Source organism: Perna viridis, chromosome 10, assembly GCF_037379345.1.
Source record: "Perna viridis isolate PV_CMFRI_1.1 ecotype Kerala chromosome 10, ASM3737934v1, whole genome shotgun sequence".
NCBI lineage: Eukaryota > Metazoa > Mollusca > Bivalvia > Mytilida > Mytilidae > Perna > Perna viridis.
The window spans coordinates 10204038-10423612 of NC_142454.1; the positions used below are offsets into that span (position 1 = coordinate 10204038).

Genomic DNA, 219575 nt, shown 5'->3' on the forward strand with positions numbered 1-219575 from the left:
ACACTTATTACAAATATACAAGTCTTTTTGTTGATTTTTATTTTATGCAAAATATTCTAAAATATTAATTAACAATATTTTATGAAACAATATACATGTTTGTAAATAATGTCAACACTTACACAATTAGCCACTGCGTGAACCAAATAGACAGCAAGTTATAATGATTTAAAATCAAATTACCCATTAAATTGCCCTTCTACATATGATAATGGTTGATCAGGGGATACAGTTTACTTCGATTTTGCACAGAAGTTACAAAAGTGTTTGCCACTCCATGCTAAAGCAATGCATATGTCTTAATCGTTATATTTTACTGTTTCAGCTGCAACAGTTACTTCTTCGACTGAATGATTACCTTAACACGTCTTTGAAAAGCGTCAAATCAGTAATGGACTTGTTTGAATTTACATTATTCTATAACATTGTTTTAAAATTGTTCTCAAAGTTCGGGTTTATGTTCAGCTAAAACAGATTCAAAAATAAATAAAACAGGAAATTGTAAAAGCAACAAAACTAAAAAAAAATTGTAACTTTAATTTCCTTTAAGTAACACAGCTGGGATGTTCACCTACATCCCAACTTAGGTGATTATATCATAAGTACTTGCACTTGGCATGTTATCGTTAATAAAGCGTATCGGCATGCCCAACGGATCATACATTTGCCATACCAATTAAAAACCTCAAAATATTTTTAAACGGAAATACGCCATGTGAAATCGAATGAGAAAAAAACCAATACAATTGATAAACAATATGATGAGGAAACATCTACTGAAAATGCATTAAACAATTATAACATATCTGTGTTAATGTTGTCTTGTCGCAGAATAATTGATCAGTAGGTCTCCGAATCAATGGATGTATCTGTCGTCGGATCTTGATGTATGATGTAATTAGTTTGACTATCTCATGGAACAAATTATGTAAAATGTAAAACTCTGATATGACTGCCTTAATGAGGTTTGTTATCGTCCAAACTATTCGCTATGATATATAGATCTAGCGTTATATTTATTTTTCTCTTCATCATAAACATATATAATTTTGTAAGTTTAAATTCATAAAAATTTCGATAAAATTGGTAACGATATTAATTTTATATATTTTGTATAATTTTTTTTAGCCAAGTTGGCCAAGTGGTCTAGAGCGTTGGACTTAGTGCAGGCGGTGTTGCCATAGACGTCAGAGAAGAGAAGGGGTTCGAAGCCCGCTGATGAAGAGACCAAATTTGCAACCTAGCATCGATTCTAGAGTTGGGGTGTAGTTTAGACTTGATTATATATATGTCTGCATCCTTGTATTAACATACCCTGTTGATAGTAATGTACTAACAAGTAAGATGGTAGAGTTGCCTCACCCCATTAGACATCTTATAAAGTATACACTTGGTGTGGCTGCATTTGTATACTGTTACAGATCCTCTATTGTCTTACTCGATACCATCTGAGGTTGTCCTGTTCAATTTCATCATGTGCTAATGTTCGCGCTCTAGATTTACTTACGAAGAAGTATCACCCGGTTAACGAAAGCTATACTTTATAGCCAAGTTGGCCAAATGGTCTAGAGCGTTGGACTTAGTGCAGGCAGAGTATATGTCAGAGAAGAGAAGGGGTTCGAATCCCGCTGAGGGAGCGACCAAATTTGAATCGCAAATTTGCAACCTCGCATCCATTCTAGAGTTGGGGTGTAGTTTAGACTTGATTTTATATATATAAGGGTCGAAAAATAATTAATCAAATAATTAATTAATCCTACGAGGAGGAATGACCCGGCCAGCGAAAGCTGTATTTTTATATAGACTAGCATAGCTGGTCGAATGATCTAGGGCGCTAGACTTAGTCCAGGCGGTGTTGCCATAGATGTCACAGCGGTACGAGTTCGAGTCCCGTGGAGTGAACGCACAAAAATACCAACGCAAATTTGACAATTCTAACATCGTTGGGAATTTTTCAGACCCATCTATAAGTTTACATTATCTTTCCTGTATCAATTTGATCCGATGGAACAGTGTAGCGAATAGAGTCGTCACATTCTGAGACGTGTGTGTGTGTGTGTGTGTGTGTATATATATATATCTCCTAGCTGGTCGAGTGGTCTAGGGCGCTGGACTTAGTGCAGGCGGTGTTGATTATATATACATTTAATTAATTCAGTGCATCTTTCTTACGAACCAAAGTTTAAGCAATTATTTACATTACCAAAGACCTGCAGTTGTGAGGAAAATGAATGACATTTTACTCGGATCATGATCTTTTCAGCTTCTAAAGTTTCGAAATGAATGTGTGCATTTACTATTATGATAATTATAAGTTTCAAACACCGATTTGACGATTTAAAAAAAAAACTGCTGGGCAATGGGCCATCATTTTTATGTTCGTAGTCAGACGCAAAATACAGTAAAATGAAAATATTCCCATACATCACCAGGAGTTTAACGTCTTTATATAACCAAGGAGTTAAATATAGAACTGTGCGTTACTTGTGCAACCTCGCGTTCGCACCAAGACATACGGTGAGAGAAGTTTTGACAAATCAGCTGCAACGAAAAAAAAAAAAACAAAACAAAACAAAGAAAAAAAAAAAAAAAACTCTGGAATAACTTGCCTAGTCATTTGAGAAAAGAACAATCGATTTGCGCTTTTAAGAGAACTCTCAAAATACGTCTTTTTAGACTCGCATTTAAGATTCTTAACTGTAAATTCAATTCTTGCCAATTTTAGTAACAGTATATTTTGACAATTTTACAGCATGGTTAAATTCTTAGATTTTAACAGTTTTGAGTATTTTCAACAATCAATATCAACCTTTTAAGCTTCGTATAAATATTTTATTTAGACATTGTAAAATTCATTGTTATTCAAACTTATAATAATGTAATGATACTATAAAAATCCTTGATATAATTAATAGAAAAGTCTTTGCTATTACAAAGTCTATTCGTCTATTCATTATACTTTTAGATATACTAGACCTATCAAGGATCCCACGGCGTCACGGTATTTCTAGCATGTTGGGGTCAAAGTACAATTTTGAAAGAACACTTCAAAAATGTTTTACCTAAAACAAACGAAATAAGGAGAAGACTCACAATTTTCATACATGTGATTTTCGATCATTTTTTAGATGAGCCTATAGTCCGAATTGCCACTGACCCTGTGATTAATTTTTAAGGGCAAACATTAATACACGTTTGCCAAATAATACCAAATATGATTTGGTTCTTTTTAACACATAAGCACAATGGAAAAAAGACAATCACAACAAAAAACGAACTGCAACATAAAGAAAAAACACAAAATATAATGGATCTAACTCGTGACCTCAAGTCCCTGTGATTCAAAGTCGTATTCGGAACCAGAGTTCATTAATTTAACACCAAAACACTCATGTGATTTGTTCCACTGTCACATGATAAGGAAATGTCGGATAGGGTTTTTAATTTTTTCTTGTCCGCTTGCCTCATAGCATTTGCTGATGCTATTGTTCAGAAGTTCAAGTTTCCAAATGGACAACATCATGTACTCGAAAAGTCGCTTCACAAAGAAAAATATTTTTACAAAACGTTTTGGTTTAGACAGAAGGTAATTTTAAAGGTTTGATTAACTGACCGGACCCTGAGATACGCTGTTTTTTATTCAGATATTGATAATTAGCAGGTGCCCACTCGTCAATGGTCCCTTGATGTTGGTGTAGGTTACTAAAGTTTCTGCTGTAAATTGGCTACCAAAATTGAAGCTGTTCAACAGTTCGCTGCTAAGCTAAAACCTGCTAAAACCTGGATATGTCGGGTTAAATCAATATTCAAATTAAATTAAAAACAAGGGGGTTGCAGGGTCAGAAGAAAAGTTGATTTTAAAAGTCATTATATTTTAAATCGACAAATGGTAACATATAGAAGATTTATTTACATGATTGTATCAAAGTTCATTAAAATTTTTGACCTCGGCTTGTCAGATATTTATATGGCAAAGATCGGTACCAGTGAACAATTAACATACATGTAAGCTCTGTAGAGCTTTTTTAACTGTTGGTCAGATTTACAATAGTTTGGCTTATATGAATGGTATTTTCACCTGGCTTTTTAGGAGTAAAGCCCAATATTCCAGGCTGAAAATCGGTGAAACCCCTGGGGTAGGGTAGGTGCCTAGAAACCTAGACACATCTGGGGCTTGAACCAACAGGGTTGTCAACTTCATGTGGCCTTAACCAATCTCTTACACCTGTCCTCTTTGATGTATTACAATCTTCATGATAGAAGCTATTCTCTCCAATGTGCCAGGAACTTTCAAATATACTATTACTAACACCTGATACAAACAGGTAATATGAAGTTCCTGAATGTGCTCACTAGAACTTACTTAGGTAGTACAATACGGATAGGTTATTTCTGAAAATATGGTCTCATTTTGGTGAAATAAAGCTGTTTTGAGGCAATGTACACAGAAATTTTGAGTGTTTTGCCTTAAAAAAGTGCATATTTTTGAAATCGTTGACATTTACAGCCAAATACTATATGTTATAAAATATCTGGCAATTAGACACTACCACAGGATGAAAGCATGCATGGAATAGGTGGAAAAAGGGGAAAAATAATAAGACCCTTTTCAATTTATTCTCTCGCAATATTAGTTCCAAAAGTTGGTGCGAAATAAGGTATTTTGAAAATGAGCCATCTGATTCTGAGGAGAGAACCTAATACGGCAGGGGACTGAAACGTTCCAGATACCATTCTTCATTTAAATTACACCTGTTCACTATTACATATATTATATCTGTCTATGTATAAATGCTTAACTACATTTAAACAATGTATCCACCAAATTTCTATTTTTAGTTTTAAGTTTTACAAAATTTGGCAGGGGTAACTTGGTGTGTGAAACATTGTGCCGAAATGTAACTGTATAGTGCACCCTTAGTATAAATCTTTGTGTTATAGCTTATTTTAAAGTACATTGTATGCAATCTATTGGATAAGTGAGAAATTTGAGAAAGAATTTTTTGTATGTGTGGAAATGTATATGTAGAAATATCTCTTATGGACTTTATGCTGTTTTTATGGACCATAGATCATTAGTCTTGGAAAAAAGAACAAAACGACTGCAAGAGTTTTTATAATTTTAATTTTCTTTTTAAGATAATCAGCACATGGTTACATGTTATATGCAGACATAGTAACAGGAATGTACAATATTTCTATTGTGATATACAAACGAATATGTTCTAGCTGATTTGATATGCACTATTTCAAAATACTCAAAAAGAAAAGGTTTACAATATTGCAATATCTGACAACCACCACGGAAGAACTTGGTAACAATATACATACATGTGTGCACTTTAAATTGATTTTCAGTATAACCAAAAATGCTGACCTACATATATAATTGAAAGAAAAATAAGGTTTGAAAAAAAAAAATAATGGAACTGAAAAGTTAAAAAGTGGAGGGATATTGTCCTACATGTACATCAACATTACTGAGTTCTATCTAGCTATCTAGTTTCATTACATGATAAAATTTAAGTTCTACTAATACATATTATGGCAATTGACTTCTCTGTATTATACAAGTCCTTTATAATAGTTTTTACTACTTGCAATGAAAGTTGTTTCTTAAAACACCTAGCATTATATATGTATTGTTTAATCTTCAGTAGTACCAGATTATATACATTATTATTAACTCTGCATGTAATGTTTCCAAATAAAAATATATTTTTGTTAATAGGTATGCTTATATTATTTGATAGTAACCATGTATCTATGTCTTATAACAAATTTTGAACTACATTACAATTACATTATAAATGTTCTATTGTTTTTGTTTCTTCTTCACAGAAGGTACACTTTGGATTATCTACTACTCCAATTTTATTTAAGAATGTATTGGTAGCTGAGATATAATGGTTAATACGATATTGTAACCACTGTAGTTTAGTATTTTTTGTTATCAAAATGGCAATTTAAAATAATCTTACCATTCTTATTCATACGATTTAAAAATGGTCTCCCATTTCATTTTGACACTTGGAGTCAAATCATTTTAACAAGAACCGAATACATATCTTTAGTTCCCTTTGTACTCTTAAAAATTAGTGTACAAAAAGATGGAACAAAAGGATATGATACAACAATACCATCAGATTTAAATTTTCTTCTTGCCTTATTTAATGCAGACACAATGCTACTATATTCCATAATGTCAATGTGTATATTAAACTTGTCTTGCATTTCCATGACTGAAAGGAAATTTCTATTTTCACTCAAGATGTCATGTACAAAACATATTCCTTTTTCAAAGCATTTCTTATAAAAGACAGGTTTTTTCCTCACAGTGACATCATTATTCCATGATATTGGGCTAGTATAAAACATTCTAAATTGTTACTCTTTACTTTTTCTACAACATCATTCCATGCTTTGAAAACATCATTCCAAAATTTTTTTGTACAATTAATAGACATAGCATACCCATTTCCACATTTCATTAATAATTCTTTATCTAGTTTTGAAAAAAGTATGCTAGCCCACTTACTTTCAGATTTGAAAATTTTCCTTATCCATGTTGACTTTAATGCAGTCATAAAGCAAGTAATATTAGTCATTTTAAGACCGCCGAACTTATCTCTTCATAACAAACTCTAATCCAATTAATTACGAATTCTCCGAAATTAAAAAATATTAAAACATTAAAAAGTAAATTCCAGGATGTAGAGTCAAATGCTTTCTCAAAATCAGTCAATAAAAGTAATCCTGGTATATCTTGCTCTTCTGTGTGTTGTAGGATATCATAGATTAATCTAATATTATCTCCTATGTACCTCCCTCCCATAAAACCGGTCTGATCAAGATTGATCAAATCTTTAAGTAAATATTTTATTCTTTTAACAATAACACCAGAGCCTATTTTATAGATGGTGTTAAGTAAAGAAATAGGCCTCCAGTTCTTCAAAAAATGTTTTGGTTTGTTATCTTTTGGAAGGCAGGTAATAATTCCTTGCCTCTGTGTTACTGACAAATGGCCTGTTTCAAAAGCATAGTGTAAAGATTGAACAGCAAAGAAACTAAGATCAATTCAAAAGAACTTGAAAAATTCTGCTGAAAAACCATCTGATCCTGGTGATTTATTATTTTTCATATTTTTCAATACCTCTGTAGCTTCTGCTACAGTTATTTCTCCTTCTAAAGACATCTTTTGCAAATTAGTGAGTGTTTTAAAGTCATGATCTTTCAGATCTGATCTAATATCTTCTACCCCCACATTATCTAATACATAGTCTCTAGAATTATATAAGTTATGATAGCAATTTTTAGTTTCTTTCAATATATCAATTTGGTCTGTAACAATAGTTCCATCATCTTTTTCAATTTTTGGTATGATCTTACTTGAAAAATTTCTAGTCTCAAGACCACAGAAATATTTTGTGGGTTTCTCCCCTTTGTCTATCCATTTAGCTCTGGATCTGATCAATTTACCTCTCATCTTTTCTTTACACAGCTTTTCAAGATCTGCCGTTTTTTTTATTCAAAGTTAATCAAATATTCTTCAAATAACTTGAATAGGATATTATTTTACCTGCTATCTCCATCCGCAAAGTCTAAAAAAATAATGGTGGTTGATATGTAATTGTAGGCTCTCATTTTCTAATTTCTCAATATTATCATAGTCATAAACTTAAGCACAATACTGCTTTTTTACCTCCAAAATCTTATTTTTTATACTTTTGACATAATCAGCATCATACAACAATGAGTTATTAAATTTCCGCAATCCCTTACCTCTAATGAATGGATTAAAAACTAATTCTAATACAAACATAGAATGGTGGGATCGATAACTACAATCTATTTTACACCCTTTTACATGGAGAAGCATATTGTCAGGCACTAAGAAAAAGTCAAGCCTGGCCTGTTTCAGTGGTGTTCTCTCTCTCCATGTGTACCTCTTAGTATTTGGAGAGAATTCCCTGAAAGGATCAACTAGACTCCAGTTTTCCATAATCTCTAAAATTTTCTCCCTTGAATTAGGATTGTTTATATTTATATAGTTGACATAATCAATGCTTGGATTCAAGACTAGGTTAAAGTCTCCATAAATGACAAAGTTTTCATTACCAAAATCTTCCATGATGGACATGATATTAACAAAAAAAAAACAGGTTTGTCTTAGTTAGGTCCATACAAAGTTACCGGTGTAAGTCTTGTACTATTTACCACCATATCTAAGGCTAAGAAATTACCTCATGTATCATTTTTCTCCTTATACACTTTAAAATCAAAATTATTATTTATCAATACTGCTACTCCTCTGGCATTTGAAGCTACAGAAGAAAAGATACATTTATATTCCCAAATAGATCTGACTATTGTTTCGTTTTCTTTAACAAAGTGGGGGTCTTGTAAACAGTAAATGCTATAAGATTTTGACGTAAGCATTTTGAGAACATCTCTTCTTTTTTCCAAGATCACCAAGTCCTTGGCAATTCACCGTTAAGATTTTTATGAATCCAATTTCATAAATAGTCTACATGGGCATGTAAATATGTAGGACAACAGAACATATAAGAGTATACAGGATCAAAAACTTTACAGATCATATTAACTAACAAGTACAAAAAGTATTAATTAATAAATAAATATAAAGAGAAATTGAGAGGGAAAAAATGTAATTAGAGATGAGTTTCTAAAATAATAATATGTTTCCAAGAAAAACTTGATAATTTGGCTTAAAGACTAAAACTTTGACATTGCTCTTCAATCTTTGCCTAAACAAATCTTAGCAAAATCTATTTTGATAGATAAAAAAAATCAGAAATAATATACCATATTATATTATGATCAGAAAATAAATTAAAACGAAAATATTTCAGAACCATTATGTACAGGCTAAAAACCACTAATTCCACTTCCCATAGGCTTCTATGCTAATTTCACAATATTCAATGGCTTCTCTGGACTTTACCTTAACTTTAACCTGCAGAGGACTATATATCAGCATGATTCTACATATGTCAGCTCACAATCCTCAGAATGGCATGTGGGGTTAGCAGACTTGCAGTGCAGTACTGGTCACCGGAAGTGAAGGGTCTATAAATAGCATGGGAAATCCCAGTGTTTTCACAAGATAGGGGTATATTTAAAAATCATTATGGAGATTAGGCTTCACATCACAAGAAGCAAAATGCACCTATAAAATGTACAGAAATGTTTTTCCTTTCAGAAACTGTTTAAATTTTTTAAATAAGATGAGAACTTTTTTCACAGCACTATGAGGAACAGGGGTAATTTCTGCGTAGGACTATTTTTGCGTACGTTCCAAATGCTCATTGGTTGAATTGGTGGTCTGTAACCTACAGCATACATTACATTTCTGTATTTGTGAACAGAGTTATTAGAGTTACCTTCCTTTAACCAGCCAACTCAATCTAAGGTTGTGTCATCATAAAGTCCAAATATCAATTGCTGTCCATCAAATGTTGTAGTATAAACTTCACAGTTGAAATACCAAACAGAATCAAATTTATTGCTATCTTCTAGTCTGTTAATAAGTCCCATGTTTCTCGTGGAGACATCATCAACAAGCTTTACACCATGGTTCAACTCCTTTCTAACTCTCATTATACTTCTTTTCATGTCTGTATTAAATTGTTTAACTATCAATGGGCTTGGTTCGTGTTCAGATGGTAGTCTATGTATGGCTACAACATCTCTTTCCTTCAGCTCTACTTTCAGATCTTCTTTCACAAGTTTAATAAAAACTTCTCGCAAGTTTTGATGTGGCTTCCTAGGAATGTTGTAGACTTTTATGTTGTTTTTTCTTGAGTATTGTTCATTAAAGATACTGCTGATACTATTTTCAATTGCTATCGTCTTTGTCCCTGTCACTTCTCTTCTGATGGTTGATAACTGTTCTTGGAATGCATTTACTTTCTCATGTAAATCATTATTCTCAATTTTCAAAGCTTCTATTGTTTCTGATGTTTCGTATTGAAGTTTATTGTATTTATCATTAAACTTCTTTTCCATAGATGATTCAAACTTACTAAACAGTTTCTTGACAATACCAGTCACCATTTCTTCTATGTCTGATGATTTGACTAGATCTTTTGTTTTGTTATCAAGATCATCTTTAGTTGCTAAATCTCTTATTCCAAACTTAATCTCATCAAGGTCCTTTTGAAAAATAATCATCCCTGAAAAATCAAAACTAGTACTAGTATTTGAGTCTGATGACACTTCAGAGTGAGTTCTTTTAGAAGGATTACAAGGTGGTTTATCCTTCTTTGCTGCATTTGTTGAACAGTTTTTGTATTTCTTTGTTGACTTGAAGATTTTCCTGTATTAGTATTTCCTCGTCATTTTGGTTTAAATTATAATCCAACAGTTTCTTTGTAAAAACTCTGTAAATCTTTCTATAGAGTATTCTACAATTTTTACTAATTTGTTGTTTTTTTCCCCAAGTACAAGAAAATTTCCACAAAACACTCACAGATTTAGACTCATCATATAAAATCCTTAATTAATATATAATTTATAAGTCACCACATGAAATTAGAACTTCAGAAACTAGCAAAGATTGGAGAGGCAAAAATTCAGTGTGTGTAATGCTCGGCAGCCATCTTAAAAAAAAACAGGTGGTTCCTCAGCAAAAGAAACTGAAGGAAAATATGATGCTGAGAAAAGTTGCCAATAAGAACTACTCTGTGAACAATGAATGTAGTGTTTTTCACATTCAGGAGCTTTATATTACCAGGAACACCCAATACCAATATCTTGTGGTATCAGGTGCTTCTGATTTTCATTTTTATAATAAAATAGTAGTTGAAAATTGCTTGATCATTTCATACAAATTGAAGAAGAAACCAGTGTTTGGAGCAGGAGGTGCACATTTTATCACATTCAACAACTATCTCAATAAATCATACATAACTATATAAATCAGCACATAATGTGACACTGACCTACAAATATATCTTAACTCAGAAATAATGTATGAATGATTGTGAACATATGAAATCCAATACATGTACAACTCAATGTAATAAAGTTCGATGCGATCTTGATGCAAATCATAAACAATAGTAAAACTGCCTTCAATAAAGGTGAGTTGAATGTAACATACAGAAATAGTACTGCTGAACTATAGCTGAGGGAACTACAGTTATTGTCAATGGCAGATTGAGTTATCTCCCATTGACTGCAATTGAAGAACAAACCATAGTTTTTTGTAATCAGATGTCATCTCAATTAATCATGCATGACATAATAGAAATCAGCACATAATGTGACATTGACCTCCAAAAAATCTCCAAACCTCACAAATAAAACAAAACAAATTAATACTACAAATTTCATTAATATCAAAGTAGTCGCAAAATCAAAGACAGTTACAGGAGCATGGTAAATGGTCTACTGAAAATAAAAAGCATACAAGGTTTCATGAAATTAAGGTCTCTGAGTAATTACTGCTCTATCTAATAGGATGAGGATTATGAATACATCTGTTTGGAAACAGCAAATGATGTGATATGTACCTTCTTTATACATATATATATAAGGCTTATAATAGGAGGTTCTCAAGTCTCTATAAGCCATAAGCATCAACTCAGATGCACACAATTGAGCAACAAGTGTAGTGCCCTCATGATGAAGAGAATGAAAACTGTACTGGGAAGGTGACAAGCCAATTTCTTAAATAAATGCAGAATCATGGACTTGGATAGAAGAATTAACTCTCTTTCTCTGACTTTGGGATAGCCATGACTGGTGAATCAACATCATCTGAAATCACCTCAAGGAAATGAGTGTAAGCTCTAAATGGACACAATATCTGATCGCCATTTAATCTGCATCATGAAAATGAATTTGTTCAACCTGTCATAGTTTTCCTTTCCTCTTTCCTCTACCCCTGACTTGACTTTTTATGAGCAATTTGGCAGGTGTTTCTAGAAAAGCATAGGATGCTTACCCTACCTGTGCACCTGGTCCATGCTCCCAGTTTTTAGTGGAGTCTACTTCCATTTCCTCTTCCTTCTACTCCAGACATGACATTTTATAAGCGATTCGGAGGATTTTTCTGGACAAACAGAGGACACTATCCTTACCTGTGCACCTAGCCCTTGCTCCATGCTTTAATGGAGAGCGGGTTACTATTTTCTTTAAACGTGTTATTCTTGTTGTTGAGTTGCTCATTTCCTTTTGTTACTTAGTACGTATTATTTTAGTTACTTTATGTTCTTTGTCGTGTTTGTCTGTTTTCCATGTCTGGCCTTTGCCCCTGGATTACATTCTTTTGATGACTGCTAGAATCTTGGTTCCCTTGATTATTCTTACCAAAACAATATGTAAAAAATCATGACTCTGTATGGTTTTTGACCAACCAAAATGTTCTCTACCTTGTGTAGAAAAATAAACCATACTTCGGTTTAATTGTTCATGCTTCATGACAGATGGAGTCTGATGAACATAATAAATACTTAATTAATTTGAAAAGTAGTGTCAAATTTAGATACATTTTTAATTTCTTCTTAATGGGAAACAGTTAATATTTTCTGACTTTTTATGAGCAACTCGGCGGGTATAGGATGCTTAACCTACCGGTGCACCTAGTCCATGCTCCCAGTTTTCAGTGGAGTCCAAGTTGCTCATTTACTTTTGTTACTTTGTATGTATGATTTTAGTTACTTTATGCTCTTTGTTGTGTATGTCTGTATTCCATGTCTGGTCTTTGTCCCTGGATAACATTTTTTTGATTACCGCCATAACCTTGGTTCTCTTGATTACTCTTTCTAATATTTTACAAAACACCTATTAATAAATATAATAAAATTTTTGCAAAAACAGTTTATGATAATCAAATTTTACCATTTTGTTACACTTTTACAATACATATTTTTGTCTTAAGTGATTTTTATATTTTGTGCTATTTTAATTAATTTACCTGTTTGGAATATAGTTCAGCATGATTTGTTTTGCAAGGTACAAATGTATCTGGATTATTGTATGTATTATTTGATTGACTAATTTTAAAACTCATTATTTTGAAAACAAACTATTAAATTATTTTCATGTTTTTTTTCAACAGAATACTTGTATTTCATGTATTTTGTTTTTCTAGGTAGACCATTTTGGTTTCATCAACAATGATGTGTTTATGCAGAGGTACTTGGTGTATGGAGGGTACAGGACCTCAGAAGGGGGTGGGCCTGTGTTTTTCTACACAGGAAATGAAGGGGACATTACATGGTTCTGCAACAATACAGTAAGTTGAGAAAGACAAGGTGTTTTAAATGATTGACATGATCATATTACAGACTTGCTATCAAATAAAATATTAGATTTGGTAATCCAAAAATTTGGATGTGATTGATTGATTGATATACATGAACTTAACCAACTCAGATTTTAAAATTTTGTTTCTCCCGTATCTATCTGATCAAACAACTTCACAGGACATAATAATCTACAACATACCAGTAATTACTTCCCTGATTTAACACATGTACAGTTTGTTACAATCTCTCCTACAATCAACAATGTAGTTATCTGATATTCATTTTACTTAATACAAGTTCTTATGCACAAAATGTAAATGTAAATGATCACCATTCAAAGTACAATGTACTATGTTTTTGTATCCATGAAATTCATATATCTGTCATTGTCTTATTTTATTACTTAGGGTTTTATGTGGGAATTAGCTGAAGAACTGGAAGCCATGGTGATATTTGGTGAACATAGATATTATGGCCAGTCATTACCTTATGGAAATGAATCATACAAGGTTTAGTACTAATACATCTACATGTAAATGATTTAAAAAAAAAAAAAGATGTTTCAAGTGCCACTCAAATTTAACAAAATTGAAATTCAGAAAAATTAAAAAAAAAAACAATGAAAAAAATTTGAATAAATTTTATAAATTTTCTATATGAAATTGCTTATGTTAGTTTTTAAGTGATGCTGAAACTATTTATTGAGTTTCAAAGCTATAAATAAGATCTAGATTCAAACAAATATGAGAATATAATCTTAAACATGTAATCAAAATTCACCTAAAATGGTTTTTTTTTTTTTATCAAACTTTAGCATGTCCAAAACTTGAAAATCAAAGTCATGCATGTTGCATATTCTTGCAGATACAATAATCAGAATTTTTATCTGTTTATCAACTTTTTATACTTGTACTTGTTTTATGCTCACCTGGCGAAAGGGCCATGTGAGCTATTGCCATCACTATGTGTCTGTCCCATTGTCGTCGTTTGTTGTTGTCTATTAACTTTTTCAAACATCTTCTCTGAAACTACTAGACAGATCTTGCAAGAAATTAAATTGTTCATCATGATGAATTGGACCTATGCCGTAATTTTTAGAAAGATCTGTTGACGGATGTTTGAGTAAATATGGGTCCTGAAATAGATTCTTTTTCAAAATTTTACATTTCCAACTTTGAAAATCCCATCTTGTCTGACTACTTGTAGGATGGTTGTAAACAAATATGGCATGGATGTTTGTTAGGATTTCCTTAACAATCTGTCTGTTCAGATTTTTTATCTGTCAAAAAACATGGCCACCATTACTAAATATAGAGGATTTGTGGAAATATCTCTAAACCAATGGGTTTAGCTAAACACTGGCAAATAATTGATCAGCATTGCGAGGCAGACTGATGCAGAAATTTTCAGAAAGGTCTGTTGGTTGAAGTTATTGCAAAAAATGATTATGAGAGATTTATTTCATATACATATATGAAAATCAGGTGGATATGTAAGATGCTTTCTATTAATTATATGATTCTTGTGGCAACAGTAAGGTCAAGAATTCAGGTTTTGAAAGCTGAAAAAACTATTTTTGACTAGGTGAGTGAGTCAGGCTCTCTAGAGTCTCTGGTTTTCATTTATTTTGAAATAATGCTTAAATTGTTATGTGTGTATAGGATCCTGTTAAGTTACAGTACCTGACATCAGAACAAGCCCTAGCTGATTTTGCACGATTTATTGATTACTTGCGAACTGACTGGTTTCCTGGGAAGAAGGTACCAGTTATTTCCTTTGGTGGTTCTTATGGTGGTATGCTGTCTGCTTGGTTCAGGATGAAATATCCAAATGCTGTGCAGGGGTATTATACATAATTTGAATATAGTCGCAAGTCAGGCAATACCATTTGTTTAAAAGAATAACCTGTAATCAGTTGAAAAAAGTATTTCAAGTAAGTTTTTAATAGAAAATACTGGTATTCTTTTCAAGATAAATTTTGTATTCAAAAGCTCCCACAATATATATCAGGAAATCTGACCTTAATTATATAAATTGTTGTCTAACTTTTTTTTGTTGGTGCAGTAGCAGTATCAGCTTCTATCTGGCACTTTACAATCTAACTTTTGTTAAGTGGGCGTCTAACAATTTTCTTTCTTTTTGGTGTTCTTACAGTGTCAGCTCCTATTTGGCAGTTTTACATACCTAGCTACCTTCATGCGGGTGTCTATTTTCTCTTTTCAGTGCTCTTGCAGCGTCAGCCCCAATCTGGCAGTTCACAGATCTGGTTGATTGTGGTGCCTTCCTGAAGACTGTGACCAATACCTTTAAATACCATAGTAAAAAATGTGCTGATAACATCAGACAGTCATGGTCAGTTATAACCAACACAGGAACATCAGGTATGGTGGAGAAAGTTTAAAAATATCTAACAAAATAATTTCCAAAATATTTCTCTCATTTGAAATAAAAAAAAAAAAGGTTTTTTTAATTCATCATATCATAACTATTGCACATTACAAACCATTATACATATTTATACAGTAACTATTCAATAGGAACAGTCCTATCAAAGACTTTAAATACTGGTAATTCATTTGTAACAGTTTTGTGCAGACAAAAACATTGCATTTCTTAATATTTGTGAAAAAGGGCATGACCTAAATACATGCTAAACATTCTTAGAAAGAAACATAGCATTATAATTCATAATTCATCTGTCAGCACTTAAAGAAGGGAGATAACTCAATCATCTTACCAGTAATTAATATCTAATGCGTACAATGGAAGAATATGTAATCTGACAATTTTAATGTTTAGAGTCAAAGCAATAACCCTTTTGTAAAGTTCCTCTCTGTATTTTTATTTATAGTAATAAGGTATTTTGTAGAAATTTACATACATTTAATTGTTTCCTATACTCTGTACTCAGTGATATTGATATATTGTTATTCTAATATGAATTCCTATAAACATCAAATGATATATATCTACCCCTGGTTTATTCAGATGCAAAAGTGGTCAGTTTTTTTGTCATATTATAATAGAAATAATTCATATTAAGTATGGTGCTGTTTATTTACACGTAGGGAGGCCTTAACAATAGTGTGTTATACCTTCTAAACGCTCAGTATAAAAAAATGGAGTGTGAAAACACAACCCACATCTAAGTAAGTACTACACTGTAACATCATGAATTATTTCTTAATCATTGTATGTACCTCTCTTCTTTGCTTCATCAACCTTGCATTTCCTTGTTAATCTATAGCGGAAGGAAGAAAGACATTGGGTGAGACCTTCAAACTTTGCAAGCCTCTGAAGACCTTGGACGATGTGACTGTATTTAAGGATTGGTTACAGGAGACATGGGTAGATCTAGCCATGGTTGACTATCCTTATCCTTCCAACTTCCTGGAACCATTACCAGGCTGGCCAATTAAGGTCAGACATAATTATTGATTTCTGTCCCCTGCCTCAATGTGACTTAGACATAGTCATGGTCTTTGGCTGCCAGTTTGTTTGACACATTAAATTTGTGGACATGTTTTTTTTTTCAAAAGCTTGTTTGATTCCTTCTGAATTGGTAGGATTTATTGTTATGGTGTGAAGATGTTTACACACGGTAGTACCAGTTTGATTCCATTGTAGGACTTAGACTATTTTAACTGTTTGCTAATCCAACAACCTGTCACTTATTTACCAAATTTGATCAAACTGCTTTGAGTGATGAGTGTTGATGGCCATTAAACTGTCTTTTGTACTGTTATTTTACTGTTATTTTCCTTTGTTAACAAGTCAGAGTATACACTTGAGAATTGTTTTTGTTTAATGTTTATAGTTCTTTTCCACAGGAAATATGTTCCTACCTATCAAAGCCCCTGACATCAGATCAGTCGATGCTACAAGGACTTTATCTGGCTGTAAATATGTATTATAACTACACAGGACAAGCAAAATGTCTGAATTTAAACCAGGAAGCTACAAGTAACCTTGGAACACTGGGCTGGGATTATCAGGTTGGTTGGTAAACCATGGAACACTGGGTTGGGGTTATCAGGTTGGTTGGTATACCATGGAACACTGGGCTGGGATTATTAAGTAGGTTGGGAAACCTTAGAACTTTGGCTTGGATTATAGGTTGGTTGATAAACCATGGAACACTGGGCTGGGATTACATTGTATCAGGTTGGTTGAGAAACCTTGACTGGAATTATCAGGTAGGTAAGGAAACCTTAGAACACTGGGCTGGGATTACCAGGTAGGTTGGTAAACATTAGAACACTGGGCTCAGATTATCAGGTAGGTTGGTAAACATTAGAACACTGGGCTCAGATTATCAGGTAGGTTGGTAAACATTAGAACACTGGGTTGGAATTATCAGGTAGGTAAGGAAATATTAGAACACTAGGCTAAGATTATCAGGTAGGTTGGTACACATTAGAACACCAGGCTGGAATTATCAGGTAGGTTGGGAAACATTAGAACACCAGGCTGGAATTATCAGGTAGGTTGAGAAACCTTGGAACACTGGGCTGGAATTATCAGGTAGATAAGGATACATTAGAACACCAGACTCAGATTATTAGGTAGGTTGGTAAACATTAGAACACTGGGCTCAGATTATCAGGTAGGTCGAGAAACCTTGGAACACTGGGCTGGAATTATCAGGTAGGTAAGGAAACATTAGAATACTGGGCTCAGATTATCAGGTAGGTAAGGAAACATTAGAACACTGAGTTGGGATTATCAGGTTGGTTGGTAAACCTTGGTCCTTTAAAATTCTAGAAAATTCTTCAGATTTATTCCTTACAGTATGTCATGAAAAGCTGATTAGGATTATGTTTTCAGTACTTCCATTTATACTTATTCTCTGAATTTGCTATGATGAATTTTAATGGGACTTTCACAGATAGAACTGCAATTACAAGAAAGATGTCAAGTTCACTATTGCTGGAAAATATCTTTTAATATGAAAATCAGTTTCTGACATATGAATTCTATAGTCTAGGTTAGAAACTGAATCTTGTACTCAACAGAATTCTCCTTGGATGTATGTATTAAAAAGCTGAAGTCATTGAATTTAATATCATATCTCTATCAACTAAAATCATTTAATCAATCAATGAAAAAAGTACTGATGTAATACTTCACATTTTGTTGGACGTGCTAGCCTTTGCCTTGGTGTTCTTTGATATGAACTGACATTTTAATTAACATTTATTTTTAGAATTAACAAATCTATTGGATTTATGCTGTACAGTATTTAATATTCTGAATAATGGTCAATAAGGAAAGAATAACAAATCAGACATTATAGCAGTCTTTATAAAAATCAGGCAGGGGTGGTGATTCATGCATATCTGCACTTAGAAATCCCTTATTTATAATTCAGAAATACTTATAGACAATAGTTCAGTTGTTACACTTTTGAGATAAAAATTGCATTTGTGTGGAATTAGCACTTTGCATAAGTTATTTGCTTGAGTTGTAGTTCCTGATTTGTTGTTTGAAGTGGGAGCTAAATTGTGTTGCTGGTCTATATGATGAAATGTATTATCATTCATTCCAATCTGTCTGTTCATGGAGATGATCCACAATGAAAACCAAATAGTTTCTATTATATTATTGTGTAATTTTCTGTGTTATCTTCCTTAATTTTGAATTCTACAGTACATTTTATGTAATTTTTATCTGTGATAACATTTTAAACAAAACATCAAAAATAAAAGTATGTAGGCTTTCCAACCATGAATCACATTTTGCATAATTCTTATCTGGAGTGCTACTTAAGTATTGTTCACAATTGGACACTTAAAGCTTAGTTTTGTACTTAGGCTTGTACAGAGATGGTGATGCCAATGTGTTCTAATGGTAAAGATGACATGTTTGAACCAGCTAAGTGGGATATTGATGGATATACAAAGAATTGCCAGAAACATTGGAAAGTTTTGCCCAGACCAAGGTCGCCTATAGTTCAATATGGTGGCAAAAATATCTCAACAGCTTCTAATATCATATTTAGGTATGAGTAGGATTACTCAGGAAGTGTTGGTGTTCATAATTTAATTTGCATGGGAATGGTTAAGGTAATATTGATGTATGTCTAAGATATAATGCAAAACAAGATGAATGTGAAAGGAATTTATGTTTACCAGTTAAAGTAAAATATAAATTAAATCATACATGATGTTTTGACATGTCTTTAAGAAGAGCAAAAGAAATGATTAAAAGCAGTCATGACTATTTAGGTACCATTTTATTAGCAAGGGTGTGGTGGGGGTTTGGATGTTTTTTTTTTAAGAAAAAATTTGTTTCCCTTACTATGGAGAGAAAAAAAATCTTACCCATCCATTGAAAAAAAATAATGAATCTACTTTTTCCGCTTTACTTAAATTCGAAGAATTTTAAATAAAAATATTGATGAAATGAAAATAACAAAAATTCCTATCCAACATCAAATCCCAAGCCCACCTCAGGATAAAAATGGTTGGTGCCTTATGTGATATGAAAACAATTAGAGGACTAGTATTTAACCAAATGATATTTATAGCCTGAAAGATTCTTACACACACCTATGCAGGGAATCTGTGATATAATTTAATATTCTCTGTTTCAGTAATGGATTATTGGATCCTTGGTCGTCAGGAGGAGTAACTGTATCCCTGTCATCATCACTAGTACCAGTAATTATACCAGATGGTGCTCATCACTTAGATTTAAGAAGTAGCAATAAAAATGATCCTAAAGATGTGATAGCAGCAAGACAGAAAGAGAAGGAAATTATCAAACAGTGGATACAGCAGTATAATAACAGATGAGTCAAAAAACATAAATTATTTTCTGTTATGGTAAACATTTAAAACTTTTATATAACACCAGGTTGTTTATTTGTTGCTAATGTATCTGAATTGAAAGTAATGTTTTTGATAAATCACGAAACATGATAGATGAAGGAGAAGGGTATTTATCTGAGTTAAGAGCTAATTATTTTGGAACTTAGAAAATAACTGAAAAAGTAAACTGTAAAAACCCTTATTGAAGAGGTTAGATATGTCAGTATGGTTAGATAACAAAAGACAAAACTTTCCATCTCTTTTAGTCATGACGTCATGGCTAACTAGAGAGAGGGTAACTTGTAATAATTATTTTTGTACTGATTTTCTTGTAAGTTAAAATTAGAAAAATTTCAAATTCAAATATTACTCTCTTAATAGTATGTATTTCCTTTGACTGTAACACTCTTTTTTTTTCATTTGCATATTGATAAACATACATATCAATTTCCAAATGAAAAAGAGGGTTGCAGGGAGAACCATGGAAAGAAGATATTTAGACTACCTTGTTAAGTGGTATAGCCCCACCATATGTTAAAGGCTTGACCAAGTTCAGAATCATGAATAATTTGTTTTATAATGTCTAATACTTGTATTTTCATAGGGACCAAACAAGTTTATAAAGTATTAATCTACCCATCTGATAATTTAATGTAAAACTAGTTGTATAAAGATATCTTCATTTTATAAACTTGATTTGTTCTTATTGCTTATTTTGAATGAATCATGGTTTAATTCAGTGTCAATTACTAGTAGTTTTAACTTAAGTGTTTTTTTCATTAACAAATTATTGCTTTTTTTGGGGTTTTACTTCTCTTTCTATGTGAATTTTTATCATCCAATGAACTTGTCATAAAATCTGGTAGAGGTTGTCCTGTTTGATAAACAGTGCCATAGATGTCTGTGTTTCTAATTTTCTTTTTTGAAGTAATTCTATAAACAGTGATGGTAAATAACAAAATCATCAAACTGATAATGATATATTTTAAGAGAAAAAGTTATAAATGCATTTACTTACAGAAATGTGAATAAGTGTTAATTCTGAGAAATTGTTCCCTCTACTCCAACTCAAGGAAATATAATTAGAGCTCTGTATACCAGAGAGTAATTAAAAAATATATTTTGTCAATTATTTTGTTAAATTTTGCATTTACATAAATAATAAGATCTGTATTTTTCCCCATTTACACTATTCTAGTCTTATGAATGAATTTATATTGATATTCATGTTACTATATGTTTGTACCTAAGGAAAATTGTTAAGTAAATATGACTATTTTTTCATACAAATTCCAATTAGGTAATGCATGTTTTCTTAATCTATTGCTATATTAGTTCTGTAGCATTGAATTTTTTATCAATATTACCAACTTGGTAATTATATTTATGTTACCTTCGAAGGTAAGAAAATGAAGTACTGTAATATTTTAAGAGGTTATTCAAGGGACCAACTTCATTGTCTCATCAGGTGCTGTTACTTGTACATGTACTAAACAAAATTTATCTAAATAAAATCTGAAAACTTTCTTATCTTTTATTCCTTATGATATACTGCTGTCCATCTGTTCTACCTGGACAGAGAGTACAATTACTATTTTGAAGCTTTATACCTCTACTACACTCAGTATCATACCACACCCTCTATGTATATTAGTACAATACATTGAAAACAGCTTTGCAGATTTGTAATGAGTAGTGCTCATGCCCTGTAAATTGTTCACTTCCTTTATGGCAGAGCCTTTAAGTGGAGTGATATATAGTAAAGCAGGAAGCGGATATAGGTCTGCAGAGAAGATTGAAATTCTTTAAAGGGTTTTAAGGAGGTAGACCTGGGGTAAGGGACATAATTCTTGTAATCAGTGGTATGTTTGTATCATATTCAACTTCACCAAAGCCTGTCAAGCCTTCATTTTAAAAAAAATGAAAGCTATCCAAGTAACTTCGGTGCTTAGATGATATTGATGTAAAATGCTTTTAACAAACATTCCAATGATTTGTAAGAGATGTCCCTCACCCTAGGTCTACCTCCTTAATCTAGATTACATGCAGCTTTCATCAGTTTTTTTTATGCTTACAATTAATTTTTTATTTTTTCGTTGCATATCATTTAAAAACACAGAAAGAAAGGATGAGTGCATATCATACTGTAGTGTAGTTGTATAATGTAGAATATGTACAGTGAAGGAATTTATTAAACTAAAAAAAAATTATTGACATGGAACTTTGGTTTTGGTAAGAATAATATGCTTTGCACACTTGATAAAACAGCAGATGGAGTTTGATACAAAATTATAAGTGTAAAATTTGTTTCAAGTTGTGATATTACTATAGAAAATAGCATTGTGATGTCATAATTTAAGATTAATTTTAAACTTACAATTCTTTGTAAAAACAACTTCCCAGTTTGGACATAACACCCCTTAATTTGGGTTGTGTTGAATGCTTGCCACAAATCTAACAAGAATGAAAGTTGGCATAAGAACTTTGAAAGAAATTGAAGAAAATGCTCATTTCTGACCTTTTTTTTGTCCTTCATTTCCTAAAGGTAAGAGCCATTGCTTTCTATATCCATCCAAACATTCCTTTTGTTTTGAACCCAATAGCACATTTTCATCGACATGTCTACATTGCTACTCAAATTACTACCCCAAGACTAAAAAATGCATCTTGTTTCCTTACTCCTTCAACAACAGGTTAACCACCCCAAAAATCAATCGGTCTTACTTTAGTGCAATACAATTTCCAGGCTATATTTTAATTTATAAATCAAAGTGCTTGCTTCTGGTCCCCTTTTTACTCCTATTCCTAAGATGTAAGAGTTTTAACTAATAAAATTAATTAAAACATGCATTTTGTAGTATGAAACCTTATGGTACAATTTCATAACAATGCATACTTTTACACAAGTAATTGTCTATACATCAGCAAATGCTTCTTCCTCGACCTCTCAAACTGGTTCAAGTAACAACCTGTACAACAATTCTCAGCTGTTGTGTGATTGTCACATTGTCGTACAATTACAAAAAGATTCATATTCTTATCCTCAATTCAAAATGTAGTTGTATTTTACTTACTTGTTTCTAGCCCCGAATTCAAAAATGAATATCAGAAAAACTGCAATCGAGGACCGAAGTTTTTCTAAACAGATATTACTAAAATACTGACTTCTTGTAGTCTTCTGAAGGACACAGGAATGTAACACCTCATCGATATATACTCATGATTGACACTGTCAAAAGAACTACAACTCTTGGTAAACACATACATACAACTGTAATATAAACCAATTCTCAAAAGCAACTCATACACAACTCTGAAATGGATCACAGAAACAAATATAATTCTACTTTGTTTTGAAGTTAAGAAAATTCCAGGGCAAAATTGTTCACCGTTAATAACCACATTTGTAACTAATAATATAACAAAGCTTTTCTCTATTATGATATAAATTACCAACTATACACCAATGTATCTTTGTTAAACCAACACCTTATGATATTTCGACACTCAAATGGAGTTTTATCATAAACAACAACACATTTTTCTATATGTTATAGAGGCGCAAAAAAATATCTAAAAATATCTCATAATTTTATTAATTTAGTACATTTTCTCAGTAACACATGTCATAATAAATTACAATAATCATCAGCAAAATTAGTAATATAAAATGGAAAAAAGAAATTTTGATTTATCTGTTAGAATACACTGACACTCTTATTACTAACTGTTATACTGAGACCTAGTTAGAATCTATGATCTTGATTTTAGAATTTACCCAATTATACCCCTAAATAGTGTTTATTTGAAATTAATAAATTACTAAAACTTGGTAAGAGTAGAGTAACATTCATTTTTGTATTCAAGTTTTTAAAAAAAACAGATTCAATAATGATTTCACTGAATAAGCATCTTTTGAAATTGTAGACAGAAAGACACGCATCTTATTTTGCTAACATTTTAAAATATAAGTTTTATATTGTATTTTGTCTTCACAGTGCACCTCAAGAATATATTACATTACACTTATTAATGTAAAACATTACACACTGTCAAAAAAAAACCTTCAGGTCAATAATCATAATCATCCACCAAATGAAAAATGAAAATATAGAAAGTTTTTTTTCAAAAGAGAAAATACAGCACTTTTTATGAGGGGCATGTACTGTCAGTACTCATGATTGAACAGAAGATGGTGACATGATAAAAGCAAGCACAGTTTTATGAATATATAAATAATAAAAAAATAGAAGTGATTTCAATTGATAAAACAGAGGAGGGGAAGCAATTCAGATAATCTGAAAATAACAACAAATGCTTCTGATAGTTCTTACCTGTTGATATTGTATAATTATTCATACATCAAATATTATAAACAAAAAACAAAAGATGTACACTTGTTAAGAAATAAGAATAAGTTACAGAACATAATAGACTATGAAACATAAACAACACATTTTGTTATTTCATAAAAAAGTAGGTTCCTAGTCTCAAAATGCCTTTGAACTTTAAAAATGTAAACATTACATATATGAAAAATTTTTCTATCAGTCATGAAGTTTCTACACAGTCTGAAGATATTGTTGATCAATTTCTGTATGTTCATGTGGAAACAACTCCTTTGCCATGATTCACCTCCTACAGAAATACACATCCAATCTTCTCGTGTACTATCCATTGAGTCATTTCAGGAGGAAGCTGATAAATTTGAATAAATAACCTAATAACAATAATTTTCAGTTCCTATGGCAACAGCCCACTCTGTCTCTTGGTATAAGTCTTAATTCTGATCCATGCTTTAGAAACACATTTCCTGAAGTAAAGAAAGAAGCAGTCATTTGAATCAAGCTCATCATTTATACTACATGTACAATTTACTTCAATAATACAGTAATACATGTAAATAGTGTCTCAGTGTGTCCTTTATTACTTGTAAGTCCCATAACATGCATGGTACATCTACAAAAAATATCCATGATCATTGCTTTAATATTTTTCTCATAGTCTTAATAGAGGCTATACTCAGAAAAAACAAACATTTCAAATGGTTCTTCTTGTTACATTTTTGACCAACTGTTTGTTCATTTCCTAGTATACAACCTACATAATATAATGTAACTGTTCTCTATGAGAAGCAAAAATGCATTAAATGCATATTAACAAGTGATATAGCAACTGTCACATACTAAAAATAACTTAATGTTTTGACCTCACAAATGTGACATAATCACATTGCTTTGAACTTGGCTGGATGTTGTGGCTTTGAAATGAATCTAAGTTTTTTTTTCTGGCTTAAAAAATATTGATTGGTTGCAGTATAAAGCCAATAAAAATGCACGGACTTGACAATTCTTATGATTTGAAAACTGATCTACGAGTACAATGTAACTTCCAATGCACTTTAAAATATGTTGCTGCACATTTCAGCTAAGAATTCCAAAGATAAATAATACAAGAGAACATGTTTCCTCAACCATATAACAATCCTATTTGAATTTCAGGTTTATTTTGAAGAAGTGTCATCGTTCTGTTACCACAGATCTCATTACTTTGTTGTCATGGCCTTTCAGAGCTTACTTAAAGGTGTATTAACACTTATTGAAGATCTTTTGGTGATCTCTGTATTTACTACAAAGGGTATATGATGGTACATTTGTTGTGTTTCACCATATCTGTTCCCTTTTTTACTACTTACCTGCACTCTGAGCTGGGTTAATCCCTATACCATCGTTGGTTATAATGGCACTTGTGGCTGGTGGTACTTTAAACTGGAAGGATATAAGTACACGTAAAGCATAATTAAATGCCATTGCATTGATGATTACTTTTTTTCAAACAAATATCTAAATACAAGGAGAATGGAAATGGTGAATATGTCAAAGAGATGATAACACCTGTGGCATGAAAAATGTCAGCTTAAGGCCACCCATGGGTTTCCAATGAATGGAATGGAAACCCTCACACCACAGGGCAGGCTGCAGCTGGACCCAAAACAATATAATACACCTGTACAGCAAAAACATCTTTACAAATACAGAGGATTCCACTTTATTGCATACCTATTAATTGCATAGAATCTCAAAGAACAAAAACATTTCCCATCTCATCTATGTAAAAAATTCCTCTTTTTAGCACAACATAAGACCAAAATTTTAGAAAATTCCTCTTTATTGCATAAATATTTTTCAAAATTTACTAAAAAATGTACCTAAAGGGATAAAACATCGTTAATGAAATACACTGCATCTCAGTTTTCAAAAGAAATTTGTTTTAACAATATTTCCTCTTTCTTTTGACTATACAGTCAGGACTATGGAAGGAATATAATTAGACATGACAAAAGAATATGTCACACTTTAACATTGAAAATATTAGGTATTTTCCCTTCAAATGATAATTTCTATTAACTGCATATTTTTTTTTCTCACAAATAGGCTATGCAATTAATAGGAATCCCCTGCACATTCAACTCTTAACATTTACATAATGTATGTTTATTGACAATTTAGGCTACATACCAGTATTCTGATAAAAACATGCATAAATGTACAGTGTGTGCCCTTAGTAGCCCTTTGCCTTGCTCTAGTAAAATGTACATGTATAAGACAGTGTTAGTAAATAACCAAAGGAAATGTTTTTGGAACAGATGGTTTAACTGCACAATGTTCCCACACTCCTTCATATACAAATGAGCATGCAAAATATCTACAACTCATGGATATAAACATGTACAAATTAAAATGTAGAATTTTTTATTCCCTCAATTCTTACCTCTTCTGCTGCAAACTTCAATACCGCAGTAAATGGAGTCTGTTCTGGAACACTCAATCTAATTATAAAAACAATACACAATATTTGCATGTTGTTAATATTTGATGTTAATTACGAAGTCCAAAAATGACTTATATTTTTTTTTCTATGAATGATGATGGCCCTCATTCACAGACATTAAAATTACAGGTATTTCAAAGACACAACAAAATAATTATAGTCATTTGTTATAATTTACTGATAATTTAAGTAGATACATTGAAGTTAAAAGAGTAAATTAAAAAAAAAAAGAACTAGTTGATGACTTCCCTTGTCTAATTTTTCTCTATAATCTTATCAAATATTTGGCCAACTGACATTTAGCATCTGTCATGGTGGAAATCTGTCTATGACAATATCAGCTGCTATGGAAGATCAATGTATAAGAATTGTCATTTATGACCAATCAGGTTTACATACATGTATATCTTTGTAATAGACAGTGCAACATAATCACACAGAAACCAATTACTTATTGCAATGCTTAATTTTTCACATCACTTTCTTTTTTGCATATATCTAGCCATCCATGATGTAAATAAATGACTAAAGCATAGACAATTACATTTTCAACTTTAATCTGACCAGTAAGCATGATGTCTATACTTTTGCTACTATAAGTATATACCAATCATAGATATATAAGTATTGGTATGATGTTATTAAATAAAAATCTGAAATAGTGCTACTAGGCAAGATACAAAAAAAAAAAATGTACCCTGAGAATAAATCACACAATTTATTTCAAATATTTGTAGTCAAATGCAGACATTTTAAAACTGCTCCAGAAATTATGTTCATTATTATAATTAAGAAAAAAACCTGATGTTTTTTTATCATTTTATGACAGTGTGTATCATCCTGTCAATTAAACTGTTTAATGGGATAGCATCATAGTATATTAACTACAAAGTATTTAGCATTTCCATGAAAAATGTATGGCAGATAATTTGACCATCTGGGTAACATATTAACAATATCCTTGCACAATTCTACAGGTTACACTTGTCTCATGTTAGCAATGAGAATAATTACTCTTTTCCAGATGATGCTTTGGACAAACTGCATACTCTATTAATGGCAGGTTAGAATAAAGAATTAATATGTTTCATACTTGATATAACAAGAATGGATACATTGTATATTCACCATATCATATAGTGAATATAAAATGTATATGTTAGACACAAACCCACCAGAATAAAATAATGTCAGCTCAACGCCATCCTCTATATCAACTGGCCATTTAAAGTACATGTAGGGGTAACGATCCACCAATGCATCCTAATCTTTTAAGTTATGATCCAAAAATTTATACTGGAGTTCTTTTCGCTGATTCAGATTGAAATTCTCAAACAAGTAATGACAGTTAAAAATTGTCTTTACCACAAACTGCTTTATCTGCTGTGTTCAGCTTATTCTTACTTTAAGGGATACAGGCTAGAAACAACTTACGGAGCTGACTATGTGTCATTTTTTTTGTACTTTATTTAAATGAAAATGAAAATTTTAACACAACCATGACATGCCTGTTAAAATTGCAATACCAATCCAATCATCAGCCAGGGATTGTGAAATGTTTAGTTCTTGGCAAAGTTGAATTGTTACATATCTAATTCATAGTCTACATTTTATTTGAACAAGTTCAACAAGTGCCAGTGACTCCATATGGTAAATTTGAAGGTCGAGAATGACTATAATTCAAGCAAAATAGCTTGTTGTATTAAAACCACTAACACATCAAAGTATATTAAAGAAATGCATCTTTTAAATTGTTAAAAAAGCATCTACATAATAAGTTTATTTCATTTAAGCGTTCCACAAGCGCATAAGCCAGGTAATAATGTAAAGTTTGAAAAAACTTAAAAGTATTATTATGCTAACTTACACTTTGTATGGTAACTTTGGGTCTGAGGTAAGGATGATCTTGAAAGTAACCTTCGACCTGAAACAAAAAATTGCGGTATAAGTTCGCGGATTTAAATAAAAATCAAAAATAAATATCAAGATAAAAGTAAACACATGCTTACATTTTGACAGCTGACACGCAATGCCGGAAGTTGGAATTCTTTTAAATATGACGTCACTTCCACAAGTGTTTTCTGCTCCTTTCTTCTTAACTTTGATGTAAAAGAGTGATTAATGAGCATCACACTCACCATTTAATATTTTAAATCTGTTTTAGAGCACATCGTCTCTTCAATCGCCGAAATAAGATATTTTCTATTTAAAGACACCAGGGCTATCCCGACGATAAAACCGACATCTAGCGGACAATATTTTGTTTTAGTTGGTTGGTCATGTGACTTAGATAAAGAAATGATCTCTTGAACGTTCAGGTGTAAAGATGGGTTTATTTAATTTTGTTTTGATTTGCTCAATATGTATTTTATCGAATAGTAATGGAGTTAAAAGTTTTGAAGACGAATCGATTTTAGAAAAGGTTATTCGTGCGGATGAGGGCGAGGGAACTGGTAACAAAATTCAAGGTAAAAACTTTTTAACACTGATTTTTATAATACATAAGAGGCGTATCATCTCTGAAAGCCAACTATCTAATTTATTATCAGTTTATCGAATATTTTAATCAACGATTCATAGCTAAAGTCACATCATCGAACATTCAGCCAATTTACAAAGATTTTCTTTTGCGGATTCAATATGCATATATAGTGTACTTGGGGCAGCATGTTCATTTTTAAGTAATTAGTAAAATAATTTAGGATATATTGAACTTCCTTTCCTTTACAGGATACAATTACAAATTGAATTTTATTTTTGTAAACTTTAAAGCATTCATCAGGGTATAGTTTAAAAGTCACTGTTTAAAGTGACCACGCTGTTATATGTGGCAAGTATTATTTGGCACGCTATATATGCAGTGATGCAAGTTCTTCAGATCCTCTATATGGCACTTGATTCAATCTATGCAGTCATAATAATTCTATTAATTCAGTTTAAATAAGCTGACTTAAGTTTCGTCTGGTTTAATGCTATATGTAAGATATTAAATAGTTTCACCCCTGGGTTGTCAATCGCGGAAATGGCGGATTATACGTTCCGGAAATTTCAAATTGTACTCTTCTGCATTAAGATACTATAAGTTCGCAACTACATATAATACACAAAATATCTTGCAGTTTGCAATTTGATGCTTTTACAATTATTTGGGCATTTAGTTTCAACCATATTTTATTAAACACTAAGTGGTAAGGATTAGGCAGCAGGCAAAGCCTATGTAAGCTCTCTCCTGGTAGCAAAAGTATACATTACATTATATGCATATATAAAGTATAATAAATTACTTGTACAACAGAAGGAAAATAAAATGGGATATATTAAACAAATCTGAGTACAAGAATTGGAATACAACACGATCTGATTAAATACAGCAGTAATAGAAGAAAAAATAAAATTTCCTCTTCGAAAAATATGTGTTATCCAAAGAAATTTCGATGAAGTTAAGTGTGCGTATAACAATCATAATCGGAAAGAGAAAAGAGAGAAATCTCTTAAATTTTAAGGTATTTATTTTGCACTCCATTGATTTTTTAGTTTCCAATTAATTGTGGACTTGATTTCATAATCAACAAGTGAATAGGACCAACACGTTCCTAGTGATTGGGATATATAAACAAAGTTTTATGAAAGTCACTGTGCCATCTGTTGGTTTTACATGTAGTTTATCTCTCCTACTGATACCAGTACTAACCAGAGACAGTACGGTAAACCAGTACTGTTCGTACTTAGTTTACTCTAGATTTATGATACACTACAAATATATAGGACCCATATTTAATAAGAGATCTTTTACAAGTAATCCCGTTCGATCATAAAATTAGAAATCGTACCAAATATCACTAAATGACAGTAAATAAACTGCATGTAACGCAAACCAGTTAAACAAGTTTTTTAATTGAAGATAGAATATAAGCAAGGAAACTAAGATTCGAGCGGAAATCAAATACATATTCCAGGGATAAAGACTAGACAGGGAAAATAGGGACATACAAAAAATATCCAGGACAGATCGATATGTGATTTTAGTTAGTTATGAATTCCTCCAATTGAATGAGATCTCCTTTTTATAGTTTTTTTTATCACATACTAGGCTAAATTAGCGACCTGTACTGAACGAATCTGAAACTTACAAACACACACAAGCAAATGTTTAACTTAGATTGCTGCTTAATTTAATATTCCTTTAGAAATGTTTTTTTGCAATCTAAATTTAATTGTTCAGCAAAATAAAAGTAAATGATCGATTCACGTAAAATTTGAAAAAAAAAGATATGGCGTATTTTTTAGTAGAAATTAAAGTGCGGGTGAAATTCCATCGCCAGAAAAGTAAAAAAAATGCAAATACAATACTGACACTGCAACAGCAGAAAATAGGACATGTTTAACTGTTAAGTTTATATGAACATGTACAATATTGTACCGGTATTTATATGCATATATCTTGTATATCGCATTCGATCACCGTTTAAAAAAATATATCTATAAAGACAATTTGTGTATATACGTGTACAAACGATGAGGACACAGTTTTTTGTAGGTTTATATTAGTCTGGACCTGAAATGTCAGTTAACTTCTAGTAGGTCTTAGTTTGTACATTTGTGTAATTTATATTCAGTTTCTTTATGTCCGTTGTAACAAGGGACTCAGATCTTTTTGAACTGAATTTTATGCGTGTTTAATTGTGTAATATTTTTTTCACAGCGACCAGATTTTATAGGGGAAGGTTGTGATCATGCTAAAGTACTTTAAACCCGCCACATTTTTGGCGCCTGGCCCAAGTCTGGAATTTCTGGCATCTGTATGTCTTGTTTCGTTTTCATTAGGTTTATTTTTATGTAACTTGAGTATATAGGGGCAACTCTTTAGCTGTATCTGTGCATGATGATGTTTTGGACCTGCTGCAGTCTGTCCTGTGGTGCGATGGTTTCTTGGTCGTCCATTGAAGGTCAAACGGGTATAGCCTTGGGCTGACATTTTTATCCAGGTGGAGTTGTTGTCTCTGATATATAGTCACCATACGTATTCTCTTTATATGAAGTAAACATTGAGGGGGCTTACCACATTTTGATATTCACTAGTTCGCCTTTTAAGAAATTTGAAAAGATTTTTTAATTTCATCTGAAGTTGAAGTTTGGTTATTTTTACCTTTAATTACACATGTTTACACATTACTATAGAAATCCAATATTATCGTAATAAATCTACGATTTTTTTTATTTTTGAGATAAGTTACTTGAGTACGCAACATCGAGACTTTTATACTGTAATTTATATGAGGACGTACACGTGCATGTTGATCAGTGCACGCTGACTCCAGATATTAGTTTAAGTATAATCCAACCGGAAGTTAAATGTCTGTGATGAATATTTTAATACTTCGTTTGTTTAACACGTACATATTTATATTTCTTCGTATGTTAAATATACATAATTAAAAGCATATCTTGCGCATGGTAACTATTTTTTATTTCTTTTTTTTTTTTGGTGTTTACCAAATGCAAGTTTAGATTGTTAAGAGCCGAAATTTTTCAATTCCGTTATTTTCTAATATGACGTGCTTCAACGCTCTTTAGACCACAGCCATGGTGAAAAAAGTGATAAACACTTGACCATTTCGTGCAACACATAGGCTGCGTCTATTCAAAAATATGAAGAAACTAGTCCAATTAGAATCGGAATAAATCACAGAAACTCCCTTTATCATTGTAATGCGACATAGATGGCCAGTCCGTGGTAAAACAGTGATAAAATGGAGTTTCCGTGATTTTTTTTTCTTAAATATACTACCATATGGACCATACACATTGATGTAATCACTCTGGGCTTGCCCTCAAATCAAATATGAGCCCGACTAGTATATAAAAACAAAAAGGGTGATCCAAGATTTGATGGTGCCTCGCCTCATTCCATTTTTTTTTCAAATAAAATCGAATATATTACTATTTATTGCTCAGCAATTACTTGACAAATAATATATCATGTTTGATAAGTAGGAGAAAGTCCCTGTTATGTAATTAAAGTAAAATTCTAGTCGCTGTCATTTTCTAGATATTCCTTTTGAAAATTATATTACTTTTAAAATAACCTCTGACACGAAAGCAGTTTATTCATTTTCTTTAGACATTTTTTTTTCAAAATTAATATGTTTGTATTAGATATGACAAATGCCCTCTTGTCGCCGGAATAAGAAATTTGCCTCTAATGAAACACTCTGACAAAGGACCCCAAGGTCCTACTGGTTTGTCGGATGTTTGTTAATTACAAGATCTAACCAAACACAATTGCTATATGGGTGATTTTATCTGCATCAATAAGTGGATAAGGCCGCACAAGGTACAGGTATACCAGGTGTGGTATCACAACAAAATATGCTTTTAATATATGGCATGTGGGTTTCACATGGAAAGATGAGCCCATTGTACTCACTATACCTCTGTCCTCTGTGAACTACAATCAGTGGATAGGTGTTGGTGGTACCCTTAGTTTGTAAATATTTTATGGGTAAACCTAGAATCGATCTGTAAACTTACAAACTTATAAAAGATAAATATTACCTTTCAACTATTCTCACCTTTAACTATTATTATTGTAATTATATTATCGAATGGAATGTGCGAATCGGAACTTTAGTTTGTGATTCTAATTGCACTATCAACGCGAATGACTTGATTTTATTATATAGATAGCAGTGATTTACCGAATGTTCCTAGTGTAAAAAAATCGATAATTCACACTGTGGAATAAATTCGGTAATTTCACTCTCGCACTTTCTTCCGTCAAAACACGAATATCAATCCGCCGTTCACAAAATATAAAATTCATATTAACATAGCAACGCATAATGGAGGAAATCTATATTGATAGGATAATCAATTGGTTATTGAATAACCAAAATATGATCACTCGTGCCAAGAACGCAAAAAGATCTATCAGGTGTTCTTCGGCACTCGATCGTGATCATATTTTGGTTATTCACTCTTTCCAATTAATTATCATATTATTATTAGTTTAATTGAGCGAATTTTATTTCTCGTGTGTGTGTGTGTATATATATATATATGTATATACACAACGTCTCAGAATGTGACGACTCTATTCACTAGGCCCCTCCATCGGATCAAATTGATACATGGAAGATAACGTAAACTTATAGAAGGGTCTGAAAAATTCCCAACGATGTTAGAACTGTCAAATTTGCGAAGCAAATTTTTGTCGTTCCCTCCGGGGGACTCGAACTCGTACCGCTGTGACATCACCGCTTGCACTAAGTCCAGCGCCCTAGACCACTCGGCCAGCTAGGCTATATAAAAGTATAGCTTTCGCTGGGCGGATGATTCCTCCTCGTAGGATTAATTTAGGGCTGTAACTTAGTACACGATGTATGGTAGTACTGGACAGTTCATCTAGGTGTTATTATGTAGGTTAGAGGATCAAATTAATGATGCATGTCACAACAAATCAATATTATACATTATACAATGTATTATAATAGGGCGCTAGACTTAGTGCAGGCGGTGTTGCCATAGATGTCACAGCGGAACGAGTTCGAGTCCCGCGGAGGGAATGACAAAACATTTGCATCGCAAATTTGACAGTTCTAACATCGTTGGGAATTTTTCAGACCTTTATATATATATAGATTGATTGCCAAATAAATATTAAAACAAAAACTTAACCTTTTAGCGAACTTTGCAAATGTAATGAAAAACCAGATTTGCATATTGCCAACACTGAATATGATTTTGCGAAAAAGATAATGATGTATCGAATAACAGTTTATGGGTTTTAAAGGTGATCAAAATTTACTTGGGTATACCTTAGGGCCTGTCACCAATATAGATTGTATTTATCTATTTACTAGGCTAGACCGAGTTCTCAGCAGTCTCTGTTGATACAGTATGCTTCTGTGTCAGATACCCTCTCGCGCCTTCTAATTGGCCATGTTTTAAAACGTGTTTCAAAACGGAAAAGGTACAGAATTCACTTAACTTTCTATTTACTTGTGATATCGGTTGTTTTGTTTACTCACTAGTGAATTGTTTGTATTCCCCTTTAATCTTGCTTTGCAGTTGTATGTCACGACCAAGATATGGGAAGTGCCACAATTTGCAGTATAATAAAGAACCTTTCTCCTATTTTACTCTTGTAAATAAGTAATTGAATTATAAGAACGCATACATGCTAGCTCTATAGTTAGTCCGTATCAAACTTGCACGAAATAAATAAAACGGCAAGACATCTTTTCTTTTGAAACATGGCACAGCCTTGCCTTAATTAAAATTGATATGCAAAAACTTAGCTTCAGCAAATTAGTTTTCTCACAGTCCCACTCCAAATATTTACACAGTACATAATACCATAAGAATTATGAATGAAAAATATCTAAATCAAATGCATGTGACGTTAGAGTTTTCATTGTGATTTTGAAAAAAGATATTAATGAATTTCTCTTCAGGTTTTTTCTACTGTCTTGATTACAAAACATTCCAAGGTGAAGACGTACACAATTACAACACCTGTACAACACCATGGCCACGAAGTTATTATACCCTGTTTCTCAATTATACATTTTCTGATTGTCCTCATTTTTATACGGTCGAAAAAAGGCGGTCGTATTATGTTATGATGTCGGCGTCGTCGTCGTCGCTGTTAATTTATTCGTTTTTGTGCGATAACTTTAGCTGTAGTGAACCAAATATTTTGAAATTTCAATGTTTTGTTACTTGCTGCTAGAGGAAGCTTGCTGAATTAGGTTGCAGATTTTAAATTACAATTAGCATTTTTAGTCTATAGGGGCCAAATGGGACAGCACCATAAAAATTATTTTCTTTTAAACATTTCTGGTCCGATTTAAACAATTTTGTTTTCATTGGATATCGTCCTTTTTTTGTGATAGACTATATGAAAAATAATCATTTCATTTTAATGATTTTTTTTGTAAATTGTTCCACTTAACAAGAACTTTAGCAATTCAAGAAGTATCATAGCAAATTAACCCATTCACCAACCGCTCTTAAGATAATAGGGTAGAGTGATCCAAAAAATTGTGCAATATTGTATTCAAACCAATTGTGTCCATGAAGAACTGTAAGTCCCGATGTTCAAGTGTGCCAAAAAATATATATATATATAGAAAGGTCTGAAAAATTCCCAACGATGTCGAGTGGTCTAGGGCGCTGGACTTTGTGCAGGCGGTGTTGCCATAGATGTCACAGCGGTACGAGTTCGAGTCCCGCGGAGGGAACGACCAAAAATTTGCATCGCAAATTTGACAGTTCTAACATCGTTGGGAATTTTTCAGACCTTTCTATACGTTTACATATCTTCCCTGTATCAATTTGATCCGATGGAACAGTGTAGCGAATAGAGTCGTCACATTCTCAGACGTTGTATTTATATATTACAGTTGAATATAGTTCAACTGGCTGCGGTCGTATCATGCTACACATGGCAAAAAAAATATTTTACTTTGCCATCATGATGATAACCTCTTGTACACAACCGTGTCTGAGGCTTATGAAATATTTGTTTGACGTCAATGCCGGTAAGTTTGGGTACCAAAATGTCTTTGATGACATGTACTTTTTGAAGTAAATTGTTTTTATAGTCGTAACCGTGGTAATCAGGAGTGCTATCTGATAACAGTTGCTTGAAACGATTAAAAATTAGATTATTGTTTTGTCACCAATACATAAAGTTCTCTCTGTGAATATGATTAAACAGGTTCCAAAGATTACATAACCCACTCAATCAATTTTCTATTAAGCAAAGGATAAGGCGATTAAAAGAAATCATGATATTAAAAATCTTGTAACTGCATATATGTCTTGATGGTGTCGAGAAGTCTAATGCGGTATGAAAACGTACGACTTTATATTGCACCTTGCTTAATAGCTTACAAATTATCATTTCAACTGAAGTGGCCATCCCATTTTAGTGTTTTTAAGAGCCCCTCCTTTTTCTACATATACTCTCTGTACAACTTTTTAACCTTTCTCACAATGCATTACATTTCTCTTCATTGACCAAGATTTATTGATATAAATATAGATATATTTTATTTATTTTACACTTGTGCACTTTTCAAAATTAATTTTATACTTAAAACACTTTTTTTCAATGAACCCAGGCGCACACAAAGTTCGCTTAGGAGCAAACATATATTGTTTATGGTTAAGTTGGTGGCATAAATGACAGACATACGTGCGTGCCTTTATTTATTGAAGATGGTATAAGTTCTTTAAAGTTAAATTGCTTTTTGACAGTCTTGAAACTTGAATTAAAAGTACTTGAAAAGAAGAGACTTGATATGAATATATAACCGTTAAAGGTTCATAATCTTTGAACCCAGCCAATTTCAGGTCCAAAAACCGTTTTTATAATAATTTTATGTGTACGTATGTATGTCGATTAATTGATATCTGGAACGCCTTTGTGGTATGTTTATCTTAACGCAATCCATAACAACATTCCTTTATGCTTTCCATATTACATTATGAAAAATGATTTTAATCGAGTAACGAATCAGCTGGTACCTCGATGTACTACTATACATGTCTTGAACACACTCCTGGTACTTTGGGACTGTAGTCTACTGATATGGTTGATAACAACCACAGCCTTGGTCTACTGATATGCATATCACATCGTTCATTGATATTAACTACCCAAACAATTTATTGACACAACACAACGATAAAACAAAATATATTCACTTATTGTACGCGATGATAAAATCAGGCGAGAGGTCACAATGGGGTTCACACGCGCGTAACCCGAGCATTTTCCTTGTCTAAAGTAATTAAAATTTATTTTGAGTATGTATTCATCTGAGTTACGATCGAAGTTTCTAACTGCATAAGAAACAATTAAGAAAGGAAACCGGTATTTTTGACTTCAAAATATTTTAATCCATAATCTATATCATGACACAGACCGATTCTGAAAGTTGTTTGAAATAAAGACGTATCTGAATATTGACTTGCGTTTATCGTCCAGCACTGCTTGGTTACAAAAATGCTGATTGACAGATCATTATTAAAGGATATATTGATTACGCATGTGAATGGCATGCTGATGTAAACCATTCGGCCCTAAATGCTGAGATAGAGATTCTGAACATTGTATTAAATTTCTAGGTAAATAAAAATTCTTCCAACTAAAGGTGAAAGGATTTAACTGAATGAATGTCATTTGTAATAAATTATAAGTTTAAATGAAATAGTATACTTTTGAATCGCTCTCAAATGACATTATTAGCAGCTGTATAAAGGTCTAATTGACGAAAGTGTCGTTTGATTGAATCAATCAATAATCAGAAAGTGTTTGATGTGTATCAGGAACTTGGGAATAACACTCGAATACCCATTACAAGTATCAAATACTTCCCTTATTATATACCAGTCCATATAAAAGTCAGACCATGCCTGTTGTACAAGGGATTCTTGGTGTAAAAAACCCAACCAAACAATGTTTTTTTTTCAGTCTTCAGATGTTATATTTTTAAGTAACATTAATCCTTTTAGATCTGCACTTTCGAGAAAATCATAAAAATCAGATAAATCAAGGCAAACCAAGAACGATAACTTGTAAAGTGTTAATTTGATGTACAGTCTATATAAATTTTATCTCAAAAGCGCAACACCCAAATGAAAAACCAAGATTGATTATGTGGTCTGTAACTGATTCTGAATAGGAAATAATTGTAAAGTTGGATGGTTTTTAACATGCATGAATCACCTTCTGTCAGATTTTTATAAAGACTGCTACTTAAATAAAAAAATATGCCAATGGTTGAATTAATCCTTTTTAAGTATTTTTTTAGTACTAGTGAAATTTATATCGGACACCCGTTTAAGATGTGTGTTTTTTTTTACGATCATAGTTACTTTACTTCAACCCGCCAGCTTCACATTGTTAGAAGTGGAATAATAAGTGGCTCCTACGATTGGGGAAGGGTCCGTATCTCTATATGTTCGAAAAATAGAAAAAAACACCTGACCGATCCCTCTTAAACCAGACAGCTGCCATCCCTTTTCGGAATTTTTTTTATCCACCATTGCATTTGGCAAATGTATATCAGATACTTTACATTTCAGAATCATTTACATATTTAGATTTAAACAGTTCTTGACGGTACAATGTTTTAAAACGACCAAGTGATCGAAGATGTTTATGTATATTAGTAAACATTTTATTGTCAGGTTAAAAGAGATTGTCGTTCCGATAAAGTACCAAGCAAATATTATATTTTGCTAATACAAAAAGAATGTCTTCGGTCAACATCAAGGTTATCATCCCTTCTAGGCCAGTGATATTTCAATTCGCATTTGACTGTCTGGGAGATGTAAAATAGAAGTATTATTAGTATATCCCATTCAACGTATTTATCAAAGGAGTTCCAAAGAACGAATAAAAAAAAATCGTTTACACATGAAATAAATAAAATAAAACACTCGCTTTACTCGTCCGAAATAATCAGTCAAATTAAGATACACTGGTTGATATAAATTGTCATAATAGGCTCGATATCCATACTCAGTTTTAATTAACTTTATTTTTGTGCAAACACGCTGCAAAATTTTATAATTGTATGCTTTGTATTCCTTACCATTAAAGTTGGTCTGTTTAGGACTGCTTTGTGGAAGAGTATGCCCTACGCGACCCTTCTCATCAATATAGGTGTACCTCCTACGACGATATCTCATTATTGGTTAGGATCTTGTATAAAATGACAAAAAATTACATTTTACGACCTACACTTAAAGTCTAAAAGCCCATTTTAAATACCCTTAATTTTAATTTTCTTAAACAGCCATGTAAATCATAACAATGTGGGCGTGGCTAGGGCTGACCATTATAGAATGGCGTTTGAAAGTTCCCCAGACTTAAGGCGCTCTACATATTTACAAAACGTCTGAAAGAACTAGAAAAGGGAATTTTATTGACTCTTAACTCAATGGGCTGAATCGTGCAAGATTTTCATACTGTTAGAACCACGCAGTGCAATGGGAATGTTTGCTTTATACATGTATTAATTCAAATTAGTTTAAAAAAACAAAACAAAACAAAACAAAACAAAAGAAATACAGAACAAAACAAAACAATAAAAAAAAACAGAACAAAACAAAACAAAACAAAAAAAAAACAAGCACAATAAAAGAAGAAAACATATATTTTTTTTTACTTCTAAGCCAAGCAGAAGCTAAAATAAACCAGTTCAAAACAAGAAACGTCTTCAAAATCATAACTTTCCTTAATTTTAAAGTCAGCTGGCTCATATGAACAAGAGAACAAATTTAACAAATCGTATTGCGAAGCATATGCCGTTCGTACCAAAAACATGATTCATATTAATTGTTGTTTTTTTTTTTTTAATTGTTATCAATGACGTTTTTTTGTACTGATATTTCATATGATATCTCATGTTTTATTTTCTCGTAGATCATAGTTTAGTCAAACACGTGCAAGGAACGTAAAGTCCCCGTTCTCACTATCTTTTTGAACATAATTAAAAACAAAGATTAAAGTCAGTAAGAAACAGTCGGAGACAAGTAATACAAAGCCTATTTAATCACTTTGATCTATTTTTTTTTTCTGCCAATTATTTCTAGCGGAATAGAAATGCTCGATTAAGTGATGTCATGCAATAACTTCATTTCTCATAAACAGCCTTTGCCTCGGATTGTATGAGAACACAATTATCTGTATACATTCTTTCAATTTGAGATGGCAATGCAATTAATAAGTTAGAATAGATACATACATTGATTGATAACTTAACTTGCCCAATTCATGGACTAGTTAACCGTTAATATGAACGAGTTTCTTTGTTTATATTGCAGTGTAATTTGGGGAGATCAATGGATTGAAAACGAAAAACGGATAAATGTACATGTTTAAATGATACTTATACACTACGTCATGTAAGTGACCTCGGTGTTAAATACTGGTATACAAAATTTGTCTCTTATTAAATAGTCATTTCCTCGTTGGCCTAGGGGTCGTATCATTCAGTGTTTGGCTCTAAAGTAGTTTTATTTATAAATGTCAGACTTAATTTTTACAAGTGATGTTACTTGGGTGGCTTAAATGTTTTTTCTTTGTCCAATTTTGACGGGTAAGACAAGCTCCTAAACTTAATGTTTTTAAATAGTATAAAATGAAAAAAAAAAGCATACAAGGTATTGACTGCGTACGGTTTGTTACTACGAAATCTAACCTTACACAACCACCGTTTTAAGGATGGGAAAAGTATGAATTTGTTTGTATGCAGGATATAGTTTGGAATATGTTGTATGTATTACATGTATGATTCCGAACTCCGACATTTGTTTTGTAGTATTATGTCTTGATATCCCAATCACTAAACTCCACGGAGCAATTTTCTTATATAATATTAAGAAATTACGATTGTCCTCAAAGTAGAATTATGATAAATGATAATTTCAATTTTACCAAAGCCTTTCAAGCTTTCATTTGACACAGAATGGAATTAGTCCAGTTACATTGATGGTGTAAAATGCTGAATACCAGCGTTCTAATCACTTGAAAGAGTTATGTCCCTTACCCTAGGTCTACCTCCTTAAGTCAAAGTAATTCATCTGACTTTATACTAGCAAAGTTACATGCATTTTAAACCAAATAGCACCCTAAATCCTTTCCTTAATATGCATGTATGCACTTTTACAAAAATATAATAAAAATCAAAATTACCAACTAACATTGACACTGACATTGTTTTAAATAGCTCTGAATCAAAATTTATTTATGCCATAATAGTACTCCTTTATTACATTTTGCAGAAATGGAGTCTTAATAGCGTTCGAGTTTTTATGTTTTAGTAAAATTTCGTTTCTATTGCAAATCCACTTCCTAAAAATGTGTTTGTTTCAAATAATAACGGAAGAATTATGGCCAAATTCAGTTTTTTTCCAAAATTATTTTTTGTTGATAATCAAAGGCTTGATAGGCTTGATGTGGCAAAGACTGAAGTGGAAAAATCTACTATTATGAAAAGGCAGTCAGTGCATTTACATAAATTGCAAATGGAATATCGTTAATACAATGTGAAGAATGTTATCATATTTTATATTAGTTATTTATTTCAATATGTAATTCCCAACAATAAACGGACCCATCTCAGATTTCTTGATGGTCTCGATAACACCAGTGACTATACCATTAACGGTGAGGTGTGATGTCTCTCATGGTTTACGGACCGCTTTTTCACTTGACCCTTGGTAATGATACCGTCTGTGGAAAATTAATTGATTTATGCAATGCAATATTTTGAGAAAGTGTTTTAAAGTGAGTATGTATACGTTTCTAAAGGTCCGATTAAAGGATACTCATATTTTGGATAATTTACAATGCAAACGTCCACTGATGAGAAGAAGCACATCTTTCTATTTAGATATACAATCGGGTTTACACATGTAGGTTATTTCAACGATTTTAACCAGTAAAGCGCCCCGCTTTATTAGAAATAATGAAAAGGGGGGGGGAAAGAAAAAAAAACATGTCAAACCAAGAGGTCGAGATTTGTAAAAGAAAATGTCATACGGACTTTAACATTCTTGTGGCGAATGTGAAACAAACAAAACACATTTTCGACAATTTGGAAATTTGTCGAGAAGTTTTTTTCTGTGCACAAAAAAAAAGAAAAAAAAGTTCAATGTTCAGAATGAATTGCAACGTTCTCATTATACGAAGAAAATTATAATATCAGAAGAAATAACAGAAAGAAGTAACATCACCAACAAAACAAATACTAAACAAAGTGGGAAGATCCTGTGTGTTCCCTTAGTGACATCACCAACAAAACAAACACTAATCAAAGTGGAAAGATCCTGTGTGTTCCCTGCGTGACATCACCAACAAAACTAACACTAAACAAAGCGGGAAGATCCTGTGTGTTCCCTGAGTGACATCAGCAACAAAACAAACACTGAACAAAGTCGAAAGATCCTGTGTATTTCTTGAGGGACATCAGCAACAAAACAAACACTAAACAAAGTCGGAAGATCCTGTGTGTTCCCTGAGTGACATCAGCAACAAAGCGAACACTAAACAAAGTGGGAAGATCCTGTGTATTCCATGAGTGACATCAGCAGCAAAACAAACACTTAACAAAGTCGGAAGTTCCTGTGTGTTCCCTGAGTGATTTCAAACTCATTTTTCTGTTCGTCAATCAATTCGTTATAGTTTAAGGGGCCTTAACAGTTACTACGGTTTTTTAAATTCCGATTTTGTTCAATGGGAACAAATTGTGCTCCTTTACTTGCTGACCTATTCCTTCACTCTTATGAGGCTGACTTTATAGCTGATCTGATCAGAAAGAAAGAATATAGTTTTGCTAGATCCTTCAATCTCAGTTTCCGCTATATAGATGACGTGTTATCTTTAAACAATCCTAATTTCGGTGATTTGATACATCGCATCTACCCAAAAGAACTTGAGATAAAGGATACTACAGACACTGTGAAGTCAGCCTCATATCTTGACCTACACACTTAGAAATCGATGGTAAAGGAAAACTATTGACCAAACTTTACGACAAACGTGATGACTTTTCATTCAGAATAGTCAACTTTCCTTTCGTCTCTGGTGACATCCCTTCAGCATCTGCATATGGAGTGTTCATATCACAACTTATACGTTACGCCAGAGCTTGCCGAAACTACGCAGACTTTTCGTATCGCGCTAGAACTCTAACAAATAGGCTTCTGGAACAGGGTTATGTTGCTACAAGATTGAAGTCATCACTGCAGAAGTTTTATGGTCGTCACCATGAACTCGTGGATCGTTATGGTGTATCCATCAGCACCATGAAAACGGATTTATTCAACGGGTCATAGTTTTCCTTTCCTCGTTTGTCTACCCCGGACTTGACTTTTTATGAACAATTCGGCGGGTGTTTCTAGAAAAGCAGAGGACGCTTACCCTACCGGTGCAACTTGGTCCATGCTCCCAGTTTTAAGTGGAGTCCGAGTTGCTCATTTACTTTTGTTACTTTGTATGTATGATTTTAGTTACTTTATGTTCTTTGTTGTATATGTCTATTTTCCATGTCTGGTCTTTGGCCCTGGATTACATTCTTTTGATTACTGCTATAACCTTGGTTCCCTTGATTACTCTTTTACTTTTATTTCTATCATGTGTTCCGTTTGGGCTTCAATACGAATCTGAGGTTTTTGTCGTTTTTCAGGGATGTCATTGCTATTATTATTAGAATGCTATTTAAAATGTTAACGTTTTGACAGGATTAACCAATTTATCGTGGTAAGCATTGTAAAGATTTAAATTTCAGACTTCTCTGTTGTCCAATGTGAACCACCAGTACCTCCAGAGAATGGCTATTATGTTGGCCCAATATCATTGGACACCGGCTCGATCGTCCATGTCAAATGTAACCAATCATACCACTTACTTGGTGATGACTATATACAATGTCAGGCTGTACCCAGTCCCTTCAGACACTTTGCTCTATGGTTTCACAGTGTTGGGACCATCAGTTACAGCAATGTACCAAAATGCATAAGTAATTTTGTACAATATTTGCATGTTGGTGATGGAATTTAAAAATTAGCTAGTGAATAAATGTCTTTATACAAAACATATTAAATTAGTAGTAACATTTCGGAAAAATACAAAATATTGTTCATAACGTCCATTCACTGTTTTATCCATGTAAATAACCTTCCTCTTTGAAATGGCATGTATGAAATTTCAACGTCTTACACGTAAATCCTACATACGTACACAAGTTTTTTGGCACACGAATACGATCTATTCGAACATGGTTTGAGGTGGCCACCAGTGACCCTCACTTATTAATTCCTATTTAATTTTCAGGTTTGCCTTCACCTCCCATTTACGAAAGAAATAATAAACATATTTATATTTATTTTTAACTTTTTATTACTAATTTTTTTTTGTTTTTTTCCCCGATTCTTTGCATAATTGTATTATTATGCAGCCAAATAGTGACATAAAGGCAAAACCCTTAGACCATTTATGCTTCAGTAAAATGATTGAATTGGAATGTATTGTTTGGGAGTAACATAATTGATACTTTTTGTGAAATTTCTTTTTTTTTCGTTTTTTTGCAATGTTTTATAAATCATGAAAATTGCAACTTGGAAGGCATAAAATGAACACCAAATTATATTTTTTTTAAACTTTACTTTCTTGTTTTTTTTTTAAGCAAAAACAACAAATAAGTAATTTTTATGGCAGCATAACTACTCTAGAGGTTTTTACATGGGAAAATATGGAAAGTATGTCAATTTAGACTATTCTATAGTAGGTAGGGGTATATAGCAACCTGAAATCAATATGGAGTTGATGTGTAGAGGGTGGGGCATTGCCCCCCCTCAAAAAAATAATAATCAGAACATCTTTTGAAAGTAAACAATTCTTAAATCTTACATAATTTGTTTTTTTAAGTAAGAATTTTTTGGGTTTTTTTTGACACAATAGTAAAGCATCAGATAAATGTGACAGTCACTTGGCTTGTATTCAGTGGCCGCTTATGGGATCGAATTAAATGATAAATTGTGCTATATTTTAGATGTGCAGTGATATTTGGTATTTTCCCGTGGCATTTTTTTCTATGCTTTCCTTATTTTTCAACAAAAGATCAAAATGAATTAAACCTGTTAGGCCTTTAGCTGACATTTTCACCCAGTTGGAGTTGTTGTCTCTTTGACATTCAATGTATTCACCATACCTTTTCTCGTTATATTTATCAACAACAACAACAAAAAAATAATTAAAACAAAGTGGAATAAAATGTTCACAAAGATAGCTCATATCATTTAAAAATCGACGCACCTTTTGTATGACCTCGATGGAAACTTATGGCTGAACTAAAGGTCTCTGACTTATTGAAATGTTTCAAGTGTTAAAATGTTGTCTTTTTAAACATTTTAATGGTTGATAAGATATTTTTTGAAATTTTATTTCAGAGGAAATTGCAACACGCATTATACGAAAGGGTTTAGAGAATGGCCTTAATATTGACCGAAGTAGCAATGCAAATCGAGTGATTCCTCCTGGACCTCTTTTATCAACGGGTAGAGCACAACAACCCAAAGGTAAGATAGTTTTGGCATCTTCGTTATTCGGTCTTGAGTAATATAATGCATCAGTATGCTACAAGACCCTGATCTAGCACCAAAAACTGTCATAAAAGCACCCAAAACACAATTTTCGTATCAAAGCAATAAAAACAGAAATATTAGGTATTCTACATGTACATGTATGCATGGCAGTCGATTCACTTTAAGAGAAGTTACTTTTTTCCCCCGGATCGGACAAGTCGAACACATCTGAGAATTTATAAAATGAAGCTTTGTTTTTCAATCTGTCCCCGGAAGTTGATACTAGTGTAGACAATTCGTTTTAATTATACCGTTATGCTATTCCTTTTCCGTATCCAGTGAATTCGACATTGCGAGTGAAAAAAATGCGTATGATACTATAGTAATGAGAAATTACCAAGAATATGGTATCTTTGCTAACATTTTTTGTATGGCAGTTGTACATCACTTTTCATGCTATCATTCGTTTATAGACAGGAGCATGTACCACATAACCGAAGAAGAGCATAACCGATTTATTGACAACTCGAAACCAGTAGTAAATTCTGAGCATAGAAAGAAGCCGGAACCGAATTGTAACGACGTTCCTGTCACTGGACTCTGTAGAGCTAGTATCCCTAGATATTACTATGATGTTAAGTCGAAAACATGTGAACAATTCACTTACGGTGGTTGCGGTGGGAATGGAAACAATTATCTTACCAAGGAGGACTGTGAAAAAATGTGTAATGAATCAGACAATTCAGAAAGTTGAATTTAAGGTTGTTTTTTTTCGGTAAAATGGGTATCATTGCGCGTTTAGAACTAACAATTACGGACAGTTTTGAAGCTAAATAACTGACAAGCAGTTTGGTCTACAGACATTTAATTGTTTAATTCTGAAAAATTCAACCTTTTTGGTTGTATGTTGTTTGTTCTAGGCTTGCACACGGTTTGACTGTATTGTTGTTAACATCTGTTGTGAGTGGAATTTCTCATCGTCGGTTGACTTGATTCCAATTCAGTCACGTGCGCAAGTTCATGAAATAATCCACAATTTGAATTGGATGAATTTTAATATGGTGCTCTTAAACCTTGCCATGTGATTCTCTATAAATAGGCTAACCCTTGAATTGTAATTTAGCACAATAGCCGGTCTTATTTAGGGGAGTGAAACGGCCAGTAATACTCATTGTAGTTGTCATATAAATTTAAAATGAGATCCAACTTATTTTTAAGTGGTGTTTTAGGATATAAGTAGTTGCATCGACTATTCTCATTTCGTGTTTAAATCATGCTATGTGGATACATGTATTGTTGGGGTGAATAATTGTTATTTGTGTATGAACTCGGTAATATTCAAACATGGTTACTTACAAATTCCTTAACATACGAAAAGGCTTTTAGATTTTTTAAAACCATGATTTTAAGAAATGAATTGAATGGAATTTACTATTTTATAACTTAAGATCATGTTTGAATATTTTGATGTTCGATGACTTGTGTACTTATTTTATGTAAATAGGTATTTTGCCGGCTAATTCTGTGATGATTGCTACAGGTTGATTTTGTTGTTTCTATTGTTATTAAATAATGTTACAATTTTGTTACACATTTTTTGGAATGACATGGGTGGTTTAAAAAGGGGTATTCCAGAAAAAAAAAGAGGATTCCTAGCTATATTTTACGGGCATTTATCAAGTTTTCGAACTAAAGAGTGTGTTACCAACCCCCGGATAGTTTTATTGCTGAAATGCAGGATATTGGAAAAAGCTAAATGATTTGAAAATTTGTTGAATTTAATATGACAGTTCTATTTTATTCCTTTTTGTACTTTACCAATAATTTTTTTGTCTTCCTCACCCAATCCGAGTATTGTTTTTCGTGTGTATGATCAAAAGCACCAAATTTCATTCGGTTAGACTCAACTTCCACAATTTCTTATTGAACTTATGGGGAAAAAATCAAACCGTGCCATTAGGTCAAACAGTTCAAAAAGCCATTTTGCCAAGACTTTTGTGAGTTGAATGAATAACAGCAATAAAGTTACAATGTGGATGTAATATTTTCCATGTGTATAACTTGCATGATTTTAACATGGACCTGAACTTAAAAGAAAAAAAATCTGATTTTTTACATCAGGTTGAAGGAAAAATCAATGTAAATCATATAAAATTTCCATTTAACAAAAGTCAAGAACCATAGACAAAAGAGAAAGGAAATAACAACACGATAACACTTATAAACTCTATTGTACAAACACATATACGAACTAAAATCAAATAGGCAACTCAGAGTTTTCCAAAAAAATGAGCATGGCATTATTTCCATGTAACAGAAACTGTTTTATTTCTCCGAATACAGACTTTTGTACCGTCAGACCTGGTTATTGTGTCACATGCAAGTGTTTTAGGTCGTTTAATACAAAAGCACATTGGTGGTGGAAATTTTCAGTGAATAACACCAAACGCTTTAGAGTTGTAATATTGATAGATTGATTATTCTCACATTTATACTCCAAACCAACAATATAACTAATCATATACATGTAGTAAAAACCACAATATGGGATAATCGAGTGAAACTTGACAGAAAACTTTAAAAACTCTGGACTACCATCTTCTTCTGGAAATCAATATTTTCTGCAATCTGAAAAGATATCAAATGATTCATTCTAAGTGGAACTACATGTATCATATACGAGTTATATACAAAGTATGTATTTTTTAAAATACGTCTTATAAGCTCCATTTTCTGTGTACATAGTCATAGTGACATTTAAAACTAAAAGTTGACCTGGTGATCACAGAAACCTTAACATTCAAAATTTACTAGATAAAATTGGGGCATAACTCCACTGGCCACTGGAAAAAGGGGCCACTTAAAAATGTGAATATCATGGAAAGTTTAATTCAACTTGAACTTTTTTAAAATTTCAAAGCATAGTGTTAAACTGTGAAATAATTTGATTGAGCAATTCTTTGAACATGAACATAAACCGAAAGTATGTATTAACGAACAGACAGAAATTCAAACAAAAGAGTTAAAAAAAATATGGTTGTGCTTGTAAAACCAGCACAACCGACGACGTTTTAAGACCGAAAAACCAAACTACCCACCAGACAAAATTCTTCAAATGACAATTTCCCATCTTGGTCCAAATCATGCATAACGATGGTTTTATCGACAATCTGCTGAAGTTGTGTGTCTTTTAGGTTGTCACCTACCATCAGCTTAAGTACCTGATATAACTCCCCATTAGAGATGAAACCATCCCTGTCAATGTCATAAATGGAGAAGGCAACTACAAAAGAAAAATGCACCATTTGGACTTCCATTTAATTAAAGCAGAATGGCCAATAGATTTTATTGGTACGACATGCAGTACCTAAATTTTCTGTACAAACAGTACAAAACATAAGATTGAACTCATTTTACAGTACCAATCAATTTTGGGCTGGTACGCCTCTGCACAGACATGTACACGTAGAAAATGTTACTTGTAATTCCTCGAATCAGTAGTATAATATAAACTCCATCTTTTTTCTTTGTTAATCTATTGATTTACAATGGTTTAAGTATTAGTGATATCACATTGCTGACCATAGCAACAAACAGTTTCCGTTGCCGAAGTTAACCTTACTTAGAATAACAGAATGTACACTGTACATAAACATGTACATGTAGCTAGTTGGCATTCATGAATTTGTCTCCAGTATTTCACAAATAAGTTGTCATATTTAATGATATTCTGCAGTTCAATGGGCCATTCTTTAAAAAAAAAAACCTTATGATATTTATGGGACATGGAATGTAATACCAATTAAATTGTATATGTCACTCTAATCCCAATCAATACATGTAGATCTCGGATGATTTGATCCAGTCTCAGACTGTACTTAATTTTCTATCACTTAAAACATATAATTCGTTTACCATTTTTTCTTTGTTAAAAGATAAAAAAAGTTATGTAAGTCCTGTGTTTGATACAAATACTTACATTTCAGTTTTTCTTTGGAATTGCCTTTGACACTAAACTGGGAAAGTCCTTGTAAAAATTCTATAGAAAAAATTGATAAAAAGACTTAGAAGTTCAGCCTTAGCAGGAATATTTTTAAAATATAAAATAAAACATTTCATGGATTTTTGAAAAAATATATATATTGACTTGAACCAAAGAAAATATAAAAGAAATAAACAAACGAAATATCACAATGACAGATATGTTAGACAGTTGACTTTCAATTACACATTAATCTAATCACCTTTAAAATCGACCTCTCCGTTTCCATCGATATCTATGGTGTCAACAACTCTCTGTACCAGGGGGTTATCTTTCAGTTCAGGTATAGATTTGAATTCTTGTATGCTCAGAGATCCAGACTTATCTTTGTCAAGCTTGCAGAACCTCATTCCGAGACGTCTGATTTCAGCTTCGTCAACTTTAAAGAATTTAATATACTTGATCAAAGCTGAAGGCACCCAGGTTTAAGATCAAAATATTTTACGAACTATTCATGAGCGCATGCTACACCCGTCGCCTGATATCAGAACATAACCCCCATTTTTTTTCTGTTAATAAGAGCTAAAAATGAAAACGTGAATTTTGGGGAAATAAAAAGGGAGCCTTTGACCATGAATGAAAAAAATATTCTAATGTTTCGTGGCTTGGGCTAAAAGCGTTTTTCATTAAGGGCGCGAAAACGGAAAAAAACCACCTCGCTTTTTTATCAAAAAGTGCAAAACATCGAGAAAATGAAAGGGAGCCACTGACCATGACTACAAAGAATATCTCAAAGTTTCGTGGCAATTGCTAAAAGTGTTATTCCGTTAGAACGCGAAAATGAAAAAAAAAAACAAAAACAAAAAACAAAAAAAAAAAAAAACCCAAAAAAACAAAAAACAAAAAAACAAAAAAACAAAACAAAACATCCCACTTTTTATGAAAAAGTGCTAAAAAAGGGAAAACTTGAAATCGGAACTTTATAGAAAACAGAAGAGGGTCTATGACCATGGATACAAAGAATAACCATAAATTTCGTGGCATTTGCTGAAACTTTTTTCTGTAAGACTGCAAAAAAGAGAAAAAAAATCCCCTTTTTAAATGCAAAAATTCATATAACTCAAAAAATTAAATATTCAAAATTAATCTAAAATTAAAGGGAGCTCTCTTCCATTAATATGAACAATTGAACAAAGTTTTATTTAAAACTTGACTTAACCCGTTTTGGAGTTATTGTACGAAATGTTGACGGACGGACAGACAGACAGCGGTATACCATAATATGTCCAGTCAAAAGAATTTGAGTTCAAAACCATTTCAGCACGTAAATAAGTACCGCTATGGAATGCTAAAGAAATAGTTTAAGGAAGAACAGGCATCTGTGGTGCCGCTGGCGGAGAAAAAAAAACATGCTTACCCTCCCGGAGTACTTGATGTCACTTCCGGCCCCGATGCCTAGAAACATGCCTCAATTTAAGAACTAATGCGTGGCGATTGTTGCCTTAAATAACTCTGCATTCGACTTATAAACGTATTTAAATATGGATAGGAAAACCTCAACATACATACTCCAGCAATTTTGCAGTGAATAGAAGGGTAAATTCAGACTTTGACACGAAGCTCAGTTGTTGGACATGATTCTTAACCCTCAATAATTTAAAACACATTTCTATCTTGCTCTTTTGTTCAAATGTTGAACTTGCTCCATTTTTTTTTACGTTTTCGTTAACCGTTTTTTAGCATACATTGTGTAGCAGACCAATTGATTTCTTGTTTTCATGGTTTTTGAATAGAATTTAAATATTTCAGCTTATAAATTTGAAATTTGTATGAACTAAAAAGCCAATTACATATCTATTTATAACATAAATTTATGGACAAGTGCATACATTCCTATTGTAGACAATTATACTACGACTATTATGTAACCATAGTTACAGCTATTTATTGTAAACCATTGGGGTTGGATAAAATGTTTATCATGAAATATGTACACAGTAATGTAGGACCAGGCACTTTATTTTTCAAACAGCTTACAGAACATTTGTCACTTTCTGTATTTTCTAACAACACAAAGTTGCCACCATCTTTAAAAAGACCCTCCTCCATTAAAAACAAATGTTCACTTGCTGCATTTGTGAACTTATAGGTTTGAAGAATTGTGTAAACCAACGAAAATCCAAGACACACACAATCTGAAATGCTTACTAATACCTCCAATTATTCAACATAATACAGTTGTTAGTATAGATGATTTTTTTTCAATAATTGAATTGCACTTAAGTTATACTACAATCTTAGAAAGCAACAGATCGAAACAGGAAGAAACTAAGACACATTTCAGAATATATGCATGATACAAATAGTAATAGATGGCTAGAGACAATATAAAATGAAGAGCTTCATCATAGACTGAACAAGAACATAAGTAATAAGTGATGTAACAGCCCAAAGGAAATAGAGATGATGACTTGGATACGTACTGAGAATGAACCACACCAACAATGACGTGGATTTCTGATGGAATGAACATGGGGTGGACCAGTAAGATCTGGAAAGATCATAACTGGGCTGGAGCTGCGATGGTAGTCAAGGATAGACACAAATGGAGACAGTGTATCAGGACCTTATTTGACAGCTGGCACAAAGAGGAAAGGTGAGGTGAGGTGAGGTAAGTTATGCATTTCTTGTGATATGTAATTGCACATTGCACATTGCTTGATTTACAAAAATGCAACAATATTAGGTATTTGAAAAATACAATTTTAAGAACTAGCTGATACATATTAGTTTACAGAAACTTTACAATACATGTACACGTACTTTAAAAAGCATATAATACTCACAATTTGACGCGAGTCCTCCTTCAAATGAAGTTTGATTCCCCTACAAGTAGAAACTCTGTGGTACATGTACATATACTAGGAAACTTTTTAACCCATGAGATTCAACTGTACACGAGAGGAATCAGCAGTTGTCTAAGCTCGACACGAAGCCTTAACTTATCAAGATACTCGGCACACTGAACTGAAATTTCAGTCAAAATACATTCAGTTTGAATAGGGTACGGTAGCTTTCATAACAGCTCTTTTTTTCCATGAAGTAAAAAATTCTGCGGTCATTCGCCATTGAGTGTCAGTTGACAAACGACTTATACCAATCCTTAATAATGTTCTATATTCTTTAACTTGAAACTCGAAGATATTTTGCAAACAGCAAAAACTGACACCAGCTGCCAGTTCTTCTATGGTTTTTAATTTGTGCTGCTCGGACGTTTCTGTATGTAGGATTTGGGTTTTCAGTTCCTTCAGTTGGTACGTATACAAACTCCCAGGCAGAGGGGATTGGTTACTCCCTATATATTTGTACTATATACGCGTTCATTGTTAAAATATACACGTATATATACACGTATTGGTATTTTTTATATATATGCGTATTTCAACATTATACGCATATATTATTAATATATATACGCGTACATGTGTATTATATACGCGTATGTTTGTATTTTATACGCGTATATTGTTAAAATTTTAACGTACATATACGCATAAATAAAAAAAATAACCAATACGTGTATACATATACCCGCAATTTTAACAATATATGCGTACATAACACAAATATATGCACACATCTAGATCTTTAAACTATACGCGTAATGACATGAACAGCTACTCATAAAATCATAGCATTCCCCTTCAAATAAATCCATGTGCAAGTCTGGCCTCATAGTTTTGGCCAATGGTTTGCGTTGAAGCATAAAATCCAGGCTTGGGTTAATACGTAGATTTGGGCACAGATCAATTTTGAAAAATGCTCACTCCGTCATCGCATTGGCTAAAACGACGGGTACATTAAATTTTCCATTCTTCATTTCCATAATTTTTACTGTCATTTTAGTGTTTGACGTTTATTACAGTTCCCTTTTTACCATTAAAAATATATTGTTCGTTTTTAATATGTATGTTTCTCATTTATACAAAAATGAAAAAAATAACGTTGAAATATGTTCCAATTTTACCATCCAAGTCCTCTGTGCTGACTTAGATTGCATGGGATAGGGGAAATTTTTTATATTTTATTCGGTTTTTTTTAAAGGGAAGTACATATTTCAAGCAAATATTCAAACATTTCTTTCGAAATGCGCTCGGTATCCACGTGTGTAACTCGATATAAAAAGGTAGATCTAAAATAAAAACAAAACAAAATTGTCGGCAAATATAAAAAGATCGACCTTCAGAGCTACGAATGACACAGTCCAGATAATCATGTCGTTCGCCGGGGGATTCGTTTATAAATCTGATGTTTATGGAGGTGACCAAGCAAAATAAAAATTAGCCTTCCAAGCCTTCTGAAGCACTGGTCAATCTACAGCCGTATATTTACTTTCCTTATCTGTAAATTGAGTAATGGCTTTGTAAAACGGCAAACTTATTGTGTGTTACTAAAACATAAACAAACCATTGCAGTTGATTTTAACTGTGAACTGCAAAGCGTAGCAAATATATGAACGGTGAACCAGTTTTTGCAGACGATTTTTATCCCACAATGCAATTTAAAAGGTATAAAATAATGTAATGTACTCCATACCTGTACCCAAAAGACACCAGTTTGATTTCAATAAGTGATTATATTTTTCTTATAGCCAATAGTGCATCTTACAATGTAGTAAACATGCATATGAATATTACAGAGAAAATCATCGAACGTTAAATATTCATCGAACGATCGATCTATTTTACGGAGCAACGATAAAGACAACACGTTGTTATTAAAGAAAAACAAATATTTCATATACATTATATATGTAATATATAAGAACATTTGTATACACGCAATATATCATATTACAATATGTAATGTATTGATATAAAAAAAAGACATATGTTTTTACATATGAATTATAAGTGATTATTTGAACAATACTTGAATATCGTTTTATTATGTTCATAGAAAAAGGAGTTGCATCAAACATGAAACATCTTTAATATTTGGCAACGCTGTTTGGCACTTAACCCTACCAATACCGTCAAATATTTTGGTGTGATTTTATACACTTTTGGTTTAAAAAAATACCTCTAATTTATTCAGGGAGTTAACTTCTAAAAATTCGTATGGCTTAGGTCATCGTCGATTTTGAATCAATTTATTTTCAATTAAACGACGTTAGTGACTACAAGGGGCGATTTTATTAAATATATTAGGTATAATAATCAAATAAACCAAAAACAGAAAAAAATAAATTTTTGTGTCATGTCTCCTTTAATTATATCAGGCGTCGATTCATAGTGGTGCCGATTCGGTGTACTCCCATCATAAAATTTGTAAAACAAATTTTGCATGAAATCTGTTTTTCTATAATTCCTGGGTACATTGTACATCCATATAAACTACTATATAAAAATTAGCTGCGAAACGTAGCTCTAACTATTTTTTTTTGTATTTTTGAAACGTTAGATCTCAAAATAAAAAAAAATCAAGAGCGACGATTTCATTACATAGAACCCCTTGACAAGGGAGTCTGAAAAATATACATGTGAAATAAGCAATTTCCCAAAATAAATACTTAAATCATGATCAAGAACAGTATTACGCAGACAAGATTGCTTTAATTAGCCAAATGATATACATACAATCAAGTATAAAGCCTATGTACATTTCATTAAAACATAAGTGATTTAAGACATTCAAATGGAAAAACAGACTAGAAGGTGCACAATGGTGTCACGTATTTGTATTGGTATTTCTGTATGCAATAAAGAATCCGTGAAAAATTCATCAAATTTCATTCAACGGTTGGTAAGAAAATAATCCTATTTTGATCGACACATGACAAAGTTCATATTTTGCATCAGGAAAACCCGAAAGTTATTCAGATGGAAAACAAAATAAGAAGTGCACAATGGGATCATGTAATAAAGAATCTTTAAAAATAATCATTTAATTCCAATCAGCGGTTTCAGGGTAGTTGCGGATTAGAAGATACCCCCACCCCAGGTTGACAAATGAGAAAGTCCGTGTATTGCAACAGGAAGCCCCATGAATCATACAGACGGAAAACAAAATAGGAGGTGCGCAATAGGTTTATGCAATAATGAGTGTGTGAAAGTTTCATCAAAGTTCATTCAGCAGTTTCGGCGGAATTGCGTATTAGAACTGCGGCCGAACGAATGGACTGACGTACGGACGGACACCATGAACAATATATAATACTTCCATCCCGCTTTTAGAGTGGGACATGAATAACTGATTCTGAATAGGCGCAGATGCTTATGATCCAGAAGATATTTTTGCATGTCCCATCGGGAGTAGGTACACATGTAGATATCTAGTTAAATTCATTTTCGCGACAAACAAATCCATTGTGTCTTTACGTAATCGAAAATATTAGGAAACACGTCAATTAATGACAAATTTATTGAACGCGTGTTTTTGGTTATGATCCGCTGCTAAAACCAACATAACCACCCATACTTCAAGGATCTCTTTTTGGTTATACCTTTTTAGTTTGGTTTGTTTTGTTTGAAAACGACGTTTGTGCAAATGCCGCCGCGTTCCTGTGGTCAGCTTCATCTCTACCGTGCAAAAAAAAATCAGATCTATTCCTGTTAAAAGTGATCAATGTAGTTGACAATATATGAATGCCTTATATATATCGAATTTGACCCGAAAATAACTTTATATCGAATTTGACCCGAAAATAACTTAAGTCAAATCCGTCCGGATACTGCATAGTATTTAGTAAAACTTGTGCTTACTTAATTTGCCACAAAACTTTTTTGAAGTTCATTTGTGAACACATAACACAGAAACTTAGTGCAAAATGAAGCCATTATATGTAATTTCTGTCAAAATGAGGAAAATACATGCTTTCATTACATTTTTCATTGTAGACGATTTTGGTCACACATGCTTCTACAACTTAAACATATTAAAGTCATAAACACATAATGTAATAGGACAAGTTATGACAAAATATTTAGTTTGCTGAAGCAAATGACCCATTTGTAAGGACATATATATGACTTCGATTGATTTTTTTTCACTTATGACACATATATATCCTCAGTATCTTAGGTAATTTCATAAGAGTCGTGTAATTCACAGATAACTTTATGTAATATTTCATAGCTTCATATTATTTCATGTCACTTAGTTCATAAAATCTTCTAAAAATATTAAGATATGAATAAATGAGGGGTGTTGATACATTTTTAATGTGACGGTCAGTAATTAATGATGCGTTGTAATTGTGATACTTAATGTATTTTAATAATCAAAATTAGTCCATGGGCTGGGGTCCATCGTGCACTTCATGATAATTTTCAGGTACATGTATACCACCCATTTACGGATTACTTTGTCGCCAAAGAATATTCTCAGATTCCCCTTCAGTGTAATCCTATATTTGTAGCCTACTGGGTGAAAAAAGCCAAGAATTTTGTGACTCAATTGTTTGAGCGTCTAAATCATCCGTGGCTACCACATATGATGAAACTAAATATTGAAAAGTATCATCATGTAGCCAAATGTCTCAGTATTTTAGTGATCCCACTTAAGTTGTGGTAATGCTTATGGTTTTTAGTTAAATCAAATTATTTGCGCCTACCCCACCGAATAATCGCTTTAATTGACACATTTCTAAAGGTCAAAACCACTAAAGTATTTGTGCTTCTGAAAAAAAAACAAAAAAAAAAAAAAGTCTTAAATTCTGGATCATTCGATAAATTCAAATTTTTGCGTAGTGTTTCTAAAAAACAAAATACCGAAGAAAGGAATAGGATGATTCAAGTACATCACCCCGCCCCCCCCCCTGGAATAAAAAAAAAAAAAAAAAAGAAAAATTAATAATAAAAAAATAAGATAAAATAAAGAAAAAATAAATAGATAAAAATAAATAAATAAATAAAAAAAATAAAAAATATGGCCATCAGGTGCTACGGAAGGGTAGCATGTCACTCGTCACATTGCAAGTGAGCATAATCCGGTACTAACCTAGAGACAACAGTGCAGCTCCGCGACACTTGTCAGACACAATTCACACTAGAGCGAATTTATTCATGGTGACTACTACCAAGACTGCCGTATACATGACGCTACATTATTTGGATCTAGTATAAAGAGGAGTTTGTTTAATAATCACTGTTTTGTTGTGCAATTTTTGTCAACAATACATATAGTATTTTTATATAGTATATATTTTATGTTCTTTGTTGTGTGTGTCTGTTTTCCCTGTCTGGTCTCATAAAAAGTCAAGTCCGAGGAAACTATGAAGAGGGATGTTCAACACAATGAGCACAAATCGAAAGCTAGTCTTCACATTTCATGCGGGGGCGGATCCAAATATTTACAAAAGAGGGGCTGTAATTACGATACAGAAAAGGGTTCCAGGCTATCATCTGCTCATTGTTTTGACAATTTCTACATAAACAGAAGGATGACAAAACCCTAAGCCAGCATGAAGTTTTGATCGTCATTTCCTGCATTACAGAACAGCAACATTTAGACCGTTATGCCGAAAGAGAGAGTTCTATTTTTTATGGTCATATTTCACTCTGGACCGAACAAAAAAACAAAAACAAAAACAAAAACAAAAACAAAACAAAAAACAAAACAAAACAAAACAAAACAAAAACAAACAAACAAAACAAAATCAAAACAAAAAACAATCAAACAACAAAGAGCCAACAAAAAAATAATAATAACAAAAAATAATAATAAAAAAAAATAAAAATAAAAATAATAAAAAAAAAAAAAAAAACAAAAAAAAAACGCCGAATCAAACGAAATATAAACAGACAGTTAGATTGAGATTAAAATGTGTACTAAACTTAAATGTAACTGATGTTAAATAGTTATTGTCTCGTGATATCGACCAATAAAGTCACAGAACTTTGCTTATACGGTGGCATAGTAATTTTATTAAGGCCATTTTCCAAGGAATGGTGTTATTGCTTCTTTTAGTCATCACTCTATTTGGTTTTTTATTGGTTTATTTTCTTTTAAGACTTATAGACGTATCTAGGACTGTATTTGTCAATAAAGCTGTAGGTGTTCAAGTGACTTAAAATTATGCTAGTCTTTCCTTAAATTCTCCAGACTTTTTTGTAAGACTGGCGTTTATATTAATGTGCGTGTCTCTGAAAGAGTAATCAAGGGAACCAAGGTTATAGCGGTAATCAAACGAATGTAATCCAGGGACAAAGACCAGACATGGACAATAGACATACACAACAAAGAACATAAAGTATCTAAAATCATACATACAAAGTAACAAAAGTAAATGAGCAACTCGGATTCCACTAAAAACTGGGAGCATGGACCAGGTGCACCGGTAGGGTGAGCGTCCTCTGCTTTTCTAGAAACACCCGCCGAGTTGCTCATAAAAAGTCAAGTCCGGGGTAGACAAACGAGGAAAGGAAAACTATGACCCGTTGAATAAATCAGTTTTCATGGTGCTGATGGATACACCATAACGATCCACGAGTTCATGATGACGACCATAAAACTTCTGTAGTGATGACTTCAATCTTGTAGCAACATAACCCTGTTCCAGAAGCCTATTTGTTAGAGTTCTAGCGCGATACAAAAAGTCTCTGTAGTTTCTGCAAGCTCTGGCATAACGTATGAGTTGTGATATGAACATTCCATACGCAGGAGCCGAAGGGATGTTGCCACAGATGATAGGAAAGTTGACAATTCTGAATGAAAAGTAAAGTAAAGTTTGGTCAATAGTTTTCCTTTATCATCGATTTCTAAGTGTAGGTCAAGATATGAGGCTGACTTAACAGTGTCTGTAGTATCCTTTATCTCAAGTTCTTTTGGGTAGATGCGATGTATCAAATCTCCGAAATTAGGATTGTTTAAAGATAATACGTCATCTATATAGCGGCAACTGAGATTGAAGGATCTAGCCAAACGATATTCTTTCTTTCTGATCAGATCAGCTATAAAGTCAGCCTCATAAGAGTGAAGGAATAGGTCAGCAAGTAAAGGAGCACAATTTGTTCCCATTGGAATGCCGACTGTTGGTTGAAAAACACGTCCACCACAATGGACAAATATGTTGTCGATTAAAAAAACCAGCATTTTGTGAACATCTTCCTCTGTATATTTGGAAGATGATTTGGAATTATTTCTTACAAAGTATGAGGAATCTCTAACAAGAATTATATATTTGTATCTAGGTGTACCATCCTTTTTGGATAAAACAACGATGTATAATGTTTTTAAGTCGGGATTTTAACTGAGTATGGGGAATAGAAGTATACAGTGTTGAAAAATCAAAGGTTTTAATGCTATTATATTCAGATAATAGTCTTGAACTGATTGTCTCCAAAAGATCTTTCGAATTTTTCAGGATCCACATTGAATTAATACCATTACGGGAGTAACAAGTGTTGTGGTAGGACTGCAGACCCTCTTTGACAGTTGTGAGTATAGAAGTTAAAAGTTTTGAAAGAGGTTAGCACAGATTTATGGAGAGAGTGGTAGCAGTATAGGTCTTATCACTGCTATTATTTTCTACGTCTACCTCTGATAATAAACATTGGATATAAAACGTTTTGCAGACAAAACAATGTTGTTTTGGGCTTTGTCTGCTGGTACGACAACATATTTGTCATGTATAGTAGACAATGTTTTTGCTACATATACAATGGCTTTTACAAGACACATAGGTGTCTGGTCAACAATTTGTTGTACTTGAGCTTATTAAATTAACTTATCAACTGAGAACTATTCGTGCCTAAATAATAGGTACATGTATATATATAGACACAAGATCGATTGCTCAAGTTTGATTGAAATGGCAGATAAATTCAACCTGGAGTTTGCTGAAATGAATTTCGACTTTAACTTTAGAAATTGGAAAAACCGACTAGAAGTTTGTAGTTCAATTATGTAGGAGATCGGTGAGATCTGGATGTTCCATGCAAACCGATAACGAACCTGAATATTACGCAAACTGGCGCACTGCTACGATGCCAGGAGAATTTTTGTGGGATATATTAAAGATAAATTGAATGTCATTCGTAATCAGAATGATGAATTAAAAACGAGTGTTCAATGTTAACAGTTTGTAACAAGTTTGTATTTTAATACGTTTGAAATTGATCCAGGATCTTTCCTTTTATGATATCCAATGTTTTTGCAATTTGACAATTTTATGATTAAAAATTCCCACAATCTTTGTATATTGATTCAGTACATAAGTACTTTGCTTTGTTAACATTTTTTTCACATTTATACAATACCGCTATTTCAGGAAGCAAACAATATCTAAGGATTTAGTCTGATCACTCCTCTTACCTCATTTGACTAGCAGACTGTCTATGTCATCGTTAACCTGATTTATCTCATCAACTTCGATATTATTCCCGCTGACAAGACAACTACTATCAGGAAATTATGATTTTTTTATTGGTGAGTTCTTTTCCAGTACAATGTCTTTGTCATCTACACATTTATTGTAATCGGTATCAGCTACTACAGTAAAGTATCCTGATCTCTCGTGAAAGTCATAATTAATATTTATGCCATCTATTGAGATAAAGTTTTCTGAATCAGAGCTGTCAACGAGTACAGACGGAACACTCATCGGCTCATTGTGATCGCCCGCTTTACACTGATCTCCGTTCATTTCAGTACACTTATGTTCATCTGAATTTTATTTATGAGTAGATTGGAGTAGATGAAGACATCGAAGCTTTTCGTCCTTCCTGGGCTCGTTTTCGGCAACCTTTGGTTTTGCATATTCATGTTTATCAGCGGGATGTTTCAGGACGGGCTGGTAGGAGTGAAGATATCCCGACACTCGTTGGTTACCAGGCCTTACAATTTGGTCCCCTGTTGAATGAATATGTTCATTTGGACTCATTTCAGGCACAGACGGTACAGGACGAAGATACCCATCATTTTGATTTTGTATCGGATCTTACTTCTTAGTTTCTTCAATATTTGCTTCACGTGTGTTAACACCAGAAGATCCGGTATGTGGAATAACTTCGAAGTTTAACAAACTTTCTTCGATTTCTTCATACGAATGTGAATACTCAACAAAATTTCGAAATGAAGGTTGAGGAAGTGATCTCCCATTTCCCGAGGGTCTGGATTGACCGCATCGAACTCTGTTGCAGCACACTATGAGAACACTGACGATGAGAACAATAGCCCCACTGGTACTGCCGACATAAACTTATAGATAGTGGACCGAGTATGTTGGTACTACAAATTAAAAATGGACTTAATGTGAACTTTTTACCAATGTAATATGTAAAATATAACAAATTTGTCAGGATCGCAAATGTAAATTTCTCAAATTGTTTATAAGTCATGTTACTGTCGTTGTTGTTGGAAATAATTATAGTCATTGTAATTGTTACAATTCTAAAAGATAGCCCCGAACACAAATAAGGGTTTTAACCATTCCACTGAGAAATAGGTTTTGTACACCGAACTTATTTGACTAAAAGGGTGTTATTTGCTTTAGTCACACGGTCATTGCAAATATTGGTGGTATCCACTGATATACCAATGACAAAATACGAAAACAAATAAGGAAATTGGATAGGATGTAAAGTTTTTAAACTTCACCTTTGTCTTGATCCACTGTTTCCTCCGTTGTTGGTTGGGTAGTTGTAAATTCTGATTTTGATTCTTTCAGTGATTCTGTTGTCAATGTAGTGTCTGATACATTGTCACACCTTAAAGTATTACAATGTAGATAATATACATTTTGTAAAAAATCTAAACAACAAAACGGCTTGATCTTATTTAAAACAGAAAGCAAGTTGGCAAAGACTATTAGGTTCTTAAACGAGTGTGTAGTGAAGATATGGGATATCTTCCACGAGTGTGAGGAATTCCGTCTTTTCCCGAGTGGAGCATAGCGGAACGAAGACGTAGAATTTCTCACACTAGAAAATGTGTGTCATGCCAGTTAAAAGTAAATACCTTAAAATAAAATCTTCAGTAAAATCAATTACAATATAATTGCTAAGAATAATAAAATAGAGACGCAATGGTGTGGTCCAACAGAAGAAAGTTTTGAAAGATCCTTTTTTCTGACATATGGTACTACAATGCACTATTTGTTGGACCTTGCTTTTGATTGGTTGGCTTTGCCAGTGAAGACAGGGTCACGTGCCACTGTCTTCACCAGTAATCGGCCAAAAACGAAAGAAAATAGTAATATTCTAACGAATCTTGTTTATGTATTGTTCATTTCTCGCTTCTAAACGTATTCAAGAACTTGACATCCTCACGTACGTTTTTACTTTGCTTAAATTCTATCGAGTTTTGGTCATTAATTAATCATGATATCAAAACCGAACGTTAATTCACTTACATTTTATGTAATGTCGCGTGAAAATGTAATGAAAATTTGACTCGCGTCATGAAATGTTCTGACTCTTCCGGAATCGTACCTTCCACCTTCTATACAGTAACACTTCAGTGAACATTCATCACCATAGTAACCCACAGGACATGGGACACATTCTGTCTCTTCAAGTTTATAACCAGCCTCACATTCTAAAAGAATTTAATTTCCTAACGTGTTTTGTTATGAGGTAATATTTTGTGCGCAGTTTTCCCCCTCTAACAATATAAGTACACAGCCCGGCTGTTTACATCCCATATTAGTTGCATCATGTTCACAACATTAACACAACAAATAACTCTTTCAACATAAATTTGCTTTATTATTTAATTTCAGAAGAAACACCCTTTCTGATTGGATAAAAAAAATTTTCCACCAACTCATAGACCAAATTTTTTATACGACTGTGACGTCATCAACCTTTTTCAATGATGTGCTCGTTGAATTTTGATCCTAAATTAAATTAAAAGAAATGACTGTTATATATTTTTGGTCTATTTGAAATAACCCCAATTCTCGTGGTCACACTTGACAATAACATGCTACACAGGTTATTTAGTGTGCACCACGTGACTGAGGTTATTTTTTCATAGACGGAAAAAATATATAGAATTGAAACAACTCCTTGTCATAAAACATACTCATTGTAACATGTCTTGTGGTACCTAAAGAATTCCTTAAAAAGTTCTTCTTAAGTGTTTAAGTTTAAATCAAAAGAATTTATATTGTCATCATTGATCAAAATATAACTTTTTGATCTTGATCAGATTTTGGAACTCACCCGACAACATTGTCACATCTATAAAATGAAACCAGCTTTTTAAACAGAGTTGTCTGTAGTGTTAGATTTCCCTCCTACAGAATGATCTATAACTCTGGGTAAAGTATACGTCGCATGATTTACAACAAGTTTTATTGGCACTAAATCAATACACCAGAAAACAAGTACTATCTTTAAAAAAGATATCCGACGCAGCAAAATTTGTTCTTTTTACTTATAATTTTCATCAGGAAATAACGCATGGCAAGCAATTCCAATTTCCTTTTTCGAACCCCACTAAATTATCAGTATTTGGCCAATCTGGAATCAGAATTTTGATCAGGTGACTTGCGTTTCCATGGAAAAGCGTCTTTAAGGTCAAAGGGTAAATAGCGAAATTATACCGACTGCGACGGAAAAACCCAACTTATATCTCTATTGTTTTGATTCAAGAAATTAAACCGAGAACAAAAGCTTAATATGAACATTTATTACTATAGTCCATTTTTCCTAACTTGCCACGATTTAATAAGTTCAATTTTATTACCTTTCCTTAGGTCCACAATCGCAAATTATGAAAAAAATTAAGAGGCATGCAAAGTTCTTATCCTGCATAACTTATATTTCTAATTTTAAAAAATAACATTCAAGTACATTTAAAAAATATTTGTTACGTGTTTGATCATAACAAATGCAGTTGATAGGTGAACAGAAAAAAATGTATAAATAAGGAGTTTGAGAGCATTAGAAATGATTCTAGATGTACTTACTTTCACATCCACGAGGCTTCATGACGTAGTTAGAGCAACAGCGATATTTGACAGCAAATATACGCTCTCCGTTAACTAATGTGCTGTAATTAAATTAAGTTTTATTTGTGATCCTTTCAATGCTAGAAAGTTTTACCACTTCCTGCTTGTAAGGTCTGATACTTTTAATGCTAGAAAGTTTAACCACTTCCTGCTTGTAAGGTCCTATACTGTGCATCAAGTTTTTCCGTGCAAATGGAGGTAATGCTTTAAACGTGCTTGCAATTAAATAATCATATATATGTATTATTTCTTAATATTTTTGATGTCTTGTTAATAAACAATGAGCATATCACACTTGCTATTTTCTGTGGATTAAAGAATCTCAAGAAACGAACCATTACTTATTCATACCTCTCATTTCGTTTGCATGATTTTGTTTCACAGAATGTAACCATGGTTAAAAATACTGGAACAAAGCATAGTACAACAGGACAAACCTCCATCTTGCATCAGGTAATCAGTGTGTGAAGAAAAAGACCGCAAAAATAAACAAACCGGAAGTGTTTGATCATGAAAAAAAAATGATTTGAAAAAAAAAAATCAAACGTGATTGATGTGAAAAAAAGCCTAAATCTAGAATGCTGCCTTGTTGTTACAATAATTAATGTTTGAACGGAAGTCTGTTTCATTTTAGATCAGGAGGAAAGTGGATTTTTCACGCTACAAAATGAGCCATTATAATGATAATGGAAAAAAAAAACAATACCATCGTTTTGATTGTGCAAATAATTCCCAGAAAAACAAACTTAACCGGGATTCTAACCTGACAACAGAAACCATATAAATTTGTATATATTCAGGTACTTTACTTAATGTATCACAATGTCTGCGATATATTATTAGTTTGATGTATTTTATTTCAAGTAAAAGAGTAATCAAGGGAGCCAAGATTCTTACGGAAACCAAAGAACGCAATCCAAACAAATACCAACAAGCGTTTTGCATCAAGAGATATGGAGAATTCGTGCATCGAAGACGTTTATACATTTGAAATGATAACTCAGAATTTAGATCATGCAGTAAATGTAGCTTTGCAACTTAGTCGTATGCATCTTAACATTCTCATGTTTTCAAAAAAAGTTTGTACCTTCTAAATATCAAAAACAACAATAGTGTAAATATGTTTTAAAATATTTTAAATATACAGCTTACCAAAATCAGATTATAAGTCCGAAATTCATATATTCATGCCTCTAAATGCATAATGCAGGGGAAATGATACTGATTGGATCGGGATGTGTATACTTAGTAGTTATTTCTTATAACTTCCATGCGTAAAGATAGATCAACACATCGCCCAGCAAAATGCCAACACTAATTTTGATAATGTATCAAATGTTTTACTTATATCTAGTTTTAGTTTTCAAATCAGTGATTGCTTGCCCTGTACTGGATACTAGTATTTAGGTGCATATACAAACGGAAAAAACTGTCCTAATAAAACTGTAGAATTACATTAAAATTCCATGTTTACACTTTACTTTTTTGAAATAATATATTTGTTACACACGTTTTACTAAGCAATGAAACATGCTTATTTTTAGAACACTATATCACAGAAAATTATCAAAGTTTTAAGGATTTATGATACAATGTTTGCATTTAAGAAACCATGAAGTTATTTGCAAAGTAATGTCCTAGTTTGTGACATAAGCTGATTCCGCATGACCAGTATACAATGGGAGAGTAGATTTAAAGTTTAAGAACGGTGTGTATTATTTTGCTAGCAAAACGAATTATCTCGAGATGCTGATCATATCTAAGACAGAACAAGCCAAACTCGTTTAGATTTTGCTATGTTAAACAAGTCTGGATATCGCTAATAAGTTTTAGAATCTCTCAAGATAACAACAATAAAAAACTTATGTAAAAATTGGTGACCATTCATTAATTTCAAACCTATAAGCTTATTAATTGGGGACTGGTTCAAATAATTCAGGTTTTAATCGAAACGTTAAAGACATATCTACAAAGATGTGCAAGTCAAGATCTGAAAAAAAAAACAAAGTAATTGCCATATCTGTATACAACCATGACACCACTAGAAAGATACTTGAGTGGAACCCTCAGTGTAACAGAAAACAAGAACAGCAACTTCATAGTTCATTACTGGATCGGAAGAAAAAGAAACGAATGATAAAGTGCGGGAAGAGACAAAAGTAATAAACAAAAGCAGAGTGAGGTTGAAAAAAACTTCAATGTAATGGTTCTAAGAATATCCTAAAAGAATCAGGCCTCTTCAGATTTGATTCTTGTCACAAAACAGCTGTTGGTATGTCGTTCTTCTTTTGTTCTCAAGAACATTACTAATTAAATCAGAAATAAGTAAAACAGTGTCCACTTGTTTATAATATTTCATGATAAAACCATATCCGCATACGTGTCATAGTATTTCTTATTTGACTTCAGTTTAAAATACTTCTCTAAAAATTGTATTTTAAGTACTATAGATGAGATACTAAAATGCATTTTTCAAGATTTATTCGCGAATTTGAACTTATACAGCTGTATACGTTCAGGTAGTCTTTAACTTGGACGTTCAAAATATCTCACTGATGAGTTAAGAATACCAAGCATCACAAACAATAGTATATTTTTCTCCCACAATACTGTATGCATGTTATTCTTGCAACATGACTCTAGTCATGCTATATTATTTTACGATGAAGAACTTACAAAATATTCTTTATTTTATAATTTTCTGATGTACCATTTCTGTCACTTTCTAGAAAGTTTATCAGTATTATATGTACAATGTGTATGTAGTGTGAAGTATGGAAAGTATATAAACAAATTGTCTGATATAATTTATGTACTGTCGCTGTGTTATCACAAAGAAATTTGACTTCTGTAATGCGAGTTTTTTTGTTCTGGTTGATTAAACAATTCAACGCATTAAAAAACGAAACAAAATTGATTCAGATGCAACATATCATAACAGTCATGTATCTAAATTTCAAAAGTTTTGACGTGTGTATAATTATGGTATTCCGTCTTGGATAATAACCGTATTTTGCCTTATAAAGAATTCTTATCGTTTTTACAGTTATTGCATTCCATCCTTTACTTCCTCCGTGCCTTTGTTTATATCGTCTATATTGTCACTGACCAGTTTTTTCTCGTCCTCTTTGATATTCCCATCGATGATAGGATAAATATCATCAGTTAATGAAGGGTTTTCTATAGACATGTTGTTTTCTAGATCGTCGAGAACAGTGCCCTCATCATCTAAACGTTTATTTCCATTTACGTCAGCTACTACAGCAAAATATACTGGCTTCACGTGAAAGTCAAAGTAATTTCTTTCGCCATCTGTAATGTTACTTTCTAAACCAGAGGTGTGTTCGGGCTCACAAAGATCACAAACCGGCTCACATCTGTCGTCCGTTTTTTGTATTTGACCATTCATGTCTATATATCTATATTTCTCGGCATTTCCTTCAATAGCAGTTTGGATCGGATGAACATTCACTGACTTGATCTTTTTGTCGACTTCGTTTGGTTTTGCATATTCATGTTTGTCGGTAGGTTTTTGCATGACAGGTTGGTAGGAATGAACATATCCCGACACACTGTTTTTGCCTAGGTTTACAATTTGTTCTTCCGTTACAATAGGTTGCATATGAATGTCTTGTCTTATATTAGAAACGGACGGTAAAGGATCAATATATCCATCATTTGCGATTTGTGACGGACGCGAGTCTTTTGTCTCTTCATCTTGAGCTTTAGATGCGTTATTTTTCAGAGATCTTGTATTTGGAATTACTTCGTTTTTTAATAGGCTTTCATCAATTTCCGCATACGCATGTGCATATCCTACGAAATTTTGGTCTGAAGGGTTGGGTAGTGGTGTCCTTTTTCTGGGAGTATTATATTTACCATTTCTACATCGTTTGTGGCATGTTATGGCGCCAATGGCTATAATAACCCCAATGGTACTACCGACATAAATGCAAAGGGTTTGGGCCGAATTATTTGGTACTGAAAATAAAGGAAATCGATCATATGTAAACTGCGTTTAATTTGAATATCAATTGAATATATGCAAATAAGTACGGAAACTATTTCCATAAAATAGCTCAAGTTCAAAACTATTTTCTGTCAGGTAAAATCAAGAATGAACGTTGCCATCCACTTTATGCAAAAGCTTAAGTATCAGTCCATATAAAAATCAGACACTGCCTATGGTAAGGTGATTCATGGTGTAGAAAAACCCATGAATCAGATGATGTTTTTTTGGTCTACATATGCTATATTTTTATGTGACAATAGTCCTTTCAGTAGATCTGTACTTATGAGAAAACTACACTTTAATCTCCCACTTAAATCAACCAAATCAAACCAAATCAAGAACGATAACTCTAGCAAAGTGCCATCTGTATAAATTTTATCTCAAAAGCGCAACACCCAAATGAAAAACTAAGACTGGTTATGTGATCTATAACGGTTTTTTAACAACAAATAAAACTGAATTCGGTGGGGTTTTGACATGCACGAATCACGTCCTGTCTGATTTTTTTAGAGACTGCTACTTAAGTAAATTGGTTTTTATTCTGGCAAAATGCTATATCTTTATTTTTTTTATATTTTTATATTTTAAGTTCAGATAGCATTAGAATGAAATCAATAACCTTTCTCTGTCTTTACAGATTCTTCTGTTGTTGATTTTGTGATTGTTGATTCTACGACCTGTGTTGTAGTTTGTTTATTGACACACCCTGCCACTGTATCACACCTTCAAATCCAGCAATATTCAATATTCAATTTATAATAACATGAAAACGATAAACCGATGAAAAAATCGAATATAACATGATGAAAATAGTTCCACATTTCCACATAAAAAGTATAAACAACATGTTTAAAGTGCTGTGATTTGATTTTTTATATAAAGAAGCTTGATATTTCTTTTTTCTGTATATATTGATTTAGCATTTCAATAATCATTTCTAATTTGTTTACTGTGAATTACTTAAGACAACGGAAAGAAAATATTATGTTCAGCATATTACATATATGTGTTGTGTATACTTTTTTAACATTGACAAAATGGAGAAACCTATTTGCAATTCTTAAGTCTACGTTATACGATAAAAATGTATACAAAAATGTACTTCAGAACCATAGTTCTTATCACTTTAGTTAGGAGTCTAGGAATCTGCCATGCTTACATTGTAACATTATACAAATAGACTTTTGAGACTAAGCTTATTGATTTCACTTGATTTCACTTGAAAAGGTAAAATATCAATTATTGTAAATTAGATTAGCGTCATGATATGCTTGTGAGTAACAATTAGTCATTCATAACTAACATCAATTGCATAAAATGTATATGCGTAAAAATAATAAAAAAAAATGTTTGAAATATCCGAACTTGCACAGCCTAATGAAAAGTTATTTTAGATCACAAACTCTATGTGGCTAGAGAGATATTAAGTGTCAGTCCCTTTAAGAATCAGACGGTATGTGAAAAATGGTATGAAAAAAAACATCATTTTGATAGTGTAATTTGACTATTTGCACCATCAGAATCAAGAAAAACAGACCAGATTTTCCATATCATGCTGGACCATTGAGTTACAATTTCATTGAAATGCACTGAAAATGAACATTTCAAGGGCAGAAAACTCTATCAAAAACCTCATTTTTCTGAGATTCTATTCAAAAATTTCTAAGCAAAGCCAATGATACAGAGATCAAATAATGGTCTTTACAAATAGAGAAAACACCCTTGAGTGATATTTTATTGTCAGATCCGTGGGGTTTCTAATTCTTCCCATTTTCCTGATTCTTACACACACTTATACTTAAGTATCTACGATTACAACAGCATCCTTTGCAACCTAAAATTTACCTTTCGTCATCTTTACAGTCACATTTGAGGGAACTGTTAAACCCATAGAAATCAGTGTGACATGGGACACATTCCATCTCTTCGAGTTCATAACCAACATCACACTCTGAAATCAAATAAACACAAATTTTATTTAAAATTTTGGGTATTTTTCTTTTTATCCGCTCTAACAAGAAAATCTAGTTGCGATGAGTGTTACATAATATGACTTATACATGTACATGTAATACCCTTTTCGACAAAAGAGACCAGTATAGAACTATTCATGTTATAATCTAATATGTTGAAATAATCACAAAATTATTTATTTTATTTTTTGCGGGTGGATAGGACACATTTAATTGTACTTTGGTTAAATATTTTTTTCTACAATTTTCTCTTTGAAGGTAGCTAATTTATAGTCTACCCCATTTAGAATTGATGGCTTTTTTGTTTTGCGCAAAGAACACATTATATGTATCGAATAATTAGTCATTAATGGTCAGTTATCTTTCTTCTACAGTCTTAAAACAATTGAATTAGTTCTTGCCATATGCACCGAAAAGTGCAATTTTTCATTTAACGGTAGAAATGTAGACAGAAGGAAGACAAATTAAAAATGAAGAAGTAAAACAGTAGACTGTTTTAAGTTCTAAAATTATGAATAAAGGACTGATGGTCGAGGTAGAGGGAAAACCGGAAGAGACTGTTCATTTAGAAATCGTGTAGATTCTTTATTAAAAATGTCCATAATAATTACTTCAATAAACAAATACTGAACGGAAACCCGTATCATTATAGATACGGAAGGACAATTTTTCATTTAACGGTAGAAGTGTAGTCAAGAAAGATTTCTACATTCTAAAAATTGTCAAAAATGTCCTTACTTAGATAAACTATAATACTTGTGCGTTTATCACTATAAGGTATGATATACAAATATATATACTCATATATGTGGCATGCTTCAAATGTCAGACCTTTTTTCTGTTGTATATTAACTAATTTATTTGAGGGATGCAAGTATTACAGCATTTACTACAAATCACCAAGACCGTTAAGACGGCCCAAATTAAACTTACCAATTTCGTCATTATCCGTCTTTGTCACACACCCTACTATATTGTCACACCTAACAAAAGTCAAATTTAAAAAAATCACCACAAATTTAAAGACTATAAATTAGTCATGAACCCTTAAAATCTATTTTTACAGTAGTTTTCATGACATCAAAGGAAACATCCGAAACCGAATGAAAGGTTTACATTGGAACAAAATTTTCCTCTCACTTTAACTTTCTATAATGAATTTTTTCAATCTCGGAGGTAAGAACGAAAAATAATTGTAAGGGAATCGTAGTACAGAACGACATGAATAAAATGGCAAGTTTTGGAAAGGAACCGTCAAGTAATTACAAAAATAAACGCAAAAAACCGCAAACAATCTGAGGTGACTTGGAGTATAATTCAATTATCGCGTTATTAATAGACTTTTTCCGTGGGTTCTATTTATGTGCTCGGTTTTGTACTTAATCAGTGTGTTGACCATACCAATACATTTACCTTTCTGTAGGTCCACAGAAGCAATCAAGTGCACATTCTACTCCCCAGTTTCCCTTCGGACAAGGATTACAACCATTCTGTGCCGCGTTTGATACAAATCCTGCTGTACATTCTATAACAAATAAAGATTAAAAAGAATAATACTTAAATAAAAAAAAATTGAATATAGAAGTTACAAAAAAACGTGATCATTATGATCCCTGAACCGAGTTGTAAAATTGTTTAATGTTTTGTTTTATCAAATTATTTCCGTACCTAAGCAGTTATCCGCCTTAAAACCCTTCACGACGGCTATACCAGATAAAACCACTCAACAATGAGCATCGTACATATATAAAAATCAAGATAGCCATGCTTTTCAGAGCACAAAACAATGCAAAATAAGAACAAAAAATGATTTAAAGAAATATGCAAGGGCATAATGTACAAAGTGATAAAACTTACTTTTACACCCGTCTGGCATAGTGACATAATCAGAACAACAGTGGTATTTGATTGCATATACTTCACCACCTTGTACTGTTATACTGAAATAGAGCAAGATTCATTCATGTAGCTACATTTTGTCAATCAATATTTTTGATCATTGAGAGTATAACTATAATATATTCTTTCGATGTGCTTATCAATGGTAAAAGACGGCGATAAATAAAGACAACCATACAAAAAATGATCCCTACCTCTCTATCCGTCTACAGACTTTGGTTTCACAAATTGACAGAAAGAAGACAAATAAAGAATGAAGAAATAAAACAGTAGACTTGATCTCCATCTTGAGTTATGCATAAAGGACTGATGGTCGAGGTACAGGGAAAACCGGAAGAGACAATTCATTTAGAAATCATTTAGATTCATTATTAAAAGTGTCCATAATAATTATTTCAATAAACAAATACTGAACGGAAACCAGTATCATTATAGATACGGAAGAAGTCATATTGTTCATGGCATAACAATAATGTGAAAAAACATATTGTATTTGCATTTGTCCAAGAATATCAATAAAATACAAGGGTGCTTATGAATATGAATCATCTTAATGAGTCGGTCTAAATATCATTTGCATAGTAAAAAAGCGTTGAAGGGAAGAAAACTATATTAGTGAATAAAGTACAATTGTTCAACTGATCATGCGATGTGCAAAGACAAGACGAAAAATAATTAAAAAAATGCCCCTGGTATATATCTGTTTTAGTAAAAAAGATGAATCACCGAATCAGTCGTAAATTAACATTTTTAAGAAATTAATTATATTATCGAAGTCTTACATATCATTGTAAGTTTATTTAAATATATAAATCTGTGGTTAGCAAATTCCAATTGTTTTTCAACAAAATTTGAATTGAAATTGCCCTGTTACCGTGAAGTTAATTACTTTTGTTGTTTGCGCCTTTTGGAGAAAACTTGTTTTTACTTCTTGAAGAACTTTTAATGATCGCTGAAGGTATTTACATGTACTATTTTTAATTAAGGTTTTTCTATGGTAAATGTGTAGCGTCTTACCATATCTGGTTTTTTATACATGATTTATTATAAGAATGAAAAACAACGATGTGTTGATTCTAACCATAATATTTTATTATTCTTTTATCCGTATTAATTTGAGTTTAACATAATCTCTTTCTTCTACTGCAAATAAACAAAATTCATCAAGACAAAAAACGGCCTTGTAGTGTATATTTGCTGTATTTAGTACCCACTCGATTGTGCTCCAAGTCTGAAAAAAAATCATGCACATACAGCTTTGATGCATATGAAAAATAATTCGCCTATATAATCCCTAATTCATATAACTTAAACGCACAGATGTACTAGAATGAACAACATATATAAACTAGTGATCAAAATGAATATCTTCATCCTGTTTTCAATGACCTTCATAAACATCGTGTCATAGTTTTCCTTTCCTCTTTCGTCTACCCCGGACTTGACGGCGGGTGTTTCTTTTGAATACCGCTGTAACCTTGGTTCCCTTGATTACTCTTTTACAGAAAGTGTATTTTTCCACTATCGGAACTAACACTTATACAAAGAGTTTGCAAATTTTTTGCAGGTTAGAATGATGAAATGAAATAAAAATGACTCATTAAAAAAAAATTCAAATTTTCTATCATCTGTTCAAGATCTGTTGGAATTTTATCCATGTATAAGGTTTTTTTTAATATAACAAGAATAGGTATGGTGTCAGCCCAATACCACCAATTGGTGGCAATGTTTGTTTATATCACCAATGTTTGATCTACTATGCACTCTTTTTTTCCACTCAATATTCTATTATTTCATCCTTACATTCAACACCGTTTGCCGCTATACTTGTTTTTTTAAGGTCATTGCAGGTCGGTAGTCTTGCCTGTAACTATATACCACAAGATCTGTTACTATTCCTCTTCATTATATTCGATATTGCTGCAGTAGTAGTTTGTTAAAGTTCATTGGATCCCACCCAACAGAAGATGCTCTAGCTACTGCTTTAGGTCAACAATTATTTTGTCATTTTGTTATTCTATATTATTATTGGCTATTTATGATAAACTGCAATGGTGAAGATTTAAAAAAAATTACTACAGCCAGGGTGTATTTAATGATTCAAAAATACATCTAGCTAAAGACGGTATTACTGCAGCCAGGACGTATTTAATCGGGTTTATCTAAGTAAAAGGTAAACCAATTTAATAAAAGAGAAATTAATCTGTTCTTTCACAACGTTAAACCGGAATCCGTTCCGGATGTATCCCGATTTTATATTTACGTCTAACGCTGCCATATTTTTTGAAACACCACATCAAAACCGATAATCAATAAAAGCCATCCTCCTTAAAACGCAGCATGAAACCTGCCAAAAGAAAACGAGCAGCCCCTAGAAGGAATCAACAAGACGGAGATGCTACAAAAAACCAGAAAAAGAAGAAGACTTTGCAGACTGCTCAGACGTCATCGTCGCCACGCCAATCCAGAAAAATACCCTCGACAGCTTCCACGTCGTCCAGCGAAATTGATGCCACTGATGCCCCTACTCAAGGTCCCTCGACCAGAAAGTCAACTTTATCTGTGAGCCATGGTCCGGTCGTCAATATCATAGCCGATGAAGCATTGCCTCCCATTCCTGATGAGTCTCGTATGCCTGTTCCTGTTACCGCACAAGAGGTCCCACCCCAGCAAAGCTCGAGTGGAATCAGTAGGTTTATCAATACTTCACAAACCTTAGCACGTCCATTTTACTCTGGGTCTCCTGTTCCCCCCCTTTCCGATCCTGATACACAAAGGTGTGGCGATATGTCGTACATCAATCAATCGCCCGATTCTGTGTCTAGTGTCTTTACTCCTATATCATCTCACGTCCCAAGTAAAATAAAAGAGAAAGTATGGGCAGGTGAATTTGTAGATCTAAACTTGCTTCTCAAATCAGCTCGAGATTTAGCAGATAACTGTGAGTTAGATGGAGAGCTCACTATAAAAGGGGGTACCCTTGCCGTTGTAAAACAACAAAAAACACAGTTTAAAAACATTGAAACTTGGACTAATGCATTCATGATATATGCAAGCATTATTTTAGAGAAATGGCCCCAAAAAGGGTTAGAACTTTTAAAATATATGCAAACAATTCGACTTGCAGCCTCCAGGGGCTATTTTCGAGGTTGGGTTCACTATGATGAACAATACAGGTTGCGTAAAGCGGCGTCCCCAACTTCTTCTTGGGGAATAGTTGATATGGAACTTTGGATGATGTGTGTTTCAATCCCTTATACACCCCCTTCTCAGTCAGTAGGTCATGGGTCGGTTCAAGACCCTTCAAATCATAGACCTGGACATTCCTCACCAACTTCGTCTGTTTCTGTGGTCAGTTGGGGGCAAAACAAGACTAGCGCTGGTCAAACAACAGGCCCATGTAGAATGTTAATAAGGGTTATTGCAAGTTCGGGTCAAAATGTATTTTTACCCATCAATGTAAAAAATGTAGAAAATATCACCCAATAACAAAATGTCCACAGAATCAATAAATCGATTTGATTTCAAGTCTGACATTAATGACAATGTCATATTATGTAATATTGTAAATATGTTGTGATTACAAATTTATAAATCGAACTTTTTCATTTCAGGATTGACCCGTTTGTATACACTAGGTAATTCTCCTATCAGAGTGAGCGAAGTTAAAAAAGCTCTGAAAAAGTACCCATGTCAAGAAAAAGCATATGCTTTAATTAATGGATTACAATATGGCTTTGATATGAAATACTCAGGTCCCCGGAGACCCTTTGAAGCTAATGGCAAAGAAATTTTTGGCGAACGTTTACTCGCAGCCAGACAAAAAATTCAGAAAGAAATTTCAATGGGTAGAATAGCCGGTCCATTTATTAACCCCCCTTTCCCTACATTTCGAACTTCACCAATCTCTGTAATTCCAAAAAAATCAAGTTCAGAATTTCGTTTAATACATAATTTGTCATTCCCTTCCCAGAACTCAGTAAACGATTTTATTGAGAGAGAATTCTGTTCCGTATCCTACTCTTCGATCGACGATGCGGTGGACATGATTCAGAAGCTTGGCCCAAATTCCTTTCTTGCCAAATGTGATATAAAATCGGCTTTCCGACTGCTCAGAATTTCGCCACAGGATTTTGATTTGTTTGGTTTTAGGTTCGAAAACTTGTATTACTTTGATAAGTGTTTACCTATGGGGGCCTCTATAAGTTGTGCCCTATTCGAATCTTTCTCCACTGCCCTTCATTGGTATGTAAAAAAAAGAATCAAACTCTGAGAATATTCTTCACTATTTAGATGATTTTCTATTTGGGGGAGTGTCAGTTCCAGAATGTAAAGAGGTTTTAATTTGCTTCCAGGACTGCTGTAAGTTGTGGGGCGTTCCTTTAGCGGATGAAAAGGCAGTTGAACCTACAGAAATATTAATGTTCTTAGGAGTAGAGTTTGACACTATCAATATGATTATGAGACTCCCTTTGGAGAAAATAACTGAACTTCGGGAAAAAATTCTGTACTGTCTTGGTTGTTCGATTTAGAGGTTTGGTTACAATTCTTGTCGGAATACAATGGGACTACAGTAATTCTAGATAAATTTTGGTCTTCCAATTCTGATTTGAATCTTTTTTCGGACAGTGCAGGAGGTAAAGAAAAGGGATTTGGTATTTTCTTTGATAACAGATGGGCTCAGGCCTGTTGGCCTAGTTCTTGGGTTAACTCTGACATTTTAACCGACATTACCTTTCTGGAATTATTCCCTGTTGTAGTAGCTCTGAACATCTGGGGAGAATTGTTAAGGAATAAACGAATTTTATTTCACGTCGACAACCAAGCAGTTGTTGCAATTGTCAACAAAAAATCATCCCGTTCTCCACGAGTGATGTCATTAGTCAGGAAACTTGTTTTGGACTGTTTAAAATATAACATACTAATAAAATGTGAACACATCCCCGGAGTTATGAATAAAGTATGTGATGCTCTTTCTCGTTGTGATTTTCAGAAGTTCCAGACTCTTTGTCCGACTGCCGAACCACGTCCATGCGCCATTCCATCCCATCTTTGGAAAATTTAAAAGTCGATACGAATTCTTTATTCGATAGTTCCATGGCTTCGAGTTCCTGGAAGACTTATAGAACAGCAGTCGCTTCTTTTCAAAATTTCTGCTCGCTTTATAATTTTGATGTTATTTGGCCAATCCCCGTAGAGTTATTGTCCCATTACATTGCATTTCTTTCTTGTGAGGGTAAATCTTTTTCAACTGTCTCTACTGATCTTTCAGCTCTGAGTTACGCTCACAAATTAAATAATGTTATTGACAACACTAAATCTTTTCTCGTTACAAAGTTGTTACAAGGTTTTCGCAGGAAAAATCCAACAAAACCCGACATAAGAATTCCGATTACTTTTGATCTACTAAAAAAGCTTATTTCCTCGTTACAATGGATCTGTCACTCCGATTACGAATCATACATGTTTGCCTCCACCTTTTCTCTAGCCTACTTTGCCTTATTAAGGGTAGGAGAATTTGCCGTAACAACAACTGACAATGAAAGTGGACACGCTCTCGATCTTCGAGATATCTCTTTTTTAGATAAAAATACAGTTTTGCATACCAATATTGGCAGTTCTAAAACAGATCAAAAGCGATCCTCAATTAAGCTTATATTAACAAAGCAGGAAAATGTATCAGTTTGTCCAATTTTTCTGTTACATCGTTATTTGTCTATCCGTTTCTCGGGTCAAAATGGTTCTGAAAAACTTTTTGTTCATTTTAACGGCAAGCCTTTGACAAAATATCAGTTTTGTGCTATGCTGGAGAAATCTCTAAAGTTTTGCGAGATACCATTACACATTCGCTCACATTCTTTCAGAATAGGCCGTGCGTCCGATCTAGCTAAAGAGGGCATAGACGACGAGGCAATTAAAAAATTGGGTCGCTGGAAATCTAGTTGTTTTGAGAGATATATTCGTCTTTAAATTCGATCTGTTTTGCGAGTTTACATGTACTTCTGACTGATTCATTTTTATTACAATTTCCTAATTTTTAGGTTCAAAATATGTTTGGATTTTTGGCTCATCGATTGTTTATTGGGCCCGTAGACGAGCTGACTCTCGCACTGGGGGGATCCACCTTGGACTGCAAAGGCTAGGATATGTTGTTAGATGGTTCGGGGAAAGAGGAATGAAATGGAGTGAGTTGTCGGCCACAGTCTCGCGTGCTAGAGAGAAATATCCACTTCCCGCTATGATCGTAATACACCTTGGGTCTAATGATATTGGTTTATGGCCTTGTTCTGATATAATAGATGATATCAAAACAGACACCCTTAGATTTAAATTATTATTTCCTAATACCAGAGTCATTTGGAGTGAACTTCTGATGAGACGGTACTGGCATAGCGCAACAAAAAGTGGCACTCGCTTATAGAAGGTCCGAAAACGCATAAACACTGCAATAAAAAATTTCTATTTAACTGAGGGCCTTGCCGAGATAAGACACCCGAATATTAGAGCATCTGAGATCGACCTCTACCGGTTTGATGGGGTTCACTTGACCGATCTCGGAAATGACGTACTTCTAAACAACTTTGAAGGTGCTTTGGAAACCTTTTTATCCTCACCCGATGTTCGTTCATTCCCTTAGGATTGTCACATTCGTTAATATATGTTATCAAATGTTGAAAGGAATATAAATGATTTATTATTTGAAGCGGTAGGGCCGCGGGGGGGGGGGGGTAGATATTTGAACGTGTATAGACACGCCCATTTGGCGGAATCTGGCAAGATAAGGGGACACTATCCTTTCCTTAATTGTACGTCGGGTCATATCAATAAAACTTTCCTACGCTTTACCGTTGGAAGTTGGTCTAGACCATCTCATGCCTCCATGAGTGGTCGGTTCTTTTCTGATCACCAGATTGAATTTGATTGGGGTATTCTAAATACAAATAAATAATCAAAATAAATAATAAACTCACTCCCATGTTTTTATAAATATTAAATGAAAAAAGTGGTTGCTACCATGGGGTGACAAATGGTATGGGCTGGCGTACTGGAAAATCGTGTCCCTCGTTCTCTCAAGGTACCTTGAGGAATGTGAGCATCCATTGTTTACCAATGGTGCACAGAGTTGTCCGTATACCCCTGCGTTTGGCATTCTGTTTCCCTATCTTGTCAATTCCTCTCTTGCAGTGATCTGTGGCCGTTATTAGCCATTTATATTGTTTCTTGAATTTTTATAAGCCAAACAATTGATTCTTTGATTAATCGGGTTTATCTAAGTAAAAGGTAAACCAATTTAATAAAAGAGAAATTAATCTGTTCTTTCACAACGTTAAACCGGAATCCGTTCCGGATGTATCCCGATTTTATATTTACGTCTAACGCTGCCATATTTTTTGAAACACCACATCAAAACCCCTCCATCCTCCCCTTCCACATTTACCACCTGTTGCTGCTGCTGTTTTATAATTTTTTCAGGGTCAAAACATTCGATCGACTTAAACTTCCAGGGATCTGAGAGTTTCGAGCAGAGTAAACTGTTAAATGAGGAAATCCACACGAACTTTTGTGAATACAGACTCTGGACACTCAAACTGGTTGTGAATCCGACAGATCAGCTCGGAGAATATGAACTCATGGACAACAACATTGGTTTGGAGACTGTTTCTTTAATTGGATTTGTTTAATGATTTTGATTTATTTTATGATGCACCAAAGACTGACTTAAAACGTTAAATTTTAGCTAATTTGATTTCATTTTTATTTTATTATTATATATATATATTTTCAGAATAACTTGTGTCATAAATATAATTAATAATAAACATTTCTTGTCACAGTCTGTCGGGGCGGAATCTGGCAAGATAAGGGAACACTATCCTTTCCTTAATTGTACGTCGGGTCATATCAATAAAACTTTCCTACGCTTTACCGTTGGAAGTTGGTCTAGACCATCTCATGCCTCCATGAGTGGTCGGTTCTTTTCTGATCACCAGATTGAATTTGGCCAGGGTATTCTAAATACAAATAAATAATCAAAATAAATAATAAACTCACTCCCATGTTTTTATAAATATTAAATGAAAAAAGTGGTTGCTACCATGGGGTGACAAATGGTATGGGCTGGCGTACTGGAAAATCGTGTCCCTCGTTCTCTCAAGGTACCTTGAGGAATGTGAGCATCCATTGTTTACCAATGGTGCACAGAGTTGTCCGTATACCCCTGCGTTTGGCATTCTGTTTCCCTATCTTGTCAATTCCTCTCTTGCAGTGAGCTGTGGCCGTTATTAGCCATTTATATTGTTTCTTGAATTTTTATAAGCCAAACAATTGATTCTTTGATTAATGATTAAAAAATACATCTAGCTAAAGACGTATTACTGCAGCCAGGGCGTATTTAATGATTCAAACATACCTCAAGCTAAAGACGGTATTACTGCAGCCAGGGCGTATTTAATGATTCAAACATACCTCAAGCTAAAGACGGTATTACTGCAGCCAGGGCGTATTTAATGATTCAAACATACCTCAAGCTAAAGACGGTATTGATGGGATATTAAAGTTGCTGTAAGGACAAATGAAAAAAAAACTTCCAACAGACTTTTAAAAAATACCTTGTAGGAAAATGGTTTTTGCTAATGTCTGTCATCTTCTTCTTTCGTAAATGGTATTCATAGTACAAATTACAATAAGTTTTGTTAAATTTATACATCTTACTGGCTCCATATCTCTCAGTCACCTTCTGGTTAGTATTGTTAATTTTGCCGGTTTTTGTTCTTTTTTAGTTTCGTTTGATGATGCATGGAAAGGAATAATTGTTTAATTTTGTCATGTCAGAGTGATTTCACACTTTTCTTGGTTCAACATCAAATAAATTTCAAAATTGAAAAACCCAAGATGAAGAAATGAGTACTATATATTCGTTAGATAAGAAAAGACACTAAATATCAACTATATAAAATCAGCGTACTTAGAGTAAACAAAACTTGGATGAAAACTTGATCAGCTAGTCCATTTAGAATTGTGTTATCATTAGGTTTTTGTATCATTAGGTTTTAAGACTTGTAATGCGCAGCCCTTATCTGTTTGAGCTTTCGTACTAAGTAATGTAAAAGAATAATAATTGGCTTACTATTCCTGATGAACTTGGAACTAAGTCAGACGAAAACATAGTATTAAACAAACAATTCATTCCTACCGATACTTGGATATGAAGAATATCAGTTACATTAATTACCCAGAGTGATGTGTATAAGAAAAAATTGATAACTTTGAGGACGCTTACCCTACCGTAGCACCTGGTCCATGCTCCCAGTTTTTAGTGGAGTCCGAATTGCTCATTTACTTTTGTTACTTTGTATGTATGATTTTAGGTACTTTATGTTCTTTATTGTGTATGTCTGTTTTCCAAGTCTGGTCTTTGTCCCTGGATTACATTCTTTTGATTACCGCTAAAACCTTGGTTCCCTTGATTACTCTTTGAAATGTTTCACAAAAGGAAGGATCAAATAAGATATATACTCAAAAGAATTATTACAGAAACGAACAGAGTGTAAGTTTCAAGGATAATTTTGGTGTAGGGGGAGATTTCGGTACACCTTAATGTGAATTGAAAACGCAATACGCAGGTAATAAAGGAATGTTGCCAAGATGAAAGGACAGTTGACTATACGGAATTAAATGTTATCGCGTTTGTCATATTGTTTGGTGAATAGTGTTTCTTTTTAATCGATCCCTAAGTGTAGGTAAATATAAAAGGCGGACTTCACATAGTCTGTTAACCAATAAAATGAATGAAACTCTAGGGGATCAATTATTAAGCTTCTGAGGTCATTTGTGTGGTTTGTTTCTATTTCGGAACTACAACAATAAAGTAAACATAAAACTTAATGCTTATATAAAAAATAAAATGTTTGAATATGTTAATTTTAAATGATGAACAAATCAATTGACATAATACGACGTAGTGGCGTTGTTGCTTTTAGAGTGAGACGATTTGGATTCAATGCCCAGCTGAGTCACACGAAATACTTAGTATTTGCGTCCACGTCAAACATGTTGTAAACATGAAAAAGACTGATGACTTGTTGGCTTGGAACCAGGATGAATATCGAAGTGGGTTGAATATATCTTTCTGTGGGCTTTTGATTTGTGAGCTGGCACATTGTAAGTCAAGACAAGCTTATCGCATTGTAACGAATGATATTCTATTAATTTTGACTAACGTTCTCTATCCGCAATGCATGGAATGAAATATCTACTAACCATTGTAAAGATACAATCAATCATTAAAGTAACAAGTCAATTTGTCCTTAAAACAAAAGAAAATTTACGTGATGAAAGATGAAATGTTTAAACATATTTTTAAATACATAAGTTTTATCATAATTGTTTGCCATGTTGGCATTGTGTTACTAAAAGTTATATGGCTTGCGATAATATCCATTTTATAGTGGCTTCCATTTGCATATCACTCATGCTAGTGTATTAGTGAACATCAGTCATCTATTTCTTTTACCAATCTTTCACATGGAAAATTTCCTAACTTGTCCGTAAAATCACATGATGATGTTATAATTGACTCATCAAACATGCCAATATACTTGTGGTTGTCAGATCTTTCCTTTGCCAATGCTTCGTAAGGAAGATTGCATTCGTTCCCTAACTTGTCCGTCAAAGTACATGATGTTTTAATTGACTCATTATTTATCTTACTGTATTTGTGGTAATCGGATTTATAAGACTGTACGCATTCATTTTCTAATTTATCCTGAATATCACTTTCAATCTGTACTGTAGATGTGGAAGAATATTTATGATCATCGCATAAGCCCTTTAAAACTGGTTGGTATGGATGAAGATATCCTGCATGTTTTTCATCAAATGCATCGTTTTCCCAATTCTTGATCTCCGCTTTCTCAACTTCAGGGATACACCCAGTGACGGTTTCAACAGGTTCTAGGTAGCTGTCATCTTCATTCCGTAGTGTGACTTTACGGTTCGAATTTGCCTCTTCATTTGATTTGACATTGTCTCCTGTTTCCGGAGGTAGGGGTTCCAAATAGCCATCTTCTGCTTTCTGTAATGTAATAATATTAAATCTTGAATTATTTTCTTGCTGGAGTTTAACGCTCGATACGTCCAATGATAGCGGTTCCAAATAACCATTATCTGCATCCCGTTGTATTAATTTAATATTTGGATTCGAATTTATTTCATTATTCACTATTGTGTCCGACATTCTTTCTATCGTGTCCGTAGAAACGGGTTCTAGATAGTCACAATCTGCATTTTTTAATTTTTTCTCTAAATCCTGATGATTTGAATTGCTTTCTTGGTCCAATCTTACGCTTAAAACATCTGGTTCCGATGGTAAAGCCTCAAGATAGTCACGGTCTGGACTCTTAGGTGTGATTAGGGGCTGATTAATGGAACTGTCATCCGTAGTTTGAATGGCATTCTTGGCATATATATCCAATTCATTTATCTCGTCATAAGGGTTTGCGTAATCGTCATAGGGAATGTCTGGTCTTTCGGGAAGCTCTCTCCGCTTTTTCTGTGTTTCTGGTTTACCTTTTCTGCACGATGTCATACAATAACCTAATGTTATTGAAATGATGATGACAAAAAGGACAGCTCCACCAGATCCACTTATGTAAAAAATAAGTCCTTGGCCTAACGTTGATTCTACAATAAAAATGGTCAATGCACTTTTGAATTTGATTAATGAAAGACAACATACAATACAATCGAAACAGCTCATTAGTGCACATGTTTTATAATTTCACTCGTCAAGTTTGGTATGGATACAAAATATAATTTGTTTTTAATTTGTATTAAAGTTTATATTCCAATGTTATAACATGACTGGACTGCACTCTATTGCAAATATAAAAAAACGACACAATCTTCTTCTTCATTAATTTAATAACAAGTAAATATTTGAATATTCATATGTTTTGCAAACCAGTAAGACATGGCAGACTGAACACACGATATTTCTTTTATTAAATCACAGCATTTCAAATGTGCAAAAATTAACCAGTAAAATATAAATCATGCAACAAAAGATTTGTTGTCACAAGATTTACATGCCTGTAAATTGCTTCTTGCCTTTATATTCTCCTCTTCGGACACAACCGTATACATTATCACATCACATCTAACAAACAAAAAAAAAAAAAAATGAATTATAATATAAAAAAAAAACATTAATCCCTCTCAGTGAGTATTCAATGTACCCGTTAACTACCTATGACTTGCAGAGTGTAATAATCGCAATTGAACATCTCAGTGATTTGTGTATGATGAAGGGAGTACATATTTGTACAAAAAAATATATATTGTGACAAATATTGGTCCCTAATTTATGCTTTAATTTTCGTTTTAAACAAATGTCGAAACAAAGTCAATTATTACATCTTAATAGGGTTGATGAAGAAGTCGAGCATGTCTTTAACAGAAAAGAAATAATACAGGAATCAGGAACTTTATTTTACCACATATTTGGTATTTCACCACACCAATGACCTCAATTAGTACATGTCGATAGTATGCAAAGCTCACGAGAAATGAATGTTGTGTAATTTAAATTATTATATTAATAATAAAACATTTTATTTGATTCCATCTCTGTGATCATCTATGATCGGTAATACACAAATTAGTAATTTGTAACATTGAGACTCTGCTACAATATAATTTAAAATCTACCTTTGTTCATTAGTACAGTTACACAACATTACACACTGATCACCATAGTAATCGTCAGGACATGGAATACAATCTGTCCCATTCAGTGTAAAGCCTGAATCACATCCTGAAATATCGATGGTGTTAATTTACCACATGTCTTCTTGACAGTAAAAGTCTATTCTTGTTGAGCATATAAATATTAAAAAATATTTTGGTTTTAAATTGGGATAATTCGATCGTCTCTACACCTCTTTTGTAAAAGAAAAAAATTAAACCTGTGAACTAATATGTACGCTAATAAAAGTTTTCTTTTTTCAATGATAGTACCCTTTAAGTGGTTACATTCCCAGGTGATTTACTTTTTGATACATTTGTGGTCAAATTTTGAACGCGAACATCAAATCACTCAAAATATTTATGAAGATAAGATAGAGTTATTCATATTTGTTATATTCATTACACAGTTTGTCAGCCGCAAAAATCACACTGCGGAAAAAACTTAGTTTATGAAGAAAAACGTGAAATTTCCACACGCACAAAAAGCCATTTATACGATGTTTTGAAAACGAGCAATCCAATTAGATAACAAGGTCATAAAACAAAGGTTCAAAACATATCCTTAAAATGACTTAATACTGTTGTCAGTTACACGTACTAGTGCTATATATTCGTTAAACTGATTTTACTGGATAAATGATAGCCTCTCACACTGATAAACAGAGTACATCAAATATGATATATACTATAATTTGTAGGACGCTTACAGCAGTTTAAAATTATAAACTATTTTTTTGGAGCGTAACTATGGTAAAAAGAAGTAAGAACTCTGTTAACCGGCATGAAAATGTATTTGATAATCAAATTGATAAGTTGTCCTACTTACACTCATACTAATTGTACCCCTAGTAACATACATTCTTAAAAGTTTGAAAAATATTATGCCTACATTGCTGTATAAGTGAGGAAAATTATGCACGATGTCATGGAACAAAGTTGGTATTTAATGTGATTTCCGCGTTCTTCCGGTGAATCTGAAATAATAACTTACATTTGCAGAACTCTAATTTGATTGGTCGATTTGTAAATAGTGACTTGAACTAAAGACAACATACAGTGAACTAAATATATCGGCCACAAACGGTTTTCTCGGAATAAATCTATGTAATGACAAATGTTTGATACTGACGAATATCATAATTGTATTTACTATGATTTCTAGATGTACAGTCATGTGAAATAAGTCTTGCTTTTGTTTTCTTCTTTTCGGACAAAACCTTCAACATGATCACATCTAAAATAGAACGATGTATTATAATGAAAGCGTAGTTCCTAAATAAAAAAGTACGTGCTATGCATATACTAGTGTTCTTTACCGCTATTTTTTCCCGCTTTTTTCAAGCGTTTGTTATCAGTATGGCGCGCATGGAAGAAAAAAAGTCGCTGTTCTTGTATAGCCTAGCAATTCAATAGAAAACAGAAAAATACACTGAGTAAATGGTAAACAGACAACATGAAGTAAAATGGTTCCCAAATGTCTTCTAATTATATTTACTCAAGTTTGATGTCATATATTTGTGTTAGAAATAAACTAACCGTGTAAAAAAGTTTCCTAATTTTTAACAATTAATGTTTAACTTTTGACTGACTCCATAAAAGAACTCCTAAGAAAACTATATAATACAATGGGTATCGTAATACCGACCGTCGCATGTGAGGTTAACGATAGACGTTTAGTCAAACCGGAATAAGTATCAAACAGGCCCGCAGAAATGGATGAGAGAAGTAAATTCAAAGTTAAAATAGCATTTAAAACGATTTAAAATTAAAACATGCAATTAGAATTATTTACAGTATATGGACCCGGTATGCTGACTTTAAAACAACTGTTTACCTATCCTATCCCCATTTCAGCCATCGTTCCTTTTTAAGTGCCTAAACACAAGTAAGAAAAGTGCATAAGTGCGATGCTCTGTTCTAGGCTGTGCCATCGGGGCAGGGCCTAACTCGTACCATTAACAGAGAAGAGACGTTAACAAGTACCTTTGTGAAGACGTACATTTGCAATCAGCAATGCATCTAATTCCATAATTTCCTTTTGGACAAATGTCACATCCATTCGATTTAGGATTTTTAAAATATCCTTTTGGACAGTCTGTAATAAAGTAAATAAAAAGATAGATTTTATTGTTTCCCAATTTTGTAATGAGTTTATACTGCAATTTATAATATGCAAATTGATTCTGTAACAAAGCGCTATGTCAGAGAATTAGGATTGAATGCAACTTATTTTGACTACAATTATGCATAGTTTATATCATGATTTACCGAATAAATATTGTATTTTCATTATGACACATATTAATGTATACTATATGCATGAAATTGAAATTGATCAGTTCAGTTTTATATTCTATGATTATTTTGGAACAATTTGCAGAACTGAAAGTTAGTGTATGTTATTTTGTTGACTATTTAAGTAAAAGTCCACATAAAGTTCAGACACCACCAATGGAAAAGTGATTCATGGTTAAGAAAAACCCAACAAGCAAACGAAGCTCTTTCAATCTACATATGCTATACATTAAGATACTGATAATCATTTCCGCATTCAGACATGCAGGTTTTGAAAATCATTCACTGAAATTAACCAAATGAAACCAAATAAAGAACGATAACTCTTGCAAAATGCCAATTTGATGTACAAATCGATATAATATTTATCCCAAAAGCGCAACAACCAACTTGAAAACTGGTTATATGATCAGTAACAGTTTCTCAACAAGAAATAAAACTGAATTCGGTGGGTTTTTCAAATGTATGAATCGCATTCTGTCTATTTTTTATAAAGACCGCTACTAAAGTACAACACTCCCTAAAAACCAGACAGAGGCTGATAATGGGTGATTCATGCAGTTCTAATCCCAAATACATTTTTTAAATCCTTCTGGAGACCCGTTTATTTTTGTTCCTAACTGTATAAGGAAATATAAGTGCGAATAAAAATTGTCCACTGGAGATATTAAAACTTAAAATTTTGTTATGTTCTACTACAAGTCAGGAAATTTTCCGTCAGATTTTTACATTATAACCAGCCAAAAAATATGTCACGAAAAGTAGCAGATCCAAGGGCATGAACACAGAAAAAAGTATTTTTAGGACCCAACAAATGTATTTATACAGTTTTGATTATCTTAAGATATGATGAATCACCCCCTGCCTTTTACTAAATACTGTAGATACTACATCAATGATTGTAGTGTACATGTTTGTGTAGTTGATATTAGTATGCTACTTACTTGAGCAAGTTCCATTGATTTCTACAAAATCAGAACAGCAATAATACACTACCGATTTTACAGTGATTCCATTGGCAACATGACTAGAAAATATATATATTGTAAATTTTGAATCACAAAAGCGTTCTTAAGCAATCGACAAGTTAAAATATTTGGAAGAAGTAAAACGATTTATATAGAATAAAGGTATCTAATTACAAATTATGTTTTCAATGTTAATGGTTAATGAACAGTTATGAGAAAAAAAGATCTGCTGGATCTTCACGAGAGGTTATTGGGCATTCGCACACACCCTTTGGTAAATAAAAAGATCGTTTTTAAAATGTTTTAAGATTTAGTTGTTATAAGATATTCTTTATCTGAATACATTAACTTATGATTTCTTACAGTATCCTACCTCTTTTCTCTACTGCATGCTTTAGCTTCACATAACGTTAAACATAGAAATAAAACAAAATTCTGAACCGCCATCTTGTTTTGTGTCAATATCAAAAGCATGATGGAAACCTTCGCGAAATAAAACATATTACTACTATTGTTCATAAATAAAACGGATACACATATATAAGTTAACAATGTGTGAATCATAATAATATCAATTTTCGCTAGGCCTTTGTTCAGTATTCCATCAATTCTGCACAAGTCCAAGCGGAAATTGATATTATATTCAATAGCAAATTAATGTTTTGAATTAAACTGATGAAAATACACTGATGGTATGAATCGACTAATATTGGAATTGAAATCAGAAAAGACCTTTGTTTTCTAAATTGGTTGCAAACTTTCAGCTCTGACCTAAATCTTTCAACAAACAAAATATTGATATTGAAAAATATGAACCATTGATTCTTTAAAAGCCTTTTTGAAAGATAAAATATGAAAAAGCAAAGTGCAATTCGAATTTTGTTTCTGATGTTGAGGCATGTAACATGAACGCCCCAGTTTTAGATATTTTTGTTTTTAGCCTCAAATGTGCTTATTATAAAAAAAAAAAAAAAATGAGAGTTATATTTTTAGCACTTATCTATATCCACGTCAACATTAAGCCTTGACTTTCTAAAATGGCCAATATCGAAGTATCACAACGGAACTAAAATGAATCTTGATGTTTTCATCAATAATATGATATTACGTAAATAAAATACGCACACTACATAAACATGTAGGCTAAACTTCTTCCAAGTGGCAATCAGTTTTAATGAATGAACAAGTAATTCAATTAATCGATATTATCAAGTATGCAGATTTCTAAATGAACAAAAACGAAGTGGACTATAGGGTATTCAAATTAAAGTAATGATAAATCCATATTGAACGTATAAAACGTAGACGTTATAATATAAATAATAAACAGGAAGTACTAACTATGCTGCTTTAATTCTAATGAATATGCGATATTCACATAAACCAGTTTCATGTTTAAAATGTGAAAAATTAAATTCTTGGATAATTATTGAATTCTGATAAAAAAATCCTTAAAAAGATATGTCAGCTATGATATAATATGTGGTAATAGATTTCAACGCGTAAGTTTATATGGTAAGGGTGCTATGCTTCAGTAATCAATTACGTTTATTCAATTGATAAAAAAATACAGTAATGCTTCTGGTTAGTATTGTTAATTTTGCCTGTTTTTGTTCTTTTTTATTTTCTATTTACAATGCACGGAAAGGGATAATTGTTTAATTTTGTCATGTCAGAGTGATTAAACACTTTTCTTGGTTCAACAGCAAATAAATTTCAAAATTGAAAAACGTAAGATGAGGAAATGAGTACTATGTACTCGTTAAATAAGAAAAGGCACTAAAATATCCGTTTTCTACCAAATTACGAGGAGTTTAACCTTCAAATATCTAGTTTTTATCAAATTTCATCTAGTTTTATTGTTTTATCTATCGCTATCTATTCGACGAAACTTTTACCTCTTTAACAAAAAAAAAAAAAAGGAAAGTCATCGCGTTTGTAGCATAGTTATGTCTCTATGAGTTGGTAAACATATGAGGCTGGTATCGTTGTGTATGAAGTATCTTTGGGGTTAGATACAATGTTAGATACACGGACTCTAGGATTGCAAACAAAGTGTTTTCTCTAAAGCAGAAATCGAATTTTAAATTCATAAAATTTCGCTAGACGATATCCCTTCATCCTATCAGCCTACTTAGAGTATACAAAACTGCGATGAAAACTTGATCAGCTAGTCCATTTAGAATTGTGTTATCATTAGGTTTTTATAAGACTTGTAATGCGCAGCCCTTATCTGTTTGAGCTTTCGTACTAAAAAATGTAAAAGAATAATAATTGGCTTACTATTCCTGATGAACTTGGAACTAAGTCAGACGAAAATATAGCATTAAACAAACACTTCATTTCTACCGATACTTGGATATGAAGAATATCAGTTACATTAATTACCCAGAGTGATGTGTATAAGAAAAAATTGATAACTTTGAGGACGCTTACCCTACCGGAGCACCTGGTCCATGCTTCCAGTTTTTAGTGGAGTCCGAGTTGCTCATTTACTTTTGTTACTTTGTATGTATGATTTTAGTTACTTTATGTTCTTTGTTGTGTATGTCTGTTTTCCAAGTCTGGTCTTTGTCCCTGGATTACATTCTTTTGATTACCGCTAAAACCTTGGTTCCCTTGATTACTCTTTGAAATGTTTCACAAAAGGAAGGATCAAATAAGATATATACTTAAAAGAATTATTACAGAAACGAACAGAGTGGAAGTTTCAAGGATAATTTTGGTGTCCCGGGGGAGATTTCGGTACACCTTAATGTGATATGAAAACGCAATACGCAGGTACTAAAGGAATGTTGCCAAGATGAAAGGACAGTTGACAATACGGAATTAAATGTTATCGCGTTTGTCATATTGTTTGGTGAATAGTGTTTCTTTTTAATCGATCCCTAAGTGTAGGTAAAAATAAAAGGCGGACTTCACATAGTCTGTTAAACAATGAAATGAATGAAACTCTAGGGGGTCAATTATTAAGCTTCTGAGGCCATTTGTGTGGTTTGTTTCTATTTTGGAAGGCCCAACTTCAACAATGTATGCTAGTGATTATTATCACAGGGATTGGATATGCGCCTAGTGCAGGGGGAGTCGAAGACTCTACTACTGCCGCTGACTAGCTTACTTGTAGGTGAAAAAGAAAGCCGAGTGCGTAAGTTTTTCTTGTCAGTACAAAGCCTCTACCAGTCTAAGACCTCTACAGTGCCTCCTTTCGACAGCACACGGTAACTAGGGTATGGTATCCTAGGCTAAACTGTAGAGGATCTCGGAGTATCAAGGACCCTAGAGATGCAGTGTGTAGGCCCATCGGCGTGTGGATACGCCCTAGCACTCATCAACCTTGATCCAGCTATGGGTTAAATAGCATCACACTACTGCCTTGTAGAAGGCTTTGGACAGTCAAAGGCTATGGGAGAAAACCCAGACAGAAAATCCGTAAAGATGGTACTCGTTAGCATTGTGATGCATCCATCTAAGGGAAGGATCCCCCTACAGAAAATCTACTGGTCCTCCAAGTTATGGGGGTTAAGCTTAGGGCTAACAACCCTAACTTGTAAAAAAAGATATGTTACGGAAACAGCAACGAAGAAAAAATCTACAACTGTGGAGGAGAGCCCCCACCGCGCCAACAGTGGAGCTTTAATGACTGTAGGTAGAAAAAGCCGAGAGGAGACTACCAACATGACTAGGGAGGCCCTCAACATGGTAAAAACCAATACAAACATCGGGTGTTGGAACGTGAGAACGATGTATGCAACAGGCAAGCTCGCACAGATAACAGCTGAGATGCAACGGTACAAACTACAAATTTTAGGTGTCAGTGAAAGTAGATGGACAGGATCTGGAAAGATAAAAACAACAACAGGCGAAACAGTACTATACTCAGGAAGAGAAGATGGGAAACATCAGGAGGGAGTAGCCATCATTCTAAAAAAAGGAGTAGACAGAACCCTGATGGAATGGAAACCAGCTAGCAACAGATTGATCATGGCTAGACTGTGGGGTAAACAAGTTAAAATGACGCTACTTCAGTGCTATGCTCCAATAAATGATGCCAGCGATGAAGACAAAGATGCATTCTATGAGCAACTTCAACAAGAGTTAGATCAAACCCCACATCATGACATCAAAATAATTATGGGTGACCTGAATGCAAAAGTAGGCAATAACAACTTGAACTTTGAAAGAAATATGGGTACACATGGATGTGGTAGTATGAATGAAAATGGTGAAAGATTAACTGACCCCTGCAACATCAACAACTATGTCATTGGAGGCACACTGTTCCCTCATAAGGATATCCACAAGTTGACGTGGTATTCACCAAACTTAAAAGACAAAAATCAAATTGACCACATCATGATAAATGGAATGTGGAGACGATCTTTGCTAGATGTAAGAGTCAAAAGAGGAGCTGATGTAGAAAGTGACCATCAACTTGTTACAGCAAATATCAGACTCAAGCTCAGAGCAGCTGGAAAGAAAGTTACAACCACTCGTTATGATACAGAAAAACTTAACATCTTGAAGGTAAAAAATGACTTTTCAATAACACTCAAGAATCGCTATGAAACGTTAAATATCTTGGAAGATGTTGTGGATGATATTGATGAAAAATGGAACAAAATAACCGACATATATACAAAAACAAGTGAAGAGTGTTTAGGTTTGCGACAAAAGCAAAAACATAAGGACTGGATAACACCTGAAACTTGGAAAACAATAAATAATAGAAGAGAGATTAAAGCCAAAAGAGATAAGACCAAATCACAAGAATACAGCTCAATACAAAAAGAAGTAAAGAAACTAGTTCGAACAGATAAAAGGACGTTTATGGAAGAGCTATCAAATAATGCAGAAGAAGCAGCACAGAAATGAGAACAGAGTAAATTATACAAAATTACAAGAACTATATGTGGGAAGAATAGATCATCTCCAAATTTACCTGTCAAAGACAAACAGGGTAACATATTAACCTCAGAAAGCGCTCAAGAAAAAAGGTGGACAGAACATTTTGAAGAGTTACTTAACAGGCCACCACCTTCTCAAGAACCGGAAATTAAAGATGCTGAAGTAGAGCTTGACATAGATATAGAACCACCAGAAATATCTGAAATCATAACAGCAATCAAAAGTCTGAAATGTGGCAAAGCACCAGGTAGTGATAATCTCAATACAGAACTCTTTAAAAACGATCCATACCTATCCGCAAAAATTCTCCATCCCATCTTCCAAGATATCTGGAATAAGGCCAAAGCACCAGATGAGTGGAACAAAGGAACCATCATAAAATTACCAAAGAAAGGGTCATTAAATGATTGTAATAACAGGCGAGGTGTTACTTTGATTTCTATCCCAAGTAAGATACTAGTTGTCATCAAAAGAATTGCAAGATCTGTAGATGAACTATTGAGAAAAGAACAAGCTGGATTTAGGCCAGGTAGAGGCTGCATCGACCAAATTTTCACGCTACGCAATATTATTGAGCAGAGCACTGAATGGCAGAGACAACATTATATTAACTTTATAGATTTTGAAAAAGCTTTTGATAGCATACATAGAGAAAGATTATGGAAAATAATTAGATCATACGGAATACCACAACAACTTACAGACGTCATCAAAAGTTTCTACACGAACTTCAGATGCAGAGTCGGAAACAACAGCGACATGTATTTCAATGAAAAACTTTAGTCCGTCAAGGCTGTGTTATGTCATCGACACTTTTCATCATAGCCATTGATTGGGTGATGCGACAAACAACGAAAGATACTCCAAGAGGCATCAGATGGAATACCTTCTCCATCTTGGAAGATCTAGACTTTGCCGATGACATAGCTTTGCTTTCTCACACCCATCAACACATACAAGAAAAGACCAAGAAACTCCAGAATTTTGCAGGAAAAATTGGGCTAAACATCAACAAAAAGAAAACCGAGGTTATGATGTTGAATGTAAACACACCAACATCTATCAAACTGCACGAACAATGTCTACCTTTTACCAACAAATTCACATACCTCGGTAGTATAGTTACAACTGATGGAAGTGCGGAGAGCGACATCCACCTTAGACTCTCAAAAGCAAGAGGAGCATTTAATAGCTTGCAACCTGTCTGGAGATCAGGATAGTACACTATCCGCACCAAACTAAAATTGTATAACAGTTGCGTCTTGCCTATCCTGCTTTATGGGTCAGAGTGCTGGAGGATAACAGAGTTAGACCAACACAAACTCTCAACCTTTCACACCAGGAGTCTGAGGAGGATCCTAAGAATATTTTGGCCTCTTAAGATCAGTAATTAGGACCTCCTTAATAGATGCCAACAAGAAGACATGGCCACCATCATTATGAAACGAAGATGGAAGTGGTTAGGACATGTCCTGCGAAAAGACCCAAAAGACAACACAAAAACAGCCCTATTCTGGACACCCGAGGGAAAACGCAGGAGAGGACGCCCAAAGATCACCTGGAGAGGCACCATTGAAGCAGAAGTCAAAGAACATAAGAAGACTTGGGGCACATTACAGAAACTTGCCAATGATAGACAAGAGTGGAGAAACTTCGTTGCTGCCCTACATGCCAGTGGCGTAAAGGGCAGTAAGTAAGTAAGTAACTACAACAATAAAGTAAACATAAAACTTTATGCTTATATAAAAAATAAAATGTTCGAATATATGTTAATTTTAATTGATGAACAAATCAATTGACATAATATGACGTAGTGGCGTTGTTGCTTTTAGAGTGAGACGATTTGGATTCAATGCCCAGCTAAGTCACACAAAATGCTTAGCATTTGCGTCCAGGCCAAACATGTTGTAAACATGAAAAAGACTGACGACTTGTTGGCTTGGAACCAGAATGAATATCGAAGTGGGTTAAATATATCTTTCTGTGGGCTTTTGATTTGTGAGCTGGCACCTTGTAAGTCAAGACAAGCATATCGCATTGCAACGAATGATATTCTATTAATTTTGACTAACGTTCTCTATCCGCAATGCATGGAATGAAATATCAATAAGATACAATCAATCATTAAAGTAACAAGTCAATCTGTCCTTAAAACAAAAGAAAATTTACGTGATGAAAGATGAAATGTTTAAAAATATTTTAAATATACAAGTTTTATCATGATTGTTTGCCATGTTGGCATTTTGTTACTAAAAGTTATATGGCTTGCGATAATATCCATTTTATAGTGGCTCCCAGTTGCATATCACTCATGCTAGTGTATTAGTGAACATCAGTCATCTATTTCTTTTACCAATGTTTCACATGGATAATTCCCTAACTTGTCCGTAAAATCACATGATGATGTTATAATTGACTCATCAAACATGCCAATATACTTGTGGTCGTCAGATCTTTCCTTTGCCAATGCTTTGTAAGGAAGAGTGGATGGATATGGATAATTCCCTAACTTGTCCGTTAAATCACATGATGTTTTAATTGACTCATTATTTATCTTAATGTATTTGTGGTAATCGGATTTGTCCACTGACAAAGCTTCATAAGGACGAATGCATTCGTTTTTTAATTTGTCGAAGATATCACATTGTGATTCTTTTATTTCCACACCATTCATAGTGATGTTATCATCAAGCCTTTCTTTTGCAAATTTTTCGTAAGAATAAATGCATCTATTGTCTTGATTATCAGAAATACTAATTGGGGATGTTTGAATATCCTTGCAACTCATAGTGTACTTGTGACCATCAGACTTGTCTGCTGCCACCGATTCGCAAGACTGTACGCATTCATTTTCTAATTTATCCTGAAAATTACTTTCAATCTGTACTGTAGATGTGGAAGAATATTTATGATCATCGCATAAACCCTTTAAAACTGGTTGGTATGGATGAAGATATCCTGAATGTTTTTCATCAAATGCATCGTTTTCCCAATTCTTGATCTCCCCTTTCTTAACTTCAGAGGTACACCCAGTGACGGTTTGAACAGGTTCTAGGTAGCTGTCATCTTCATTCCGTAGTGTGACTTTACGGTTCGAATTTGCTACTTCATTTGAATTGACCTTGTCTCCTGTTTCCGGAGGTAGGGGTTCCAAATAGCCATCTTCTGCTTCCTGTAATGTAATAATATTAGATGTTGAATTATTTTCTTGCTGGAGTTTAACGCTCGATACGTCCAATGATAGCGGTTCCAAATAACCATTATCTGCATCCCGTTGTATTAATTTAATATTTGGATTCGAATTAATTTCATTATTCACTATTGTGTCCGACATTCTTTCTATCGTGTCCGAAGACATGGGTTCTAGAAAGCCGCAATCTGCATTATTTATTTTTTTCTCTAAATCCTGATGATTTGAATTGCTTTCTTGTTCCAATCTTACGCTTAAAACATCTGGTTCCGATGGTAAAACCTCAAGATAGTCACGGTCTGGACTTTTAGTTGTGATTAGAGGCTGATTAATGGAACTGTCATCCGTAGTTGGAATGGCATCCTTGGCATATATATCCAATTCATTTATCTCGTCATAAGGGTTTGCGTAATCGTCATACGGAATGTCTGGTCTTTGGGGCAGTTCTCTCCGCTTTTTCTGTGTTTCTGGTTTACCTTTTCTGCACGATGTCATACAACAACCTAATGTTATTGAAATGATGATGACAAAAACGACAGCTCCACCAGATCCACTTATGTAAAAAATAAGTCCTTGGTCTAACGTTGATTCTACAATAAAAATGATCAATGCACTTTTTGAATTTGATTAATGTAATACAATCGAAACAGCTCATTAGTGCACATGTTTTATAATTTCACTCATCAAGTTTGGTATTGATACAAAATATAATTTGTTTTTAATTTGTATTAAAGTTTATATTCCAATGTTATTATATGACTGGACTGCATTCTATTGCAAATATAAAAAAACGACACATTCTTATTCTTCATTTATTTAATAAAAAGTAAATCTTAAAGAAAACATCTCATTTGAGAACTCATTAAACAAGAGCAACGTGAGTAAGTGCCAGAGTTTCCATATATATATATTCCCCCACCTGAAACTGCTGCTTTTTGGTCTGTTGTCCACTGTGGAATCTGAGTATATGGCATCACAGGATCTGTGACACACCCCGTCTCGGGGTCACATCTAATAAAAAACGACAAAGGCTTTTTTTCATTGAATATCAACAAATCTCAGTAATAATATAGATGCGATTTTTAAGGTAGTCAGAAAATATGATATTTATCTGTACACGTGTATGTGTATTTGTAGATTGATTCAGGTGAAATAACAGTAACTGACGAAGTACACAATAACGCAACAGTCGTTTACTGCATGTATACAACAGTACAATATAAACACCGACTTGTGGACATCGATTGTTTCACATGAAGATAAATACTATGTTACAAGTATGAGAGACAAGATAAAAAGCCATACAGACTTTAAAAATGTTCGATTTTAGATACAGGAAGGAGTTTGGTCCTTTCAATTTAACATTGATCGAGTATCCCGTATATATGTTAGCCACATGACATAAGATAAGTATGGGAAAAATATGGTAGAAGTACCTTTCGTCATCAGCACAGTTACACAGCTGTGTACATTGAACTCCATAGTAAAAATCTGGGCATGAAACGCAGTCTGTTTCATTAAGTTTATAGCCTGCCCCACATTCTGAAATGTCGATGATTCTGATAGAAGTGTTTTATTCATTGTTATATCTTAATTCTATCGATAAACATAAGAGCATACAAAAAATACAATATTGCAAACAAGTCGTTTTTTTAAACATGTTTTTTTTTATCAAAAAATCTCAAGCTTCAAATTCGCTTCGTGTGAAGAAATCTGACATACTTCTTGAAACCACATTAAAAAATTCGAATTGTATAAATATATCTGGAAGTAATTAAGATTATAAAAAAAGAAGTATGCATAAACAAAAAATCAGGAAAATATTTGAATATTCACATGTTTTGCAAACCAGTAAGACATGGCAGACTGAACACACGATATTTCTTTTATTAAATCACAGCATTTCAAATGTGCAAAAATTAACCAGTATAATATAAATCATGCAACAAATGATTTGTTGTCACAAGATTTACATGAATGTAAATTGCTTCTTGCCTTTATATTCTCTTCGGACACAACCGTATACATTATCACATCTGAAACAAAAAAAAATGAATTATGACATGGAAAAAAAACATTAATCCCTCTCAGTGAGTATTCAAAGTACCCGTTAACTACCTATGACGTGCAGAGTGTAATCATTGCAACTGAACATCTCAATGATTTGTGTATGATGAAAGGAGTACATATTTGTACAAAAATATATATATTGTGGCAAATATTGGTCCCTAATTTATGCTTTAATTTTCGTTGTAAACAAATGTCGAAACCAAGTCAATTATTACATCGTAATAGGGTTGATATATAAGTCGAGCATGTCTTTAAGCAGAAAAGACATAATACAGGAATCAGGAACTTTGTTTTACCACATATTTGGTATTTCACAACACGAATGACCTCACTTAGCACATGTCGGTAGTATGCAAAGCTCACGAGAAATGAATGTTATTTAATTTAAACTATTATATTAATAATGAAACATTTTATTTTATTCCATCCCTGTGGTCATCTATGATCGGTAATACACAAATTAGTAATTTGTAACATTGAGACTCTGCTACAATAGAATTGAAAATCTACCTTTGTTCATTAGTACAGTTACACAACATTACACACTGATCACCATAGTAATCGTCAGGGCATGGAATACAATCTGTCCCATTCAGTGTAAAGCCTGAATCACATCCTGAAATATCGATGGTGTTAATTTACCACATGTTTTCTTGACAGTAAAAGTCTATTCTTGTTGAGCATATAAATATTAAAAATATTTTGGTTTTAAATTGGGATAATTCGATCGTCTCTACACCTCTTTTGTGAAAGAAAAAAGAAAATTTTAAACCTGTGAACTAATATGTACGCTAATAAAAGTTTTCTTTTTTCAATGATAGAACCCTTTAAGTGGTTATATTCCCAGGTGATTTACTTGTCGATACATTTGTGGTCAAATTTTGAACGCGAAAATCAAATCACTCAACATATTTATGAAGATAATATAGAGTTATTTATATTTGTTATATTCATTACACAGTTTGTCAGCCGCAAAAATCACACTGCGGAAAAAACTTAGTTTATGAAGAAAAACGTGAAATTTTCCACACGCACAAAAAGCCACTTATACGATATTTTGAAAACGAGCAATCCAATTAGATAACAAGGTCATAAAACAAAGGTTCAAAACATTACCTTAAAATGACTTAATACTGTTGTCAGTTACACGTACTAGTGCTATATATTCGTTAAACTGATTTAACTGGATAAATGATAGCCTCTCACACTGATAAACAGAGTACATCAAATGTAATATATACTATAATTTGTAGGACGCTTACAGCAGTTTAAAAGTATAAACTATTTTTTTGGAGCGTAACTATGGTAAAAAGAAGTTAAAACTCTGTTAACCGGCATGAAAATGTATTTGATAATCAAATTGATAAGTTGTCCTACTTACACTTATACTAATTGTACCCCTAGTAACATACATTCTTAAAAGTTTGAAAAATATTATGCCTACATTGCTATATAAGTGAGGAAAATTATGCACGATGTGATGGAACAAAGTAGGTATTTAATGTGATTTCCGCGTTCTTCCTATTCCGGTGAATCTGGAATAATAACGTACATCTACATAACTCTAATTTGATTGGCCGATTTGTAAATATTGAATCGAATCTAGGTGTCTGGTTTGCTAAACACATAATTATCGTTAGCGGTGAAGTTCACAAAAATAACGTCTGCACTTTGTAATTCAAATTACCACCACATACTTTATGTTTTTTTATATAATAAACAGAAAGATACACAGATCCGTTTGCAAATTTTGTAAGACTCAAATTTGCGCTTGCAAAATGAAGGCGACATTTATTTTTAGCGATCATAAACTAAAGACAACGTAGAGTGAACTAAGTATATCGACCAAAAACTATTTTTTTCTCGCATATAACCTAGTTAATGACAAATGTTTAATACTGACGAGTATCATAATTTTTATTGACTATGATTTCTAGATATATAGTCATGTTTAATGAGTCTTGCCTTTAATTTCCTCGTTTGGGACACAACCTTCAACATGATCACATCTAAAAGAGAACGATGCATTATAGCGAAATAGTAGTTGCTGAAATAAACAAAAGTACATACTATGCATATATTATTGTTCTTTACCGTTATTATTCTCTTTTTTAGTTATAGGCGTTTGTTATCAGTACGGCGCGCATGGAAGAAAATAAAAAGTAATTACTATTGTATAGCCTAGCTATTCCCGAGTATCAACCCTCTTATAAAGAAAAAATATACTGATTAAATGGTAAGAAGACACCAATAAGGAAAGTGGTTCCCAAATGTCTTATGTTTACTCAAGTTTGGTGTCATATATATGTGTTAAAAATAAACTAACCGTGTAAAAATGTTCCTAATTTTTAACAATTTTATTTAACTTTTGACAAAAAAAAAAGAAGAATTTTCTGACTTCACAATAGTATTCTTCATAAACTATATCTAATGTAATGGGTATAGTAATACTTGCCATTGCGTGCGAGGCCAACGATAGACGTTCAGTGAAACCGGAATAAGTATCAAACATGCCCGCAGTAATTGATGAAAACGATTTAAAATTAAAACATGGAATTAAAAAACCATTATAGATAAAAAAGAAAAGATTTATTTACAGTATCTGAACTCGGTTTGCTGAATTATTAAAAAAAACAAAAACAAAATGAGTAACCCTTATCTATCCCATCTTGCCCCTCTCAGCCATCGTTCCTTTTTCAGTGCCTAAACAAACATAAGAAAAGTGCGATTCTCGGTTTTGGGCTGTGCCACAGGGGCAGTGCCTAACTCATATTACTTACAGAGAAGAGTCGTTAACAAGTACCTTTGTGAAGAAGTACATTTGCAATCTTCAGCGCATCTTATTCCATAATTTCCTTTTGGACAAATGTTACATCCATTCGAATTTGGATCCTTAAAATACCCTTTGGTACAGTCTGTAATAAAGAAAAGAAAAAGACACACATATCAATGTTTCCCAAATTTGTAATAAGTTATACTGCAATTTATAATATGCAAATTGATTTTAAGGATTTTACAAGATTGCGCTAGGTGAAAGAATAAGGAACGAATGCAGCTTATTTTTGAATACAAACTGCACAATTATGCCTAGTGTGAATATCCATAATTTACCGGTAAAATATTGTGTTTTCATTATAACACCTAAGATGAGGAAGGTGAAACCTTTTTACGTTCCCGAAGAAACATTATTTCAAAGAACCTTTCTGGCTTTTCAATATTAGTTTGTTGACATTTTCAGAGCTCATATTCCTGGATGTTTTCTTGTTTGGATCAGTGATGTTATGAGAAGTGTGCAAAGAGGAAGGAGGAGTCTCTATAGTATGATCTTGGTGAAAAGTATAAGGAGATATTATGGGTTCTGAAGTATATTGACCATGGTCAAATTTGGACAATGTACTTTCATTTATAACCTGGGAGTTTGACACTTGGAATTCTGTATCACAATGAATGTAATCATGGTCGACTAGAAATTTAGTGGCAGTATCTAAATTTCGGACATTTTCTTTAGGCTTACTCGAAAAATAAGTATGATCAGCCATAGTACTATTCCTTACTTTATCACCATGAGATTTTGGCTTTAAGGAGAATTCCATGGTTTTAGAGGGTGAAATAAAGCTCGACGGAACTTTTGATGACATTTTTTCCACACACAAGCTAGTTTCAAACTTAACAAATTGCTCTTAACGGATATACGTTATTGTGCAAGTCACGGTTATTGGTTCGATTGTCGTGGTACGAAATGTCTCTGGATCGTTTTGGCAATAGTATGGCATTATGGGTAATGGTATTTTCGTAAACATTGGAGCGCCTTCTGTTGACTGTTTTGACAATCCATATCTTGGAAAAAATATGATTTGTTTTGAACTTAATCAAAAACGCTACTGAGACTGGTTCTGTTCTCAATCACATTCTTCGAAGTGTACGAAAATGAAGCTGCCTTATACTTTTTTAAGTTCCTGAATTTACATGCACAAACCGGATATTGATGCCTTTTCTGCCCATAAGTATACATGACCCAGTGGATAATACAACCATTTACGCTCCCTTCGGGAACGTATCAATTGTATACTATATGCATGAAATTGAAATTTTTGAATTAAAGTTTATATTCTAACGTTCGTGTACGTCATTTTGTTGACTATTTAAGTACCAGTCCGCATAAAATTCAGTCACCATGAATGACGATCAATAGTTTAAAAAAACAACCAAACAAACGCTGCTGTGTCAGTCTACAGATGCTATACATTCAGATACTGATAATCATTTCCGCGTTGTACTGTTTTTGTTTTTAGAAAATTATACATTTATCTTTCACATCCTATTAACCAACTGAAACCAAATAAAGAAGGATAACCCCTGCAAAATGCCAATTTCAGGTACAACCTATATATTATTTAGGCTAAAAACCACTAATTCCACTTTCCATAGGCTTCTATGCTAATTTCACAATATTCAATGGCTTCTCTGGACTTTACCTTAACTTTAACCTGCAGAGGACTATATATCAGCATGATTCTACATATGTCAGCTCACAATCCTCAGAATGGCATGTGGGGTTAGCAGACTTGCAGTGCAGTACTGGTCACCGGAAGTGAAGGGTCTATAAATAGCATGGGAAATCCCAGTGTTTTCACAAGATAGGGGTATATTTAAAAATCATTATGGAGATTAGGCTTCACATCACAAGAAGCAAAATGCACCTATAAAATGTACAGAAATGTTTTTCCTTTCAGAAACCGTTTAAATTTTTTAAATAAGATGAGAACATTTTTCACAGCACTATGAGGAACAGGGGTAATTTCTGCGTAGGACTATTTTTGCGTACGTTCCAAATGCTCATTGGTTGAATTGGTGGTCTGTAACCTAAAGAGTCACTTTTTGTCTTAGAAAAAATAAATAACTATACAGGTATCTTCCTACACACATACTGAATGCATTTGCAAAGTTTCAGTGAAATGTGACAAGCACTTTTTTAAATATTTGATTTTTAAATATAGGGTAACCAAGTTGTGCGAGCAAAAAAGTGACAATATTCTACCATACTTAAATGCATTAAATATTTGCAAAGAACTTTTTCTGACTTTTCAAATAAAAAGTATCAATCACAACTTGTTTTTCAACAATATTAATGAAGAAATAGTTTTAAAAGTAATCATTTTCTGAGAAATTGGTCTATTTTTAAAAATTTATTTCTGACATGCCTCCCCCTTTTTCTTGATCACCTGTCAAAAATCCTAAATCTTTAAATTTTCACAAAAGGTGATATATTTGGCTTTAAATTTGTAAATACAGTGTTTTCACATTAAAACATGACCAGTAAAGGGCACCTAAAGCAAAAAAAGTACTCAATAATGGATTTTCCATGTTGCCATAGGGGAATGCTGATATGGCCTTAACCGCAGTAATGAAAGTGAGTTTTTCCTCATTTCTAACCTAATTTTTGCTCAAATCTACACAAAACTTGATTTCAAGTGCTTATTACCACCATATTTAAGTAAATATAGCCCTCAAAGTTTAATATTTGATATTTTTACTGAATTTTCTACACTTTTTACAAGATAGGACATAAAAATCAGCCAAAAAGACCAATTTTCCATAATTTGGACCTATAACTTAAAAAAATGCATATTTTGAAGGATTTTTGTAGTGTATTCCTCTCATGGCAAAGTTAACAAGATCTTCAAGTAGTTTAAAGCTATTTCAAGAAACTTTTCATTTTGCCATGGCTTCAGCTTAAGGCTAAAAACCACTAATTCCACTTTCCATAGGCTTCTATGCTAATTTCACAATATTCAATGGCTTCTCTGGACTTTACCTTAACTTTAACCTGCAGAGGACTATATATCAGCATGATTCTACATATGTCAGCTCACAATCCTCAGAATGGCATGTGGGGTTAGCAGACTTGCAGTGCAGTACTGGTCACCGGAAGTGAAGGGTCTATAAATAGCATGGGAAATCCCAGTGTTTTCACAAGATAGGGGTATACTTAAAAATCATTATGGAGATTAGGCTTCACATCACAAGAAGCAAAATGCACCTATAAAATGTACAGAAATGTTTTTCCTTTCAGAAACCGTTTAAATTTTTTAAATAAGATGAGAACTTTTTTCACAGAACTATGAGGAACAGGGGTAATTTCTGCGTAGGACTATTTTTGCGTACGTTCCAAATGCTCATTGGTTGAATTGGTGGTCTGTAACCTAAAATCCCAAAAGAGCTACAACAAATAGAAAACTATGACGGATTATGTGATCAGTAACTGTTAAACAAGAAATAAAACTGGATTCAGTAGGTTGTGACATGCATGAATCACATTCTGTCTGATTTTTAAAGACTGCTACTAAAGTACAGCACTGCCTAAAAACCAGACAGAGGTTATTATGGGTGATTCATGCATTTCTTTATCCCAAATATTTTTTTAAAATCTTGTGTATGCCTCATTATTAATTTTATTCCTACCTGTAGCAGAAAATATAAGATTAAATAAAAGGAATCCACCGGAGATATTAAATCTTAAAATTGTGTTATGTTTTACTACAGAAAAACGTCCAGGAAAATTTTTCGCCGAAATTTTTTCGTTATAATCAACCAAAAAATATTTCACGAGTAGTAGCAGATCTAAGCTCATTGACATAGAAAAAGTCTTTAGGATCTAACAAATGTATTTATACAATTTTTATTATCGTAAGATGTGATGAATCGCCCCCTGCCTGGTTTTTAGATAGAACCACACTTAACTATCATTTTGGTAATAATCGGGTAATAGGTGACGCATCTTAATTCTCAATTTAGTATTTTTTTGCCTCTTATATATACAATACATTTGGGAAGCAACCGAAAAGCTATTTAAATTTATCCTGAAGCATCTATCACATATTATTTTTGACTGAGTATTTGGGGAAAGGGTGCAAGGGAATTTTCCCGCCATTTTTTCATGGTGCATTTTAACAAAGTTGACGAATCAATATCTTAAGAATGCAACTTTAATTTTTTTCTCTAGATTATGAGGTAAAAAACGCGAACAGTACAATAAAATAATCTGTATTTCTTTTCTTTTATTGCCACAACTTTTACACATTTTGCCTGATTCTTTGACAGAGAAGTATTACTCGGGCAACCATGTTACTAAATACTGCAGATACTACATCAATAATTGTGGTGTATATATTTGTTGAGTTCATATTACTATAATACCTACTTGAGCAAGTTCCATTGATTTCTACAAAATCGGAACAGCAATAGTAAATTTGCGATAGTACATATCTCCCGTTGGCAATTTGTCTAGAAAATATGTAAATTGTAAATTTTGGATTACAAATGCGTTCTTCAGCAATCGACAAGTTGAAATATTTTAAAGAAGTAAACGATTTCATAGAATAAAAGTGACGAATTACAAATTATGTTTTTAATGTAACCCAACCCATGCAGCCGTGCTTCCGAGTTACTCATTTGCTTTTGTTACTTTGTATGTATTGTTTTAGTTACTTTATGTTCTTTGTTGTGTATGTCTGTTTTTCCATGTCTGTTCTTTGTCCCTGGATTACATTCCTTTGATTACCGCTAGAACATTGGTTCCCTTGATTACTCTTTGTATTAAATGGATATTCATATCAAATTAGATTTATTGATCGGAAGACATCCGCCAATGGCACGACTAGACTCTGCACCAAGTTAAAAGACTCAATATCCTCACGTGATCTTTATGTGCTACAATTGACAGTTTTCTGGTTTTAATCTGGTAAATTAAGAGTAATGAGAAAAAAGTGTATCTGACTGATCTTCACCAGAAATCATTTAACATATGCGTGCACCCTTTGGTAAATAAATGATTTTTTCTTAAATGTTTTAGGATTTGGTTGTTAAAAGACTTTCCTTAAAACATTAGCTTAAGAATTCTTACAGTATCCTACCTCTTTGATTTACTGCATACTTTAGCTTCGCATAACGTGAAACATAAAAACAAAACAATAATTTCATCAACAAAATTCTGAACCGCCATCTTGCTTTGTGTCAATATCAAAACCATGATGAGAACTTTCAGGAAATAAAACTTATTACTACTATTGTTCATAAATAAAACGGATACACATATATCAGTTAACAATGTGTGGATCCTATAGATAAAATATCGAACAAAGACCGAACGGAAATGAATATTATTGTCAATAGCGAATTCATGTCTTGAATTAATTTGACCTGATGAAAATGCACTGATGGTATGAATCGACTAATGTTGGAATTGAAAACAGAAAAGACCTTGGTTATTAAAACTTGGTTCGCAAACTTCAGCTCTGACCTATATCTTTCAACAAACAAAATATTGGTATTAAAAATATGCACCTTGGTTCTATACAACGCTTTTTGGAAGATGAAATATGAAAAAGCAAATATTAATTCGAACTTTGTTTCTGATGTTAAGGCATGTTTTCATATAGGTTTTAAATATTTTTGTTTTCTAGACTCAAATGTGCTTATCATTAACAAAATGAGTGTTGTACTTTTAGCACTGGTCTATATACACGTCCCGAATATACCTTGACATTCTTAACTGGCCAATAGTGAAAAATCACAACGAAACTAATATGAATCTTGATGTATTCATCAAGAAGTATGATATCACGTAAATGAAATACGCACATATATAAACACAAAGGCTAAATTTCTCACAAGAGGCAAAGCGTTAATTCAAAGTGCATCATTTCATTCAGTCTAAATGGATAAAAAAGTACTTTAACTAATCAATATTATTTAATATGCAGACCACATACGAAAGGGTATTCGAATAAAAGTAAATGACAAATCCCAAAACTTAAACGTATAATAAGTAGACGTTATATCATATGAATAATATACAGGACTTAGTAACTTTGCTGCTTTTATTCTATTGAATATGCGATATTTATATATATATACCGGTTTCATGTCAAATATTTGAAAAAAGGTGTTTTCTAACGATAGTTATTGAATTCTAAAAAAAATCCTTAAAAAATATGTCAATTTAAAAAGAAATCACGTCAAAAGTTTATATGGAAAGGGTGCTGTGATTCAAGACTAACAGAAATCATGTACATTTATTCAACTGATAAAAAACTCAAATAATTGTTAAAACGACGGTTTGAGTACAAAGTTCTTCCAAGCATAAAAACGTGATTTCTGCTTCTGCTTACACACTGTTTTTATTTAAGAAAGTTCGTCTTGACTTCTCCCTGTCAGTACCTTGCATAATTGAATTATAAGTAAAAACACTTGATATAGTAAAGTTTCGTTTTTTTTTTAAATTTGTGGAACCCTTCTGTTAGTTAAAATTTAAGTGTAAAAAAAAAATTGCTGTTTTATTACGCATATTGTTTTTGGTAGATGTAGAAAATAATAGCAGTGATAAGACCTATAGTGCTACCACACTCTCCAAAGAAGAGAGCACAGAAAACCATAAATTTGTACTAAATATTTTGGTCTCTACCAACTACGATGAAACAAGATTCCAAATCATCTTAAAAAATATACCAAAGAAGATGTTTTCAGATTGCTGGATTTTTTTTATCGACAACATATTGTCCAGTGCGATGGACGCATTTTTCAGTATACAGTTAGCATTCTAATGGGAGCTATAAGTGCTCTGCTACTCGCCTACCTATTCCTTTACCGTTATGCTATGTTAGTCTGACTTCATAGCTGAAATAATCCAAAAAAAGTAAAACGTTTTTCCAGATCCTTCAATATGAGTTTCCGCTGTGTATATGACATATTATCGTTAACCAATTCAAGTTCGGTGATTTTATACATTGCATTTACCCCAAACAACTTGTGATAAAGTACTACAACCACTTTGAGGTCAGCCTAATATCTTGACCAAGTGATCAATCGGAAAGGAAAACTGTTGAACAAATTATACGATTAATGCGATGAATTTTTATTCCGGTTTGTTAAATTTCCTTTCATCTGTGACGGCATCCTTTCAGCATCGACGTATGGAGTTTTCATATGACATACGTTATGTCAGAACTTACCTTAACCACGCAGACTTTTTGTACCGCGCTAGACCTCGTACAGTTAGGTTTCCGGAACATGGTAATATGACTACAAGATTGAATTTATAATTGCAGAGGTTTTAATGTCGTCACCATGAAATACCATCGTGGACCGTTACCTTTGTATTGAGAAATCGGTAATGGACAACAGTATACTGTGCTAACTACTTCATGAAATAAAAACAAGCCCTGTTACGCTCATTGTGTTCCGTTCTTTTTGTTAAATTTCCAGCACTTATCCATATCCATTATATTTCTCTGTTAAATCGTATGATAGATAATTAAACACTAAGGTTTTTGTCTAGAGTGTTGCTTTTAATTGAAATGGTTAGCAGGAACAACTTGATAAATTGACAAAGCTTAATGTTTTATTATACGCCCGTATACAATAAACTGTACCTGCTTTATAGGGCTTGTAGGTCTTGTTTTCTTTCCATTAGATTTTATTTCTTATTATTCACTTTTGAAAGTTCTTAAGCTTGACCATACATATTACATGGAGCATTATTTTCTTGCAACACCATACAGACATATATATTTTCTATTAACTAATTGCTTTTGCAATGATGTAAACCAATTTATTAAAATCATTTTTCACATTGGTATCAAAATCGTTACAGTAAAAACATATTTAAAAAAGACTCTTTCAAGGGGAGATAATTGGCGAGAAAATGTTCTAATGAAATTTATAGGGAATTTTAGTTTGATTAATATTGCAAGTAACAAAGTCCAGTAATCCCTGATTTTCATATTGAATCATAGCGATTATAAAAATTAATGTCTTCCAGTTATTAAAAGTATTGACAATTCTTTAGAGAATTCATATAAAATGTAGTTAAATATTGGCTCTAATATGGCTCTATTATCTAAAAGTTATGTTCGGTGACCTATGTTTTTCACATTAAAATTCTGAAGTATGTTAATTCAGGATCAACCTTAAGAAAAAAAAAAAACAGAAACATTTATCCACCAGAAATATCAATCTGAACTATTCAAATACCGGAGACCGGTATTGGTTTGCTACTTCCGGTATATCAATTTGATGTATAATTAACAGTATTGTAGAGTAGAAGTAGTAGTTAAGCGTCGTATTGCATCTTTTTGTATTTAGGCGTATGCGGGGTTCCGATGATAGGATTCTAGTTTTAACTCTATGAAAACATTTTCTATGTTTTAGAATTGGAAATAGGGACCAGTTCTCGTGGATTCATAAGGTCACGGGAAGAGACATACAATGCGTATATTTATTTCTAAATCGCTAAGCATGTAGCCGTATTCCTTCAAAAATTTGCTTTGCGTAAAAAAAGAGAACATTCCATATGAAATTTGTTACAACTTCAACGTCATCTCATGCGACGATTATATAATTTGTGTGTTTTTTCGGCTTTGAGTAAAGGAAAACATTTCCATCTTTTTTTAGAGATAAAAATAGTTCGATTTAGTTTTCAATCATTTTCATCATTAACATCATCTGCGTTATCATCATTTTCACCATCTTTTTCGTCGTCGGCCATGTCATCATCACCATCATCATCATCATCATCATCATTGTCGTCGTCGTCGTTAACTTCACTCTCATCGCTTTTCTGGTTATCATATTTTTTCCGTCCTTTTTACACTTAGAACATGTATACATAGATTTATTATCATTATATTTAATAGTTATGTGTTTGTATTTTTCAGTTAAACCCTCGGATGGTTGCAGGTATCCTGATTGCATGTCGGAAATATCATGAATAGATTCAAGAGAACTGTCTTTTACATTATTCAGCACTATATTGCTATATAATTTAAAATTGTCAAAATTTGGAGATATTGAAACAGTTGGTTCTAATTTATTTTCATCGATTTCCTCGTAAAGATTATCTGCATATAGATTTGGAGGTTCTTGAGGGAAGTCTCGAAGGTTTTTCTTTGAATTCGATTTTAGTCTTTTATATACGACAGAAAATATAATGATAATGACTACAGCACCTCCGATTTTTCCAAAATATACATAAAATGCTTTGTCCGATGAATCTAAAAAAATATACAATCTGATACAATGCACAGTGGATTATGGTCGAAACAAGAAACGAAATAGTTATATTCATGACAAGGTTATTAGATTTTAAACTCTGTTCTCTTTTCAACTTTTAGTCTATATTTCTTCTACCACGATTATTTTACAATCTAAATGAGAAAAAAATGTTTTTTTGAAAATACTGTCACCGATAATCACAAACTGTAAGTAAAGCTCACTTTTATTTCGTTTTTATTATGACTCAACAAGACCCAAGTTGAATAACTTCTCTTTGGAGTCCTCTGATAAGGACAATAATTATACATTTTTATGCAAATCTACATACGACCATGCACGTTTTTCATTCGTTTTGGACTATTTGACTCTTCAGTGTTTTCATCTTACAGTGCATTGTCAAAACAACGTAAAAGAAATACTTAAGTAGCAGTACAGCAAAGAATAATGCAAAATGTGAATCATGGGAGGAAAGCCTGCATATTTTTTGTTGTTGATATTTTGTTAAAAACGCCATGGTAAATAGAATTTATAATGTGGCATTTCACATAACCCTTGCTTCTCGAAGAAACAGATGATATAGAATGTACTGAAGAATTCAAAATAATTAATGAGTTAAGAATACAATAGAAACTATTTGAATTTCAATTTGGATTATTTCGTTAGGCATTGGCTTGAATAATTATACATTTTGTCATAGGGACTCAAAACGCAACCTAATAGCAAAAATAAAAATGTGTAGCTTTTTGGGGTGTATTACATCTTACAGAATTTGCACGATTATTACAAAGACTGCAACTTAAAAAGTATTTCTCATAATTGATCAGTACTTATCATGAAGATGTCAAAGACTCCAATTTATTAGATACGTACTGTCGTTTGGGTTAACAACCGTTTGTTCTGTTGCTGCTTGATGCAACCTGATATTTTGTCACATCTTATATAATTTAAGAAAAAATAATATATGTCAATAAATATTACTTTTTTAAAGGAAATAGTAAGCATAAAAAACCATGTTACAATTTGATATGGCATTGAACTTATAGGTATATAAGTATAACTTTGCAACTTGGCGGGTGTTTCCAGGAAAACAGGAGACGCTTTACTACCGGCCCACCACGTTTATGCCTCCAGTGTTCTAGCAAATCCAATTAGTCTATTTACTTTAATACATATATGTGAGTTGTTTTTGCTTATAAATTTTTGGGTGTGTGTCTTTTTTTTGTCTAGCGCTTTCGCTTTTTAATTGTGTTTTATTTTCAATCCATTCTAATCCTGGTCCCCGCGAAGTCCCTTTTAATGTAATTTTTGTCCGATTTTGCACTGGATACTACATTTTTACGAAAAAAAAATTATTTTACGGTGCATGTTGTCCGTGAATATATTTCAAGGCTGAATAAACGATGATTATTTAAATCAATAAGAATTTATTTACTACTGTCATTTATTATATTCCGTTAACTTACTGCTTTCTTATTTGACCAATCGTTACCTGGAATCGTTAAATGTCAATTTCAAAGTACCATTCATCTGTCCTACAGATACACTGCAAGGCACATTTAACATCATAGTAACCAGGGGAACATGGAACACATTCCGTTCCTTTAAGTTTATAACCTGTCTCACACTCTGAAAATTCAGTGCATAGTGCCTTGTTAGTTTCATAAAACAGAAAATACTTCTATGGACTCACACAACTAATGCAATAAGGAATCTGTTTTAATGTTTTGTAGTGTTTGCTGTACTATACTTCACATGTGTACCATTTTCAATTCTTAAAACACAGCACTTTGTACAGCTTCTTTCTGTTTCATATTTAATATCATTACTGAATTACTGAAATGTTAAAGATGGGCACAAAAGTAGTGTGCCTTATCTCATATTCTTTGGGGTATATATGATGCATATAATCCACGACAAAATAGTTGTTTAAAGTTTAAAAATTCCAGTAATAGTTATTTTTTGAATATGATGAATCTTGTCCATTTGCTACCTGTTTGTATCATGTTGTACCTTCTTCTTCTTGGTAGAGATTCCTCATACTTTGTAAGAAATAATTCCAAATCATCTTCCAAATATACAGAGGAAGATGTTTACAAAATGCTGAAATTTTTAATCGACAACATATTTGTCCGCTATATAGATGACGTATTATCTTTAAACAATCGTAATTTCGGGGATTTGATACATCGCATCTACCCAAAAGAACTTGAGATAAAGGATACTACAGACACTGTGAAGTCAGCCTCATATCTTGACATACACACTTAGAAATCGATTGTAAAGGAAAACTATTAACCAAACTTTACGACAAACGTGATGACTTTTCATTCAGAATTGTTAATTTTCCTTTCATCTGTGGCAACATCCCTTCAGCATCTGCGTATGGAGTGTTCATATCACAACTCATACGTTACGCCAGAGCTTGCAGAAACTATGCAGACTTTTTGTATCGCACTAGAACTCTAACAAATAGGCTTCTGGAAAGGGTTATGTTGCTACAAGATTGAAGTCATCACTACAGAAGTTTTATGGTCGTCATCATGAATTCGTGGATCGTTATGGTGTATCCATCTGCACCATGAAAACTGATTTATTCAACGGGTCATAGTTTTCCTTTCCTCATTTGTCTACCCCGGACTTGACTTTTTATGAGCAACTCGGCAGGTGTTTCTAGAAAAGCAGAGGACGCTTACCCTACCGGTGCACCTGGTCCATGCTCCCAGTTTTTAGTGGAGTCCGAGTTGCTCATTTGCTTTTGTTACTTTGTATGTATGATTTTAGTTACTTTATGTTCTTGGTTGTGTATGTCTGTTTTCCATGTCGGGTCTTTGTCCCTGGATTACATTCTTTTGAATACCGATATATCCTTGGTTCTCTTGATTACTCTTTAATAATAACAATGTATTATGTTTGGAGTCAGGATTTCTACCGAGTATGGGGAAAAGTAGTATAAAAGAATTGAAAAATCATTTTTTGCATAGTTCTCCACAGCATCCAGAAAAAAGTTATAATTCCAATTTATGGATCGTGGTGCACGGTATTTAGACTTTGAGAGATTGGTTTTCTATGATATTTTTATCTCCCTTAATGGCCATACTTGAAGGATAATATTTGAATGGAGAGTTTTGTTTTTTACAAAAAACAGTCAGGTGGTTTATCTTTAAAGTCCTCAATCCTGATGTCCTGCAATACCCGTTTGTAATTGGAACTTTTGATGCAATTTTCGAAGTTGAGGAATTGATTATTGATTTGTCTTTGAAATACAGCGGAACTTTGTTCGGGACTTTTTTTTATAATTGAGGATGTTAGCGAAATTATTTACATCCATATTATTGTTGACATGTGGTAATTGAAGAAATATATGTCTTATTCATCTTGATATCTTACATAAACTGGTTTAAAATGTCTGTGATCGCCAATATCCAAAACAATGGCCTCACTTCTGTATAATGATGATGAGGAAGGTTTGAACTTCAATATTAGGATTTATTTTGAAACGAGAGTGATGTTAAGTGCGAGGTATAGGGTAGAGTCAAGTCAGAATGCAATGAATGAAGTCCAACAAAATATGCCACAAGATACATGTTCAAATGTTTGAGTTCAAGAGCACCTAGATATCTTATTTTATCTCAAAGAATCCCAATGGTGCTAATTGAATAGAGAGGTGAATAAAAATCTGGAAATTGTTTTATTTCACGTTTACCGGGAAATAGGAAAGAAAAAGAAAACTTCAAAAAAATGATTAAATAAAACATACACAAAATTGGTTCAGAACTAAAAAAAAAGAATATCTGAGGAAAATTACAGGGACTTAGTTAAGATGCAAAGAATAGGTTTAAGACACACTTCTTGTTTGTTCTGACCTTCTCGATCTTCTTTCGAGACACACCCATTTACATTATTACATCTTAAATTAGATTCAACATGATCAGAGTAGTGCACGGGTATCATTGAAAATATTACAAAGCAAACAAGTTTGATATACGATGGCATTTTACATTGCATATATTTGCATACAAAAACACTATTGATAATTTATTGATCAATATCATAAAGCGAGAGAAGAATCGTCTACCCTAATGACAAATACTTTAAAAGACATTTTAGTCCAGATCTTATATACAGGATATAGAAATTACATCAAACCTTTCCAGTGGGTTGCAACGGCAACCAGAAGCACATAGTTCTCCATAAGTTCCTTTAGGACAGGGAATGCACTTGTTATCGTCAGAATTTTCAACAAATCCCCTAGGACATCCTGGAATAATTGTTTAAAAGAGATGTTTGTGACAATTTTTTTCATTTATTTATTATTTGACTTTGATTAATCATCATCCAAATTAGTATTTTTCCTTTTATTTCTACGTCTTTTTGTCGTGTTCATTGTAATTAAAGACCTACTATGAGTTTTGTCTTCTTTATATTTTTGTTTCGTTAATTCGAAAGATAAATTCAATAAATCAACTGATCCGCATTCATTACAAATAATAATCAGATAGTTTTTTTTTTTTTAAATGTGTAGATATGTAAATGCTTTCAATTACTTTAATTCTGCTATAATTTGTACATTTTTTTGTTATGATAGAAAACTACCTTAAGTTTATTTTTATGTTTCTTGAGTATATAGGGCATTTCTTTCGCTATACATGTACCTGTGTATAATGATGTTATGCATCCTTTTCTGTTGTGTGAGGGTTTTTCGTCACATATTAAAAGGGTGGCCTTGGGCTTAAGTTTTCATACCGTTGTGGCTGTTTTCTCTTTGACATATTCCTTACACCTATTCTTGTTAAACCTGACAAAACTGTATCTTAAACTTACTATGACATGGTCAGATCATCTCCAGATAGCTTGAACAGCGGTAGTATACTGTTGAGTTTGTATGTGTGACTTACTATGACATGGTCAAATCATCTCCATATAGTTTGTACAACATATGTATACTGTTACGTTTTACATCTGTGATTTACTGTGACATGATCCACTCATCTCCATTTAGCTTGTACAACAGAAGTATACTGTTACGTTTTACATGTGTGATTTACTATGACCTGATCCACTCATCTTCACATAGCGTGTATAACAGAAGTATACTGTAACGTTTTGTAACCTACCGTAACATTCATCCATTTATCTCCACATAGCATGAACAATTGAAGTATACCGTTACGTTTTACATGTGTGATTTACTATGACCTGATCCACTCATCTTCACATAGTGTGTACAACAGAAGTATACTGTAGCGTTTTGTAACCTACCGTAACATTCATCCATTTATATCCACATAGCCTGAACAATGGAAGTATACTGTTATGTTTTACATGTATGATTTACTATGACCTGATCCACTCATCTTCACATAACGTGTACAAAAGAAGTATACTGTTACGTTTTACATGTGTGATTTACTATGACCTGATCCACTCATCTTCACATAGCTTGTACAACAGAAGTATACTGTAACGTTTTGTAACCTACCGTAACATTCATCCATTTATCTCAACATAGCCTGAACAATTGAAGTATACAGTAACGTTTTGTTACCTACCGTAACATTCATCCATTTATCTCCACATAGCCTGAACAATTGAAGTATACTGTTATGTTTTACATGTGTGATTTACTATGACCTGATCCACTCATCTTCACATAGCGTGTACAACAGAAGTATACTGTAACGTTTTGTAACCTACCGTAACATTCATCCATTTATCTCCACATAGCCTGAACAATTGAAGTATACTGTTATGTTTTATATGTGTGATTTACTATGACATGATCCATTCATCTCCACATAGCCTGAACAGCAGTAATATACTATCGCGTTTTGCATTTCTTCTTTCATAGCGTGGCTATAAAATAAAACATAAAATGATGTCATCCTTTTGCCTGAAACACAACGATGTCAGTAACTAAATTAGTTGGTTATGATTTTTTATATAGTTACACTTTCTAAGGTTTACCTTTTTAATCTAATGCATATTTTAGCATTACAAAATTGTAATGATATGAAGAATGTAAAGACTGTATTGCCCATTAATTCCATTATGTTTCGTGATCCATTCGTTCTGGAAATTAATTTTGGAATTATCATAAGTTAGAAATCGGAAATACGTATTTCTATTTTAAGTTGTTTTAGTTATTTATGTAACACCGATCAATGACTGAACGGAACTTGTTGTAACTGTACATTTTAATGAGGAAGTTTATAAAGTTTAATATCTGATATAAGGAGCCAAACCCTAGCTACAAACCCTTAAGATGGAACATTTATATTCGGATATGAAACAATGCTTAAGCATTGTCTATGAAATGCAAAGCACAAAATCATTTCTTTACAAATAATTATAATACCTGAAGAGTATATAATGGTTTCAAAGGTTAATATTTACTACTTTGAACCTACTTGAAATTTCCAATTATTCATCAATGAATTGGGTTATTTTAAGTCCAGATTACACACCTTCCCGTTATAAACCTCTAATATAAAAGTCATTGACATCTTTAAAAATGAAAATGCCCCCACTTTCTATTTGTTACAGAAGCATTGGTTGAAAATTATCGTTTGTTTACATGACCTACAAATTTACATGTACTTATTGTGGATTAAAAAAGATAATCCAAGCCCATAAATACGTTTTAAGTCAATATATGGTAATTCTATCGTAAATCGTTTTACTACAAAATGTAGAAAATGGAAACATAATTTGAATTAAAAATGGTGTTGCGCAACAGTATAACATACTAACATTTAACGTTCACTTAACTTGATATTGATCTTTTGATGTTTTGTTACAATGTTAAAACCTAATCAAACAAATATGACATTGAAAGAAGAAGAAAAGATATTTACGGGGAAAAAATTAAGGAAACTTTTTTTTCTATTTTAAGAAATCATAAAAGTAAAATACCAGCGTTTTAAAGAGTAAATGTATATATTTGAAGGGTTACAAGTCAGGAATCTCTCAGGCCAAAGCCGCCAAATAGAAAAAAAGGTACATAATGTCATGTATATGTGTATACTGAGAATAACTTCAGTTCGTTCAGTTGGTCGATTGCAGACAATTATTATTTTTTTTATAGGTTTTGTTTTTCATTTTATTTTTTGGTTCAGATTAGTTTGTATCATTGCATTATTACATTTTATTTTTCGTACTAAGTTCTTCTTTAGTACACAGACTTTTCAAACCGCCCTAAACTTCTTAAAATTAGGGTTCTGGAGCAGGGTCATGCTACTACAAGATTGAAGTCATCACTACAGAAGTTTTATGGTCGTCATTATGTATTATTATGGATCATTAAGGTGGATCAATCTTCACCATTAAAAACGATTCGTTCAAAGCGTCATAGTTTTCGTTTCTTCTTTCGTCTACCCCGAACTTGACTTTGTTGAGGAACTCGGCGGGTGTTTCTAGAAAGCGGAGGACGCTTAACCTATTGGTGCACTTATTCCATGCTACAAGTTTTCAGCGGAGTCCGAGTTGCTTATTTACTTTTGTTGCTTTGTCCGTTTACTTGGTTATTCTATGTTCCTTGTTGCGTGTGTGTGTTTTTTCGTACCTGGTCTTTGTCCCTATATTACATTCTTTTGTTTTCCGCTAGAATCGTGGTTCCCCTCATAACTCTTTCATATGCAACAATGTTCAGCAAAGGTATAATTGAATAATTTTATTAAAACAATTTAAAACATTCATATGCACACTATTACATTAAAACACAAGGAAGCACGCGTTCTACGACATCAGAACAAAAATGCATACAATGACATCTTGTATAATACAAAAGTACAATTACTTCCTGCAATGATTGAATATTTTACTGTTAAACACCTTCAAAAGTACATTGCAGCATCTATTTTAATCTATATCTTTTATCGCTATTTCAACCACACTATCATCGTCATCATCATCATCCCCGACTGTCTTGTTTTCTAAATCTCTTTTATCGGTTTCACCTTTAGAATTAGTCGATAGAGGCTTAATGTCTTTATTATTAATGGTAGTGTATTTGTGTTTATTAGAATCCTCCTTTTGAACAGGTTGGTAAGGATGATTGCATTCTTTTCCTGAATTCTTCGGCATATCGTTTACATCTACGTCTACGTCAGGAGTAGAATATTTATGAACTTCACAGGGTTGTTTTAAAACAGGTTGGTAAGGATGTAAATCTTCAGATTTTCTTTTGTCATTTTCTTTCTCCTGTTCATTTCCCAAGTTGCGATTGGATTTCACCGGTTCAAGATAACAGGATTCTGGAATAGGCTGCTGGATATTTCTTTGGAGTTTTTGGTTGTCCTCTTTTGAGGGTAACGGTTCATGAATAACTGGTTCCAATTCATTGTCATCAATTTCCTCGTAAGGATGAGCATGATCTGCATATGGATTTTCCGGTGCCCTTGGTAATTTTCTTTGCTTTTCCTTTGGTTTTAAAATTACTTTTTTATACAAAGTAATGGCTATAATGATGAAGACAAAGACGACAGCGGCACATATTCCAATAGCATACGAATAGTCCGCGGAATCTACAAAATATACAAATTTAATACTTTTAATTTATCATTTTTTGTTAACGTGAACCTGGTACTTACAGCTATTTTTCTATTTTTCCGTGGTTTTGAAAATTATGGAATTATTGAATATATAAACTAAAGTTTATCTGGGTCATTTTCCTTTTTATTTTGGTATATTTATTTTTTTAAGTTTACCTTATCAGTCTCCAAACGTTTCATATTTATTATTGGCTTTTGTTTTTGGGAACCCTGTGTTCAGATCTGTCTTTTTTGCACTTAATTGATATCTCAGTAAGGAACTGATAAACAAAGATCTATTATGACATTTCATGAGGAATGATAAATACATATTATAGAACAAAATAACTTTTCATGGAACATGGTATGAAAAAAAGACACCATTTTGAAAAACTAATTTTACTATACTATTTGCACCTTTGGAATTAATGAAAAGGGACATGATGTACCATATCACTTCGGTAAATTGAGTTATAATTTGATTGAAATCTACTTAAATGATCATTTCAAGGGCAGATAAATCTGTCAAAAGCCTCATTTTTCTAAAATTCTTTTTTGAAAAATGTCTGAGCAAACCCAGTGATGCAGAGATCAAATAATTGTTTTTTGTAAATAAAGAAAGCATCATTGAGTGAAATTATTTTATCGGATCGGTGGGTTTTTGACATAAATGTTTCTGATTTTTCCTATTTTGCCTGATTTGTTTAGAAAGAACGTATACTTAACTTGTAATATATGATACTTACCTTCATTCTGTTCTTCATTTCGTTCTGTTGTTCGCCTGTCAACTATTGAAGGCAATTTCACGTTGTTCCCCACACAACCTAATTTTGCATCACATCTTAAATAAAAAAAAAATACTCTAGACTATTTTGAACATTAGAATGGAAGAAACAAAAATGGAAAATTTTAAAATCGTATTTAAAACAATGGTTTAATTAAAACAAAGTGGTTTATTCAACTTTAACTGAATATAAGAGAGTGTGTTTTAGAAAGATTTTGGTAATAGAAATACAGAGTAAATTGATAAGTTATTGCGGCCTAAAAAACTTCTGTGGAAATTATTTTTTTAAGTTAAGGCTCCTTTAATTTCTTCTAATTTGTGGTGAAGAGTCTTTCCTGAAAATCTAGTTTAAACTTTTTTAAAGTCTAATTATTTTTATAACAATATCGGATAATTAAAACAAATTCTATACCTTTCATCCTTTTTACAATGACACTGTAGGACACATTTAACACCGTAGTAATTAGAAGGACATTTTTCACATTTAGTTCCTTCAAGTTTATAGCCTAAATCACAGTCTAAAATGTTTAATGTCAATATTAATTGAAGTATTTAAATTCAAAGAATAAGTAACTATCAATATTAAATTATAGTTTTTGTGAAACGGATTTAGTTTTCAGACAGAAACACTTCCTCTATTGACAATATTTAGGATTTGTATGCAGTTACAGAAGAAGAAAAATCTAAATAAACCACACACACACACACACACACACACACACACACACACACACACACACAGAGTAAAACACCAAACTAATAGACACACATACACACGTAGAAACAAAACTTAATGATATAAAATTTCATATTGAATATGTGATGAACAATTCTCCGAAATAACTAGGATATTATCCTTGTTGACTGAAGAAGTATTGTTTTTACTATGTATTATTCCCCAGCTAGGTCGGTTGAAATCATTATAAAGTGCTTTCTTACCTTTGTTTTCTTTTTTCGATACACAACCGAGAACATTATCACATCTAAATGAAAGTAAAACATTTATTTCAACTTTTCCAGTCATTTTTAATATTCCTATCGACCTACGAGTTTTAGCGAGAGAATTTATGAAGTTCAGAAATGTAAACATATATAAACCCTCATTTTGATTGTTAACAAAAAAATTGAAACATTTACAGGGAGGTCATTATGTAATTGCTAAAGTTTTAAATGTCTAAACCAAAAACTGTTAACAACAATCAATTTATTACGTTCATTTTAAACATACCTCTCTGAATTGCTACACGAACAATCAAATGCACATCGTTCTCCAAAGTTCCCGTCAGGACAAGCTATACAATTGCTCTTATCAGGATCTCTAAAAAATCCGTTTGGACATTCTACAATGAAATGCGATCAAAATCATCAAAAGTACATATTCGTATCTTTCGGTTGTCCCCTGTATTTTGATTTTCTTTTTAGTTTTTATTTTATTGTTAGTTTTATAACTAATTTTACTTTGCTGTTGGCGTTCGTATGTTCACATTTATAATAAATTTCATCCTCAGGTTAAGGGTTTCAAAGCACGAGGCAAAGTGAAAAAAAATATTTAGGAATTTTCATTTACATTGACAGTGAAACTTAATTCTTTCCACCTGTATTATTGTGACTTTTGTTTGTTGTCGGTACATTGAAACAGGTATAATCATTTTTGTATTTATTTAAAACCTGACGTGAACTTTGCACTACGATCAATCCTTATCGGACTCAATGTTGAATATTATTCGGTGCTTCTTACACGATACCCAAAATGTTGCCTTCATGTTGATTGTAATCTCATTTCAGTTATTACTCTTTATTAGATTATATCTGCTTTGGATGATGTCACCACCTGTACTTTATTTAGTGACAAGACTGTAAGTGGAACAGCTGATTCGTATAATATATAGGTTTAGCATGAAATATCATCTTTTCGTCACTTTATATTGTTTATAAAAAATAACGTTGAAGTAAATTGTACATACTTATACAAGATCCGTCCATCTCCACGAAGTCGGAACAGCAGTAGTACACAGTTGCTTCCTGTCTGACGCCATTGTTCAGGTGACTAAAATAAGTTTAACATAAAACATATCAACTTTAATCCGGTTATGTCGTTATATCTAACCCAATTTAGGTAAACCGTTGTAATGAAATTACATATACTTCATAAATTTTGATAATTGATATAAATTTTTTACCTCTCCTGTCGGCTGCAAATTTCACCATCACTAAATGTTACAGATGAAAGAAATAATATAACGACGTCAAAAGCAAAACTCTTTGTCTTCATCTTTATACCCCATACCATAAACAATTTCCCACGAAAACGTCCGATGGTACACCATGGCACTATTGATCAATTAAAGTCGGATATGAATAGATGAACAAAGAGCAAGCGGATATCAATGAGGAAGGATTTGAAAGTATGAAATTTACTGATAACGTTCAAAGCCGAATAATATGGTCGAACACAATCTAGGAGTTATCGACAGAAACAAGACATTAATGTTTCAAAACCTGATTTATTTAAAGTTTCAGGACATTTCCTCACAAAACGATGAACATTAGCAATGTTTGTTCTTTAACAATATCATGTCGATACGATGTAGTCATAGATGTAGTTTAATTTATGCATATAGAAATACAAAACAAAATGTAAAAAAAACGATATTTGTATCCCATTTATAGAAATGCTATGAATCAGATTTTTAATTCAGGTATACAATGATGCAACATTTAAAGCTCCAAACATGATATTTTTCATCTTCATTTATTTTTATAGTAATGGAATAACAGATCTTCATGCAACAGACAATATTTTTATACCACATCATTTAATGCTTACTCATCCGTCCAATTATTTACTATAGGCTAATGGTGTATATAATGCTTTGTTATCAATTAGTCAAATATTCTTTATTATATCTCTTCTATTTGTTTCATATTTGAAAAAAAATATATATATATCTCACACTAATAATATAGTTCATGAATAAAAACAATCGAAGTTCGACAAAATCTGTCAAAATTTATTCTTGTCTTTTAGGTTTTGAAATGTTTGAATGATGATGTACAAAGTGCAAATACTCAGACTTCGGCAAAATTGACATTTCGTCAGTTAACACTAATAGAAGGGTAATCAAGGGAACCAAGGCTATAGCTGTAATCAAAAGAATGTAATCCATGGGCAAAGACCAGACATGGAAAACTGACATACACAACAAAGAACACAAAGTAACTCAAATCATACATACAAAGTAACAAAAGCAAATGAGCAACTCGGACTCCACTAAAAACTGGGAGGATGGACCAGGTGCACCGGTAGGGTAAGTAACAAAAGCAAATGAGCAAAATGAATTAAGACACTGTAGTTGATCTCGCACTAATATAGAAATCGTGTTGTTCGTCAAGACTTATTATGTTTAAAAACGTTCAAATTGTTATTACTATTAATAATTCTATTGTATATTATATATATTACTCGATAGTGAGTCCATCTTTGTTTTTTATGGCTATTAAGCATATAAGGAAAGAATCCAAAAAGCAAGAAAGATTTTGCTAGCGAAACACAGATATGTGTGATGATTAACGATGCAGTAAATATATAGAATACACAATTTCTATTGCAAAAATATACATTTTCTCAATGATTCAACTTAAAATTCTATTACGTAATTCCGCAATAATACCAATGTATATTTTGAATTCAGTCAAAATATACTGATAATAGAATTTAACATTTGTCCTTTTTGGCCATTTTGCTACAGATCACCTAGATCTGAGCTTTTTCTCCTTTATTTTTGACGATGCCGACACCAATAGGTCTCGGAACTTTTATCTATGAAAAAAATATAGCTTTCATTAAACGTCGATACTTCCTTCCTCGAATATAAATTTAAATCGTAAACATTTATACAAATATTGAATTTAAAATTTATAGTGGTTTTAATATTTCCTAGTGTCCTTAATAAAAAAATTCAAACAATGCAGTGATTTTGTTACATGTGAAGTATGTAAATATTATTATTGCCCTTTAAATAGCATACAATATTACTTAACTATTTTTTTAACAATTTCTGAACCAAAGTTTGGTGTGTAAAACCTAGTCAGCGACATTTTCCCTTCTGTTTAATGTAGATCTGTTGAGTATTTTTTACTTGTAATTGATATCAAGTTTATCTTCAGTGCCCGACGTGAATGGGAGAAAAAATGTTAGGTATTCATGATTTGGTACAGTCACGTATTTATTCCTGTAAATAATCTTTACTTTAATCTACGCATTAAAATAATATAAGCAACATACAATTTCTGTCGCCCGTTCCGTTAAACTAGTGTTTTTCTACAAGAATTGAAATATTCATTAACACGTTTATATAAAATTGGTGATCTTCGAGATTATTCCTCTGAAATCGGAGTTAACAGAGAAGAGACAAAAATAATAAAAACATGTGTTGCCAATTGTCTCCTCAACTACCTGGTAGCACTGCATCAGAGACTATATCCTTCTTATAAACAGTTCAAAGTCACTGATGTTTAACTACAGACAAACGGGTAGACAGATTCCTGCTGCACCGTGTTTAATATTTTCTTAATCCATATAAAAGGTAAAACACAATATATATGTATAATTCATTGTTGATAGACTAATCATTACTTTTAGCCAAACGTAATGCTCATAAATTTCCGAAATGTTAAAGTATATAAGTGAAAAAAAACATTTTCAATTTAAACATATGATTTCGAATTGTACTGAATTGATGTATTAAAATTTGAAATAAATGCATCTGTGTATATGTTAACTGTCCCGTCATCAGCGGGAGACTCGGTATTTCATCGTGCTTTCCGTGATATCCCACTGTCTTGTCTGTCCGGGAGCTTAAATCCTGCCGCTTTCGGAATTTCGGTATTCATCAGTAACAATAATGCAGAGAAAAGGTTTTGAAGCTATGAAATGTCACACTTCATTTTTGGATCAAAATTACATTATTTTTTTAATACCATTTAGTGTTTTAATGTTTGAAATTAACCTATCACCAATTCTAGCATAGTTTTTACCAATAAATGTGAAAAAATTGACGCTACATCACACCTAGGGGGTGTCTACTTATATTGCATTTCCAAATATGATTGCCTATGAAAATAGTATTTCCGCTAAAATGCAAAAAAAAGCTTGTCATATCTTAAAATCACGTTCAAAACTTTTTTTCGTTTAAAAATGTCACGTGGATGTTCTTACCAAAAAACATCATATGATTCGCGGCCAGGCCACGCTTATATAACCTGACAATATAAAATGTATTGTCGCGCGTTTCCAAATCCACGACCAAGGACGTGCCTGCCTTTGTTTTTCGAGAGGCAGATAACAAAATTTTGAAAGATACTAATTTAATACAACCGTAAGACAGGATGATGCTGATTGAAATAAAAAACAACTTTGTATAGCACAAAATTTAGACACTAAAGTTTGCATGAACATATTCGAAAATACTACCAAAAGCGGACCTACTGACAACAAATAGCAAGATAGGAGCGCTTGGACCCAATGTCAGATCAGACATGCCTTCACCGATACAAAAAATTACAGGTAGATATTTGAACATGACCAAAGAAAATTTACATCCATGCCAAAGTAATTCATCAGGTTACAGCACCAGCAGGGATATAAATACAAGTCGCCATTGGCGTGTTTTTTGTAAAGCATAAAATGGATATAAAGAAATGTTGGTTTCTTTTGAAAATTACATTATAAACAGGAAATTGAAGTAACAGGATTTTATACAGACAAAAATATGTAAAAATTAAATAAATATCATATAAACTTTGCAATGGCGAATACATGCAGGGACATGTTTGAGATATGTGTACATTGTACATATACATGTATTGGAGATATTTGTCCGAAGAGATATAACAGTCTTGTCATATTAAGCGTTTTTAGATTCACTTTTCTTAATTATTTTATAAGATAAATAAACGCAGCTTGTTTGTTTGCAAAAATAACTATCAAAAGAGAGTTAAATCTTAATTTGTGTTTGATATTAGAACATTGTTTTTAATTTTGCCGGATCATATCAGGGAACGGACTGCATTAAATTATCTATAGAGAGTGCACTACTGGATTCGATACACTAATGCTAATTCATGTACCACCTAATTAAAAGCTTTTCAGTCAACGCAAAAGTTAATCATCATGTAAAACAGGGAGAGTTTTATACCGATAGTATTGAAACAAACGCTGTAATTAGGTAACACGGATGGCCAGGTGTTTAATAATGTGACAGTAAGCTAGGTCACATGATACATGTGCCTTATGGGCCCTCAAAACTTTGGTTTTGGGTTGAATCACACCATTGAACACTTGTATCAGAATATAACTGTAAAGGTATATTCCTTAAAGGAATTTTCCCTTCTTCCTGGTCACATCATAGAAAAGCAAAAACACGCCGCGCTTTATCGCTTTATCAAAAATTTTATTTTTCAAATACTTAAAACCATTACCATTAATACATAACAGAATGTACCTTATTCGTGTTTTAATTGATGGCATTCAATGAAGATTACATATATTTTATATGATTAAAACACTAGCATGTACATAAATGGTTAAGTTTAAATTCCAATGCACGTACATTTGTATGTGTTAATATTCTTAATTTTTTTATGCTTGATTTCGGACTTCATATTAATTCTTTCGATACTTACTTCATTTTAATTAATTTTAATTATTTCTGCGTGTTCGTGAAGATGAGCCTTTTGATATTATGTGTTAAAATTCTTCTTTTCTTTCCGTTAATAAATAGTGGAGAACAAACGGTGTGTTCCAAAAAAAGGTATTCCTAAAAGGCAACATATGAACTGAAGTATCAATCATTGATTACGTTTGATAACAATAATGTTCTCATATTACTGATTTAAACGAGAGTATAACATTGTATACACTTAAACTTACAAATGACCAAAAATATTGTTTGTTTAGCAATTTGTAGCGCTTTCAATAGAATGATTGGTATTCTAAATATTCTGAGCATATTTTTTTTAAAACCATGAACCTTTGCACCCAGAGGTTAATTAACAGCAAAGGCATTTGTCACCATAAATATTTAATATTTGCACTACGTTAATTATTAGCCTATACCTCAGTTGTCTCGTGTCGTTGAATCATTCATACATACCACAGTTTTTATACCTTTAGGTACCAAAAAGTGTGTTTTTAAGCGGCCTAATTTGATGAGCTTTTCAACTGAAAAGCTAAAAGCTAACAACTTTAATCAGATTATTTCAAGTACCCCCGTTTTGGTGCCTGAAGGTGAAAACAACTTGTACATGAAAATGAACAGACAACAAGAAAATTATGAATTAGACATTCCTTCGTGCGTTTAGTTTTCTGTAAAATTATTGATAGACATATTTCGTTACTGTGAAAGTTAATTTGGCGACATCCAATATTTCGAGGTCTAGAATATGTGTATGCTATTCCCTTGACATCGATTGATTGATTGAGCAAAATGTGCAAATAATAGCCTTGAACCCAACACATGCACATTGCTATTGATACGACTAGCGTAGTGACATGTCAAAATGAATATAAATGAGAGCAAAACCAGAGGAGTCGGTGAAAGTTCGTTGATTTCAAGCAAAATATAGACAACGTGAGCATAGAAATGTAGCCCCACTTCTTTTTTTCAAATTTTTTGATCCGCCCATGTGTAGGTGTTGTTTCATGGGGGACAGACCAGGCATAAATGAAATTGGAATTTTTCACAAATGACCAATCAATGATAATCAAAGACTACTAGAAAAAGAAGAATAGGCTAAATCGGATACACTATGGTTAATCATAGTATAACCTATATATACACCTTAAAACCGACTAAATTACTCTAAGGGATATAGATATTGAACAACTGCACCATGAATACCATAATACAGATTACATGGCAGATCAGAAGCAACCATTTATCGTTAATGTCGGCCATTTACAGAAAAGCACGGGGAATGTGGTAAGATTGGATATTCAATAATCACAATTTACAAATCCTGTACATAGACAAAGATCGTCAGACAAAACTATTATTAAACCCGGGAACATTTATCTTTGTAGTGAATTGTTAAGTACTAAAACAATAGTAGCATTTGCAAACGGCTCGAATGTATTGTGATAGGTCTGATATGAAGGTCTTAATGGCATGTGCTTATATTCTGACGTCTAATTAATGATTATAGGAGGAACCGTAAAAAAAAAGAGTCGAGACTTATTTCAGTTATCCATTCAGACCAATATATTTACACATATGGTCAGTTAATTTCCAAAAAGTTATTAATATACTACTATCACGTTTATGATCAGCCGTTCAATGTTTGTCTTATTAGTTAAGACGACTTTTGATCTACATTGAATTTTCTGTTTTGAATGATTTGTTTCACTTTTTTAATCAAGAAATAAGAAAAATGAAATGAAGGTGTGAATCGTATTGCTCCAGTTTATAAACCTCTTCGTGAATGATTCTTGAATAATACAAAAATACTAATCATACATATGCACATACTGCAAATTATGACATGATGTACATTTTTTCAAGGAGTAATTGTGAGACACTGGGCTACATGATGATACATATATCTATTTAGGTTTTTCACAGATGCTATCCCAGAAGACTTAGACGCTCAAACAAGTGAGTCACGAAAATCTTGGCTCTTTGACCCAGTAGACTTAAACTGAAACAGAATATTTTAGGCGACAAAATTGATTTGGTATTACGAGGTATAAATGTATTTGAAAATTAACATGAAGGTGATGAGTGGGGGTACATGGGGGACCTTTCAGCCCATGTACAAGTTCCCAGATGACCGTCTGTTGTTATTTATACAGCCAGTGTATTATGTTGGAGGGTGAGGCGTTCGCCGAATCTGTCAAATGGATATTCTGACTCTCTCAATAATCATAGACTGTTTCGGGAGCTTATAACATTTTCTGTACGATTTTGCCTATCTACATTTATATTATGAGGAAATGAATTAATCTTTTAATCGAACTATATATCTTCGAAGTATTTTGAAAATCATTTGGTGGTACCTTGCAACATCTATTCGATAATCCTGCTAGATATAAAAATGGCCATAAAAGGACAAACCACTCCCCAATGAGAACTAAAATTTATCTTTTTGTCATATAGCTTTTACATGTTAATTGTCAACTCTTGTATTAATATATTTCCCACACTTGCAATATCAAGTTCCAATACACATAATAGAAAACAAGGATTCTTAGGAAATAAAAAATGGAGGTTACGCTTTGCATTCCGGTACACTCTGTCTACATGTAGGGTGTATTTTCTTGTAAACAGCTCATATTTCATTGATTGTTTCCATTAATTAAATATACAAAATGAAATTAGCTAACCGATTCAAATACTACCGTCAACTGTATACATGGAAATTATAATAACAGTAAAACAAGATTACCTTCTTTTGGAGCAAACATTGGATTGTCCGTCTGTTCTGGAACAACAAATAGCGAAAAGAAATATATACAATCGCATTAAACGAATAACCATTTTGAAAGTTCAATTTGATCAGGAAATTGTTCCCCTTGTGTGCGGAAATAATACATAAAATGCTTATCTTTTTTTTTTTGTTTTAATCAATAAAGGCATTTGATTAAGTTGTCGGTTTGAATGTTTACCATACATGAAATGGTTGATTCCCCGCCTCTTGAAAAAGTTATTTTTGATTTTATTCAAATTCCAAATGATTTGTTGAAACCAAATGCATAAAAGAAATTAATTTCGATCATTGGATTATCCAAATGCATACACACTTATATATAGAATCATCAACCGGTTCCTTCTTCACAGAAAGATAACCACAAGAGTTTCCTGAAATTTAACCCTAAACAGTTGCATGCTTAATTAATGAATTAATGCACAGTAGACTCAGCAACAAATACTCGATCCTTTATTTTCTAAATAATACCCGAAAGAATGACTGTTCAAAACCAATAATAACGAATTATTAAATATGTTATGCACTGGTCAAAGTATAACAGTAACTACAAGAACATAACATCGGGATAAATATACTTAAACTAAAGTATTCTGAAATAACTCAGTCCGATATCGATTCTGTGTAATACACATACAGCTCAGATTTCGAATCGTTTAATAATATGTCAAAAATTTACTTTTCCTGTATGCTCTTTCAAAGGATTACAAGAGGTCAACAGGTCAAAACTTACCCTAAATACTCTTCCGCCGAGGCGATAGAGAATAAAATTATTGAGAGACAATTATGTAGAAAATGTACAAAATTACACAAAGTACACGTCGTTCTCTGTCGGCACTATCAATCACACAAAGATACTGTTGCGTTGACCGTTCTATATTATGGAAGGCAGAATGGATCTTAAGCGATACGTAGTTATCTTTCCATGTTTCGATTTTTGAGCTGTACATTTGGCAATAGCAAATTCACCAGATCCAGACTCATTTATCAATGATCCCCCTCGTTTCCTTTCTATAACAGGACAACTTAGAAATTTTAACGGCCCTCAGTCTCAAGTGCTTACACAGAATCATCTACTAACAATGAAAACAAATATAATTTTGCCCCACCGGGAAAGTTAGTAAGACCAGATCTGTATGTCGGTAAGCGTTGGCGTCGAATTCAGTATCTTGGCAATGAGTTTTGGTATATATGGCGTCATTGATATCCTAGCAATTAACAGTCGAGAGAGAAAAATGGGTACAAAATACGATATTTAGAAGTTGGAGATGTTTTTAAGATTCAGGATGATAATCAACCGAGAAATACCTGGCGTTTGGGCAGGATTATCGAAGCTCGTAAGGATGATGATTGTATCGTAAATGTAAATGTAAACATTTTTATATTTTGAATTTTCCGGAACTAGATCGGAATGAAGCCCTTGATTTAGTATCATCTTTTTACCTTGTCTGCTGGCATAAATTTATGTGCTAGGAAATTATTTGTTTATGCACCGCTTGTGAATCCAAAGAAGCATTTCATCTATATTTTTGTAATAACTTTCATTTTTTGGATTAATTTTGTTATGATATTTTGTGAAATTGTGTGATTGATAGTGCCGAACAGAGACCGACGTGTACTTTGTGTAATTTTGTACATTTTCTACATAATTGTCTCTCAATAATTTTATTCTCTATCGCCTCGGCGGAAGAGTATTTAGGGTAAGTTTTGACCTGTTGACCTCTTGTAATCCTTTGAAAGAGCATACAGGAAAAGTAAATTTTTATACATATTATTAAACGATTCGAAATCTGAGCTGTATGTGTATTACACAGAATCAATATCGGACTGGGTTATTTCAGAATACTTTAGTTTAAGTATATTTATCCCGATGTTATGTTCTTGTAGTTACTGTTATACTTTGACCAGTGCATAACATATTTAATAATTCGTTATTATTGGTTTTGAACAGTCATTCTTTCGGGTATTATTTAGAAAATAAAGGATCGAGTATTTGTTGCTGAGTCTACTGTGCATTAATTCATTAATTAAGCATGCAACTGTTTAGGGTTAAATTTCAGGAAACTCCTGTGGTTATCTTTCTGTGAAGAAGGAAACGGTTGATGATTCTATATATAAGTGTGTATGCATTTGAATAATCCAATGATCGAAATTAATTTCTTTTATGCATTTGGTTTCAACAAATCATTTGGAATTTGAATAAAATCAAAAATAACTTTTTCAAGAGGCGGGGAATCAACCATTTCATGTATGGTAAACATTCAAACCGACAACTTAATCAAATGCCTTTATTGATTAAAACAAAAAAAAAGATAAGCATTTTATGTATTATTTCCGCACACAAGGGGAACAATTTCCTGATCAAATTGAACTTTCAAAATGGTTATTCGTTTAATGCGATTGTATATATTTCTTTTCGCTATTTGTTGTTCCAGAACAGACGGACAATCCAATGTTTGCTCCAAAAGAAGGTAATCTTGTTTTACTGTTATTATAATTTCCATGTATACAGTTGACGGTAGTATTTGAATCGGTTAGCTTATTTCATTTTGTATATTTAATTAATGGAAACAATCAATGAAATATGAGCTGTTTACAAGAAAATACACCCTACATGTAGACAGAGTGTACCGGAATGCAAAGCGTAACCTCCATTTTTTATTTCCTAAGAATCCTTGTTTTCTATTATGTGTATTGGAACTTGATATTGCAAGTGTGGGAAATATATTAATACAAGAGTTGACAATTAACATATAAAAGCTATATGACAAAAAGATAAATTTTAGTTCTCATTGGGGAGTGGTTTGTCCTTTTATGGCCATTTTTATATCTGGCAGGATTATCGAATAGATGTTGCAAGGTACCACCAAATGATTTTCAAAATACTTCGAAGATATATAGTTCGATTAAAAGATTAATTCATTTCCTCATAATATAAATGTAGATAGGCAAAATCGTACAGAAAATGTTATAAGCTCCCGAAACAGTCTATGATTATTGAGAGAGTCAGAATATCCATTTGACAGATTCGGCGAACGCCTCACCCTCCAACATAATACACTGGCTGTATAAATAACAACAGACGGTCATCTGGGAACTTGTACATGGGCTGAAAGGTCCCCCATGTACCCCCACTCATCACCTTCATGTTAATTTTCAAATACATTTATACCTCGTAATACCAAATCAATTTTGTCGCCTAAAATATTCTGTTTCAGTTTAAGTCTACTGGGTCAAAGAGCCAAGATTTTCGTGACTCACTTGTTTGAGCGTCTAAGTCTTCTGGGATAGCATCTGTGAAAAACCTAAATAAATATATGTATCATCATGTAGCCCAGTCTCTCAGAATTACGAGTTGCTCATTTGCTTTTGTTACTTTGTATGTATGTTACTTTATGTTCTTTGTTGTGCATGTCTGTTTTCCATGTAGAAGCCTATTTATTAGAATTATAGGGCGATGTAAAAAGTCTGTGTAGTCTCGGCAAGCTCCGGCATAACATATGAGTTGTGATATGAACACTCCATACGGAGACGCTGACCGGATGTTGCCACAGATGATTGGAAAGTTGACCATTCTAAATGAAAAGTCATCACGTTGGTCAATAGTTTAAATTCTTGTAAAATTGCTCTCTCCAGATTATGATTGTGTGGTTACCATGGAAATACTGTAGTTCCTATGGAATCTATTGTGTTCTCAGGCATAAAAATATTTCTTATGAACGATTAATTATTTGTTGTTATCTATAATCTTGTTTATATTTATTCACACTTTACTGAACAAATGATAGATACATGCTAAATGTATCATAAATATGGTGTCTATAGAAATATTTTTTGTCATAGCTACTAGTAACTTTAAATCCATACTAGTTTTCCCCTGGAATTGATTTCTGTGAAAAAACGAGTTTATCCAAGATTCCAAAGTCAACAACATTTTTTTAGGTATTGATGTGAAACAATATACAAGGAAGACAAAATACTGAACCGTTTGTTTGAGGACAATGATAATGCTTGTTCTAAGGTTATGATACGGAGTATCGAAGTTGATAGTAAATCGAAGATTAGCTTTTATCGATAAACCATGCTTAGTACAAAAACTTTGAAATTTACAAGAACACTGATACCACTGACATAACTGTCTCAACCTGCCAATGATGCCCACGAATGTTTTCCTACAAGAATAACAACTGATTGATTGATTAAAAACCAACATCAGGCCAGACCTCTTAGTACTCTTGATCGCCAGTAATGATAAGTGGTGCATCCTTAGGGCCAATTATTCACGGATCCTGTGTCAACACGGTGTAACGTTGGAAATTGTAAAATTATTTTACATGATGTCTCTTTTACAGGAAAAATGGTGAAAAAGAAATAAAGATATATTACTGTTGTCGTCCTTTCGTAGAGACACAGGGAGTTTGTGGTAAGTTAGCGTTTTGTAACCTATTTGTACATTGGTTCCTGTAATTGTATTAGTTTTGTCTTCTGTTTAGTAAGGGTTGTCTTTGTCGTAATATGTTTTTGTTTTAATTCATGAATTCGTTCACACAACTAAATTAATTAACATATGACTATTTCTTTAAGGGTGTCCGTATGGTCAAACATATAAACAAGAAATGAAATTCTGCCAAAATTGCTCTAATGGATATTATGGTAAAGATTGTAAGTTATCCTGCAACTGTCAGCGTAATGAAAGGTAAATATCTATTTGTTTCGTGATCTTAGATTCGTTCACTTTGAAATATGTTCCGATCTGCATAGATGTCATTTATAAATTTTGTCTTCGGGAAATACCTTTACTTGGTTTATTTACTTTATTTACTATTATCTCTTGCTAGTACTATTTCGTTTCCATTAATTAATAAATAAAACATGAGATTATATATTATTTCCATTCTGCAAAATGAATAAATAAATTAAATTTTGTATCTTTTTACACGCATTTTTCAAACATACCAGCAAATGGAATGCTTGAACTCGGTTAATTGCTTTGATTTACGTCTTATCGTCTAGGCACATCCACAAAAAAAACAAAAAAAAAAACAAAAAAAAAAAAAAAACAAAAAAAAACCAAATGTTGCATTTGAGGCTTAAAAACGGTTGACAAGTTTACAATTTTAATTTCATACAAAGTACTTCATACAATAAAGAAATCTTATTGTTACTTGATTGTGGACAGTATAATATTCAAAATATGGTTAGAAAATAACAAAATGGTAATGAACGTATTTCTCCTAGGGAGACTACAATTACATTATTAGGCAAAAAAATTAATTGTCAATTAAATGTATACAATATAAAGAAAGTTCCACTGCGATTTATTGTAACAAAAAAGTTGTCCATGAAAAATACCTAACAAACTAACGAAAAAAGGGAACTCTAAATTATTCACGCTAAAGTCTTTTCATCTTCATCATTTACATAACTAATATAAACAACTGGCTAACGAATGCAATTAAAAATAACCAATTTTTTGTCCGATATCTGGTGCTGCATAATTTATTTTGATATTTGTTTCCAACATTTATGCAAGATTATTACAACAATCTAATTATTGCAAAGATAGACTTAATAAAGGCACTTAACTTAAAACCTTACAGCGACCAAAGCAAAGTGGCACATATTCTCGTAAAATGAACAATCATTCGGCAAAAGGGTAGAATAACTGCTGAACAATACTTGTGAGTTTCATCAATCAAAATCCTCTTTAAACCTTTGATATCTGCTATACTTTTCTTCTTTCGTTATTGATTACGATTAATCAAAAACTATTTCAATTATATTCAAATCACAGTAAAAATGAATACTATTTAAATAACATATAGCCAAGAGGGTGATAGAGCAGTTTGCTACCCCGAGACAATCCATGTCATACAAAGGCGTATTTATTTTATTATACTGAATGTTCCATCTTCATCCTTTTTTAAACTAAGTCTTACCAGTAGGTTGTGTATGTTTGTCTTTGTTTGTATTTTTAAAATTGTAATTCTTATTTTCCAGTTATTTCAAGAAACTGTAAACGTCAATTGTGGATCACAATCCTTCTGTGATCTTTATTCAATGTATCGTTTCCATGCTGACAAACAGAGTTTCAATAAGATGTCTTTTGTATTGAGTCCGTTTTTTTTCTTTTTTTTAATTTGTTATGCCTTTTTTCTGTTTCAAGTTTTTTTTTATTTAGTAATTTTATCCAATTTACGAGGCAGAATAAACAATAATAAAAACAAAAACAAAAATGATCTAGAATTAATGAAGTATATGGAAATTGAACTACAATGACAAATTCTTATTTGAACACAATCTTTTTTCAGTTCCAACCTTAGTTACTTTTTAATTTGACAAGGCAATTATAAATGTTTGGGTACAAATTTAGTAGACTTGGTATCATACAAAAATATATATAAATATATGTAAGTCTGCTGAATTTCATTTATTAACCGGTATTGGTACGCAAGCTGCTCATATCGATTCCTTCAAACGCAAAAGTTATTAAGATTGAACTGGAATCTGTTTTTATCGGAGCCAGTTTACCTTTTCACGAGAGGGTAATAGACAAAAACTTATCACCCTCTGAAACATGTGATAGAGCAGAATGTCACCGTCGTATTGAACAAGTAAAAATTCAAAAAATGACATGAAGTGTAATAAACAAAAAGTTAGCCACAGGCATTACAGGAAGTTAATTGTATATAATTTTATCTTTCCGTTCCGGGACGGACAAACATCTCTAAATTTTCCCGAGAAAGCTTATTAGTGGTTGTTCAGTTTTTGTTTTTTAATGTATTTGTGTATAAACAGAATGTATACTTTTTATTGAATCCAAGGTTTTTCAGATGTGATTTAAAGGATGGCTGCGTGGACATGTATACAACCACAAGGGTTTCAGGTACATGTGTTTTTCTTTTGTTTCCTAGAAAAGATAGAATTTTACAAATTTAGTTTAATTTTTTTATAAATCACTATAACTTTATTTGTATTACTGATTAATAAGTATATAATTTATATACTTATTTGAATTGATTGTATTATACTTACAATAAAACTAATCTCTGGTGACATTTTTCTTTTACATATGAGTTAAGATATATTATCTCTAAAAAATACGGAATCGAAAGACAATAAAACGTTTTCTGGTTTCAACGAATTGTACACGTTATAAAATATCTAGTTGTATTCAGCATATTAAATTATCATACCCCTCGAATGGTTCACAAAATATGTGTCTAGATAAATTGGTGTTAATTTTCACCTCTTCTTAGAGAAAATATTTTTTGACAAAAAGTCAATCATGAAGCAAAAATCAGTAGCTTTCCAAGGTATAAAAACAGACAATTGTATTAAAATTGGTGTCAAAGTGTAATTGAAAAAATGTACAAAAAAATGTGTACAGAAAAAAGTTTGAAAAAAGGTTTTAGCGCATCCATATCTGTTCAGTGTTGTCATCTACTTTAGCCGTACAAGCGGAAGAACACCATCATTAATTTCAACCAGAAATAATTTGAATTACAGGGTTAATAGAGGCCATCCTCCACTATTATTATTTTTGTAATAATTTACATTTCCAAGTAATAATCTGCTGGAATATAGATAAATAAACGCATGACAAAGGAAATTAAAGGAACTAAAAGGTAAATAGAACGTCCATTCTAAACCCTTATCGTCTAATGCATGGTAAAGTGGTAATAGAATCCGTAAACAGACTGTTTCGGCGACGGAGTAAAGAATAAAACCATACACCTAACGATTAAGCCTCTGGTAGGGTAAAATCATGAAGATATTTCATGACTGAGGCCGTCAACCTGGACTGGCTCCCGAATACCGACCTCAAGATGTGGGATCTTGTAACAACATAATTCCTCTTTCAGAAGCCGAATCGTAAGAAGTCTAGTGTAGTACAAACATCTGCGTATGAGTTGTGTTATGAAAGCTCCATATGCAGGTGTAGAACGGATGTTGCCACAAATGATAGGAATGTAGACTGTGTGGAATGAAAAGTTTGTCGTATAGTTCGGTCAATAGATTTTCTTTACAATCGATATCTTCTATATGTAGGTCAGGATATGTGGCTGAATTCACAGTTTCTGAAATAGTTTTTATCTGAAGTTCTTTGGGTTAATGCAATGTATTAAATTCCCGAAACCAGGATTGTTTCACGATAATACGTCATCTATATAGCAGGTAATAAGAACAAAGGATATAGCTAAACGATATTCCATTATTTGTTTCAGATCAGCTTTAATGTTAGCCTTATTAGAGTAAATTAATTTATAGCAAGTAGAAGGCCACAATTTGTTTCCGTTGTAACGCCAACAGTTTGTTGAAACACATGTCCACCATACTGGTAAAAAATCTCATAATTTTGAAAATATCTTCTTCGGTATATTTGGAAAATGGTTCTGAATCGTTTATTACAAATTATGAGGAATCTCTTCCAAGTAGTCTTTGTAGGAGTAACAACGGTGCATACTACTTTTTTTAATTTTAACTAAATATTGGGAATAGAATGTAGACATCCGTTAGCAAAAACGGGGAAAGAATGGAGACAACAATTTGCATTGGTTTAAATGTAATTTAACACTTTTACGCTAGACTGGACCTGGGAAATATATTTCTTTATAAAGGAAATAAGAAAATAACATTCAGCATAAAGGAATGTACGAGATTGACTACACAAATTGACCGGTGGGGATGAAATTAATATGCAAATCATTAGGTATGAAAATAAAAGTGGGGTGCTTACGACTGTAACATGTTTTATAGTAGTCATACACTCATATATGACGTATTGGCGCTAGGGTATCATGACTTTCTGTGAGATATTCTCTATCACGAGGTAAAAAAATAGGATTATTTGTTGGTAAATACAAAATCCGCAACACAAAGACAACCAAAAACCTTCCACTTGATCGTCGCCACCCGTTTAGGGATTGGTCGAACATTAAATACATATAAAAAACATGGATTTATTATCTTATATAGAACTGGTGTTGGAAAATGTCTCTTTGCTTGCAAAGAAAAAAGAGATTATAATTCATACAAAACAGCAAGATTAAAAGGGCATACGCAGGTTGCCTAAAGATTAAACAATAGAAACAGTGCGAGGAATAGTAATGAATGGTAGAGAGACAGCAGGTTGAAATGTGAGAAGATAACCGTAGAAAGACTTAAAAGAAGAGACGTTTACCACCTGAATATAGGTTCAATAAGTGATGCATATATGGATAAACAGACGTTGCATGGTTTGTTGCGACCGTGCCAGATAATTCTGTAAAGGCACTGCACTTTTTAAAAAAATATATTAGGAGGATAAAACCAGGGACGAAAAAAAAACAACAACATGAGAATATATTACTCGGAGAACTAGGTAATCACCAAAGACATGAAGTTAGGTAAGGATCACAGAGAGGAAAAATGGCTTAATTTTGAAGTATTTCAAGTAATTTCAACTCGACATAGACAAACACTCCCAAATGTGTTACGGTTATTAAACATGTATTGCGATATGAACTTGTTTGTGTGAATTACAACGAGGCAAGTAATTTTCAGTAAGAAATCATATACAGTGATCATTTTCATCGGACCATACCTTCAGGACCGCACCATGAGGAAGTAGACCAGAAAAGTGTAAAAGGGTAAGATACCACCAAGTCAAAAACAAATCTCGAACCTTTTAGAATGCGTAATAAACAAAGCATAGTCACGTTCAATCCAAGCCTCCCTGATTAACAATAAACATGGGGTCCAACAAATAAAGTAAAAAATGTATGCATTGCGGATGACGCGGATAAGCAAGAGATAGACTTTCTCCTGCAGACGAAGGCCAAAAAAAAAATCCTGCAGTAACATAAACTTGTGACATCTAGCATTGTATTGTGCAAAGAAAGCTCAGCCAACCTTAAGACAGAAAAAAACTAGGTTGCCGGAAGAAGAACAATACCTTTAATTACAATTTCAAACAACGAGAAACTCCTTTGAGATCAATGCTTAATGCAAATGGTTCACAGAGAAGTTCAAGTCTAAATTGGGTGCTACCTTTAAGATTGGTTATCTATTCTGTTAGACGAGATGATGAAAAATTATCCAAAATTGAAATTTGGCACCCGACAGCAGGATATTTTACCCAGTAAATTATGCAACTGGGTTGACCAGTCCGACAAGCAATACACATAAGATAATCGAAGTTAAAGCATCCACCATCTGGATCATTTTGTCAATAGCAAGAAATTGACGAAGACGCTGATACTATATATTAAGCAAGAAGTATAAAATATAACCCAGATCTTCAGAAAGATACCAAAGCAATTAACGTCTAAATCGACATCACAAACGGATGAAAAAAGAAAAGACAAGAAGCTTATTTAATAGATCTGTAATGTTAACTGTTCTATAGTGAGTGATAATTGTAACTTAACCGGCAAATATAGGGGCCACGACATACAAAACGGAAGGAACCTTAAAAACAAGACGTGCAATCTCATACTCATGTTTTCTGAAGGGTATTCCTGAACGATAGTCTTCTACAGGTAAAACACTAAATTCATCGGGGGAGAATAGATTACCTGCATCCTAAGTAACGAAGAGAAGCTTAATTTGCTCAGCATGAAGATTCAGGTGAGTAAATTCACGTACAATGACAAAAAGGTCAACCAAACCTCTTTGAAAATTTTTAACTTCTATACTCTCAGCTGTCAAAAAGGGTCTGCAGTCCTACCACAACACTTGCTACTCCCGTAGTGGAATTAATGCTATGTGGATCATAAAAAAATTCGAAAGATCTTTTGGAGACAATCAGTTCAAGACTATTATCAGAATATAATAGCACTAAAAGTTGTGCTTTGTTAACACTGTATACTTCTATTCCCATACTCAGTTACAATCCCGGCTTAAAAACATACATCGTTGCTTTTTCCAAAAAGATGGTACCCATAGATACAAATATATAGTGCTTGAAAAGAGATTCCTCACATTTTGTAAGAAATAATTCTAAATCATCTTCCGAATATATTATAAAATGCTGAATTTTTAATCGACAACATAATTGTCCAGTGTGGTGGACGCATTTTTCAACAAACGGTCGGCATTCCAATGGGAACAAATTGAATTGTTCTCCTCTACTTGCTGACCTATTTCTTCACTCTAACGAAAGAATATCGTTTAGCTAGATCCTTTAATCTCAGTTTTTGTTATATAGATGACGTATTATCTTTAAACAATCCTAATTCTGGGGATTTGATACATCGCATCTACCCCAAGAACTTAGATAAAGGAAATACCGGCACTTTGAAGTCAGCCTAATATCTAGAGCTACACTAAGAGATCGATGGTAAAGGAAGACTATTGACCAAACTTTACGACAAACGTGATGACTAAATTCAGAATTGTCAACTTTCCTTTCATCTCTGGCAACATCCCTTCATCACCAGAGTATGAAGTGTTCATATCACAACTTATACGTTATGCCAGAGCTTGCCGAAACTACGCAGACTTTTTGTATCGCGCTAGAATCCTAACAACGAGGCTTTTGGAAAAGGGTTATGTTGCTACTACAAGATTGAAGTCATCACTAGAAAGGTTTGGTCGTCAGCATGAACTGGTGGATAGGTTTGGCATGTCTTTTTGCACCATGAAAACTAATTCGTTCAGTGTGTCAAAGTTTTCCATTCCGTTTTCGATTACCCTGAACTTGACTTTTTATGAGCAATTCGGCAGATGTTACTAGAAAAGCAGAAGACGCTCACTCTACCTGTGCCCCTGTCCATGCTCTCAGGTTTTAGTTACGTCCGAGTTGTTCATTTACTTTGTATCTTTGAATGTGTTGTTTTGGTTATTTTTATGTCCTTTGTTGTGTTTTTCATGTCTGGTCTTTCTCCCTGAATTTCATTCGTTTGATGTCAGCTAGAATATTGGTTCACTTAATCATTCTCTCATGTTGGGATAATTATAATAAAATACAATACATTAAGTTAAAGTCCATCTTAAGAAGTTGAAAAGCATACAATAGTAATGTGCAAAATGGTCGAAAAAAATGTTGTAGCACTCGTCCATATTCTGTCACACATTTAACGAATTAGAATAAACTTTATGAAATATTCATAAATTCGATATTTTTTTTAACAAATAGGCTCTGTTTTGAATGACAACTGAAATTCATGCAGCCAGCAGACGGACTTTTGCTTTCTTTTAATAAGCACTTTAATAGTCATAAAGATTCTGTTTAGCGTTCTTCATTTAGATATTACATAGACTATTAAATTAAAAACTCGACGATATACATATGCAAGTCACCATAGGATTGAACAGCTATTTTCGGTCGTTCATGCATGTATGAACGGATCTCGGAGCTCCCAAACTCAATGAACGGCCGAAGGCCTTTCATGTAGTATTTGTGAGTGGAGAGATCCATTCATACATGCATGAACGACCGAAAATAGCTGTTCAATCCTTATAATTCTATCCGACAGACAAAGTTACCCTTTTAGAGCCTCAGTCAGTCATATTGATACACTGTGTTTATGTTAAAGCTTCAATACACAGACATTCCTTTGCACACATAAGGGAGCGCGGACGAATATTTACACATAAAAAGTGGTAAAGAAGTGGTAGTTGGCATTACAAATACGAGATGAAACGGGAATAAGATTATTAAGGAATTACAACAAGGAAGAAGGAAAATAACAATAAGGTGTTTTCAAGGGTTCAGTCAGACTCAGTTAAAAGATTCTTTCCCTGAGCTGAAAATTACTCTCTATAAACAAACTTGACCAGTAAAATCAATGTGCATGTATATTATGCCGTTCAGTTCGTTGCCACACTCTTTCAATCTACGCAGCCGCCATATTGGTTTCAAGTTGACTGGCGTTCATGCATGTATGAACGATCTGGCGAAGTTCATGCATGTATGAACTTTCTGGCTACGACGTTCTCGACCAATAAAAAACGGTTATAAGTATGAAGAAGTTCATGATTAGAATTATACACAAATGAACAAATAGAACGTACACGAATAAACGTAAAAATACCGTAGTTTGTGATTTAGTATTTGGTCATTATTACGCTTGTAACCTCTTTAGATTCTTCAATGCAATAAACAGGATAATTGCATATAAAGAAGGTATTATGGATAAAGTAGCCGCCTTGGAAAGTGATATTGCCGTGGGCAGTAAATTAATGTTTTGTGATATTAGCCACTGTTGTTATGGCTATATAAGCAACTATTGTATAACATCTGTCCACAGAAAATCTGTGCATCATATTAACGGGAAATGAGAAAATACGTCACCAAATTAATGTTTTTATTGTAGGATGTTTCTGGATCACAAACACTTTCATTTATGCTAGTGGTGCTTTAGGAACTTTTCTTCTGATTACAATTTTGATTCATTTTGCAATATATCGACGAACACAATCATTTCAGAGGTGACAGATCTAAAGAGCGTATTCAACCAACAAACAAGAACCAAGAAAACCATGATCAAGAAGATGAGATTGACAATCAAAGGCTACAACTAGGTATTCAACAACAGGTACAAACACAAGACGGAAATAATGAACGGCTAAACCTAATGTCAGTAGGAACAGATAATGGAGAATATCTCATTCCATTCGTACGTAGCGTATACGTAAACCAAGAACTTCATATCAAGACTTCTTAAATCTGACCGTCCTCTGGTCATTTATGTACATATGAGCTTTTTTTGAAGAGGGGCTCGGATGATTATGCGTATTCAGTCACTAATAATGTAAAGAGTAATGTTTTTAATTCACATGAAACCACAAGTATAACAAGTATTACGACACCTACATAGTGAACAAGTTAAAGAACTAAACTTTCTTTTACTTCACACTTTGACAAATTAGCTTGTGTAATTACCTTATTTCATTACTGAAAAAAACATTTTAAATAATCTCTTAATTTTTGTTTTTGTATATTGTATTGTACCCTGGTCGTATACTGTGAATTGAAGGGTAAGGGTGCTAATGAATTGAAATAAGTGTGTTAAGTATGTCGTTACAGCAAACGTTGTACTCCAGAAGATTTATTTTTATCCCTCTTATAATTCAAAGGTACTTATATGTTATAAGATATATATATGTGTATGAGAGAGTAATCAAGGGAACCAAGGTTATAGCGGTAATCTAAACATAAACGTTTCTAGAAAAGCAGAGGACGCTTACCCTACCGGTGCACCTGGTACATGCACCCAGTTTTTAGCGGAGTCCGAATTGCTCATTTGCTTTTGTTACTTTGCATGTTTTCCATGTCTGGTCTTTGTCCCTGGATTACATTCTTTTGATTACCGCTATAACCTTGGTTTCCTTGATTACTCTTTCATTGTAAGCAAAAGTACTGACCTAAATATATATATAATTGAATGAAGAAATAAGGTTTGAAAAGAAAGGGAAAACATATTAAATTAACTAGTGAAAAAGTGGAGGGGGTGATTTTCATACATGTATATCTACATTACTGAGTTCTATCCTGTTTCATTACATGATATTTTTTGTTTTATTCTTATACATATATCACAGTGAACAAAATTGGCATTTCTTATAAAATAGATCTTAGTTGTTGTATCTAATGACAGTTGACCTTTTCATATTTTACAATTTGTTTTATGACGGTGTTTTACTACTTGCCATAAAATTGTTTCTTAAAGAACCTAGCATTGTATATGTGTTGTTTAATCATCAGTTATACCAGATTACAAACACTATTATTATCTCCACATGCAATGTTTCCAAATAAAAATATATTTTTATTGAAAGGTATGCTTTAATAACTTAATAGTAACCATGCGTCTGTGTCTTGAAACAATATTTGAACTACATTACAGTTTCATAACAAATGTGCTATTGTTTCTGCTTCTTCTCAGAAAGAACAATTTGGATTGTCTACTTATCTAATGTTATGTAAGTCATTGGTGGTGAAGATGTAAAGGTTAATAAAATATTATAACCATTGCAGTAAAGTATTTTTTGTTATCAAAACTTGCAACTTATAGTAATGTTTCACTAAATTCTGTTGGATGTGTTTTATTGATTATTTGTTTTGATGTGTGCTTCTCAGTTGCTTCAGCTTTTCTATCCAAGTAGGTACATGTTGTTCTTTTTTGCCCCATTTGTTTAAATATTTGTATTCAGTAATGATCTCATGAGTTCAATCTAAATTCAACAAATAATATGGTGCGCTTTATGATTGTATTTTCCCAACACTGTCCCTGGTTAGTGGAGTTGAGCGCCATCCATCATGTTAAACCCGCCAAATACTTTATTTGCCTGTCCTAAGCCAGGAACCTGAAGTCCATTGCTTGTCGTTGTTATTGTTTATTTTTTGTTTGTTTGTTCATTATTATTCGTTTTACGTTTGAATTTTATGGATAAAGTCGATTTACGTCGATTTCTGAAAAGTTTTAATTCGTTTATTTTGGATTCTTTTACAACTAGCTTCATGGTATGGATTTTGTCCATCATTGATGACAGTTTTTAATCTACAACTGACCACAAACTGTACTCGATAAGTGGTATAAATCATATGTGGAGTCTCAAAACTATAAAATCTTTTACATTATCTTAAATTTCGAACCTTCGTGAAATTCATGTTATTGAAACATTGACTTTATCATTAGATGCTACCTTTCCCACGATAATTTGAAAATATTAAAAGCAATCACCTATATACTATTCATCTGAAAGAATGGTAGTCAAATGAAAATTGTCAGAATTTATAATTTGTAGTTATGATCTATATATTTTACACAACAGAACAAAAATCCAAAATTTGCCATGGGGAGAAAAAGATGATCAGTATGCTAGAGTTTCTTTTTGACAACATATTCGTCACTTATGAAATGACCACTTTTCAGCAAATTGTCGGGACCCCGTTGTACATAATGTGTCCCTCCGAACACCTCTTTTTTATTCATATGAAGACAAAGTTCTTCAAAATCATTTGTTCAAAGAATTTATATTTTTTTCTTTTTACATATCGATACGCTGACGACATTCTCCTTTTTCATTATCCTAAATTTGTAAAATTGTCATCATTCATTTATACACCTGCCCTAGAAGCCCTAGAAATTGAAAAAAAAGCTCATGCGCGTGAGTTATAGACTTTGAATTCAACGACAGTAGTCATCTCCGCAGAATAATATAATATAAACGAGAAGATTTCATTGTAATATTTTCCGTCCATATATTGTAATATAGCAGTCTAATCACTATATAACGACCATATTGTCTTAAATATATTCTTGATAAAAAATATTCTGAGTTATTGATACGCCATCGTTGTCTAACACACAGAATCTCAGAAAACGGTTATAAAAAAGTACCATACGCGGATTCAAAGATTGTATTGCTTGTATCAAATCCTTGGTAGGAAATGCTTTATCCCGTACACAAATATTATGAAGACGATGTATTATAATATCGTCTGCACTGTTTTGACTACTGTCGGTTGGATCAGCAATATACTGAACATGATAAGTATACGTAAAGTATTATATGGGCACTCTTTATCATGTGTTTTTTTTATTATTGTCTAGAGTCTCTGAGCTCGATTATTGTTTTGTTAACCATTTTAATTGATCTTTATTAATAAGCCATTAAAGCCTTCATTTAATCAAAGTTATAAAGGATAAGCTCATTTTTTCCTCGAAAACAGTAATAGAAAAAATACAACTGGAGTTGAAGAAATTATATTCGCAATCGATTTTACCATACTTTTCATTTGATACTCGGTTCCACCACAATGTTCTTTGTAGCCTTTTTCGTTAGTGTCCCACATGCACCAGTGATCAGTGGTCTTATTGCATTCAACTCCTGCACGGAAATTCAAGAGTGCCAAGCTCGAACATACAAACCACGAAATACTAACAACATAATGTTACATTATGGGAGATAAACCCTATTAACAAGCATTTGTGTTGTTAAATGTAAAAATATTTAAAAAAAAAATTCCGAATAACCACTCGTTCAAAATTACACGCCAAAACGTACTGAAACGATGAAATAATTTATATGAAAGTTACATGATACACATTTTTAAAGTGATCTGTTTTGCAAAACTAAAATTAAATTAACCATCATAGTTATAAATTTCAAGCCAATATCCCATTTCCGTCATACACAGACATGTATTACATATTTCACACTTATATAAAGAAGTATTGCGCAACTACTCACCAAATAAGGAAGATGAATTAGATAGAGTAAACTGATCAATGCAATTTGAATCTGAAAAATACGATCGAATATTCAGCATGTGCTTATTGTTAAACAATGTAAACCAATGATAATGAATGACTTCAACAACGGATAAGTTATTTCTGCAGAACTATCAGGTATCTTATTGTAACTCACCCCTCCAGTATTTGATCTGATTTTACATAATAAAAAATATTGTTACTCAAGTATAACACATAATTGTTACCTTTTTATACAAAATGAAATGTGAACACACGTAATTTGAGAAATACAGTGTAAGTGTCATCATAACGAATTGATTTCGAAATGGTGCCAAAAACATAACTTGAGTTATAATTTAATTCATGATACGAAACTTGACATGTTAAAATGAATAAGTTTGGGCTATATTTCTTAACTAAGACATTAATGTTGAGCATTGAATCATGTCATGTTTGTCAATATCGTGGATTACTAGCTAATAAAGTCATTTTGAGCAGATATGTAGAACTCAACACATGTCTGGAAAGAAATGATAGAGTAATCAATTGAACCAAGGTTCCAGGGGTAATCAAAAGAGTGTAATCCAGGGACAAAGACCAGACATGGAAAATAGACATACACAACAAAGATTATAAAATAACTAAAATAATACATACAAAGTTACAAAAGCAAATTAGCATCCCGGACTCCTTCAATTACACTGAAAATGTGACTAACGTATATTTGAAAGTTGCAAAAAAAAATATAAATGTTTTAAAATGTAAATCAATAACAATAACCACAATTTTAATCAGCATACTTAAAAATATGGAGGCTGTTATTTTCATATGAAGAAAGCAAATATGTCCAAATAAAGAGTATTACATTCTGATAATAAAGAACATTCTCTTTTAAATGTCGCAAAGTTTTTTTCTGATAACTATTTTTGGCGTATTAAGTAGCACTCCAGCTAAGAATCGTGCAAAATGTGATTCATGGGTAAAAAGCCTACAATTTTTATTTTTGATATATTTTTTTTTAAATTACCTTAGTAAACAGATAGGTAGGTAGGGTAAGCGTTCTCTGCTTTTCTAAAAACACCCGCTGAGTTGCTCATAAAAAGTCAAGCCCGGGGTAGACAAACGAGGGAAGGAAAACTATGACCCGTTGAATAAATCAGTTCTCATGGTGTTGAGGCAGTAAAAGTCTTTTCACTGCTATAATGTTCTATGTCTACCTCTGATAATAAACATTGGACATAATACGCTTTGCAGACAAAAACTATGTTGCAATAGTGGAAAAAATTATCGTTTTTCTTCATCTTGACGCAAATTAGTTTGAAGTGTCTGTGAAAACAAATATCCAAAATGATGACCACAAGTCTGTACAATGACTAAGTAGGTTCAAAAACAGAAGACTTGCTTTTAATGGGAGTGTATTAGAGTGAGAGGTATAGAATGTAGTTCAAATGTGATTAAGTTCAAGAAACTTTTGTATAAAAGTACATGTGACTAGACTCTTATCGCACTCAAAGCGAGCACCTCATCATTAGACGACTATAGCTACCCGGCAGTTAACGTTGTTTTCCAAGTAACTCCGTGAGACAAGCGTAGATGTATGACTATTTCTGTCTTAAAGCCGCCGTAAAAATTTTTGTTACCATTTTTTACCACAAAATGTCAAATGGAAAGGGAATCTGACCTACTAAAATTAAAAGGCAACAAGTAAAACAAGTTTCTCTTGAATTTCCATCACAAAAGTATCTTTACTCACTATATTTCAGTGAAAATTAGTACCATCAATGCAATTGCCAACATTTTATCCAAGTCAGAAAAAGAAAAATGAAGGTTGTATCTAGGCAACACTTGACAGAAATAATACTAGAATAATAAAAATGTATTCTTACCTCTGATATTGTATAGAATTTCATCAGTAGGCTTTTTAACGTAGATATATCTTGATTTACTAAAATTTATAAAAGAATGAAAACTTAAATTGCCCGACATTAAAAATAACAATTTTCTTGATACCGATTATAAGAAGTTTTGTAAAGACTAACACAAATGAACTTGTTTTCTTTTAACTTATCTCAAATTGATTTGCGAATTAAAACTACCTTTAAGTCAATCATAAAATTATTGAATTGGAGGCCCGGTGGTCTCCTACAATGTATGCCTAATAACAAACTCAACCGTTTTGCTGTTGTACAAGATCATTACATTGAATATCGCCTTAGTGGTTTGATGAGTTTTCCTCACATGAAAGACAGAGGATAGACAAGCACGTAAGTTAATTTCTACTTACCCTCAAATTACTTCGTTCGGGGGAGAAATGATAAAACTCAAAAGAGAATGGCGTGAAACCACAAACTGGTTTCAAATTGCAGATTTTTTAAAGTATAACAAAAATACTCGTTTGAATAGTTAGATGGAAAAGAGGCGATAACCTGGTATTTCCATATTAATAAATAAAAAAATTCCACACCTATGTAACTATTTACCTCCATCCCACCTTGACAAGTGGTAGGTATAATGACAAGAATATTTTCAGTACACCAAGAATTATAATTTATTATTGGTTATTTAATTCAGAAATTTGGATTTTTCATGTTCGTACAATTTGGCACCAGAAATTGATAACTTTATGCCGTGCAGTTTTGGCTATTTATAAATGGGTATAAAAGTGATGTCGTTTGTGTAAATTATACTGTTTGTTGTTTGTTTGTTGTGGTTTAACGAGCAGCAATATTTCAGCTATATTCAGACGATGAACATGAAATTGATGATAGAATGAACATGAAATGATGACAAATGAAAAAAGGATGGGACACAAGGACAATGGGGTGGACAAATTTTGATTGCCACTGGAAATAGAGAGAGGTAGGTTGGGTCGGGCAATTTAGCCTCCTGTGGCGGAGCCCTATGGTTCCTACTCCGGAAGAATACCACAGTAGGGTTTTTTAATGTGCGAGGAACGTGGCATCTTTCCCAACACGGTGCACCACTATGGTTTGCAGTCAGATTTTCCGTATTATAGCCTGACAACCCCAGCATGTAACACGCCAGGTGTACCCCATTCCACCGCCTGGGGCACACAACCCAGTAGCTCTGTGGGCAGAGCGCCCTAGCCCCCGGCTAAGGTTCTGAGCACTATTTAGTCGCCTTTTACGACAAGCTTAGCGCTGCTGCAGGCCTATTCTTTTAACACCCGGACCTGCACGGGGTGTAAATTATACTAATAATAATACTACATATTTTATATATAGAGTTGAAGGCAGTGGCAAAAAAGTCGACTTCAGACTATATTTATGTATAAAATTGTTACAAAAATACAGACATAATGAGTATAATGAGTCAATCGAGAAATCCTGACAAACTTTGCTTCAAGTTCAAATGATGCCTGAATCTAAAAACTGACCTGTCAGGCAATAAACAAACTTATTTTTATTACTTGACAGATTTTGTGATTTATATTCCATTATTTTCAAAAATGACTGCTTCAGACATCTTTAAGATAAGTTTCCAATTGGAAAATAAAAATAGATAGTTCGAAAGATTACAAAAAAGGTACTAAAAGACAACAGAAAAAAAACATTAAAAAAAAAATCTTTTCCTCTGACACTGCTTGACCAATTGGAACAAAACTGGGTATGAATGCCCATTGGGGCATCAAACATAGAACTAATATGGTGATTTTTCGTCCGTCGTTACTAAAAATAGGACATAGTGGTCAGACAATAGTTTCTCGCTAAACCGTTATGGTTAGTGAAATTTGGACGAAGTAAAAGTGTTCAACATGATGAGATCTATCTGTGGTCAAATTTTCATTTAAATGTACAGCCATGTTAGAGTTATGGCCTTTTTTCGACGTTTTTTTATTTGCTGTTTTTAATGTTTTTTCTTTCAAAAATCTTCTGCTCTGACACTACTGGACCAATCAAAACCAAAACTTGGTATGAATATTGCTTGGGATATCTTGCATAGAAAGCTGTGGGGATTTTTGTTTCGTCGAAAAACGTGGCCGTTCCGTTGTTACAAAAAAAAAAAAAAAATAGAACAAAGGGGTCGTTTTAATCCATTAAGCCATATTGAAGTGATTGCCCTTTTTGACTTTTTTTTGCTTTTATTAATGTTATTTCTTTCAAAAATCTTCTCCTATGACACTATTTGACCAATTGAAACCAAACTTGGCATGAATATTCCTTAAGGTATCCTGCATATAACTGACTTGATGATTTTTGATCCGTTGAAAAACATGGCTGCTATTACTGAAAAAGTCATACGGGTCAGAGAGTAGTTTTTCGCATATATGTCCAAAACCATTAGGTTTAGGCTAAATTATTCAATGGCTGATATGATCCATATTATTAGGACTACAAAAGTCTTCAGGGATAAAAGTTGTCAGATGACTCCTTGTAAGAGTTATTACCCTTGAAAGGGGAACAATGACTTTTTTTTTTACAGTTTTAAGCCACTTTCTGAAAACTATGATAGATAGAAAGAAATTTTCAATTTTTGAAATGATCCTTATGATAAGTCCTACCACAGTCTTCTGGAGTCAAAATTGTTGGATAATTTCCTGTTAAATCTATTGCGTTGGAAAGGCTCCTGGGAGCTAATGGTTTGTAAAAATATCTGCTATTTTGGCAGCTTTCATTGAAGATGCAACATAAAAAAAAAATGCCTTTATTAGGCGCGAACATATGTGTCAATGAAAATGTGTCTTTCAGCTTCTATCTAATTAGAGCATCTATTGAAAGAGTAATCAAGGGAACCAAGGTTATAGCGGTAATCAAAAGAATGTAATCCAGGGACAAAGACCCGACATGGAAAACAGACATACACTACAAAGAACATAAAGTAACTAAAATCATACATACAAAGTAACAAAAGCAAATGAGCAACTCGGACTCCACTAAAAACTAAAATATCTATGATTTAAACTATAAAGTCATTTACATGAAGTATGATATATTGTTTGTGTTGCCTTAAGCTTGACTTGGGCAAGTGACAAGAAGTAAAAAACACAAATTAACACAACTTAATCATATTTTTTTTTGTAAATCGCTCACTGTCCCGAACTTGAGTCAAACAGCAATAAACGGGTTTGAAATACATTTTCTTATTTTCAAATCCATGTTTAATGGTTAGAAAAAATACCAATGAAACAAAGAAACTTCGTGACGAACTTTCCACACGAGTAAAGTCTGCGTGTAAGCATCGACAAGTAACTGTAGTAATCAAAGGAAAAAAGCCTTTTTAAACATATACCTTTTTATAAGGTTAAAACAGACCTAAACATGTGCTTTACATATTATTTGAACATAGTTATCAGAAATTTAAAAAAAATAACCTTTGTGGCTGATACAATTCTGTGTATCAGACATTACACTTACCTAAAAGTAATACGCATAAAAATAAAACAATAAAAGCGGTTTTGGTAAAAATGGAAGAGTAATCAGGTAAACCAAGGTTATAGCGGTAATCAAAAGAATGTAACCCAGGGACAAAGACCAGACATGGAAAACAGACATACACAACAAAGAACATAAAGTAACTAAAATATTCTGGACCCTAAAAAACAAGTCGAAAATTTTATTATGAAACTAAGTATTACATCAAAGGTAAGTTATTTTATTATTTTTTCCGGCTAGCCTTTGTTTTTTGTAAGTTTATTTACCTCCTTTTTAGGTAGATGGTTCTGAGTACTTTTAATTGTGAAAATGCATGTATATTTATCACATGAATTTTAACCGTAGATATTTTAAGATTTCTATGTCTGTACGATATTTACCTAATTGGAGATATAATACGAGCATATGGTGGTTTTCATTCATTTTGTTCTAAATTAATAATATCAATCATACTATAACATGGCGTGCACCCCCTTCAATCTCATAAACCAAAATACCTTCCATTTACAAGTCATGTTGTCCCCAAAAATAAACAGAAAGATATTTGCATTTTTTGCCACTTTTTATACCTCGTTGCACAAAAATCCATTTCATATGTTTTTTTTTTATTCTCTAAACTTCCACTTTCTTAAAAATGAAGTCAATTGATATATATAGACATTAACAGGTCGCTATTCATCTTAGTGTTTAAATGGTTAAAAAAAATCTAGGTTTTTGGAGAAAACTGAAGAAAAGTTACCCCTGCACAACCGAAAAATCGTTTAATTTGACATACTTTTTCATGTCAAAACTCCTAGAGTAGTTTTGATTTAGTGAATTAGACTTATTTGGTATCTTTTAATTAGTACTAATACACTAAATACTTCGTGTACTTTTTTGATGATTTATGGTGATTTTCGTAGTCAGAATCAATCGAAAATTGCAAAAAAAAATCCCATTAATTTCATCTCTTTAAGTTATTGCTTAATCAAAACGTCTCAAATTTGTCATCATCCGATAGATAATTTCAATTACTTTGTGATAAAACCACTAATCACTATGCTAATTCTTTCTTCTAAATACAGTAATTCGAATAAGCTTACGTATGATACAGTACGTTTATACTACCTTAGCTTTCAAATCAGACCAAGTAATAACTATTGGATTTTTTGAAGCATTAAAGTGAAAAATGGTCCCCTCTTCCCAAAATGAAATGAAATATCTCAACTTGAACACAGATGTTAATCTATATCATATAGTACTCGGATAGTGTAAACTTAACACTTGCGCGATGTCTGATACGCGTTATACGATTGACGATTCACCATGTACGATGTGCGATACGCGGTATACGATTGCAACACACGGTTTACGATGTGAAACACACTGTATACTATGTGCCATACGCGATGACAATAATTGTGTTATTTACAATAATTCAAATGAAACTGGAAAATGTAAAGGAAACATCGTTTTGTTGAAAACGACTTTATTTCAATTAAATATGCATCTCTTTGTAAGTTCTTCTTTTTGTATTAAAAATATTTTCCTTTGATATTACTATGTCACTCTATCAGCAACATAGTATTTAAATCAGAATTTAATCATAAAGATACTCAGTTTAAACAGGATGTCATTATGTTTTGATACAGGCTTTTGCAGTAGGATAAGGGTAGCAAATGAGCGATTGAAACAAATACCAAGTCTTTTTTTAATGGAGAACCGTAGATGGATACGAGAACTTATTATTATCTAAAATATTGAAAAGTGCATGTTGAGAGAAATTATAGAAATTAATTAGTTTTGTCAAAAAAAAACTCTTATGGAGCATACGAGAACAATATCAATGTATATATACAGAAACAATGAAAAAAATACAGCTGAAACAAAAGGGTTAACAGTGATGATAAAAAAATACCTAGATAGGGAGACAACAAAAAATGTAAAAAAAATGACAGAAAATAAAGCATGCTAATGTATTATCAATTGCATTGCTATCACGTCTAGTAAGGTAGATCATACTTAATATTTGTAGTAAATAAATTTTCTTAGCTTTTCTCATTGAAGACTTTGAATGAACATTCGTTTTAAGTTACTGTGAACAAAGAGGTTACCGAACTTGATTTTACGATAATTGAGTCTTATTAAAGCCAATATTTTATTACATTTAATATATATTATGTAGAAAATTTTCGAAATGCTTAAAAAAACTAAAACATGGTAAATAAGATTTTGTATAACCTTATATAGACAACGCCCTTATCTGACATTCTATCATATTTCAAAACGAAAAACTGGGGGTCACCGAACTCTTTTTATTTCAATATTTAAAGGACAATCCCTTTATGTATCAAAAGTCACAGTAAATTTGAGACAGATTTTAACCATTAAACGAAGCACATTTTTTCTGGCAATTATCTCCCCTTAAAGGTTTTGTTTTTTTAAATAATGTTTCTAATTTTCTAATGTCCCCAGAAAAGCCATATTTTAGAATTCTGAAAATAAGTCCCTTGTGCCAAACACGATCGGAAGCTTTACTGATTTCACAGAAAATAACCCTCTAATCCTTTCCGCAGTCAAGTGCCCTTCCAATTACATTTGAGATATTTACCAATTGGGAAACCGCCGAGTCGCCACGAGTGAAGCCAGACTGGTACGGTGTAATGACAACATTGTCTAACAAAAGGTTTTGCATTTATTTATAAACACAACGTCCAATGCAATTTGACATGAAACATAATAAAAAAAATAGGTCTATAGTTCTTTACATCACTTGGTGCTCCCTTCTTATAGACCGGAGACACGTTTGATCTTTTCCAAGAAGAAAAAGTTCCTTATGGAAAAGATAGGTTAAACAGTTGACATGAAGGTTAGGTAAGTTCGCGAGTAGCTTCCTTTAAAAGACCCGGATTTATCAAGTCTGGTCCGGAAGCTTTTGATGTGTTTAATATAGATAATACATCATTAACGTCGCACTTGGTTATTATGATGTTGTCAAGTTTTTGTGGTCCGTTAAGAGGTAATTCTGGTAAAGTGGCTTTAGTATCGTATCGTCTAATGCAGACTGTGAAGCAATATATTCCTTGAAAATATTCGCTTTTTCGAGTTCTTCGAAAATAAGTTTATCATCTCTCACTAAAGGAGGAATACCAGAGTGGTAAGATTTCATGCCCGTTATAAGATTGCATGTCTTCCACTAAGAACGAGAAGAAGATTTGACCTAAAATAAGTCATTAATCAATTTATTTTAATAATCTCTCCGAGATTTACGAATAAGATCATGGTTAATTGTACGAAACTTTTCCCAATCGCCAGGATTGTTTGTGCGTCTCGCTTTTTAATGGATCCTTTTTGTTATGTCTGCCTCTTCGTTAATCAGCACTCAATAGATTTACAACATTATTATGTGATGAAATATTCTTATTATACATGTAGCAGCTATCGATATAGAATTATATTATAGCTGCATATTTTCAGAAGTCATTAAAATGTGTTTCTCATCATCGATTTCACCAGATGAGCAATTCTTGAATATTCTGCCATCAACAGGTGTTTTTGGTATTGTTAATCTTTCCAATTCAATGTGCAGCCTATGGTTACTGGTTCTGTATCTTCTCATCTAGAATTTATTATTTAAATTATAACAAGAAGTGAGATAGTTTTCAAATTTGAAAATATCTTGTATGTTTTATATGTTCTCAATTTCCAATTGGTTTGAAGTTGCTGAATTCAATAAGTTTAAGAAAAACTTTTCATAGCTTTTTCTACCCTTTGAAAGAGTAATCAAGGAAACCAAGGTTATAGCGGTAATCAAAAGAATGTAATTCAGGGACACAGACAAGATATGGAAAACAGACATACACAACAAAGAACGTTTAGTAACTAAAATCATACATACAAAGTAACAAAAGTAAATGAGCAACTCGGACTCCACTGGGAGCATTGACCAGGTGCACCGGTAGGGTAAGCGTCTTCTGCTTTTCTAGAAACACCCGCCGAGTTGCTCATAAAACGTCAAGTCCGGGGTAGACAAACGAGGAAAGGAAAACTATGACCCGTTGAATAAATCAGTTTTCATGGTGCTGATGGATACACCATAACGATCCACGAGTTCGTGATGACGACCATAAAACTTCTGTAGTGATGACTTCAATCTTGTAGCAACATGACCCTGTTCCAGAAGCCTTTTTAGCGCGATATAAAAAGTCTGCGTAGTTGAAGGTCATGTCTTTCAAACATTTACTTTGGCCTCTAGTGTGAGGCTCTTAAATGCATCATTTAAACTATCATTTACACTATATATATACCACCACGATAATTGTTATGATTTACTGTCTCTATTTCTGATCTACCTAAGTAAAAGTTGGCTTTAGGAATTCTACTTCCTTTATTAAATATCAAAACTTTAGACTTTTGATAGTTGATGTCAAGTCCCCAATCATTACAGTATTCAAAAACATTATTCTTACTTCTTTAGTTCCAACCATCAACATAAGTCGACATACAGCACACATTTAGTAAATGTGGAAACAATAGAAATTGGTGAAATTCAAATATCCGGGTAAAATCATTATTAAAACATTAAACGAGTTAGGACTAAGGTTGTATCCCTGAGAAAAAAGCCTACCTTTGTTAGAAGGAAAGGCTTCATGCTTCAGTCATACTTTCATAAATAATCTTTACCCTTAAACCAATATTATTGTACATTGATTGATGAATAGATAAATATTTCCACCTTTACCAGTTTTCACAAACTTTAATAAAAGGGCAGGTTGGTTCACAGAGTCTTATTCTTTGTTTTCAGGAGCGGGTAAAGAGCTTTTTTGAAATAAATAATATACAATTTATGGTAAATGAGTAATAATTACTTTGTATAATATTTTGTCGTCATTTATGTTAGCCATTATAACGGATACATAAAGCTCTTCATAATAAATGTCAGAAAGACATTGTGTACATTTTGTGAATGTAATAAACGATAATTTGCTTTCATATTTAGACAGAGGTTAGTGGAGTAGAGGATACCATTTTTTTTGGCCTAAATGACCTCGAATACGTTTAATCATGTGTTGCTTTGGCTCTTTGGAAAGCTAAATCAATCAAAATGGTTGAAACATGACGATATTGTGTAACATAAAATGCCATAAGTACAATCATAAACATGTCATTAAATTTTAGTACAGTCCTATGCAAAAAATCCAATATATATATATAAACGTCACAGAATGTGGCGACTCTATTCACTACACTGCTCCATCGGATCAAACATAAGGGAAGATATGTAAACGTATAGAAAGGTCTGAAAAATTCCCAACGATGTTAGAACTGTCAAATTTGCGATGAAAATTTTTGGTCGTTCCCTCCGTGGGACTCGAACTCGTACCGATGTGACATATATGGCAACAACCGCCTGCACAAAGTCCAGCGCCCTAGACCACTCGGCCAGCTAGGCTACATTTTTATACCGAACGACCAAAAATTTTGCATCGCAAATTTGACAATTTTTCAGACCTCTCTCTCTCTCTCTCTCTCTCTCTCTCTCCCTCTCTCTCTCTCTCTCTCTCTCTCTCTCTCTCTCTCTATATATATCTGAAAAGTGTCAGTGTAACTGGAAAAAAAATATTGCAAACAGTTTTTTTTTCTGAAATAAACGTTAACAAACCAACAAAAATATCATGTTTATTTGGTAAAACCATTTCACATCGGGAAAAATGAAGTATTTTAGGTGGATGTAATAACTACTAATGTTTTGTTGTTGAAAAATCTAAAATATAGCTGAGACATTGGGCTACATGGTACTAGCTACATATATTTATTTGTCTTTACACTTACGTCCTCAAACGACTTAGACTTTCGAACAATTGAGTCACAAAAAGATTGGCTTTCAGATCCATTGGGGTACAAATAAAGGCTTGTACTAAAAAAGAATCAGTTAATATTCTTCTTGTAGATTTTAACTGGTCTGGAGCTGGTAAGTTAGTTAACTGCTAGTAGTCCTTTGTTTGTACATTTGTAAATTCCTATTTCTTTTGTAACAAGGGACTCAGACCTTTTTTAACTGATTTTTAGGTGTGTGTAATAGTGTAATATTTTTCCACAGTGTACAGAGAAAGGTAGAGGTTGTAATTCAACCCACCATATAGTTGCACCTATCTCAAGTTTTCCGGTCTCTGTATGTCTTGTTTCTTTTTTAGAGGTTTATTATTATATTACTGGAGTATATAGAGGCACCTCTTTCGCTGAACCGGTGCATATCAATGATCGATGTTTTTTTTGGTGCCAGCTGCAACCTGCTCTGGGGTGTAAAAGTCAGGGACGTTTATTGAAAGCCAATGGATGGCGTAAGTCTAATAGTTTTTATCAAGGTGGGTTTGTTGTCTCATTTTTCATTTCGTTTTACTTACTGCAAACTGATTCTGTAATAGGAGGTATAAAGGTACCTGAGAATCATCTTGAAGTTGGTGAGTGGAGTAAGGGAGTGCACGGTGGACCCTCCAAGCCCATTGACTCTACCATAACGATATTTTTTGCATGTATGATAGACGCTATACAAAAAATATTCAAACAGTTCTTTTAAAAAAATGCAGAGCATTATTTAACAAAAACGAAAATACTTTTTGATGTATACGTCTCTAACAAAAGGACTGGCCTGGTTCTGTTTCATAAGGCCTGAAGAGATCTTTAAAAGTCATCAAGATGGTTCCGAAATTTATAACGCTTTCAAAAAAATCCTCCCTTATTAGACCAGATTAGATATCACTGTCCTTTTATTAGAATATTAAATTCTTCAAAACCTACCCATAGTTCATTCAAGCATAAGATATGGTTGTATGACAGTGGTGATTACAACAAATAGCGACATGTATTATCAGATACAGATTGGCCATGAGTATTCATGTCTGACGACAAAATTGTTTCCGAATTTTCAAATGTCATTTTGGATACGGCTGGCGAATCGATATCAAACACATTGGTGGCGATTTCTAAGGCTCTAGGGCAGAACTGAGATGGTTGAAGAATAATTTGAGAAACTTATTCGTAAAATGAAAGGTATGCACTCTAAAGGATACGTGAGAAACCGTGATAGCGATTGAACCAAATTCAGACGTATTTGGAACATTATAACTTTAAAATAGCGAGAAGCTCTACAGAGTTTCCAAGGTCAACTTAAAGGTAAATTAAAAGAAAGCCACCCATCGACGAAATCATTGTGGCACATATGCAATCAAATATTTGTTATGAAACAACGTCAAGTAGGGATACAACCGTTGTTAAAAATGGTAACTTTATCACCGACGAAATTGTCAAAGCATACAAATTCAATGACTTCTCCGTTCAACCGAATTAGATGATTCCATTTTCATCTTCCTACGGAACGATTAGGAAGATGAAAACGGAGTCATTTAATTCCGATCGATTAATTTGCAATTACAAAACCCAAAGTAGAACATATACTCAAGAACCTTAACGCTGGATAAGCATCCGAGCCACGTATTCTCAACTGAGAAGTCCGCTGTGCAAGTTTTCAATTGACCATTTTCGAAGTCGTTCTTTCCTACTATGCTCAAGAGAGCTAATGTGACGCAAGTGTTTTTTTTTTAATTGCGCAAGAAGTCAAGAACTATAGTTCTATTTCACTACTCAGTATAATTTCAAAATGCATAGATGGTTGTGTTTACATTCACACATTAACTGTTACTTGATAGACAATAAAATTATCACGCAGAAACAGTCTGGGTTCACGAACGGAAATTCAGCTATAAAGCAACTACTAATATTCAATATTTCAAATTCGTTCCGCCAGGCTTTTGACAATGATCAGTAAATTCACATCGACTTTAGTGACAATTTCAAAGGCCATCAATCTGGTCTGGCATAAGAGTTTATCGTTTAAGTTGTGCCAATATAATATAACCGGGTGCCTTTTGTGCTGGTAAAGTAGCTATATAACTAAAATATTCCAACGTATCGTCTTAAACGGTTTGGTTTCAAGTTAGAAACCAGTGAAAGCCCGTGTTCCACATACTCGGTCCAGTATTATCTCTTGTTTTTATAAATGTCATTATCGGCGTGAATGCATGTACAATTAGGTGCGATAACTTCTAACCTCTTTTCAATTCTGTCAGAATTCGCTGTCATAGAAGAGTTTTAAACTGTCACAAACTGTTCTGACCCGCGACACACATTGTCAGGGTCTGTCAGGGCTTAAGTTTTGTCATAATTTGTCATGGGTCCTGACACCGTCATGTCAGGAACTGTTGTAGGTAGAACAGATACGCGGATTAAAAGAGTTTCTGACAGATTCTGACAGTCATTAGCTCTAGAATACTATTCTGACTTAATTACATACAATACATGTACGCGAATCCCGAATCGTACGACAAGAAGGAAGCCTTGCTATGTTTAATCTTGATTTATTTTTCAATTTTTTACTGCACTTTTATGTATGGCATACAGTTCCAACAAATATTATTGCCTGCCGTACCTGCTACGCCCCCGACTTTAAAGAATTTGGACTTGCAGATTTAGTTGCAGATCTAGACAGCGGTATGATACAGAGTACCTATATGTATTGACAATTTTTAACAGTTTATACAGAACGTTTAGACCTATATGAAACTGTAAAGTGTTCACACTTACACACTTGAATATGACATTTTTGAATAATTTTGACCGATGTATACTTACGTTTTTGAAGAGTTTTGACTGAAATATATAAGTCGCAGTCACCCACATGGTTGTTATATTAAAAACAAAATAGCATTTAAGTCAATAATTCGTGACTCTCATGGAAATCAATAGTGCTCGCACTCATACATTTTGCAGGAGTTAGATATTTTTAAAGAATTTTGACTCAAATAAATGTATCACTGCCATCCACATGATAGTTATATTGAAGAATTTGGTATTTTAGTCATTAATTTTATACCCTCAAGCAAATTAAAAGGGTATGCACTAAAAATTTTTGCAAGAATACAACATTTTTGAAGAATTTCGACTCAAATTAATGTGTCACAGAAAGTATATAATAGTTATATTGAAAAATTTAGCATTTTACTTATTAAATTTAGACCATCATCGAAATTAAAAGTGCAAGCACTCGTACATTTTTCAAGAATTTTGACTCAAACTAATGTGTCACAGCCACTATATGATAGTTATATTGAAATTGCTCGCACTCATACATTTTGATAGAATAAGAAATTTCTAAAGATTTTTGACTCAAATAAATTTATTACAATTACCCATTTGATAGTTATAATAAACAATTTAGCATTTCAGTCATCAATTTTATACCCCCAACGAAATTAAAAGTGCTCGCACGTAAACATTTTGCAGGAATATGACATTTTCAAAGAATTTTGATTCAAATAAATGTATTACAGCAACCCATTTGATAGTTATATTGAACAATTCAGCATTTCAGTCATTAATTTTAGACCCCCATGGAAATTAATACTGTGTGCAACCATACATTTTGCAAGAACACGATATGTTTAAAGAATTTTAACCCAAATTAATATGTCGCAGCCCCTATATGATAGTTATATTGAAATATATAGCATTTCAGTCATTAATTTTTGACACCCGCAGAAATCAAAAGTGTGAGCATTCATACATATGCTGGAATATGACATTTTTTCAAGAATTTTGACAGAAATATATGTGTCAAAGTCACCCACATGATAGTTATATTGAAATAAAATTAGCATTTCAGTCAATAGTTTTAGACCATTATGAAAAATAAAACTGCTCACACATACATTGTGCAGAATTTGTAGAATTTTTACTTAAATAAAAGTGTCACAGTCACTAATAACACTTTCAATTTTTGCATTTTTACATATAAGACCACAGATGTATATTGGAAGTGTTCATACTCGTTGCTAAAAGTGGCATTTTGAAGAATTTTGACCGAAATGTTTAGGTATCAGTCACCAATTTAATGCTAAAAATGTCAATTTTAACAATTTTTAGAATGATTTGTGACTCTTATGTTATTTAGTTTCACTCAAAAAGTATCCATCATGAGCTATGCGATAGCTTGAGATTTAAAAAAAAAAAGCCACTCTGGTATCACTAGGATCACTCTTCGTCGGGATGTCCGATTTATTCTGAATCGGTTTTTACCTGAGAAAATGTTTATTTCGTTTATTAGACCAATTGTATAATATGGATGGAAAGAGTCCAGATAGAAGCGATGCGTATTGTAAGTGTATGAACGAAGTAAGCATCACTAGGAAATTATTTAACGTATATTTACATAGTCATGTTGGAGATTGGTAAAAATATAAAAAAGATGATTAGTAATAACCTAAAATTTGCTTTTCGAAAGGGAATAAAATGGACGACACAAAGTATCTACATATGAGAACATTTTATACAGTTTAAATGTTTTTCCTGATACTGATATATATAAGATACAAGATATTGGTATGTGTTGTTTATAGGTCACCAGGGGTAACATTGCCTTTTTGGGATAACTTCTATGCGTCACTGGAAAAAGTTTCGAATCATCATCGAGAATACTAATCACTGGTGATTTAAATGTTAATTTATTGGTTGAAAGAAACCATGTTCTGAATGAAATAAAGAATATTTTTAATTGCTAAGGAGTTCATTCCCTGCAAAAAAAGGTTGCAATTACACCTTACGACAAACCGTGGTTTAATTCTCCAATCCATAAAGAAATGAGAATTCGTGATCGATTTCACAAGCAATTAAAGCTCCACAATTCAATGCAAAATACAAGCGCCAAAGAAACAGTCAATAACATGATGTCATATGCTAGGGAACAATACCTATTAAATGCTAATGAACTTCTCGACAAAGAAAAATCAATAAATCCAAAATCCCACTGGAGTTTAGTTAAAAAAACTCAATGATGAATACAAAGTCCAAAACAGTTGTCCCCTAATGAACAATACAGGTGAATTCATAGTAAATGAAAAAAAAGAAAAGGCAAATCTGCTAAACGAATTCTTTTGTTCGATATCCAACATAGACAATTCATACCATGATCTACCACATTTTGTAAATAATCTAAATATTGATTACATTAACCCCAATGAAGTTCAAGATGTTCTTGAGACGCCACAGTTCAGCAAAGCTACTGGCAATGATTGTATCAGCCATCATATGTTAAAATATACTGCTTCAACTGTATGTTACCCCCTGTGTATTATATTCAACAAATCACTAAGGAATGGTAAATATCTGTCTACCTGAAAATCTGCTAATGTACTAGCTCTTTTTCAAAAAAGGGTCAAAATCAGATCCAACCAATTGTAGACCAATGTCATTGTTAAGTTGTGTTGGTAAAGTCTTTGAACGTGTTATTTAAAATATATATGTACAACTTTCTGGTAGATTATTTACCGGTTCCAAACTGGATTTATGCATGGACACTCTACAGTTCATCAATATTGAAATGTATCATAATATTAGTCTAGCTGTTGAAAAGAAACAAATTATGTGCACTGTTTTTTTTGTGATATATCGAAAGCGTTTGACCGCGTTTGGCACAAAGGCTTAATTCAAAAGATAAAGGCATATGGTAAATCTGGAAATTTATTAAAATGGATTAAAAATTATATGGCAAACAGAAACCAAAAGGTATTAATAGGAAATTGTCTAGGTATAGGTACTATTAAAGGAGGTGTTCCTCAAGGGTCAGTGCTAGCACCTGTTTTTCTTGTTGTATATAAATGACATTGTTCATAATACCACAAGTCCATTCAGGTTATATGCTGATGATACATCACTGTCTTATGCCTCCGAAAATATAAATCAAATTGAAGAAAACATTAACTCAGATTTAGAAAAGATAAATAACTGGTAAAAAAACTATTAAATTTCAATGCCCCCAAAAACAGAATATTTGTTATTTTCTACAAAGTATTAGATTCAATGATCAGTTGATTGACTGTGTTAAAAATCATAAACACTTCGGTGTTACATTTCATTCAAATTGTAAATGGACTTGTCCTATTCAAAATATAGTAAACAGCGCTTCCAATCAACTTTCCATGCTGCGTAAATTTAAATTTATTCTTGTTAGACAGAACCTGGACAAAATTTACTTTGCCAATATTGTACCCTTGTTGGAATATGCCTGTGAACTTTGGGATGGTTGTACACAAGATATGAACAAAATTGAACGAGTGCAACATGAGGCTGCAAAATTTGTCACTGGTCTTCCAAAATATGCAAATATAGACTCCTTATATTTTGAAACTGGTAGGGAAAGCCTTCAATCTAGAAGGAAAAGAAGGAAACTTGTTTGTTTTATAAAATTCACCATCAAGATTCTCCATCTTATCTTAATGACTGTTTATCACCGTATCAACGAGATGTAAGGCAAAAAAACTTGCGAACTGATTCTGACTATTGGCAACCATTTACAAGATTACAATTATTTTCCAACTCTTTTTTCCCGTCCGCAATTAGACTTTGCAACTATGACCCGTTGAATAAATCAGTTTTCATGGTGCTGATGGACACATCATAACGATCCACGAGTTCATGATGACGACCATAAAACTTCTGTAGTGATGACTTCAATCTTGTAGCAACATAACCCTGTTCCAGAAGCCTATTTGTTAGAGTTCTAGCGCGATACAAAAAGTATGCGTAGTTTCGGCAAGCTCTGGCATAATGTATGAGTTGTGATATGAACACTCCATACGCAGGAGCCGAAGGGATGTTGCCACAGATGAAAGGAAAGTTGACAATTCTAAACTAAAAGTCATCACGTTTGTCGTAAAGTTTGGTCAATAGTTTTCCTTTACCATCGATTCCTAATTGTAGGTCAAGATATGATGCTGACTTCACAGTGTCTGTAGTATCCTTTATCTCAAGTTCTTTTGGGTAGATGCGATGTATCAAATCCCCAAAATTAGGATTGTTTAAAGATAATACGTCATCTATATAGCGGAAACTGAGATTGAAGGATCTAGCCAAACGACATTCTTTCTTTCTGATCAAATCAGCTATAAAGTCAGCCTCATAAGAGTGAAGGAATAGGTCAGCAAGTAAAGGAGCACAATTTGTTTCCATTGGAATGCCGACCGTTTGTTGAAAAACACGTCCACCACACTGGACAAATATGTTGTCGATTAAAAATTTCAGCATTTTGTAAACATCTTCCTCTGTATATTTTGAAGATGATTTGGAATTATTTCTTACAAAGTATGAGGAATCTCTACCAAGAACTATATATTTGTATCTAGGTGTACCATCTTTTTTGGAAAAACAACGATGTATAATGTTTTAAGTCGGGATTTTAACTGAGTATGGGGAATAGAAGTATACAGTGTTGAAAAATCATAGTTTTAATGCTATTATATTCAGATAATAGTCTTGAACTGATTGTCTCCAAAAGATCTTTCGAATTTTTCAGGATCCACATTGAATTAATACCACCACGAGAGTAACAGGTGTCGTGGTAGGGACTGCAGACCCTCTATGGCAGTTGTGAGTATAGAAGGTAAAAGTTGTGAAAAAGGTTTGTTGGTACATTTTGCAGATTCAGCTATGAAACGTTGTTTGTATGGATTACTATGGAGTTTAGGAATCCAGTACATAGACGGTAAATCACAATCATCGTCTTTGATAGAGAGACCAAAAGGGGAAAGCAGAGATTAATTGATTTCCATTATCTCTTCTTTGGAGAATACCCAGTTTTATCCGACGTCACAGTAGAAATGGTATCCAAAATGGTTGACATTTCATGTAATACATATGAAGTCTTTTAATTTTGAACGCTAAGACGAAGAAACTAGTCCTTGTAGAACATTTGTAAACGAAATAATTCGTTGCGACTCCGCACTATGGTTTGGAGAGTAAAATTAGGTGAAACAAATTGTCAGCAATGGTAAAACAAGAGGTTGCATGCGACGACGTGCTAAGAATATCCCCAATCAACCTAGGAAAGGGGGGCAAGGTAAATCATGCAAAGGCAATATGCCAAATATCTAAACATTCCCTCTAATAGTAGCTGTGAACTCTGTTTCGAAAAAAGTGTAACACATGGATGGACAAGGTAATTGCAACTCTAATGAGCTGGGATACAACAATGATAAAATGGAGTCTCCATGAAATATTTCTTTATCAGAAGTCGCTCTCATTCGCTCCCTGTCAAGTTTGTCTTGTCAAAACATTTGATTGCACTTCATAAGCCGTCCGTTCATTTATTTTGTTTTTAAATCAGACATGTTGTCAAAGTTTCAAACGCCTAAACACAGAAAAAGTCTAAGGAGATTGAAATTCGCATTTTGCATTCGCTACTATTTTCTGTGGTCTTTTATGAAAAGAACTAATTCCGTAGTTCACTTTTCCATATTCTTTGTTTATAGTAGGTAAGTTATAATTTAAAAAAAATCATGATGATGTTTTTTTTGTGATTCGTCATAAGTAGTTTTTGCTTTTTGTTAAACGGCATTCAATCTCTCCGAAATACAAAACGGTCCATAAGGAAGGTCTCCCGATTTCCCTATTGTTTGTATGCTAAATTATCATGAAAAAAGCCTTGAAGTTTGAAATTTTATTTCTTAAGTCCCCATCATCGGAATGTGAATAGAAGCAATAGAACAATGTTAACATAACTATACAATAAATAATTAATTCAATTACTTAATAAATACAAAATAAATGAATAAAAATCTGTAAAGCAATGACAATATTATTACAAAATATAATAATCTAAGAAGACAGTCAAAATACAATGGACGAAAAACTTTTACAACACTTTGTAATTTCAGTAGTGCATCATCATTTTCAAAGTTGACAAAATTTCATCGTATTTCTAGTATTATTACATCCTCCAGTATCAGATTTAACCTTTCCAGATGAAAACAAAACGTTGAAGAACACCTAGATTAAACGAGTGTGTTAAACCAGTTCTGTCCAAGAGTTGAAACAAACAAAAATCAAAGATATGGTTCTTTAATGAAATAAATAAGTTTACTTTTTGATAAACTGATCAATATCGAAATATTTAGACTGCCCACCGGACATTAGTATTGACTGAGACAGAGCTAATTACCTAGGAGCAGGCTAGGTCATTATCACTGTGGCAGTCAATATCATTGACCTACGGGCAGTCTGAATATCACGATATTGACCAGTTTATCAACAACTACTATGTTTATTTCATAAAAAAACATATCCTTGATATTTATTTGTTTCAGAAAGCGGTGCAAATCATGTTTCTGCGTCAGGAGCAGACGTGAGGCTCGCAATATTTACACTGATAACTGCGTTTGAATAAGGGGATGTAACTCTAAACTCGTAATCGGGCATTATCACATCACTGTATTAACTGGTAAAACCTTTTACTGCAGATTAATTAATACCACGTGAAAAGGTTTCATCCAATTGATTTTTACTGATATGAAATTGTAAAACAGATAATTATAGTCTAATTCATCCTACAAACCGTATAAAACGATTTTTCATAGCAGTTTAAAACCATGTAAGTTACGTTTTTACATAAGTACTGCAAACTTCATGGGCTAACGATGATTTCTATTTAAATTTATTTGGTATTTTTTTATCATATGCAGACGACACTGCAATATTGGCTACATTGTAAATTGATGCAAATTGTAATTAATATTCAAATTTACAATATAGCCAAGTTTAAAAAAGTGACTAATACGAGCTTTATCAAAAGTAAAACTATATATATTTGCGGGCTGCATCACTAGTAATCTGAATACTGCAAATATGTTTTAACATTTTTTTATTAAATTGCTAACAAGCAAAATATGTGTACACATTTTTACAAAAAATGTCAACATGTAATGTGCTGATAAGAATCATTTTTCTTCTAAATTTCAAGTTGTGCCCCTTACTGAAGACCGTAGCATAAATACATTAATACATTAAAAACCAGTTCCAAACACAATATCCACTATTTCTTTATCACTAGTTTTTACGATAGTAGTTTCGAGAGTTGTTCCTTGACTATTACTGATACCAGTTTCAGCCCCTTTATTCACTAAATATTGTGAAACAGATTTATGTCCATTAATGGCGCATTTCCACAGAGGTGTTTCTCCTAACTTATTCTTCTTATTTATAATTGCATTATGTGTCACTAATAATTCAGTAAGTAAATCATCTCCACAAGCCGCAGTTTGATGGAGCGGTGTATCACCATCTTCATTGGACAGATTCACATCAGCGTTTTTCTCAATCAATATTTTAGCCATTTCGAAATTTTGTTTTTTGCATGCAACAAATAACGGTGTCTGTAATTTCAGGTCTGTACTGTTTACATCAGTACGTGTATTATGTTGTAATAACAACGGTTCTACGTCGACAAATTCTTCCCCGCATGTACTGGGAGTTAAAGTTGAACCATCTTTATCATGGCACTTGATGTCCGCCTCTTGGTCTAATAGCAATTTCACTATATTGATGTGTCCATTCTCACATGCAATATGTAGTGGTGTTCTACTATCTTTGTCTTTCATATTTAATGCACTTTCTTGTCGAGTTGTTTTCTGAGTCTCTATTTTTTTTGGTTTTTTTAACAGAAGATTAACTATGTCAATATGACCTGCTTTACATGCAATATGAAGTGGTGTTTGGTTTTCCTTGTTTTTACAGTTGATGTTTGTATTGTATTCTATCAAATATTCTACAACATCGGAGTGTCCATGACTGGATGCTGCATGAATAGGTAAATTCTTTCCGTTATTCCAAAGGTTAATATCAGCTTTAGCTATGAGCAATAGATCAACTATTTTTACATGTCCGTTCATAGAAGAAAGATATAATGGGGTATTGCCATCTTTATCTTTTTCATCAACTTTCACCTTCAGATTTAACAGCTTGCTTGTGATCTCAAAATGTCCTTTTTCACATACAATGTGAATGGGTTTTTTCTTTTCTGTTGTTTCAATATCAAGGCTGGCATTGTGTTTTAGAAGAAGTTCGACAATATCCAGTTTGTTCATTTTACAAGCATGGTATATTGGAGATCTTGATTTGTTATCTTTATAATTGACATTTGACTCATGAGACACAAGTAAGGTACATAATTCAATATTTCCCTTTCTACATGCCAAATGTAATGGTGTAAAACCTTTCTGATCTGTAACATTTACTTTCAAATTTTGTAGTAATAACATCGATGCCAATTGTATGTGTTCGTTTTCACAAACCATTCGCAATGCTGTTTGTAAAGTTACAGGGTTTTGTTTAATTGCAGCTTTCTTTGACAAAAAAATTTCTACAGTGTCAACATGACCTTCTTTACATGCGATAAGAAACGGCGAATTTCCATCTTCATTCAATTTATCAATAAACGCCCCTTTGTTTATCAATACTTCAACTACAGACTTGTGTCCTTTTTTTGCTGCCAAATGAAGAGGTGTGTTTTTATGGGCGTCCTCAAAGTTAACCCTTGACTTACCGAAACCAGCAAAAAAAATGACATAATCTTCATATCCTTGATCAGCAACGGCATGTAATACAGTGGACTTCTTTGTGTCCTCTTTAAAATCTTTACAAGTAAAATTGGTACGTAGATGGTTTAAAAAGATGTGTCTGAAGTCTGAAAGATTGTTGTTAGCGTCCAAAAATACATCCCAAAATAATCCCGATTTAACGTCCAATAACAGACGGTCAAGGTAGAGATGTTCATAACATTGTGGAATTGACACATATTGTTGTGTTCCTCTATATTTACTATACTGCTCAAGTGTAAATCTGTCCCTCAAAACTGACCATTTTCCATACTTAAGCAATGATTTCATAATATATTTACTAATACACCAGGTCATAACATTGAACAATTTTTCACTTTTAAATTTATACATATTCTTTTCTTCAAGTAAAAAAGAACCTCTAAGCGAAAAAAAGTACCTTAAAAGTAACTGCTTTTCGGAGACTGATTTAAACCCGACTTCACGAAACAATTCATTTAGCTTATCATTTTCCTTATGACGTTCGTTAGTGAGCACATCTATCTTAAACAAATTACCTGACATGACCAACAGTGAAAAAAGTATGAAATATATATCTAGATGATTAAACAAAATTTCTATTTCGGACTTAACATACATGCGAGGATTTTCCAGCTCATGTAACACATTGTCAGGGTTTACCGAACAATAACTACATAACTCTGGAAAAAAGTCAAATTCCATTAGTATCTTATCATCAAGTCGGACATCATTACCAATATACAAATGTCCGACAGTCCGCCTTTCATCGATTGTGAGACATATGTCTTCAGACAGAAAACTAATTTGATCAAAATGCAATAAGCATTTAGAATATGTAACATTGAAAACATACGATCTACATGTCGCCAACAATTTTAAATTATTGTTTTGTGACATTAATGTTTGAACACCTTTAAATTGGTTTTCCCACCAATCTACGTTTTTTTTGTTGACTACATGCTTACCAAATATGTCATCAATAAATATAATTTGTTTCCCATCTGCCTTAGAATATCTCAGTATGTCGTTTGGGTCACACACAATCAACAAATCGTACTCTTCTGATTTTATCAAATCTAATACCACACGGTATGCAGTAACAGTTTTACCACAACCAGGAGATCCTGTTATAACAACACACTGGTTCTTTATCATAGACTCCATCACAGCTGCTGAAGCTCTGGTTGGTACAAACTTTTCCAACTTTTGTTTCCAATTATCAACTTTTGTTTTTTGTAAATCTTTGAATAGAAAGTAAATATCATTTAAAAACTTTTTTTTTACTTTTGAATTCAAGTAGCAATAACCATTTACAATCTTATATAAATCATATTTATAATTTTCTTTTCTGTTTTTTTGGACCATTCATATACGATACATTTGCACACTTGATTGATTGGGAAAAGATGCGCATTGATTTATACAATTCTCTTACCCTGTATTTCCAGATCTGTAACACTGTCATCAAAGAAAATAGAAATATTCGTAGAAGAAAACTCTTAACAAGTTGATCTCTGTTTTAACACAAGACAAAATCAGCTTTGTGTTCACTGAACGTTTAAGCTTATAAACTTAATTAAAATATTAGAATATTGTTGCAGTAATCCAAAACATAGATTCACTATGCAGATTGAACGGACGACAGAAGTCAACTCCTAGACAATTTCAAAAAGTTATTACTGCTCTTAATTTAGACTGCTATGAAAATTTTGTGAGAGCATTAGATTTTCTAAACAGTAAGAAAGTGGTCAAGGAACTTGTAATTTTGTTATTACAAGTCATTAAAAATATACCCAACAATTTTTACAAAGTTGTTTATTATTTCTGGCCATCGTGTTGGTTTCGTATGTCATTAGGGTAATGAGGACTCTATCAAAAACTTCCTTATCATGGTATTCAAAGTTATAGTATAATACCATGAATATCGATAGTTTTACGCAAGTGATTTCCAAGAAAATTTTTGTTTTTTCCCTGAAATCCTTCATGGGTTAAACAATTAAGATTAACGGAATGCTTGTTTAGCCCCCTTTTCAGCACCTAACTTCTTAAGGATGTGAGCAATGTTATCAAAAATCAACAAAATATTAATTTTTCTGATATTACACCTTGTAATATTTTTTTTCAATTCTTCAACTACTATTCCATTACTGCACAAAACCCAAGTGTCTACGGACAACTATGGTGACACTACACCTGTAAACGAGTCCTTAAGAAATAAGCATGCATGCCATAATGTTCCCAAACCAATACAACAATTGTTATTCAAAAGCAATTTCAATCTTAAAAAAAATGTCAAGAGGTTTTAAGTAGTTGAGCCAAACCTGAAAAAGTATTGACAAAGGACGCAAAGTGATAAGTTCACCGGGACCTTTAGTCCAGCAGAGCTCCAGCTCAAAATAGGAAGCCTAAATCAAGCAATTCATTTGAAGAGAACCAAATATTATAAATGATTTACAATTAAAAAGGAGCTTACATTAATATCAAAAGACCATTTCCCAACGTTTCATGAAAATAGATGCATCTACTAATGAGCTATAATCTGAATACTGAGAAACCCGCCTTTTTAATAAACAAATTCCCACAACTCAAAATCGTAAACCCGATATTTTAAAAAATCGAAAGGGAATTCAAATCTATGAAAATAAACATTTCACAAGTTTCATAAACAATGCTCGCAAACTTGATACCCCGACTCTATCAACTGACAAAATGTACCTTCTGGCCTCCATATTAGTTTGGATCAAAACCTAAGAGAAGCACAAAAACAATATGTAATTAAGATTCTCTGGAAGTTTAAGTAAATTTCATTCAGTGGTGTTGGAGGATAATAATTAAGAGATAAACTCTCCATATATTCATTGATGACAAAATCCATGTTTTTCTATGTGAATCCTCCACCTCAATGGACTTTGATCAAAATATAAAAAAGGTGCAAAATGGGAACCTATGAAAAGCTTCATCGAGCACAGCATGATAAGACCGGTGTGGTCGAATCCTGAACAGTTGGGTCAAGTAAGGACACAACTTTAGTTATTGACACACTTACAATTTTTAATGGACACATCAAATGGCTTGGACACTATATTGCACAATTGTTTTACTTTAATAAAAAATCAGACCAAATGTCCATTTTTAGGTGTGACTCCTGTAACCCCTTATAACTAGAAAACCATAAGAGATATCTGAAATCTGATTGAAAGAGGCAGACAGGATTTTTAAGGGGAATCTCATAGGAATTTTTGTTTAAAAATCAGGCCAAAAAAAAGTCGATTTTTGTTCGATTGTGGCCTTATAAAAACCATAAAACTCGAAAAACTTGAGAAAAGCAAGCAGAGATCTTTATGAAGAATCCACTGAATACAAAATTGAAATCGGAACAAAAATGATGAGTATATTGTTGGTGGTTTGGCCCTTTGATCGCTTATAATTCGAAAACCATAAAAGATATTTGAAATCTGATTGAAAAATGCAGCAGGAATTTCTATGAGGAATCCAATAACATAATTAATTTTCGAAATCAGAGCAAAAATATAACAGCTAATTTTTTTGGTCATTGCCTAACTTTGACTCTCCCCTAAAACTGGAAAACAGTCCAAAGCACACAAAATCTGCTTACCAGATTTAATAATTAAATAAGAAACAAAATACAAAGAAATCAAAATAGGAAAAAAAAAACAAACATTCTACACGGGTTTTAGATTTTTACCCTTTTTGGCCCCTTTTTCTTAAACGGTAGGGGCCATGAAGTCCATATTTAATAATAAAAAAAACCTTCCTTTAGTTGTAAGTACAATCAATACACAACTTTGTGACCTCAACGACGACGACATTGACTGCGCCATTACACACGTCCTCATATGGTCGTAAAAGGTGCCCTCCCCATTCAAGTAATGGAGGGAAAATAAGACGTAATGACGTGGGAATAAACATTACATAAAATACTACCTAATAATGAGAAACCTTACCTCTAATATTACATGGTATATCGTGTTTACTTGAGCCTAAAAAAGAAAAAAAAAATAAAAACCTTACACAAAACCCTTACATGTCTGGACCTGCGTCACCCTTATATATCTGTCAGCAAATAACCATCCTTCCAACCTTAATATGTTCATAGTTAAATTATTACCGTGTGGATTACATTTTTTTTAATGTAATGTACTTAAGAGACTGTCTTTGAGAAAACCATGCTAAAACTCATTGTTTTTGTCCAAAAGTCATTTTTGTATTGTCTGAACATTTATGTTGGGTTTGGAAGGTAGTAAGTTAAGATTAAAAAAATAAATGCTAATAATTCTTCTCAAAAATTGTTCTATTTATAGTAACAGTCATATTTAATTTTTACATAGTTTTTTTTTCATTTTACGCCATTTTTCATCATTAAATTTGGACTACTTTCATTCTTAATAAAGGAAACATTATAACGCTTAATACAAAATAGTTTTAAAAAGGTGTAAGAAAAACAATCTTTCAAGTTAAATACAGTCAGTTTTCTTAGTTTCTTTTGAAAATTGGCACACTGTCAAGTTAATGAATATTGTAGGGTTTTTTCTTCTGTTTTGATATGGGTACTCGACAGCTTGTCGTACCCGAAGTAACGATTAAAATTATCTACAGTTACTTTTAAATTATCAGTGTTGATTTAAATGGTAAATTTGTACAATCGGCGAGATGGGAATTTTACATTTTCATACATTTTTATGCACTTGAAAAAGAAGTATTTTTCTTAAAAATTCAAAATTTGTTAAGCTTTTTTCATATGTATGTTATATATACCATATGCCAATCTTCATACAGTTTATGCATTAAAGGGAATCAACTAAAAGATTGAAATCAGGAAACACAGAATAGCACTTAAATACAAATTGGAAAACAATATTGTATATCAAAGCAATATCTGGGGCGAGATTACTGTGGTCCGACTTGGTCAGTTAGAAATTCAGATGCTCCCATTTCCTTCATACTGTTCCTTCGTTTATCTTTTCATCGATGGGGTCTGTAACTAACTTTGTCATGAACATATATCGACGTAATTATGGGTGGCAATACTGGAGTAGTGGAGATCGTGGATTGATATGAAACACTGCTTAACCGTTAAAAAAATGGCTACGAGCCCAACGCAAACTGGCATTTAGCCTGAATTATAGCGATGCTTTAAAAGCCTCGAGAGAACACAGCACAACATTTGTTTTGATGATACCCAATGCACTATAAATTATTATAATTGCTGTTATCACTTTAAGACAATTCTGCATGGTTTTCAAGAAAGCATATACTGATGGAAAAAATGCAAAAAATGAAGGAAACCTTAATTACATTTGTCCACAATGGTATGTACACATGTTCAATCAAGTTTTACTTACATCTGTTAAATTTTGAGTTACAGATTACACAAATTAGGTACCCTTGAGCAAAATGGACAGACAGACAGAGTCCAGCAGATAGTTAACCTGCCTTCTTTGTTTGTGAGGCAGGTAACTTGCAAAAAAAAAATATAACACAAAAATCTGATGCATTCATCACACATTACCTTTCAGATGTCAACAAATAAACCAGACTAGTGCATATGATACATAATAGTAAGCAGAGCCAGTAGCCCCTCTAGTCGATTGTACAAAATTCATTTGTTTTTTAAGTTAAAATAACACCCTGTAAATTTCATTTATAAAAGCAAACCTTGAAATATACCACATTATAATGGGTACAATTAAACTATGCCTTCATTGATAAGATCACTCACTGTCGTAGCATCTTGATTGCGTGGAGGTTTAAAATTGTATGTATAATAGGTAAAGGTCTCTAATAAACTACCCACATAATGAATATGAAAGTATCTGGGAGAGAAGTAAATTAGAGGCTCTAGAGAGCCTGAATCGCTGACCTGGTCAAAAATAGTCTTTAAAGCTTTCTAAAGCTGGACTCTTGACCTTACCGTACTATTGTCACAAGAATCATTTAAACCATACAGAGCATCATTGTTATCCATCCAGTTTTCATATTATAAAATAAATCTCTAAATGTCATTTTTTTTTGTCTTCAAGGGCAATAACTCCAACACTGAGCAACAGATCTTAATGAAAATATCAGCATAGGTCGGTCTCACCATGCTGACCATTCTCTCCCCCTAGAAAATTAGGCTAAACCCTTTGGTTTTCAAGCTAGGTCAACAAGTCGACAATTTTGATTTATGGTGCCATCTTTTCGTCAGATGAAAAATTGCTAAGGATATCATTTCAGCCAGGTGACCTAAAAAAATGTTTTCTCGTTGACTTGCAGGATACCATGTACATGTTTTGGAAGGGGCAACAAGAGTAAAAATTGTATGCCGGTCATATAAGGGTAGAGGCATGAAAAAAAAACTGAACGTTCCTTACGCTTTTGTTGGAAAACATGAAATAAAACTAGGAGAGTTAAAAAAAACATATTTGTCTTCAGGTGCTACCTTGTGTAAAGCAAGTTATGGCTAACAGACTTCATAGACATTGGCATAGGTATGTTGAAATCCACCAAATAATTATACACAATTAAAATTATCATCAGTTATTTTATTATGAATAAATATCAGAATCTACAATATCAGCTTGTGCTATGCCTTCTTATGAATGTATATATGTTTTATATGACTTGATATAATCTTTATACATTCATATAATAGGGAAAATGCTTCATATCAATTGTCATGTTTAAGGGCTAAGTAGCAGTAGTTTCAGTTGCTTAATTAAGGATAAACAATGGCGATGTTTCTACTTTCATCACCAATAAAACTAGAAAAAAATAACTTTGAGTAAAATTCACTTGGTGCCTCTCACTTCCCTCCAAAGACACCATATAGGATACCCCATAAGTGAGTAAAGCATTCAGATGGAACCACAAAATAGAAGATGCATAAAATCGTAGGTAATAAACAATCTGTTTAAGTTTCATCAAATTCCATTTAATGGTTTCAGCGGCGTTGGAGATTAGAAAATGGTCCTCCCTGGTTGACAAATGACAGTCTATATTTTGCAAAAATCCCTAAACGTCATTCAGATGGAAAACATAAGAGCAGGTGCAGAAAGACATAATGTAATAGTCCGTAAGAAGGCATACCACAAGCTTGATCAGCTGTTGTAAATCACCATATTAAATAAATGAATATTTTGTTCATAATGAAGTAATTGATAACCATTTTAAGTGTGGATAATAATACGCTTAAATTCAAATATACCTATGACAATGTCCGTGAACATTTTATCAAAAATCATTCAGATGTCTCAGAGAAGTTGGGAATTAGAACAGGATCTTGACAAATTGATGGACATAGAGACTGACTCCTTGATCACTATATACCTCCTGCTTTTCATGTCGGAGTATAATAATAAAGGTGAAGAATCTATGCCTAAGTCATTCTGATGACACAGCGCATTATAGATTGGCCACCTCCTAATTGGTTTGTCTTACATCAGTAATCATAAAAACAAAAAAAAAACTCACGGAAAAAAATTACACAGTATTTCAAAGAAAATAAAGACCAATAATTTCATATTCCTATACTTGACCAACTGCATCCAAAATTTTCAATTGTACAAGGTTATTGCAGAACCTCGAGATTGACTACTTCAAGGCTAAACCTCCAGACTGTTCTGGCAAAAACTCTCCATTCAAATATGGGCCTTCCGGTCACGTCATTATGGGTGATTAAAACATCATCAAATACGAATCTCCGTAAAGTCCTTTCAAAAGTGCCATAGTACCGTGAACCACACGCCATAAAGGTAAAGGATGTGATGTCTTAATTTTGAAACGTATGGAAGTATTAAGTAGGTCAAAGAGTGTCAATGCTACATCAGTTTTCAAAGAACCTGATGTAGCAAAAACATTGTCCACTATAGATGTCGAAAATGTTGTCGTACCAGCAGACAAAGCCCAAAACAACTTTGTTTTTGTCTGTAAAACATATTGCATCCAATGTGTATTATCAGAAGTAGACTAAAAAAATAATAGCAGTAATAAGACCTATACTGCCACTATACTCTCAAAAGAAGAGACAGTGGATAGCCATAAATCTGTGCTATTCTCTTTTGGTCTCTCTATCGACGACGGTGATTGTGATATACCGTCTACATACTGGATTTCTAAACTCTACAAGAATCCATACAAACAACGCTAAATAGCTGGATCTGTAAAATGCGTCATCAAACTTCTTTCAAAACTTCTAACTTCTATACTCAAAGCTGTCAAAGAAGGTCTCCAGTCCTACCATGACACTTGCTACTCCCGTACCTACCCCAAACCTGCCATGAAGGATGCTACAGACAAAGTGAAGTCAGCCTCATATTTTGACCTACACTAAGAGATCTATGGTAAAGGAAAGCAGTTGACCAAACTACACGACAAACGCGATGACTTTTCATTCCATATTTTCAACTTTTCTTCCATATGTGGCAACATCTCTTCAACACATACGTATGAAGTTTTCATATCAAAACTCATACGTTATGCCAGAGCTTGCCGTAACTATGCTCACTTGGATTAATTAGCCACATTTTGTTTGTAAAAGCAGCCATTTTTTTGTGGATAATAACAATTCCTAGCGTTCATGCCTACGGAACAACAGTATTAACTTATTTGAATTTTGTCCAGTAGTTTCTGGGGAGAAATTTTTCATAAGTTATAACATTACCAATAAAAAATGCGTGAAAGGGCAATAACTTCAACATGACATAACACAGATTTGCATGAAAATGAGACCTCATATCATCATGCTAAACACTTTTCCCACTGTCAGCATTTGGCTAATCCTTACAGTTTTGGAGAAAATGCGCAAAACCTCTGTTTCACCCCTATGCTTAATTATAAATAACAGTAGCCAGGTGTAATGGTCGATAAAAAATCCCAATATTAGTTCTATACCCAAAGGGACATTTATAACCAGTTTGGTTCTTGTTACTGCTCTAGTAGTGTCAGGGATGAAGACTTGAAAGTTAAATAATGTCAAAAAAAGGGAAATTACTCTAATATGGCGTAACAGATTTACATGAAAATTTGACAACAGATAGATCTCATCATGATGAAAACTATTATCCCATATTAGAATTTTGCTAAACCTAACATTATTGGAAATAAATATGCGAAAACTTCCTGTTTGATCACTCAGGCCACGTGAGCTAAAACATTGAGTTCTGATATATATTTACTTAATGTCATACATGCGATACTTTTATTAAAATTATATCTAATACTTATAATAAAATAAAACTTAATTGTATATGCATTGTAAGTATTTGTGTAGACCCTATATCACATATTTAGATTAAGATAAAACTTTTTTGTACATTCATTACTGGTGATTGTTTAAACCTTATTTCGTCTACCCTATATCGTGTACCCTACATCACACCTCTAGATCTATATCACATACCTTATATCGCACCCCTTCACAGACCATACTTGCAGTAAAGTCAAAATAAATGATATAATGAAAAAGACATGTTAAAATCTGTATCACATGCAGTATCAACCCTGGACCTATATCAATCCCGGGCCACTGACCCTTGGGATGATATTGGAGTCTTGGGTTGCTACAGATTAATCAAGGAAACCAAGGTTATAGCGGTAATCAAAAAAATGTAATCCAGGGAAAAAGACCAGACATGGAAAACAGATATACACAACAAAGAATATAAAGTAACTAAAATCATACATACAAAGTAACAAAAGTAAATGAACAACTCGGACTCCGCTAAAAACTGGGAGCATGGACCAGGTGCACCAGTAGGGTAAGCATCCTCTGCTTTTCTAGAAACACCCGCCGAGTTGCTCATAAAAAGTCAAGTCCAGGGTAGACAAACGAGGAAAGGAAAACAGTGACCCGTTGGATAAATCAGTTTTCATGGTGCTGATGCATGTGCATGTGATACTAGCATGTGATACAGATTTTGACATGTAATATTACGTATATATAGTCTATCCTATATCGTATACCCTATATCACACCTCTAGACCTATATCGCATACCCTATATGGCACCCCTTCACAGACCATACCTGAAGTATGGTTAAAACAAATGATACAATGAACATGACATGTCAATATTTGTAGCACATGCGATATCAAGCCTCGACCTGTATCGTCCTGTGAGCTTGTGGCCCTTGGGGTGACATAGGAGTCTCGGGTTGATACTGCATGTGATACCGATTTTGACATATAATATTCAGTATATAATAATATATAATGATACCTTTTGTGTTGCCTCTGGGTGTCATATGTACTGAAAATGTTGTTCCTGAAATATAAAATGAAGATAAATAATAAAATTCAACTCACAATTAAACACTAATACATCTACAAAAACAAGAGGCTCCCAGGGCCTGAATTGCTCACCTGGTTTAATTTTATCTTTCAATGGCAGTAAATTTTTTAAAGAAGTTGTCTAACAATTTTGACTCATGAAGACTTTGGTAGGACTTATCATAAGGATCATTTCAGTAATTGCAAGTTTCTATCTATTATAGTTTTCAAAATATTGGCTGAAAACTGTAAAAAAGTCATTTTTCATCTTTCAAGGGCAATAACTCTTACAAGCAGTCGTCTGACAACTTTGATCCCTGAAGACTTTTGTAGGTCTTATAATAAGGATCATTTTAGCAATGGAAAAAATTTGGCTAACTTAACGGTTTTGGAGATATACTTCGCAAAAACTACTGTTAAGCCCTTATGTTCTATTTTGAGAAACGACAGCCAGGCTGACTTTATAGCTGATCTGATCAGAAAGAAAGAATATCGTTTGATTAGATCCTTCAATCTCAGTTTCCGCTATATAGATGATGTATTATCTTTAAACAATCCTAATTTCGGGGATTTGATACATCGCATCTACCCAAAAGAACTTGAGATAACGGATACTACAGACAATGTGGAGTCAGCCTCATATCTTGATCTACACTTAGAAGTCAATGGTAAAGGAAAACTATTGATCAAACTTTACGACAAACGTGATGACTTTTCGTTCTGAATTGTCAACATTCCTTTCATCTGCGGCAACATCCCTTCGGCTCCTGCGTATGGAGTGTTCATATCACAACTCATACGTTATGCCAGAGTTTGCTGAAACTACGCAGACTTTTTGTATCGCACTAGAACACAAACAAATAGGCTTCTGGAACAGGGTTATGTTGCTACAAGATTGAAGTCATCACTACAGAAGTTTTATGGTCGTCATCGTGGATCGTTATGGTGTATCCATCAGCACTATGAAAACTGATTTATTCAACAGGTCCTATTTTTCCTGTCGTCGTTGTCTACCCCGGACTTGACTTTTTATGAGCAACTCGGAGGGTGTTTCTAGAAAAGGAGAGGACGCTTACTCTACCGGTGCACCTGGTCCATGCTCCCAGTTTTTAGTGGAGACCGAGTTGCTCATTTACTTTTGTTACTTTGTATGTATGATTTTAGTTACTTTATGTTCTTTGTTGTGTATGTCTGTTTTCCATGTCTGGTATTTGTCCCTGGATTACATTCTTTTGATTACCGCTGGTTCCTTGGTTCCCTTGATTACTCTTTGACAGATCCAAAATTACCATATCAGTTCTATGCAAACACCCAAATGAACATTCATACCAAGTTTGGTTCCAATTGGTCCAGTAATGTCAGAAGAGAAGATTTTTGAAAGAAATAACATTAAATATAGCAAAAAACATCGAAAACGGGCAGTAACTCCAACCGGGCTGATTAGATAAAAACGAAACTTTGACAACAGATAGATCTCAACATGCTGAACACTTAAACTCATATCAGAATTTGGCTATTTCTCAATGTTTTGGAGATATATGCGAAAAACTACTGTCTGAGCAGTTTTTTTAGTAATGGTCGCCATGTTTTTCAATGGACCAAAATCCCCATATCAGTTCAAAATACCCCAAGAAACATTCATACCAAGTTTGGATCCAATAGGTCAAGTAGTGTCAGAGGTGAAGATTTTGAAAAATTGTTAACGACTACTGGAGCCAAGTGATGGTAACAGTTCACCTGGCCTCACAAAATGCATAGGTTGAAACACTTGTGATTAACATATTGGTTCAATCATAAAACTGGTTGAATAGAAATACTAGCTGGAGAGCTAGTTCACTTACAAATTTCTGACAGTACAATATTTAATAGTTTTTTCCACAGTGGCCATATTTAAAAGGGGAAGGTTGTGATCGCAGCGAAGTACTTTAACCCTGCTGCATTTTTTGGGCCTGCCCCAAGAAATTTCTGGCCTCAGTATGTCTTGTTTTGTTTTCTTTTTCTGTTTGCCTTTATGCTGCCAGAGTATATAGGGGCAAGTATTTCGCTGTAAATGATATAAAACTAGTAAAAATCAATATAAAGTAATAAAAATTAAGGTCAAACCTTAAATTTGTATTGATTATCGTTCTGTGTTGTCTCCTATAAAAAGATCTACATTTTAATAAACCCAATTTGTCAAAAATAACTGAATTATCAATTGATAAAACTACATGCTCAACAGTTATATGATAGAAAAAAATTTTGTGTATATATCACTTAATTTGAAACCAACATTTCTTGCAAGAAATAAATGATTACAAAAGTTTTGTGGTACTGCTTGCGAACAGAATCTGTGAGATACTGAAAATGACTGTTACACATTTTGGAAGAATCTGTACAATGTAAAAAAATCTATTATGATAATGAACTGTGAAAAAAAACCCAAAAAAACTGAGAAGTCACTAAAAAGTTGCTACCTAAGCTAAAACTAATAAACCTTATGCATTCAGAAAACCCTTAGAAATCTAAGTCCTGGACTTTTATTTCTGAGAGTAATCAAGGGAACCAAAATTACAGCAGTAACCAAAAGAATGTAATCCAGGATAAAGACCAGACATGCAAAACAGACAAACACAACAAAGAACACAAAACAACCAAAACCATACATACAAAGCATACAAAAGCACGAGAAACTCGAACTCCACTAAAAACTGGGAGCATGGACCAGGTGCACCAGTAGGGTAAGCATTCTCTGCTTTTCTAGAAACCCTCCCGAATTGCTAATAAAAAGGCAAGTCCATGGTAGACAAAAGAGGAAAGGAAAACTATGACATGTTGAATAAATCAGTTTACATGGTGCAGATGGATACATCATAACGATCCACTAGTTCATGATGATGACCATAAAACTTGTGTAGTGATGACTTCAATCTTGTAGCAACATAACTCTGTTCCAGAAGCCTATTTGTTAGAAATCTAGCATGATACAAAAAGTCTGCGTAGTTTTGGCAAGCGCTGGCATAACGTATGAGTTGTGATATGAAAACTCCATACGCAGGTGCTGAAGGGATGTTGCCACAGATGAAAGGAAAGTTGAAAATTCTAAATGAAAAGTCATCACGTTTGTAGTAAAGTTTGGTAAATAGTTTTCCTTAACCTTGGATTTCTAAGTGTAGGTCAAGATATGAGGCCTCATTTTGAATCTAAACTTACATATTGTGCAAATTTTCCCATCTTGCAAGTGTGATGTACCTAAAACGTCAAATATACTTACCTATAAAAAGTATCAGGACCATGGAAACAGCAACAACAATAAAACCAATTCTTTTGGAAGATTTTCTTACAGGTTCTATAATAATATAGAGTATTGATTATGCAATAGAAGCTAATATAAAGTACATTATCATAAGAAATTGACTGACCATGGGACAGTGATGATGCATGAAACGTTGAAATATTGTGGGGCCTACAGTGAAGACATTATCAATGTAGGAGGCAATATCACTTCCCAAGGGCAGTCAATCAACTGAAAAATTACTTCTCCATTAGCTGTTTATTTCAATCAAGAATCTGAAGTGGCATTGAATTGTGTGATATTATGCCCAGAGCTTTATTAGTAAATGATAAAATTCATTTCATATCAGAGAAGAATAAACTAGTTTCAATGGTTAAAATGTGGTATTTATTATTGTTAGTTAAAATGTGAAGAGGCCATTAACAAGTTTACAATGCCTATGATTTTAACATGTTTATGCTGACTTCAGATTCCTCATTGCAATACCACCTTTCTTATGTAGAAGATATTATCGATAAAGTGACTGCCCTTTGGTAGTAATATTGCCTCGCCTAAGGCTAGAAGCATTATAAACATTTTTGGCAATCTCTCTCATAGGTAGTCAAGAATCTTGATACAATGTAATGCTTTCTACATAACAACTATTGTATAATATACTACTGTTTCCCTTGACAAGTCAAGCATTTCAATCCATAATACAATCGGTCTTGTATGACAATAGAAAACTTTATTTCATTAGTCTATAAGTCATTTATCTTTTTGAATGATATACTCCTTGGTGATTCTAAATATGAAAAACCAAAACACTAACTTCTTCTTTTGCAAAAAATGAATAAAAGTTGCACACATTGTTGGGCTTGGTATATCCCCACTCATACAAAAAGTCACAATGTAGACTCGATATATATAAAGCCAAATACCAAATATGAAATTAATCCATCCATTGGGAGCAAAGGTTTGGACATCCATTGGGAGCAAAGGTTTGGACAGACAGACAAAAAAGTGATTACAATATTCCACCTACTTGGTTAAGTGAGAGTATAATAAAGTTTCATTGAAATATATTGAAGGAATTAAAGAACTCTGAGTAAAATTGTAACATAAACAAAAAGATGGATTGGCTGACAGACAAATAGACAAATATGTTGACTTCTATGTATCCCCTTCATACAATAGATATAAATATTTGATTAAGGCTTTGTTTTTAGTTGTGTCTTGTAATATATTACACAGAAAAAAATATCATCTCCAAGCATATATAACCACATGAATAACAGGTAATGAAATACTTTGTTAAACCTTTCACTTGAAAAGTGAGAGGAATGTGCATGTAGTAATCACAGGGTCTGTACATTTGTCTGCCCCCTATTCTTATCTGAAACTTCTCTTAAACTGCTGAATGGATTTTGATTAAACTTGCACTGCTTTTGCATTGCATGATGCCATTATGCAGCTCCTACTTTGTTTTCCCATCTGACTGACTTTCAGGGTTTCATGAAGCAAAACATGTCTAAGTTATTGGTCAACCAAGAGACCCCCCTTTTTTGTTTACTAATCTAAATGCCTAAATCACTTATGGAGTTTCCTATATGGTTTCTCACAGTTTTTCTAGTTTATCTCTTTTACAATTATTTCTTTTTATTTTATACTTTATTAAATAGACAGTGCATCTATAGTTCCCTAATCAAAGAAAAAATATGTAATTTGTGTGATGTAGAAATAAATCAAAAGCTTTGCCTAGATGGTTGTATGATGGCAACATGTCAAATTTTGTTCACTTGGAGCAAATGTGGACACAATACTGGTTTTTGACACACTTAAAGATTGGGACTTAGTTAGTTTGTGATGGACTCAACAATTGGATTTAGACATCATATTGCACAAAATTTAAAATTCAATTAAAGTAAGAAGATTTGTTGCTTAAAAGTCACTCATTTAATTCCTTAGCCTTGATGAATCATCAAAATTAGATAAACAAACAACTATTTTCATCAACTTAAATAATACACATGTAATAACATCTGTTTAACACCTTTATTAAAGTTAGCTTTTTGGTCCTTTTGTTCTCTATTACACAAAATTTGCAAGAGATATGTGAAATCTTATTAAAAAAATGCAAACAAGGATTTTCATATCAGAAGAATTTGATAAAAAAAAATTCAAACACAGACCAATAACTAAAAATTTGATTTTTATGGCATCACCCATTTTCAGACTCATGTAACTTAAGTCTTTTCTGTTAAACACGTTTTAAACACAATTTCAAACTCCACTTTCCATGACTTTCATTGCAGGTGAAAATTAAATGCAGATAGGGATTTTCATTTCAAAATCAGACATAAAATAAAAGGAGAGGCTTATAAGTGCCTGATTTGCTCCCCTGGCTCATCTTTCAACTTTCAAGGGTAATAAGCATAACAAAGAGTCGTCCAACAACTTTGACCCAAAACTTATCATGAAGGATCATTTCAACCATTACATGTATTTTTCTGTATATTATATTTTTCAAGATATTGACGAACAAACTGCATAAATCTCATTTTTGCCTTTCAAGGTCCATATAACTCTAACAAGGAGTCGTCTAACAACTTTGACCCAAATTTAAACTTTTGAAGGACTTACTATAGGGATCATTTCATCAATGGATGGTTTCTATTCTATCTACTATAGAAAGTTGGTGGAAGCATTTTTGAGTTATTGTCTGAAATGTGTGGACGATGGACGACAGAGCGACAGACAGCGTTATACCGTAATACATTTCGTCTTAGACAGGCATATAAAAAGTAGGCTTTGAGGGTGTGGTCAAATTTCTCACCTATGTAACTTGACAGTGGTGGCCATGTTCCTAAACAAAATGTTCATGAGTTTTTAATTAAAAATCTGAAAATTTTTACTCAAAATATTGTAAATAAAAGTTAATGCAAAATAATGCAAAACAAAGACAGCATGACGATGCCATTACATTTCCTCAAATTTGTGGTTGTATAGAACAGTCATCTTACAAAAAAAAAAAAAAAAAAAAAAAAAAAAAACAGAAACAAAATTAAAGCATAATGTCATTGAATTGATTAAAATCTGAATACCTTGAGAAGTATCCATTGACAAAACAATGGCAGGCTCTGTTATTGAATGGCTGAAAGATAAAAAAAACATCATTATTAAACAAAACAATACCAATCCATTGAATGAACAATTGCTTATATCAATGTTCTCAGTTTATAATATTGTCTAACAATAAATTTAAGTTCTCAATGCAATGAAAATTTCTGTTGAAACTTCAAAGCTTACTCAGCCAACAAATAAAAAAATTGGTTAGCTAAAGCTGAAAACGATTCAAAAAAAAATAAAAAAAAAAATGACAGTGTAAGTAATTATGAAACAAACTTATTTTAAAGATTAAAAAGATGCTACATCTTCTGTGAAATTGTCCCAAGCCCAAAAAACCACTCATTACCAATATACCGGTCTGTTAACTTTTACAAAAGATTACCAAAAATATATACAGGTACTAGCAAAGCATAATCACTCTAATTTTGACAAAGTCAAATAACTTGGCAGATGAACTTAACATTACAGGTATGAATTCTGTTATGCATATCTACACATGATGCCAAACATTCTTTGAATTTTCATTAAAAAAACTGTATGCGGTTTTAGAGGACTTGGGTTTACAAGAAATGATGACAACCAAACAGAAATACATAGAGATTCCAGTAATAATATAATTATGCCAACTTTTTATTCAGAGTAATACTCCCTTGAATTCAATATTTCTTTGATTAATATGATACAATGTATGTGCAAGCAGTCTAATTTTAAACTTCACCTTGGAGTTAACTCCAGGCAACCAAATGTCATTTTCCATTCTTTAGTTGACAAACATTCATAATCTGAAAAATTATAAGGAAGTGAAATGAAAAAAACTCATCCTAAGTTGATAAACTGGCTATTTTTAGCTCATCAAGACCGAAGGTGCACATGAGTTACAACCTTTCTTAAAAAATCTTTCACTTCTAAATTACTGTATTAGGTCATCAGTATCCCTTATAAATTTTACTTATATATACATGATATACTGACCACCAGAGTCATGTCACCTGTGTTTACATATATCTCCAGAACAACATATACAAGAGAACCGGAGAAATAAATCTGACATTCCTTATTTGGTTCAATTAAAAAGCTCTACACACATCTCATTTTGTTGTTGTATGATTACTCTTTGTGGGGCTTATTGTCCTTGAAAGGTCAAAACCGGTAATGTTTATGGGTTTTAGCTTATAACTTCGTAACAATAATAGGAAGAAAAAAATTGTTGCTTAAAAAATCATTATGAAAATGCCTACAAAATGTTTACGATAGGGCCCATATTGCATGACTGCACCTTCTGAAATGTCCTGTCCTTGAAAACCCCAAAAAGACAAATATTGTAGTACCTTAAAAAACAATAGGAAATAGAAATAAACTTTCAATAGTTCAAATGATCTGTATCACAATTTTTACTTCTTTTTGAATTACTGCCATTAAAAGGCAAGCATCACATTCTTTTATGACGCAGTGAAAAGTGATGGTATTGGGTCTTGTAATGTATAAATAAGGCCACTGCTAAAAATAGAACCATCCAAGAATATATAAATTTATTCTGAAAGTACATTTACGGTACTGTATTTACCATACTGAAATGCAAATCAACTTGAGCAAAATTAATAAACCCTCAAACATAATAGATGATAGGAGGCATTTGTAACCAGGGATATTCAATAACATGCAATGCGCATAGCATGCATAACCTATATTAAGTATTTCCCACAAAGTACACAAACTTGGTAATAATGAATTATGCAAATGTTAAAATCACAGTTATTAAAATCATTTTCCAAAGTTAAGAGTTTTCTATTCAGAATGTAGATGTTCTAGTCTCAATATACTAAAATTTAATCTATAATCTATCTCTCTGAATCATAAACATACAAACCAAAATGAATTTAACAAATAAGATGGCGATGTTACTCTTCCGCCCTACATGTGACTAACTACTGGTCAACAAATATTGTCTGATTCGATTAAAATACCAATACCAATGGAGTGTGGGTGCACATGCAGTTACATGTATTTTAGCGCACAAATGCATAAACAATTAAATATAGTCCGTACATAAATTAAAGTCCATTTCTTCATACAGTCCCGTCCAATGTGTCAATATGATAGAAGTAATGAATGAATGAATGGAAGAATGGAAGGATGAATGAATGATTGAAAAATGAATGGGTTTGTCCCTAAACTCTTAAACAATTACATACAATGTACATTGAAAATGGACTAAAATATTCAGTCCATAGCATAATACAAAAATAGTTTACATGATAGGAAATGTGTTCATCCTTACATTGCATGCAGGAAACACCATTATACATAGAACAATGAACAAACCTCAGAGTCAATATTGATCATATCTCGAATATAAATGTAAAAACAACAGCAATATATACAGCCATTAACGGTTGGCTTCATTTTGTTAAATGACATAAGACATACAGTCTATCCAATTACTAGTCAAATCAGGACCAGGATGTACCCCATCAATCAACTTTGAGAATCAATACCTAATTGCACCCTAGGTGTAAGTACACAATTACTGGTGTTCATAAATGTCATCAAATTATTGACCTCATGTAAACAAAAATTCAACTTTTCTTACATATCACAATATATGTTGGTATACTTCAAGTAAGTAGTTTTATTCTGACAGTATCTCAGATTATTCCATATTTCAAAGCTAATAGTAGTAATAGGGGCAAAAATTACCTTACACCTTGGTATTCAATGCAATGTATCAAAAACCTTGTTTATAAGATCTTTTAACATTTTTTCACATGATCAATGGGCTTCCCATCATCATCAACCATCTAAAAATACGACTCTTCATATTGAAAATTCCTACCAAGCGTACAAATATTTGGTATTCCCGTGACAAAACATTCATGTTTGTCCCCGTCAACTGATCGGAGCTTTTGAACAGATATACCACCAAATCTATTCAACTTTCCACCAGGCACAACTTTCAAATACCCTCCTCAATTTACCCTTAAAGCATTGACCTCGACTCGAACACCACTATATGAACAGTCTATATAGCAGCTTGCATAGAACTTTCAAGCTTCATTCCATATTCAGCATCAGACTGATTTGGTTGTTGTTTACTCATAAAACTGTGGAAGCAAACCCCACTAGTTAATACATTTCTGTAAATACCTTTGAGTTTACGTATGATCTGAGAAAAATCTGCATTTTCAAGAAGTGAAAGTGATTACTTTAAGTTTCTATTTTTTACTTTCCATGAACCTCTAATACATTGAAATAAAATTGACTAAAATAATTCTATTCTCATAAGGTGCATACAACCTCAAACTTCCATACCTTAAAAGCAACTTCATTTTACACCTTCCAAAAAGAAAATTTAGGGATCCTGGGTTTAGTGTAACAATGTACACTAGCATACTCTATATGAGTATTAACAGTCACATGATTGACCCGTTTAGGTTTTACAGGGGTTGGGTTGACTAATTTCAGACCTGTATCTGGTTTACTAGAACCTTTATCCAGCCAAGGAATACTAGTTTTAAGATGGGTCTGATGTGCATGTAATTTAACATACTTTTCATACTCTACACAACTTTATACTTTAAACAATCCTAATTTCGGGGATTTGATACATCGCATCTGTCCAAAAGAACTTGAGATAAAGGATACTACGGACACTGTGAAGTCAGCCTCATATCTTGACTTACACTTAGAAATCGATGGTAAAGTAAAACTATTGACCAAACTTTACGACAAACGTGATGACTTTTCATTCAGAATTGTCAACTTTCCTTTCATCGGTGGCAACATCCCTTTGGCTCCTGCATATGAAGTGTTCATTTCACAACTCATACGTTATGCCAGGGCTTGCCGAAACTTCGCAGACTTTTTGTATCGCGTTAGAACTCTAACAAATAGGCTTCTGGAACAGGGTTATGTTGCTACAAGATTGAAGTCATCACTACAGAAGTTTTATGGTCGTCATCATGAACTTGTGGATCGTTATGGTGTATCCATCAGCACCATGAAAACTGATTTATTCAACGGGTCATAGTTTTCGTTTCCTCGTTTGTCTACCCCAGACTTGACCTTTTATGAGCAACTTGGTGGGTGTTTCTAGAAAAGGAGAGGACGCTTACCCTACTGGTGTACCTAGTCCATGCTCCCAGTTTTTAGTGGAGTCCGAGCTGCTCATTGACTTTTGTTATTTTGTATGTATGATTTTAGTTACTTTATGTTCTTTGTTGTGTATGTCTGTTTTCCATGTCTGGTCTTTGTCCCTACATTAGATTCTTTTGATTACCGCTATAACCTTGGTTCCCTTGATTACTCTTTGAATGAGCATTGATGAGCTCAATCATCAACTCAATTTTCTCTGGGGTCAATAAATCAACAGCCTTCCGTTTAGGAGTACTGTTTCCACTGGGAACCCCTCCAGAAGCCATGATAGTCAGATATTTAAATGAAGCATGCAATGAATAAAAATGAAATGGAATGAAAATGAATTATGAATAATGAATACTCAAATAAGATGTCAGTCGAAGTCAATTATTGTCTCAGTTGGTATTTACATGCAGTGTATGACGAGCAACCAGAAAAGCAATGAAAAGTTTTGTAAATTATTATTTGAAATATTTTTTTTCTATGAAAAATAATCAATATAAACGATAAAACAGTAGTAAGCAATTGAAAATTTAGAAGTACATTTAATATCACAATATGGCATTTATATGAATAAAAAGGTAGGTACATAAATTGACTGGATCTTTGAATTCCTTGTGTTCAGTGAGACGGAATGCATGCTCTGGCAAGATGGTAAAACGACATATACATGCAAAGTCTATTTGCATTCGATACACAAATCAGCAGCATTCTCAGGAATTTCTGTGATATGATTATGAAATGGTCACATAATAAGTATAAATTTCTGTATAAATCAGAAAATCACCTTTCCACAATTTAACGAACATTTCACATCTACAAACTGAATATTTGTTGGAAAATATGATCAGGTTGGGCCAGCACATGAATAATTCAAATTCAAGTACCGGTATACCTTCGTCACACTTACATATTAATAACCTTTCCAAGTCTGGTACAATATACACATTAACTTTAAATAACAGTTTCGGAGAAGAACATTACCATGTGTCAAATTATGTAACTTGTCCGGCCGTTTGGAACTAAACGTTGTACCAAGGACAGGAACGTTTATTTGTAGAACATCCTAGACTGTGGGGTTTGATGGGTTGTTCTATAAGGAAATATTGGTTGGATGAGATATTCAGTGGAACCTCCAAATGTCATATTGGATAATGATAGGTTTGGGTCTCAAAATGAAAATGTAATGACAACTCCTATAAGTCTCAAGTAAACCAAGTAACATTTCCTTACATGGATACAACAATTTGCACAATAATCATAACTTCATAAGCTATACATAAACAACCTGTTAACAATTTGTTGTAGTATTTCAAATTCAGTACTTTATGTTTTAGAAGTACAAGAGCTTACCAGGTGTAAGTAATTGTCCTTGTGGGCACGACATTTTATAGCAGCTGCAATCCTCTTCAGAAGGAGAACAGGTACAGGCATTCTTTGGTTTGATGACAAAGTTATACCCTTGTAAATAATCACAGCGACACTGCTGGTCACCAACATTATTTCCAGGGTCATGAACCACCTGACCTTCACCATTACACAATGATTTTTTATAAACACAATCAGAGCTGCCATTTGTCCAAAAAGTAAAAGGCTGGTATGTGTCAAAAGCACATTCAATGCCATCCACATTTTCTGCAAAGACTTTTCTAAATCCTGAAAAATTCAATAAAGCCACTTCAACGTGTTTTTAAAAAACATTAACCATGTTTTTTCACATTATGAGTAGAAACTAAAGTTGTGTACTGTAAGCCTACTCATTTTCATGGTGTACTAACTTTCACTCTTTTTGTGATGGACAGAAAACCGTGAAAAATAGAACACAGAAGTTTAATTTCTACACTATTTAATGCTTATCATACTTTTGGAACTGCGAAAATTGATACCAGCGAAAATGTTCACTTGGCAGAATCCACGAAAATTAACAACCGCAAAATTAACATGTTTACACTATCTTTCTTTATTTCCATTATAATTTCTGTAACTAATTTATCAACTTGCAATTAATATCTTGATCATAATAATCAGAGATGGGCAATGATTATACAAATGCTGGGTTTGCCAAAAACCTCCTTTTGGAAATTCAAGACTTCAACATGTTTACTGTCGAATGTCCACAAGACTTATGTTTAAAATAAATCATTCAAATTGGTAATCATCTGCCTATATAGTATTTTAACTATTGTTTGTTGACATCTCTATCTAGATTTATTTAAAGCTTACACTTTTCTGCAGATTTAAAAGTGTTAATATCATAAAAAAAGGGGGGGATCTAATTGGACATTAAATGATACTCCGCCACAATGTTTTCATATATGAATGTAGGATTTAAAAAGAGTATTACTCAAATGGTATTTTTTTAATTTAGCTGAAAATTAGAAAGAGTAATCAAGGAAACCAAGGTTATAGCAGTAATCAAAGAATGTAATCCAGGGACAAAGACCAGACATGTAAAACAGACTTACATAACAAAGAACATAAAGTAAAAAAAATAATACATACAAAGTAACAAAAGCAAATGAGCTTAACCTATATTTCATAGTACATGTACTTAACAAAGTTTCAAAGCAATTCTTTCATATGTTTTCAAGTTACTATCTGGAAACATATTGTATCAGTAAAAAAGGGGGATGGTAAAGAGTGAAAAATGGCATAAATTGAAAAATAAATGAATGTACATGAAAATTTTAAAGTATATCATAAGGAACAAGGTGTTATTTGAAATTGGAATTATTTTGGATTTAAGAAAATAAGTAAAATAATTATTTATAAAACATACCCTACTAAAGGGGTTAGTCGTGCCATCATGACTAAAAGGGGGGGGGACTTAGTTTTCTTTGCTTTTTGTTATCCAACTAACCATACTCCTTAGCCATGCCAGAATGACTAACCCCCTTAGTAAGGATTAGTTTTACAAATTTTTTTTTGGTCATTTTCTAAATTCCAAAATAATTCCAAATTCAAATAAAACCTTGTTTTAAAGGTAGTTAATGGTTGCCAAACTGTAGTCTCTACTGTGGTTGAATAAAAGAACAAAAAAAAATTATCATGTTAAAAGAATATTCCAATGCAACCATTTCTTTAACATTTGATTATACACTGAACAGGAAGTAGAGATTTTAAGCAAGGAGCCAGGAAAGGAAAGACAATGTGCAGGTCATAAAGCAAAAGCAACACACCTAAATGTAACAAATATCTAGCATTCCCTCCAATAGAAGCCGAGAAATCTGTTTCAGAAATTTCCATTGTGCATCATATGAAATTTCACTAAATCATAATAAATCAGTCCCTCAGAACTGATGATAGATTAATTCTTGCAAATTTCAACATTTTTATTAATATTGGAACCAGTCTTTTATAATGCAACTATAAATTTAATATAAATCTAAAATATTAAATTCATTTTTAGTAATTAATTTTAAAAAGCAAATGTAAAGACAAATAATTAAATTTATGCTTGGGCAATCCAAATTATAGATGCACAGATAGCATTCCCACATATTGAGAACCTGTTACAGTTACAAAATAGTGTAACAGATAAATGGACATACTGACTGACTGACAGATGGAAAAATTGACTGCAATTAATTAAAGTGGAGGTATAAAAATATCAATATTCTTGTGAGTAGAGTAATATTTATATGATACCAAACTTTCATAGAAGTTTAACATCCATGACAGGTATATGATATACTTTACATGACCTCAGTATGATCTCAATACTGATTCACTCAAAGTTTTCTCAAGAGTTCTATACCATCTAACATGAAGTTGATAACAAACAGCAACCAAAATTGTTTACAATGTATGCCTATGAGTGGCGATTCATGTCACAATAAGGATATTCTCTATAATGATGCTTTTCTCTCTCATGATACTTTTAACTTGTATCATGATACTAGTAGGGAGTATAATGATACTTACTTGAAGTATCATTCCACTAATTGGAAGTATCATGATACTTGTTTAAAGTATCACGATACTTTTTGGGAATGGGGTTATTTTTATAAGTTAAAAGGTGTTTTTCGCTAGTATCGAGAAACAACCTTTTACTTATGAAAATAACCCCATTCCCACAGAGTATAGTGAAACTTTAAACAATTATCATGATACATCCAATTAGTATTATACTCCCTACTAGTATCATGATACAAGTTAAAACTATTATGAGAGAGAAAAGCATCATTGTAGAAATATCCTTACTGTGACATAAATCAACACTCATATATGCCTATCTTTAAAAAGCCACACACTAATTTTGAAATCAATCCATCTACTGGCAGCTGATGAGATTTCCTCTATAATTTCATACATATGTGTATGAAAAATTGGCTAAGTCCAAAGGAACAAGAAGATATTATACACAATGTATCATACAGAATTCTAAATCGAGTATAATATATAACCTATCTACATGTATATAAAGCCACACAGCAAATTAGAATTAATCCATTCATTGAAAGCAGATAAGCACACAGAAAAACAGTGGGTAATGTCTGTTTGATAAAGGATAGAACTTAAAGGGCTACAACAGCAGCAATAATTTGCAAACATGGATTCTCTCTATTGTTGGTCGGGTATTTGTAAATATTAAATCACAATTCTTATCATAAGATTCTTCATTCTTATAGCCGTTTTTGATTGGTCGAGAATGTACTTTACCAGAAAGTTCATACTTGCACGAACTTCAACTGATCATTCATACATGCATGAACACCACCAACTTGAAACCAATATGGCGGCCATGTAGTTCGAAAAAGTGTGGAAACGACCTAAATGGCATAATATAGCCGTTAGAATAGTTTATTACATCAATTCAACACATTTAAAAAAAAATAATTCCCAAATGTCAGGATAGAATTATAAGGATCAAACTGGTATTTTCGATCGTTCATGCATGTATGAACAGATCTCTCCACTCCCAAACATTACATGAATGGCCTTTGAGCTCTGAGATCCATTCATACATGCATGAATGACCCAAAATAGCTATAACACAGCAAAAACACAAAAAAATATCAGCTTGATTCACGAATCATACAACTTTGGTTGCACATGTATGTTGTGTGATTGTGATGCACAATCTATAAAATTGTATTGGTTGAAAGCAACATGGTGACAGTTGTTACATTTTTTTTTCTTCCATAACAACTGGTGATGTAATACATGTACATGCATGACCACTAGATACTTCATTAAGGTGGAGGCAAAATGTCAAGTGGGCATATATTACAAAGAAATCATCTAAAGAAAAATCGGTTTTATAATACAAGTATTTGTATGTGTGAAGTCGAATGTCGCTAGAATAATACTTAGCTTGTATATGTTAAAATTGAAATATTGCCACAAAAAAGATTTTTGGTTTTACAGAAGAATTTTTATGGAAAAAATGAATGGACACAAGGTTATGGATGTAATTCTGCTTACCATTTATGTCCCTTGAAGGATATTTATAACAGACTTCTTTATAGCTGTCATTATGCATATCTAGCAGGCAGTAGTAGGAAGGGAGAGTAGCATTACATTTACTGCTCGCTCTAAAGAACCACTGTTCCCTGGTTGGACATTGAAATGTGAATCTCTTTGATAAAACAGGATATAATGAAAGAACCTGAAGAGAATAAAAGTTAGCTCATTGATAATCATTGTAAATATGTACAACAAATAACAACAATACATACAATTGTCACTCAATCAATGTGAAATAAGCATAGTTTAAAAAAAAATAACTAGTACTGTCCTTGAAGTGATATAATACAGTGAAAGTACTATTGTTCATGGGGCACTAATTCTTTGTGCTTTTCGTGGGTAGGTATTAAATACCACAAATATGGTTCCCAACGAATAGTAGATTCCCATTGATTTGTATACTGAAAACTTTAAGACCACAAATTCCAAAATCCACAAATTTGTGTTTCTTCCCTGATCCACGAAAATTGGTATCCATGATCAAAGTACTTTCACAGAAAACCCGGGCCACATCAAACAGAGTATCGCTAAGCATATAAGCCATGTTTATTTTTTCACAACATCTATACATGTACTATCTCATAAAAGTGAAACACCGCTTTAAGTTCTGTGAGAACCACATGTTATTTCTTCATCAAGTAATAATAATACGATAATTAATTGAGTGAATAACCAAAATATTATCACAAGTGCCGAAAAACGCAAGATTTATGATTGATTATTGGGGTTCAACGCTGGAGCAGCAATATTTCAGTATATTCAGGCGATCAGATTTAACGAGTGTACAGAACTTGTTCCGTACACTAATTAAATCCTCAAGCGTTCTTAGCACGAGTGATAATATTTTGGTTATTCATGATACATGTATATAGATTTTCTTCATAATTTATTGATATTTCAATATGAATTTTAAATTCTTTAATTGGCGGACGGATATATAAAAATGTGATGTTTTGGCAGGAGAAAGTCCGAGAGAGAAATTACCTAATTTATTTCACAGTGTGAATTATCGAAATTTATAACACCGGGAACATTCTATAAAACACTGCTATCTATATAATAAAGGGACAGTAGCTAGTGTATGATGTTAAGACCAACCGAAAGATATTACAATTATTTAAACCTATAAATGTTGAGCAAGGGCTGCAGGAGTTGAAAATACCACAAGAATAAATATACTGGGTATCAAGTTTTTGCATTGATCTCAATTACCTATTTAATTTATATCCTTCCATGTCAAAAAATGTTACATGTATCCAGGGACCAAGACCAGACATGGAAAACAGCCACATAAAAGAAAGAACATAAAATAACCAAAATAATACATAAAAAATAACAAAAGCAAATGAGCAACTTGGACTCAACTAAAAACTGGGAGCATGGACTAGGTGCACCAGTAGGGTAAGCATCCTCTGCTTTTCTAGAAACACCTGCCGAGTTGCTCATAAAAAGTCAAGTCCAGGGTAGACAAACGAGGAAAGGAAAACAATGACTCGTTGAATAAATCAGTTTTCATGGGTGCAGATGGACACGGCATAACGATCCACGAGTTCATGATGACAACCATAAAACTTCTGTAATGATGCCTTCAATCTTGTAGCAACATAACCCTGTTCCAGAAGCCTATTTGTTAGAGTTCTAGCGCAATACAAAAAGTAGTTTCGGCAACCTCTGGCATAACGTATCAGTTGTGATATAAACACTCCATACGGAGGTGCTGAAGGGATGTTGCCACAGATGAAAGGAAAGTTGACAATTTTTAATGAAAAGTCATCACGTTTGTCATAAAGGAACACAATTTGTTCCCATTGGAATGCTGACCGTTTGTTGAAAAACACGTCCACCACACTGGACAAATGAGATTCAGGTGCACTGTTTCATACACAAAACTGACCCAGTCTAATTTTGTAAAACTTAAAAATAAAAGGTGAAACTTGGTGGAAATATTGATTGTGGGAAGTAGAGCATTCATACATGCAATAATTGTTAAGGTAAAGAGGTGGAACCTTATGGCAGGTTTCATGCACCCTACATTTACAACATAATATCATTTCACCATAGAAACCAATGTTTTTTAAGTACGTTATAGTAAAATATGGTAGAATTTACAACTTGTGTTAATATGCTATTTTAATCGGTGTGAGGAATTCCTTAACAACCAAATATGCTGAATTTATATCATGTAAGATGCGAGGTCATGAAAGTTCCCTTAGTGCAAACTGGTATTTTAGCTGCATGTGTAGGGTCAAATTTAAAAAAAAAACAATTTATTTTCATTTAATACACAAATTAGACAAAAGAACAACCATTTAATGCACAATTTGGAAATTTTAAGCAGCAAAGAAATCCAGAATCAGTCTTTTAGTATACAGCCTAATGTTTATGACAAAGTGCAGGATTTTTCATACTTGTAACCTTAAATGCTATTTTCCAGGTACAAAAAACAGTTGTGTAGCTACAATTCAGCATGAATAATACTTTTTAAGTGGTCAACTTACTCCATTTTCTTATCTGGAGTAGTTTTTTTGTCTATTAAGTTAAAGAGATTTCATGAAATACATTCATATAGCTAATATAAGTGAAAGGCAGAAATGCACTGAATCTGATGGAGGTGGGCAAGTATTAGATTGCCTCTAGAATGAATATCTATTCTTCAATTTCAATGAATTGGGTGTTTCTGTAATCCTCATATACAGAGCTTTCCAAGAAATACAAAATATTTATATGTAAAAACAAGTCCTTCTCCTTAAGGTTGTACTGTACAAATGAGATTCAGGTGCACTGTTTCGTACACAAGACTGACCCAGTCTAATTTTGGTAAAACTTAAAAATAAAAGGTGAAACTTGGTGGAAATATTGATTGTGGGGAGTAGAGCATTCTTTCATGAACAGATGCAATAATTGTGAAGGTAAAGAGATGTAAAATGCATGCTTTCAGCTATCCAGAAAGATTCAGGTCCTCACCAGATTGGGTTCTCTTCCCTGCACCAACTGGCTGTTTTTCAAAATGCAAAATTTCGCACGAACTTTAAGAATTAAAATCATGAACAAATGAGCAGAAAAAGGTACACTTTTTATTTGCTTTTTTACAATAAAACCATGCCAACTTATTTTTTCTGGCAGTTTTTTAAGTGCCTGATATTTTAGAAAACCTGTTTTTTGACAATTATTTTTGGGAAGGCACCCAAAATTTGTTATGAAAACTGATGTATAATTTTACTATGTTACCATGGCAATAGATTTTCATAACAAAACAGAAAATAATTTTCATCTGTTTTTTCAAGGATCTCTCGAAAAATATATACTTTTTACAGGAAAAAGTTGTTAGATTTGCTTGTTTAAGTGTCTCAATATAGCTATATTACCACAAACTGTCATAAAGTTATCTGCAGTGACCTATCTATATAGTGGAACTTCACAGTATCTGAAGTATCCTTTATCTCATGTCTAAAAGCATGTCTAAACTGACTTTCATCAGTTTGTGAAAATAGATCACATTATTGAAGGCTAAATTTGTATACTTTCTTTAATGACCCAATCAGTATTTATTTCACAATAAGTTCTTTGAGCAAAATTGGTGATATATGAACATGTAGGTCATTTAGTCCAATACAATAGGACATTGTAACTTAAAACTAATAGTATACATAACTTCAGACACTTGTGAAATTGACTACAAAACCACTTAATACAATTTGGACATTTTTTTCAACGGCGATTTCTTAAATCAAACAAAATGTATTACAATACATACATGATCACTTCAAATATGAAAAGGTTCTATACATGTACTATTGTCACTTATAAAGCCCTTTTTATTAATTGATTTCTAAAATATTTACCAATGTAAGCAATGTTCTTTCATCGAAGGATGCCTTTTTGAAGAGTTTCATAACTGAACACTGTAATAAAAATAAATAAATAATTGGTAAAAAATTCATACATAATGTCATGCTTGAATGTGAAAATGGAGATACATGTTGTCTGAGCTTAATCTCAGCTTAATTCCCACATTTATTAGTTGAGAATTATTTTAGACCTACCCACACTCCTGATCATGAATGTTTTTATAAATAAAAGGGTTTAAGTTACAAACATCTACATGTACACATTAATAAATAAAACGGCACAAATCGTCAAAGTATCCCTTTCTTTCATCTTGTGTTCATTCTGACACAGCACAACCACATATGCAAAATTAACAGGACATGGGCAAGTGACAAATTCAATTACAAGGATTAGGATGTATGTTTCATGCACAATTATACATGTAGTATAACACAAAATGTGATGTGACAACTGCTTAGAATCTCAATCACAAATTCATAATTATAATTATAATTATCTGAAGTAATAATTTATGACTTTTTGTAAGTTGTTATATCCGATTATCACTTTGTGATCTTTTGTATAAGCATCTTTTTTTCTAAAATGAAAAGGCATCAACATAAATGAAAAAAAGTATGCAAGGGGAGAAAATCTAAGATGAGGTTTTACACATGTATGTAATGTTGTTCAACAAAAGAGTGCAACTCTGCCTAAAGTACTCAATGGAGTTTGAAGAAAAAATTATATTTTAGATGTGGATGAAGTGGAAAAAATCAAAATGCACCATGGTGCATAAGTCAAGTTGCATCAATCTCTATCTGAAAGAAATATTTTTACTGTGACTTTTTGTTTGTCGGATGTGAACCTTTTGAAACCTCATTTCTTAAACATTCCTTTCTGATGTTACATTGTAGTTGTGCTTGCAAGGTCTGAGCATTGAAAAAAATTCTTCAAAAATTTACAGTACACCATCAGCAATTACATGTACAATATATCTTCCTTCATGCATTTCTCTACATAATATGATGGTTAACAAAGTTTCACTGAAATGCATTGAACAATTGAGAAGGGTTCCAATTAAGAAAAATGTTAACAGAAAGATTGAGACTTTTGCAGGCCTTATCATAAGGATCAGATGATTTTTTTTCAATGTCATACACAATGAATGTAGTATCAAGATATTGGCTGAAAATTTATAATCAAAATGCTGTTAGCACTAGGGGTTTTTGATTCTTGTGAAAATTGTAGCATGAACAAAATTTAAATGAAAACATGACATAAAATAAAACTATAATCATACATTTGCAGGTCCCATATTATTTAGAACTGTTTTTCCTAATACATGTATGTATAAACTGAATGTCAATCAATTAATGATTTCTTCAGTAAAAACTGAATTCGATAGTAACAGTATCCAACTTCATAAATATTTACAAATTTTGTTCTGTTTCATCTTTTCCCATTTTTATTTTAAACCTGTCCAAAAGTTAATTTGCAATCACATTTAAAAGTATTTCAACGGAGTATTATTGTACACTGTAACTATACTCAAATGGAACTAATTTCAGCTTGAGAAATCAACATATTAAGATTTTCAAAAGTAGTGATTTTTATCAATTTGAAATTTCATACCAATTTTACTTTAAATTCACTGCTCTTCACTTTCAGTTTATTAATCATAAAATATTGTTGATAGGAAAGAGATTTTGACTGATAATAGTATTAAACGGAATGTGCTAGTAGCACATTTAATGTTTCTTGGCACATTACTGCAAGAACTTCATTCCCTACATGCTAATTTATTACTAAACATTCAAAAAGGAGTTCCTCAAATCTTCAATTCAATTGAAGTTTGGAACACTAGACCTTAATTTTATGAATAATTGCCAGAATCATACTTACAGGTTATAAAAGATGTATGGAATGATATAAATGGAATTTCATCATTTGGACTATACTTTTGTGTAGTGTTCAGAACCAGTAGGGAAGTTCAAGGCATGAAATGGCGACATAAAGTATTTTGATAAATCAAAAACCCAAAATCCATCGTTTTTTTTCACCTGTCAAGAGCAAAAACTTTAATAATAAGTCATTAAACAATTTTGACCCAGTTGAGACATTTGTAAGATTTATCAGAAGGATCATTTCATCGATTGAAGCCCCGTGCAGGTCAGGGTGTCAAAAGAATAGGCCTGCAGCAGCGCGAAGCTTGTCGTAAAAGGCACGACAAAATAGTGTTCAGAAACCTAGCCAGGGGTTAGGCGCTCTGCCCACAGAGCAACTTGGTTGTGTGCCCTAGGTGGTGGAATGGGGTAGCCCTGACGTGTTACATGCTGGGGTTGTAAGGCTATAATACGAAAAACCTGACCGCAAACCATAGTGGTGCACTGTGTTGGGAAAGATGCCACGTTCCTCGCATGTTAAAGAACCTTGCTGTGGTATTCGATAGGAGTAGGAACCTTTGAGCTTTGTCACAGCCACAGGAGGCTAAATTGCTCTACTTTACCAATCCCTCTCTTTTTCTAGTGGCAATCAAAATTTGTCGACCCTATTATCCTTGTGTCTCATCCCATTTTCCATTTCATCATCATTTCATGTTCATTTTATCATCTATTTAATGTTCATCGTCTGAATATAGCTGAAATATTGCTGCTCGGACGTTAAACCACAACAATCAATCAATCAATCATCAATTGAAAGTTTATCGATCTACCATATTTTGGTATGTATAATGCTAGTCCGAATTTTCTTTTTTATTTGGATATTGATATCAAATTCAAATAAAAAAGAGGAGGGTTGCAGGGTCAGAGGAAATTCGGAGTAACAATAGTCATACATAATGATCACATATGGGCGCATATAGGGACCTTTCCTCACGTACCTTCGGATTAAAAATCTGTGGCAAGAATGTGCTTGTATCGTTCCCTCCCCAACACGGAAGGAAAATCACTATACCAGGTCTCAGTATCGTATTATTTTTCCCATAGATTTCTATAGTGAAGTGCACATTTTTAGGATTTTTAAAAAAATATGTAAATTGATTCAATAAAACTTTCACTTATGTAGCATTTCTAATGACATGTGAAAAAATAAATTCCCGCAAAGAGAATAGGGTGAGTCCACGAAGATCGGACAGAAAAGTAGTCTTGAACTATAAATAGCCATTTTCCCTACTTTCACTTTCGTTTTGCACTCACCAAACCAACCTTTTCTGTGGAACATTTTAATGATATTATGTTAAATTTTCTTTTAAAAAAGTTCTTCATCTTACAGTGTGATGTTTGCTCTATTTTATAAGTCATTGTTCATATCTTTTGACAAAACATTAGTTTGCACTATATTTTTTTTATAGCATCCATGTTTTGATGTACACCCACTCAGGGATATGCAATATGATACTGGTAAACCAGTGAAGCCCTATGGGAGGTATATTTTCGGTACAAAACCATTGATGAGACCGTGGTCTCTTCTAGTTTACTTGGAACGCTCAGTACTATTAATATTTATAATTCATTTATAAATATTTATAATTGCCATATTTATTAATATTTATAATTAAATTATAAATATTAATGAATGATTTATAAATATTTATAATTGAATTATAAATATTTATAAATGAATTACAAATATTTATAATTATTTATAAATAACAATAAATAGGTTTTTTTGTCCACTTTGGCTTGCCATACTGCACAAATATATATATTTTTAGGTCACTAGTGGTTACAAAAAAATATCTCAAGCAACGACGCTCTAGCATCGATTCCCAAAAAGGATTAGATTAGGGCGAATTGCTAGCTTGAATTCAGGTTGGGGCATATCTGTGGCATGCCCTCTTAAAGTGGCGAAGCAGTAGATTTCACAATCTGACTGGACAATTTTCAGTTGTCCCAACTAATGATATACATGAGACCATGAACCCTATAAACTGTCAATCACCAATTTTATCTTCTATGATATAACAAAGGACACCATATCAGGAATCCCATAGACTGACATAAACACCCAATGGTCTCTTCTATTGTTTAACGCATAAGACCATAAACCCCACAGACTTTCATAAATACCCAATGGTCTCTTCTGTGATATAACACATGTGACCAGGAACCCAATAGTCTGTCATAAACACTCAATGGTCTCTTCTTTGATAAAAGAAACGAGACCATGAACCACAAAGACTGTCATAGATACCCAATGGTCTCTTCTATGATATAACACATGAGACCATGAACCCCATAGGCTGTCATAGACACTCAATGGTCATTTCTTTGATGAAAGACATGAGACCATGACCCCCCACAGACTGTCATAAACACCAAGTGGTCTCTTCTAATGTATAGCACTTAAGACCATGAACCACATAGACTGTCGTAAATACCCAAATGGTCTCTTTTATGGTATTACACATGAATCTATGAACCACCTCTGATAAAAGACATGAGACCAGGAATCCCATAGACTGTCAAAAATACCCAATGGTCTCTTCTAAGATATAACACATGAGACCATGAACCCCAAAGACTGTCATAAGCACTCAATGGTCACTTCTTTGCTAAAAGACACGAGACCATGAACCCCATAGACTCATAGACACACAATGGTCTCTTCTATGATATAACATATGTGACTAGGAACACACCCTCTATACACTTTCTATATCTATTGCCATACCCTGTATCTACTTCATATATCTATCATCATACCCTCCATACACATTCTATATCTATCAACACACACTCTATACATTTTCTATATCTATTACCACACCCCGTATCCACTTCATATGTCTATCATAACACCCTCTATACACCTTTTATATCTGTCACCACGTCCCCTATACACCTTTTATATCTATCACCACACCCTCAATACACTTTCTTTATCTATCACCACGTCCCCTGTACACCATTTATATCTATCACATATCCTATACACTTATTATATCTATCACCACACCATCTATTCACCTTCTGTATCTATCACAACACACCTCACTTCTTTGTGAGAGAATTTGAACATGATATGCCTTATCTTTACCTAAAATAAGCGTTTATCATTTTACTTGAAAAAGTAGCGTTGAATGTTAATCTTTAATCTGTCCTTCAGTTGTTAATAACAAATGGCAAATAGTGAAAAGAGTAGAGAAATAAAATATTCCAATACTTTTGCATTCCGAAAGAGATCTAAATGTCTGCCTTAATGTCCGCAAGTTCTTCTGGAATTTAAAAAAAAATAAATCCGCTTTTAATCAATTAGATCTGTTTCAAGTGTCACAATAACTTTGAATATAAGTTTTCAAAAGCAGTCCGGGTCAATGTGAGCAACTTATAAGTTAGTACACTTGGCAGGGAATGCCATGAAACTCTTTTTGTATACAGACTTGTAAAGATTAGGTATCCGATACAAGGAAAGAAAAATCTTCGTTTTATGAAGAACTTCCAAAGTGTGGTGATTGCTTTAACGAGTATGGGGTTGCTATGAGTATGGTAATAGCTATAACGAGTGTGGTGATTGCTAGAGTGAGTATAGGGATTGCTATAATGGGTGAAGTGATTGCTATAATGAGTGTGATTATTACTATAATGAGTATAGAGATTGCTATAATGCGTATGATTATTACTATAATGAGTATGGTGATTACTATAATGAGTGTGGTTATTGCTATAATGTGTATGTTGATTGCTATAATGAGTGTGGTTATTGCTATAAAGAGTATGGTGATTGCTATAATGAGTGTGATTATTACTCAAGTAAGTATGGCGAATGCTATGATGTGTATGTCGATTGCTATAATGAGTGTAATGACCACTATATAGAGCATGATGATTGCTACAAAGTGCAAGGTGATAATAATTTAATTATTTCACTTTTTGTATTTTTCCTGTCAAAGCTGGTAATACATAGTTATTCATGCCAGTATTTAATGTACTGTCAAATTAGATATTATCTGTGATATATTTAATGTCAATGTTATGTATGGGGAGGGTCTATAAATTACATAATCTATTATTCTATGCAAAACAACAAATACAAGAAATTTCGCATGGTATTCCCTGCTCATACAGAAAGCAACAATAACTGATTTCAATGTATGTCATATTTATATAATTTGAAAACAATCAGCCAAGTTGATTCTAATATACTGTCTGAAAATTGATTTAAACCCCAACAAAGAAACAAACAAACTGAAAATTGATTGTAAAGCACAGGCAGGGATTCTCATAAGGAATCCAATTAAAAAAATCTTAAATGTACCAAAATTTAAAAAAAAGTAACATGGATCAAATGTCCCATCCTGCTTCCTCTTGAATTATTTGGATGTTTATTAGAAATTTAGTCAATTCAAACCAGAAATGAAGCTTAGGAAATTGTAACAGTGAAATCATGCATTTCCAAGGACAATGCAATATTTGTGAAACACTGAATTTTCAAAAAAATGTACAAGGTGTAGTCAGTTCATACTATTAATGTATACATTTCACTAAAACTATACGAGGAATGAGTTCTTATAGTTAAATAACAGCTGACAAAATCCTTGGTCTCCTGGATAATTACAGAAAGAAGAGACCAAAAGCACTTGGAATGTAAAAGGTGTTTGTTATCATTGAAGAAACCATGGATTCATGTGTTATATCAGAAGAGACCATTAGCTATTATGACAGTCTCTGGGGTTCATGGTCATCTGTATTATATCAAAGAAGAGACCATTGAGTGTTTATGAAAGTCTCTGGGGTTCATGGTCTCATGTGTTATACAATAGAAGAGACCACTTGGTGTTTATGACAGTCTATAAGGTTCATGGTCGTATGTCTTTTATCAAAGTAGTGACCATTGAGTGTCTTTGACAGCCTATGGGGTTCATGGTCTCATATGGTATATATCATAGAAGAGACCATTGGGTATTTATGTCAGTCTATGGGATTCCTGATATGGTCATATTTATTATATCATATTTATTATATTATAGAAGATTGAGTTGGGTATCAATGCTAGATCCTCGTTGCTTGAGATATTTTTTTAACCACTTGTGACCTAAAAAATATATGTCGTGAAGGGCCGAATGCCTCCGTATCATAATCTTTTAAATTGTTAAATGTCTGTTCATTGCTATTTCAAAATGACCCTTGTTTTTTTCAAATGCATTTAAAAAAAATATTCTATTCTTTTACAATAATGCACCAAGACTAGTATGATGTTTTTTGTCGCAGTTTCTACATGTATGCCTGGACTTTTATTCATTGATGCGGTTATTTCCGAGACAGTTAAAGCTTAACTTCTCATGTTTTACTATGTTCATGTGGGCTGCTGGTTCTTTAACTCTGGTACACTACGTAGGCGGGTGTATCTCGTTGCAAAATATACCTGGTCTGGTTTCAATGCTAGTATTCTGATACGATTTATTTACATGACGTTGTGATTTTAACTTTGGTGACTTACTTCCAGCATAGAAAGATGATGTACTTAGTAAGCTTGATGTAGATTCGATCTCGTGTCCTTCGTCCATGATCTCTATCTCATCTAATATACTCCGAAATAAATCGCTTAGTACCCATGTTTTTGATATGTGTTCTCGTGCGAGATGCTTTCTGACTTCTCCCGGTAACTTGTTGAGTATAATCGGAATCAGTACTTTCCCGTATGTGTCTTAACAACTTTATCCTCCTGGCCAAACCTTTATTTTAACAATTATACGGCTTCCTCGTAAATTGCTTTCGTGATCGCAAAACCAGTAATTGATCGTAAGTCGTCTTTATCAAGCTGTGCTTTCAAGTAGTTAAAGTTCTGTACATTTGTTAGAGTTACGTTGTGCCCAGACAGCATTCCTACGTTGGACCAACGTTGGTTCAACTGATTCATTTACGTTGGGCCAACGTAGGGTACCCAATGTTGGCCCAACGTTGTAAGTGCAAAGAGAGCTAATGTTGGCCCAACGGAGACAAACAATAGTTGGGCCATCGTTTGCCCAACGTAATGCCAACATTGACCCTACGAATCCCCAATGTTGGCCCAACATAAGCCCAACGATAACCCAAGCTAATGGTCAGACGATTGTATTCCTTAAGCTATTAGAACATTATTAGCTATTATTATGTATTTCCTGGTCATGTCGCAGAGTGCTGTTGCTATGCACTCCTTCTGAGTAAGCTCTCACATTTTCCCTCAGTTTATCATATGACTTCTTTACAGTAAGAATATACCAACGACAAGCTGATTGTAGGTTACGAGATTTGAACAAGAAAATCTATTATAAAATTAGCAGATACTACGAGCATTGGTATACTAATTATTGAAAATTTGCATTTTGTTTTGCATTGAATAGATATATGATAATACCTGTCACTGTTTTGTGTTTAGAATGAATTTAAATTAAAAATATGTATACATTTGTTCAAAATGTTTATTTTGTAACAGGTATATTATATTCTCAGTAACTAAGCTACATAAGGGGGAGATAATCATGTACACTGTTTCGGTCTCACTGACCACTTCCGGGTGTGTATGTGTACTTTAAAATCATATATGTAATTAACTACAAAAGTGTATGAATATTGTTTACATGTGTGAGTAATTTGTCTCCATGCTGTCAGTTAGCAGAACAGGTAAAAATGTGGATTTTCAGTATTATGTATTCAAGTAAATTTTGTGAAGAATTTCTACTATCATCGTAATCATAATGATTTTGGAAGCCTTATTTTCCAAGCTTCGCAACGGTATGCAACTTTAAGATGTCATTTGTCCTGGGAATTCACAGTGAGACTTTGAAAATTACTTTTTTAACATGTAAAGTAATGGAAACGTTAGAAATGGTTAGTGAGACCTAATCATAAATTAGAAATAATTATTTTGTGTAATTAAGTTCTAAATATTAAATGCGAATACTTGTTGCATGAATATTAAACATGCAGTTAACAGAACTCGAGAAAAGAGCCAAAAATACTTTTTTGAAAGAACTAAAATTAAATTGATGAATATATATACATTTCGGTGTTTCAACGTTGGGTCAACGTTGGGCCAACTTAGTATCGCAGTTTAGATCCAACACAATATTTGCTTTCATACATCCGGATTTGCTTTCTAGTTGTACTTTCTTGAGATCGACATTAATTTTTGCATCAAGAATAATATTAAGTCTTTTTTAACATGTTTGTTACCAAAGTCGTTTCAACGTTGGTTCAATGTTGGTTCAGTGTTGGCTCACTGTTGGCTCTGGGTTGAACAAATGTAGAATAATGCAGTTCATGTAATCATGGTTTTGATTTTAAATAAAAAAAATAACTCTCACTCAGAATTCGTTTCTAAAACAATTTTTAAAGAGAAACATAAAATGAAATGGTTGTTCAACTGGATGATGTACGGCTGACTCAAACGAGTCCTAAAAGGTTTGCCACTCCAAAATGAGAATGTAGGGAGGGTAACCTTGGACAGGCGATGGTTACTTGCGGATGAAAATGCGCTCTGATGCGTGTACGTATCGAATGTGTGACTAGCGTGTGGAGGTTGCTTTCACTTGCGTGTGGTAATTGTGGAACGAATGTGCTGTACGTGGAAACGGAGTGATATCATGGTTGAGCGTGTGAGTTACTGAAGGCTGGTAGATGCATTTGGACGGTGATCGGGGTTTTGGAAGGTTTGGATAAACTTACGCATCTGTCGAATCTTTGAATCTGCGTCCACTGAATATTCATCTACTTCGATCTGTTCTTTTTTTCATGTCTTCCGTCTTGGCCAATGTCAAGAATTTGCTCATCTAAAGTCTCCAACAATGTTCGTTTCTGTACCAACTACTCGAAAAGAGACACAACTTCGTGTTCGTTTATCTCCGCCGTTTCTGTTTCCGCTCTAACTTACGGTAGAGTATTGTAAATGCACTTCGATTTGCTGATCGTTTGGCTTTCAATTTCTCCATAGCGTTATCAATAATGCCCGGTGGTCACGGCACCAAAAATATCGACGGGTTATAGGCTAGACGCATTAATACAACTATCGTGAATTTCAACCATACATCTGAACGAGTTCTGTGCCACAGGGCCTTCAATCGGCCCAAAGTAGTACTCCTCTCAGTGCCAGAGGGGCGATGTATCGGCCCTTTCAAAATCCTGTTGTTTTCTTAGCGTCACAGTAGCAAGGCCTTTGTGACGACGGAACGTGACATTGAGAGGCAAAAAGGGGAGGGTCCATAAAAGAAAGTTCTGGTAGTTCACCAGTCATTTTATTAATCAATTATATATATTTTTAATTACCTTGGCTAGATGACTGGGGGGAGGGCTAGTCAACAACTATTATGGTATTACATGTACTGGTTATCATAATAATTAAAACATTTACGGTAACATATTATCTTAATGAAATGCTTATATACAATTTAGTGCTAGACAAGGTGTTAAATAAACAATGTACATGCATTCATTTAAATATATGAGCCTTTGCTAACATGAACCTCACATCCCCAATTAATTGTTTGTCATTTAAGATGGCAATTGAACCGTTATTTGATTTATATCAGTTGCTAGAAAACAAATTTTTGATTTTTTAGTTTTGTTCTATTTTTCTTTTATCACTTTTTTCTATGGAACCGAAAGACACGCGTCTGGTCCTATTACCTTCACCCCCCCAAAAAGCCGCAGGCGGTGTATTTCTTTAGGCATGCAAAACTCGAACAGGAAGCTAATAACGTAAATCAACCAAAATTACTTATAATGTATGCCACATCCTTATAAAGCCACACCAAATTTTGAAACAAACCCAACCATTTGGAGCGGAGATAATCGGACGGAATGACGTACAAACAAGGTGGTTTCAATATTGTTTATACAGTGGGGGGTTAAAAGTGATAAAAAAGTAAAAAATAATACCAATGAATACTCCGATACAGAGGCCGATATCGGCCGCTCTTTTTTTATCTTGTATCTTGAATTTTCAATTTATTATCTTGAAGATTTATGTAATAAAAAATGAGTGGCCGATGTAGGATTTCATACACAGATCATAATTTACTTCACATAAGTCGATAAAATTAACAACGTAGGTAAATTCTATATTCTAAACAATGACACAAATAAAGTGATAGCAATAGAAATGATAAGTTTTTTAACCATTGCACATTCATTTTTGTCAAACTTTACCGCCTCTATTCCAATTATCACAGTTTTGGCGAAAACAAAAAAATGAAGTGTTCCCCGAACAAAAAAATCACAATCGGTATTGTCTTTGTCCGTGTATCAAATGGATTGGAAATTTAATCAATTGTAAAATAGTTTGAATTTTAAAATCTGTCAAAAGCTTTCTTAATTTGTTAGCTATTCCCCCTCCAAAACAATAAATAAATAAATAAAAATAAATAAAAAAATAAAAAAAACAATAAAGAGTAATGGGTACGTTTCGCCATGCATGTATCATATCTGTCTTCCAATGTTTTGTTTGTGTTTTGTTAGAATGTATGTACGATGCAGTCAAATTATGACAACGTACGCCTGCGAAAGGGAGATCTTTCGATAAAAGTGTTCATATTTTTTGAGGCTCAAAAGTGAAACTCCTCTTAAACTTTTCATTGATTAAAAAAACAATTGGATGCAAACTAAACAAACTATTATTTTTACATATATCGTTTGAATAACATTTTACATTAAATTATTTTTGTCCGATAGTACTCACTGCCCTTTTTATGTTATTTTTTTCCGTGAAAAAAATTTGATATGTACAAATTAAGATAAAAGCCTACAAAAAAAAGGTAAAGTGAGGTAGTATCTTTTTTTTTGCATTTATTGTATTTCCTTCAAAGGGTCATTCCCTGTCGACAGTGTCGTTTGCCTTTTTGTTCATTTACGTTTACATTTTGTAATTGTTTTTTAATGTTTAGCTTTGCTGCCCTGTCAATATTTTCAGACTTTCAATCAAGGGAAAAGCCATTTTAAAAAATGGTAATTGGGAAACAAGTGCGTGGTATTCATTCCACCCTCTTGATGCCTCTTATCGGAGGCAGCATTGTAACGTCATACAATCGTTTCACGACGAAACGTCACGGAACAACAGCTCGGAAAAATTTTTGAAAATACGTCTGGCACTCTCTTAGAGAAAACTCTGGCAGTCAAAGGGTTAAACAACAAATTTTCACGACTTCCGCCCACGGCGACGTCACTGACAATCCGACGTCATCAATTGACATGTACAATAAAGTGAACGTTATATTCCCGTGACAATCTCTATAGGCTAAAAACCACTAATTCCACTTCCCATAGGCTTCTATGCTAATTTCACAATATTCAATGGCTTCTCTGGACTTTACCTTAACTTTAACCTGCAGAGGACTATATATCAGCATGATTCTACATATGTCAGCTCACAATCCTCAGAATGGCATGTGGGGTTAGCAGACTTGCAGTGCAGTACTGGTCACCGGAAGTGAAGTGTCTATAAATAGCATGGGAAATCCCAATGTTTTCACAAGATAGGGGTATATTTAGAAATCATTATGGAGATTAGGTTTCACATCACAAGAAGCAAAATGCACCTATAAAATGTACAGAAATGTTTTTCCTTTCAGAAACTGTTTAAATTTTTCAAATGAGATGAGAACTTTTTTCACAGCACTATGAGGAACAGGGGTAATTTCTGCGTAGGACTATTTTTGCGTACGTTCCAAATGCTCATTGGTTGAATTGGTGGTCTGTAACCTATAGTGGAATTGCCAGTTTGAATTCAGGCAGGGGCATATATGTGGCATGCCCTAGTAAAGTTGCAAAGCAGTAAATCTCACAATCTGACAGGACAGTTTTCAATTGACCCAACTATTGATATGCATGAGACCATGAACCTTCAATTCCATTGTTTGTTTGTTTGTTGGGGTTTAACGTCCACGCAGCAATATTTCAGCTTTATTCAGACGATGAACATGAAATTGATGACAAAATGAACATAAAACGATGATGAAATGATAAAGGGTTGGGACACAAGGTTTTCCGTATTATAGCCTGACAACCCCAGCATGCAATACGCCAGGGGTACCCCATGGGACACACATCGCAGATGCTCTGTGGGCAAAGCACCCTAGCCCCCGGCTATGGTTCTGAGCACTATTTAGTCGCCTTTTACTACAAGCTTAGCGCTGCTGCAGGCCTATTCTTTTAACACCCCAATTCTATCTTCTATGATATAACAAATAACACCATATCAGGAATCCCCCGTCTATGAAGACGTGAAAGTACTAGTGAGTTATAAATATGGAACTTCTGGTTGTGTTGGATCTTTATTTGACAAATATATATATGAAAAAGAAGGTTCGCAACTCCGTCATCAATCATTCTATTTAATCCCACGAGGAGGAATGACCCGGCCAGCGAAAGCTATATTTTTATATAGCCTAGCTGTCCGAGTGGTCTAGGGCGCAGGCCTTTGTGCTTTTAAATATTACTCATTATCACAGATGGATTTAAAGTCATTGTAAGCGATATTTCTAATACAACTTTACAAGAAGAAAGACTTCGGTGGCAACATCAACACGGTTAAGGCATTTGTCAAGTAGCAAAAGAAACGATTCAATGCGCACAAGAGGTAATGTGCCAAGAGCTTGTTTTATACAAAATCATGTGAGCTATATACAAGTTATTGCATGTCTTAACTGGTAATAGCCTGTCTTAGTCAAAGCGTGATATTCAAAAACTGTAATAGTAGATGTCTGCAATGGAATTACAATTTATACACTCGATTATCTGATAAGCAACACCAAACTGTTCCACCAACGGATGTGTTTGATAAGGACTGTGTTTCCCAGGGGTTACAATCCCCTTAATGTTGCCGTAATGATCCACGAGTTCATAATGACGACCATAAAATATTTGTAGTGGTTACTTCTACCTTGTAGCCACACAACCCTGTTCCAGAAGCTTTATTGTAAGAAGTCTTGCCCGATACAAAGAGTTTGCGTAGTTTCCAGGCATAATGTATGAGTTGTGATATGGACACTCCATACGCATGTGCTGAAGTTATGTTGCCACAGACGAAAGGAAAGTTGACAATTCTGAATGAAAAGTCGTCACGTGTCTCGTAAAGTTTTGTCAATCGATCTGTAAGTGTAGGTCAAGATATTACACTGACTTCAAAGTGCATATTGTAACCTTTATCTCAAGTTCTCTGGTAGATGCGATGTATCAAATACCCGAAAATAGAATTGTGTAACTTTGTCATCTTATACAAGGAAATGGTGTTTGTCAGTTTCTTTGATAGTTTTCTGTTTGCGATATAACTTACGATTCCTTTGAACACAAACGTGTCATGAATTTGAAGATATTCATTGGTCTATTCGTGCAAATTTCAAATAATAAAAACAACCACATTTTATGCACTTATTATTCGGTTTAAAACAAAATATGTAATGATTTGTAAATTATTATTTAACATAACCCCTTTGATTTAAATTTGAATATAATATGGAATAACCAGTTGACACTTGGTGTTAGAAATCCGAACCTTTGTTTTATAACGCATTGATTGTACGAATAGGGAAAACAATCTCCATTTAATACTAAAAATCTCGCCTGATTGTTGTTTATATTTGAGTTCAGGCAGTACCAGACGTATCAAAACAAAACACCTCTATTGTTTTATAATCTCCATATAGAAAGTGTCCATTATCATGGTATTGGTCGAAACCACAGACTCACAGACACTGCAGTATTGGATTAAATGCAATTTGAATGCAAATGTAAAGCTTACTTTAACGGAAAGGAAAGTTGACAATACGGAATGAAAAGTCATCATCTTTGTCATGTAGTTTAGTCAATGACTTTCCTTTACCATCCATCGATTCCTAGGTAAAGGTTAGATGTTGACTTGGAGTAGATGAGATGTATAAAATCCCCGAAACTAAGATTGATTAAAGATAACCTTAATTACGGAAACTGAGAGTAAAGAATATGACTAAACGATGTTCCTTCCTTTGGAAAAATCAGCTATAAAATCAGCCTCATTAGAGTGAAGGAATAAGTCAGCGAGTAAAGGAGCACGAGTTATTCCCATTGGAATACCGAACGTTTGTTCAGACATGCATACGACACACTGGAAAAATTTGTTGTCGATAAAAAAATCCATCATTTTGAAAACATCACGGTTTATTTGAAAGATTATTTGGATTCGTTATTGACAAAGTATGAGGAATATCTACCAAGAACTACGTATCTGTATCTAGGTTTTCGTCTTTTCTGGAGTAACAACGATGTATGATGTTTTTGGGTCGGTTGTGTAACTGCTTATGGGGGATATGGGTATAAAGAGTTGATAAACATAAGTTTGACTGCTATTATATTCTGATAATAACCTTTTCTCGTTGTTTACCCCGACTTGACTTTTTTATGAGCAACTCGGCGGGTATAGATGACGCTTATCTTAGCGGTGCGCCTTGTCCATGCTCCCAGTTTTTAGTAGAGTCCGAGTTGCTCATTTGCTTTTGTTACTTTATATGTATGATTTTAGTTACTTTATGTTCTTTGTTGTGTATGTCTGTTTTCCATGTCTGGTCTTTGTCCCTGGATTGCATTCTTTTGATTACCGCTATAACCTTGCTTCCCTTGATTACTCTTGTATTGGATAAGAGATTTAAACTTTTTCAAAATCGAAAATGAATTATACCAGTACAGGAGTAACACGTATCGTGGCAGGACTGGAGACCCTCTTTGACAGCGTTGAGTATAGAGGTTAAAAGTTTTGATAGCGGTTTGGTGGTACATTTTACATATCGTGCTTTGTAGCGTTGTTTTTATGTGTTGTGGAGTTAAGGCATCCAGTACATAGATCGTAGACCATATTCATCACTTTGAGCAGAAAGACCACGAGAGGCTTAGACGGAGTTATGGTTTTCAACTATTTCTTCCTTGGAGAGTGTGATAGCAGTTTAGGTCGTATTACTGATATTATTTTCTATGTCTTCCTCTTACATTACGCATAGGATGCAAACAAAAACAATGAGTTTTGTGTTATGTCTCCTGGGACAATTTGATTGAGCATGAGTAACTGCTTTAGACATATACAACTACTGTCAGTAAAAAAGTGTACACTGATTTGTCATTTAGACAATTATCCCTTTTATGCTTTCAAGATCATACATAATGTTTGAAGTTATACTTGTTATATATCAATCTATTCATTCTTTCCTGATCTTTAATGTTCATTTGGTGTTGTTGTTGTAGTTTTGTTTAGAAAAAAAAAATTATTCGTTAGACCATACTTGGCGAATCTAAGGACAAAATTTACACAAAGAAAGCAAGGCCCCGATCAAATTTTCAATATTAGAAAAAAAAAAGAATTAAGGTTCTCCAAAGCGTGTTTTCAAGTGAGTACGAATCTACATTTTTTCAGGACTTCCTTCACTTTATTTAGCATTCTTTTGCGTGCTTAGAGTAAGTGAGTTCACTTCTTGACGTAAATAAAGACTTGACGCTACAAATCAATCTGACGGACCTGCCCATGCTCAAATTTTAAGAATTTTTGAATAAAACCTATGAAATTTATACACAGTTTGTGCCACATAGAGCCATATAAAGCGGTAATAAGATTGTGAATAAACTTTCATGTCAATTTTTTATTCGTGTTTCAATAGCTTATTTAACATTTTTTTAAACAAAATTATGCCTGTACTTTTTTCAGTGAGACCTTTTCGTCTTATCACTAGCAATTTTTAAACAATATAAATAAAATGTCGGCACCACGCGGTACTCTCTCTCCATGTCTAAATATGCAAGTAAAAGGGTTTAAATGCGGATTATGAGCTGGAGGATATAACTCAAATGTTTCCATAAGGGTTTTTAAGCCTTTATTGACATTGTTTTATTTTTTAATGCTGAGTAATTGTTTGTTACATACACGTTCAATGAAAATTACTTTATGTATGTTTCAGCTGATTTATTTAAACAAATAACACACGCAGTTATTAGTAGCAATATATTACTTAAAGCTGTCAAACTGAATTTGTATTATTCAAGGCATATTTTCTTTTTAAATGTAGTCTTCTTCATATTAAAATCTATAAAAACCTGATTCTATTTTTGAAATATATACATTGTAATTATAGATAATTCGTCATAGAAAATTTAACTGATCATCGATCAGTTGAATTTTCTAACATCAATGTTTTTACGATGGTGCTTTGTCTGCACATTTCTTAATTCTTGAAACTTAGGTATCCTATGTCTTCTTTTACATGTAAAGACTTTTCATTTTTCTTTGTACAGTGGTTAACTTCTGTATTTTTCCTCATTTTTACTGATAACCGCAAATGGAACTCAAATGATCATGGTAGTTTGTTAATACTATTTTTATTTGATATATTTACGTAGAAATGTTCACATGGTTTTTGATACAGCAGTTCGATATATCAATATAACACGACCTGTATATTTGATAAATAATCAAGTTGTCTTCTTAGCGGGGATGATACGGGTTTTTGTTTATTAAGTGTTGAGTGGATATCAAGTATTACACTTATTTAGTACTTATAGATTTCCGTCCGATTACAAAATGTTCATTTATTCATTCATGTTTTTTTGCTAGAAAAGACTGAGGATTAATTTTATTACTAGTTATTATTGCAGTGTTTCAATCAGTAAATGCAACTTTCAAACAATAAACAAAATACACAATAATAGTGTCATTTATGATTTGTACTTTCGTATTTGCCAAGTTGCTCATTTACTTTTGTTACATTGTATGTACTTTTTGGTATATTATGTTCTTTGTTGTATATGTCTGTTCTTCATGTTTGGTCATTGTCCCTGGATTACATTTTTTTTTAATTTCCGCTAATATCTTTGTTTCCTTGATTATTCTTTCACAAGTTACTCAATTCAGTGCAATTGTCGAATAGACGTATGATAATCTTATTGTTGACTATTATGTCTACTGACGGAAACAAACAAAAACAAAAAAACAAAAATAATGTTAGGAAACACTGTAAACCCACAGCGTAATAATTATTACAAAAGGTTCATACATGTTCTAACGTTCTCGTTATTGTTTCATGATAATTTTATACTTATACGTGAATCAAAGCTTCGTTCGGAAACAACGCATGCCTTACAAATAACAACTCTGCACGCCCTAATGTCCCATGGTACTAGTCCAATCACGTATCGCACAATTATTTGGATCAATTATGTGTTATCTGAAAAATTAAGGAAAAATCGTATTCCCTTTCTACATTGCTTAAAAATGTATCAAAATAAAGATTCAAATTTTCAAATATGTGTGTTAACTGCTTTTATTTTACTTTTCCTCTGATTATATCTTATCTGGTGCCATTGGTTTATTTAAACGGAAATCGTTCTGAATATCAAAACAATATTACAAAGTATTTAACGGCATTGTTGTTTATTATAGTTAGTAAAAAGTTAAATTGGAACTTCGTTTTACAGTGTATGTTTAGTGTAAAACCACCACCCCCCCCCCCAAAAAAAAAAAAAAAAAAAAAAAAATTAAAAACAAAACAAAACAAAACAAAAAAAAAACAAAAAACAAAAACAAAAAACAAAAAAACAAAAAACAAAAAAACCAAAAAAAACAAAAAAACAAAGAAGCAAAAAGAAAGACAACTAAAAAAAAAGCAACAACTAAGATGTCTGTGTATTTCATTTGTTTTGAACAATTTGTATGCAATAATTGCGAAGTTGATTTTTGGGTAATAAATATAGCCTAATGCCCTTGCACCTTAATGCCCTAACATCAGACAGTCTAAAACAATATTAATTTCTTTTTCGTATATTTCAGACGAAACAAAAATAATTATGTTTCTAGGATTTAAGGTAAACGACCAAACGTACCGAGGTTTCTTTATGTCAAATCAAAGTTTCGAGCAAAAGATGGGGACTTAGGCTGGTTCTGCCCTATGAATCTGTGAAAATGTAGATAAATATAATCCTCCAAATTTATTTCTAAAAACCACATGAAAGCTTACTAATGTTAGATTTCACTTTAGGCTGATCACGATTCCGCTATCTGCTCAGGTATGTCAGGATTCACTGTTTATGTCTTGTATTGTGAATTGGGGTATAAATATACTTCTGTAGCTAAAAAACATCAAGGTAAGCTTGTTAACCCTTACATGTAGGTATTTGATCTTAAATCGGTAGATAAAGCTTTTGCGTGAGCTGTTCATAATATGTAACAAGATATTCATCATATCTGAGAATCTTCAACATTTACACCAGGGTTTAATTTCACATAATTCCATTAACATATGCACATAAAAGTTTGAAGAATGTTTTAAGAAGGGTTTTCAGTATAATATAACACATATTGCCTGCGGCAGGGAGTTTTACACAAAGAAACTCACTCGGAATATATATCTACCTCATGTGAACACTTCTCTGGTGAATTATCCTCTAGTGCAGGCAATATGTGTATAATATTTGTCACTAGACATTTGACAGGTCAATAGTTAATGTATGACTTAACGTATACTTAACAACTTTGTTCAAATAAAATGTGTAAGCCTGATAAACCTATTAGATTTATGAAAAGTTATAATATTGAATAGACAGTACAACTTTGCAAAGGATGAAATAATAATTTACTCTAATTTGAACAAATCACAGCACCTTGCCATTGCTGCACATTG

The 219575-nt window shown here is 33.0% G+C and overlaps 12 protein-coding genes, 1 long non-coding RNA gene and 2 pseudogenes across 21 annotated transcripts; 7 read left to right on the forward strand and 8 right to left on the reverse strand.

The window, feature by feature from the left end:
• Positions 1-3400: 3400 nt before the first annotated feature.
• On the forward strand, positions 3401-21615 carry LOC148604472 (lysosomal Pro-X carboxypeptidase-like). The gene is made up of 9 exons (XM_088550249.1): positions 3401-3586; positions 13121-13264; positions 13685-13786; positions 14939-15120; positions 15501-15658; positions 16525-16697; positions 17108-17272; positions 19091-19278; positions 19873-21615. The coding sequence occupies exons 1-9, from the start codon at positions 3425-3427 to the stop codon at positions 20072-20074; spliced, it is 1476 nt and encodes a 491-aa protein (XP_088406375.1). The 5' UTR covers positions 3401-3424; the 3' UTR covers positions 20075-21615.
• Positions 21616-23667: 2052 nt separating this feature from the next.
• On the reverse strand, positions 23668-29129 carry LOC148604473 (ubiquitin-fold modifier 1). Its single transcript, XM_088550252.1, has 5 exons — positions 28930-29129; positions 28788-28844; positions 26861-26918; positions 25785-25857; positions 23668-24902 (listed from the first exon to the last, which is right to left on the reverse strand). Coding segments are annotated over exons 1-5 (267 nt in total). The 5' UTR covers positions 28932-29129; the 3' UTR covers positions 23668-24825.
• Positions 29130-29189: 60 nt separating this feature from the next.
• On the forward strand, positions 29190-47612 carry LOC148604474 (uncharacterized). The gene is made up of 4 exons (XM_088550250.1): positions 29190-29388; positions 44233-44463; positions 45893-46021; positions 46501-47612. The coding sequence occupies exons 1-4, from the start codon at positions 29247-29249 to the stop codon at positions 46779-46781; spliced, it is 783 nt and encodes a 260-aa protein (XP_088406376.1). The 5' UTR covers positions 29190-29246; the 3' UTR covers positions 46782-47612.
• Positions 47613-48239: 627 nt separating this feature from the next.
• Positions 48240-54556, reverse strand: LOC148604475 (calcineurin subunit B type 1-like). The gene is made up of 6 exons (XM_088550251.1): positions 54477-54556; positions 52856-52895; positions 50272-50448; positions 50007-50066; positions 49126-49310; positions 48240-48655 (listed from the first exon to the last, which is right to left on the reverse strand). Exons 1-6 carry the CDS (start codon positions 54477-54479, stop codon positions 48605-48607), a joined length of 516 nt encoding a protein of 171 aa, XP_088406377.1. The 5' UTR covers positions 54480-54556; the 3' UTR covers positions 48240-48604.
• Positions 54557-75192: 20636 nt separating this feature from the next.
• LOC148604476 (uncharacterized) lies at positions 75193-76500 on the forward strand (annotated as a pseudogene).
• A 53-nt stretch (positions 76501-76553) lies between these two features.
• LOC148604477 (uncharacterized) lies at positions 76554-80534 on the forward strand (annotated as a pseudogene).
• A 2287-nt stretch (positions 80535-82821) lies between these two features.
• LOC148604478 (uncharacterized) lies at positions 82822-86040 on the reverse strand. The gene is made up of 2 exons (XM_088550050.1): positions 85561-86040; positions 82822-85009 (listed from the first exon to the last, which is right to left on the reverse strand). The coding sequence occupies exon 2, from the start codon at positions 84608-84610 to the stop codon at positions 83345-83347; it is 1266 nt and encodes a 421-aa protein (XP_088406176.1). The 5' UTR covers positions 84611-85009; positions 85561-86040; the 3' UTR covers positions 82822-83344.
• A 500-nt stretch (positions 86041-86540) lies between these two features.
• Positions 86541-89343, reverse strand: LOC148604479 (uncharacterized). The gene is made up of 4 exons (XM_088547657.1): positions 89236-89343; positions 88839-88921; positions 87599-87694; positions 86541-86833 (listed from the first exon to the last, which is right to left on the reverse strand). The coding sequence occupies exons 1-4, from the start codon at positions 89334-89336 to the stop codon at positions 86700-86702; spliced, it is 414 nt and encodes a 137-aa protein (XP_088403783.1). The 5' UTR covers positions 89337-89343; the 3' UTR covers positions 86541-86699.
• A 2954-nt stretch (positions 89344-92297) lies between these two features.
• Positions 92298-94550, forward strand: LOC148604480 (uncharacterized). The gene is made up of 2 exons (XM_088550158.1): positions 92298-93386; positions 93780-94550. The coding sequence occupies exons 1-2, from the start codon at positions 92298-92300 to the stop codon at positions 94548-94550; spliced, it is 1860 nt and encodes a 619-aa protein (XP_088406284.1).
• Positions 94551-94606: 56 nt separating this feature from the next.
• On the forward strand, positions 94607-94987 carry LOC148604481 (uncharacterized). Its single transcript, XM_088550161.1, has one exon. The coding sequence runs from the start codon at positions 94607-94609 to the stop codon at positions 94985-94987; it is 381 nt and encodes a 126-aa protein (XP_088406287.1).
• A 494-nt stretch (positions 94988-95481) lies between these two features.
• LOC148604482 (uncharacterized) lies at positions 95482-107059 on the reverse strand. The gene is made up of 9 exons (XM_088549745.1): positions 106941-107059; positions 106229-106311; positions 101831-101942; positions 100993-101036; positions 99538-99643; positions 98953-98993; positions 98394-98499; positions 97877-97968; positions 95482-97547 (listed from the first exon to the last, which is right to left on the reverse strand). The coding sequence occupies exons 1-9, from the start codon at positions 107054-107056 to the stop codon at positions 96100-96102; spliced, it is 2148 nt and encodes a 715-aa protein (XP_088405871.1). The 5' UTR covers positions 107057-107059; the 3' UTR covers positions 95482-96099.
• A 2651-nt stretch (positions 107060-109710) lies between these two features.
• LOC148604483 (uncharacterized) lies at positions 109711-116676 on the reverse strand. 2 transcript variants are annotated; one of them, XR_015915940.1, is made up of 3 exons: positions 116628-116676; positions 115225-115336; positions 109711-112704 (listed from the first exon to the last, which is right to left on the reverse strand). It is a non-coding gene; the product is annotated as an uncharacterized LOC148604483 (long non-coding RNA). The 2 variants fall into 2 exon arrangements; XR_015915939.1 differs by lacking the exon at positions 116628-116676 and adding an exon at positions 116193-116262.
• A 2072-nt stretch (positions 116677-118748) lies between these two features.
• Positions 118749-129887, reverse strand: LOC148604484 (uncharacterized). The gene is made up of 8 exons (XM_088549740.1): positions 129835-129887; positions 122571-122721; positions 122355-122437; positions 121619-121730; positions 121330-121373; positions 120803-120908; positions 120353-120447; positions 118749-119600 (listed from the first exon to the last, which is right to left on the reverse strand). The coding sequence occupies exons 1-8, from the start codon at positions 129851-129853 to the stop codon at positions 118936-118938; spliced, it is 1275 nt and encodes a 424-aa protein (XP_088405866.1). The 5' UTR covers positions 129854-129887; the 3' UTR covers positions 118749-118935.
• Positions 129888-132069: 2182 nt separating this feature from the next.
• On the forward strand, positions 132070-144896 carry LOC148604485 (uncharacterized). 4 transcript variants are annotated; one of them, XM_088550057.1, is made up of 5 exons: positions 132070-132344; positions 134226-134296; positions 134458-134569; positions 136707-136759; positions 143175-144896. In XM_088550057.1, the coding sequence occupies exons 1-5, from the start codon at positions 132253-132255 to the stop codon at positions 143291-143293; spliced, it is 447 nt and encodes a 148-aa protein (XP_088406183.1). In that variant the 5' UTR covers positions 132070-132252; the 3' UTR covers positions 143294-144896. The 4 variants fall into 4 exon arrangements, with proteins under 4 accessions (XP_088406183.1, XP_088406182.1, XP_088406185.1 ...); XM_088550056.1 differs by having other exon boundaries at positions 132207-132344; positions 136698-136759; positions 143175-144895; XM_088550059.1 differs by having other exon boundaries at positions 132207-132344; positions 143288-144891.
• Positions 144897-145642: 746 nt separating this feature from the next.
• On the reverse strand, positions 145643-210031 carry LOC148604486 (uncharacterized). 5 transcript variants are annotated; one of them, XM_088550942.1, is made up of 13 exons: positions 209620-210031; positions 199987-200046; positions 196103-196286; positions 192029-192331; positions 187260-187323; positions 186517-186566; positions 183413-183487; positions 180110-180154; positions 173856-173891; positions 170856-171131; positions 148946-149004; positions 147058-147108; positions 145643-146694 (listed from the first exon to the last, which is right to left on the reverse strand). In XM_088550942.1, the coding sequence occupies exons 1-13, from the start codon at positions 209659-209661 to the stop codon at positions 146599-146601; spliced, it is 1341 nt and encodes a 446-aa protein (XP_088407068.1). In that variant the 5' UTR covers positions 209662-210031; the 3' UTR covers positions 145643-146598. The 5 variants fall into 5 exon arrangements, with proteins under 5 accessions (XP_088407068.1, XP_088407069.1, XP_088407065.1 ...); XM_088550943.1 differs by lacking the exons at positions 145643-146694; positions 147058-147108; positions 148946-149004 and adding an exon at positions 155133-156050 and having other exon boundaries at positions 209620-210027; XM_088550944.1 differs by lacking the exons at positions 145643-146694; positions 147058-147108; positions 148946-149004 and adding an exon at positions 171326-171348 and having other exon boundaries at positions 170905-171131; positions 209620-210027.
• Positions 210032-219575: the final 9544 nt, after the last annotated feature.

Excerpts from the sequence above, each read along its gene's own strand:
- LOC148604485 (XM_088550056.1), top strand. The coding sequence starts at position 132,253 with ATGGTTATTCGTTTAATGCGATTGTATATATTTCTTTTCGCTATTTGT. Across the intron at positions 134,297-134,457 it reads AGAGACACAGGGAGTTTGTG|GGTGTCCGTATGGTCAAACA; the intron begins GTAAGTTAGCGT and ends TATTTCTTTAAG. Across the intron at positions 136,760-143,174 it reads TACAACCACAAGGGTTTCAG|GATGTTTCTGGATCACAAAC; the intron begins GTACATGTGTTT and ends TTTTTATTGTAG.
- LOC148604482 (XM_088549745.1), bottom strand. The coding sequence starts at position 107,056 with ATGGTTTTGATATTGACACAAAGCAAGATGGCGGTTCAGAATTTTGTT. Across the intron at positions 101,037-101,830 it reads AAATGTACTTCTTCACAAAG|ATGTGATCATGTTGAAGGTT; the intron begins GTACTTGTTAAC and ends GTTCTCTTTTAG. Across the intron at positions 97,969-98,393 it reads AACTGTGCTGATGACGAAAG|ATGTGACCCCGAGACGGGGT; the intron begins GTACTTCTACCA and ends GTTTTTTATTAG.
- LOC148604480 (XM_088550158.1), top strand. The coding sequence starts at position 92,298 with ATGGTACTCGTTAGCATTGTGATGCATCCATCTAAGGGAAGGATCCCC. Across the intron at positions 93,387-93,779 it reads AAAAACTTAACATCTTGAAG|AATAGATCATCTCCAAATTT; the intron begins GTAAAAAATGAC and ends ATATGTGGGAAG.
- LOC148604473 (XM_088550252.1), bottom strand. Across the intron at positions 26,919-28,787 it reads CCAAAGTTACCATACAAAGT|ATTGAGTGTTCCAGAACAGA; the intron begins GTAAGTTAGCAT and ends TTTTATAATTAG. Across the intron at positions 24,903-25,784 it reads TAACCCAGCTCAGAGTGCAG|GAAATGTGTTTCTAAAGCAT; the intron begins GTAAGTAGTAAA and ends TCTTTACTTCAG.
- LOC148604472 (XM_088550249.1), top strand. The coding sequence starts at position 3,425 with ATGTCGGATAGGGTTTTTAATTTTTTCTTGTCCGCTTGCCTCATAGCA. Across the intron at positions 13,265-13,684 it reads CATGGTTCTGCAACAATACA|GGTTTTATGTGGGAATTAGC; the intron begins GTAAGTTGAGAA and ends TTTATTACTTAG. Across the intron at positions 15,659-16,524 it reads AACCAACACAGGAACATCAG|CGGAAGGAAGAAAGACATTG; the intron begins GTATGGTGGAGA and ends GTTAATCTATAG.
- LOC148604474 (XM_088550250.1), top strand. The coding sequence starts at position 29,247 with ATGGGTTTATTTAATTTTGTTTTGATTTGCTCAATATGTATTTTATCG. Across the intron at positions 29,389-44,232 it reads AACTGGTAACAAAATTCAAG|ACTTCTCTGTTGTCCAATGT; the intron begins GTAAAAACTTTT and ends TTTAAATTTCAG. Across the intron at positions 46,022-46,500 it reads TAGAGCACAACAACCCAAAG|ACAGGAGCATGTACCACATA; the intron begins GTAAGATAGTTT and ends ATTCGTTTATAG.
- LOC148604475 (XM_088550251.1), bottom strand. Across the intron at positions 49,311-50,006 it reads TTCCAAAGAAAAACTGAAAT|TTGCCTTCTCCATTTATGAC; the intron begins GTAAGTATTTGT and ends TTTCTTTTGTAG. Across the intron at positions 48,656-49,125 it reads CATTTGAAGAATTTTGTCTG|ATTGCAGAAAATATTGATTT; the intron begins GTGGGTAGTTTG and ends ATATCTTTTCAG.
- LOC148604479 (XM_088547657.1), bottom strand. The coding sequence starts at position 89,336 with ATGCTTTTGATATTGACACAAAACAAGATGGCGGTTCAGAATTTTGTT. Across the intron at positions 87,695-88,838 it reads AATCAATGGAACTTGCTCAA|ACTGTCCAAAAGGATATTTT; the intron begins GTAAGTAGCATA and ends ACTTTATTACAG. Across the intron at positions 86,834-87,598 it reads ATGCATTGCTGATTGCAAAT|ATGTGATCATGTTGAAGGTT; the intron begins GTACGTCTTCAC and ends GTTCTATTTTAG.
- LOC148604486 (XM_088550939.1), bottom strand. The coding sequence starts at position 209,661 with ATGAATATTCAGTGGACGCAGATTCAAAGATTCGACAGATGC. Across the intron at positions 186,567-187,259 it reads TGCCTGGAGTTAACTCCAAG|CCATTCAATAACAGAGCCTG; the intron begins GTGAAGTTTAAA and ends TTTATCTTTCAG. Across the intron at positions 173,892-180,109 it reads ACCCAGAGGCAACACAAAAG|GCTCAAGTAAACACGATATA; the intron begins GTATCATTATAT and ends TTTCTTTTTTAG.
- LOC148604484 (XM_088549740.1), bottom strand. Across the intron at positions 120,909-121,329 it reads ATCGAAAAAAGAAAACAAAG|ACTGTGATTTAGGCTATAAA; the intron begins GTAAGAAAGCAC and ends TAAACATTTTAG. Across the intron at positions 120,448-120,802 it reads CATTGTAAAAAGGATGAAAG|ATGTGATGCAAAATTAGGTT; the intron begins GTATAGAATTTG and ends TTTTTATTTAAG.
- LOC148604481 (XM_088550161.1), top strand. The coding sequence starts at position 94,607 with ATGCGACAAACAACGAAAGATACTCCAAGAGGCATCAGATGGAATACC.
- LOC148604478 (XM_088550050.1), bottom strand. The coding sequence starts at position 84,610 with ATGAGCTGTTTCGATTGTATTGTATGTTGTCTTTCATTAATCAAATTC.